At 37.5% G+C, this 288,358-nt stretch overlaps 4 protein-coding genes across 6 annotated transcripts; 1 reads left to right on the forward strand and 3 right to left on the reverse strand.

Annotated features, from left to right (window-relative positions):
• Positions 1-26,021: 26,021 nt before the first annotated feature.
• On the forward strand, positions 26,022-64,022 carry LOC146645071 (LHFPL tetraspan subfamily member 4 protein-like). The gene is made up of 4 exons (XM_085394712.1): positions 26,022-27,315; positions 53,461-53,697; positions 57,628-57,644; positions 59,481-64,022. The coding sequence occupies exons 1-4, from the start codon at positions 26,907-26,909 to the stop codon at positions 59,532-59,534; spliced, it is 717 nt and encodes a 238-aa protein (XP_085250838.1). The 5' UTR covers positions 26,022-26,906; the 3' UTR covers positions 59,535-64,022.
• A 12,591-nt stretch (positions 64,023-76,613) lies between these two features.
• LOC146645072 (SRSF protein kinase 3) lies at positions 76,614-88,219 on the reverse strand. The gene is made up of 12 exons (XM_085394479.1): positions 87,751-88,219; positions 87,124-87,227; positions 83,904-84,012; positions 83,638-83,725; positions 83,356-83,443; positions 83,076-83,182; positions 81,645-81,807; positions 81,212-81,288; positions 80,537-80,644; positions 80,231-80,300; positions 80,015-80,107; positions 76,614-79,904 (listed from the first exon to the last, which is right to left on the reverse strand). The coding sequence occupies exons 1-12, from the start codon at positions 87,828-87,830 to the stop codon at positions 79,717-79,719; spliced, it is 1,275 nt and encodes a 424-aa protein (XP_085250605.1). The 5' UTR covers positions 87,831-88,219; the 3' UTR covers positions 76,614-79,716.
• A 5,372-nt stretch (positions 88,220-93,591) lies between these two features.
• plxnb1a (plexin b1a) lies at positions 93,592-180,694 on the reverse strand. 3 transcript variants are annotated; one of them, XM_085392795.1, is made up of 39 exons: positions 180,381-180,694; positions 141,860-141,928; positions 140,340-141,204; positions 139,783-140,022; positions 138,353-138,535; positions 134,647-134,775; positions 132,667-132,767; positions 132,402-132,534; positions 132,073-132,229; positions 131,624-131,732; positions 130,988-131,096; positions 129,927-130,622; positions 128,470-128,568; positions 128,169-128,291; positions 127,719-127,812; positions 127,413-127,582; positions 125,071-125,222; positions 124,881-124,986; positions 110,731-110,867; positions 110,475-110,648; positions 109,578-109,812; positions 109,228-109,470; positions 108,180-108,356; positions 107,910-108,058; positions 107,709-107,809; positions 107,406-107,623; positions 106,945-107,123; positions 106,784-106,850; positions 105,621-105,767; positions 104,489-104,663; positions 102,973-103,076; positions 102,777-102,861; positions 102,244-102,416; positions 99,481-99,641; positions 98,286-98,433; positions 97,323-97,387; positions 96,727-96,802; positions 96,426-96,500; positions 93,592-94,475 (listed from the first exon to the last, which is right to left on the reverse strand). In XM_085392795.1, the coding sequence occupies exons 2-39, from the start codon at positions 141,865-141,867 to the stop codon at positions 94,371-94,373; spliced, it is 6,468 nt and encodes a 2,155-aa protein (XP_085248921.1). In that variant the 5' UTR covers positions 141,868-141,928; positions 180,381-180,694; the 3' UTR covers positions 93,592-94,370. The 3 variants fall into 3 exon arrangements, with proteins under 3 accessions (XP_085248921.1, XP_085248922.1, XP_085248923.1); XM_085392796.1 differs by having other exon boundaries at positions 141,823-141,928; XM_085392797.1 differs by lacking the exon at positions 129,927-130,622.
• On the reverse strand, positions 150,686-165,100 carry LOC146645074 (uncharacterized). The gene is made up of 3 exons (XM_085394265.1): positions 165,081-165,100; positions 152,028-153,804; positions 150,686-150,689 (listed from the first exon to the last, which is right to left on the reverse strand). The coding sequence occupies exons 2-3, from the start codon at positions 153,587-153,589 to the stop codon at positions 150,686-150,688; spliced, it is 1,566 nt and encodes a 521-aa protein (XP_085250391.1). The 5' UTR covers positions 153,590-153,804; positions 165,081-165,100.
• Positions 180,695-288,358: the final 107,664 nt, after the last annotated feature.

The raw sequence follows: 288,358 nt of genomic DNA on the forward strand, positions 1-288,358 counted from the left end.
ACCCTACTGAAAAGTCCTATCCTAGTTCAAAATGAAATTTTAGAAAGATGGCCTTACATTACCTTCTAAGCGCATGATGTGGAATCCATAGTTAAATCAGTGACTTTAGGCTTCTCAGTTCCCGAAGGAGCAAAGTAACCCCAAACTGAAATATTTCCACCAACAAGAGCTGCAGTGAATGTGAGATTTTTTTTCTTCTACTTTTGGATACGGATCCCATGCTATTCAGATTCATGAAATCACTCTCCTTTGACACCAGCTGTTGCAAGAGTTGCCTGCAGATGATGTAATGAAATTTGGGGTTTATTGGAGACTTCTTTCACATCAAACAGTCTGCTCCTGGGCTGATTGTTATGTATGATGTATTTCAAATAATTTAGAGATCTCTTTTTTAAATTCCTTGCCAGACTCTTTGGAATCATATACATAAGAAATTTCTAAAGCCTGTAAATGGTTCTTAACATCTTGGCTTAATTACTCCACACACTTTAATAGCAAAAAGAACATGAGAGTTTCGATCAGGGGTCCCCAATCCCAGTCCATGAGGGCCAGTGTCCCTGCAGGTTTTAGATCTCACTCTGGGTCAACACACCTGAATCACATGATTAGTTCATTACCAGGCCTCTGGAGAACTTCAAGACATGTTGAGGAGGTCATTTAGCCATTTAAATCAGCTGTGATGGATCAAGGAAACATCTAAAACCTGCAGGGACACTGGCCCTCGTGGACTGGGATTGGGGACCCCTGGTTTAAATGGTAAAGGTTTAAATTAGACCCTGCTGCTCTCAAAGAAAGTTACCAGGAAAGTTGGTTGAAAGATTGATGTTATTTTCCAAGTGTGATGCCAAAAAGTCTACTGTAGATGGGCCAATCTTAATGATGATTTCTGTTATAGACAGTGTTGTTGTTAATGTATGTTTGGGGGCGTTGCACCCCGGAACCTTCAGAGGTTTTTCAGGGTTCTCCCTGCCGGAATGTTATGTGTGGGACAGTTTCCTGTATGTGTGCGACTAGCTGTGGTTGTTTCTAAAAGTGGTCAGTAAACATCCTAAAACTGGCACTTGAGTTTCCGAGCATTTTTATCCTGAGGTTATAACACCTTTTTGGCGACGAGGATAAAAGCCGAACGCGGACAGCTTTTGGAGTGTTACCGGTGTGGGGGAGCACACTTTGCCAAGGACTGTGTTTTCAAAGACAGTACCTGCCTTAACTGCAAGAAAAAGGGGCACTTAGCCAAGAAATGCAGGGGCACTAAGGAGAAATCAAAGAAGGAATGGAAGACAAAACACAAACTAAACACGCATCACCTGCAGGGCATGGCGCCTGAGGAGGATGAGTGTGTTTTCAACATGTTTAATCTGGTTGGCTTTAATAAGTGCTGTGCGGAGCCCATCTATGCCACTATCCAGGTAAATGGGAAGGAGCTACAAATGGAGGTGAATACAGGGGCTTCAGCTTCGGTGATCAGCCAAGCCACCTACCACAGCTTGTGGCACTTGGGCGGGGCACCAGCTCTCCAAGCGACTGAGATAAGCCTTAGACAGTACACGGGTAAATGCATTCCCCTGCTTGGTGCTATAGAGGTGCATGCAGCATATCAGGGTCAAGAAGCTGCAGCAACACTACTGGTCGTGAAAGGGGAGGGGCCTAGTCTGCTGGGTCGTGACCTTCTGCAGAAGATCCGCCTGAACTGGAGGGAAATCAGGTATGTAACGGTAATAGCAGAGTTACTGGGAAAGTATGCAGATGTGTTCAAGAATGAATTGGGCACTCTCCGGGGCACCACTGTGAAGCTGTGTGTGGACCCTTTTGCCCGGCCACGCTTTTTCAAACCACGCACTGTACCATACGCCATGAAGGCCAAGGTGGAAGCAGAGTTGGAGAGACTACAACAGATAGGGGTCATTGAGCCAATAGAGTTCTCGGACTGGGCAGCCCTGATTGTACCAGTGTTGAAAGGGGTGCATATATGCGGTGATTACAAACTGACAGTAAACCAAGCCTCTCAGCTCAACGCCTACCCTCTGCCTCGAGTGGATGACCTGTTTGCCACACTGGCGGGTGGTCGGACATTCACAAAGTTGGATATGAGTCATGCTTACCAGCAGTTGCTGCTGGATGAGGAATCAAAGAAATATGTGACAATAAACACACACAAGGGGCTGTTCAAGTACAACCGCCTGGTGTTTGGCGTTGCATCCAGTCCGGCTATCTTTCAGCGCACCATGGACAATCTTCTGCAAAACATTCCTGGTGTTGTTCCTGGTGCTGTTTACTTGGATGACATTTTAGTTACAGGTAAAACAGAAGAGGAGCATCTGCGTAACCTTGAGCAGGTTTTGAAGAAGCTCTCAGAAGCTGGGTTGCATTTGAAGCGCAGTAAGTGTGTTTTCCAAGCCCCCAGTGTGACATACCTGGGTCATCGCATCTCTGCACAGGGCCTGCCCCCACTGGAAGAGAAAGTGAGGGCAGTAAAAGAAGCCCCGAGTCCAAAGAATATAGCTGAACTAAGATCATTCTTGGGCTTAGTGAACTATTATGGGAAGTTTTTGCCTGACCTCTCCAGCATGCTTGCTCCCCTGTATGGGCTACTGCACAAAGACAGTCAGTGGAGGTGGTCCCAAGCACAGGAGAAGGCCTTCAGACAGGTAAAAGAACTGTTACAATCGGCACCGCTCCTGGTGCATTTTGATCCGGAGAAGGAGGTGGTCCTGTCCTGTGATGCCTCCCCGTATAGCATAGGAGCTGTTCTTTCCCATCGCATGGAAGAGGGGGAAGAGAAACCGGTCGGATATGCGTCACGCACACTCACAGCAGCAGAAAAGGGCTATTCACAGCTTGAGAAGGAAGGCTTAGCAATAGTTTTTGCTGTGAAACGATTTCATCAGTACCTGTATGGCCGCCCATTTACTGTTGTTACAGACCATAAGCCCCTCCTGAGTCTCTTTAGTGAAACAAAAGGCATCCCACCCATGGCTTCAGCCCGGGTTCAGCGCTGGGCATTAACACTGTCGGCATACCAGTATCGCATTGTTTATAAGGCGGGACCTGAAAATGCGAATGCAGAGGCTTTCAGCCGCCTCCCCCTCCTGGAGGTCCCCGACCAGTCGAACTTGCCCCCAGAAACTGTGTTTTTGCTGGACAGGTTGGCGAACTCTCCGGTCTGTGCTAAAAACATCAAAGCATGGACTGAACGGGATCCAGAGTTATCTCAGGTTAAACAGTGGCTGTTGCAGGGCTGGCCAGCAACAGTGGAGCAGGATCAGCTCAAACCGTATGCCAAGCATCAGCAGGAGCTCAGTGTTCAAGATGGCTGCATCCTGTGGGGCTCCCGAGTCATTGTTCCGCCTCCAGGTCGGTCACAGATCATTGAAGTGTTGCATGAGGCTCATCCAGGGATTTCTCGAATGAAAAGTCTGGCAAGGTCATTCGTGTGGTGGCCGGGAATGGACAGTGCCTTGGAAGACAAGGTAAAAGCCTGTTATCAATGTCAGTCAAACCAAAAAATGCCACCACCTGCCCCACTCCACCCATGGGAGTGGCCTGGCCGTCCATGGTCCAGGCTTCATCTAGATTTTGCCGGCCCCTTTTTCGGCCACATGTTCCTGGTGTTGGTGGATGCGCATTCAAAATGGCTGGATGCCCACATAATGCCGACCATCACAGCCCCAGTCGTCACAGACACACTCCGGAGAATCTTTGCAACACGTGGATTACCTGAGGCAGTGGTCACGGACAATGGGCCCACGTTCACAAGTGGGGTTTTCCAAGAATTTATGGAGAGAAATGGGATCCGACATATCTGCAAAGCACCCTACCACCCTGCCTCCAATGGCTTAGCGGAGCGCGCCGTGTAGACACTGAAAAACGGTCTAAAAAAATGGCAGGTCATTCCATAGAAAAGAGGCTCTGCCTTTTCCTGTTTCAGTATCGCATCACGCCTCATACAACCACAAGCTTGTCCCCAGCGGAGTTGCTGATGGGGAGGAAGCCCAGATCTCATCTGGACCTTCTTCGCCCAGATGTGGGAGCCAGAGTCACCCAGTCACAGGGTGGGCAGAAGGTGAGACATGATCTACATGGCAGAGGCTGTGTTTTCAAGCAGGGAGACTGTATGTATATCAAAAACTTTACGGGTGGCTCACGGTGGCTGCCTGGCGTCATTCACCACAGTTCAGGGCCAGTATCTTTTGTGGTGGAGTTGTTGGATGGCAGACAAGTTCGCAGGCACAAGGATCATGTGAGAGCCCGCACGGATGGAGCTGAGAAGAGGGCTCAGAGTGGTTCGCACGCACATGGTGGAGACAGGGCTGTGGACATTGTGGGGCCTCAGAGTGGTTCACCCGAAGGGGAAGTTGTGTCAGCAGCCCCTGAGATCGGGATTGGTTCTTCAGTATCACCAGAAGGGCTGGTGGAGCAATCTAAGTCACCTGAGCCGAACCCGACCACAGGAGCTCAGCAGGCTCCTAGCCTGGAGAAACCAGCAGCAGGACTGAGAAGGTCAAAGAGGCAGCACAAGCCTCCTGATAGACTGAATTGTTAAAATAATGTGGTGTTGAATTCTCCCTCTCTTTTCGTACTTATGCATAATTGCTATGTTGTGGGTTTTTGCTTAAGGGGGGGGAAGTGTTATAGACAGTGTTGTTGTTAATGTATGTTTGGGGGCGTTGCACCCCGGAACCTTCAGAGGTTTTTCAGGGTTCTCCCTGCCGGAATGTTATGTGTGGGACAGTTTCCTGTATGTGTGCGACTAGCTGTGGTTGTTTCTAAAAGTGGTCAGTAAACGTCCTAAAACTGGCACTTGAGTTTCCGAGCATTTTTATCCTGAGGTTATAACAATTTCCATTGGTGACCCAGCTGGAACCTCTGTTATGAAGCACAACATTTTTGCAAAAAAAGAGAACAAACGCTCATGTGCTACTCGTTAGCAGCTTTCTTAGTTCTGAATTGGTTGTGATGGTGCCAACATTCACTCTACATACACAGATTTCTATGACTATATGCCCTGTAAAATGTAAAAAAAAAAGAAAACAAAAAAGAAACACTTTATTAAAAAAATAATTCCCAAACTTTAATTATTTTTCAAACACTAGACCCTGAGAAAGATGAAATATTTGCTGGATTTTCATGACTTGTAATTAATCTGTAACTTTTAAAACTGCATTTATGGAATAGTAGGTCAAGTTGATGGAATTAAATTTTTTTGTGATTAGTTTGAGTAAATAATCTTTATAAGCAGGCTCTGTTAGAGGAAACTTCTGTCCCAACAGATATAATGTAAAAGCATCCACTCTTCCACTGAGACCATTTCTGATGAAGCAGGCAAAGAGCAGACGGATCAACTGAAGGGCTAAAAGCATCTCTCAGGTCTTGTGTCAGACATTGGCTGACATCACTTTCAGATATTGTTTATCTATTACAGTCTTTTAGGTCTGACACGTCTTCATTTGTCCTCTACTTGTTCAGTTAACCCAAATTTCTAAGGACACACTGCACACTGTGGTAAAATATAGTTTTAAGCTAATAGAGCTTTCAGAATCTCACTAAAGAATCTTCAACTAAAGAAATGGGAACAAATGTCTTCTTGAAACACGCTGCTAGTAATAGAATGCCTACGGAAGCAACTTGAAATTCTTTGCAAAGTTGTCTATTATGTGTAGACACAACTGGTCCCTCAAGTTAGGCATCTTTCTTTGCTTGAATAATTAATTGTAGCTAAGACAAAACATTACTGTGACTTAAATGGCTGAACAAACATTCCTCTGAAAATGGTCAGGTACAAAGACTGGACCGGCCATCAGTTCATGTCCTGATGCTCCAGTGTACCTGGGTTATGCAGCAAAACAATGACCCAAGACACACCAGCAAGGCCACCATTGAATGAATAAATTAAAAGCTACACTTCAGTAAGACTGAGATGCATAAAGGGCACTAATCTAATGTAATGTATGGGTCCCTCTCTCACAACTGCACTCACGGGTACAGTTGCATCATATAAAGCATGCATTCACTGGAGCCGGTAAAAGTTGAGCACGTACACCCGTGCCCAATTAGGGTAACAGAAGAAACAAGCTACCGTCTTCTAATGAGATCTCTGCACTTCTAAATCTAGAGGGGCTTCTTAATCATTTATCCATTTCAGTTCTCCTGAAAGCAATATGACACACTCTTTGAAGCTTCCTACTGTGACCTCATCATCCCCTCTTTTGCAAAACAAAGAGCCATATTTCTGAAAGACAGTATTTTTGGAAAACAAAGCAACAAAGGTCTTAGAGAATCGCTCTGAGGACAAAAGGAACAAAGGTGTATTTGAATTTGTAGTATATACAAAAAGAAACAGACTACAAATAAAAGGAAATGTAAACATTTATATAAGATTAAAGGTGGTGGAAGGGCTCGCATTATAAAGGGTGTCATCAAATTCACTGAAGCAAGTCAGTGGAAGTTCAACCTCATGTAGAACATACAGTCTGAGTCATTATCTGTCCGACATCGACTCATCCATGGATTGGTTCAGTTAATGGACAGTGAGTGTGACAGTATCAGTGTATCATTCTCCACTGGCATTGTCACAGACAGGTAATGACAAATAGAGGTTATTTTCAGCTATGTCTCCATGCGTGTGCATGTGCGTCTGCAGATCCACTCAATTTTGCAGCTGATCAGGCAGAAATTGAAATTTTTCATGGGCTGAAGAAAATGGCGTTGAGGAAAAAATGGAGAGAAATCAAAAAAGGATGGGAGGGGGTAGAATGGCAGTAGGATGATGAGTAGAGAGAGAAAAAGTCTAGTTATTTACCCAATTTCCACTCTCATGTCTCTGGATGATCTCTACCAGGAGGTGTATTCAGACGTCAAAGGGGTTATTGGCCCGAGGGGTGTGTGTTTGTGTGTGTGGAATTGAAGCTAATTATCCGAGGAGGAGAAATCCTGCTTAGTTTCCATTTCATTGTGCAGAGCAAAGCAGGTGTCTGACAAACAGTGAAAGCATGATGCAATAATATAAACAGAGAAAGAGAGCCATTTTCTTCATTTGTTGGTGCTTGAATATGTCGGCGTGCTTTCATTTCTGAGTAAATCTGCTGGACAGCCTTAGGTCGCAGTGCTCTTTAGCTTTCAGGGTAGTTCTTTTCTGAGAAAGCAGGTGATAAATAGCTCCAACAGCTAGAGTTTGCAGTATGTGGTTACTTGGGGATTGACTATGGTTTTATGCTTGGATTTGTTGTTGTCATGCTCCAGAAGGAATTGGGGACCCAATCAGATGCGTCCCAAGTCTATTGACTTTTCAGACTCCCGCTGTAGAGTAACCAGCAGGTTGACATTTTGGATTAAAATGTCTCCACAGCTATTAGATGGGCCATGATATCCTTAAATCTAATTTCAACAACTGCTTGATAAATTATGAGCTTGAACATTGTGATTTCTATATGATTCTCAATATTTGAATTTTCTGTGATCTACTGAAATAAATAATTCTTTTTGTTTGATCTGCTGTTTGAATATGAATCAAGAATTTACATTAGTTTAAGTTTTGTTTGTAACATCAGTCAGTTATTGAATGAATTATTTGACACAATAAATAACACTTCCTATTGTTCTGTCTTTGTACAGTGCAGCTTTGTGGTAACTTTGGGCAGTTTTGCATGTTCTGTATTTGTCATCTGTTAGTACTGATTTGTGACATCATCTGTCAAATGTCTTTTTGTTTGAAATACTGTTGCAACTTTAACATTAGGGAAACTTCAAGGCAGTTGCAGTTGCCTGAAGAAAGGCAACCGTCAAATACTGTTTAACTGACTGCAATCACTTTCAGACAGACTGGAGCAGATTTGCAAATTATTGCTAATATTTTGTAATCAATCTTAGATTCAGAAAGAACCCTTCAGAGTGATAGCAGACTGATCCATTTTAAATGTAGTCTGATTGCTTATGTGTGGAACAAAGTTGCTTTGAAGCTGGTTACTGATTGGTTCCAGACCTGGTCCCCATCTTGGAAATGACCATTTCATAGGCAGTAAAATTGCAAGTTTGGCTATGGGAACTTTGGCCATGATCTTCAACCATTGTTTTTCCATAGCTGATTACAGCACTACAAAAAGCTTCAGCTGACCAATTTGTTTGTTTCATGTTTGACATTTTTATACATTTGCCCATTTTTACTTCATATTTCACGTCCTAACTATTAAACACATTGGGACACCCAGTCTCATAATCTTGAGTAGAAATGATCATTATCAGCTCTCTTCTGGATTATGGGAGCATATGCATTTTTCCTACATCTCTAAGGAATCTGTACAGTGCAATAGCTGCACATTACACTACAACGCATTTGGTCTTAAAAAGTCATTTGGCTTTGTACAGTAACAGAGGTGATTTTAGATATTTTAGTCTATGTTTAGGGACATTTCTCTAACTTTGTCAGGGTCCTGGGACTGGGCGACCCAGGACCCCTGGGCAGTCATGGACCTGTGTTATTGTTGTGTATTTTGGTGTTGCTTCCCCTTCTCTGTGCTTGTGTATATGTGTGTGTGGGTGGCTGAGCACTTGTTTATAGGCGGCATCAGGCCTGGAGGGTGTTGCCCTGCAAGGGGACTGGCCACACCCGAAGCCACACACCTGCTGCTGATCAGGCCTCGTCGGGGGAGCTACTTAAGAGAGTCTTGGAGCTCCCACCGACGCGGGATCATTCTATGAGACTCCATGTTAGTCTTCTGCTTAGTTAAAGTCTGAGTGTATGCCTACTGGAATTAAGTGTCTTGACGGCTGCCTCTGTCATTTTCCCTTCAGGAGGAGCGTGGAACATCGGAGGGCAGCAGGCACGGGGTGTGTGTGGACACACGGCAGTGGAGAACACGGAGCATGGACTTTTTGGGAAGACACGACACGGGAGTCACGGGAGAGCACGGGGATTTACTGTTATTGTTTCCATCACTGTAAATAAACGCACTGTTTATACACAGAGCACCGCGCCTGGGTCCTCATTCCCCATATCCCCACGGTCTGCCATGCCGCACCGTGACAAACTTGTAGCAATTGAAATCAAGCTAGTCCAATATATTGCGGTACTTCATCAACCAGCATTAAGAAATCTTGTGAATCACAGCCCGCCTCATTCCATCTACAGTCACAATTCTCTCTGATTAGGACATGATAAGTCTGTCGAAGGATGCTAAATAAGATGCTACTTGCTTCCACCGTATATCTACTCATGAATACACACAAGGCCTGCTGATTATAGCGAGGCGAGCAGTTCCATGTACTGCATGACTGTGTGACTCAGTTATCGCTAAAATATATAAAAAGCTGTAACATTAAAAGAAGTGCATAGCCATCGTGACAGGGGAAAAAAGAGTAGACAAGTGAAAGAACCTCTGATTTGGCTTTTAAAAAAACTTTTATTTATTCAGTTTTGCTTGTATCTTGCATTGTAAAATACAATCATTTCCCATTTCTGGTTCAAATCACAGTTTGAAACGCCTTTTGATGATGTGACAGCATATTTGATTTGCAAAGCCTTTTTTCCCCAGTGTCCCAAACTCAGCACAGGCACTGCCAGCAAGCACACTGTGATCATCTGGACCAGCCTTGTGTAGAGGAGACAAGAGAAACAACAGCCTGTGCTGGATGTTCAATAAACCATCTGAAACGAACACACAAACAGAATCATCTAGCTTAGGAGATGGCATATTCATGACCCGTTCTTAGATGTGTTTCGGTGTCAAGGCTCAGTGAACTGTGAACCTTAATGATCTTGTTTCAAAGTTTTCCACACACAGATGAATATTGTGAAGCGCAGATGCTTTATTTGTGGAATATCTCTTGATATCAAAAAGAAGGGGTAAACACACAAGTTATAACAGGCATGGTCATCCAATTCTGAAGTTCTAAGAATTAAAAAAAAAAAGGTATAAAAGTATAAGAAGTACCTAAGGTCATCATACTCCTAAATGCTCCCCTATGACCTTTGTTTAGGCCTCCACAAATAGTTAAACCTCATTAAATAAAATGGTTAAACCCCAAAACTCCACTACTAACCAAAATGATTTCCTGGGAATAAAAAAAGTATTTGGTAAAAATGTTTATTATTACACCCAGTTACCATTATTTGAAGAACAGTTGGCAGAAGTTACACACTGAGAAAACACTGGGGTTAGATACTCGCCACTGATGATCACTTAGACCTCTCGGGGTAATTGTTGGAAAATCAGAGTTCAACTTTCAGTGTGTCTTTCCATTTTCAGGTGTAAATACCTGGAATAGTAAAGTGCATGGTGTAGGAGTGGTGAAGAGTTCATTTACTCAATTTCCTGCATTTGAGAGAGTTTATATGCATTGATTTGCACCAGGTGGCAGCATAAACTGGAATGTAATGCAGGGAGGCTGTCTCTGTAAGGCAGGGGTGTCAAACTCAAATACACAGTGGGCCAAAATTCAAAACTGGAACAAAGTCGCGGGCTAACGTTAATATTTATTGAAATATATTTATTCCTCCAGATATAAGAATGAATCTTTTCTTATGGACTCAAACACGTTTTGCTGAAAAACTGAATATGGAACAAGCAAAGCTTAATACTAAACAATATATATATATTAGCTGTATAATACCAGTAGGCCAGCTCTAATAGTAATTTGGTATGGCTTCGCGGGCCAAATGTAATTAGGCTGCGGGCCAAATTTGGCCCGCGGGCCAGAGTTTGACACCTATGCTGTAAGGCATCCTCAAGTGCTTATATAAAAATAATTATTTTCTCATTTAATATAATTACTGCTAAATCAACACACATAAAATCACACTTTATTTGTCTACACTCTTTTGTGTCTGCGTCGGTCCAGAAAGACAGTTGACAATGCTTTCTCACACCAGGCTGATTTGAGTGTCCTTTCTTTGGAGAGCTTAGCTGTTTAAATATGCATGTGCCACCTGTTCATGTCAAGAATCAATTCATTTGTTTTTATTTAAAAGCGTCTGAATTTAAATTACTGTCAAAATCTCATATTCATGTCTGATTTTAAGAAATAATGTTTTGCTACTGAGTCTGACCAAAAAACACAAAGAAACAAAAAACAGATCACAAGACTGTCTCTGCTTTTGTGCGGTGTTCATTTCAATTTAAGGTTATCACAAACGATTCAGTAGAGGTATGAATACATAATATTCATACTTAGAAACACTTGTTGAATGACAAGAAGATGCTTCCATCTCAGAAGCATTTACTAAGTATAGAGGATTTTCTAAGTGTTACTTTATTTGTATCTGTAGGTAGGCTCAGGTTACAGTAGGTTACAGTACTGTTAGGGTCATTTTTCAAAATGACCCTAACAGTAGATAGGCATAATATAACACAGTGTCAAAAAAGTGCCTGCATTTCATCCAAGTAATAAAAGATTTCTTTTATCTAAGTGATGCTGCTGGAGCAAAGCTATTTTTAAACAATACTATTCAGTTTCTTCCTTCTGGGTGAAACTGAAAGTTCAAACTGTCTGACGTACAGGGATGCTGGTTTCAGCCGTGGCCAGACTATTTAACAATTCGAGTGAGTTTCTAATTTTCACAAATATGTATCCAAACCATGACACCAAGGGCCAAAACAGACCCATTAAACACACAATAATAAGAGGTCATCATGGTTTCTCAGTCAATAATTGTTCTGTGATATTTATAGGATTGCACACAGTCTGACTCTTAATCATTTTGTGTGGATGAGGGTGTCTTCTAAAATCAATAATCATTTCTTTCGTCTTGATTAAATGAAGATGGGACTCATCACATCACTTCACAAAAAGACTGTGCCATGTTTGGTTTAATTGTCGTGGAGCTGACTAACAATAACAGTCATCTTTAAAATGGTCCTGCTTTCCAGAGTTTAATCTTATTGGTTACAAATTTCACCCACAAGGCCAAAAAAACAATGATTAAAATATGACTTGTGTTAAAAGCAGGGGGATAAAAACATCAGTCGGGTATTACGTATTTCCCTCCTGTTTAATGAGTTAAAGTCGCTGCTGGCGTCTCCACTTCCACCCATGCAGTCAGGCACATGCTCAATTTCATCATAACTGATGTTACATTAACTGGTGTGAAATCTTCAGCATTTTGGGATAAACAGAATCTAAAGTTGTTGGCTGTTCATATATGAAAGAGGAAAGAAAAGTGATACACAAAGAAAAGCATTCTGTAACAGTAGCATTACTTTTATGTAATGTTTGATAGAATGCTCCCATCTTGTGTTCAGTATGTGACATTGCAGTTCAAAGATATTAATTATATTATCATGGATTTTTAAAATAGTGTGGAAAAAACTAAAACTAACTTGAGTTAGCATATTGGAAGTAAATTAAAGTGTTTCATATAAAAACCAATAAATCCGTGGAGTTAGTTATGAATCAGGACAACATAAGAGAATAAATGTATTGCATCTATTGTGTGTTGTCTACAGTTTAGGGGAATAACTGGGAGGAACTTCCTATTGAATTGCACATACAGTACTGTAAAGTTTTAGGCAGGTGTGAAAAAATACTGCAGACAAAGAATGCCCATTCCCGCCAAATGCCTGGAGAGACTGGTCATTAAACACATCAGAGCTGCTTTTCCACCATCCCTGGACTCGCACCAGTTTGCATACAGGGAGAACCGGTCAACCGAGGATGCGATCGCCACAGTGCTGCACACATTACTGAAGCACTTGGAACACAGGAACACCTATGCACGGCTCCTCTTTGTAGACTACAGCTCGGCTTTTAATACCATCCGGCCATACAAACTCCGTCCCAAACTCCACCAACTGGGACTTAACTCCTCTCTGTGCAACTGGATTGTGGACTTCCTCACTAACCGTAGACAGAGTGTCAGAGTGGGTAAGAACACCTCTTCCACCCTTGTGGTCAACACCGGTGCCCCTCAGGGGTGTGTTCTGAGCCCTCTGCTATACACTCTCTTCACCCATGACTGTATTTCCTCCTGCGCGTCCAATCTCATTGTTAAGTTTGCAGATGACACTACAGTGCTCGGACTTATATCCAACAATGATGAGACAAACTATAGGACAGAGGTGCAACAACTAGAGTCATGGTGCCACAACAATAACTTGGTCTTAAACACCAAAAAGACCAAGGAGATCATTGTAGATTTCCGGAAGAGGGGTCATAACAACCATCTGCCTCTCTTCATTGGCAGTGAGGCGGTGGAGAGGGTGAGCAGTTTTAAATTCTTGGGGGTAACTGTGACCGAGGACCTGTCCTGGGGCAACCATATCACCTCAGTTGCACGGAAGGCCCAACAGCGCCTCTACTACCTGAGGAGACTGCGGAGCGCACACATTCCCAGATCTCTGATGTTGAACTTCTACAACTGTGCCATCAGCAGCGTTCTGACGTATGGATTTCTAGTGTGGTTCCCCAGCTGCACCAAGGCCGATCAGCAAGCACTCCAGCGGGTGGTGAAAGAAGCTGGCAGAATTATTGGAACAAGTCTGCCAGAGATCAGTAATATCTTCCCCACTCACTGTCTGAGGAGGGTGCACAGTATCCTGCGGGACCAACATCACCCTGCGCGCCACCTTTTCCATCTGCTGCCCTCAGGGAGAAGGTACAGGTCTATACAGGCCAGAACATCCAGACTGGCCAACAGCCTGTATCCACAGGCTGTGAGGCTCCTGAACTCTCTGCCCCCCTCTCACGGACAATAACCATATCCAACTTCTTAATAGCAATGAACTGGTCTGCATTGGTGCATCATATCTTTATTCTCTTCCCCCTCCTGCCCCCCCCCCCCCCCCCCTCTTTCTTAAATAGATAACTATCATATCTGATATCATATCTCACAGTACAATAATATTGAATGGGTTGCATTGTTGTATTTTGTCATGTTTCTCAGGTCTGTCTGAATTTCTACGAACATTATTGCTAAGGATTGTCTTATTGCATTGGAGTCACACTGGGTTAAATATGTACACTTGGGTTTTAAGGGGTATTTATTATTTTCTTCTTTTTTGGGTTGTATGGAAGCCCCAAACGCAATTTCATTGTTCTTGACAATGACAATAAATAAATAAATACTAAATACTAAAAATACTTTCAGAAATATAAATGATTGTTTATTGGCCCCAAATGTGTTCTGCAGCAGGACAACGACCCCAAACATACAGGGAGTGCAGAATTATTAGGCAAATGAGTATTTTGTCCACATCATCCTCTTCATGCATGTTGTCTTACTCCAAGCTGTATAGGCTCGAAAGCCTACTACCAATTAAGCATTTTAGCATATTAAGCATCTCTGTAATGAGAAGGGGTGTGGTCTAATGACATCAACACCCTATATCAGGTGTGCATAATTATTAGGCAACGTCCTTTCCTTTGGGTCTGTGAAGGTTCTCAGTCATCCAGGTCATCGTAGTCAAAGGAGCTTGCAAAGAAAAGCGTCTGGACTTCTTTAAGTTGCTTGAAGACGTTTCACCTCTCATCCTAGAAGCTTCTTCAGTTCTAAGGTCAAATGGTGGGGAGTCCCAGATATAACCTAGTGGGAGTAACCCCCCACAGACGGACAAAAGGACCCCCTGATGATCCTCTAATCGCCTGAGCCAAGGTGTGAAACTGGGTGTGGGTCCCAATCAGCCAGAGTTTCGGGTGAGTTCATTGTGAAACCTGGCCCCACCTTATCATGCGAATTCCTGAGGTCAGATGGCCCAGGATGTGAGTGGGCGTTAAGGCGTCTGGGAAGGGATCTCAAAACTGGATTATAGATGGCAGAGAGTTGGTGTCGTAAACCACTGCCTCTGTTCAAAGATGGTCGCTCACAGTGGACATAGATGGCTTCTTTCACTCCTCTTTCAAACCATCTGTCCTCTCTGTCCAAAATGTGAACATTGGCATCCTCGAAAGAGTGTCCTTTATCCTTAAGATGCAGATGGACTGCTGAGTCTTGTCCTGTGGAGGTGGCTCTTCTGTGTTGTGCCATGCGCTTGTGAAGTGGCTGTTTGGTCTCTCCAATGTAGAGGTCTGAGCATTCCTCGCTGCACTGTACAGCATACACCACATTGTTAAGTTTGTATTTTGGCGTTTTGTCTTTTGGGTGAACCAGTTTTTGTCTGAGCGTGTTGCTGGGTCTGAAATGCACCGGGATGTCATGCTTGGAGAAAACTCTCCTGAGTTTTTCTGATACACCGGCTACATAGGGGATGACAATGTTGTTGCGTCTGTCCTTCTTATCCTCCCTCGCTGGTGTCTGGTCTTCTTTTCTGTGCCTCTTTGCTGACTTTAAGGACGCCCATTTAGGTCCTTTCCTTTGGCAAAATGGGTCAAAAGAAGGACTTGACAGGCACAGAAAAGTAAAAAATAGTGAGATATCTTGCAGAGGGATGCAGCAGTCTCAAAATTGCAAAGCTTCTGAAGCGTGAACATCGAACAATCAAGCGTTTCATTCAAAATAGTCAACAGGGTCGCAAGAAGCGTGTGGAAAAACCAAGGCGCCAAATAACTGCCCATGAACTGAGAAAAGTCAAGCGTGCAGCTGCCAAGATGCCACTTGCCACCAGTTTGGCCATATTTCAGAGCTGCAACATCACTGGAGTGTCCAAGAGCACAAGGTGTGCAATACTCAGAGACATGGCCAAGGTAAGAAAGGCTGAAAGACGACCACCACTGAACAAGACACACAAGCTGAAACGTCAAGACTGGGCCAAGAAATATCTCAAGACTGATTTTTCTAAGGTTTTATGGACTGATGAAATGAGAGTGAGTCTTGATGGGCCAGATGGATGGGCCCGTGGCTGGATTGGTAAAGGGCAGAGAGCTCCAGTCCGACTCAGACGCCAGCAAGGTGGAGGTGGAGTACTGGTTTGGGCTGGTATCATCAAAGATGAGCTTGTGGGGCCTTTTCGGGTTGAGGATGGAGTCAAGCTCTACTCCCAGTCCTACTGCCAGTTTCTGGAAGACACCTTCTTCAAGCAGTGGTACAGGAAGAAGTCTGCATCCTTCAAGAAAAACATGATTTTCATGCAGGACAATGCTCCATCACACGCGTCCAAGTACTCCACAGTGTCGCTGTCAAGAAAGGGTATAAAAGAAGAAAAAATAATGACATGGCCACCTTGTTCACCTGATCTGAACCCCTTTGAGAACCTGTGGTCCATCATCAAATGTGAGATTTACAAGGAGGGAAAACAGTACACCTCTCTCAACAGTGTCTGGGAGGCTGTGGTTGCTGCTGCACGCAATGTTGATGGTGAACAGATCAAAACACTGACAGAATCCATGGATGGCAGGCTTTTGAGTGTCCTTGCAAAGAAAGGTGGCTATATTGGTCGCTGATTTGTTTTTGTTTTGTTTTTGAATGTCAGAAATGTATATTTGTGAATGTGGAGATGTTATATTGGTTTCACTGGTAAAAATAAATAATTGAAATGGACGACTGTAATTCATTATTATCAGGATGTCCAAAAAACTCACTGAAAAGCCTTCAGCTAATCCAAAATGCTGCAGCAAGAGTACTGACAGGGACTAGAAAGAGAGAGCATATTTCTCCTGTTTTGGCTTCCTGTTAAATCCAGAATTGAATTCAAACTCCTGCTCCTCACATACAAGGTCTTAAATAATCAGGCCCCATCTTATCTTAATGACCTTGTAGTACCATATCACCCTATTAGAGCACTTCGCTCTCGCTCTGCAGGCCTACTTGTTGTTCCTAGAGTATTTAAAAGTAGAATGGGAGGGAGAGCCTTCAGTTTTCAGGCCCCTCTTCTGTGGAACCAGCTTCCAGTTTGGATTCAGGAGACAGACACTATCTCTACTTTTAAGATTAACTTTCCTTTTTGCTAAAGCATATAGTTAGGGCTGGAGCAGGTGACCCTGAATCCTCCCTTAGTTATGCTGCAATAGACATAGGCTGCCGGGGGATTCCCATGATGCATTGAGTTTTTCCTTTCCAGCCATCTTTCTCACTCACTATGTATTAACAGACCTCTCTGCATTGAATCATATCTGTTATTAACCTCTGTCTCTCTTCCACAGCATGTCTTTTATCCTGTCTTCCTTCTCTCACCCCAACCGGTCACAGCAGATGGCCGCCCCAGCGTGGTTCTGCCAGAGGTTTCTTCCTGTTAAAAGGGAGTTTTTCCTTCCCACTGTTGCCAAAGTGCTTGCTCATAGGGGGTCATATGATTGTTGGGTTTTTCTCTGTATCTATGAAGCGCCTTGATGCGACTTATGTTGTGATTTGGCGCTATATAAATAAAATTGAATTGAAAAATGGGTATATATTTGTTTTTTGTTAAGTTGCCTAATAATTATGCACAGTAATAGTCACCTGCACACACAGATATCCCCCTAAAATAGCTAAAACTAAAAACAAACTAAAAACTACTTCCAAAAACATTCAGCTTTGATATTAATGAGTTTTTTGGGTTCATTGAGAACATGGTTGTTGTTCAATAATAAAATTATTCCTCAAAAATACAACTTGCCTAATAATTCTGCACTCCCTGTACAGCCAAAGTCATTAAGAACTCTCTTCAGCATAAAGAAGAACAAGAAGTACTGGAAGTGATCGTATGGCCCCCACAGAGCCCTGATATCAACATCATTGTAATGGAGGAGGTCACTGTAAGAGGGATGGACTTGACCTCCTGACTATGACTGATGTAGATGATAAGGTGCTGACTCTATGAATCCACAATCTCAACAGGGTTGTCCGATAAGAACAGATGGCGTATCCACAAAATCCACTGCCACTCAGGTATCTGTCGTTCACTCATTTATTTAGCAAGAATCCGAAGCACACATCCATAATGTGAGTGAGGGGATTTAACAGGCTGTAAAATGCTATATGCCGTGTGGTGAGTGATGGTGTGGTTTCTGTTGGAAAGAACATAAAAGTCTTCCATAATTATGTGAACAGAGTGAATTAAATGTGTAATACAACAATATAAACAATACTGGATAGTGGAACATTCAACCAAAATAAGGGAGTGTCAACAAATGCTAATTTTACTATTTACATAAATCCTAACTAGGCACTTTACATTAGAGCTAACATGAGAAATTAGTGACGGTCCCTTAATGACCGCACGGCAGAGGCTGCTTCGCAGTAAACGGCAGTAACAATCGGTAAACAAAGTGTGCGCCAAGGATTAAACAAGGGAGGATAATGGCCGCAGCAAAGAACAAACACGATAAAACACAGAAACTTACAGTCTCATGGATGCACACCGCTAACAGCATTAGGAATCCACACGGTGAGTAAAACTCTGCTGACTCTTCTCACCTGCAGCTCCGACCGAACTCTCTGCGTCGACGTGTGCGTAATGATGAGGTAGAATTGTGTCTTCTGATTGGGGAAGAGAATGGGTTGCCTCACCGCTCATTGGCTAAACGGCAGCAGTATGCTGATATCTTACTCCGCAGATGTGGCTCCGTTCGTGAGTTCTGCGAACTGGCTGGCCTTTTGTACAATCATCAAGTGTGTCTGGGATTACATGAAGAGACAGAAGCATGTGAGGAAGCCTACATCCACAAAAGATCTGTGGTTAGTTCTCCAAGATGTTTGGAACAACCTACCAGCCGAGTTCCTTCAAAAACTGTGTGTAAGTGTACCTAGAAGAAGGCAAAGGGTGGTCATACCAAATATTGATTTGATTTCGGTTTCTCTTTCGTTCATTCACTGGATTTTGTTGATTGATGAAAATAAATGTTTAACCATTTTTAAAAGCATTCTTTGTTTACAGCATTTTTCCTATCTGTCTAAAACTTTTGCACAGCACTGTATATAATGATAAGAGAACAGATGTGTCTTTCAAAGGTTCACAGCCTGAGCACAGATATATGGATGGAAAATTTGGGTTCATCAAATTTGTAGTGGTATGTTGTTCACTAGTCTTCTTCTCTCCTCAGACGTGTGTGGAAAGTTGCTCTGCTTGGTCATGACTGAAGATGAGTTCAGTCCTTAGATTGGATACTAGTACTGAAATTCATGTGAATGTAATCATAATTATGAGTATTTTTCCACATCACTACAGGCTGTATGTACACAATTTAAAGCTTTAGTAAACCAATAAACCAAGTACAGAATTAGTTTAATTTGTCATAACTTTGCTGTCTTCTGAATGACTTAATAATTTAATTTGATAAAGATTTCGATGAAGTATTCTGTATTTTATATAGGTTAAAAAAAGAAAATAAAAATATCCCTCTTGTCCTGTGGGCGCACTTTGTTCTTTAAGCTCCGGTCCTCTACCAGAGGCCTGCGAGCTTGAGGGTTCTACGCAGTATCTTTGATTTTCCTAAGACTGCTGTCCTCTCTCATACTCAACACAGATGTTCCTGTACACTATAGTGTTCCATGTATGCCCTGCCTGCCAGCATCTTGCACCCTACCCATATGTGCTGGATTGTCTGAGAGCAATCTTTGCACAGCCTGCAAATGTGCAGACTGTGCACAGCCGGTGCAGCCAGTGCTACATCCCATGCAGGTGTCTGTCCTTCCATGATGGTTCCTTTCCTTGCTCCTCTTCCTTCTAGGGTTTCCTTGCCTGAGGTATTCACTTGGCACATGATTAGTAGTGGCCATCTTCCTAACTCATGGATGCTTGTTGTTTCATCCTGGATAGTGGTTCTGACCCTTACTAGTTCTCAGTCTCCAGTCTCAGCCAGTCTCTTGTGGTTGCGGCTCTTCTAGTGGCCTCTTCATGGTTCGCATTTGCCTGTGGGATACTGAGGTACTTGTAGCTATCTTCCTCCTGGTAGTGCAATCCCCTCAGTTCTGACTTTCCCTGTCTTTGTTGCCATCCAACTACACTTCTCCAGTACGAATGACATTCTAATATCATTACTGTGGATCATAGTGGTATGGATCAGTCCAAGATTTTAATGTACATGACCCCTCCATGTAGTGAAGTCATCTAATACCCTCAGCACGTTTCCACCGACATGCTTGACTGGTGTTCTTTGGGTCATATTCACCATTTAAACACTCCATTTGCTGTCCTGTTTCAGCCAGGACATCCTGTATAATGAGCAAAATTGGTCTGCCCCTTATTCTAACTTAAATGTCATGTATATTGACCATTACCTGCAATGTCACATACACTCCATATTTACACTATGCCCAGCTGGTTGAGTCTCCCAGAGTCTCCCTTATTTGATAGTTGAAAGGTTACCAACCCTACTATGGTCCCAACTGCCTTCAGTTCTTCAACATGCTCTTAGGGCTGATTCTAGATCTTTCTCATGATGATCCTGTGATTTTCTTTTTGGTTTTGTTTTCATCATATTATCTTATTATATTTTCACCCTACATAATCTGATCTGAGTTTAATATAATCTCATTAAGTTCATGAAAATACATTATTTATTAGCATATGGCTGAAATGCTAATTTGTGAAATTTTGTTTCTATCTACACATTTTCCCATCTTAATGGAGGAAGCCTTGCAAAGCTTTGTAGCTCTCTTTTCAGTATGTCAGAAAACAAATGGAAGCTTTTGTATTTTGCACAACTCTGTTGCTTGTGAAGCTCGCACACAAGAATTTCACTCACATGTGCTGTACCAATGTACCTGCACATGTGATGTGACAATAAAAGTGATTTGATTTGATTTGATTTGGTGTCAAACAGCAGGTACAGCAACATCTGGTGGCTCCCACATCTTAGAGCAAACCTGCAACAGTTGAATCAAAGTGTCAAGACATTAAATTATATATATAGTTTAAAGTCTTGACACTTTGGACTTCAGCAGGTACATCCATTCAAAATACAAATGTAATCATAGTGCTGCCTTATACTTTAACTTTCTATTCGAGAAAAAGGGTAATTGGTTATGCTACACTGAATAAAAATAATTATCAAATAAATTGTATGAATAAACTGAAATGATTGGAGAATTGTATACATTACTTTTGTTTTTATAGCTTGGCATCAGGAGAAAATTGTATAGTTATAATTATGTATAGTATTATATTTCATATATAATATATTTCGTTCTTCTATGTGTTATTTTACCAACCTATGGCAGAGAGTGCCAGCAGAACCAGGCTCAGGATATATAGGCAGTATAGAGATCATGAACAACAGGCAGAACAAAATGAAAAGTACTGTAGACACTCAGTAAGAAAAATGAAATGAAAGAGTGGCAATTAAATGGGACAACGCAGTTTAAAGTAGGTCCAAAGCAGGAAAGTGATGTGATGGACAGAGAGTTTATAGCTGTTGCTAACTTGTCAAACCCTAAGAACCAAAAGTAAGCCTGCTGACTGAGAGAAAGTAAGTTCTGTGTTAGGATGATCTGGTACTATGGGACCTGATTATTAAAGATTTTATATGTGAAAAGAATTTTATATGCAATTAGGGACTGAGAGAAAGTAAGTTCTGTGTTAGGATGATCTGGTACTATGGGACCTGATTATTAAAGATTTTATATGTGAAAAGAATTTTATATGCAATTAGGGACTTGATGGGGTCGCAGTAAAGAGAAGCTAATATGGGAGAAATGATCTCTTTCTCTCTGTTTCACCTGTCAGTATTCTCATCGCAGCACTGGATCAGAGGAACGCTTTTCAAGGAGCTTTTAGAGCAACCTGACAATAATGAATTACAATAGTCCAGGCTAGAATTAATAAATGTATGGATTAGCTTTTCAACATTGCTCTCAGACAGGATGTTTCTAATTTTAGTGATGTGGTGCAGCTCAAAGAAAGACGTCCTGCATATTTATTTAATGTGCACGCTGAAGAACCTGTCCTTTCCGTCAAGGGTAAAGGCCATTCAGAACATCATGTTTCTAAGCCCTTTAGGGTAGAGTACAGTAACTGCAGTTTTGTGTTTTTGTGTGTTCAAGACATACCTGTAGTTTCATTGATTTGTGCCATATGGATAAAAATGAAAATGTATATTATGTATTCTAATAACATTTCTTACAAGAAGCATGTGTATTAAGTGATTGTCCAGGTACAGAAACCTGTGGAACTCATACAATAATTTATATGTGAAGAAGTCCCTCTCATTATATGAATGCTGTACTGACGGTTAGCAGTAATAAGTAGAGTACTGCCATGAAATGAACAAGATTTGGGCTTGAAAGCAGAAACCAAGAATAAATGTTCAACAGATGTTTTTACACACAGGCAATAAACACTGAACTGCAACAAGAGAACTGTTTGAATGTCTTCTTTCTGGGCAAGCAGATGGACAGCTTTCCTTCTCACGTCTCTTCCTCTCCTTAACTCTTTCTCAGCAGGTTTCCTTTTCTTGCAGACAGGTGTATCTCTGCAGACCCATGATGTCTGGAAGCATCTGTGCAGAACATATTCAGGTTAGTCAAAAAAACAACAACAAAAAAAAAAACATACTACACAAGGAGCCAAATAACACCACCACAGTCAGTGAAACAATCTGGCAGCAGCTGAGGGAACTCTTTAGCCTTAGGTAGTGGGTGAGTAATCATCAGATTGCACACAGGTGAGTGATTATTGAACCGCTTCCAGGTACGCAGGCAGGAGAAGTGCACGAGCCGGGACAAGGCTCCAATTCCAAAACGCACAAGCAGAATTATAAACACACACACACATAGACAACGGAAAGAAAAAGAAGACCATGACAAGTCCACAATCAGAGGCCATAAAAAGAAATAGATGAAGTGTGGGGGACCAGAATGAGATATGTGAAAGACTTCACGGGGCAATCGTGGCTCAAGAGTTGGCAGGTCGTCTTGTAATCGGAAGGTTGCCGGTTCGAGCCCCGGCTCAGACAGTCTCGGTCATTGTGTCCTTGGGCAAGACACTTCACCCGTTGCCTACTGGTGGTGGTCAGAGGGCTGGGCAGCCTCGCCTCTGTCAGTGCGCCCCAGGGTGGCTACAATGTAGCTTGCCATCACCAGTGTGTGAATGAGTGGATGACTGGATGTGTAAAGTGCTTTATACAAATACAGGCCATTTACCATTGATATATTTAAATGTACTTGGCAGCATTTTATGGAGTCGTCGTGCTAGTGACTCTGTTACTTTGTTATTGCTGGACATATCTAGAAAGAAGAGAGGAGCTCGACTGTTTACAGATCTGCAGGCTTTGTGTTAAGAAAACACAAAGAAATTAAACTCTTGCAGCTGAGTGAGACGTTAACAAGTAAGTAAAACATTTAGCTACAGACATTTTCTTACTTCCTTCAACTTTGTCATTTACTCAATAAATTAATGAATTAATTAAAAAATTAAGCCATGCACTGACATGCATTTGGACTTACTTTTACATTGCCCACTTGCACTTCACTATAATTGCAACAGATGGCACCCTAATACAAGATCATGTGCTGTGATGGAGTACTGCACAATGACATGGAGGCACGAATGAAAGAGCTCTGTGTTAAAGATATCTTTGGTGATGCGTTATGCATAGTTATAATGATATTGTTACAAGATATAGCAAAAACACAGATAAAGATAGAAGTTGGTCTTCTTCTTCTACAGTGGTGTTTTACTGCTGTGTGAGGCCGACACACACGCAGCCTTACAAAGATTCAGACGCAAAATTCACAAACCCTCTGCTGCCCTCCATGAAAACTCCTCTCATTCCTCAAGAGGCATCCCCTATCTGTGTACAAGTCTATTTCCTTCCACTCACATGTCCTCACTTCAGTAGTTACACTGCACCTTTTGCACTCACTCTGCCAGTGTTAGCACACAAGCACACATGCTAGTGGCGCACACACGCACAAACACACACAGCTTGTCAACTCCCCGCTGCTGCTAACAGATGACAGGAGGCCTCAGGATGAAGAAAGACAGTCAGTGTTGTGCTGTGGAAGCACGGGGCAAAAATACATGTTTGTTTAGACAGCATCCAGATGTGCTATGTGTGTTCTGAGCATAAAGTGCAGCCAGAAGATGTTGAAAGGAAGGATGAACCGGGTGCACTGGTAATCCAGTTGCTATGAAAATTATAAGCCATGCCTAAACATGAAGCAATGCACTTTTGTTTCTCCGGGTTTCTCTTTGTGGGTTTATTTTATAACGCTATGCTAATTCAAATGCAACTTCCTTGAAGGCTTTATTCTGGCCTTAACACCAGTCACTGTATGCAACAGTCTTTGTCTGCTCCCTCCTCTAAAGCATGATCTCACAGACCTCTGTCTTGGCCTAGTTTTATATGAATGTGAAATCTTGAGGGTAGATGCACCCCCCTCCCCCCCCTCCCGGTGAATAACGGAGCTTTTTATGGACAGAGAATGAAGGCTTCAATAGTTAAGGCAACATCTGGCTCTGGAGAAGCCAGAAGCCTGAATAAAGAAAATGCAACGAATGACTGTTAATGTGGGTGATTCTGTTGTGCAGGAGCAATATTGTGCTTTCTTATGTGGAGATATATGGCAGTGATAATTTGTTACGTCTCTTAGGATGATCACTACATGTGCGATTAGAGGAAGAGAGTTATTTAGTTTGCCAGATGTTTTATGGTAGTCTGGTGCATTCGCAGACATTTCATCACCATCTTGATGAAATGCCTTTTTTTTCATAATTTATAGTTCCCTAAAGCTAAAATAGATTTCTTTCAGAGACACTAATCAAACTTTGCTTCAGTTCTTACTGAAATAGTTCATTATGTGCCTTTTATCAGTTGTTATGAAGCAGCAACTCCTGGCTCTGAAAAACGCAGCAGTTCCCTGGAGTTCACTTGAGGCTGGCTCCCAAAGCGAGTCAGTCCCCATAGACTCCCTGCTAAAATGCCCAAGTTAAAAGTATTAAAATCATGTTTTTTTAAATCCTGTTTTTTCCATTACCCCATTTGCATACTGCTGAGGCTAGCGAAGTAGTCGCTGATGGCTTGCTATGTGGTTCAAACCCTCCAAGATGTTTATAATACAGTTCTGTAAAATCGATATTTTATTGATCGGTTATTTAGCAATAATTAGCACATATTTCAATCTGTGTGTTATATCCTTACCATTTACAGATGCTAACCGACTGTGCTTAGTATTCCACCCTTTCCAACACTTCTGTCTCAATGAATAAATGAATAAATCAACATCACAGTTTTTGATGGCTGCTTAAAGGCTAATGCTGAAGTTTTAAAAAAGGAAACAGTCTAGAAACCAGTGGGTGACAGCAAGGTTGTTGTGTCCATCTTTTAGGTACAGTTTATAGTTGTTCTCACTCCCATGTATGTGTCACTACTTGGCCTTACCAATTGCCTGATAACACTCAAACGGGTTAAAATGCTAGAGTTCACATTTCTAGCTGGTTAGTCAGATAGAACAGACCAAAAAACAGCAGATTAACAGACAAAAACTAACAAAACAATAAATAATAAAACCAACAAACAAACATCAATCTACTACAAGCTTTTCAAATATGCATAGCTAGTATTGCCATGCATGCATTTGAGAGATGTATCTTATATAGCGCTTTTCTTTTTAAACAGCATGCCTCTTTCACCCAAACACTTGTTGTTCTACGTTTAACTGATTTCTATCTAACATTCACACACAGTACCGTGAACGCATCGGCAGTAACTAAGGGTTCAGTATCTTGCCCAAGGATACGTGGACACGGAGACCCTGGCAGTAGGCTAAGGGGTCGAACCAACAACCTCCCCGTTAGTAGATGACCTGCTCTGCCTCCTGAAACACCCCAAGAGCACAAAAAAAGGGGGGGGGGGGGGGATGCTATGTAACATGAAAAAAAGTCTGTATTTCATATTTAGATTTTGCAAATTAGCCCGTTCATGATAGAACTGGAATGGTTTGAATCCGTGGGTGACACCATCGTGGTGGTCACTGTGGGTCCGGAATATTTGTTGGTGTGATTTCAAATTTAAGGTGAAGAAAGGCTGAGACGCGCTCTGATGCAAATCCGCCCCCCACGCCTCTCCACCCCTTATGCTGCTGCTGCGCCCGCTTACGTGAACGCGCTCCAGCGCTGTCATCAGTACAACATCAGCATCTTTCGGGGGGCGCGCAGAGAGAGAGGGAGAGCGAGAGAGAGAGACGGGAGGAGGAGGAGGAGGACGGAGAAAGCGAGAGAGAGAGAGGTCTGAGACACACTGGATAAAGGCGACAAAAAGCACGATGATAATGGAGTCGAGGCGGTGGAGGATGTCGGATTTACGAGAAAGGACTGTTGAAATTTGACAGAGGGCTCGTGTTAAAGGCTGGTCTCCATCTTTTTTTTTTTTTTTTTTTTTTTTGGTTTTCCCTTTTTCGTTTCACCGCGTTTGATTTTTTTTGCCCCCCTCCCTCCCCCCACATGCTGCGTGGACAGTAGAGGCGAGCAGAGGAAGGGGAGCACCCCGCGGATCCCTGGGAAGCTAAAAACGGGGGTCCACCGCTGGCGCTACAGGCATCTCATCTCACGGATGGTAATAAAAGGACATCATGATGAAGACAGCTCTGGACTGATGGATGAGGATGGAAAAGCAGCTTTAACCCCCTCCACCCAGCGACTGTGAAATAAAGGGGGGGAAATCCTATTGTGATTTTTTTAATTGTTAATCATTTATAGTGTAGCCCTGAGGAAACGAGCCTTAGACAGCAATGTTGAATCACTGGTGTTAGTAAATTATTCATTAGGAGTATAGGTAGGCTATGATTTTTGTATTGCTTCAATGTAGCATTCCCATTATTCTTTCCCCCCCACTATGTGTAGTCTTGTAAGATCACACACATATGTGCAGGTCTGGTTTTATCGTGTGCTTATGTAGGCCCTTTTAACAGCCAAGAAACAGCCAAAGCGAGGGAAACATTAGCTTTCGTGTAGAAGAGAAGAGATTATCTGAATAGTGAGGTGTGTCGAGCTGTGCGGGGGCTTTTACATCTTTTACATCTTTTTAAAATATATATATATATATATATGAGAGTGTAAAGAAGAAGCGGGACGGGGGTGTAAAAAATATCTAAGAAGAAGGAGAGGGGAGAAAAAAAACGACCAAACATGTTGCCTTCCCAAGAAGCCTCCAAGATCTACCATGACAATTATATGCGCAACTCCCGAGCCATCGGGGTGCTGTGGGCCATCTTCACCATCTGCTTCGCCATCGTCAATGTGGTGGTGTTCATCCAGCCCTACTGGATCGGCGACAGCGTCAACACGCCGCAGGCCGGCTACTTCGGCCTCTTCCACTACTGCGTGGGTACCGGGCCGTCGCCCAGCCGGGAGCTCACCTGCGTGGGCAGCTTCTCCGACTTCAGCTCCATCCCGTCCGGAGCCTTCAAGGCGGCCTCAGTGTTCGTGCTGCTGTCCATGGTGCTGATCCTCAGCTGCATCGCCTGCATGGCACTCTTCTTCTTCTGCAACACCTCCACCGTTTACAAGACCTGCGCCTGGATGCAGCTGCTGTGCGGTAGGCATCCCCCCAATGTTTGTGCCATGTGTCGCTTAGAATGGAAAGTGTGTTTGGAGTCGCGGGGAACCAAAGAAACGTAATCAGGTGAAAAACACCCCCAAACCAATCTGGCATTTCTGCTTTATTTGCAGCAACCACTGGTGTTGGTGTTGCTGTGTTCAAGGATGGATTCACCAAGGCTCTGGTCTTTAAAATAATAATGATAATGTTCACGTAAAAATGGATAGCCACTTAAAATCCGCTGGGCTCTCTTAGATAACGGAAGGTATCGTAACAATGCAACCTTATAGGAAAATGTTCAAAACGATTACAAAACAAGGGAGACGTGTGAGGTCAGAGTGCTGAGAATCAGCGGCTCAAGCCTCCGTAGACTCGGGAAAATCTCCTGACTTCTCGAATGAGAAAGGTGAAAGGTGTAGTCTTTAGGGGTGTATAGGCTATGACTCATTTTGCATCTTATTAGAGGTGAAATACAGATTTTATTCCAATATATTTATTTGTTTATTTTTAAACTCCTGCAATGACAGCCGGGAGACAGTAGGAATACATTTTAGCGAAGCGCACTGGAAGCAATAAGGCAGGCAGCTGGAGCTCCCCAGAACGTAAGCATTGATATTCTGAGGATACACCACAGCATCTGTAAGGAAAGCGGCAGGATCACTGCTTTATGCCGATGTAATGCAAATGCCATTCATTCACTCACTCCACCCGTTTGTAGAGGATATGATGAGGTCGGGTGTGATATGTGCGATGCGACGGAGATGTGAATTGCTGTGACTGAGGGCTTATAACGGGCCCTGTTGCTATTTTCAGGGATGATACCCGGTCGATTGGATTACTGTGTTCAGGGGAGAGATGCTTTGTCCCTTCTTTGTGGTTAGATTGTTAGATTACACTTAGAAATGATTAGGGACAAATGGTGGCTTTTCCAAACACATGGACACACTGAGTTCCTGCTGTCTTCTTGGGATGTGGAAGAACAGACGTAGCTTCGACGGTTCAGTTTAGATCTGTGTGGCTGCCACAACTGTAGATGCTTACTGAGATGGTGCTGTAGTAGAAACAAGGGATTTTTTTTTCTTTTTTTGGAATCGCTTAAATATCACCCGTCACTGGAAGGAAGATCAGGATGTCTGCGATTACCAGAGGTTCATCTCCAGGCATTACTGCATGTTTCCTGACATTTAATGGCATTAGCCATTAGCCTATGGAAGGATTTTTAAATGAGCAAACAACAAAAGATGCACGATTACAAGAGACCAGTGGCAATCTAAATTAAATACTTATTTGAGAAGCTGGAATAAAAAATAAATCAAAATAAAATAAAGGAATAAAAGAAACCACAGCCTCTTATCTAACGTGAATTTGTTACTATTTGTGGTGTTTTAGCGAACATAACACAGACCCTTCATTGTGTTTTGGGTCACATTTTTGTTCCCATTTGTTGTGTTTTGGCTAACAATATACACTTAGAAATTTTGTATTCTGTGTTGTTTCTTTTGTTTGTGACTGTTGTGTAAGAAAAACTGTCAGCACATTTATGATGAGATGACCACGTTAGCAAGATTGGAGCAATGAGTAAAGTGAGCTCGGTGCAGTGAATCTCAGAGGGTGCTAAAAAAAAAAGAAGAAAAATTCATGATCCGTCTCATATAAGCAGTTCTCCTAGCGAGCCTCCAGTGTATATCTGATTTCTTTATAAGCTGATCAATGTGATAAATAGGCCAGGCAGAATAGCGTGGGAGTCAGTTTTCTGTACAGAAACAGTCAGCATACTGAATGAGAGGGAGGGAGGATGACGGGGAAGCAGAGAGAAAGAGATCAGCACTTTTTTTCCTCCTGTATTGTTCTTTTCCTCATCCTCATCTGCCCACTCTGTCCTCTGTTGTGCCGAGTGTGTCGAAATCAGCAGGAATCAGACACAACAGCAGAGGTACAGATTTTGCTTTCTTTATCAAAACCCGTATGGCTTAATAGAAATTGAACCTCGGTTTTCCCGCACACAATTAATCAAGCACAACAACAGCAAGGAGCTTTTTATGAGGAAAGATTCTAATGTTTTACATAAGAATGTGGGTAAAAGGAAATCTGCCTTTCTTAGTTGTTGTCTTGTAAAATTTTAATCACGGATCAGTGAACACTGTTGTTCAGTCAGAGCTGCTGGTGTCTCATGTACATGTGGTCTGGTGACACACATGTGGTGCTAGGGTGGCCTTACTCTTAAGTCATGACATTTTAAAACAAACCACAACCTTTTCCTGAATTTAAGCTCTATGAACAAAAGTGCTGGGCCACACACACCTACAGGAGGTGCTAAGCTGTGAAGCTCCTGGTGCACAGGTTTTGTGCTGATGTTAATGCCAGAGGATGTTTGGAAGTCTGCAGTTATTGAGTCAGCAGAGCTTTCGTGGCTAATATGAATAATGTAACTCAGCAGTCTGCAACCCTGCTCTGTAACTTCACGTGGTTGGCTCATTCATGGCTCACTTGCTATGGTTTCCACTTTGTAATAATACAAGAAACCTCATAAACTTGCTCGTTGCAATAGTGGTATCTAATTCCAATGAGCTTGTTAGAACGACTTGTTCTTTCACACTTTTGTAGAAGCAGACAACATGAATAGGTACTTGATTTTACTGAAAACACCTCAATTGAAAGATCAAGGAGTGTAATACATCTAATACAGTTTATGTGCTCTTCAGATACAACTTTATAATAGCAAGTCAGTTCATTTTAATCCAACAGGGTGCCTATTTTCTAAACATTTGCATAGTTTCATCAGTATCAGTTACAGATTTATCATCCAAATACTGTTAATAGATGGATTAAAGACCAGCTGCTAACCAATTAGCAAACACTAATACTCAGTTCTTTGTGGTTTTGATTTAACATGGTGCTGGAAATATTCTTTAGAGATTTTAGTCCATAGTCATGTGATAGCATCATACAGTCAAAGGAGCTTGCAAAGAAAAGCGTCTGGACTTCTTTAAGTTGCTTGAAGACGTTTCACCTCTCATCCTAGAAGCTTCTTCAGTTCTAAGGTCAAATGGTGGGGAGTCCCAGATTTAAACCTAGTGGGAGTAACCCCCCAAAGAGGGACAAAAGGACCTCCTGATGGTCCTCTAATCGCCTGAGCCAAGGTGCGAAACTTGGTGTGGGTCCCAATCTCCAGACGCTTTTCTTTGCAAGCTCCTTTGACTGGATGACCTGGATGACTGAGAACCTTCACAGACATAGCATCATACAGTTACTGTAGATTTGTCGGTTGATGTGAATCTCCTCTCAGTTATTGTTCTCAGCTGACAGCAGCTGCACCCAGTTGGTCATCTGCTGCTGTAGCCCATCTGCATCAAGGTTTAACATGTTATCCATTTAGAGATGCTCTTCTGCATACTTGGTTGTAGCTACTAGTTATTTGAGTTCCTGTTGCCTTCAGCTTGAAGCAGTCTGGCCATTCTTGTGTGATTTCTGACTCCAACAGTGCATTTTTGCCTACAAACTGTCGCTCTCTGTATATTTTACCTTTTAGACCATTTTCTGTAAAACTCTAGAAATGGTTGAGTGAGAAAATCTCTGCAGATGAGCAGTTTTGCAGTTCTCAGACCACGTGTCTGGTCCCAACAAACATGGCACATTAAACCCACTTTAAACATTCTTCATTCTGGTGCTCAATTTGAACTTCAGCGAGTCATCAGCATGTCTGAATGCATTGAGTCGCTACCATGTGATTGTCTAAATAGAAATTTGCATTAATAAACAGTTGAACACGTGTATCCGATACAGTGGCTGATGAGTGTACGCTTAGTGGTTCCTTTTACAGTTCAGAAGTTGTGTTCTGTGGCTGTTACGTTATGAACGGGGGATTGTAAAAAAAAATAGGTTTGTGGAGCTATTAAGAAAATCTGAATGTGAGGCAGATATAAATGTTTTTATTAGAGATGATTGGGTAAATACATTTTATAAACTGAAATGAGACTGGTTGATTTTCCTAAAAACACCTCAAACTATGTTTCTTAACTCTGTGAGATATAAGTTATCATTGTTGATGACCCTAATCTTAACCCTACCAAACCCTTGTTTTAGAGAGAGGCAAAAAACACTTAGGAAAAAGTGTAAAGTTTTTAATGCTTCAGAATTTTTGCTTTCTTTGTCTCCTGATTGCAAGACATGGCCGCATGATTTAAAAATTAAATATTCCCATTTAATAGGGTTTGGGTTTGTAATATCACCAGTGGCATTTCTAAAAAACGACCTAAAAAAGCAGAAGTATAAATTAACAAAAAAATTGCATTACAGAGGCAAAGTACTACAAAATTCACATTTCTATAGCATTCGCTCTAAGTTACCTGAAACAGGTAGGCCACCTCCTCCAGGAGGTCCATAACCCATCAGCAGGACCAGTGTCTGCCCCTTCGTGCAAGGTGGAACAGGCTGAGCACTGCCAAAGCTACAAAATGACCTCAAGGAGGACACTCGTTTCAATGTCACTGACCAAACAATCTGAAACAGATTTTATGAGGCTGGCCTGAGGACCCCACATCCTCTAGTGGGCCCTATTCACAGGCCCATGAAATCCTTGGACTCATTGTCAGATCCTCCCCTGGTTCCTGGTGGTGCACAACAGTGCACTTCATCATTTGGCAAGAGTATGCAGACAGTTCCTGGAGGATGAAGGAATGAAGGAACTGATACCACTGACTGGTCCCCATACACACCTGACCTAAATCCAACAGAATACTTCTGGGACATTATGTTTCGCTCCATCTGACACCACCGGGTTGAACTTCAGACTGTCCAGGAGCTCAGTGATGCCCTGGTCCAGATCTGGAGATCAGATCCTCAGGACTCCATCTATTGTCTCATGTTGTCAACATAAGTCACTTTCAGAAAATCACTTTAATGTTTGGGGTGTCTTTGAATTCAGCCCTCTGTATGTTGATCATTTTCATTTCCATCAAATGATGCGGCATCCTTTTTTCCCCTAACACATTACCCAGTTCATATCAGTATATAGATGCAGCATGATTTTTCCCTAGTTGACATCCAATGTGTTTTCAAAGTGTTCCTTTAATTTTTTGAGCAGTGTACATAAGAATTAAGCAGTATGAGGAATCAAGTGCATCAAATCAATGTAGCAGTCCTGAGTCTACTGAAACAACAGATAAACGCCCCTTCATGTCCACCATCCAATGCCCTCAGGCGTCCTGATGATTTAGAAATCTTTGTTGAACAAAATTAACAAAAACTGAAGATTTGCTACATAAAGGTTCTTTTTTATGGCGAAAGGGTTGTATGTCCCTCTCTAAAGATCCAAATACATTACTTTTGTAAGTCGTATAAAAAAAGGATGGAAGATTAGATCCAGAATTTATTGCTTACCATATAAGATAGCTAATCTTATATGGTAAAATTATAAAATATGGTTATATATAGTTATAAAATGTCAGTTTTATTTCCTCTTTGATATTCTGCTTTTAATTTGTGAGCACAGATCAAAGTTACTGAGTGGGGTTTTTTTTATCTTTTCTGTGGACTCATATGATTTGTGGCGAATGTAAGTCATCTAGAAGGCATCTAGAATGCCACTCACCACCTTGAAAATGATCATTTAATCATCCCCTCTGCCCTGCTGGTTGCAGCAGCAGGTCTGCTGGCACAGAACAGTGACAGACTGTACCACAGTAAATACAGTAAGAGCCAATCTGAACCGCTGGTGGCTCAGATTGGCCTAAATGAACCAAAAGGTATCAGTTTGAGCCAGAATATTGCTGGTCACTTAGAGTGTGCTATAGGAACAAGAAGATTAAATAGAAACATCTCCTCGTGTTTCCATCAGCTGAAACTGCAGACACATTCACACATCTACACAGGTCAGCGATTTTCTCACTGCGGTTTTGTCCTATATTCTGGGTAAGTGTTTAGTCCAGTCAGGAAACTAGTGGGACCTACTGGTTAAGTATTGGTAAAACTGAAGATAAAAGGAGAAACTGGAACATGGTTCAAAACACTGAGATGTGGGAGTCTTGGCAGAGCACGCTGACACAGTGTGTACTGGCACCTATAAGCTAAAAATAGGCCAGAGTTGTCTTTTACGTACACTCAACTGGAATCACAAAATCCTGCTGTGCTAAAACAGGGGCCTGGATCGCGAAGCAAAACTATGTCACAGTAGCTTGTTATTCAGTTATCTTTGGGCTTAATTCTGTATTACAAAGCTTGCCCACTTAATTATGTTATATTGTGTATGTAATCATGCATATTAACTATCCTGACTATATCAAGTATGTCCACATCCTGCTGATGGTCTTGTATGCTTCAAGAGATGGCCGAACAACAAAACCCTCATCCACTGCAAAGCTCATCAATGTTAGCATGAAAAGCATTTAGGCTAGTGGTTGATCAGCCGAATGCAAAGTATTGAAAAAGTGCTCCATAGCTGTATGAGAACAATTCCAAGAACTTTAAGTATTTACAGAAATGTGACTGTATTTTTTTTTCTTAAAGAACTTTAGCTTACTCTATGGCCTAATCTACAATACAGTGTGTGATACTATCATGTGAGTATGGACTAAAATGTCTAAAGAATGTTTCCAGCACCGTGTTGAATCAATGCCATCAAGAATTAAGAATTGACACGAGCCAAAGAAACAGCCTCAATTGGCTTCTGTTTAGGAATTTATTTATCATGTACCAACTAAGACTACTATGCAATAAGAATATGTAATTAGTGAAGAATCATGTGCTATATATATAAATTAAAGAAATCATGGATGTAGTCTCAGGGTGTGAAAAGTCAAACCAGTGCAGGGACTTAAATGTGTGTTCTGTAATCTATCGCCAGCAGGTGGCAGTACATGATCTATGACCTCAGTGAACACTTTTCTAATTAATTTATGGTGTCAGTCATAGATTTGAGGTCTTATCTAATGCAGCATCATGTTCATTTAATAATATATGGTTTTTAGGGTGGTGTGGTGGTTAGCACTTTTGCCTCAAAACAAGATTTTCCTGGGTTCAAATCCATCATCTACTGGAGGCTTGTCTATGTGGAGTTTGCATGTGTGGCCACCTTCTACCAGAGGCCATAGAAATTTGGACCACTTCTCTCCAAGGATAAGGGTTTGGGATGGTATGACGAAATCTAGACCAGAAGACAAGACTATTAGAGAATCACTGAGGGCAAATTCAAAGCAAAGAGGCTCGGGTGGGGAAATCAGGCAGAGCCGAGACCGCTGGGAGAGCCAGCAATGGCCTGTGCTCCTTTTGAAGCTTGAAGTGTCTCGATTTCATATTCAAACCCTTCCCTCACTCGTCATAGTTTGTGAAAAAGGTCTACAACCCAATAGGTAACATCACAATAATTTAGATTCAACAAGCTGCTGGAAATAACCCTTGAGATGGTTGCAAGGGAAAATCCCAGTGAATCAGCAGTTTCTGCAATACTCAGATCAACCCCCGGGACTAACAGCCACACCACATCCAAAGTTACTTAAATTACCTCTCCTAATCATTCTGATGCTTGGGTTGAGCTTCATCAGGGTGCTAAGGGGAGAAGTGGGGTATAAAATATTTCCATATTTGGTCAGTTAACTCACCAGAATTTAAAGTTGGCTTAAAAAATGTAGGTGAATTTTAGATGTAATTACAAGTATTACTGACAGCGACACATGCTTCAGACTAGTCTGAAAACATGCACCATCACAAATAATAAAAAGTCAAATCGCCAAATTTCCTCTAGAGAGACAAATCACATCCAAATGGCATCTCAGTTCCACTTTTCTTGTTGCACAGACCCTATTGATAATTGATCAGGGACTGCACTTAAACAAAGAAATGTTCAGTTTACAATCCAAACCAAAAGCTCCAAAAGTGGGTTAGGGCCAATAGAGAATCAACAGCCACATGCTAATAGGTGATTTTCCTCCCATCTTCCCCCAGTTGTGTCACACCTGGATGGGAATGTGAATAATGGGATCATTTTACACTTAGAATCTAGACTAAACTGCAGTTTTTTTCCTTCTTCACACAAAGGAACAAGTGGAGGGCTAGATTTCCCCAAAGCACTGTAGGTCTGTGAATAGCTTCTCTGCTCACACCTTTGCTTGGATTTAGATTAATTCAGTGGAAAATGCTCCTGGGAAAATGGCTAGCACTTTAGTTTTAATTCACCTTACTTGAACAAAGATGAATTTAGTCTAAGAACCTCAGAGGAAATTCAAATAGGATTTCAGCGTTTACTTCTCACAGAGATGGCGAGGTCACTTCACCCATCAACTACCTTCTCACTCCACCCTCCTCCTGTTTTCCTGCATCCCTCTGGCAATGAGAGGTGGAGGAACAGGAAAGTACCAAGTTAATCGTAGAGCTCAACTGCTCCCTTTCTCACTCCCATCTCCATCAGTTCAGTCCACTATCCTTCTTTCACATCTGACCTTGGCTGTTGCAATATTAAACAGAACTAAGCAGGACATGGGCTGTGGCACAGGGGAGGAGCCGTGTAGGGAGAAACAACCTGTCAGGGACTGTTCAGCATAACTCTGTGTGTGTGTGTGTGTGTGTGTGTGTGTGTGTGTGTGTGTGTGTGTGTGTGTGTGTGTGTGTGTGTGTGTGTGTGTGTGTATTTGTGTGTGTTTGTGTGTGTGTGGGCTCTGTGGTAAAGTTAAGATCTTGTGGGGGTATAGTTTTGCTTCCAGTCTGAATGTCATGGAAATAAATGACCTGTAGAATTAGTCTAACAGATACTGAGGCAAAAAGCAGAGGTGTTTGGAGGAAGGGTGAAGAAAAGCTCATCTATAGATGTGGAACCACTGAGTAACCACAGTGCAAATAATCTAAAAAAAATGGTCATAGGAGATATACTTTTATATAAATAATCTTGAGTAATTACATTCACTGCTCACTGCAGTGCTTCTGCATTGGGTTTAAATTTTCCAATATTCATTCGCTCTTACTGCTTAGATTAATAGTGGAAATTCATTCAGCTCCTCCAGACTTTTTTCTAACTGCTCTTATAATAAGAAAAAACTGTTAGGAAACATGTCCAGGCTCAACTTTTTAAAAACAAAAACTGTGTCAAATTAATCTACATTCACAATGAGAATAAACATCTATTCATCCATTTTGTTAATGTCTCGTCCAATTCAGAGAAGGGAGGAGGCGGAGCCTATCTCAGCTGACTCTGGATGAAAGCTGGAGTACACCAAGGTTAGGTCTCCAGAGCAAAATAAGAATATACTGTTCAAAATGTAAACTTAATTTCATTTTCTTTTCTTTTTTAACATGTTTACAATTTTGAAAGGAAATCGTGCTGTGTGTGCTTTTTTTCACTCAAAGTTAGATTTTGCATATGATTGCGTTCTCTTTTTACTCAGCTATTTTGGAAAGACTGTTATAAATTTGAGGTTCACTGATAGTTTCTCCACCTCTACAATAGAAAAATGCAGTTTTGAACTCCAGTCATGCAGAAGAAGAATTTCATTGCTTATTATGTTGCAACTACTTAATACAGCTACACGTGTTGATAATAATATCCACAGTGAATATAATACTTACAAGAACATAATGTAATGTGCTGCTGGAGGAGATCCAGTCCTTGGGGACTTGCAGAATTAGGCAGATGATGACCTTTCCATCTCATGGGCTGTCACAGATGCAGGAACAATCAATTTTGACGTCACTACAAGTTAGAATCACCGAGCACTGCAAATGATTTTGGTACTAGACCCTACTAGAGTTAGTACTAGAGTTCTAGTAACGTCACCCTACATATGTTGTTGGTCCTGACTCTGAAAGGGAAAATGTTGTTTTTTTCCTTCTTGTACAAACAGTGAACACAGTTGTTTTTCTGGTGAAGCAGCTTGAGTTTTCTCGGTTTCTCTCTGTTTTTCCTTGTTGTCCGTTTTTGTTCTTACAAGGATTCTGAAGGAAAGCAAGAGAGCAGCAGAAAGAGTGCGTAACAGTGTGTGCATGTGATGGAAGGAGAGGCAGAACGCGAGGGAGCAAAACACAGCAAATTCATTTGCATGTGCGTGCTGATGGTATGCTTTGTGTGTATCTTGCCCCCCCCCCACACACACACACACACACACACATCTGTTCTCGCAACTGTGTGAGACAACGGGTAAATGTGTACATGATGGTGTGAGAGCTGAATGATTAATGAGAACGTTTTCTCTTTTCTTCTCTTGAGGCAGTGTGGTGTTTTTTTATGTATTTTTTTTATGTATTTATTTTTTCTTTCTTTTCTTTTTTTGTTTTTGCTTCTGCAGTTAATGTGGCTGTGTGCATCCATGCAGCATGTGTGCACATGCACAGTAGATTTAAATAAATGCTGCAGTGGTCGAGTTTTTTTACATATGTATATATATATATATATATATATATATGTATATGTATTTAAAGAGATGTATATGTGTCTGTGTGTGTATGTAAGACAGAGAGAGATGTAGCGAGAAAAAGTCTCCCTGCCTCTTGCTCCCTCTTTCCTTCTCTGTGTCTTTCACTCTCTGAGATTTCTGGTTGGCTTTCCCAACCAAACGTACATGTTTTAATTATCAGGCACTTAATAAATAATTCCAAAGTCACTGGGGTGTTTCTAAAAATATCCTAACAGCTGAATAATGGATTCCTTTGACCCGTCTCATCATTGTCACTCTCTGTGTATGTGTGTGTGTCTGTGCAGGAGTGAGAAACAAAGTCTTACATCTCATTGATGTGTAGTTAGTAGCAACAACGTAGGCTTGGCCCAAAAAAGGAGGGAAATTTGTGTTTGGCTGATTATTTGTTTGTTGTAACAATGCTTTTTGGTAATAAATGTTATACTGTTGAAAAATCTCATCGTATCCTCCTAAATGGTTCCACATTTACAAGGAAAAGCATTTGTGGGTTGAGCAGCATAGTCATCAAAACATGGACTAGTCTGCCACATAATCTTTTCACTTCCCCTTTGAGATCTGATTATTTTGAAAAAAAATCCTTTAATTTTTTGGAGTATCAATATCAATATCAACCCAAGCATTGTTTAGTCCAACCACACAGATTATAACAACAAAACTAAGGCTTCTCTAAGCCCTACCAACCCACAAAATCTGCTCAGGAGCAGTTCAAGGTACACATCCAAAAGCTTAAACTCTCCACATCCATGCTTTATATGGCTGAACAAGCCTGATCCACAGAACCCAAAGGATCCCCTGCCAACATTGCTGATGTCAGACACACTGGCAAGGGTACATGCCCAATGAGGCAGAGTAACAGTGAGATTTTAATGTTGTGACTGATATCTTCTGTATGAAATTTCACATTCATTTTAAATTCATATTGTTCCTGCTGTTTATTTAAGACATTTCTGACACCCCACAGCAAACAAGTTCCTTACACTTTTTCAAAATAACTTTAGCTTTTCAGACAAATTTCAAAATCCACAAACTGCACCATAATAAATCATAGTAGGTCATCTTTCCCAACAAAAGAAAATCTCCTAAAAGGTACTCCCAAAAATTCTCAAAAAGACAAATACACTTCTTCAGATTCATACTGGCACCAAGGATGCCAGCCTTATACAAAGCATCAAAGATGTAAGATTTTTTTTTCCATATAACTCTTGGGTGTCTTTATGTGATACTTGCTACAAGACAAACTTGTAGCCGATAAACAGGATAAGCTTGTAGCAGAATGATGGGAAGAGAAAAGTATGGAGAAGCAGAGAAACAGCTAATGATCCAAAGAATACCACCATCTGTTAAACATGGTCGAGGCAATATTACAGCATGGATATGTATGGCTGACAGTAGAAGTGGGTCACTGGTCATTTATTGATGATGTGACTGCTGATAGAAGTAGCAAGAACGACGAGTCAGCGTACAGACAGGAAGTGCAGAGACTAACGGACTGGTGTAAGGACAACAACCTGTCTCTGAATGTTGACAAGACAAAAGAGATGGTTGTTGACTTTAGGAGGACACGAGAGGCGACCACTCACCGCTGAGCATCAACGGCTCCTCTGTGGAGATCGTTGACAGCACCAAATTCCTGGGTGTACACCTGGAGAAGGACCTCGGCTGGTCCCTCAACACCAGCTCCCTGCACAAGAAAGCCCAACAGCGTCTCTTCTTTCTGAGAAGACTGAGAAAGGCCCGGCTTCCACCACCGATCCTGACCACCTTCTATAGAGGAACTATTGAGAGCATCCTGAGCGGCTGCATCACTGTCTGGTTTGGGAGCTGTGCCATATCAGACCGCAAGACCTTACAGCGGATAGTGGGAACAGCAGAGAAGATCATCGGGGTCTCTCTACCCTCTATTGAGGACATCTACACCACACGCTGCATTCGCAAAGCCACCAGCATTGTGGCTGATCGGACACACCCCTCTCACACACTCTTTACACTCCTGCCATCTGGAAAAAGGTACCGAAGCATTCGGGCACGCACATCCAGACTGTGCAACAGCTTTTTTCCACAAGCCATCCGTCTCCTCAGCAAAAAGGGACTGACTGATAAACACGCACACACACACATACACTAACATTATCACTCAGCTTAACTCAAATACCTCAAAACATTGAGACTGGACTGACTAACCAACACAAAGCGCAAACACACTGACCTACACCACCAAACCATCGCACACACCAACCTGTAAATGCTCTTTTGCACAATATTATTACTAGATATATTATATTTTTTATTTTTTTTTGCACTAACTTGTCTTGTAGCACCTTGGTTCCTGGAGGAACGTTGTTTCGCCTCACTGTGTATTTTTAAACTGTATATGGTTGAAGTGACAATAAAGTTGAACTTGGAAACTTGGAGGATGAATTGTAAAATGTACATGGCTTTACTTAAATGTTCAGCCAAATTCTGGAAAACATGAAGCATACTGTAAGAGCTAACTGGGAGTTTTTCCATCTGAGTTGGAAGAAGTAGATGATGTGGCCACAGTAGAGAATTTCCTTCTTACATGCATCACTATTTGCAGTGTTTTCATTTGCAGCTTTAAAGTACTTGTAAAGTACTACATGAAGCTACGCTTGGTATTTACAAAGGGATGCAGTGACAAAATTGCATGTAGGGAGGTGGAATTTCACAGATTTTTGTGACTGCTCCTGCTGCATGTGCATATTTAAGGGAGTTCCTTTCTCAAAACGCAAAATACAGGGAGGAGAATGTTTAAATCGAGCACACAAACTGATATTGGTGCTAATATTTAACACAGAAAAAAGCATGTTTTATTTTTTTTTGCACTTGATATTGAAATGGGTCAACTGCGCTTGTGTTAGAAGACAGCTTTAGTAAATCACCAATGAACTAACCACACCTATGAACTAGGGCTGCCACAATTAGTCGACTAGTCACAATTACGTCGACTATCAAAATCGTTGACGACTAATTTAATAGTCGACGGGTCATTTGAAGCTTTGTAAGATCCTGAAAGATGTAGGAATTAGTAGTAAATGGTAAATGGCCTGCATTTGTATAGCGCTTTACTCAGTCCCTAAGGACCCCAAAGCGCTTTACACTACATTCAGTCATTCACCCATTCACACACAGGCAACAGCAAGCTACATTGTAGCCACAGCTGCCCTGGGGCGCACTGACAGAGGCGCCCCAGGGCAGCCCCAGGGCAGCCCCAGGGCGCCTCTGTCAGTAGGATTTATGAGTGTAATAATGGACTGAAACAGAAGATGGCAGCACTGCATGAACAAGGATGCCAGCTGCCGTTAAACCCCAAAGAAGAAGACGCAATCTCCGGTATCGTAGCTGTGTCCAAATTCATGGACTGCATCCTCCTGAGGCCGCATTTGTAGGCCGATTATGTTACAGCGATGCGACGGAGACTGTCCAAATTCGAAGACTCTGACAAATGCAGCTGACAAATTTGTCCTTCATTTCCCAAGATTTGAAGGATGGGTCGAGTTCATCCTTTGTGGCCCAGCCTATCCCAGAATTCATAGTGCGGCCCAGCCAATTAAAGTTTCCAACAATGGCGGCAGCTAGTTAGTTGAGATATTACTGTTCTTACTCTTTCTGGGTCACAAAATAAACTTTTAAGATATTTTCAGGTGAGAATGTAACTGTGTAAACTTCAAATATCTGCTTGGTTTATCAAGACACCACATATTTGCAAAAGTGCTTGTTTTCAGAGACGTCTGTTACCCACCAGCTCAATAGTTAGTTGGCCGGCGGTTCAAGGCTCACTAGAGCTGGCGAGAACAACAAACTCCTGGCAAATCGTTTTCAGATCCCTGCCATCTTTCGCTACTCAGGTTAAACATGATATATAAGTCACTTAGATAACTTAAAAATTTTATTGTTTGGCTTTTTTCAATGTTTTATTTGTTCCTGAGTAAATCAGTTTGGCTGAGATTAAAGTTATAGTTTTCACACAGCTGAATGAACGTCACACAGAAAACTGATTAAACAGAATTGTGAGATGGTAGAAGTGTCCTGTTATATTTTAGATAGCAAGGAGCAGACAGCTGAGTTTATTAATCTTCACTGAGACAATCTGCAAATTTCATTAAAATTAAAAAGAAAAACTATCATCTTGTCTTTATTTTTAGTTAGCACATACCTTAAACACTTCAAGCTGTAAGCTAATGATAGTTATATAAGAGCAGATGCATGCTGGTGGAATAAGCTGTACGTTTTATGTCCATAATCTGATTAGTAGACTAATCAACTATCAAAATCATTGTTTGTGGCAGCTCTACTATGAGGGCTACTTCACTGAGTGAATGGGTTAAATGCAGAGAGCAATTTCCCCACGGGGCTCAATAAAGTACAATAATGTACACACTTTCTTCTTCTTCTTCTACTTGGGCATTGTGCTCACACATTGTTTTGCCCTGCTCAGTAAACACAAATCTTTAAGACAAAGTCTACAGTTTTGTAAAATGTGTACATTTCTACGTACACAGTACCGTATAACCATATGCAGCGTACATAAGCAACAACTTTTAATTTAAAACAGAGAAAATTTACAGTGAACAACCAAACTGAAAGAAATAAAAAAGAAAAGCTCTGTGCCAAGTGGGCCAGTGAACCCTGGCGGCAGCAACATCTTGCAAAGTGCCCCCTCAGCAGTCCACATACTAACACTGAAGTCTCTCTCTCTCTCTCTCTGTCACACACACACACACACACACACACACACACACACACACACACACACACACACACACACACACACACACACAAAGCAGGCTTGGTCTCAGCACTAATAAAAGCTCTGTATATCAGCAAGCCAGGCCGTCCATTATATAGGAGGACAGCAGGCCAAGGTTTAGACACAGTAGCAGAGAAAAGGGCAGACCTCAAACAGCTTTATTACATTATAGACAGGACATGGTGATCTCTCAGTGCATTCATGTTCACACCTTTCCACTCCGCTGCTCTGCGTTGGACTGAAAACTGCAGGGGTTTGCTTCCACATGGATGCCAGGAGTTAGAAATATTTATGGGGGGTTTTAGTATCTCGCCTCAAACGGTTTCCGCACCATCAGGATGTCGAAATTGCTAAATTGTTATATTGCAACATTATGTACTAATACTAATTTAATAATAGTACATGTAATGCTAATTTCCAGTTCTAATCAACAATAACTGATGGATATTGTTTTTTAAATATCAGTTATCCATATCAACTAATTCTATACCATTACATACCTCACTGGTAACATGTTACACTGTTTAAAGTGACAGCAACATGCAGTCTTAATCCGTACCATAATGGTTATGCCACCATATTTAAATTGACCCTGTTATGTGATTCTTTAGCTCAGGCCTCTCACTGCTCTGAATGCCATGTTTCAGACAGCTTTCTACTGTTGGCACTGTGTGATGTCAGCGAGAGAGGACCTCTATAATATGGTCGTCTCCGGCACACAGAAGAAGCTCCAGCCTCCTGTCTTTTAAACCTTCTATCCACAAGGGTCAACCAATTGGAAGGATGCTGGCTTAAAGTGAGAGAGTTTAATTCATATAGAGTGGAACTGTCACGGTCCTGGGTCAGTGACCCAGTGTTTTGAGTTTCTTGTGCCTCTGAGTTTTCTGTATTATGTTCTTAGTTCTCTTTGTTGTCCCAGCTTGTTCTTTAGTGTAGTGTCTTAGTTTGGTGTTCTTGTATTCTGTTTAGTTCTCTGAGTATTTAGTAGCTGCCCTCTGTGTTTCTTAGTTGTTCTGTCTCCCCTAGTCTAGTTTGCATCTGTGCTAATTCCTGTTTTACTTTGAAGGTCTGTGTCTCATGTGTATCCTACTTTGCTCCCTTGTCTCGTCAGTTCTGATTTCTCCCAGCTGTGCTCTCTTTCTGTGTCTCATTCCCCTCGTTACTTCCCATTGTATTTAAATCCTGTGTTTCTCTGAGTCAGTGTCGCGTCGTCCCTCATGCTGTGTGGAGCGCCCTGTGTCTCTCTTTGAGTTTTTAGTTTGTTGTTTCCCAGTTTAGTTTAGTTTGTATGGTTTTTTTTTCCTGCCAGCCAATAAAGCTGTGACTTTGAGTTAACACCTCAAGTCTGAGCGCCTGCATTTTAGATCCACATCTCCTGCCTGCCACACAGCGTTTCATGACAGGAACCATGTTTTAGTGAGATGGGAACAAAGCCAACAGACAAAGCTGAGGACCAAAACCTGTAGTTTCCCCAATACCCACTCAAGGGTTCCTCTAAAAGAGAGACAATCTCCATAGACTATGCTATATGGCATGGTTTTCCATGGCTGAGGAGTTCCTCTTGATGTTATGTGCAGGTGATCAGGGTTTTTGTCCATACAGGATATGTTAAAATAGCCAACTAAACAGCGTTTTTAAATCTGGTCCGAAAAAATGTTGTTTTGGCCTCGATGGACAGTTTTCCCTTCGTAACGACACATTCATTTCGGCCTAGGTGTCAAACATAAGGCCTGGGGCCCAGAAACAGCCCGGCAAAGACTTCAGTCACTGGATGGCCACTGGATGGCTTTGGAAAATACATTTTGAACTTTTAACTTTATGTATTTTACAGCTTGTCACACTGACAAAGACCTCCCCCACAGCCATTCACACTACACCAGAGTAATATAGCAATAGATAAACGGTTATCTGACAGAAGAGTTCCTGTTTCTTCATTACCATATTATTATTATTATTATTATTATTTTTACGTGTTACAAAATCTTTCCGCTTTATAATTACAGGACAGTTTGGCTATTAGAATTTTTTCCATAATTTAAAAAATTCAGTTCTTTCAGTTTAAGGCCAAAGAGCTGTGCTGACAGATTTCTTTCATTAACTCCAAAAGGATTTCTTCATTATTAAGAGAAAACTGAGACATACTGTTGAAACTTCTTCTTCTTCTTATAGTGAGATATCTCAGAGATTAAATGTGCAGTTAAACTACTGACAGAAACAGCAGTTTCACTGGTCTGGCCCACTTAAGACCAAAGTGCCACATATGTGGCCCGTGGAGTAAAAGGAGTTTGACATCCCTGATTTAAACACTTTTTTCCTATGCCTAAGTACACTCACACACACACACTCCAACAGATGCACTGGGGGCAAATCAGGGTTCAGTATTTTACCCAAGGATACTTTGACATGTAGAGTGCTGTAGCTGGGTAATCGTCCACTGACCTTCCCATTGGTAGGGCTACTGGTTCAAATATGACTGAATCACTGAATTCATCCAATATGACATGCAGAAACCAATGGATGATGTCACTCGTTTAACTACAAGTTGTGGTTATCCACTGCCTCTACTGTAAACTCAAAACATGGACCACTGGCCACCCATAAGCCAAACTATCAGAAAATAGCAAACATATTCTCACCTTTTCTTGGCCCCAGTGTGTGTGGTAACTTGTGAAACAAATGCGAAACAAAACAAGCTTGTAATCGCCCTCTGATCTAGCTAGCACCACATTCTCATTAAGATTTAACAGCATTTCTAGTAGATAATGGCAGTTGGAGTAAGTATGAGTCCCATGTACTAATGAGAAGGGAATGAATTTTAGAAGGGAGGGAGGGTGGGGCAACAAAAAGAGAACAAACCGCTTGCAGTGAAGGGGAGTTGTGTATAGATGGAGAACTGGAAAAGGAGTGTACGAGGTGTGGTCACGCTCTTAACATTCAGATAAATTATCTCCAATTAAACACATCAGCTGTACCTTCCAATTTCCTTATAAAGCAATGCTTAAGAATAAAAAAATTTAAAAATACTGGTGACCGCCAGTTCTACCCCTCAGGGTCCTAGCAGATACACCTATGATATCAATTTCAAAATCCTACGTCACCTACATGGCAAGTTATCGCATTCCCCACCCTGAGTGTCCATGCCGCCCTCCCACCCGCTCTGTGGGGTAATGACAATACCCCATCAGCCTTGTATGGCTAAGGAGTAAAAGGGTGTTGGATGATGTCACAACCATGTGATGGTGGTGTTTAGCCTATAACTACTCAAGTCAAAATTACTTCACACACACATTTATATTTAGCACACTCATGGTATTTTTAGAGGACTTATATAATCATTTTGGGCTGTCGAGAATGAAGAAAGAATCCGTGAAGATTGTAGATAAGACAGTCTGACAAAACTGTTACGTAACAAGCCTATAAATATCTTTAGACACTAAAAATAAAAATGATTCACGGTCTTTTTAATGAGCTGGATCACAATCATATCCAGGTGGTGCATTTCCAATTGTCTTCCCTGGTTTGATCTGCTTTGATGCCTCCTAACAGCTGATTGGCTGTGAATGCTGAGCTGAAAAGAAGTGACAGGAGGTGATGAACTGAGATGGGGGGGGATGACATAAGACATGGAGTGAAGCTTCAGTAGCCATGCGACTTGATTTTTTTTATTCTTTCACTCATCAACTCTGTTCTTCTCGCCTCCTTCCCATCCGCCTTCTCTGTTCGATCCCTCCGCTTGTTGCCTTTGAAGTTCCTTCCTTCCAAGTTCAGAATGCAGTGTCTTGAGAGAGTGGAGGGGAGGAAGGAAGAGGAAAAACCCCAACAACTTCAAAGGGCTTTTCTTGGGTTGTGGGAAGGTGGGGGTTATTTTTAGCCTGCTGGTGCCCACTTAAAGGCTTGAGTTGAAGATGAAAGAAAAAGGGGAGATAGAGGAGAGTGCACAGAGAGTACATGCCACATGATCGTTGCTGTCATACTAGAATGCTATTCACAAAGAAATGGGTTTTTTTTATCCAGCGTGTACTGTGCTGAACACTTTGCTGCGGAGTTCCTGATGCTTTAAACCGGGGGTCCCCAACTCCAGGCCTCGAGGGCCAGTGTCCTGCAGTTTTTAGATGTGTCCGTGATCCATCACATCTGATTCAAATGGCTAAATTACCTCCTCAACATGTCTTGCAGTTCTCCAGAGGCCTGGTAATGAAATAATCTTTTGATTCAGGTGTGTTGACCCAGGGTGAGATCTAAAACCTGAGGGACAACGACCCTCAAGGCCTGGAGTTGGGGACCCCTGCTTTAAACGGTGCATGCGCTTGCACGTTTTGCTGAACTCAACTACATCTGAGTATGTTAACAACACAAGTTACTAAATACATTTGAATAGAGGCTTGATTTAGAAAGAAAATGCATTACATGATGAGAGGTTACATATTTTAGGTGAAACTGAACTAAATCTCATCTATGCCGCTAACCTTCAGTCTATTAAAAACCAAACCAAAGAAAAAACATTATTAAGTGCGAAACAAATGTGGGTCCGTCTCCATCATAGGTAGTATGCTAGATGGGGAATCCTCCATAATTTATTGTAAAGTCCTGTTATTAAGGCTCAAGCTTGGTGTTTTTCACTTTTGTCATTGTGCTCTTTAGAAACCAGATGGTACAGATCACACCACGATGCCGCACAGCCATTGGCTAACAAACTCAATAACAAGTCAGCCAGTCAGCATACACTGAATGCATAAAAATGTACAAATGTATAATAAACTCATCAGAAACATGAATTCACTGAGATCAGCAGGTTTTGCCCTTGTAGACATTAAAAAGAATGCATATTTAGGGCACTTTTGCAGTGGCGTCACTTGTCAAATCTGGGAGCTACATCAATCTTTTATGGAGGCTCATTACAGCCACAGAAAAAAAAAACTCATCCAAAATTTCGAGTTAGCTCTACCAGTCAGCTCTGTGAAAGTATATAATTTCCTTGTGACAACGAAGCTGAAGCAGAAGGCGGAAGGCATCAGCTGTCCAACAGTTCCACATAAACACATTGACACCTTGTTTGCAGTTATCATCGCATTCAAAGCTGAAGAACCTGGCACCAATGTGTTCACTTTTGCAATACATTGGTAACTCACTGATATTGTTACTACCCAAATGTGTCTGCGCCAACTGCTACTGGTTAACAAGGAAATCACATCCTTCACAGAGATTCTTGTTTGGGAGAGCTAACTCAAAAACTTTGAAAATAAATTTTTTAGGGATTTCGAAATTTCAGAGACTAAATTTCAAGTTATGGATATCCGTTTTTTCAACAAGCTTCGATAATCTTTCACATTGTCTGTATGAAGAATTCATGATTCTGGAGAGTGTTTGCAGACAAACTCATGTCTTCCATGCAAACTACTGGTGAGTACAGCAATCTGCTAGTGCATAAAAGTAATCACAATGCAGTGAAATAGCTTTAGCTCCCCCAAATCTGATCTAACTGAAAGCATAATGCTACATTTGTTTTGTTAGTAATAACCTGGTCCCAGCATCAAAGAGTTAAACACGCCAAAAAGATGTTGCAAGTCACAGCATGCAGTCATTCTTGTGCATGCTCACAAAAGCAATTTGTGAGCATTTGTTATGTAAGTTGGAAATTGTGAATCAGTTCACAACTTTTAGTCCTCTGTTGTGCTCTTGCATGGGTTGGAAACATAGCATTTCATTGTAATGCAAAAGAAAAATGAGCACAGAGATTATCTCATGTTGTAATTCTCAGAGTTCATGTTGCAACTTTGATGAAATGTGCACATTCACTTGAATTCAAATGGAGAAAGCAAGCCGCAGAGTTAAAGGAAAACAACTGTTTGCTCTGCAAACAGGGTTCAACCAAAATGGCTAATGGATGGGACTTTAATACACTAAGTACATTACATTACTCAGCCATCTATGTCCAGAACACAATATAATCAAGGCTTTACTAAACATTTAGTAAGGCAAAGGTAAACTCAAGGCAACAATGAGAACCAATCAAGGAAACAAATGTAAAATCCACAGACAGAATAAAAGATGTACATTTTAGCAGGTTTGTTTTGTACTTTGGGTTTGAAAAGTGAAGCCAAAGCAAAAATCTTTTAAACCTACATTGTTTTTAATAGCCAGTAGAGGGCGACTCCTCTTGCTGTAAAAATACTTGTGGTTGTATTGAAGTTTATGGCAGTAGTGTCCAAACCCAGGCCTCGAGGGCCAGTGTCCTGCAGGTTTTAGATGTGTCCTTGTTCATCACAGCCATTTAAATGGCTAAATTACCTCCTCAACATGTTTTGAAGTTCTCCAGAGGCCTGGTAATGAACTAATCATTTGATTCAGGTGTGTAGACCCAGGGTGATATCTAAAACCTGCCCTACATGCCTGGAGTTGGCCAAGCCTGCTCAATGGGGAAACAGCCTTCGGCTTCATTGACCTGTTACCTTAGTAAACACTGTCCTGATGAGTTTATGGTCTCAGCTGGTTTCAGATCTTACTGAACAAACAAAACAAACAAGAAAGGTCATTATTAGTTGGACAGAAGAATTATCCGCCCTCACTGGCTAACGATTGTCAATCATAAGTCAGTAGCCAATGAGAATGCCGTGTCCTCGTTGTCACAGTTAGTAAAGCAAAGGTGGATGCTCTCCTGCTGGAGCATTTCCTACATTTATGTTGCATGGTTATTAGGACTCAAAGCAATAACTTTGGCTACTGTAGATTTAAAATTACTGACCAAGCCAATGTCTTAAGCAATGATTGTAAACGCTGAATTATAGTAAGGCATAACACGAGATGAGATAATATTTAATTTCCTGCCAAAATATTAGATTAAAAAAAGTTTTGATAATTGCTTACAGCACAAATAAACTTTAAGTGGTAAACAAATAACATGTATTACAGAGGGAAATGGGCTAGTTAATGAGTTGCCATGAGGCTCAAGTATGGTGCCCGTCAGGCTCTCCAAGCCATGTTTCTAAAAAGCCCACACTCAATAACTTCAAAGGTGTTTCCAACCAGATGGGGAACATTCATCAAAAATCCATAAAACATGTTACCTGACACTCATTACTCAGTTAATGATTTTACCATTCCTCATCTATGTTAATATTTTGCATAAAGGCCATAAAAGAAGCTAATAACGTGGTGATTTCCCACGATGATTACTTCCTTTGCTCTTCAATTCTCTCATTACTTACTGTGTTATCCTCATTATATTCTTTCTCATTACATTCCCCCATTACGCCTGCAATCATTCTGTCAGAGGAGCGGTCACATTTTTAAATGGCGTAAATTTCAGCTCAAAATAGGACTCCTTGTGTTTGTATGTTTACACAGAGAGGTGGTGACTAATCTCATATCATCCCTCATCTGTTGCTGTGAGTTCACCACCCACCATATTCTCATGATGGATTGCCAGTATATAAAAAGCAGGATCTTCAGAGGGAATCCCTAATGTGACAGGGTTCAACCAAATGACTAATGGATGTGGCTTTAATATACTCAGATCAATCACCTTCATGACATTTTAGAAAACCACATCTTTTGGTGGAATTCATTTGTTTTAGAACCCTCTAAGTTGTATTGTTTTACCAAACTGAATATTTTATATTTACCCTTTCCCATTAGAAAAACTTCAACATTTTAGTCTGAGACCCGTGTTTTCCTGACCATTTTTATACACTAAGCTGTCTCAAAAAAGATGGAAAAGCTCATTGTGTTGCTTGTATGTAGTCTAAGGAGCTTGGAAAGAAGAGCGTCTGGATTTCTTTAAGTTGCTTGAAGACGTTTCACCTCTCATCCGAGAAGCTTCTTCAGTTCTAAGGTCAAATGGTGGAGCGTCCCAGATTTAAGCCCTATGGGAGTGTCCCCCCAAGAGGGACAATGAACCCCCTAATGATCCTCTACCTAATCACACGAGCCAAGGTGTAAAAACGGGTGTAGGTCACAATCAGTTTCGGGTGAACTCATTGTGAAACCTAGCCCCACCCTATCATGTGATTTCCTGAGGTCATAAGGCCCAGGATGTGAGTGGGCGCTGTAGGTAGTGCTTCCAGGAAATAGCCACACTTTTGCTAAAAGGTCTTACCTTCTCCCACCTACCTACCAACATTGAACAGTGCACCAAACTGTACTGGGTGAGTTTAGCTTGCTTTAAGTAAGTACGATGCATCAGTTCTTTTTTAAAAAACATGCTGTATATTCTCTTCATTCAGATTACTTAGAGCCCGACTGATATAGGCTCCTTAAGATTAGCCGGTATTTGCTTTGCTATTTCAAAATCTGATCAATTGGCCGATATTTTTTCTTTCAGACACAGAAAAACAATGTGTGGTGTGCAGTACTTATATATTAATTTTTTGTATTATGACAATAGAGTTTAAAAATAATTTGGTTTTACTGTCCCAACAAGTAGTGGATTACTTGTTTATGCTCTAATCAGAACAGCTGATTGTGTTTTTGCTGTTGCCACCAGCAAACATGCAGAGTCCTTTGGTAGTTTTTTCATCCCACTGTCACCAAGTGCTTGCTCATAAGGCATCGTCTGATTGTTGGGGTTTCTCTTGAATGCTTTAGGGTCTTTACGTTACAGTGTATAGGGCTGAGGCGCTGTAGAAATGCAAGTGAACTGTGCAAGTGAAACTATGTGGCATCAGTAATCACTTCATGGTTGAAGGGTGTTTCTTCAGTCTATTTTTTACTTTGCACACACTGAATTGTGGCCTTTCCAAACCAACAATACTAAAAAGAAGTCAGCAAACAGACAAATATGTGAGGTCTCCTTAGCAGTTATCAGCCCTTCACACAATCCTGGTTGACTGCAGACTAGATGGTACAGTTTGGATCCTATAAGCATGTATTTTGATTCAAGTAGTTTTTTTTTAATTGCCATAGTACAAAGTTGACACCCATGCTACTCAAAAACCTGATAAGAACCACTCCAACCTCTCAAGTAAAAGGTGTGGACTGACTAATATCTGAAAGCTTGAAAAACTTTTAGTACATATTTAGATTCCAAAACTCCAGCTCACAAGCTTACCAGCATTATGTACCACACTTTGTATTACTGTGCAGGTTACTAAGCAAATGTCCACATTCAGAAAGGTGCATTGACCTTTATGAGTGTGGACAACTTGATGCCTAGAAGCAAAGACTGGGTCTTACATATTGAGAAGCACAATCTGGTGCTATTATCCTCTATGATCTGTGTGTGACTGTGTGCACAGATTTGACTGGGTACCATTCAAACACAGCAGCCACAGTGCTTGAACGGTGCCCAGCATCCTTCAGTGGTGCACACGAGGCACACACAGATATTCACAGTAATAAAATATTCAAATATGCACGCCAATTGAGCTCCAGACGCTAAATCGTTTCAGCATGTATTGGAACGAAGCGTAATAATCACAGACTCAGCCGGATTTGTCTGACTTTTCGTGTGTATCACAAGTGATGTTGCCCGTGGAAAAGACACGTCTGGTCTGAAATGAAGATCCAGTGTGACGTCTGCCATGTATGTTCCCCATCTCCCAGTGGAGCCCAGTGCTTTACTTACAGCCCCTCGGGCACAGACTGACTGCTATTTAAACAGTGCTGGTGAGCAAGAAATATGGCACAATCAGCTCCCTCAGTGATACTCACTTTGATGAATGAGCTGAGGTGTAAAGTATAGATTACCATTTTTGTTGTAGCACTGAAGATATATATGTGTGTCTTTCGCTAGAGGGCTTGGTATTATGTGTGTGCATCTGAGTGCGTGTGCATTGCATATTCTCCCTTGTGTCTGGGCTTTCAGATTTTCTGGAGTGATTGTACATTTTAAATTCCTCCCCTCTCTCAATTGTCTCATGGTGAATGTACACAGGCTATGGACTCCATTGTTCCACTCTCTCAGTGCCAGCCAGCCCCCCCCGCCAGCTCGTCACACAACCCCAGAGCAATTTACGTTTCCTCCCAGGAACCAGGAACCTTTTGCTCGTTAAACAAATGTGCTAACCAATACACTGTGAAGCCACTCTCTGTCATTAACGGATTCTTTTGTAATGTATGCAGAAATAAAACTACATTTAAATGACAAATATTGTTTTACTGATAAGCAGTGATCAATGGCTGCTGACTGGCTGACTGAGTACGCTATGAATGCTTACCCATTAAGGAAGAATAGTTCATTAAAGGTGGAACAGTTAATGAAAGTCCAAAAATGTATTTAAAAGTTTAGTGGAAAGCTTTTTTTTAAGTCCCATGTGGTCTTAAAAGTAATTAAATCTAGTGCTGTAACCAGGTACGGGAGATGACATTTCCATGATTATCCCACCCACCAAACTGGTCCAGCTGGATGAAACAGGCATCAGTGAGCGTAATAACACTATTAGGCACACTAAACACATCAGGGATGTGGGTGGTGATTAACCACATTATTGCATCATTTGATCTCCCAATTTGCTCGTAGGCAGAAAGTTGTGTCTTAAAATTACATTTTAACATAAGACTGCTATTGATGGAGCACAACTCAAATGAGGCTTTAACATGAATTCATTTCAAACCTTATGATGTTCTTTAAGATGCCTGCAGACTGTCAGATTTTAGTAATCTTATAAGTTTATCGCAACACATGTGAAATATGGATCTAACAAATGGAACTTCAATTTCTTCTTTGTTGGACTTGCAAACATTTTGTTTTGCAAGTTTGCAAGTTCAGGATCTCGGAAGTGCACAAAATGGTATTCCAGATCAGTCTCCAAGCAAAAGTTTCACATGCTCTTTTGCATGTATGCACATGTGACACACCAACATTTCAACAAACTCTTAGGATGCAAACAGACGGTGATACCACTTAGTTCTAGATCCAGACATGAGAGAGTTAGTATAGGTTAGTAGTATCTTTTTCTCCTGCTTTTACATCTCTTTGTAAACTTACCAAATCGATCCATGTTGCCATTTAAAGTCTGTTAACCTCTTTGTCCTCTGCAGGAGTGTGCCTCGTGCTGGGTTGCATGATCTTCCCCGATGGATGGGACGCCGAGGTGATCCGTGACATGTGCGGGGAGCAGACAGGAAAATACTCCCTGGGTGACTGCTCTGTACGCTGGGCTTACATGCTGGCCATCATGGGAATCCTGGATGCCCTCATTCTCTCCTTCTTGGCCTTTGTCCTGGGCAACCGGCAGACGGATTTCTATCTTGATGATCTGCAAACAGACAACAAGGGTAAGTAAAGGAATAATGAAGAGCAGTGTTTTAAAAAGGATTCATTTGAACTAAAGACAACATGTCTTTCACTAAATTATTTCATTTATTTTCTAAACTCTCTTAGGCAAGCTTTCTTCTCATTCCTTTAAGTAGACTTTAAGAAACAGTCTTCAGGATGGCTACTTAAAGAACATTCAAAGCTCTTTTTAGATGTTGGCTGCCTTTTCTTCCAATCTCAGTCAAGATGATCCCAAACTGCTTCAATAGTATTGACTTTCAGACTCCAAGAAAGCCAATCCTTGACTAATAATGATCCATTGTGTGTATTTCTATCCAGGTATTCTTTTACTGCATTTACTGAATTTAGAAATGGTTAAAAAATCTATCGTAATCCTGACTTTGAGAAAATAGTAATAATGAATAACTATGGGGTAAGACTGGAAACATGTCTGAGCTGAATGCATCAAATCTGGTAGTGCTAACCGTCCACCCAGTATGCTTGCTGCAAGAGAGACCTTTTATAAAAAGATGGCCTCTGAAATTGAAGCCAGTGCAAAAGCGTATTAAACTTCCATTTCTTCTAATAGCCATCAGTGGGGGCTCCTATAGTTGTAAACATAAAGCTTATTTCTAGTCTTATTTAACACACCGCCTGCAGACTTCTTTTTGAAATTCATTATACCATATTACATGGTGACTCAAAGAAAATTCCACTGCAGGTACAAATATTTGTGACTGTGTAATTACATGCAGGTGACGCAAACGGAGAACCTAACAGTGGATTCACAGGGGGGTGATGAATAGGAAAATCAAAGGAATTTGGAATTATAATTACAGTTTTTAAAATAAATATTGATACTAATAATTATATTATCATAACATGTGATTATAATCACATTATTATAATCCTATATGTTACGATGCCGGTACATATGCATATATATATATATATATACATGCATAGGCTATTATCAGTATAGTAAGACAATGTTTGTTCTTTAAATTATAGTCTGATTCAGAATAAAATAGATAATAAAGCAGGGTATAATTTAAGTATCACTCATATGATTAACAACTTGCTTTCAAATTGGTATTCATTGCCTTTGTTTTCTTAGTCAGCTTCTACACCAGTAAGTAATTATTAGTAATTATTCTTAAAAAACAAAACAAAAATGAATACAGCGATGGCCACAAGCCAATTATGTACAATACAGTCCATACAATTAACTTAGTAAGATCCTGTTAGGAATAATGGCAGTTTTCTAGCTAACTTGTTAGCCCGTTATGCTAATATTTAAATCTTATTATAAAATGCAGAAAACCACTGTTTAATCAATTCTATCAACCGAAGGCAATAGTCACTCTCCTAACACTTAAACACAGAGTATCATTGTTACTGTAACTCAAAGCGCAACTTTTCATTTTAAACCTGCTGATCTTTGATAACTACTTTTCCAAGTTTAATCAAAAAACGTAATTTATTTCACTGTAATACAGTTATTAGCTGATTTTATCCAATCTTTCTTCTCCAGTTGCAACTCTTTAAACCCCATTACTGTAAAACCTACAAAGAAAAACAAACACATGTAGCGTAGTTCATAAAAGTAAATCAACTCAAAAGGTGAGTTAGGAAAGGCAGTTGTTTTTTCTCCAAATCTCATTTTTAGGGCTTTTTTTGTCCATTAACATGAAATTTGTCCTGCTGAAAAATGAGTGCACTCCAACCTGACCTAAGTATCTTCAGCCAAATTGCATTCAGTGCTGAATTTAAGAGTGGGAGCAAGTCCTCCAGAGGATTTCTGACAGTTTGCATGATGTTGCATCAGGACACTCAAATCGCATTGTTTCAGCTGTATGAAAAGAGAGGAAGAGGAGGGAAGGAACAGCAGAAGGCAGAAATGAAGGGGGGAAGAGTAAAAGATATTGTAAAACATTTTATTAAATGTCCTTAAATAAGGTTTACGTGTTTGATTCGATCCCACACACAGAAAATAGAGAGACAGGCAGAAAGAAGACGATCTGTAACGGTGGACGAGAGTGTGAGCGACACAGAGACAGGGAGCACGAGTAAAGGAGTAAAGGAGAGAGGAGGAGGGGAGAGGAAGAGACTGAGAGATAAAGAGAGAGAATAGTGACATAAGATGTCTTGGTTCTCTGATGATCTATCTCCATGATGGTTTCCATGGTAACTGGAGATATTCCAGTGCGTGGGCGTGTCTTTCTCTTCTTATCTGATTAACCTCACTGACAGTTTTAGTGATTTTACCCATTTAATGCTTCTAATGCTTCACCAGCAGAGTAAAGTTTCTCTTGTCACGCACATTCTTTCATAAAAGAAAAAATGTCCCTGTAGATTATAGCCTGGGAACAGACCATGGGACTCTTTGTTGGCTATACACATGACAAAATAAATTGAGTTGTACAACGGGAAAACTGGATCAATAATAAGCCTATTTAAGGGTTATGTTTACATATACAGTGCACACTTTGAAAATGATTTACTGGCATAAATATGAGTTACAGTTTGCTTGGGTGTTAGAAGCTTCTCCAGTATCTCCAGGCCTGATAACTTTGAATCTCAATCTTGGTTTAATACAAAGCCTCCGCTGGCTTAATGAAGATGAAAATATTATCATATGCTGTGAAAAACTATTTGTCCCCTTCCTGGTTTCTTATTTTTGGTCTGTTTTTTTTTTGTTTGTTTGTTTGTTTTACATATTTGTCAAACAAATTTAGTATTAGACAAAGATAACCTGAGTAACTACATCAAAGTCAAAGTACTACCATATGAAGTATTTAAATGACAATTTCATTAATTAAAGGGAAAAGTTATCCAAACCTCGTCGTGACCGTTCCTTCAAAGTAGCTGAATTAAAACAAAGAGTCGGTGCTGCAGAGAGTGGGTCACGGCACTGTGAAAGACTCACTGCCAGAGGTCACATTCCCAAGTTTACTTTTTCACATAGGATCAAATAGATTTAGATATTTCTTTTTTTTTTTTTCCTTAAGTAAAATCATCATTTAAAAACTGCATTTTGTATTTACTCTGGCTATCACTGCTGATGTTCTGAAATATGCAAATAAAAAAAACTGAATAGAAGTCAAGAAGGAGGAATTTAAAAAAAATCCCCCTGCAGCCTGCACTTCAGTTTGTGAATTATTGGCTGATTCACTTGTTTTCTCAAAATTCCCTGTTTCTGAGAAACTATTGGAGTGCTCGCCATTGGAGGGGAGTAGATCTGTATCTATGTTGTTCATATTTTTTGTTCTCTCTTGAGTAAAGCACTTCGTACCATGTTGTGGTATTCCTGGAGTTAGGGTTAGTAAATAAAGAGAAACTAACTTTTTATTTTCAAGGAAATACAGAACACAGAGTTGAGTTACCAAATTTAGAGCTGGATACAATTCTTAAATTTAAATGAAATAAGCTTTCTTGTTTGATCATTATAGAAGCCCTATTATCCTTCAACATTAACCCAACCATCGGGTTTCTTAACTGCATATTAAAGTGATTAAAATTACCCACAAAGCTCTTTTTACACAAAAAGAGTAAAATGAATAAGAATAAAAGTGCCTTAAAGCAGCTTGTTTCAGACAGAGGATGAACTGAGCATCTCCATACTAACAATCATGCAAAGCTACTTTTGTAGAGTCCAAGAGTAAGTTTAGGTTTTTGTTTTGAAACATTTAGTTTAAAACCTGCTCAGTTTACCGCATCACAATATCTCAGTTGTTTAATAACAGTTTCATAAAAAGAAAACATGTGGACGTGGCACAGACATCGATAGTAAATGAATGACCTTCTGTTTGTGCCCTTTTTGTTTGTTTGTAAGTGGTGACCTTAGCTTAGCTCATACTTACATAAGCATATTCACTCAATGCACAAATGCACTTTTTCCTGCCCCACTGTGTTTACGCCAACACTATTGTTCTTTTCTGTCCTTGCAGATTTTGCAGTGTCAAGGGTAAGTCGAGTTTCTTTATACATTTAATGTGCGTTATGTCTGAAGAATATATCTCCTAATAAAGAATTGTCACTGGTAATATTTGAGAAAACAGTTCATTTTAAAAAATTACTTTTATTATTTCACTATAAATATTTGTTTTTAGTTGATCGAGCAGCAGAGCTTATGTCAGTTCAAGTTTAGGTTAGGTATTCTAAGTTTGAATCATTTAAATATTAAACTCTGTTGGATATTTCTCACAGGAATATTTAAAAAGTTCAGCACAGTTTCTTTTTGTGTAGGTAGCTGATTCATAGTTATACACCAGAATCTCCTGATGCTCTTCGCCTTGACAAACTTCAACCTACACAAACTGAACCAAACACATTTTTACTGGTTAATCTGGTAAAACCATTTCACTTTGCTTTTACCAGATTAACCAGTAAAAAAAAAGTACTCCCAGTTTATATACTGTTCATTTTGCTGTCCAGTTTCTAAACAAAAACCTCCCTGCTAACCTCAAACAGAAACGCTGATTTTGGAGTGAAAAACACCATAAATATCTTAAAAAGCTGTGAAATGTTCAAAATGTGTAAAACACAAAGTAGGATTAAATCTAACCTTAAATTGAATCTAATTAGACTTATTGAAACACAGTTGAAACAATCCAGTGCTTATTCTCCAAAAAACAAGGAATCATGTGGTTTACAGCTCTGTGGGCTTATTCAAAACAGTTTTAAACCAAAGGTAAAAGATTCAAACGGCTTCTGACTCTTTCTTTTTATCAGCTGAACTCTCCACGTAAAAATGTGAGACAGGTCGAGGTTTTCCTGGGAATTTAGTGGCAACCACACAGTACACTACTACTGCAATGTAAAGAAATGGTACATTTAGACACAAATTATTTTATAATAATAATCTTTAGTATTTATTACTATTATTATTATTATTATTGATGACATTGTTTTCTGTGAATATAGGTTTACCACGATAGCCCTAAAAGCCCACAGGTCTAGTTTTAGTGTTTCCAAAATTACCTTAAAAGTTTAGTTAACCCTTTAACGCCTAGTGCAGCGGTCCCCAACCCCCGGGCCTCGGACCGGTACCAGTCCGTGAGTTGTTTGGTACCGGGCCGCGAGAGTTGAGGCTCAGGTGTGAAATGTATGGTTTTCAGGGTTTTTATCGGTTTTCAGCTTTATTTTGTTATCGTTTTTATCGTTTACTCAGTTTTCCTGGGTCTTTTCACGTGTGTTATGAATAGATCTTCTTTTTTTCGATACCGGTACTAGTTTTATTTTGTTGCGGTCCGTGGCGCAAAAAAGGTTGGGGACCGCTGGCCTAGTGTATCATATATGATACATACAGTTTTTTGCCAATTTTGGGGACATCAACATCATCAGTGTAAAAAGAATTAAGCAAAAGAAGGTTAAATAAACACTATTTTCAAACAATTTGAATTTTGGGGCAATTATTTCATGATTCAGGCTTTAAAGGGTTAAAAATTTAAATAAATCTTGTAAGAACTTTTACATATAATATTATTGTTCAACAAAGTTGATGGGCTGTTGCAATAGAAGAAAGGTTAAAAGAGAAGCTTTCCACAATGTTGCTCAGTAGTAGTAGTATGCTTTTAGTGCTGTTAAACATTACTGCATTTAATACATCAAGACTCTCAATTTTAACAAGTCTTTGCTTAAACTCCAAGCCACAAAACTGTTTCACAAAGGTTATTTTCTGCTTTATGTTTTTTTACACTCCTGCCCACACCGTTAATAACTTTGATTTCACCTATAAATCTCACCCATAGCTTCATTCCTTTTGAGCACAGTAATGAAGCCTCTGTGTTGTTTCCTTCAGATTGAGGTGCGGGACAGAAGAGAGCCACGATACGGAGTACAGCGTCTTCACTGAGGGCACTGGACAACTTCTCTTTCTCTGTTCTTCTCTTTCTGCCCTTCTCTTCTTCTCTTCTCTTGTCTCTCCTCTCCAATGATCAGGATATCACCCAATCTCAATGCAGACACCAAGTGTACAGGATTCTGTAAGATAAAAAACAACAACAACAACAACAACCAACCACACTGGGATAAACTATATTTTGGAAAAAAAAATTATACAAGGTTGTACAGTGCATTTAACACTTTCTCAATGAATACCTTTATGATGTAAAAAAGAAAAAAAAAAGAAAAAAACTTTACTGTATTTAAAGTCTTGATTTTTTGGTGAAAAGTTCAATCCTTAAGATGAAGAACCATAATGCCCATTTATGATTTTACTGTGGTTAATTTGACTTATTGCTATTTACCAATGTTGAGTTTGTGTGTTGTGTCCATTCATAGCTTTCAGAGAGCAGATTCTCAATACTCCTCACACACTGGTAGAGTGGAGACTCGCAATATGGCAGCAAGTCCATTATTAAATATTTAAAACACTTCAACAGGGACTCGTATGGCTCTTCATCTAAGGACTTTAAAATGTGAGAAATTTAGAGGAGTACCCCATTGCAGCTTTACAGAACCTAACATCTCTGGGAGATTCTCTACTGTACATACTTAACGATGTATATAACATTACTGCTGACAACAACAGCCGACAACAAAACCTCATCTGACTCTAATGCATTTGCGTATAGTATTTCTACCCTTGGTTTCAGTGTTCCTCGTGCTGGAAGAGCATCAGAGTATGTGCAAATTCATTGTGTTTCTTTGACTCCTCCCTTCTGAAGCTACAGATGGGCTTAAAAAACGGATTCCTGAGCTAAATATTCACCAGAGAAGCAGAGCAACGTGAATCAAAGTGATCATGTATGGTCACTTTGATTTCTTTTTTAATGGCACAGGAAATGAGACACATCCCTTGCATTAGCATGGCCTCAACAGAAGCCCCTTGTTGTAGTATGTCCCCATTGAGTATGGTGTACATTTTAAGCTGTTTAACTTAACAGCAGCTGTCTATTCAGAGTTAATCTTTTTTTTTTCTCCTCGCGCTATCCCACGATCCCCTTCTCCAGTGTGCAGTTTACTCCAGTTTATGGCTCCAGCATACAGTGATGAGTTTACTCTACAGATGTCTTAAGGCTGCATGAATATGACTGTAGGACTGCTGGCCCCATGTGGTGCAATGTTAAAAAGGTGATGTCACTTATATGCCTCTTTTAATAAACAACACTGTTTTGTAGTAGCCATAGGACCGATAGGAGGGTCACAATCCCAGCAAAAAAAAATAAACAAATGAATAAAAGAAAAAGACTTTAAAGAGTACTAAAACACTTCAGACCATTAAGTCTTAACAGGGCTGTTAGACAGCAAAGATTTAAAACTCTTGTCATTCTGGGAAGGGCTGCATCCAGGATTTTCGTAGTAGAGAGTTTACGATTAAAATCCCACCAAGGCACTTCCTGTTCTTCCATAAAATATTGGCCAAATTCAAACATAACATATGTTTGTCCATGCATCTGAGAAAATATGGAGAGCTTATCTTATGAGAGAAAAAATCATCTACAGTTAAATCTTACTTTGATATGGCAGCAACAATTTAGAACTGGCAAGAAAATCATCAAGATTTCTTAAATAATTCTAATAAATCGTAATTCTGCTAAGCAAAAAAAGGCTAATTTGTTTTTTTTGAAAAAACAAATATTGAAATTTAAGCATATGTAGGACAGATGTTGCCTTTGCCCTGTTCTCTGAAGTAGAATGATGACTGCTTGAGACAGTAGATCACATTTATAAGATGAAAGCTCCAGTTTTTTGATTTTTTTTATGGATGCTGTGCCCTTCTGTAATAATGGCCCTCACGCAAGGAACTTTTATAGTAGAGTCCCTGTGGTCTCTAAGAAGAATCTGTGCGGGTCCCTGTGGGCAAGTGCAAGACAAGCAAACTAATACCATGTTTGTAAATTTAATAACAAGATGTGTGTTCAGTCTGCTGTCTATAAATGATTCTTGCTGAGGCCCTTTGAGAACAGTCATATTGGGATCAGCAAATTAGTTACAATGTTACAATGATCACTATTCCGAGCTCCACTGTCCAAAAAGAAAGTATTGTCCATGTAACATTGTTACCGTGACGTGTCACCAACCCCACCCTGATTTTGTCCCTCCAACAGAGTAACTTGATGTAGCACTAGACACGCAAGTGTCATTGGTTGTTATCCATGGTGACACATGTATGACAGTGATCATTGCTACACCAGCAACTTAAAAACTATCATGTGTATAGCGATGAATCCTTTGCCAATTTTTGTGATAACCGAGGAAGTCTGTAGTCTCCTGATTTTAAAGACATGAATCTGTTTCATCTGCAAGAGCATTCAGTACTCGGGTTTGAGCTGTTGAGTTGTGACTCACAACTGTACCCGTGTGCGCTGTTATAGCTTCCACAAGCTATAGCCAATTGATTTGTCTGCATCAGTGACACCGATTGTCATGATACCAGCGACAAGTGGGATTCTAGCGTGACAAGCTGCAGTTGCAACGAATGATAAAGCAAGCTGCTGTAATCCAAGGCACCGTGGGGCTCTTATCCCTCTCAGAGCAGCACTTGAGGCTGACATACTGTAAATGAACCTCGTAAAGCCTGGCTCAAGTCACGACAAGAATAGAATTAGCTCTGCACATGGGTAATTGTTTCAGATGAGATATTGGCACGCTTTGCCCTTTTAAGATCATAATGTAAACCCCACGAAGTAACTGATTCTATTTGAGGGAGCAATTCATCCACCACAAGGCCAAAGTACAGCCTAGTGAGGGGCACATTATACTGTATTATAGTTAATTAGAATTCATGTTATGCTCTGTTAGGGATGCATTGCTAACACAATCACTGTGGACCAGTAAAAGAATGCGATTCAAAAATCAGACTATGCCATTACAGCTAAGAATTTTAATTAAACTATCACAATTGTGGAATGAGTTACGGGAAGATGCCCAATATGGGTTTGAGATCAGCTCAATAGGTTATCCTGGGTATGTTATCACTATATAATGAGCAGATAGCTAGACTGTAGTGTTTTTTGTTAGAATGGTAGCTAGCTAACTCTCAGGAAGCTGTGTACACAGTACTGTATTAAAGGCTCAAGTGGAAACGATCAAACACAAGCAAGTCAAATATGCGATTAAAGTCTTTTCATTGATGGACTTAAGATGAGGTCAAAGTTTAAATGACGCATTGCTCAGCTGCATCCCTTGTTAGTAGAGTTTAAAGTAGAATAGTGCCGGTTTTCCAAGCTGGGCCTTTAAGACAATATGACAACAGCCCTTATGCTGATTCTAATGATGCTGTCCACGCAGGCTCTGCACAGACCCTTTGGCCTATATTGATCACCCACCCGGGCTAGAAGTGCTGGGCCCTCATTCAAGAAACGTTTCTTTCACTTTAACCATGAAGTAACTGTACGAGAAAAAGAAAAAAAAAACAATGCAAATGATTGAAAGAGACCTCATTCATTTGGTATAGCAAAACATATATGTTTGCTTTTTATATGTGTGTGATCATTTGAGAGAACCAGAATGCTTTTTTTGTATCTAAAGTTTGCATAAAGCAGGCAGTAATGTCTCTCATGCAGTATATATTGGGATTTAAATATCTCCTATAGCGTGCATCTCTCATTTGGGAATACTTTCACAGGCCCAGGATGTATGTAACGACAAATCTACATAAAGAAAAAGAGCACGGGAAGAAAAAAAAAACCCTGAGGCCTAAATGGTCGAGTCAGGCTTCCAAGCATCATTACCTGCGTGATCAATGGTCTGGTCTCTTCTCCGGATACTCTGTTCCTGAGAACTTGACAATGAACTGAAAATATACCTTAACAAGGAACTGACAATACCTTAACCTTGATGAGCACATATTTGTACCACTTCAGGTGCCTCTAAGAACTCTTGATTTAATTCAGATGTGGTGCAGAACCAGCAAAACAAGTAGTGACACTGTAGTTTTTTCTACTGAAGACTACATACTCAGACTGAGCTCTGAAGTTAGGTGGGTTTTATTGCAGATTTGAGATCAATTCAGTTTCAAGTCAAAGAATTATAGCTAAAATAATATTGGCTAGTTTTCCCCAGTTATTTACCTTGCTTTGGGGAAACATTTTGATATTTAAAAATTTGTTGTTGTTGTTTTTTTGTTTTGTTTGGTTGGTTGGTTTTTTCCAATGTGCGATTGGACTGAATTCACCTCAGTCTTCGATTACATCATCTAAAGACATGAAAAAGAATGAAAAGCTAATAAAAGAGTCAATGACAAGTCATTTCCAATCTCTGGCCACAAATGAAAGCTTTGTGGATTATGTAAATGCCATTTCTATGTCAATGATTTCATCATCTTTTTATCATGTAACATCATGTATAAAGACATCGTGTTTGGGGGTGGGATGGGACAGGGGCAAAGATGAGTAATGTCCAGTGACTTATGTTATGATAATAGTTCTGTTAACTCCTGAAATGCAGATGTTGCCAAAATACCATCAATGATCATGTGTTACCATGAAAATGAAAAAAAAAAAAAGAGAAACACTTGATTTTGGTTTTGTATAACAAAAGAATGATATACTGATATTTGTCAAGTATTTCTGAAGAGATCTTTGTTTTATGTGTTAACTACAGACTCTTTCCTTTCTGTTATGCTTTACTTTCAGTGTATTTCAGTATGATGTATGATGATTGTTGTTTGGTCACATCAGGCTTAACATCTCAGACTCAGTTTCGTGTTACTAACAGATGACTGCTTGTTGAAATTTCAACACCCAAACATGTACAAAAATCTGTTTATAGGGTTGCTTGATGGTGGCCAAGTGGGCAGACTGTGAAAGAGGCTTGTTGTTTTCTTGGATTATGATGACATGCTGATTTTGATTTAAAAAATTATAATGTTGAATGAATTCCTATTTGTGAATAGTATTCCAACTCACCATGATGACAATTTCTGTTATTGAAACACATTTTGAGAAGGTCGAATAAAAATATTTTACATTCAAAAAATACTGTCCCAGCTGGATCAGTAGACTGTTTTTTAGTGTACGGATGTAAAGCAGAGCAGTAAACACTGTTCTTCCGCATACAGCCTCACACACCTCCCAGACAGAGTCCTGAGGCCTAGATCCATCACTGTGCATAAAGTTCTGGCTGAAATAGGACTATTTATGTAATTAACAGCCACACGCTAGTGCACCCGGCTCTGCTGTAGTGTTCAGGGTGAGTCACACAACCAATAATATCACACAGAGCCACTGCACACAGATGCACACGAAGAGGGTGGCATAGCCTGAGACTGCCTGTGACTGGAGAACCCACAACCTGTCACAGTAAGTACCTGTAATTCATCAGTGGCTTCCTTCTCTGTGTGGTCTGCTTTTAGCAGCTACCACATCGGTCACCCACAGTGTTATGTATTGAATTCTGTGCTGAATGTGTATGCACCCTTGGATACTGCATGGCTCGATCCACTACAATACAGTTATACTTTTAGAAACCTTAAATGTTTCACTGGCATTTAGGACTGCTTGGCTGACTTTTTATTCTCATATGCTCTATAATCTTATACCCCTATATATGTGTGCAGGTGAAAAAAGAAACTAATGTAATGTATCATAGCAAGGTTTTGAACTTCACCATGTCCTGATAAGCTTCAGTCACACAGGCCTAAAGATTGACTTCCTGACAAAATCTGGTTGCTAGGGAGAAATGGGATACACTTTATAATTAAGCTCATGACTAACACCATAATTTGCCTGTAATTAAATTAAATTTCCCTGCAAATACCTTCAGTTAGGTAGAACAATGGGTCTTACTTAAAGTCAGGTTATACTTTAAGTAAATTTAAGTAGTCTGTAAATAATTTTAACTAATGTGCAAGTCATTCATGTCGTGCATGAGTAATTCTAAGCATTCCATAGCTTAGAAACAAGTAGACACAAATTGTTCTGTAAGTAATTTTAATTTAGTTAGTGAGTCAGTGTTTTCCAGACAAAGTTCAGCAGATTCTGGCAACCTGCTAAAGACCAAAGCAATTGCAAGGAGTTTTTTCCTTCCTCTTTGTGTCTAGTTTCACCTGATGACAGAAGGAACTTTCTCCAACTACTCGCCAACCAACCATGAAATTGTTTTTGAGTTCATATAGGTTTAGAAGTGGTGACAAAAGCCATGGAACCGCACCATTCAGTGACACCTGTGCGTCTTGAAACAGACAACTCACATCAGAATAGAAGTGTTTCCTTATGCTCACTGACAAGAATTGTTTGCAGTAGCTCTTCCTTTTAATTGAATAACTGAACCTGAAAAAATGCTAACATATATATACAGTGTAAGCGGGGGGCTCCTCATTATACTAGAAAAACATTTAAGTTTCCTGTAATTTTTCTGTATGATACCATAAACACAGTTTATAGCCACCATGGTAAAGGTAGCATAGCAGCATAGCCTACATGCTCAGCTATCCTAGTTGTGCTAACACTTACAAGCTAAACCGCTGTTTACAACAATGCTAATTTACGCTAAACAAAAGCAAAGTCATTAAAACACGTTGCTCTGGTTGATATTTTTACATTCCATCTGCAAAGCTAAGAAATGGGGATAGCATGTATGTGACTTTAGAACTGCAGTATACATGCTGGGTTCGTTACACACACACACACATACATATATGTATACATACATACATATATCAAGCTCCCAGGCCTCTGGTAGAGGACCCAAGCTTGAAGGATAAACCGCCCGCAGGGGCGTGCTGGGTTTATATATATATATATATATATATATATATATATGTTGTACGTATTTTAGGCATTTACGGCTGGAACAGGAGAAAGTAATGAAGAGTGACATGCATCAAAGATGTCAGCCAGACACTATGTAGACAGTGCAGTTCATGGGTGTCATGTTATTCTGTAGGCCAACGAGGTGTCCCATTCTGTGACCCCGAGGTTGCAACTGAATGATGGAGAGCTGGAATACAGATGTTCCTGGAATCCTTTTCAGGAATCGTTAGCTCTTTCACATTGTGTCAACAAAGACCCATCTAACAGAGAGAAATCTCTGAAAACAATTAAGTGATTGATTCAGATGTTGGAAGATTTGTATTGCAGCTAATAGAAAAATTAATATGGCTGTAATCGTGTGTCATTTGGATTTCTGTGTGGTCTTTCTGCCAAGGCTTTGCTTCTGACAGCAGCCTGTGGACTTACCACAGTCCAGATGCAAATACTTCTTCACATACTAGAATCCAACCTACCACAGTCAGCCCCACTTATGCTCAATCTGCTGACCTCAGCCTGCCACACAGTCTGATGGCACGCCAGACACATAAGGAAAAATTATGTCATTCTGAGATCAATGGTTATGTTTCTGCCAAACAATCAGACATCGTGTGCTGTGCATACTGCAGCAAACTGCTCCAAGTTCTTCTAACATTTACTGATCCAATAGTAAATGTACATATAAAGACAACTTACCAATATTTAACTATTACAGTACCATCAAGGATTTAATGCATTGCTTTAAGAAATTATAATAATATTTAATTAAGTGTGCCTATGCGAAGGCACACTTATTACTATTGCTCGGATTTATTATTATTATTATTCTTTTTCCGCCTGAAATTTTGGACCTTAACTCGCCCCACAGTTTTGAGACAAGGTTCACATATGATATATCATTGTGTGCGGCTGGAGCTGGAATGAGTTGCTATGACTTTTGGTGTTTATTACTTCTATAGTTTTTTAAATATGAATATTTTAATGCAAGTTTTTGCCCATTCAAATGAATGGGAACGAACGAAAGTGAAACTTTACTTACTTTGTGGTGTGTTTGCTCACTCACTTAATTTGTGGTGTGTTGGCTCACTCTAGTGGTATGTCCCCGTATTTGGATTACCATAATGACAACAATACGAACGGCGCGCACAGCGTTGGTGCTTTCAGGAACCATTGGAATTCTTAAGGTTGCACGAAGCATTGAATAGTTACGGTAACGGCAATGGTGTACGCTTGGTGGAAAACTGCATATCCCACAATTCAAAGCACGCCTCTACCAGTCAAACAATGGCGGCTGCCACTTGGTTTAATATATTCCTCTTATTTGTGTTTCTAGGTCACAAAGTAAACTTTTAAGATATTTTCAGGTGAGAATGTAGGTGTGTAAACGTCAAATATCTGCTCGTTTTGTCAAAACATCCCATATTAGCAACAGATTTCTCACGATGTTGCTGCTAGCCGGCTAGCTAGTTCGGCCGGCTAGCTAGCTCGGCTAGCTAGCGCCGCTTCGCTCAAAAGCACCCAGGCTTGGCTTTCAGTGAGGCGTCTCTAACTCCTTTCACCCCCGATCGCTCCGCAAACAGTCTTTGTCTTAGCTGGACTTATTTTTCGTTTATATGGGCCGATGATGCTGGTCGATGTGGAAAAAAATAACTGAGTTGTTCATATACCGGTGGCTAGCTAGCTCCGCGTTAGCCACCGGTATATGTCTCTTCCCCTCGTATGCGGGGAAAGAAACACCGATCGACCGGTGGTGGCTAACGCGGAGCTCAATCGTGGATAAGGGAAACCCAATGCAGGAGAAGCAGGCGGCTGGTGAACTGAATTTCAGGTAAGACGTTATTAACTGCACTCTATTTGGGTCAGATATAAACCGAGTTTAGGTGTAGTTTATTTTCGTTGTGCTGACAGTTACAATAACTGTACTGCGTGCTAGCTAGCACGACGGAGTTTCTATACAGCTGTGCGCGCTAAGTTACTGATGTTGAACTTTATGACAGCCTCCCCTATTTTCAGGCGAGAATGTAGGGGTGTAAACTTCAAATATCTGCTCGTTTTATCAAGAAGTCCCATATTTTATCAAGAAGTCCCATATCTCTCACGATGTTACTGCTAGCGCCGCATGGCAGCTAGCTGGCTAGGGCGGCTTGGCTGACACCTAGGCCGGGCTGACTGATACCCAGGCCGGCTCACGCTCACGTTTCACCGCCGCATGGCAGCTAGCCGGCTAGCTGGCTAGCGCGGCTTGGCTGCCACCCAGGTCGGGCTGGCTGACACCCAGGCTGGGCTGGCTGACACCCAGGCCCGCTCACGCTGTCGTGTTATTTTTCATTTATATGGGCTGGTGATTCAGTATGAGTGTCCGGTGAACTGAATGTCAGGTAAGACGTTATGTATATGTAAGGTAGTGACTGGAATAAGTCACAAGGTGTCGCTGTTGAGCTGCATATATGTTGTAAATTTTAGCAATTTTGACCATTTGTCCTCTGCAGGACACCGTAGTTCAGATTTCTCGTTCGCGTGGGCGCCATCTTGGTTCAGTGTTTACTGTGATGTGCAAAGGTAAGCACTGTCAGTGGCGAACTGCATTGGTTTTGTTTAAAAATAAGTGTTCCACTGTGTAAAATAGCGGTTTGTCATTTAAGCCGAGCAAATATTTTGTTTATTGAGAGGTTCATGTATTGTCTGATGAGAGTATGAGACAAAGATATACTTTTCTTTCTTACTCTCATATAAAATATTTAGCTTTTATTAAATAGTTATCTGAATCTTACAACCAAAGTTTGTATAATAATACACAAGATTGGCTGTAGACCATTGTTAATCATTCAGAACACTGTGTAAAAATAACAAAAAACAAAAAGTGAATGAAAAGTGCATAAATATTTATTTTACGTGTTTGATGTGTGTGGCAGGGCGTGGTCTGCAGTGCCGCTGCAGGGGAGGTGGACCCACCTCAGCGGCATCTGCAATCACGCCTCTCAGGTGTAAAGTCTGTGCTCTCTCTGCTTTTTTTTTTTTTTGTGTGTATGTGTTGGGCTATGAGATGAAAAGCTACAGCCGGCTGTGTGGGTACAGCAACTATGTGTGAAAAGTGGTCCATAACGTAATGCTTCAAAGTGTGTTCATGCAAACATTGTCGGGTCTGCTTATGAACCTCTGCGCACAGCGTCTACAAATTGGGGCTGTACGAAGTCACCTCATCTTTACACAAAACCGTAAGCTGTCATCTGTGAGGCGCGAGCGGTGTTTGGTTTTACCATAGTTCATGGTGGAGAATGGCTGCTCTGCTGAGTTTTGCTCTCTGTAGCCGTTTGAATGGCAAACTATACTGATTAGCGGCGGCATAGGCACACTTAAAATTTCTTCAGAAATTTTCGCTTTCTAGTTATTATTATTATATGAATTATAACTATAAATACATAAATATAAAGGTATGTAATTGTTTTTTTTAACAAATCTAATTTGACATTTATAATTATACTGCAAGAAGCCGAGGAACATCAATTAAATGTGTGAATGTGTGTGTGAATGGGTGAATGACTGAATGTAGTGTAAAGCGCTTTGGGGCCCTCAGGGACTAAGTAAAGCGCTTTACAAATGCAGGCCATTTACCATCTAAGATTTAGGGTTTTTGCAGTGTAACCATTTTCCTGACTTCTATCACATTATTATACATTACCAGAAAAGAAAAGTAATAATAAGAAGAAGTCCAACAGCAATAGTCCAACATAGCTTACACACTCAGTTGTCCTAGTTTGAAATCTTCAATTCTGCACCACTGAAATTGACTGACTGTGATTGGTATTGTTCCTGGTGCCTGCATTGCGCATGCCACCATGCATTGTGCGTGAAACAGAGTTCTTGGTTATTTCACGTGTATTTACTGAATCGTGCTAACATTTGCATCGCCACAGTGATATCTACAGGGAAGAAAATAAAAAGAGCAAGCTGCAACCATGCAAAAACTACAGCGCAAAAACATTCAGAGTCAACAAGACACTGAATATGATGAACACAGTAATCAAGAAATGACAGAAGAAACAGGGCAAGGATGTGGAACAGGTTTATGAGTGGGCGGGAAAGATCACCCACTGCAGAGCTAGTGGGTGTGGAAGGGCTGGGCAGAAAAAAAACAACAAGAGCCGAAATCATGACACACAATGACAAATCTGAGTGGCTAAGGTTTGGCTGGTCACATATTTCATGTTTGCCTTCCTATTTGTGATGTAGGAGCATCGTAAAACTTATTGCAATGTTGTCAGTTTTACACATCTTTGGGCATACACAAAATATTGGACATAGTTAAACCTACAGCAGCTGCCATGAAGCTCCTGGCACACAGTTTTGTGCTGATGTTAATGCCTGATGAGGTTTGGAACTGTGCAGTTATGGAGTCAGCAGAGCGTTGGACACTTTTATGTAATACTGTGTGCCTCAGGGCTCTGTGAAACCGCTCTGTAACTGTATGCGGTCTGACATTTTGTGGCTGTGTTGCTTTGGGTTCCTAAACACTTCTGCTTTGTTATAACACCACTTAGAATAGAATAGAATAGAATAGAATTCAACTTTATTGTCATTGCACATGCACAGGTACAGGGCAACGAAATGCAGTTTGCATCCATCCAGAAGTGCTTTAGTGATATAGATATATTACAATATATATTAGCAATAATATAGATATGTGAGTATATTACAGAAATGGGTCTATTATGGTATGTTATAATGTACACGGTATGAAGTATGTTGTGAACATTCTATAACTATAGGTATGTACAGGCTGTAGTGAGTACAAGCTATGTACAGGATATAAATATGAAATAAAAAAATAAAAAAAACTATACAGAAATCTGAGATATACAGTTATACAGAAATGTGAACTATGAAAGTTATAAACAGTTGTAGGATTAAAAATTATCGCATGTACAGAATGATTATTTACACAGAACTATACAGTTAAGATAAGTGAGATATGTGGATAATTTCTACAGAGGCTATATAAAGTGCTAGTGGTTGCGAGTGGTGGTTCAGTCCATGTTATTATTGTGTGTTTGAGGGTACGGTTGTCCATTGTGTGTGTGTAGGTGGTTGTGGGTGTGTGTATGTCCAGTCCATGAGTTTAGTGTGGGTCAGATGTCAGGAGGCAGAGTCTGACAGCTGTGGGGAAGAAGCTGTTCCGGTACCTGGTGGTCTTAGTCCGGAGACTCCTGTAGCGCCTCCCAGAGGGCAGGAGGGTGAAGAGTCCATGTGATGGGTGACTGGGGTCTTTGATGATTTTCCCAGCCCTTTTCACACACCGCTTCCTGTAGATGTCTTTCATGGCAGGAAGTGGTGCTCCGGCGATGCGCTGGGCAGTTTTCACGACCCTCTGCAACGCCTTCCGGTCCGAGGCAGAGCAGTTCCCGTACCAGACTGTTATACAGTTGGTCTGGATGCTCTCGATGGTGCAGCGATAGAAGTTCACCAGGATGTCTGAGGACAGGTGGTTCTTCCTCAGAGTCCTCAAGAAGAAGAGGCGCTGGTAAGCCTTCTTGACCAGCTTCTAGCAGTTGGTCGTCCAGATGAGATCCTCGGAGATGTGGACTCCCAGGAACTTGAAGCTGCTCACACACTCCACAGCCGTCCCCTTAATGTGGATGGGTGGATGTGGGTCAGCATTCCTCCTGTAGTCCACGATGAGCTCCTTGGTCTTCTCAGTGTTAAGCAGCAGGTTGTTTGTGTCGCACCACTTAGCCAGACGATCCACCTCCTCCCTGTAGGCGGCCTCATCGTTGTCACTGATGAGGCCAATCACCGTGGTGTCATCTGCAAACTTAATGATGGTGTTGGAACCATCAGCCGGTCTGCAGTCGTGGGTGAAGAGGGAGTAGAGGAAAGGGCTCATCACACAGCCTTGTGGTACACCGGTGTTCATCATGATTGTAGATGAACAGTGGTTATCCGGCCGGACATGTTGGGGGCGGTTGGTCAGGAAGTCCAGTAACCATTTGCAGATGAGGGAACTGATGCCCAGGTCTGTCAGTTTCTTGATGAGTTGTGAGGGGTGGATTGTATTGAATGTTGAACTGAAGTCTATAAACAGCATTCTGGCGTAGGTGTTGTTGTTGTCCAGGTGTGAGAGGACAGAGTGCAGTGCGATGGAGACTGCATCCTCTGTGCTCCTGTTCTGACGGTATGCGAATTGGTGGGGGTCCAGGGTGGGGGGGAGACAGGATTTGAAGTGTGCTAGGACCAGCTGCTCTAAGCACTTAGTGATGATGGGGGTGAGTGCTACTGGGCGGTAGTCATTAAGGCAAGATGGGTTGGAGTTTTTGGGTATCGGGACGATGGAGGTGGATTTGAAGCAGGCCGGTACCACATCGTGGGCCAAGGACAGATTGAATATGTCTGTGAGCACTCCTGCAAGCTGCCCAGAACACGCTCTGAGAACACGCCCGGGGATGCCATCAGGACCTGCAGCCTTGTGGACATTGATCCTGCTTAGCACCGCTCCTACATCGGTGGGGGAGGGAGTCAGAGGTTGGTGGTCTGGCGTCAAGTCTGCTTTGGTTGTGGTTGTGGGGTTCCCTCGCTCAAAACGAGCATAAAGGTTGTTGAGCTCGTTGAGGAAGGAGACATCAGAGGATGCGGGGGAGGGTTTGGTGGTCCTGTAGTCTGTAATGGTCTGGAGTCCTTGCCACATGCGTCGGGGGTTGGAGTTGGAGAAGTGTTCTTCTACCTTCTTTTTGTAATGGTGTTTGGCTTTTTTGATGCCCTTCTTTAGATTAGCCCTGGCTGTGCTGTAGGCGTGTGCATCTCCTGACCTAAAGGCAGTGTTGCAGGCCTTCAGGAGGAGACGAGCATCCCGGTTCATCCAAGGCTTCTTGCAGTTTATCGTGGAATACCTAAGGGGGGAGAAATTTTCTCCCGCTGATGCAACAGTGCATCTCATTGCAGTATATCTGGCTAATTGAATGGCACTGGATGAAGAGTGGTGCAGGAGTATTTCAAGAGCTTTTTTAATAGAAATCACCCAGAACTGTCTCCAGTGAAGCAGATAAATTGGTTAGAATGAGGTTGAGCCCTTGTTTACTTCTTCTAAACATTTTTCCGTATAACATATACCTAAAAGCACTGTGTTATCTGTCCAAAAGGATCAAACTGAGTTATGGAGACAGCAAATACAGCTGGACGTGGCTATTTTATACAGAAAAAAAATTACGTACAGGTTCACAGTGATCAAAAGCTTATCCCAGCACCCAGCAATGAACATGTTATTACCCTGAAGTCCGTCCAAAACCAACGTTTTTCTGACTTGTTGCTTTTTTTGCAAATATCTGTGCATGACAAATAGGTCATGGCGAAGGTTAAAGAAATTATGGTTTGGGCAAATTATTTATGGTTCAGGTTTTATGGGAATAAGGCCCAACAAAAAAGTTGGATGTGGTTAGAGAAGTGGTTAAAGTTAAACGCAACACTTTAATTATACATCTGTGGCAGGACTGAAACTATCCTACATGGAATTTAAACAATAAACAATAGTATGTCTATGAGCCAAGCTGACCTCCACTTCAATTTCAACAGTGTATTCAACGCTGGCTATGGACACCAACGAAGATGGACTGTATAATCCAAAATTCATTGGATGCCGCCAACACCTACAACAGGGTTAACATCTCCATTTCACCCTATTGTGGTGTCTCACCAGGCCACAGCTCTCAGAATGTTCCGGTGTGACTAAAGGGGTTTATGTGGAAGCTAGCAGTGGCGCCCTAGGACACCACAAGTTCTTTCTAGTCCCTTGATGTTGTAGTTTGTTTTGTTTTTGCCTTCTGTCAGAGCGTGGTGTGTTGACTGGCTATTGGCCCGAGGCTGTCAGGAAGGAAGAAACTGGCCACAAGCTGTCCTTTGGTTGCTCAAACATCCAGCCATATCCATCTGTGTGTGTGTGTGTGTGTGTGTGTCAAATCAACATCAAGGATATGACTCTTTTTCTCTGTTGGTCCATTTTCATACATGACACTCACATATGGCAATTTTCTGATCTTTGCCTTAAATTAAGGGGTCTTTCCCCCAGACATCAGACAGTTTAAGTTATATGTGACATACATTTCTGGCAATACTGCAGTCTTTACATCGCGCTATGTGAACAGCAGCATATGTAAACAATCAAAAGAAGGGGGAAAATATGCTGTACAAACAATTTGGGGCTACAAACTCATCGTATGGTACTGGCCAGACCTTGGATCCCCAGAGGAAATGCAATTTTTTAAGTCTGTGATTTTTTTTTTTGTCACACGCTTTTTAAAATGTTTCAGAATGCCGTTTTCTCATTATTTGTCCCTTCACACAAGGGGCAACGTCAGCACAAACAGCTGTTTTCTTTTTAATGGTCTCAGCAGGGGTTTTTTTCACTAGTCAGCACCTCCGTGTATCAGGAGGAAAGGAATAAATGGTGAATTGAAATAGATGCTAAATAGGCAGGTTAGGAATGTTTCAGGACCACCGCTGAGCTGATCGACTGTCACGTCAAAACACCGGCCCGTACTTTCACCCATGCAGGCTTAACGCAGCAGCTGATGGCCAAAGGTAATATTTAGGGATGCATGGCTACACAGCCAAACTCTAAACACTCAAACTCTGAAACAAAAGTTGGACAGTGGAAAGAAACCAGGAGACCACAAGATGCTCTTCTTCTCTCTCTCGCTCTCTGTCTCCAGTGGACTTGTGAGACTATAAATATTAGCCAGCATCAACACGGCCACCACAGGGACTTCACTGGACTCCACCAGACAGTCACACAAGATTAAAACGAGTGAAAGCGCCAGTTTAAAACAGGTAATTCTCTTGTTATATTTCACAATGTCACATCCGGTAAATAATGGCTACTCTTCAGTGCTGGTGTTTGCCTTGTGCGTGTCCCTCATCCTTCTGTTGCGCGATGGACGCTCAGAAGCTTCAGTCTACCACAAAAAAGGTAAGAACCACTTCTGTTCCTCCACTGTTCAAGATAATGTATTCACATTACCCTGCGCAGCTCAGGGGCTGCTACTTTCCACATTAATCAACACTTGTGATTTATGGAAGCTGTGGCTGTTAAACCAACACAAACTGGCTGACCGCAAACTCTCTGTCCTTTATAACCCTGACCTTGCATTCATTCCCCTGGGAGCTCTTCACAGTGCATCAGTGCGTTCTTATTGATCCCCTTCTCAAGGTGACAGACAAACCCCATAAGGATAGCTACCCGCAGCCTGCAGGAACGCTGAGGAAACTCACTGCGGATGCCAGATTTAGCCATTAATGTGCCTGACCCCTTGCAGCGGGGCTTTATGTGTTCTGCCCAGAGGACGGACATTTATAGCCTTTGCAAAGTTACGATGTCCTGGGGGGGAAAAAGTGCATTTTTACCCAGCAGTTTCATACCTGCTCACCTAAAGAGAAGAGCTTAGAAATGTAAAGTCAGATGAGATAGATCTGACAGCGTGGCTCTCGTTTCTTTCGCAGGCATCTGCTCCTCCAAAGACAAGAACTACAAAGCAGGAGATTCTTTCCGGAGAGGTTGCGACAAGTGCTTCTGTCACACGTTTGGTTTCTACTGCTTTGCGTGAGTAGAATTTTTTTTTCCAGTTCAGCTCATTTCAGGCCACTGATTTACAGTGATGGGAATAACAGCGTTACAACTAACCGTGGTACTTTTTCAGTAACGAGTAATCTAACTAATTACTATTCCTATCGTTACAATGCCGTTACCGTTACTAACAAGAAAATGTGGTGCGGTCATGTTACTATTTTTCAACAAACAGACTGTTGAAGCTGTCTTCAGCTTACCGCACCTTATATCAGTTGCATGGAAGTAGCTGTCTATGTAAGTAATCTGGACTAGGGCTGGGTATCGTCACTGATTTCTAGAATTGATTCGATTCCAATTCACAAGGTCCCGAATCAATTCGATCCACGATTTGATTCAATTCAATTCGATTTGAATCTGGGAAATTTTGCTTCAGACAGTCAGAAATATTATAATTCAGATCAGTACATTTACATATTTTTGTATCTATAAAAAGGAAGCTGACACACGCAAGACTTTATCAAAGGTGTGAGCGTCACAGCAGATGCCTTTGTGTCAAAGTAGCTGAAGATAAAACACAGAAAAACATGGAGGTTTTCCTGGCCTGGGATTTTATAAAAATATTCTGCAGTACATCAAAAATGAAAGAAAACCATTAATCAACATATGAACATTACCTCTGAAGTTACAGAGGTTTTATTAGAGACACGGCTAAGCGGTTTGCATTTTGCATAGTTTTAAAAAGTTTACATTTGTTCAGAAGCCTATTGAACAGCAGAAATTAGGTTTTCTTTTCAGAAGTAAGTAAAGTAAAAGGAAAAAAAAAAAACAGCGGCCGACAGCGTCGTAAATAACGGTAGACTTGTGCTTAACAAGCAAGCGAATAATGAAGAAAACAGATTTTTAGACGGGAAACTGTTCTTGAAGTATACAGAGAGAGAGAGGGAGAGAGAGAGAGAGAGAGCTGTGCATGATTTTATCGTGGTAGAAGCAAAACAGCAAAAGTCAGAGGGGATTCATAACTATGTTTATGTGAAGCGTAGTTTGGATCTTCTTTTGCTGCTGGTTCGGTCAATATTGTTCTCCTTTGTAGTGGACAGAAATTTTTTTTTTGGAGTGGCACAAATAATTTGTGTGGCATCTTATTGAATGCAGAACACCTGATTATTATCTAAATAGTGTGAAATGGTTATTTAAAAAAGGGGTAAAAGGTAAATGACTGCAAATAACTTTGTTGTTTGCAAAACTTATGCATAGGATTTTAAAATTGACAAATTATATTTGCATTTAAAGTTATGAAATATAATTGAATAAACATGTTTGTGGTTTTTACAGTAAAAAATATCACTTTTTAAACTCGGATTTTATGTTTTTTGTCTGATTTTAGATCAATTGTGTTAATACAGTATGTCAAAATAAAACATAAATTCAGACACGTGAGGTCGTGCTGAAAAGAATGATACTAAACAAGGCAAAGTAAATCGTTTTTAAAGGTAAAATGTGGAGGGAAAATCAAAAGTAGTTAAAAATGGCCAATTATACCCTGGACCCCCGAGGGTTAAACATTTTTTTTAAAGTAACGCAATAGTTACTTTTTGAGTAATTAATTACTTTTAGAATCTTGTAACTCAGTTACTAACTCAGTTACTTTTTTGAAGAAGTAACTAGTAACTATAACTAATTACTTTTTTTAAGTAACTTGCACAACACTGCTGATTTATTAAAATGACTGTAGCCTCATGAAAGCACCTCTCTCTTCCCTGCTTCTCCTTTGCAGCCCGATGAAACCCACCTCGTGGCCCAAGAAGTGTCGCCGGATCAGGATAGAGTGTGGTTATGCGGTCGTTTATAAAGAAAATCCACTGGTGGAGTGTCGAGCCTACAGCTGGATAGGATGAAACACTACAGGAGAACTCACATGAAAACATAAAATATGTAAAAAACATACACCCTAAAAACGTTGTGCAGTCCTAACACGAGAGTCCTGGTCAGTGCAACTTTGCTGATGTTACTGTGTTTAGTTTTCATGAGGACAAGTCAGATTATTATTTGATGCTCTGGTTACAGGGAATAAGGTCAAGTTATTAGAATGTGTAGCTTTATGTGCCTTTTTTCCCTGTGCTCTCCTTGACGATAATCCAACACTCTGGTTTAGCTTGACAGTCGGATATGATCTTTTCCAGTTATTCCGCTCAACATGAGTGTATTTCAATGACAATCTCTTTCTCTGATCTGTAATTTTCACCCTACAGAGCTTTGCAACAGATGGCATTAACCTTTGACCGTCCCCCAGGTCTGTGTAACCCATCTACTGTCAACTATAGGGTTTGGCTTTCTGAAGGATTTCCATCTATTTTGAACACCAAAAGAGGAAACAAGCTTTTAAGACAAGATTTGAAATCTACCTGAAAATCCACCTGTTTAACATGTGGCAGAAACAAAACCCAGCCCTAACTACAACACTAGATGGGTCACTGATGACCAGGTGAATGCTGAATGAATGCGCCTGTCTCTGAGAACATGTATCGACTCAAAGTGTTTCACATGTGAAGAAGGTCACTAGTGAACTGTACTTGTACTAAATGACTTATTGAAATGGACAGCTGTTTGCAGTGCCAGAAAGTTCTTTTTATACGAAGCTCAACCCCAATAAATGCAGCGTCTGGTACATTAACAGTCACCATCCAAGAAAAATAGCATAGACTGTATATGAAAGATGGGGGCAGCCATGGTGACCTTTTTGGAAGACCCTTTTTTGTGAAGTCCAGCCTCGAAGCGCATCCTGCTTCATTGTTCCTCTGCTCACAAATGCTTGTCATGATTTACAAAATAAATAAGTAAGATGTATTTACTGAGGTCAGGAACCAATGAAGCTGAAGTCGTTTTTTTCTCTCACATATTTCTATAAAACTTTTTTCTTCAGCGAGAGAAACATCCTGCTTCTTTTGAAATACTGTAGAGAGATTCTTTTCTTGAAAATCATTGTCAGGTTAGTCTTTACTTGTCCTTGCTGAAGATTTAAGTATAAGAACCAGTTACGTGTAAACTTTTTACATACGAAAGACAAAATGATCTGACCAAAACTGTCAGATAGCTTGGACTTTTAAATGAACCATACACAGCACTGGTTCTTTTGGCACTTGCACACAGTTCTCAGATTGTTTTGGTTTTGGAATTTTTTTCAGTCTCTTAATGTGATTCTAGGCTGACTCAGTGGTGTGGATGTTGTAATCAGGCTCTGCGGGGGTTATATCTAAACCCATATTTTTCTGGTTTACAAGTCGCTACAGAATTAATTTAGGGTTAATCAGATGATTTGAGCTCATGTAAAACAAACATCAACAACAAAAAAGGCTTGACTTGGATTTGCACTCCTTCTAATGTCACTTTGTTCTTTAAAGTGCTTCACTTTACTGTACAAAACTTAAACTAAACGAGCACATGCACTGTAAAAGATCAACAAATGATTACAGTTTGAGTCATTCTCAGATAGAAAATCATATTCAAAATGACTAAAGAATAAATCCACACTTGGTTGCAGATTGAGAACTTCACACTTATTAGCAGCGTCAGAGCTGAGCTTCTCATGGTTGTTTAAAAAAAATCACAAGGAAGTTGAAAAAGCTCATTGTGCTTTGCTGGGCTCTTGTAGCGAAGTTCAAATTCTTCTTTTTTGAATGTTGTATAAGAAGCCCATCAGATGCTGTGAAAACACAAAGATGCCCTGAAATCGACAAAGTCTAGCAGCAACTTGAAGCATCTGTCTATAAGGGCTGCAGAGGCCTAACAAGAAGCTAACAGGAAGTCAACCAAGGGTGGCGGAGGCACTGTGCAGCAGTGGCCCTCTTCTCTGGGTGATAATTCAACATGGAAAGTAGGAAGTCAGAGAACCCAGAGGCCTCCTCCAACAGGAAGTGGTATTTCTCCACCAAAACCTCATAGAGGCTCCAGAACCTCAGCGGACCGACACGACGCAGGTCGCCTGGATGAAAACCATAAACTGTTACAACAGACGAGCAGCTCACTGGCAGCAATAACAACACATTAACACAGGAAGAAAGATCTCATCTGGAAGTGAAGGTAGACGCTCACCTCTGCAGCTGAAGTACTCAGCAGAGTATTTACCCGACAAGGCAACAGCGGCCGGGATTTTGCCAAGCAGCTCCGTTATCTGGCCAATATGATCTGAGGTGGATAAACACATACAAGCATGGCACAGAATGCATTAGTATCCTAATTACAATGAAGGCATGGTGTAATCTCACTTAATCCCGTGTCAGTGCTCGTCACACAGCCATCTAAACACACCTTCCTCCAGGGAAATGGACTCACTGGCTCTGGGCTCAAACAGTGAGTCTCCAGTGATCAACTCAAAGGCCTGAGAGAATTCAGGAGAACATTTAGTGGTGACACACAGAATAAGTAAGAATGCACAGATAGCTTTTTATCAGAAAGGTTTCACTATAGGTCATTTAGCTACAGGGCAGCATAGCTTTAGCTACGAATTGTGCAAATTACTTTAATTCCCATTTGATGGAATGGTATATAAACATAACATTATGGGATTAAATATTTCAAAGTGTGAACATCACATTAGTTTGGATTGTCTCTCACCATGCATGCGACACTCCAGATGTCAGCAGGTGGGCCATACTCAGATCCCAGCAAAACCTCTAGTGAGCGATACTGTCGGGTCTGGATCTCCTCACAGAAATGTTTGTACTGGTGATGACAGACAGAAGGGTTTAAAGGTGATTTGGTGTGTGTGTGCATTTGACAGAGAGCCAGAAAGATCTATTCCTCTTTATTCCCTTTCTCGTTGTTTTATTTTCTTTGTCACTTGTGTTCTACAGTGTGGCTTCTCAGCAGAGTTGAAGCATCATGTTTACACTTCTTACAATAAACTTTGCCTTTTTCTTCCAAATCTGGCTCGAGTTCTTACTTTGAGTGTGGAGGTACAATACAAAACCTCAGTTCCTCTTTGCTTTGGAGGATTTATAGCGCTTTTTAAGAGAACCTCTTCAATTCTATAGCTATTAAGATAATTCAATGTGATCAAACTACATCCACACAGTACCAAAAGTGAATACAATGCTTTTGTCCACTTGGGGGCAGCAGAGAGCATTTTGGAACAGAATGTTGACATATAATATTGTCACCTTTCAGGCTAATGTTGCAAGCTTCTGATGACAAAAACATAAAGTGGCTGACCCTTTATACAATTTAATAATACACTAATAAAATATGTTAAACCAAAAGTTTTATAAGTGTATAAGTGTAAATACTAACCACCCAACAGGAGCTCCCCAAGTCAGCAATCTTCACTGCAATTTCCTTTAAGCTGTACGGGTTTACCCGATTGCTTTCTGGGAGAAAAAAACAAACAAACATTATTATTATTATTATGAATTTGGATTTCCAAGATAAATGTTTTATATTAAAATTAAATAGTACACAGCTGTTTTTGTCCAGCTCTAATAGCTGGGATGGCATGGTTAATGTATTTGCTTGATTATATGTTGAATTAGTTTCATTATTTTTTTCTTAGCACAAAAACAAACACCACAAATACTGAAGCAAATATTTATTTATGTATTTACAGCTGCATGGTTGCCTATACGGCCCATCAGAAATAAAAATATCTGGCGCTGAACCTTTTTATTACTGAAACTCTTAAACACTCTCAAGCATCTGTAGCAATGAAGGACAAAATAAAACGTGCCTGGTGAACTGGCTTCCTTCCCAGTCTGTAACGAGGAGGAGCTGCTGCCCCCTGCTGGTGCTTTGTGGGACTGCTCTTCCAGACACACAAGGATGTTTTCTGGCTTGATGTCTGTGTGGATGATTTTACATTGAGAGTGAAGGTAGTCCAGCCCCTGCAGGACCTATAGAAAAATACACAGATCTGATGATGTTTCCTTTCCTTTCCTGCTCCCTCACCGATGATTTTATCAGGAAAAAACATCAGGAATCGGGAATCAGCTCTCGTTGATTCCCCCACCATGTCAGTGTTTTCACAATTTGAGATCTTCCTTTATTAAAGTTTGTTTAAGCAACACTTTTGGGAAAATTCTTTTTATTATTATTATAAATTACTAAGCTATAGCCAGAATGATTAGCCTAGATTAACATTGTGCAGCATGGACTGTTGGTAAATTGCTTAACAATGTAAAATGCCACTAAAATAAATAAAATGCACAACAGTGATACAGTAAAATATAGAAGAGAAAAAAATAAAATCAATAAATCAATAAATTAAATCAGTAATAGTCAATAAAAACAACAACAACAACAACTAAGGCTGTTAAAACCAAAATGTTTAGGTCAACGTGCGTTAAAAGCCAGACCATAAAAATGTGTCTTCAGTAACGATTTAAAAAGTTTGTGCATTTGTGCAGATCTAACATTAAGACGAAGTCTGGTATAGAGAAGGCTCTGTCACCACGAGATTTAAGTTTAGACCGTGGAATAGTTAAAGTTAGTTTTGACCTGGACCTTGTGGTTCTTTCTGGAGTATAAATAAATAGGAGCTCAGACAGGTGAGAAGGGGCTCAGCCGTTTAGTGATTTAAAAAGAAAAAGTAAAATGTTAAGTTGGCTCCTGTAAGGAACAGGAAGCTACTGTAGGGAGGCCAACACTGGGGTGGTATGCTCCTTCTGTTTTGTGCCAGTTAGCAGAAAAGCAGCTGCATTTGGTGACAATAAATAGAGGCCTGGTCCAAACCAAAGTACAGAGAATTACAGAAAACCACTGAAGAGCAGAGCCTTTTAGGCCAGCATAAGATTCCAGCCGTGATAGCAGGATATCATGGTCAGCGTGTCAAAGGCTGCTGTCAGGTCCAACAACAAGAGGGTAGGGCTGCCAGAAACCAGAGTTAAAAGAATATCATTAAAAGCCCCTAAACATGTTGTCTCAGTGCTGTGTAGTGATTAAAACCAGATTGAAACTTTTAGAGATCTCATTAAGATCAAGGTCGCTAACTGTTTGTTCAGAAATGATTACCCCAAATTTCCCCAAATGGGAAACTGTACAAAAACCTATTGGTTAAAAAATTATCCCACAAATTTTGAACAAAGAGGTGAAGTTTAAATTAAACATACCTTATATGAACTTGATTTCTGGTGCCTGGGTTTTCTGGTCTGCTTTGTCTTACCTGGATAAGTATTTGTTTGATCCAAGGCTGCAACAGTCCTGGATTCCCAAAGCAGAGCTGCAAGCATCTCAGGTCAGGCCCCAGCAGCTCCAGCACTAGGCAAATGTCTAACCACCATACATTAAGGTCAGTTTCCCAAACCACTTTGCTGCAAAAACTACATCCACTACAACATGTTCACATTTTAATACTTTGACATTGATTGTTTCAATGATGTAATGGAACAGCTCAAAGGATTCTGGAATATGCGCCCAAGAAATCCCATCTCCAAAAAGGATACGTACCCCATTTACCCCAACCAGCTTAAACTCATCTAGCAGTCGAACGATCCTTTGGCCAAAGGGATGACGGCCCACAGAACCACTGGCCTGTTGAAAGAGAGGAGACGAGAGGATGAAAACAGAGGAAGAAGAGCAAGAAGAGATTTTTTTTAAAGAGGGAGGGGATGATTCGTCCTTTATTAAAAGATTGGCAGAGAGTGATGCTCCAAAGATATGACAGAGAAAAATATCTGACGGACAGAGCGCTTAGAGAGGAGATTCACAAGCAGACGGTCACTAACACATCGCAGGAGAGCCAGTTCATCCTCTCCAGCCTGGGTGAAGCCAGCCCCACTCTTCAACACCTTCACAGCAACACGCCGACCTAGCCTGCCAACACAGACACCAGATCAGATGTGCATGCTGGTTACTGGACAAAGTAAAAGACTCAAACTAAATATTTGTTTGATCCAATTTTTAATTATTATAATTATATGATGCCTAATAAGATCAAATTTCTCCACCGCTTCCACCCTGATCATATCACACAGTCTCAAAATGAACCTACTTGAGGTCCTGGCAGAGCCATACAGTGGAGAAATAACCCCAGCCGAGTTTGGACACCACCTGGTATCTTCTGTTGAAGGTGTCCCCTATCTGGATGGGGTGGTACCCACCTTGGGGGGATAAAAGCAGAATGACATGAATGAACAAAGTCCCATTTCTAGTTGAACTGCTTATATGGTTGAATTTATTCTAGGTTTCAGTGATTAGGCACTTCTCTATATGATCTGACATCTGAAACCTTGTTATCATTCGCTAAGGATTTTCCATATGCTGTTTAGAGAGCTTTGAAAGATGACTAAAAATATAGCTGCTAAAGCTATTTCTGGCGTTGCAACTTCCTATAGGCTATAACATGTCTGTTAGTGAGTAATACATTCAGATCTGCTAGTAGGACAGAGAAAAATGGCGAGGCATACGTCTGTATCGCTTCTCTTTCAGCAAGCATGACACACAGTTGTTGGACATTGTCAGCAGTCTTGAAACTGAATTTCTGTGTCTATTAAATTTAAGCATGAGATACACCAGCCTGTGATTTATTACTGTGTCAGGCACCGGTGGTATCACATACGCAGCAGAGGATATATGAGGTACACACAAAGACTTGCACAGCTGGCAGGTAAGAAGCGAGGACCAAGGTCAGACCAGCAAATTGGCAACCAGATACTGCGCATTAAAGCAATGCATAATGAGAGAGGCACACAGGCTTAGTGCAGCTATGAGGCTTATGAGAAGCCACACTTTGGATTTACACAAGCAAAGCACAAGAAAAAATATGCATGGATTCTTATGATCATCTTTGACTTTTTATCCCTCAAAAGCCAAACAGGAGTCCCTCAAAGCTGTTTTCTGAGCTAAGCAGTTTCTGTCATAATTCAGGCTGCTAATAGAATAAAATGACTGTGTTTACATCAGAAGTTACCAAGAGTGGTCAAGAGTGTCTGTTAAATTAGAACTTTATTGTGTCAGAATTTGTCAATAAGGGTACAGTGGAGGTTGTCAAATGTTGTCTTTATGGGGGAAAGGGGTTATATTGGCTCACCTTAAGGTTAAACTTAAATAGATGGTCACGTTATAGTCAACTCACAATACGGTAGGTGTGTGATCTTATATTCTCGGTCATTGTGGTTTGCTCTTCTTATACATAGGCTGTCTAGTTCTAATTATGTCTGAACCTGCCTTCTTCTTGACCTGTAAGAAGTTGACCCCAAGTCAAAATCTCCTTTTCAAACTGCTGCATTTCAGTAAATGGAGCCTGAAACGTTAAATCTACACGAAGCACTCCAAGAGCACAAACCTCCACCAAGGCAGCTCTCTCTCCTGGCAGTTTTAAAGCAATAGTGTTTTTGTTGTTGTTGTTGTTGTTGTTGTATATATTCACTTTGCATCAGCTTGGTGGATAAAAGGCACATTTTAATGGATTGTTAACATGACCCCACTATACACCCCTACAAATCTTTTGAGTTGTTGTGTTTGCAGATAGCATTTTCGTGCATGTTCTACCAAAAACAAAACTTCCTTGGTGGAGGTAATTATAGCCGTGACCTTATAAAGATGCAGTGAATATTAGCAAATACAGTACCGGCAACTTCCTGGTCTGAAAATCAAAGCCACTGCTAAACACACTCCAATGTTCACTTGAGACTGACCCAGAAGCAAGTCAATCATAGCAAACCTTCATGTTAAAATATTCAACTGGACGTCATTAAAATGTAGGTTTACTAATACAAAAATGGTTCTTGTGGCCTACCAGGTCTTACCTACACTGCATGAGCTTCAGTCAGTTAGACTTTAGTCTTTTATTAGTCTGTTTCTTAGCACTAATTCACATTTATTTGTGCTTGTATATTGCACCCATGTGGTTTATGAATGAAGCTTAGTGTCTGTGAAGGTTCTCAGTCATCCAGGTCATCGTAGACTAAGGAGCTGGGTGAGCTCATTGTGGGCCAGGTTTCACAATGAGCTCACCCGAAACCCTGGCTGATTGTGACCCACACCCGCTTTCACACCTTGGCTCATGTGATTAGGTAGAGGATCATCAGGGGGTCCTTTTGTCCCTCTGTGGGGGGTTACTCCCACTAGGTTTAAATCTGGGACTCTCCACCATTTGACCCTTAGAACTGAAGAAGCTTCTCGGATGAGAGGTGAAACGTTTTCAAGCAACTCAAAGAAGTCCAGACGCTTTTCTTTCCAAGCTCCTTAGACAATGAAGCTTAGCTAGCTAGCAATGTTAGCAAAAATGCTAACATTGAGACATCAAACTGAAGAGACCATAATCAAAGGGTTAGGTCTCAGGGGCTATAGCCATCTTTTATATGCATATATCTTTTATATACAGTCATGAATGAGCAATGGAGTGAAGAGAAATGTGCAAGAAGGCCTCAGCTACTTTGGCAAAAGGCCAAATTGTGACGGATTGGTGACTTGGTCAAAAGTATCTGTAAAAGGGCAACTACTGAAGTGAACTGGACTACTGAAGTCGCTGTTTCTTTTATATAATGTGGATGAAGGGTTTGATAGACATGACAGATTACTCAGGGGTTGACTAAGGCTCTCAAATTCCTGAATCTGAGAATCTGTGGGATACATGGAGACCCCACCTCACAATTTAAAAGATGAAAGGATTTGATGATAATGTCCTTGTGTCTGATATCCTTAGGGGATCTTGAGATGTCTCAGAGTGCATGACTCCATGTTCAATGGTGGCACAATGGAGAGTACATGATATCAGGCGTGTGTTTAATATACGAGCGGGTAATATGTGTAGTGAATCTGACAAACCTAAAAGTAGACTTTACTCTGTCCAGTATTTGACATGTTAAGATTTCTTTCAAACAGCTCAGTGTGCAGTTTTGCATTATATTCACAGACTCATCCAATCTTGTTTCCACAAACCAGAATCTGGTAACTGTTTCCTTTTTAAAGCTGTCCAATCCACCGCCCAAGCGCTCCTCTCGTCGTACTTGGACAACTCTTCTGGCAAAAATCCGAAAACTATTTGTAAACTGTAGCAGCAACGCTCAGTGTCTCAAAATGATGCTGCCAACAGGAACTTAGCTTGCAACAGCGGCCCATTCTCATAAACACTGCATCATTTCCAGCTGGAGCGGGCTCTGAATAACAGAGTCAGCATGTTGAAAGAATCTTTAATTACATCCTGGTACAAGCTGCTTTGAGGGTTTCGAGAGGCTCGGGATAAAAGTTAGGATACATGTGTGAGTTACCATAACAGTATTCTTGGGGGTCCTCAGAGACCTGACTGTCCTTGGGATCCAGCTGCTCCTGGCATCCAAGGGCTTTGAAACTGTTAGACACGCCACCCTCACTCCTGCAAACACACACAAACCCAGAAATTCAAACAGTGTATTCATATGTGTGTCAGTTTCTGAGAGCTGAACTACTTTTGGAGATTCCCACAGACTCAGCGTGCCGTGGACGTTTGCCCCACTGCCCAGCTGAGAGTGGACAAGCAGCACCGGAAGTTGCACTATTTCTAACTAGGCTGTAAATCATTTAGAAGCATCTCCGCGCAACCTGATAACTCTGCACGCCAGCTGCTCCCAATACACAGATGGCCCGAGGAGTCGGAGTCACGTCATGTCTGGAAATACTGATCACAGGTCTGTTTTCAGCAGAGGGACATATACAGTAGAGTTTAAGAGCTAGACGCGAATAAATGTGAAAGATTTTAGGGGCAAATTTTAAATAATTATCGATAATGTCAAAAAAAAAGAGTTTAGGAGCTGAGTTGCATTTTCTTGAGGTCACGCAAGAATGCAAGGCTACATAAAAACATGAAAGAAGAAACGAAATAATAATGATGATACTAATGCAGAAAGTTTTATACTCACACACGATGCTGTTCAGCCTCTGTATGAGGCAGGCAGGGGCTCCTCTGCATGGTGCGATTAAGCAGATGTCGCCAGTACATTAAAATTTCCGATTTTTTGGCATAAAGTGAGGAGAGAGTTAGGCGCAGGAAAAAAAGCAAGTAGCCCTGATTACAGTTGCTGCCCTTGAATCTAGTTAAGCAGCTGAGAGGTGGAGGTGGTGGAGGTAGAAGGGGTTGTGGTGGGGGTCTGCTTAGTCTCTCAGGAGGCTGGAATCAGCAGTCAGCAGGGTCTAAACATGGAAATCCCCCCGCAGGGTCTTGGCTCACAGTCTGTCAGGTTTTCACCTGCTCTGCTGCAGGACTTGCATCTTTCAGTCACCAGCCTCAGATTAAACTCTCTCTCTCTGTTCCTCAATGTCTCGTGCATGCTGGGAAAGCTATAAAAGAGAGAAGGCGCCCCTAAAAGATGAGCCGAACGTCACACAAGGCCGAACAGAGTGAGGGAAGAGAGGGAACGACAGCTGCTACAGGGATCACAGACTGCTAAACCTGCCTGCAGCACATTCTTAAGGATTAAAATAAAGTCGTTAGAACAGAGGTTGGCTGAAAGTTCCATTTTTTAAAAACAGATTGCAATTTAAAACCCTCTCTGTATGAGGATTTTACATTTAGATGAGCTCAGCTTTTGAGGAAGAAGTTTAACAGAAGCACCTGGCACAATCTTGACAAATATATTGTACACTTGATCTTACAGCCTCCTTCACATCTCAGTGGCTGAGTCTGCTTTTTCTTGCCAACACCATGCTGTTAACACTCTTACATGGCACCACATTTTATAGTGGATGCCATGGAGCAAAGGAGCTCCTGGCTCGTAAAACAGGGAAGCGTGTTGAAGGCAGAGGAATGAGGGTTGGGTGTGTGTGATGTGAGATATCAAGAGGCCTGTTGACCTCACATGAAGAACTGTTAATAGTCAGATGACACATGATGGCATTGCGTCTCCTTGAAATTTTCCAGCTGCAAAGCACACGAAACTATAGCTGGAGTGTGTTTACTGTACATGACTGCAGACAATCCTAACCTCCAGATGATATCATCATACTTCAGCCTTTTGTCTCAGCCAGCCTTTCACTGAGACCATTTCTGATGAAGATCTCTCTTTGCTTCTGTCTTTGCTGCATTTTCTTTACTTTTTCTAAAGGGCATAACTTTCAGATACTGTTCATCTGCTGTAGATCATTTTTAGGCCTGCCACTTCTTTGTCCTCCACTTGTCTAGTTTCCTCAGTTCTCTTTTTAAGGACAGGCTGCACACGGCAGCACAGTGGTTAGCACTGTTGCCTCACAGTCCTGAGTCCAATTCCACCATCAGGCCAGGGTCTTTCTGTGTGGAGTTTGCATGTTCTCACCATGTACTCTGGATTCCTCCCACAGTCCAAAGACATGCAGTTATTGGGGAAAGGTTAACTGGAAACTCTAAATTATCCATAGGCATGAATGTGAGAGTGAATGGGTGTCTGTGTCTATGTGTTAGCCCTGCGACAGACTGGCAACCTGTCCAGGGTGTACCCTGCCTCTCACCCTAAGACAGCTGGGATAGGCTCCAGCCCCCTCACGACTCTGATAAAGGATAAGCGGAAGCAAATGGATGGAGGCTGCACACCATGCCCATATGGTTTTCAGGTAATAGCTAGTAAGAACAGTTAATGGTATTTTGGGTGCAAAAATCCTATTTTAAGCCTGCCAAGCTGTTATCTTTGGCATTTTTCATAGATTCCAAAGATTGTAACTGAAGAAATGGGAACAAATTATATGTTTTTGCAACAGGCTGCTAGTAAGTGTATAAAGATGTGAATTTAAATGGGGTTTTTTGCTAAGGTGTTTGTTATGTGCTGACACAGTATGTGTCTGTTTAAAAAAATGATGTGAATCAAATGCTAGAGAATAGTAGGTATCACTGTAAAGATTCAAGCCGAAAATCAAAACACGTGTTCGACCAGTTCTGGTCCAAAACAACAAACTCCATCTGCACTGCTTTCCAGCTCAGGCCACCAAACGCTCAGCAGACCATGGAAACCATGTAGAGATTCACAGGTTCAGAATGTAGGATTAAACACAGGCCTTAACCTACTGAGTACTTTTACAAATATAGGCTGTTATACTGATCTCTTGAAAAATATTCCAAGCCTGTTTGGACTGTAGAACAAACAAAGCTCAAGCCAGGGCTTCTTTAAAGTTCTCACTAGGCTGTTTTGTTGCACAGCGTCGGAGCGAGCAGGTGTCCATTCTTGTTTTCCAGCCCATCCTCTCATGTCCTGGTATTACTCTCTAATGTTGGTCCAATCTTAATCCTAAAAGCTTGTGCTGGCTGTTACCATTCTCCAGTTGCACTCAGCTGTAATAACACACTTCCCACAGGAGCAATCGGTGTGTGTGTGTGTGTGTGTGTGTGTGTGTGTGTGTGTGTGTGTGTGTGTGTGTGTGTGTGTGTGTGTGTGTGTGTTTGTGTGGAGAAATCAAAATAGCACCTGCACAAATTTAGATCATTGGGTTAGTAAGGGATAAATAAATAGATAATGCAACAAACTTCTTCCTTAAAGTATACATGCTAACTCATGCGTTTGATCCCCCCGCCCACTACAGACTGAACTGTGACCTGCACTGTTTTTTGCTATGACCACAGTCAGCCAGCCTGTCTTTGGTTTACAACTTGAAACATATACACAGAACGCACACATTAAATATCTTCAGGGGTGACTACGTTTCATCGCCCGCCTGCCTCAAGAAAACACATACAAACACCACACTGACTGGCAGCTTATATAGAAATACTTCATATTTTTACTGATAATCTGAGCAGTCATACTTATTGCTGTTATCTCTGTGTGGAGCATGGTGTGGCATTACCAGCTGCATGTGACAGGTGCTCATACTCTTACATTTACAGACGTCTAAATATGGAGTCTCTATCCTGGATTACTGATGACAGGAAGCAGTTAATATACGAGCTGACACTCAGCTACTGCACTAATCGCTATCAAGAACCAGGGACTTGTCACAGTGCTGATGGGATGCTGTTTAAAAACAAACAAAAAACGTGTCCTGCCAATAACACTGGAAATGAAATACATTCTGTATATTGTTGAGTCTATGATAATACTGTGTTTGATACACTCAGCTTCCCAACAAAGGCCTGTGGCTGCCACCTGTTTAACATTTAGACAGAAAAAGTGACCGATCGAACTAATAGCAGTGACAATAACTGGACTGGATCTGTGAGCTGGATCCATCCAGGTTTTAACGCTCTCGTTCTAGAAATAGATCATCTTGCAATGGAAATGGGACTGTGACATGTTGGCTGAGACCTGACTATTTTTTGCTACAATACTGCATGAGTACTAGGGACGGACCCAAGTGTTTACCACAAACTTGGTGAAGACAGTGTGTGGGACTAAAAGTGGAGCTTAACACTACTAAAACCTGCTGTTTCACCAACAGCCAGTCAGTCCCTGCAGCCTGCTCCATATTAAAATGCCTAACTGGAGTTTACACGTCATAATTGCCAATTAATGTCTCTGTAACAAGTGCATTTCTCTCTATATTTTTCTGTAGCTCATTTCTCTGTATGTTGAGGCTTAGAGGTGTTAGGTGTAGGCCGTTTCATGTAAAAATGCACCAACAGGCGTCTGCAGCATGTATTGCTGACATTACTTTCACCAAATCAATCTGATAAACTGAACCTGTTGATTGTATTTGTGTTGTTAGTGCCTTTTTTGAGCATTTTATTGGAATTGTCTGATAAATGACAATCCAAGAAGTCAGTGAAATTCTAGTATTTTATTTGTCATGTTAACTAACACTAAACAGCAGATAAAAACTCGTTAACTTCAGCTGTTCTTCAGTAAATATGGCAACTTTTGGTTCCAGAAAAATCAGCATACCTAATGAAGAGTATGTGTTTTAGTGTGATAACCATCTTTTGTCATAGTAAAAAATAAAGAAAAAGAAAAGTGTACCTAGTTAGTTGCCCGAGTTACATTTTCCCATTTTTTACCAGTGGCTATATATATATATATATATATATATATATTGTGCTGGCTCACTAGCGTCTGGATAGACGGAGGTGTTCAGTTACAGTGTTTTAATGAGGAGAGAATCACATATATTAAAAAATTTTGAAATGTTTTAGGATCCTTACCTCAAATTATATAAAGGCACTTTGAAGTGAAAATGAACTAGACATGAATTAAACTGAACTGTACAAGTGAACCATATTTGCTCCTGAAAACACATCAAGATCCTCCTTCTTTCAAAAGAAGTCAAAATTAACTCATGTTCCAAAAAATATTTACACACAAATTTAATAATGCAAAAAATGAAACTTCTGTTAACATCTGGACCTGTTTATTGCATCACATTAAACTGTTGTTAGGTTCATCCTATCAGTTGGTTAGAGAACGCTAAAGTCATGATTACTTAGGAAAAGTATGTACAGAACAAACATCAGAACTGAGCTTTGCTTACACAAGCAACACCAATGCGCATGGTAAAAAAAAAAATCCTGTTTGTTTGCTTTTTTAAATTTACAAGATAACTGCCTTGAAACATTTAAAATGGGTCCAAAATGTTCAAAAATAATCAGCATCTGAGAACAACTGGATTTGAGTTTGAAGTTTGAAACTCCTCAAATCCAACTCGATGTACAAAAAAAAAAAACCAAAACAAAAAACATCTGAAATTGATGGGAATAAATGTTTCATAGATCTGTAAGGAAAAATCCAACAACATATGCAATAAAATAAATAAACAATAAATTAAACTGGGAAAATAAAAGGATTCTCGCATGAGGCGTGGCAGAGCAACAGGCACCTTTGTTAGGCAATTACAATGTGTGATTATAAGTCTCAGAGATGAGCTTTTCCCCCCTTTTTGTAAAGGAAAAAAAAATTACACATACACTGACACTGCTTCATCAGCGTAACAAGATTCAGCGAAAACATATTTTTCCTGAAACAATGAATTTAAGCAGTGGTCATGTGACCACAGAGAAGAGAAAACAGGTCTTTCTGAAAATATATATAAAGTAGAGCCCGACCAATTTATCAACGGGCTGATGTCATTAGCCAATATTAGCTATTCACAGATCTGTTGGTGTCAGGATTTATAATGGCCAATATATGGAAATTAAAAAGTAAGTAAAACAGAGACGGGAGAAACACCTTTCTACTATTTTATGTGGTGACAGTGTATCGATTGGTGACACGAGGGCACTCTGTAAGGGTTGGCAACGTGTTTGGAACGGCAGACGCAACAATCAGCTGATCTATGCAGGATGGGCCAGAGTGAGAAAGAATACATAAATAATTTTATTTAATTGTGTACTTTAGACAGTGACCCTAGAAAACTTGTGTTAGATTCAACCTGACTTTAAAGGGAAAACGATTTCATCATAGTTTAGTGTACAAATCAAGTATTCATTGAGTTTATTCCACATTTTATTTGTTTTGCTTCTCTAGAACAACCTATGAGACACCTTTAAAATCAAAAGTAAATGTCCCCAGTATTTGACATTTCTAAAAGTGTTCCTCGGTTCTTTTGTGCATTTTATTTTTAATATTTTTGCTAGTTAAGTTCGGGTTTGATCTCGTATGAATTTTGTCTGCATGTAGTTTAACTTGTGTAGAAGATTTGACTTTCGGACGGATTGTTCTTAAGTCAGCTACAAATGTCTTTGTCAAACTGCTTTGCGTCTGCAAATAAAAGCAAAGATTGCAAAATGCAACAAAATTTGTGAAACTTTACTTAAAAAAGAAAATTCCCCAAGCTGTAGGTTATCTTTAAAAAAAAAAGCAGATTGAGAGCTTTTATAAAACATTAGTCTTGGCTTTAAACTAAATTAGGCAGCAGCTACAAATTATAGTAAAAGAACTGGTAATGACGAGTTTAAAAAATGAAATATACCCAGGGAAACCATCCAATAACAGCTAACTGAACATGACAACAGAGTAAGACTTGGAAGCAGATTCAATACGTGATAACTTAGACCACTGACAGTGTCATTATCAATTTGTAAGACTTTGAGAAAACATGGTAGAAAACTCCAAAGCTGTTGGTGTTTAAGGTCAAATCCTCCTTTTCCCTTTTGTCACTTTATTTTGTCCTCCAGCACACTTAGATTTTCTTTTTTTCTCCAACAAATCTACATTTAAACTCGGGGCAGGAATGTTCTGTGCAGTAACTCTGAAAAATGTCCATCAAGAAAGAGAACCCCCCCCCAAAATGATCTCTTTTGTTTTGTTATTAATTTCCCTTTAGGTGACTTAAACATCAGAAATCCAAGGTTCAGAAGAAATTCTTTTGTTTTGATGTGCATTTTCTCAGTTTTTTTCCCCCTCCTCAGCGATGTGGCGCTCTTTTTGCTCCCAAAATGAGACAAAAGAGGAGTGTAATTGTGCACACCGATTCAGCACAGGAAACACACCTCACTAACAATTAGTCTGTCAAAATGACAGCAGAATCACAGTATGGGACCAAATAGTCCCTTTTCTCAGGGAAAAAAACGTTTTCTTTTTGTTTTGTTTTTTCCAAGGAGATGTCAAAGAAAGTTTCTTTCCACAAATGTCTATCCCAGCCGTGGAAATCATAGGTCTGTAACCTTGTTTTCAACGGCAGCTGCTATCTGTTGGAGCCTGTATCCAAGCTGCATCTTCTGAGCCGTGCAGTCCTCTTCCAGAGCTGTGATAATCTGATAGAAGGCAAAAAGAGTTCAATTAAAATTCTTACTTAACATATTAAAGTTAGAGCAATGAGCTATCTTCCTTGAAATGATTTCACTCCTATAGAAGCTTCTCACGCTTTGGTTGCTAGTAGATTGCTGCAGTCAAGTGTAGTTGAAGACCCCAACTTAAGGATATTCCTGGGTGCACATTTGCAGACAAGATGGCATCTTCCATGCAAACTACAGGCAACTTTGGAAATCTACTAGAATCAAAACAGTTCCAAGAAAGTTTGAATCAACTGGTTGGGAATACACGTTTTCCTTTCAGTGGTTGCCAGATCATTGTGGACTTGTCCCTAAAGCTGTGCGATTTTTGGCCCATTTTGAGCCGATTTTTCAGTCGTGCGACCGTTTTGGTGATCGACCTGATTTTGGCCTTCATCGTGCATCGTGTAGTATATGTGGGGTAACGAGAAGCGATTAACACCTCACGACCAGCTCCTGATCATCAATCGCTTGGTCGGGAGGATTTCAAACCTCCCGTCACCGCAGCTGCTCACACTGCGCACGCGCAAACACATAAACGTCGGTGAAAAAGACGGAGTAGCACGGCAGTACAGTGTGTGATCTGGACACAAGCGATGGAGGCACTTGTAGAACTTTGGAAAGCTCATCCGAGCCTTTTCGATGTGGCATCACAAAATCATCACGACCACAACAACCGTGAAAATAGTTGGATTTACACTGCTGCTCAATCACAGCTGCCTGATCAATGTTTTTCATTAGCAATTTAGCAAAGTTGATGGTGGTGGTGTGTGTGTCTGTGTGAGTGAAAGACAGAGAGGGAGAGCGAGCGACAGATTTTCTGTTATAACCTTCATTTTTATGGACGCACAGTTTGAGCACTCGGGTTGCATCAGAGCATCGGGCCGTATAGTGTGAGACCCTGCATCGTGACCTACGAACTTCTAACCCCTGCAAGTCAATCGTACAGTTTGAGCAGAAGCTGAATAACGCGACTGAAAAAAATCGTACAGTGTCTGCCCAGCTTAAGCCTCTATGACTGGAGCCTTGAGCGTACAGTGTGACACATCTAAAATGGCAGACAAGTTAACAGCACATTGCTGCAAAATCTCAGTGAAAGTCTGAGGAAACAGCCATCTGCGCTGACCTTAGTAAACACTTTTCCTGGTGAGTTTATGGGCTCAGTTACTAATTTTGAGCAATGCCATATGAAACCTTAAGTCTGCGTTGTGCACTGTGATCATCCTATGTGTCAGGAAAGGAGGACTACATATATATATCAATCTATCCATTCACTTCCGCTTATCCTTCTCAGGGTTGCAGGGGGCGCTGGAGCCTATCCCAGCTGTCATAGGGCGAGAGGCGGGGTACACCCTGGACAGGTTGCCAGTCTGTCGCAGGGCTAACACACAGGGACAGACAATCATTTGCGCTCACATTCACTCCCACATTCACACCTATGGGTAATTTGGATTAATTAATTAACCTATCCCCACAAACTCCACTTTGTGGGGACTATATATATATAAAAAACAAAAACCAGATGACATGACAGATCCTAGTGGTGAACCTGAAATATTGATTTCTGTCTGGAAATAGATTGCAATACAGAGCGTAAACCCTGCCCACTTCATATTGGCGAATGGGATGTGAGATTCAAATTATAACAAGAACTACAAAAAGCAAATACTGTTTCTGTTGAGTATTTAATGCTGTTTTGTATGAGACAACTGTGGACTTCAGAGATCGGACATCCAAATATTTCAGGGAATTCAATCAGTTTGTCAATCAATAACTTGAGCTACACTCCTGACAGTTCATACATATGCACATAGCCAGCTCTTTAAATAATGATTACATAAAATCCCTGTCAGCTCACAACTAGTAAATCTCTCCCCTGACAGCATACTATGCAATGCAAGCATCATGTTTGCGTAATTTTGTGATACTCACCTGATCGTAGTATTTGTTGATGTACTTGTAAAGTTCATGTAAAGCCACGAGGCAGTTGACCTCAGCAGCGTAATTCTGTTCAGGGAGAGTAAAAAATAGAGAGGCGAAGAAACGTCAGCGGTGGAAAGCTGTTAAAAACTGCATCGGTTGCTATTCATATTTTATTTCAAACTCCACATCCAGCTTGTCATTCTCCCAGCTAAATGGAATCTTCCAGGTCCTAAAAGTATTTATGTGTTCAGCCATTGTGTAAAAAAAAGGTTACTTTGACTAAATGGGAAAACAAGAGTAGGTAACGTACACGGGAGAGTTCTGCTAGGGCCGAGTTCATCTCCTGGTCACTGGCAGAGATGGTCTGACGGATGTCTGCGTAGTACCTGGAGGTACAGGGAATCACAGATTTTTACATTAAATCCACAGAAATTTGAACCCAAATGCAAGAGAGATGTTTACCCCTAAGAGCTCGCCACTCTCTCCACTGATTACTGTCAGTTCATTTTTGACTTGTTTAATTTTAAATAAGAAAATATGACAAATTATGAGTCTCTGGTGTATCAGTGGGGAAAACATGTAGAGAAAGATGAAGTGATCATTTTTAAATGCAGATCAGGCTAATAAGGCTTCGAAAACAAGCACATGTGTTACCTAAAATCTTGTCTAGCAACACTTATTTCAGCAGGGCGACATGCCGAGCTTAATGTGCAGAAGGTAGTAGTAAGTGTAGCAGTCTGCTCTCAGACCATCCATGCATGGAGCCTCGCGGGCTTAGTCTACCCTCTGTCTGGCACTGACAGATCGTCCTGTGCCTCACTCTCTCCTTCCACCCCTCCCTCCTCTCTCTTCCAGAGTGTTTTTTATGCCTGGGGTCAGTGGGACGACCGGCTGCCATATTCTTACCTCTCCACCATCTGCTTGTAGCGGGGGATGTCTCTGGCATACAGCAACTTGTTGATAGGAGAGTCCTGAGTAAGGAAGACAGATGTCACATAAGAGTAACGAGGCATGTAAAACAAGGAGTAATAATGTGCACAAATAATTTTGTTGATGTCAACATGCACTGAGTACAAAACAAGGCTGCAGGGCTCATTAGACTCACATTCCTATTACGCACGAGATGATGTGTAATATCTGATCCTTGCTACATATTATGTGTTAAGTCTTAAGTAGACAAAACCCAGCCCAGACTATTAGATTTGGTTATGTACTGAGGAAAACTATACGATGCTCTTTTATGTTTAATTAGAGTCGGCTGTGAATTAATCAGGTGTGAAACCCTCTGACCTTCACAGTTTGAAAGTGTGGGATTGTATATTGCAGGATTAAGACACAGGATCTTTGGATCTTAGAAAAAAGTATTTTTTACATCTCTAAAGATTTTGAAATGTCCACATTGAGACAGTCTAAGAAAATGCTCCACAGAAAAAGGCGCCCAACAAACAGCACACTAATAACAAGGTGTGTTATCGTCTCTGAGGTAAAAAGAGACCCTGGTTAACTTCTAAGTAATGAAAGGCCTCTCTCACATCTACTATGGGTAGACACTGAAGTGCTATGAAGACAAAAAGTGTGCACAGCAATGCTGCAAGGAGGGTCACAGCAGATGCAATTGCTTCATTCTCTGGAATCTAATTTTGGGACCATCTTAAAATGAAACGTACATAATTAACACAGGGCTCACAAACACAGAAGGACATAAGTTAAAATCTAATTCAAATTCTTTTTTTTCTTTTTTCTTTTTAAAAAAAAAGGGACAGTGCATATTAATCTACAAATCAATGTTAATGTGTCAGAATTAGCCAAAAGGCTATTTTTCTTCCCTCTGTAAGTGTCTCATATTTGTCCTTTACAAATGAAGCTCACCCGTCCCAGTTTATGGTCAGCTATGGTGCAAGAATCCATAAAGGTCTGAGCTATGACAGACAGCACAGCATCCACGTGGTCTGATGTCTGCACATCAAAGATGAACTGCGGGTTCTTCAGGATATTGATCCAGAACCGCAGTGGCAAGCTGTTTGGTAAAGCAAGAAAACATTTACACATTTAAGCAGTGATTGTAATGTAAAAGTACAGTTATACATCAGATTTTAAAAAATGCTTCTAATCCACTCTTATGCAGAAAAAAAGTGCAGGTTCTTTACTGGTGCTTCCATCCCTTTTGTTTGATTCTAACACACTCTGGTGTCCTGGGCCTTTTGGTTTCGTTTATCTGGAATGTGGTGAAAACGCAAAGCTCACGTGATGTCTAAACGAACTACTCTGAGGAGGTTTGGTTACGACATGAATCAATGAAGAGCGCCATAACATTTATATGACTGACTAGATAAGCTTTAAAGAAAGAGCACATATAAATAATCACCTCATCCTTGAGTAATCGCATTAACAAGCTTGCACAAAAATACACTTAAAGCCTTTTTAGAGAGTTTAAAATATGAGAAACATGGTAAACACACAGGAATGGTTGTTATCACCAATAAGACAAACATACAAGACACTTCTTTTTGTGTCCTTTGTATATTTATTTGTCATTATTCACAATATGTAAGGTCCACGGTCTGTGAAATCATCACCACTTTTCTGGTGAGCTCTTTACAAGTACATAGAAAACAAATAAGATGCAGCCAAGTGCAGGTGGACCCACTGTCAGTAGCCTAAGTGACAATGGGTTTCCCCGGAAGACCCACATAGCAGTGATGTATACAAAGGTGACAAAATCTAATCTAAGATGTCATATGTTCCTCGTGTATCAACCAAATGCTTCAAAGTAACAAGCAGTTTAATAAGTCTCTGGCAAGGTTCATGAGCCCTGGCAAACCCTGGCAAATCTCTGCTGTTTCCACAAGATCTGCAAGTAAAGTCCTAGTACAGTAACACCATAAAACCAGCTGTTGTCCATATGTTCTGTGTGGGGTGCTTCTTCAATCTCTCGATGGATGAAATTCCCCTCGAAGCATATCTATGCTGTGTTTCATATGTCTCACGGCCCATGACCCATTCCTGGCTTCCAACTCTGCCTCTCAACATCCAAACCCAATATAAGCGTCTTTCACCCAGTTACCTGTTGGTTTTCCAGATGTGGATGGTCTCCGGGTCCATGATGTTGTGCTGCTGAGCCTGCTCATCCAACAGGTCGAAAAAGTATTTGACAGCTAGAGGTACAGGACGGCTGGTGCTGAGGATGGCGGTGAATAAATCATCCACAAACTTCTGCAGAGTGCCCTGAGACAGAGCAGAGAAAGTGACAGAGATAAATAAACCATGAAACAAAGAGGGGATGCTCTCTTTGAAGGGGCACTCCACAGATTATGCACATGAAGCTAAGTCTCTCAATCACACCACCACACAGTACTGACCCACACATACAGTTCTTACACACACACTGGACTTTCTGGACTTTGGTTTTGCACAACACTGGTCACTATATTCTTCATTTCCGGTTAATACTTGTACAGCTGCTGTTATTGTGTATATATTTATTTATATTTAGATTTCTTCATACATTCTTATATAGTTCTATATTGTGTATTGTGTATTTTGTTGTACAGTTATTTTATTTTCAACTTTAATTTATATATTTATCTTTATCTTATTCTTCCCAGTTAAATTTACCCTTCATTCTAATTTGTGTTGTACAGTTATTTCATTTTTAACCTTAATTTATATTCTATTCCTTCCTAGTTAAATTTACCCTTTTTAATTTTTCATATTTATTTCCTATCTTATTCATAGCCTTTTCCTTTTTTGTTTTCTTTAGGTCACGAGCAGTTGTCCAAGCATTTCACTACATATCGTACTGTGTATGACTGTGTACGTGACAAATAAAATTTGAATTTGAATTTGAAGTTAAGGTACATGTGTCATCTAACACAGCGGTCCCCAACCCCCGGGCCTCGGACCGGTACCGGTCCGTGAGTCGTTTGGTACCGGGCCGCGAGAGTTGAGGCTCAGGTGTGAAATGTATGGTTTTCAGGGTTTTTATCGGTTTTCAGCGTTATTTTGTTAGCGTTTTTAGCGTTAACTCGGTTTTCCTGGGTCCTTTCACATGTGTTATGAATAAATCTTCTTTTTTTCGGTACCGGTACTAGTTTTATACTGTTGTATTTATCCGCGACACCTTAAAGGTCGGTCCGTGAAAATATTGTCGGGCATATACCGGTCCGTGGCGCATAAAAGGTTGGGGACCGCTGATCTAACAGTTATGTAGCATTTCCTGAGGCTCTGAACAAGCCCGCGTCTATTTTTTCCCATCCCAATGTCACAGGAGGTTTTCTCAATTTGGATTTAACTCTTTACCCCTTGAAAGCCCAGAGGACTGACCCTTAAGGCACCTGTCTGAACTGAGCGGTTTCTGTCATATTTAATGAATAAGATTCTATATTAATGGTCCATGGGATAATGAACCATGGTGTTTGGTGCAAAAATAAGAAATATGCAAGGCGTTCAATTGATGGAAGTTTCTATTTAATGAAATATGGGGGTTTTTTCACAAAAAAAAAAAAAAAAAAAAGCTACATGCTGTAAACCAGTGAGTTTGATGATGTCACAGGGGCTCTGACCATATTCAGGTTATATTTAATAGTGAAACAGTGAATTGTAGGAAATACAGGATCCCAAGTTTCTTGAGCCTTAAATCTAAAACTGAAAGTGCATCATTTTGACCTCTAATGTACAGAATTTGACAAATAGATTTTTATTTTTGTTTGTTTGGGGACTTTTTAAAGTCTCCCATCATGGATGGGCCAAATTAAATTCTTGAAACAATTCTGCAAGTAAGCAGCACAGGCATACATTGCAACTTATGAAATATACAGTTCGTTTATTTTGTCTGGTCATCTTATCCTCACTTAATCATCTATTTTCTTAAACCTTTAATTAGCTCAGGGTCACCAGGAGATCACATGGAGTGAGAGGCGTCAGTCATAAACCCGCGGTGACAGTATCACAGTGATAAGGAAAAAAGAAATCCTTTCTTCTTCCTCTTGTTTTTTGATGCATCAGTGTAGCAGCTCCTCACATGCACATTCAAGGTGTGCAGAGGTCCAAAGCTGGATGCTATTTGTGTAAAAGGGGTGGTTATATGCCAGAGCCGCTGACATGAAACTATGGAAACATGTTCAATTAAATATTAATGTAATAGTAACGGCAAAAACAAGCCAAATATTTATTTGACATTTGTGCATCTTAAATCCACTGTGTTCCCAGTTTATTCATTGTTCATCATTACTACATAACGTCTTGGGTCAACATACATTATAAAGATAAATATTTCATGAGCTCTAAATAATTTAGACTCACGCTGGTTCCTAACTGACAAAGGTTTCTTTGTGAAAACGTGAGCTCAAAATAGCACCACGTCATAGTCACAAAGGCCACCGTGTTCACATACTCAGTGTTGGCTGGCTCATAAGGAAAATATGGAACATGAGCAAATATGTTTTTCAATTATGTAATCTCTAAATGAAAAAACTTGGATTTGTTGGATTGGACCGAGTGTAGCAGGGTTTTGTGGCATCTCTGTTGTGAACATGTATGTCATGTCTCTGCACATCACACCTTCTTGCTGCTGACTCATTTCATATTTGTATATCAACTGTGGAGAATCCACAACAAAACCACTACATTTGGTGTTCCCAGCTGTTTACTCTGCTGCCTGGAGGCAACACAAACCTGAATAACACTCAGTAACACGTTTTGTTTATGAAAAATAAAAAAGAGGTATAAGTACCATCTGATGTCTGTTCAATTTAAATATACAAAACCTATTAAGATATTAGTGAGTGACCACCACCTTGTTTGTCCCCATTCAGACCATGTGTTTTACCTTCATGGAGAGCAGGCGTGTGAGGTAGATCTCGGGGATCGCTTTGGCTCGCTCCCCACCCTTCTCTCTCACACTACCTCTCCTGTGCTTGGGCAGCTCAGACTCCTCGCTGGCTTTTACCAGATGCCACAGTCTCACGCCTCCTTCTTCCCCATCATCCAGCATAGGGGTCTCTGGTAGGAGGGGACAAACAGTTGGATGGGTAGGTGAGAAACAGGTCACTACATTTGAGCTGTTTGTCTTTGTTTCAAGTGTTTGTACGCAGTGAACAACTGATGTTTTTGTTCATTATTACAGCTTTTATTCCCCCCACAAACTCATCTTCACACCTAAGTCACGGCCACTGTAAAATAGGATATGCATAAACAGTCAAACAGCGCCCTCCTCTGGTTATTTAGACTGAGTTCATCTGCTCAGATAAAACGTCTGAATGAAGGTCGCCAACCATTGCCATTAGATGCAGTTGTCTACATACAGACAGCAACGTATAACCATAATACCAACACAGGGGTAACAGATAATAATGAACTTACTCTCTCCTGGCATGTAATCGTGGCTGTCGTGAAGGTGATGTTTGTTGTTTCTGGGAACAAGGGCCACCGTCGCTCCGTCGGGGACCTGATTACACAGTCACATGACAACATTCACAATGTGATTAAAACTGCTTCCAAAACTTTAATGAGTTGAGGTGTGTGTGTGTATCAGTGTTTGTGTGATGTCAGCACTCACCTTGTAGTGCTGCAGTGTATTAAGGCGCTTCCATGAACCTTGCACTACTGATGTCAGGTCTTCATCTGATAGGATTAGGTGACCTGCAACACCTGCACGCCACTCTGAAGGGAGAAATGTTCAGGTAACCTTGAGCTTGTGCTAATAGCTGCAGAATTAAGACAGTAAACTTTGAGGATTGATAAAAACGAAAACCCTCAGGGACCACAGATGTTATTTCCTGGGTTGAATCTGGTAGACCAGCTGGCAGCTTTGCTTGTTTAAAGGTGCACTGTGTAAAATGTCACAACTACACACCAGTGGACTGCAGAATGCAGTCAGCTGAATTTGGCTTTCTTACCCCTCACCAATTCAAATGCATGATCCTACCTACAGTGACTGTAATCTGTCACTGACTGCAGGCAGTGACAGATTACAGATGAACAGCAGACAAACATCTCTGGCCGCCAGTCTCCTGTTTCCCTCAACTGTCAATGTGTCCATGTCTATTTACTCTGGCGCAGGCTGTAAAATTTAAACAGATACGAGTTGATGAGCGAGTGACATTCACCTCTCACTGATGACAGAGATACTGAGAAGTTGCTGAGGGTACCCTGAACGTGTCTGTCAAATGGATCTAACACTGCTGACTTGAGTGTGTGAGAATGACTCAAACTGTTTATCAGATGGAAAGTGTGATTTTCGGGCCACTCGAGCTTAACATTAGCTGGTATAATATTATCCTATAACCAGCTATTGATGCTATTTAGTCGGGTGTCGCAGCTGTTCGGAGACGGGAGGGTCAAATGTCTAATCTGCTGACAATATCAGGAATAAATTAGCATGTTGTTGCACATTTCTGTGTGTTAGAGCCCTGACGTCTGCTCAGGTGATGACATTTTATTAAGATGCCTGTGGCGTTGTCTCTTTCCTTCGGCTTTTCACTCATTTCTCTGATGATGAAACAGGTACGATCCTTCATAGCTTGAGTCCAAAGGTACAAACATTAATGAAAGTGTTTTGACTTCTATGGCACATTAATACCTGCAAGTTCTCTTTTCCTCCACCTTTGATGTACTACGTATGTGGCTGGTCACACGCATGAAATGTGCTCGTTGCAGTGGCGATTTCCATTGTATTCCATCGGCCATTGTATTCAAGATGGAAGAGCAATACGGCAGCTTCCACTCCTATTCATTTTTATGGATTAATTCTAGGTTCATCACAATGTATGAATTTGTTGGAAGATGTAATTATACACTAGTTTCTATTCTATTTCAGATTTAGAAGTGATATCTTTTCAGCAGATGCGTTTTCACCTTTTACTTTTTCAAACCAGAACCGAGTGTTGTTTAGATGACTGGTGAGGTTGTTTAATGTTTAAATACTGACTCAATGACAGTTGTTTTGTTTTCTCTTATGCACTTCACACAAAAAAAAAAAAAAAACGTCTGCATCTCTATAATTAAAATCCTCACATAAGAGAAGACTGAAACACAAGAAAGAGTTATGCTGTTGTGAAATGAATCTGACTCACCAAGATGTAACGAGTCGATGTGCGGCCGCTGAGAAAAAGATGTTCCCTTCCAGGTTTGTTCCAGAAGTTTCTCTTTTACTTGTGTGATGGTGTCGCAGTCCAGCACCTTAGCGGGAACCGTCTGCGCTGTGGTGCCGCCGCTGGCAGCTGCAGCTGGCATCACCACATTTAGAGTCTGGACACATGTACACAAATGCTGGTTATGGATAAAACACACTGTAACACTGTAGGACACTGTAACACTGATAACACTGTAGGACACACGGCACTTTGGAGGAGTGTTTGAGTGTTCACTTGTGTGCAACCATCCACACTGGTTTGACTTTAAATTGTTTAAGCTTAAATCTTAACAGTTTGACGTTTACATTAATTTTAGTCATGTTTTATTTTAAAGATGTCAAAGTTATGTGAAAAGCACACCCCATTACTCAGTAGCTTGTATAACCACCTTTAGCAACAATAACATAAAATGTCATCAGTTTAAGCATTAAGACACTTTGTCCCACTCTCACATCAGGTCTTTGAGGTTAGTGAACATTTTTCCATGCACCGCTCTCTCTTAAGGCCCCATCACAACTTCAATCAGGTTGATGTCTGGACTTCAACTAGGCTACTGCAACATCTTGATTCTTGTCTTTTTCATCCAATCTGTAGCTGATTTGCTGCTGCGTTTGGGAGCATTGTCCTGTCACATGACCCAATTTGATGTTCTTCTGGCAGGAATTCCAAATAAGCCACACTTATTCATCCTTTTTCTAACTGTACTGTCATCAACTTTAAACTGAGGAGCTCTTGAATTTTGTTCAAGCTTGTCTGACCATTCTTTCCTGATACACCCACTCCTGGTAAGACTGTTGTATTGTTTTTATGCAACCCTGAATGCTCCAGACCAAAGTGACAAAAATCTGCTTTTATAAAGGTTCTCACGTCTTGATGACAAATTAATCATCAACACGTTGATGTGTAGGCATTTGATTAAATCTCTTAATTCCTGTGGAAACAGTAAGGACGTACTTAGCTTATTAGCTTATTCAGTTAAATATCAGCATATGATAATAAACCAAACAGGAAAACATGGGTTTCTCCTTCCAACATTAACAATGCTGCAATCAAAGGATGTGTGAGTTCTAACCAGTGTGCGGTACTCCACGTCCTCTCGCAGGAGTCGGTTGTCGTTAAGTGTGTACTTGGCTTTTCCAGTCACAGCGTCCACAGGTCCCTTATCCACCTGGTGCTTTATTGCTCTGAACAGCATGTAGAAAGATTCCCCTGCTGATTCCTGGCCAGGCATGAAGAATTCATTCATTAAAGTGGTATTCCACTTCTGATCAGTCACACTGTCTTACTGGTGAGCGACATTTGATCTCCACTGACTTTCTGTGAAATGTGCTTTAAATACAGCGCATCTGTTCCTCCTATAATGAAGTGTTTCAATGTTATAATTCAACAACTGACAGCAAATTCATGCAGCGCTGCAGTTAGCACTCCTTCCTGCTTATTTGTAACATTTATTGGAGTATCTAATCATATGAAGATGAGAGTTTTTAGCATCAAGCACTTGTGTGTTCCCATGGTATTATTGGTACTATTTAACGACACTGCTTGTTGAGGAACTGTCAGGCCTCAAACTAGAGATTTAGATGGACTTGTCTTCTTGCTTAGTTTAACACCGGAGCCTCCCATTGCTCTTTAAAAAAGAAATTAAAGCCAGTTTTAATACTTTAATACTGTGAAGAAAATAGTACACACCATCGTGTGATTTTTTTTTTATTAGTTTATTTTAATCAAATTTTTTGCTTTATTTCTTAGAACAAGAATTATCTTGTCTTTTTTCAGAATCATTTGAACATAAAAGGTTTTCTGATAAAACCCTAACACTGTCTTTTAGAGGAAGAGGAAGGGTAAACTCTACCAACTATACCCCTTAAAGGGTTAAAAAAATTAAGTAAATCAAATTGAATTAATTTTTTTTTTTTTAACAAAAAATATAAACTAATGAATGTTTCTGATCATCTTAATGCTAAGACTGTGCTGTGCGTTTCAAAGGGAAGAAATTTTAGCAGTTCTGTACCAAAGTTGTTAAAAATGACCTTGAAAGCACAATTTTAGCAGATTTCCCCCCTTTTCAGGCTCTTAAAACATTTTCCTGACATAAAAACTTCACAGTAAAGAGACAGTAAAAATATTCTTTTTTATAACTTCAAATAACACTATAGTAGTAACTGATGTTCGTCATGTTTCACTGACCGCCAGTGTCTAACCAGCTAATGTCTGGTCAACCTTAAAACAACTTACCCTCAGAAACGTGAAGAGACAAATGGACATCCAGTTTGTCAGCAGCTTCTCAACAACTGATTCAGTTCTGGGGAGGAAAAAAATGAGACACATGTAAATGATCCGTGGATGAAAAACATCTCCTACTCGCCAACTAGGACAGGTTAAAAAAACGGCATCACCTCCTCAGCATCAGTTTGGGGTTCTTGGCCACATACTGTTCCACTAGGTCATTGAGCAACGTCTTCAGGATGTCTGTGAAGTACTCGAGTTTACCGTGCAGAGCTACAGTCAGCAGAGAGGCCACGTAGGCCCGGTCCCTGGGGGAGAAGGTCCGCTGCACCTCAAGAGTGTGAATAAACTAGAAAAACAAAAAAGGTGAGAATATGGAGTTAATTAATCTGTGTGTGAAAAATCCCCCTCGTTTCTGTCGAGACCAGGTAAACCTTGGCAGAATAGCTCTGTATCTCTAGTATGGGAACTCCCCATCCTTCTATTGCATGCACATAAGGCTGACATTGGAGAGTAGTAGCAGCAAAATAGAACCAACAATTCTGTGGGTTGCAAAGGGGCTTGCTTTGCAAATGTAGGCAGCATAAATAAATAAACACAGATTTAATAAAAAGCAGCTGTGGAGGCTTACCTTAGTGAGAAAAAGTTTACTGTTCAGCAGATTGGACAACTGAATCAGCCCTTGCTCAACCGTCTGCCTTCGACTCTCTGGGACATCCAGATCTCGTCTCAGTGGGGACTCCTGGTGCCCCGGGAAGAAAATACGCTCAGCATACGTTCGGTAATCCAGGAAGGGAATCCCAGAGCCCACCAAATCACTGGACATGTCCATCATCTCTGTCATCAAGTCTAAAAAAAAGAATAAAGGTCTTGGTTTAGTCTAACTTTAAGGACATGTATTCTCTAAAAGTCCCGAAGAAAAAGAGGAAGTTACCTGTGAACTCCTTCTTACAGCGGTCTCTGACACTGGTCTCCAGGTTCTCCAGCTGGATCTGGACTTTCTTATAGTCCCTCATGGCCTGTTTGCTCTTTCTCCTGACCCACAAGCCATGATGAAAAGGCAATATTACAGCCAAAACCAACCAATATGTTGATCAAAGGAGAAACTGATGCTCAGTGAATTGAACATGTTTACCTGTATATGAGCACTATGATGAGCACAATGAGAGCCACTATGGATGCTCCAACACCGACTCCCACCTGAGCCTCTAGAGGAAATGTAGACTGTGTCTGGCTGTCGTACTCTACTCTGCCCAGAGAAAAGTTCAGATTTCCCATTTTCACCTGAAAAGCAGGTGAAAAAGAACAAGTTTAACACTACAGCAAGAAATCCTAAGTATTTACTATATGAACTAGAGAGGGTTCACTGAACTCAAATTCACAGTTCTTTGCATCATGTACTCACCGTAAACTCAGGCAGACTGTCCACGCCATCCTGCTTCTTCCTACCTTTCACCGAGGGCTGCTGAGCCGGTGGCTCGCAGTACAAGTGGCTGTGTGTCAGGGTCTTCACCGAACACAGGCCGTCACCTATCCAAGCCTCCACCTCGCGCTTGGACATGGCTCGATCTAGATGTTCTCCCTTGATAAAAAAAAACAGAGTATGGCTTTTCTAAAGCAGCTCTGACAAAACACAACAGCATTTCATGTGTTTAGTCAGAAGAAACCCAGCCTCTGCGGAAAGAATGTAATTTTGCTCTTCTTCCACTCAGCTGCAGCATTCAATAAAATGTTATTATCATTTATATTTTATAGAAGGACATTCATATGATTTATTTCTCAATATGTTCTTTGAAACCTGAACCAGTAAGTGGAAAGACTTACTGAGGATAGGAGGTGGTCCTATGCAGACTTCTTAAAGCCTTTTATGTTATTTAAAGATGTAGTTGCATATTGTGCCCACAAGGAGGCAATGTATGCATACAGCATTTGGTCTGAGTGTGCCTTGAGAATGACTCCACATGAAATAGGAAACACATTATCTGCATTACTTTGTCAATCACGATGATCGTTTTTATGACTATTTTGATAGTGTGCAATTATTAAATGTGGGATTTATATGGGTTTTATCCAATTTCCTTTCCATATTAGGAGCATTCATACAGCTCTTATCATGCCTGCAGCGCAGTGTACTTTACTGCAGTGCAGAGAGGTTGCTTCTCTCAGGTAGGGACCTTACTAAAGAAACTGACTGTTAAAACTTACCACACTGCTGAAAGTAGTACAGAAACAGGAAATGACAGACCTGTCACCAGAGAGTTTTGTCCATCTAACCACAACAACTACTTCTTCCATAAAGTGGCATGTTGTTGCGTTTTCTATTCATTGTTAGCGTTTTATTTTATTTTTTCAGACTGACTTCAACAACACTGTGAGACTGTTTGTTTAACACAGTCTTGAGCAGAAACAAAGTGGTGCCAGTTTATTTCGAGCTCGAGGTTCCCATAACTCACCTCGACAGAGATGATGCTGCCGGGTTTGTGATGGTACGGCTTGCTGGGATCATTCCGGTTCAGCTTGTAGAGCGTGGGGTTGAGCTCATACCTAAAGGCTTCCTTACCCACGGTGTTGAAGTCAAAATGAAGGCTGTCCAACAGGAAGTGAACTTTGACCCTTGCATTAATGGCCTCCGGGCCCACGGCTGGGGTCGGGCACAAGATGAGGGAGGAGCTGTTCACCGTGCAGCGAGACTCGTACTGGAAGAGAGCACGGGGGAAGTGAAAAAGAAGATAATCCTTGGATGCGTATTTTAAACAAAATCAGTGCAGTAAATAATCATTTCTGTACAATCCCATGAAGACACCTGTTTGACATGGCAGAGCGTCCCCTCAGGGCAGTCCGCCTCTGGAACAATCCTCCTCCATCTCTTCAGCGGACCCTGGTGATCCTGTCCTCGGTTCAGGCTTCCTTCTTTCTTCTTAACCACACTTCTCCGCCTCCTGGGAGGGAGAGTATCACGAGGACTGAGGGTAACCCTCATTTTTGGCTCCTGGACCACATCCAGGTTCTGACCAGAAACTGTGATGATTCTGCCTCCACTGTGGGGGAAAGCAGTAGGAAAGAAAATGAGTTCAGTGGATTTGTGTTAATTTAATATGTCTGTCGTCACTTTTACAATACTGCAATATTTAATACCGAATTGCTTAATACCTTACACATGCACTGATACAAGTGTAATTTGGGGGGCTAACCCAGCCTGTGTTGAGCCCATTCCAGCTGTCATTGGGTGAGAGGAGAGCACACGCCGGCCACACTGACCGTCCATTACAGGGTTAACACAGAGTTACAGTCCTCTACTCACAATCATATTCACCTAAAGCCAGTTTAGAATCACCAAAATCCCTAAGATGTGGGAGGAGAGCCCATGCAGGCAAAGGGAGCACATGCAAACTCCACACAGAAAGGCCCCGGCCGGCCAGCAGATTGCTGTGAGGTGACTGTATTAATCTTGGATTGGGGTTTGTTTTATAAACCGTGTGTGTCCCTTTTCTATAGCTTTCTATAGGTTTGTTTCAATATGGAAAAACTTATGTTTCTCTTTAGACTCTGAAACTAAAGTTTTTAAGCTCATCAAATAGATAATATGGGTGATGATCCATTTTATTGGTGATTTAATAAAAATGGATTTTATAATATTAAAAGCATTTTACTTGACTTCATTAATGGACTAGATGTATACAGTTATATTCCACTAAAGCACCTGAGAAAGCTTTTGGACGGAGCAGCCTTGGTGATGTTTGGGTTGGGGGTGTAATGATACACCGAGCCCTTCAGGTGGCGCTCTGCACCACCAAACCGCACAGTGATGCCGTGTTCTCCCGTCCTGTTGCTGCCTCGGGTCAGACAGCTGATGTGATCCTTCTGGATGTCGCGCCTGAGAAGAGGAACGTCTTTTAGATTTTAACCCACAAATCAAATCCTGCAGCATGAACAGGATTTATTCTGGAAGTGCTTACACATCACACGGTATTCCTCCAATTAAGACGCTGACTTCGTTCAGGTGTCCTGTCCTCAGTGCTTGGCCTGTGATGGTGAGAGAGGAGCCACCTGCTTTGGGCCCTCTGTGGGGGAAGATGCTGCTTAGCACGGGATTCTGGAGAGAGAAGAGAGATCAAGCATGAGACGCAAAGAATAAAAGTGTAATCGATAACTCAATACTAAGATGAAGATTTATAGGGAAGATAAAAAGAAAGGCCAGGGCATTCTGGGAAACACTGGTAGTGTGCCTGATGGCCGTTGAAGGTAGCAATTCATTTGCTTGTCATTTGCAAAGATGGTAGACTTAATTAAGTCTACCATCAGGGCTTCAGTCCTTCTTCTGCTATGTAAATAAGTAGATGCGCTCCTACTGTATTGTATTGCAGTGCCTTTCTTGCATTTCAAACACACTTTGAGGCCTTATTAAGAAAATCCATGTGGGAGCTGAGGTTTCCGTAATTGGCCAGATTTCTGTTGTGAGAAAGCTTCTCTCACAAACAGCAGCAGTTGTGGACGACTCTTCCTAATGCCACACTCGAGTGCTGACACATTGCAGCCTCATCACTTTCTCCAAAGGAGGCGTTTTAAAAAATACCAGGGGACCCCCCCCGCTCCCGCCCATCTCGGTCAGGTCTGGGTCCATCTGCTTTGGTCCACACCCCAGGGCGATTAGCGTGTTCTTGCATGTGCAACTGGAGCAAACTCAGGGGGAATCACAGCAGAGTTCAAACTAAATAACTGCTGCCTGTGATCTGGGTGTGAAAATGCCCCTGAGATGGCCTGGTTTTGTTTGGTTTTTTGAAATGCTTGTTTAATTTCTTGTAAATTGCTGCACTGTGCTGCAGCAGTTTCTGCAGATAAGAAGGGTGTTTATGGACACATAAACATTTAACATCACGTATGAATATAACCCAGTTTTCCTCATAAGTGATCTTGGCAGCTAGATTTCACAACAAAGAAAAGCAATGTCTTATCTGATTCTCACATATGCAGACCGTGTGTGTGTGTGTGTGTGTGTGTGTGTGTGTGTGTGTGTGTGTGTGTGTGTGTGTGCGCGCGCATGAGTGCGTGTATCTGTGCGTGTCTGATAAGAGAGACAGAAAATGAACTAGTCTGCTTAGCATTTCACCGTGCGTAACGCCTGAGTAACCCGACTTGTTTGAATTGAAGAACGTGCTGAACTGCTATACCGTTACATCATTACATCAGTACAGGGAGTGCAGAATTATTAGGCAAGTTGTATTTTTGAGGAATAATTTTATTATTGAACAACAACCATGTTCTCAATGAACCCAAAAAACTCATTAATATCAAAGCTGAATGTTTTTGGAAGTAGTTTTTAGTTTGTTTTTAGTTTTAGCTATTTTAGGGGGATATCTGTGTGTGCAGGTGACTATTACTGTGCATAATTATTAGGCAACTTAACAAAAAACAAATATATACCCATTTCAATTATTTATTTTTACCAGTGAAACCAATATAACATCTCCACATTCACAAATATACATTTCTGACATTCAAAAACAAAACAAAAACAAATCAGCAACCAATATAGCCACCTTTCTTTGCAAGGACACTCAAAAGCCTGCCATCCATGGATTCTGTCAGTGTTTTGATCTGTTCACCATCAACGTTGCGTGCAGCAGCAACCACAGCCTCCCAGACACTGTTCAGAGAGGTGTACTGTTTTCCCTCCTTGTAAATCTCACATTTGATGATGGACCACAGGTTCTCAATGGGGTTCAGATCAGGTGAACAAGGTGGCCATGTCATTAGTTTTTCTTCTTTTATACCCTTTCTTGCCAGCCACGCTGTGGAGTACTTGGACGCGTGTGATGGAGCATTGTCCTGCATGAAAATCATGTTTTTCTTGAAGGATGCAGACTTCTTCCTGTACCACTGCTTGAAGAAGGTGTCTTCCAGAAACTGGCAGTAGGACTGGGAGTTGAGCTTGACTCCATCCTCAACCCGAAAAGGCCCCACAAGCTCATCTTTGATGATACCAGCCCAAACCAGTACTCCACCTCCACCTTGCTGGCGTCTGAGTCGGACTGGAGCTCTCTGCCCTTTACCAATCCAGCCACGGGCCCATCCATCTGGCCCATCAAGACTCACTCTCATTTCATCAGTCCATAAAACCGTAGAAAAATCAGTCTTGAGATATTTCTTGGCCCAGTCTTGACGTTTCAGCTTGTGTGTCTTGTTCAGTGGTGGTCGTCTTTCAGCCTTTCTTACCTTGGCCATGTCTCTGAGTATTGCACACCTTGTGCTTTTGGGCACTCCAGTGATGTTGCAGCTCTGAAATATGGCCAAACTGGTGGCAAGTGGCATCTTGGCAGCTGCACGCTTGACTTTTCTCAGTTCACGGGCAGTTATTTTGCGCCTTGGTTTTTCCACACGCTTCTTGCGACCCTGTTGACTATTTTGAATGAAACGCTTGATTGTTCGATGATCACGCTTCAGAAGCTTTGCAATTTTGAGACTGCTGCATCCCTCTGCAAGATATCTCACTATTTTTGACTTTTCTGTGCCCGTCAAGTCCTTCTTTTGACCCATTTTGCCAAAGGAAAGGAAGTTGCCTAATAATTATGCACACCTGATATAGGGTGTTGATGTCATTAGACCACACCCCTTCTCATTACAGAGATGCACATCACCTAATATGCTTAATTGGTAGTAGGCTTTCGAGCCTATACAGCTTGGAGTAAGACAACATGCATGAAGAGGATGATGTGGACAAAATACTCATTTGCCTAATAATTCTGCACTCCCTGTATGTAGTTACAGCTCTACTGCTATGAATAGAACTGTTACTGCTGTAAACTTCATTTTGATTATAACAGTTCAGCCAGAAAGCTCACATTTAACTGACAGATTAATGGTGCTTATGTTGGCCTAGGACACGCACAGGAAAAAGATTTTTGATCTCAAGATGTTAAAATAGAAAAGAACAGAATTTAGGTGTCTAGCTTCTGAGCCAATCAGAGGACCATGCAAAAGAAAGACATTAGTGAGCAATGCATAAATATTCCCCCTTCCACTGAGGCTGAGGTGGATGCTGAAGGTGATGAAGGGGTTGAAAGAGCAGGTACTGCAGGCATGTCAGAGAGAAAATCTGTAGATAGATAGAAACAGACTGCAAGTGTGTGAGGAAGTGCAGCTGGAAGTGCCTACCTGAGCTATCTATAAGGGCTTCACACTGTTGTTCATATACATTGACATCATGAGAATATGTAGATGTAACAGTGTTTATGTGGTATTATTCCACTTGCCACAAATGTCAGTGTAATGGGGAAACAGGTTAGGTGAGGCTGGCTGCAGTAATCGCTGCCAGTCTGCCGTAGCCATACGAGAGGTGAGTTGTATTGTTCCGCACACGATATAGCTAAGTAGTACAGACACATAAAACATGTTTGATTAGCTGATGGGCACCGAGTGTAATAAGTGCTTAGTGGACACATGTCCAACACCAATTTTATGTACTTTTCATTTGTTTATTAATGTGTGAAACTATATGCTAAAGCGGAATGCTAATGAGATGTTCTGCCGTAGTGTGCTGTGCGGAGTGGTGTGTGGCGAGCCAGTGCACTGATAATACACCGTTGTTTCCATTCAGGTACATCACTTGTTGTTGCTGTTATTTTATTGTATATTAGAAATTGTAATATGGCTGCAGTAATCGCTGCCAGTCTGCCGTAGCCATACGAGAGTGTGCTGTGCGGAGTGGTGTGTGGCGAGCCTGTGCACTGATAATACACCGTTGTTTCCATTCAGGAAATAAAGTGGCAACGATCGATCAGAGACTCCTTGTCTTCTTAAAAACACAACACAACGCAGAATCAAGGAGTCTGTTTGGGCCGAACTGTTGCAGCGGTATGAAGCAGAAACCGGTTACACTGGTGCCGTGACCCAAGCTCCTGCAATCCTGCGACCGCAACGGGGGGCGTCTACTTCCTGGAAGGTGGAAAAGTCGCGGGAGACTGGCTTTTCTTAGTCCTGCCATTTTCTGCGTTCTTTAGAGACATCGGGGTGGGGCTCTGTGCTTTCTTTTTTTTTTTTGGAGAGGTAGAAAGAAAAAAAAATAAAAACGAAAAAATAAAAAAGGGGAGAAACACATTGCTGAGCCATGGCAGATTTTCCCAGTTTTGGCAGGGGAAGGGGGGCAGTTGGTTTTACCCCTCTGCATTCATTTGGCAGAGGCAGATCAAGGTTGCTGACAGCCCCAGTTTCCTCCACACCTAAGCCTGTCCTTGCTGAGTTAAATGAAAACCCTATTGATGGGAACTGTGATAATCTACAAAATACTAGATCAGAAACCAGTCCCACAAAAGAGAACCTTTATGCAGAGATTGCAACGCAAATTGGGTTTTCTATTGGGGAAAGCATTGCCTCTTGTCTTGAATCTCGGTTGGGCTCTGGAGTGGGAAACAGTGTTGTTGGATCTGCCAATAATGTGTTATCAGAACCCTCACTATTGAATGTGATTGTAAAGTCTGATGTTAAAGAACCTGTGTGTTTTAGAGGGGATGGCTGTGATACATGCAGTGTTCAGGAATGGGAGGAAATGATGACTTTTTTTTAAGAGAAGAGGGGTACCAGTTGCTGAACAAGCTGATGATGTGCTAAGTAAACTGCTGGGGAGGGCACGAGAAATAGTCAAGGTGGGCATATGTAGTAAGCCATCTGTGTGTCTTGAGAGGGGCCCAGAGCCCATTTTTGAGATCTTAAAGCAGCACTTCAGTGACACTGCCTGTTCAAGCATGCCTTTAGCTGACTTTTATGCAACACTACCCAACTCAGGTGAAACACCGTTTGATTACTGGCTCAGGTTGAACAGAGCCATGGAGGTGAATGAAGACTGTCTGAAGAGACAAAATAAGTCCTTTGCATATCTGACAAAAGAGCTGACTGCTATGTTTATCCGCCACTGTCCAGACTAGGGATGGGTACCGGTGTCCGGTACCATGATGGCACCGGTTCTGACAAACGGTAGTAACCAGACCGAAAAGCAGCGCACATTTCGGTGCTTTATTTCGGTGCTTTTTTTTCCTGAGCTGTGATACACTTCTAGCCAATCATTTTACGTTTCCGAGGATAGTAGGCGGGTCCAGGTACGTACGTTTTTTTAGAGCAGAGCTACAGATTAAAAATGCCCAAGGCGAAGCGGTCAAAAGTCTGGCTGTACTTCACAGCAAAATATGCAAACTCAGCAGCCTGCAACAAGTGCTTTAAGCTGATACTGTGATACTGTCAAAGGAGGTAACACCTCGAATCCGATGAAACACCTGGCGATGCATAGCGGGTTTTTTTAAAAGCTGAGAAATGCGCCGTATTTGATAGCTTGCTGCGAGACCTCACACCACACCGAGCGCATCTACTCGCCTGTTGCCTGTTATCGGACCCGGAGTTAGCAACATCCCCCAAAAACACGAAGAGTAGAGTCCTGGCCCCTAGCCCTGCCAGTGTAGCAGAAATGATGAGGATGATGATGGCAGCAGCAGCCATTCTTCTCTGCGTGAGTAGCTTAATGTTGTTCGTGTGTAATTTACGTTGAGTAGGCTAACCACGTTATTACATTAATGCAGGTAAGGTAAACTAGCAAACATCATCATAGCTACATGCGGCTGTCTTCTTGTTTGATGGCAGATACTCCCTTCACCCTGGCCAAAAAGGCTAAAATGACCAAAGAAAAAGTGGAAAACAGTTAAACATGAGAGGTTTATGGACAAAGTTTGTGTTTTTTCCATTGTTTAAGCACTGCTTCCAGCCAAGAGTGATACCATATATGCCCCATTGCTGCAGAAAAGGCTAACATTGTTATCTTTTTACAAAAAACCAGCTGAACATGAGAGGTTTTTGGACCAATTTTGTGTTCTCCATTCTTTAAGCACCGGTTTGAGCACAGTTTGAGCACCGGCACCGTTTCAAAAGTACCGATTTGGCACCGGTATCGGATAAAACCTAAACGATACCCATCCCTAGTCCAGACTCAGAACTGTCTCTTATTTTCAAGTGCAAGCCCCTGCAGCAGTGGACGGTTGCTGATGTGCACGAGAAATTGCTGAAGCATGGCAAGGACCGGAAGTGCACCCCTCAGTTTAGTGCAGTCAGTGCCTTGAGTTTTCAGCAACAGGAGGTGAGTCCTAATGTGCAGCAGGCGACAGGCAACAGTAAGTGTACTACACCATCACCAACCTCTGTCTCAGCATCACTTACCGACCTTCATGCAAAACCACCTACTGATCGTCTTGATCATGTGATAGCCCTGTTAGAGAAAGTCCTGGAGGGACAGCCTTGACAAGCAAAACTGCCTGCTAAGGATGATGTAAGGGTCCCCCGGAACCAAACACACAAAATTGTGCCTTGCGTGATTTGTGATGACACTGAACACTCTACGTATCACCACTGTAGAGCCCATCAGCTGTGTTTCATCTGCCATGCTGGGAACCACACACGGGCTCAATGCCCCAGGGCCGTGAATGTCAGAGTGAGGGGGCCTGAATCAGCCACCCAGCAGCTGGGAAACTAGATGGCCTACATGTGGGGGGGGCAAGTGTTAGGCCTGAAATTGCCCCCAAAGAGGATGATTTTGATGATTTAGAATCTGTATTACACACTGTTTGTGAGGAGCGCCAGCTAGGCCGGAGACCCGTTCTTCAGAACACACACAGACTAACACAGCATGATGAGCTGTTCTATGAAAATGTGACCCTGGGTGGCAAAGTGTCTGTTAAAGCCATGCTTGACAGTGGCTCTATGGCCTGCACCCTCAGCACCAATATGATGCCCCAACTATTACTATTACCACCTTGCAACCCACGGATGTCGTCCTGATTGGCTGTGGTGGTTCGAGGACCGTTCCATCAGGTGTGTGTGACATTACGGTGGAGATGTATGGCTGTAAAGTTGTTGTGCCAATGTTGGTGATTGCAGGGCAGAGTGAGGACCTCATTTTGGGCAGAAACCTAATGAGGTATCTGGGTAATCGCCTGAGGGAAAAGGGACATTTAGGAGAGGAATGCAGCAAGACCCTGAGTGCTGAAGAACAGCCTAATAAAAATCTGCTGAGTTCAATGTCAGGAGTGGTGGCCCCAGGGCATGTTGGTGATAAGATCGGAACTGTCAAGCTAAAGAGAGCTGTAGCATTAGAGCCCTTGACAGAACACCTTGTTTGGGGCAGGCTGCAGCTAATGAATAATGGGGAAGTGGGCAGTGCTGTAGTTGTAGAGCCCACCGAGTCAAGGTCTGGACCGAGGTCAGTTATGGTTGGGAGAACTGTAGCGCATCTAAACAGTGATGGGTGGCTCCCTGTGAAAGTGCTGAACCCCTTTGACAAGCTGATAACACTGAAACGGAACATGAAGTTGGCTGACATGTCCCCCTGTGCAGCAGTGGAGAACTTCAGCCCCACTGGCTCCTACTTGCAACAGAACATGCAACGGTCTACTGGCTCAGCTTGGTGCCATGATGAGCAGAGTCTAGTCACTGATGTTTCCACTCTGCCAGATGATTTACCCTCACAGGAGGTGACAAGTGGTTGTAGCCCCTTACATGCAGTGCTGCAAAATCTGGGGCTGTCTGATATCGACATTGATTCATGTGCAGTTTCAACGGCTGGCAAAGAAAAACTGGCCTTATTGCCCAGTTTGAGTCTATCTTCTCGAGAGACAAGCTGGATTGTGGCAAGGCTAACGGCTGCCTACATCGAATTCAAGTTGTGGACGATAAGCCATTCCGGTTGCCATGCCGACGTGTGCCGCCGACTCATTATGAAAAACTAAGACAGGTTCTGAATGACATGGAGGAACGGGAAATAATTCGGAAGTCTTGCAGTGAGTTTGCATCACCCCTGGTCTTAGTTTGGAAGAAGTCCGGTGAGTTAAGAATCTGTAACGACTTTCGCTGGCTTAATGCTAGAACTGTCAAAGATGCTCACCCACTCCCACATCCGGCTGACGCACTGGCTGCTTTGGGAGGGAACGGATTGTTCTCCACAATGGACTTGACTTCGGGTTATTATAATGTGGAGGTGCATGAGGAGGACCGTAAGTACACGGCATTTACGTCTCCATTTGGGTTGTACGAATATAATCGTATGCCACAAGGACTGTGCAATAGTCCGGCCACCTTCATGAGGATGCTAGGCATTTTTGGGGATCAGAACTTCCTCAGTGTGCTGTGTTATCTTGACGATGTTCTGGTTTTTGCCCCGACAGAAGAATTGGCACTGGAGCGTTTGCATATGGTGTTCCAGAGACTCCAGGTTCACAACCTTAAGTTGGCTCCAAAGAAGTGCCATTTTCTGGGACAGTCTGTGAAATTCCTGGGGCACATTGTAAATGCTGATGGGATACAGTCAGACCCTGACAAAATAGCATCCATTACATCCCTTGCAGAGGCAGACCTTATGGAAGAGGGTTCGAGTGTCCCATCCCAACAGAAGGTCCGCTCATTTTTGGGGATGGTAATATTCTATGGTAATATTCTACCAACAATTTATTGAGAACTGCTCATCCATCGCAAAACCTCTGTTTCGGCTGACATCTGGGGATAAAGGCCCTCGTGGTTCACGGCAAAGTGCTGGTGCATACAAAGCTGTGTGAGGAGGACTGGACGGATGAATGCAGGGCAGCTTTCAATGAGCTGAAGCAGGCCTTGTTGGATCGAGTGCTCCTGGCCCATCCTAATTTTGAGGAGCCCTTTTTGCTCTCTGTTGATGCCTCCAGCAGTGGCCTTGGTGCCGTGTTGTCGCAAGTTCCTACTGGGGCTTCTACATCAAGTCCGATCACCTTTGCCAGTAAGACACTCAATCATGCACAGTCCAAGTACCCAGCGCATAGGCTGGAGTTCTTTGCACTGAAGTGGGCAGTGTGCGACAAGTTTCATCACTGGTTGAGGGGTCATCAGTTTACCGTATGGACGGATAATAACCCTCTCACTTACATACTTTCTAAGCCAAGACTGGATGCATGTGAGCAGAGGTGGATCGCAAAGCTAGCGCCTTTCCAGTTTGACATAAAGTACATTCCTGGTCCTAAAAATGTGGTTGCTGACGCGCTGAGCAGGGGGCCCTTCGTGCACCCCAGGGCCTCCCACCGGTTGATAAGGGTTCCATATAAGGAACTTCTGGCAGAAGCAGAGGCAGTCGCCACTGGTGGGGTTCAGGAGGCCTTCAGATGGACTGTTCACTCAGCTGATAAGGCCTCAAGCAATGACCAGCCTGTTGTTTCGCAGTGCACGGCTGTTGCACAGACAGGAATGCTGACATCTTCTGAGGTGGGAGCTGTCTTCCAGGCCCATAGTGAACATGAGTCCAGGGTGTGGCCACATGCTCTCCTTCTGCCCCAGTGCTCTCAGACTGTGCTTACGCCAAACCAGTCTGACTCTCAACCCTTCTCGCGTGATGACCTAGTGGGACACCAGCGGCGTGATGATGTGCTGTGCAGAGTGATCTCCTATGTGGAAAGGGGACAGAGACCCTCGAGGAGGGAGCGGGCAAGTGAACCGGTTGATACGAAGAGATTTCTAAGGGCTTGGGACAAGTTAACTGTGAGAGATGGTGTGCTGTATCGAGTCTCCAAGAATCCAATCTCAAAGACAAAGACTTATCTGTATGTTGTGGGTGGCTGTAGCTCAGGTGGCAGAGCAGGTCAGCCACTAATCAGAAGGTCGGTGGTTCGATCCCAGGCTGCACCCTGGCTGCATGCCAAATATCCTTGGGCAAGATACTAACCCCGTGTTTGCCTACTGGTGGTGGTCAGAGGGCCCGGTGGCGCCTGTGTCCGGCAGCCTCGCCTCTGTCAGTGCGCCCCAGGGCAACTGTGGCTACAATGTAGCTTGCTATCGCCAGTGTGTGAATGTGTGTGTGAATGGGTGGATGACTGAATGTAGTGTAAAGCGCTTTGGGGTCCTATGGACTAGAAAAGCGCTATACAAATGCAGGCCATTTACCATTTGTTCCGCCAACCTTGCGGCTCGCTGTACTGAAAGGCGTCCATGATGAAGCCGTTCACCAGGGACAACAACGAACACTTAATCTGGCCAGGCATAGATTCTACTGGCCTGGTATGGCCAAACATGTGTCAGAGTATGTACGGTGCTGCAGAACGTGTGTTGTTAGCAAGTCGCCTGAGCCAGAGGCGAGAGCACCTTTGGAGAATATCAGAACATCAGAGCCTCTTGAACTGGTCTGCATAGATTTTTGGTCTGCGGAGGATTCGGCGAACAAATCAGTGGATGTGCTTGTGGTCACAGACCACTTTACTAAGATTGGGGCATAGAAAGGCCTGAGCTATCAGTCTGCTAAGGCGGTGGCACACCAACTCTGGCATAACTACTTCTGCATCTACGGCTTTCCGAAACGCCTTCACTCAGATCAGGGAGCTAATTTTGAGAGTGTGCTCATTGCCGAGCTATTGAATGTGGCAGGTGTCCAGAAGTCTCACACGACCCCATACCATCCGATGGGAAACGGCTCCTGCGAGAGGATGAACCGTACCTTGGGCAACATGATTCGTGCATTACCCCCAAGAGCCAAGCAAAGGTGGCCTGATGCACTGAAAGCTCTCACATTCGCCTATAACTGCACAGTCCATGAGACAACTGGCTATGCGCCATTTCTGCTGATGTTTGGCAGAGTGCCAAGACTGCCGATTGATGTGATCTTTGGCTCTGTTATTGAGCACCAAGACATCATGAACTATGATCGATATGTCCAGACATTGAGGAGGGACCTCAAAGAGGCCATGGATTTGGCGCAGGAGGTGGCACGCAAAAATTTGAAGCGTCACACGGACCTCTACAACCGGAAGGTGCGGGGAGCCCCAGTAGCGATTGGTGATCACGTCCTTTTGGCCAACAAAAAGGGACGTGGCAAAAGAAAACTTGCTGATCGCTGGGAGAGTGTTGTCTATACAGTTTTTGACAAAAATGATGAGAGTCACACCTTTAAGCTGATGGATGATTCCACAGGGCAAGTGAAAGTTGTGCATCGCAACCTGATAATGCCAGTGAACTTCCTTCTTCTCAGTGGTGCTTCAGTTCAGGATGATGGAGATGAGCTTTCTGAGTCTGGCTCGCTGATGGTTGGATGCGACGGAGAAGCTGTCTGCAACTCATCAGTGGGCACGGCTGAATACAGGACGACAGCTTGGGTGTCTGACTTACCGTCTGCAGTGTCCAGCGACTCGCTGATGACAGAGGTTACTCGACCAGAAGGCAGCATGGTGGATCAAGAGCTTTCCTGTACCAGTGTTCCCCCTGTTGACACTGAGGAGCAGGTAGATGCCACCTCTGGTGGTCAACATTCTGACCTGCTTATGTCTGTGGCCCCAGTTGCAGCCTCCTCTGTTTTGGAGTTTGCAGCCATTACTGACAGCGACCAGGACAATGAAGCTGCTATTGAGGGTCATGTCTCGACCACAGTTGTTCCGCCCAACGCAGACTCGATTGATGTTAACAGGGTGGTGGGGACTCGTGCTAGATCGAGTGGGAGACGGTTACTTAAGCCTGTTTCCAGGTTGATTGAAATGATGCATCAGAGACCTGTTAAAGTTTAAATATTGTTGATGATGGTGAGTTGATTCTATTGTTGTTGAAGTGGGACTTTGATCTTTAGAATTGAAACTGATTATTTGTCGTTGATTTTTCTGTGTCAGAGTGGCGTACAGTTATGATGTGATGAAATATGTAACTGGCATATTTTGTTCTTTTTTTGGAAGGGGTCTGGCCAACTTCTTCTTCTACTTCCTTTGGGGATAGTCCTCTGACTGAATTTTCTTTGTGACTGTACGACCTGGTATTACTGAGCAGATTTATCACATGTTGGTAGCTGTGGATTAGCTATTGGATTTTTTTTTTTAAGGATTATTGGGTTTTTGTCCTCTGTGTTATGGTGACTGTGGTGTACCTGTTTTTTTTTAAGGGTGTTTTTTTTGTTTGTGGTGTTTGTTTATTTGAGTGTGCAAGTGGAATTCAGCAGGGGGGAATGTAACAGTGTTTATGTGGTATTATTCCACTTGCCACAAATGTCAGTGTAATGGGGAAACAGCGCCCCCCCTCTCGGTGTGGCTGGTTAGGTGAGGCTGGCTGCAGTAATCGCTGCCAGTCTGCCGTAGCCATACGAGAGGTGAGTTGTATTGTTCCACACACGATATAGCTAAGTAGTACAGACACATAAAACATGTTTGATTAGCTGATGGGCACCGAGTGTAATAAGTGCTTAGTGGACACATGTCCAACACCAATTTTATGTACTTTTCATTTGTTTATTAATGTGTGAAACTATATGCTAAAGCGGAATGCTAATGAGATGTTCTGCCGTAGTGTGCTGTGCAGAGTGGTGTGTGGCGAGCCAGTGCACTGATAATACACCGTTGTTTCCATTCAGGTACATCACTTGTTGTTGCTGTTATTTTATTGTATATTAGAAATTGTAATATGGCTGCAGTAATCGCTGCCAGTCTGCCGTAGCCATACGAGAATGTGCTGTGCGGAGTGGTGTGTGGCGAGCCTGTGCACTGATAATACACCGTTGTTTCCATTCAGGAAATAAAGTGGCAACGATCGATCAGAGACTCCTTGTCTTCTTAAAAACACAACACAACGCAGAGTCAAGGAGTCTGTTTGGGCCGAACTGTTGCAGCGGTATGAAGCAGAAACCGGTTACACAGACACATAAGTACAATATGTCAATATGTCATATGCTGACTGATACAGTGCTTGAGCCACTATAAAACCCAACAGTGGTTCTCAGGAAACAACTCCTTTTACTTTGAATCTTTAGGTCCTTTGTTACGTTTGTTACTTTGTTATGTTCCCATTTGAAGTTTAAACTTTTGAAATGTTTCATTTTATTTACATTTTTAGTGCATTATTTCTTTCTTTTTGACCCATTCGTGGTAGCTGGGTAATATGAATTTGGAGCTCTCTGAAGAGTGAACAGGCTTCTTTCTGAACAGTTTGGGGTTGACTCAACACTGTACGAGTAAGTCTAAATAACCGAAATGGACACAAATCAAGATAAATGATAAGAGAAAAAATGTTCAATTCATTAAATACAGAACAAATAGGCTGCTGACTGAGCCAACCTCAGCCTCTTAATTGTGGACCTCATCCTTTGTCATTCTCGACACATATCTTGCAAGGCCTTTCTCCTAAAATCTCTCTTTAGCATTGCTGTTTCTTGAACATGTGTGCATACACACAACCTAATGTATTATTATATTTTGTTTTGCTTTGTTCTCCTTTCGTCCCTCTTTTGCAAATGCTGGATTTTGGACTAAACAATTCAATTACCGTAGTTTTCGGGTCATATGCCGCTACTTTTTTCCCACGCTGTGAACACTGCGGCTTATACTGATGTGCGGCTAATGCATATTTTTTTTCTTGCGGCCAAAAACATTTTGCCTGGTAACAGTAGACCAATAAAATTTCTAAGTAGTATATATACGGTATATATTTTTACTGGTTGTTAAGAGACGTTGTAATGTTGTTTGTGCACTGTTCCGTAAAAAAAACATAAGCAACGTAATTTGTGTGTTACTGATACGTACGTATACTTAAAGGTAGCCGTGTAACAGGCGCTGTTCGAAGAAAAAAAAGCATTTGCAGTATGTGTTTTTGTATGTTACCTTAACATTTATGTTACCATGTTTATGTTACCTTACGGATTCAATTAAACGTTAAAAATCCTCACGTGTAATACCTCTGTGTAAATATCTTATATTACAATTGAAACGCATACGGCTTAAAATCCGGTGCGGCCTGTTCAAGTACAAAATTGATTTTCTTTCTAAAATTAGAGCATGCGGCTTTTAATCAGGTGCGCTCTGTAGTCCGGGATTTACGGTAAATGTTATTTATACAGCACCTAATCACACCAACAGTCGCCTCAAGGTGCTTTACGTTGTAAGGTAGAACCTACAATAATACATACAGAGAAAAAAAAACAACTATAATATGACCCCCTATGAGCAAGCACAGCGGGAAGGAAAAACTCCCTTTCAAAAGGAAGAAACCTGCCGCGTCCGGTTGGGATGAAAGAAGGAAGACAGGAAAAACAGATTTGTACACACACATACTTCATTTTACAGTTTAATGTAAACACACTGATGGCTGCTTAATTTACCTGGAAATGGAAACACTGAGCTGACAGCCCGACTCCTCCTCCCATCACTTTGACTGAGACCTGCTCACTCTTCTCCCCTCCACTGCTTGTAGTTTCACATACTATCCTACACAACAGAGTCACAGAACTGTCACAAAGGGAGTATGGTACATAAAAGAACGGTGTACACACAGGTGTGCCCCTGACTTGCCTTGAGGAGACTTCATATCTGCTGTGGATCACATTGCAAGGAACACCTGCCACTGTGACTGAGCCCTGGATGTCTTCGGCTCTCTGACCAAGGTTGGAGCCTGAAATGGTCACCACTGTCCCTCCCTCGACGGGACCGGATACTGGGTCCAGCTGTAACACAAGAGCAAACTGAATATTGTGCATGATCAAAACTGATATGTCTCAGTGGCCAAGTTAGGAGGATAGAAATGAGGGACCAGCGGGGACATAAGGATGTACTCATGGTATGATTGACCCATATGTACTGGTTCCTCAGCTGGAGTTACTATCATTTACTTCTACATCTGATTAGCTCACAGTGAATCCCTGAGCATAGAAAAAGAACTAATGTCACCATAAAGCAAAACAGAGTGACATTGTAATGAATTAAAACTTCTTCTTTTTTTATCTCCTTGTAGTCTTTTGTTATTTCCTGAAGCAAGAATTGTTGCTGGGGGTGGCAGGGCAAAGATAGGGGAAACACGCTCTAAACTTTACCAGTATGCCAGCATGAACTGTGTGAACAGCAGAAGGTGAGCATGCACATATTCGCATGAGCAACATAACAACAACAATAAAAGTGGGGCTCATCAGACTGTTGGATATATGTGGGGGGTTTTAACGTCAGTTGTTATCTTGTATATTATTTTGAATGTAAATGGAAGAAATGAAATGATGAGGGTTTGGAGTCCGCTTTAATGCACAGGTGTTGTGAGCAAGCACCTCTCAACATACTGTGAGGAACGTAGATATTTGCCTTTAATGGCATAAAATGATAAGATTATGACACAGTAAATTTGTTTCTCTAGGCATCTGCTGAAGGTGGACATTATCTGTGTGCTCACCTTAAATCTGATTTCAACTTTGATTGTATGATAAAAAATCAAAACATATGAGACACATGTTATTATTCCCCCTCAGCAAATCACAATTTTTCAGTAGTGGAGAGGTCTGCATTTCCGTGTGATCCTGGGAGCCATTGTTTCTGGGGCATTAGCCACTCTTATGGTCTCCCACTGGCAAAACGAGCGATTCGGAAAACACAAATGAAGAGGAAGATTTGCAGCTCAACCACCTTGCCCGGAAGCAAGAAAATGGGAACCTTTCCTGGAACCCAGCTTGGGAAGGGGAACTTGAAGGCAAGTGTCTGCTGATCAGGCCTGTGTCCATAGGGCTTAATCAGGCATGCTTGAAAATATAACATAGATCATGCACCTTCCACATCAGGTGGAGGTTCATATATAAGTCATATTTCATGGTGATGAAATATAGGTAATGACTGAAAGAGTGCGGTCATGAATACAAGCAGATAAAATGAGATCAAATGGGCTAAGCCTCAGAGGTAGGGTGAGGAGTTGGAGTAGAGCCATTGCTCCTCCATATCGAAAGCAGCCAGTTTGGGTGGTTTCAGCATCTGGTTTGCATGCCAATGGTCTGGTTCTTCTACAGCGCTTTTCTACTCTACCCGAGCACTCAAAGCTCTTTATATAACTAATTCATTCATCCAATCACTTTTTCTAAGCTGTTAAGTGCTTATTCAGTGGTTACTCTTTTGTGATACACAGTCATATTTACATTATTTGTAAAGTACGAATGATTTGCTTTGGTACCTGGTCAAATTTAAGCTCTCCTCTGTCTGCAGCAAACTCGCAGGCAGCAGCTTCTCCCCCCTCGCTCACATGCATGCGCAAGTGCTGTGCTCAGTCACCTAGTGCCTGAGCTCAGATCATACCAAAATTAGGGGGAATTTATGACTGTGCACTATTTGTTTTGAATATTGTGTGTAGTTTTTGTTTTATACAGTTGTCAATAAGGCATCTAACTATGAAACAAATTACACTCCAAAAGACTCCGGGCTTCTGAAAAAATGACCCAGGCTTAAGCCCAGTAAGCCACCCCCCCGCGCTCCGCCGATGGTTGACTCCAAATCTCCGAACACTATGTCGATCTGAGAAAGCAAGACCAAGACAGCGAGACAAAGACAAGACCAAGACCAAAGTCCGTCGAGACCAAGACAAGACCAAGACCACGTAAAAGTGGTCTCGAGACATCCAACTCTAGAACTGTGTCCATAGAACAGTTCATTCTAAGATTCCCCAGGAAGAACTGGAAAGTGTGGCTGGAAGCCTGGTTAGCCTGCTGCCATCACAATCCAGCTTCAGATAAGTAGAAAACAATGAATTTACATTGTCAGTTATGTTAGTTTTATGTTAAATGAGAGTTAACAATGCCCCATGTGTGACGAAAAACTTTTTGGTTTTCCTTTCAGCCCTACTTAATGAAAGTGAGTAAAGTGTTGGAAAGAAGGTAGAAATATCTTACAAAGTGGATGACTGGTGCTGGGCAGGTGTGCTTGATCTCATCGGTGCAGGAGTCTTGGTACACACAGTGAGAACTGCTGGCCCCACCACACCAAACGCAGCCATACTTGGGGTCAGCTGTGCGACACCGGCTGCAGTCTGACCGCCCCACCGAACAATTGAACAGAGTCACTGAAGCAAGAGAGGGTATAAAGTAAACAGAGAGCACTATAGTAGTAAATATGAAATGAATGCACTATACACAAAACTATTGTACTCTAAACAACAGTTGTCTATAGTGCAACTATGCACAGCTATGCAAACCCACCATACAGATCCTCAGCGCTGTCAATGAGGAAGTTGTTTTTTCTCCTCACATTGATTGTGGTTGGGTACTCCTCCAGCGAGACCGAGTACACATACTGAAACAAGACGAGCAGTCAAAAAGAATAATGTGTACAAGGTCGTGTGATGCAAACCATGTGTACAGCTGTTACAGCGTACGTCCAGTTATCTGGTTGAGAGCTAATGAAGCTCACTGATGCAAAAACAGGCTTCGTTCAGCACATGTCCCTCGTTTATTGGTGTAACATAGGACTAGTTGTAATGTTGGCTGTGCTAAACAGGTTATCATTAATAAATAAGTATTTATAAATCATCATTTAAAGGCAGCTTTTTATTGAAACTGGTGTACAAACACACACAGGACGTTTACTCAGTTACACTGAGACAGACAATCAGAGTAGTTATCAGTCTTTCAGACTTGCAGTAATCTGACCTGATGCGGTTGGCAGGTGATAAAGAAGACTGATGGCTTTGCAGTATCCGGCTGCACTGAGGCATCCACTACCACTGACTTATTCTCAATGTCCAGTACACACTCGTAGTTTAAATCTTCATCCTGAATGTACAGAGTGGACCCACAAATACATTCCAAAATAAACACATTATTAACTTATGTGTCCTGGTATCAACACAAAAGAGTTTCTAAAAGTGTTTTTGACTGACAAAGTGAAACAAATCTCAATTTTAAAATATGTAACAGAGAATATATGTTGAGATTTAAGGATGAGACAAACCTGAAACAGGTTTAGGTATTGTCCCACCAGAGTGATCTTCCGCTCAACATTGACAGGGAGAAGAGGAGAATCCTGAACTTTCTCGACACACGGGCATTCCTGAGGACACGGCAAAATCATTTACACATACAGACAATACAGCCATTTATAGACCTGCACATGCATCCTGCCCTCAACGTTTAATGTTACGCAGGCACCTGCTCATTTCTTTTTTCTTTCACTGAACATCTATAAGAACTAAAATCTTCAGGGTTAATAAAATCCTAATTAATTCTCCAGCTCTGGACATTTTTGTTTGTTTGTTTATTTTTTAAAGTTCATATTTTTACTCTGATTTGGACAAATTTGATATAGGCAATGGATAAAAGGTAGTTTGGGACAAGCCACATTCTACTTCCATCCACCAAACTAAGAACAACCCCACTAAACTGTCCATTTAAAAAATAAGATGGTGCCCTTACTATAGATAATGATGTATATTATGGATAAGAATTCTTCTGTTCATCTTTGAAATACAAGCTGTCAAAGAAAAGTAAATCCCATAAAAAACGTTGCTGTCCTAGAAAAAATGCAAACAAAATATAAAACTAAGAGAAACAAAAAGACGATAACCAACACAAAGACATGTCCCACAATGTAGCATAAGATGTATGAGTAAAGCACAGGGACGGACGCTTAGCTTGTAGCACTGTAATATCATGCTAGTGCTCAACAAGTTAACAGCTATGATATGATGATAGACAATCCACTGAACCTCAAAAAAATTCCAGTAATGTCAGTCATTGCTGGTTTGGCACCTTTTGCAAACCACCTAGAGTAAAGCTTTAAACCTAAACTTGGGGTGGCTGTAGCTCAGGCGGTAGAGCAGGTCACCTACTAACTGGAAGGTTGGTAGTTCGATCCTAGTCTGTTAGGAAGAACTTAGAAAAAAGTGCTTGTGCGAATGGGTGAATGCACAAGTTGCGTACTCAAGATAGAGTAGAAAAGCACTATATAAGAACTATTTGCTTACCTAGCCTTATTAAAGGGTATTTTTTGTAGATGCAATTTGAGTTTTTTGTTTTTTGTATTTATTTATTTATTTACACACACACACACACACACACACACACACACACACACACACACACACACACACACACACACACACACACACCTTTCTAACCAAGCTAGCTACAGTTGGCTGACAGCTCTTTCTTCAAAATCTCCTTTTGGTAGTAAAAATGCTAATATTGAGGCTTTAATAGACAGAAATCAGTGAGTACGAGCAACTTAAGCTGTCTGTTCAGCTAAGCAAACTGCCAGATACATGTAGCTTCACAGTGCATGGCACTGATTTTTTTTACCTGTCAACAGGAGACAAATAAGCCTATTCCCCTAAATGTATATTTAGGGGATTTAAGTGGTTCCTCTTGGTGACTTGTGACAGTAGTTCTTTTTCTGGCTTTGGCACTCACCAGAAAATAAGAGTCAATTGTAGAATCAGATTGGGAGTTCTCTCCAGAATCAAAGCTGAGGTCAATATCTGTTTCAGGTGATTGTGTCAATACAAATGTCGGAATGACAGATGAACTTGTTGAGACCACCTCACTCTCTGGGTTCGTCGACCTGTTCAGCCACAGTGGTGAGTCATTCTCTTGAGTTTTGGAATCTCTTGGGTCTGATAAAAGGGTTACTTCGCTGGAAGCGCTCATGCTCATTTCAGAGGAAGATCCACCAGATGGTTCAAAAGAATGAGAGTCTGTTTGGTGACTAGTGCTGCTGGGTAATGGAGTGACTGTGTGTCTTTGTGTGATATTTAAGCTATCAGTGAGCTGATCCTTTGAAAAACCTCTGGTAGGTTCATCAGTACCCTTTGTTGTTCTTCCCACATCGAAGAAGCCAATGGTGGTGACCTCAGTGTGCTCCGTAGAGGTCCTGACAGAGGGAGAAGTTGTAGGGAGGCCAATAGGTGTGATGGATTCAGCATTGGGGGTTGTTGGTGGCATTACTTTGATTGTAGTGGTGGGGACAGCTGTAGTGGTGGGAGCAGATGTCTTTGTGGGTGGTGGCTGTGTTGTTGCAGTAGTTGTTGTTGTAGCAGTCGGGACAGTAGGAGGTGGAGGGGTCAGTTTTCTGCTGGGTGTTGGTGTGGTGGGGGTTGGAGGTTTGAACTTGACGATGAGGAAACACAAGTGAATAAGCAAAGGGGGGAGGGGGAGGGGAAGGGAAAAGAAGCATGGGGAAGACAAATTAGGATAAAACAGAAGGTGAAAGCAAAAAAACATTAAGGAGTAACTTATGAGTAACATAAAAACATTCATGGTAAACCAAAAAATAGAACAGGGACAGTAAATAAAAAAATAAACAGAACTACAACAAACAACAGAAAATGCATGCAAAAATTGGTATGTGTGGTGCGAAAAGCAGTATGATAAATGCTCATAAAACAAACAACACTCTTAGGCTATCCGTTTCCCCTTATAGAATCTATATGCACAGCACAGTTAAAAGCCCTCTCTGTGTCGTGCAGACTCACATTTTGGTTGTAGATAGTCACTCCTTCGGTGCAGACATGTTTATGTGTGCAGACATGCTGGTGGATACACCAGTTACACCCCCAACGACTGCTGATACACCCTTGGCATCTGGGAGAGAACACAGCAATGTTAAAAAAACATGATCGCAATCTCTGAAAGGGCTGTTATGACAACAATCAGACTCTTTCACACAACCCAACGCTACATTACACTTACTATACAAACAAAGAAAATAATCATTGTAACTGAAACATATAAAAATTATTATGAATTTTTCCAAGCAATTCCTATGGAAATATCGGGTTAGGGCTATTTCTGTGACCGTGCAGACTTCACTGAAAAATTTCTGTTACAATGCACCAACTAAACAAGTGGCCCAGGTGGTGGACTTCAAAGAAGTATACCAGGAATAGCTACTTAGCCATAGTGTGTCCAGTTGTCCATGTCCGTATCCACAACAGGGTTAATTAAGCCAAAGTGCTAACAATTGAGACTCAGACACCTAATGTGCAAACAGGCATTCTTACTGCAGTAACAAGCTGAAAACACCTTACTAGCATCTAATGCATTTCGCCAAATTAGATTTAATAATGTGAGTGTGTGTACGCATGTGTCTTGGTTAGAGAGGTACTCACGGCCTGCGTCCAGACAGCTGCTGCACCAAGCTGCAGTTGTAGAAGGTGAATTCTGTCTCTGCTACCGTGACATTTATGAAGCGCAGCGATAAGGTAACCATTACAAACTCTGCAACAAGTAAGCCAGGACACGTTAGCTTCAAGTTGACTGATCAATAAATCAAAAATGTGCACGGAGTAACTACATACAAATTCTTTGAAATTCTCAGTGAGCGACTGGAGGACACTATTTGAGGGCAGCCTCAACTTTGCTTTTACAAAGAGAATAGTAAGTAAAACCTGAATATATGTCATGTATCTTTGTCATCTGACACTAGCTATTGTTTGCACTTTAGAAGGAAGTAGCTTTCACATTGCCACTTAGAAACAAATACATGCAAGTTGTGAATCAGTCCAAAAACACTCCAGCCACTATTTACAACAGTTACATGAGTGGATGCAACACCCACCATCTCCATGGCTAATGGGGGGCAGACTGCTGGCATCAGGGGTGGAACATATCACACCAGCAGTAGTGAGCAAAGCCGGTGTTTCTGTATACTGGAAGAAGCAAGAATAGGCCTCGCCTTGTTTTAGACTGGGTAGGCCTTCTACTGACACTGTAATCTACATAGGAAAGGACAGTATGAAGAAAGAAAGGAGGAAAAGAGACAAAGAGGGCATTTCATTAAAGTAAATGGTTACTTTTTAACTCTACCCACTGAGGGTTTAATTCAAGAACTGGAAACAACAACGTAATCTTGTGCTTCGATCTGCTGCCCCTTTCCCCCTGTATTACATCAGTTTCCTCTCCACGGCTGATATTGTAGAGGCTGAGGTGTTGGATACTGAGACACTGCTGTGTCTGGTTGAAACTCCACAACCAGTGACCCTGCTCAGATCCTCGCTGGCACTCCCACCGCTGACCACAGCTGAATAATGTTACATGTAAGAAAATCGAATAAGATCAGAAAAGAGAATCATGGCCACAGTAAAGATGCATTTACATCTCCCTATATCTTAAAGGAAAATTAATATGATAATAATAATAATACATTTCTTACCGTCCCTCCAGGACACACCAGCCACAATAGGGGTCTCTGGCAGACAGACAGGACTGACAGTCTAAGTGATCCCCACATTCTGCCACTGGACGTTTCTCTACCTGAAATGAAGAAAGAAAGAAGTAGTAAGGCTAAACTAGTGAGGTGATTAAAGTAGATAACAATGGCACTAATGTCCTATGAATCCTATGAAGTCTTTAAAGTGAACCAATCTTTTTTTATATATAAAATCTTCAGCTTCAAATAAAGCAAAAATTGTTCATATGTGAACATGGATAATCATGAGTAAGTCAATAATCTTGTGGTAAAATGTGAATGCTTTTTATAGGCATATGGCTTTACAAAGATTTTAACTTGCATCAGAGTCCCTGGGAACTCATCAAACTGGCAACCACAATGTAATAACTTGGACTTGATAATTGGTTTATTGCATTACTGTGGCAAATACTGAAGAGGTTGTCTTTGGTTTTTAATGTGATAATTGCTTTGCTTTAGTGAAAATGGAAATAAAGACAAATTATGGCAAAATGACATAAAAACAATTCTTAAATATTTAGTTAGCTATACATGTAATCTTTAGCTAGCTAGTTTGAATGTTATACTCAATATTTGTTTCAGCTTGTAATGACAGTTTTATTGTGTTTATATTTCCTTTTTATTCACATCAGACTACTAAAGATGGCTAAGTTGCTCATTACAAAATAAATCTGCCATACTTACCGACACGTACGAAGCGAGATATTTAATCTCTAGCTCTCTAATCTTAGCTTCACATTTAACTATGTTTGTCTCAGTAACTATAATAACAGTGTTATGGCCCTTTGTGTGTCCTGTTTCTTCAAGCCAGACCAATATGAGTCAGTAGCTAGCTCGGCTGACTAGCTAACAAATATTTACACTGGCTGCTCGCCTACAAACATCTACTGGACATTTAATTGAGTTCAATCCACTTTCAGTTTTATTTATATAGCAACAAATCACAACAACAGCTGCCTCAAAGCACTTTATATTGTAAGTTAATGACCCTACAATAATACAGCTAAACTTAATCTAACTAGAAATTCAAGCACTAAAGATAGGTAACAAAAAGTAATACTATTTATTGACGCAAGGCTGATGCTGTACTGTGTGTTTTTATTTATGTACTTTTTTAACTTAATGCAGAAAAAGAAGCTTGGATTTAGGAATGCTAATGCTATCTTTGTCACACATTACTATGAAAAAGAAACTTTAGGAAGTAGGAGCTCTCCTATTTACATATTGTCTTTTATCCCTTTTATTGTTGGCATTGGTTAACCACATAATTTTTTTTCTAACTACCATAAACTGAACTTCACTTTTCGCATGCAAATATACCAGCAGTCTCTTGACAAATGCAATGTATATGAGGAAACTGGAACTGCCTCACATGTGTATGCTAAATGTAACTTCTGCTGCGCTACATTCAGGTGCTCCGTGGTGTCGGACTGACACAATCAATTTTGTGTATAGACTTGCAGTTTCCCCAAGTCCATTTATCAGCATCTATAGCTACCCACACACACTCTGTAGGGAGTGTGCCAACACAATGGAGGCCACTTTCTCTGATCAATACCATTGTTAAAAGCGACTTTACACCTCCTGCAGACTGTTGTACAACTCACAGTGGGGTTAGTGACTTTTGACCTCAACAGCCAGCTGGCCTCAGTGTTTTCTTTTACTCTTTGGCTTATATTCTGTTATCCTCTTTTATTAGTGAGAGAGAAACAGCTTGAGGAAGACGCAAAGCCTGAAAAACTCTGACAAACAATAAATAGTGTTGACGATGGATTACAATCCATGTTCAGTCTTGTGTATGGAGACATCTGGTTGAGTGGTTGAATGGGGATACTCAGTCAAAAAAAAACAAAAAAACAAACCCTGCAGCTGTTGAATATTTGGACTTAAAATATGGGAAACCTAAAACTATCCTAAAGTGTTTATAATTCATTGTAAACTTACCGTGGTTTTGGTCATGATGTAGATATGTCCTCCATTCTGATCCAACAAAAGGTCACTGTTAATGGGAGAGTTGGGGTGGATCGTTGTGTTCTCGTATACCTCCACAGTGCCATCTCGGCCAAGATAAACCTGGACGTTTATAGCAGAAAAGCACAAGACATAGAATTCGTGGTATACATGACGTAGCAAATATCAGTCCAACTCAATTTGAATTTCCAGGACAGAAAGGATGAGCGTGATCTATTCCCCTCACTGCAGGACTAAACTGAGACAGGCAAAAAAATAAAAGACAAACGAATACCTTCTTCAGCGTACAACTCAAACACAAATCAAATCAGACTTGCAAAGGAGCGCAGTAGAAGTGGGCATGAATGTGATTATCACACAGTCAAATCTAATATGAAGTACAGGAAGACACCTCTGGCTTAAGCAATTCCCAGGCATTCAAACTCTCATGTTACTTCATGTTAATGAGATCACTGTGGACAGAATGGAGAATCAGTTATCCCATTAAGAGGATGCACTCAACACATAATGGCATGGGAAGCTGCTTTGTAATGCTCTGTGACTTTGGAACATTAAAGAGATGTGTCCATCATAGAAACTTTTTTTAAGCTGAAAATGGCAGGCCATCTCCTGGAAACAGCTAGCTATGAGCAACAACCTGACTCTAGCCTACTGCTCCTTAACAGTAAATCAATGTTCCTCCATTATTTGTCATTTTACTATTGCTGGGATTAAAAAAAAACCCACTTCCAGGATAGCGACCAACACCATCCCGTTTTGACTTTTATTTTGAAACTTCTGACATAAACCAATTCAGGAACACCACTGCTCTTCCACTTGCTCATTCAAAACAAGGAAGTTAACCATCAAGACGTCCAGGTGACTTGTATCTCCACCACGCTAATGCTTCTTTAAGGTATTAAGTGGCAATCATCAGGCCTGAAAAACAAAGCCAATACTTAATTGCCCAGAGCAGCATCTAATGCGCACTGAAGGCTGTCTCTGAAAGCAAGTCAATCTCCAAAGAGCTCCATGTCAAAATATCCAACATCCATCTTTAAAGTGTCTATACCTAATTTTCCCCCTTCTGACACCAATAAGGGAGATGTTTTTTCGTAATCACTCACCCATTTGTTAATACTTAAAATTAGGGCTGTGTAGCCAACACCTGTCTGATGGGACTCACTTATCTCAGCTATTTCGTTCACTGAACTGGACCTTTTGACCGTGTTTGTGGTGGATCGTTATTAATGGAATTATCTGACAAATATCACGGCCCTCTGTGTGATGCAACCTTTCCAAGATGCTTTGGCTCCACTTTAGTGAAATTCTAGTCTTTTAGCACCAATTAATAGGTGTCTGTGTCTGTCTATTGCAGTAGACAGCTGTAGTCAGCCCTCAAAAATATGTTCACTTGTGGCTCTAAAAACCAAGCCAGCAAAGAAATCACAGACACTGTTTCTTAAAAATGTCATTATTCATTCAGAATTATACATCCACTAGCCCATCGTCTTCATAAGATAGTTTGTACAGTGAGTCCTTTCCTAATTCTGCGACAAGTTTTCATACCCTGAGACTGTTATTTACTCATTCAGCAACACAATCCTTATAAATTGTCTGAAAGGAGAGACTATAAGCCAAATTAAGCACCAACTGTCAGCAGAATTTAAAGAATTCTGAATCTACAGTCATGAAAAAAAATGTACCCACTCTTCACACACCTATAACTTAATAACAAATAATCTAGTCTTAAAATTAAATGAACAACCCCAAAGAAGCCTTAGGTGAGAGGTGAAATCTATTCAAGAAATTGATACAAGTCCATTGACCTTTTTTTACACGCTCCTTAGACAATCTGTTTGGACAACAACACGTATTATTATTTTTAAAAAGTGTTGTTTGACAACCTAAGCACACCTTTACTCCTTCTGTAGGAAATAAGAGGGTAAGTAGCAGGCAGGTGCTCCTAATCAAATGCACATTAATGAATCATTAGCAAGTGTGAGCATCTCTATAAAAGCAGAGGTTTCAGCAGTTTGCCTGTCTGAAGAATTTATGTGTGTGGGTAACACACTGCTAAGGAGAAAAGACATTGACGATGATCTTAGAGAAGCAATTGTTGCTCCCATCAATGTGGGAAGGGTCATAAGGTCCTTTACAGACAAGGTCAGATTGTTCATTGCTCAGGCAAACTGCAAGGAGCCAGAGAGCTTCATCTCAGACTATACAGGTAAATGTTGAAGTTCTTAACAGCATAATTAAAAAACTGAACAAATATGGCTTATTTGGAAGAATTGCCGCAACAAAGCCTCTTCTCTCTAAAAAGAACACGATAGCACGGCGTAGATTAGATTTGCAAAGTTGCAAATTTTATAAACAGAATAAATATAATTACAACCTGCGTGGATGAAAAGTACTGTACTTCCTGCACTCGAGTTCCTACATGTTCAGTGTGGTTTTTGTACCAGTTAAACAAGGAAGCAGTAAGATGGTCGTTGTTATGTTTTCCATTTTATGCTTCCATCCATAATGCTCGCGTAAGCCAAACAACCTCCAGCTCTAGCTCCACAGTTAATGTACCAATGTAAGAGCAGTATCGATTGTTTTATTGAAACCTTGGTGTGAAAACAAATATGCGCAGTTAGGCAAATGCAGAAATGGTCTTTTAATTCCAACAAAGCAACGCAGGTAAAGCCTGCTGACTACAACCACAAAAATCAAGTCAGTTACACCAATTACAGACCATCAACATATTACTGCAGTATTACATTTAAAGTGGGTCACCAGTTGTCAACCTCTTTCCTCTGAAACACAAACACGCGCTCAAATGGAGTCCCATATCTGGATGCTGTGGAATTTGTCCTGCTGTGATACGCTAATCCTGTTACAATAGCTTTTTTCAGATGACTACGTTGAGTGCAGCTTTGATCTGCTACCTAAAAGTACTAAGTCTGGCTCTGTGTCTCACTCTCTCTAGTTGACACAAGAACACACACACACAAACAGAGCAAAACAGGTTGTGTCTACAATCCTCTTATCTTGATCCCTTCATGTAACTATCACATCTATGCAGATGTTGTTCAGAAGGTAGAAGCGTTCTCTTTTCTTGTTTTGTTTTGTACAGAAGAGCTGAAAACATCACTTAGACTTTGATAAAAAGTCTAAGTGATGTTAGAAATCTACTCTGGACGAAACTTTCCAACAAAAACCCCCCCAAAATAAGACCCTGTCTCCAACATGTTGCAGTGTGCAGAAGAAAAAGCAAACCCGTTAAGCGTGGGATCACAAAGGTATGCTAGCCTGTGTTTGTTGGAACACTGTGAATGCTGGAATGATAGGAATCTTCCAGGCCGGAGTCACACAGTGATGTAGAAGTATATGGGAACTGGCGTGGACTTGGATTAAATATCTTTGAAATTGGATTTGTGTGTTTCAGGGTGTTTTATGTGGTGTAAGGTGTGTTTTGCTGAGATGTGAATCATAGACAAGTTAGAGCACAAAGGCAGGCCTGCGTGGACACAGATCCAGTTAATCCCTGACACTTATGTGAGCGCGATGAATGAAAAATTAGACCACCGGGTTAATAAGAAACTGGTAGAAATATTTCCATGAGTCAGGGGTTTCTCCCTGCCTCCCACTCTGCGCACCAGGGGAGGCTCTCCAAGGTCACACAGAAACAAAAACTAAAAGTCTGAGCTACCTTATGAAGGGTCCCTTTGGAGTCTCCCAGGAATGCGATGCTATGTCCATCCCTGACACTGACTGCCACGGCGGTGAGACGGGCAGATGAGGTGTGCCATGCAGGTTTAGCTTTCAGCGGTTCCCTGTTTGCCATTGGACTTGGGGTGTGGTCGGAGCCGCAGGGATATGCCTTCAGGGTATTCTAAAACATGTGACGGGATAGAGAGTTTGTCTTGCTGGTTCATCTTCAAATAAACACAACAGAGACTTTTATTGCTACAATTTCAAGCTACATTTAAATTTTTATATCACATTTCAAATACAGCTATTATTTTTCCCTTGTTGTTTTAAGTCATGCCAAACATCTAAAGCTTTAGAGCAAATAAGTTTATATTCCCACTGTTGCCTCAGAGCCTCTGAATCCTCTTAATACATCGTAAGAGGATTGCACCATAGATTAAAGCAGACTCATTCAGAGACATGGTCTCTCCTTTCCTTTGGCTTTGCAAAGCAACCACTCCAAATTCCGCTTTTCCACTAAGTCTCCAAGCTCTGCTTCTAGATAATTGGCCCTGGAGGAGGAGGAGGAGGAGGAGGAGGAGGAGTGGGTAGAATGAGAGATCTTTTTTTAGTTTGCTCAGTTTGTTTATTAAGAAAATAATGATAACGTTTCATCATTGCTAGGAGGGGAACTTCATGATTTAATACAACTTTATCTTCCCCATTCATCTATTTCCTTACTTTCATTTCCTCCTCTTTTGCACTATATTCCACAGGCTTTCTCTTCACGTCTCTGTTTCTTCCCCTCTCTCCCTTTCTATTTTCTTCTGCCCGTGGCTTTCAAAAGAAGACTCGTCCTTCCTTGTCAGAGCTCATTAAGCAGTTTCACATATGATTCAGGGGTAGTTTGGTTTATTGATCCCTAACGATCCCATTAAATGCTTCTGTGGGCTGGCAGGACCTGAGCAGTTTGCAGGGCAGTGGAGAGGGTCTCTGAATGGCTGCAGCTGGGCAGAGCTACTCCTGGGGCTTTAGAGACCTTAGGGTTTTTTTTAACAAGGACCTCATTACTTCACTTTCATCCATCCATTATATGTAGTCACTACTTCTTCTTGTTACTACACTTAATCTTACCAGTCCTGTCATTCTTCGTTACATGGTTGTATCTGTTTTGGCTTCCGCTGAACACTTACATCAAATTAGTCGATATAGCTGAGGTATGGGTCGACATCAGGGAATAAGTCCTTATGATAGAGAGTTTTAATGTATCTACTGTGAGGCTTTCCTGCTATAACTAGCACAAAGCATTAAGGATGTTCTCTCTCAGCAATCTGAAAGGTTCACATGAGCATGCAAAGGCTCAAAAAAAATATTTGTTTTCACGGGAAAGATCGACATCAAAAGCAGGTCAGCGCTTAATCCCCAAAACATTTACTCCTGTATTCTTACCACGGGCAGGTTGGCACAGCTGGACTTGACCTCATATTCTATGTAGGCCTCTCCTGTTCCCTCCCCCCGCCCATCTTTGGTGTAGCAGAGGTCACGGGTTGAGTTGATGTATCTGTCCAGCTCGTGTAGAGAGAAAATGCACAGAGCTGACTCATGTGAGGGATTGTCGTTTGTGGGGCTGGTGCTGGTGGAAAAGACTCCTAGCAGATCCTCACCCTGCAGACCCGGCCCGTGTCCCACCTGTTCCAACAAAGGCACAGAAAAAGGGTCAGCGTAACCCTGATGAACACTTATTCTTCAGCATACTTGTCACACTTACATGTTTCAGATCATCAAAATAATTGTAATATTAGACAAAGTTAACTGAAGGAAATACAAAGCACAATTTTAAATGTTGATTCTAGTTATTTAAGGGAAATAAATGGGGGCCACCAAAAATATTGGGGTGGCAATTCTATCACTAATAAATAAAATGGTTAAAATAAAATGGTTGTGATGCAATGTGAAGAACCAACAAGATATCAGGCACAAGTGTTCATAATGTTTTGACTCAATACCTGGGCTGCCTGGAGCAGATTGTAACTCCTAGGTGAATGGGACTGTGATAGGCAGACAAGAGGAATTTCCACATACGAATAGTAGGAAGTGTCTTCCATGCACACTCTGGCGACATATGTCCGGTAGTCCCTTGATGGTGACTTGATGTCACGGCGGTAAAATAAGAAGTACACGTACGTGCCCCGTGTGAACGCTGTCACAAAATGATGATCATACTCCGAAAGACGCCCAGCCACAGCTAGTTTAGCTGTCTCTTCATAGGAAAAGATGGGTTTTAATGAAAGGTGGCGTGTGGAGATGGGTGGGTGGCTGGCGGTATAGCCCCGACCAACATACATCACAGTTCTATCTCCGCCACTTGGCCGCACTACCAAACCAACTGTTGACACTGATGGATCATTGGCTGCAACATACTGGGTATCCACAGGCCTCTCGGTAGAGAACAAAACCTCTCTGACTGACCTCAGGCTACGTTTCTGGCAGGTGCCCTGGTGCACACTGCCACATGTGATCAACTCCAATGCTTTAGGATCCACCAGCAGTAATTTGTTGTGATTACTGGTTCTTCTGGCTTGGGGACAATTTGTGTCAGTGACTGGGGGCAGGCATTCTTTGCTGTCGATTACAGGTCCAGTGCTCTCTTCTTGCTCCAACCGCAGTCCATCTAAGCCATCCAGTTGGAAAAGGTGGTCCCTGGCCCCCACGTACACAGTCCCCGCAGAGGGGTCGGGGTGGAGCACCAGGTGCTGGAACTCAGTGTCATTACGGGAAAAACGGGGGTAGGAATGACCATAGACAGTGGCAAAAATGGTGAGGATGAACAGTAAGACCAGGGTGGAGTTCCCATGTAGCATGGCAAACACTCTGAGGATGGGAAAAAAGGGTTAAAGGCTTGCACTAGCGGATATTTAAGATTGAACATCAGCATTTAATAAGGCTAAAAGCTGCTTCCATATAGCTAAGGAAAGTGCAACTTAAGAGTTTTATAGAGCTTAGGTTTAACATCAGAAATATTACGTGTTGAAAACCTCTTAAGAATTTAAGCTAGCAAGAAAATGCTCTTTTTTCTAACTAATGCTGATTATTCCAAGCATGCACACAGTTTAACTAAATGCCTTCAAGTAATATCCTGTACCTTTCTTATGACAGTTGCCGAACATGACCAAAGCCAACACCAAACGGACCCACTAGCAGGTATTATGTCTGAAACAGGATATTCCTCTTTGCCACACTAACAGAAATGGGCTCTGTATTATTATGTGTCATTCCCCCTATTTATACCATTACCTGTATACATTAATATAAAGCTAGAACAGCAAATGAACTATTTATTTATCTTTGAGTGATATCTGCCCAACTGAAATTTGTATGAACAAATTGATTTGGGTCCACTGGGTGCAGACAGGTTATTAACATCTGACAGCACATTTTTGGTTTTAGCCTTTTTAAAATGGTGCTTTGTTCAGAAAAATGGGATCTCACCATTTATGTTCTCTGTTCAGCTGAAGAAATTCTTCACCTTATCATCCAGAATTATATCCCCATCCTTTCATCTGTCTGGACAGCAGCAACACATGGGATATCCAATCTGCACACAAAGCAGGAAAAGAATGGCAAATTCATGACATACAGAAGCAAGATTTAAGGTGACTCTTATTCCCCCTCTTGAAAATGTCATAGCACCAGCGTGTAAGATTACTTGCATAGCGTTTAACTCTGTCGCTGTGCAGAGTGCATTTAATGGAATCGAAACACCAGCAGCCACAGTATCCCTTACCATTGGAAACATTCAAAACAACTCCTATCATTTCCCATTTCCACAGCCATCACTCAACACCTCTGAGGAAAGTGGTGTATGGACACTGAGAGCTTTCACATTACAGATAAAACTCCTTCAATTATTGAACAGGTTCCCCAGACCTTTCACTGACCCTGGAAAGGGTCATATAGAATTAAACAACTCCTCTGTACAATAGTGCCTCTTTCCACCTTTTTTTTTTTATCCTAAAGGGAGAGTTTATGTTCATGATAGCTACTATAAACACATCTAGTCTTAACAAAACATCAATAATTTGAAGCCTCGTAACAAAAAAAAAATTTAAACACTAAAAATGTATAGATTCTAATACACAAGTATAAGCCCTAAACCAGGGATATGAAGAATACTGAAACTGAGCACTGGCAAGTATTACTTCTGGCCAAACACACAGCATAATGACAGACTCTGAAAAATACGAGTATGATATTAAAAAAAAATGCAATTTTGTGCAGCATTACCTTGAAGTGCAAATAGATTTCTAAGAGATTAGACATGCAGTGCCATCTCACCTAACTGTCTACCCCCTGGGGCTGCAATCAGGACAAAGACAAGGGAGGTGGGAGGGGAGGGGAATCTCTGGGAATGGGTGTGGATCTGTGCGCATCTCTGCATAACCAGAGGCCATCCAGGAGCAGGTGCGTGTGTGTGGTAAGTGAGTGAGTGTGTCTCAAGGCCTCCTCTTTACTTATTCATGAGCAGAATAAGAAGTATTATAAGGAATAACCTCCACGCCCACTGTCAAAGGATTTGCGTCCGGTTTATGATGCACTATACACTAATACTATACACTGTGTGTGAGAAGCCAATGAGTACACTCTATTAAACAGGGCTCAAAATCGTACAGACATGGGAGGAATAGTCTTCATGAAATATGCATATAAAACAAACAAATTCTCATGTTTTATTGATTCACACTGCCTACAGCCCTCACATCCATGTTGTTTTCAATCAGGTAAGCAGCAATCCTAAAAGTAAAAGGCAATGTGACCAATGGGCGACGTCAGGAGTCCAACAGTTTTTGGCTACTGAATGAATGGTTCTCAAATAGAACTGTCCAGTATGACCAGTGTCACTGTTTGGTGTTCATGCATGTGACGGATTTTCTCAAACATCTGAAACAGAAACTACAAGAAACTGTGGATCATTTTCCCAAATCATCTGTGTTGTCATAACCTCACACACATCTTGCAAAATGAAATACCGCACTTGAAACTATGATCGCGTCCACTGAAACAACACGCATTGCTATCATATGCTTACATAAACACTGACGTGATGCATTCAAAACACTTCCATCAAAAGTGTTCATGTATGTTTTGGCTTCGTGAGACCATGTTACAAATGGAAGCGCATTTCCTTTTTTAATTTAATGGTGAAGTGTAATGTTTTTTTTTGTCCTGAAATAACATTAACAACACTACATGTATACTACTCAAGAAAAAGAAAATTGAAAGGAACACTTTTAAATCAGAATATACAGGGTGGGCCATTTATATGGATACACCGTAATAAAATGGGAATGGTTGGTGATATTGAAGTCCTGTTTGTGGCACATTAGTATATGTGAGGGGCCAAACTCCTCAAGATGGGTGGTGACCATGGTGGCCATTTAGAAGTCAGCCGTTTTTTGTTTTTTTGGGGTTTTTTTTTTTTCTTTCTTCTTCTCTGTTTGGTTGTGTTGTTTTATGATATTTTTGATAAACGAATAAAAATTGTATATCAAAAAAAAAAAAAAAAAAAAAAAAAAAAAAAAAAGAAGTCAGCCATCTTGGATACAACTTTTTCAATAGGAAGAGGGCCATGTGACACATCAAACTTATTGGTAATGTCACAAGAAAAACAATGGTGGGCTTGGTTTCAACTTAACTTTATTCTTTCATGAGTTATTTACAAGTTTCTCTTTGTTCACAGCCATTGACATGTCGAAGAGGTTAACACGTAAGGAGCGGATCGAAATTGTGTTGATATCTGGTGATACCGGGTCATTGCAGCAGATTTCAATGCAAAACACCCTACGGGACCACCCATCTCCCATGCTACAGTTAGCAAACTGCTTGCTAAGTTTCGTGAAACTGGTTCAGTGTTGGATTTGCCAAAATGTGGACGCAAGAAAACTGTCACTAATGAAGAAACATCAGTGGCTGTCCTAGCTTCATTCAGCAAGAGCCCACAGCGTAGCACTCACCGCATGTCACTGGAGAGTGGCATTAGTCGAACATCTCTTCGGTAAATATATTAGCTACTCACAAATGGCACCCTTACAAACTCCAGCTACTGCAGCACAGAATTTGCAGAATGGGCAAAACAAAAATTGGAACAGGACCCTCAGTTCACGCAGAATATTTTGTTCAGTGATGAGGCAAACTTTTATGTGAATGGTGAAGAAAAACAAACAAAACCACCGCTATTGGTCTGACATTAACCCACATTGGATGGATCCCTCCAAGACTGTTGGAACAACAAAAGTGATGGTTTGGTGTGGTATATGGGGTACAACGATAGTGGGTCCATTCTTCATGGAAACCTCAAGGTCATTGGACATTTGAAATTGCTACACGATGATGTGTTTCCCTCTTTATGCACTGAAGCTGGCACATTCCAGCAAGATGGTGCACCACCACATTATGGGTGCCAGGTCCGAGCATTCCTAGATGAACAGTTACCTGGAAAGTGGATTGGTCGTCGTGGGTCCATTGAATGGCCCCCAAGGTCTCCCAATCTGACACCCTTAGACTTTTATCTTTGTGGTCATCTGAAGGCAATTGTCTATGGTTTGAAGATACGAGATGTGCAGCACCTGAAACTACGGATACTGGATGCCTGTGCTGGCATTTCTCCTGCAGTGTTATCAGTGTGTGAAGAGTGGGAGAAGAGGGTTGCATTGACAATCCAACACAATGGGCAGCACATTGAACACATTTTATAAGTGGTCAGAAACTTGTAAATAACTCATGAAAGAATAAAGTTATGTTGAAACCAAGCACACCATTGTTTTTCTTGTGACATTACCAATAAGTCTGATGTGTCACATGGCCCTCTTCCTATTGAAAAAATAAAAGTTGTATCCAAGATGGCCGACTTCTAAATGGCCACCATGGTCACCACCCATCTTGAGGAGTTTACCCCCTCACATATACTAATGTGCCACAAACAGGACTTCAATATCACCAACCATTCCCATTTTATTACGGTGTATCCATATAAATGGCCCACCCTGTAGATTTAAGTCAGCTAAACTTGTGAGATACTGATCTGGTCAGGTAAGTAGCAGAGGGGGTTGTTTCAGCTGCTTTGGTGTTATTGAAATTAACAAGAAATGCACTAGAGGGGCAACAATGAGACAATCCCCAAAACAGAAATGCTTTTACACATGGATGCCTCTGATATTTTATTGACTGTTTTCTCACTACCAGCAGCATGAGGCAATACCTGGACCCTACAGAGGTTGCACAGGTAGTCCAACTCCTCCAGGATGGCACATCAATAAACATGTCATTGCCATAAGGTTTGCTATGTCTCAGTGTCAAAAGCATGGAGGAGATTCCAGGAGACATGCAGTTACTCTAGGAGAGCTGGACAGGGTTGTAGAAGATCTTTAACGCATCAACAAGAATGGTATCTGGTCCTTTGTGCAAGGAGGAACAGGATGAGCACTGCCAAGGATGTAAAAATGACCTCCAGCAGGACACTGAGGGTGGCCTGAGACCCCGACCTCCTCTAGTGGGTGCTGTGCTCAGTGTGAACGGCTATGCCTGGCTTCATGAGCATGAACTTAATACATGCTCAATGGTCGCATAAAGCATAAGTCATAAAGAGTCATAGCACAGTAATAAAGTTGACTTTAAGACTTCTCCTTATAACTTCATAGGTAAGGTTTGCCAACATTGGCTAACACTAGCTGTCTTTTGCTATTGCCTGTACTAAATCAGCTATAACATAAAAAATTACTTTGAGGAAGCTTCGAAATTTAGTTTTTTGGGGGGGTTTATATTTGTTTACGTATGAATGGGATTTCATCTGTAAGAGAACGGTTGTTGTCACTGAAAGTCTCGCATTAGGATCATAGAAACACTGCGGTGCTCAGACTAAAAGGGGTTTGTTTTTATTTTACAGGTTAACGTAATAATGAAGCTAGCTACTATAATTCAGTGGATCCAGTAAAGTACAGTGTACCATACTGTGAAATATATTCTGGTCTAGTTGTGATACAGCATGCTGCATTTGATTGCACTTGGATGGAACTATGCCAGCCGTTTCCCAGAACAATTTTTTTTCTTAAGAGGGACAATAAAGACTAATTTAATCTACTCCAATCTAAAACTAACTTAAAACAATTACTGTGTCAGGGCTAATAACTTGTTAAGCTGGATATTTTAGGCCTATCCAGCCTCTGTAATGGAGAGCCTGGGAACTATTCTACACAAATTCTCACTGCCACTCTTAACAGGCGTCCTCACCTGCTCTTTGACCGGACAACATGACGAGGTCAACATATTTATAGCCAACTGTGACCCCATTGCCATGGGAACTTCCTCTTGCTAGTCATCAGTGATGTCTTCCTACAAGCTACCATGAGATCAGACTGAATGACTGTGGTGTGGGGCAGAGTAGAGAGGGATGGGAAGGAACAGAGACGTGAGAAATAGAGTCGTAGTCAATGTAAAAGTCAAAGAGGGGAAGTCCGATCTGGGATATTTCTGTCAGTGTATAAGACCTTTTAAAGATAAGCAACATTTTCGCTTCATCCATCAATGAAATGAGCAATCATTAAATTTGGATTGCTTCTTCTAAAAAAATCATTTAACTCCATGTCTTTTACTTCATCCAACAACTTTCATTTTATAACTTTTAAACGTTTCCTGTCCTTGAGCTCTGCTTTATTCACGACATCTGGTCTGTAGAAGTGCTTGGTAGTCAAACAAATACCAGTGACACCCTTTAGAGCTGCAAAGGGGCGGCCTCTCTCATGCCTTTCATCAACAATCTCCAGTGTTCATCAGTTGTGTCTGGTATGCAGCATATTCAGCCATGGGACGCAGTCCAGCAACCTATAAATAACCTCTTGTTGGCCCATTTCAGCTGAAAAGGGGAGGGGAAAGGGTCGTCATATAGAAACTATGAAGTAAACTGTGACATGTAAACAAAGCAAAAGCAAAAGTTTATCTGGGATTTTCTCACAAATGTCGTATTTTCATGTTTCTTTTTGGATGACTGGCTACTAAAGAGATGATAATTAGTTTAACCCAATAAACTGTAAGAGAAATGGTGATTTACTGTACTGTGTTTGTGCTACCCAGCATATTTAATGACCTCTATAAATGTCTCAGAATGCGGTCTCATCTGTGAACTTTCACCCTACCCATTCCTGTCGCTCTCTCTCTGTCCATGTTTATTAATCACTGCGAGAGTCTGCTGTGCAAGATCATTTCTAAAGCTCCTAATGAGCCGCGACAGCCCACTGACCACCAAAGACCCCATAAAATATGTGAGTTCAACAGCGCAGAGACAGTGGGGGGACACTGGGCCCGGAGCCATGGAGCACTGCCTTGCATTGTTATGTAGTGGTGGGTTGGCTGGCGTCTCGCCCCAGGCCCCGGGCTCTGCAACAGTAGCATCTGTGGATCCCTTCCAGAGAATACAGTAGAGGAAGTGGCAAAGGATCTGTTAGAGATCAGCAGGGCTTTCAGTGGCCACACGCAAATAGGATGCAAGTGAGAATATACAGAACAGGAACATGTATTTATCAGGAAATGCTTGAAATCGATTTATGACAAAAAAACTGCAGAGAGCTTTGTGAGACTGACTCACTACAAACAAAGTCTATGAGAACACTTGCAGTGTTTGTGAGGTTTCTAATGATGGTGGAGAAGAACTGAATTTTTTCAGTTGCAGACATCCAGATAAAGATAAACAACAAACAGCAAATTCAGCAGCATCCTGATCAGAAGCAGAGAGTAGCTGGAAGTAGCTTCAGTTCTTTGACAATGTGTGTGGTAGCGTACACTAGTTTCCCTGACCCAGGGGTGGCCAACTCCAGGCCTCGAGAGCCGGTGTCCTGCAGGTTTTAAATATCACCCTTATTAGTTCATTACCAGGCCTCTGGTGAACTTCAAGAAATGTTGAGGAGGTAATTTAGCCATTTAAATCAGCTGTGATGGATCAAGGACACATCTAAAACCTGCAGGACACTGGCTCTCGAGGTCTAGAGTAGGACACCCCTGCCCTGATATAAAGGTAGAAGCAACAACAAGAAGAAGAAAAGAACAAGGGTAAATTAATAATTTTAAAAAATCTGCATCAACAGAGGTGTTCAAGTGTGAAATATCTGTAATGAGAATTAGCACTCACTGACTTTCTCAGTCTAAAAAGAGTGGGTTCCTATTACCAAGTGGATGACTTGAAGTATCTCAGGATCACGTTCACCAGTAGGGGAAGAGTTGAGCAGAAAGTCTCCACACAGTTGTGGTCAAGTGCAATCTGAGAATGAATGTATGACTGTGGACATAATGTTCTACAGTCCTACGCTCACCAATGACCATGAACAGGGGGTAGATCACAGATACAATCAGGGGACATTAGTTATCTTACGAGGGTATCTGCGCTCAGACTTAGAGACAGGTTCTCCGGACAGGAGCTCAGCTATTCAGTCGAGATGGTTGAAGGATCTCATTGAAATGCTTTCTGGACCCAGGACGGAAGAAGGGAGGTCTGGTCATTTTTGCTTAGATTCCTGCCCCCACAACATGGATGCAGATGTGAAAATACCCATGAGTCAACATTAAACTATTCATTTGCAGCAAGTTCTGGATCGTGTTTTGGTTGTGTGAGTGCTTGGAAGCATGATGCTCATATTTTCATACAAATGATGATTAGATTGTCAAAGAAGAGAACAAAGATTTGACAGCTGGAGTCTTCCAATCAACCATCAACATGAACAACAGCGGAGCATATCCCTGATAGACAAGATGCCATTGTCTAGTGTTGTGTGTCCTGCAAGCATAGCATACTAGAACTACTGGAACAACAGTGTGGTTGCTGGTTGTGTCTCTCCACTTAGATAGTTAGATCAGTATGTTTAGATCACTAATATTATGAGAGGCAGATGCACACATGCTTGGCCTTTTTCCATATCCGTTGCCCTCTTTAGGGTCAATGGCCATTTCTCCCCCCGCAGTTCACATGCAGACACAGAGGGTCTCTCTCTCTGTCCCTCCGGTGTGCTGAAGGAGCTCTCTGTCTGCTGCAGCAGGGAATAGTGTCCCTTTCACAGCTCTCTGACCAAGTGGCTACAGTTAACGGACACGGGATAAAAGCCACTTCCCTTAAAAAGAGAGTCTACCCACACATGCACTTACTTAGCCCGTTTTATGACAGGATCCTTTCACCCTGGAGGCAGTAGTGCTCTGCCCGGAAGAAGCAGGTGTTGAGCCTAGCTGCTTGGTCCAGCGTGTCCCCCTCAACCTGAGATGCATTGTAAGCGCCACTGGCTTTCATCTGCCAAATCTAATACTAATTATCTCCTGCTACCTCTGCACCAGTGTGCTAACAAAACTGGTCTATGAGTAAAAAAGACTATTCATGTAATTATAGCAGGTTGATGCCACTATGAAAGAAAGAAAATCAAATTTTATCTTTATTTTATCAGATCACCAAAGTGTTAAAAAAAACAATTAAACTTGCATTAACAGAAGATATAACAACACATCACAGTAAAAAATAAAGCAATGCAGGCTGAATTCTATTTACTGGTTCACACTGTGTAAGATTAAAACAGCAAAATATAAGAGCCATTAACACTACAGCAGCTTTTCCTGCTACAAAATGTTAACATGTCTTTTGTGCATGAGGCAATACTGAAATAAAAATACCTTTAAATAGTATACATCATTAAAAAAACAATTACTTGGTGCAGTAAATTAAAGTATAAAAGCACAACTCAGCATTAGAAGTTTAAAAGTTCAACAACCTGCATTTGCTGCTGAACTGGTAGCAGATATTTAGGAAAGGAAAAATGTTGTTTAATATAATCCAACATGGATTTTGTTTTCTTTTAACATGAGACACAAAAAGATAAAGGCTCATTTAAAGATGTGTCATTAGTTAATTGAGATGAATTATATTGTATTGACATCAGCACCTACGATTCAGTGGCAGTCAAGCTCTGATATTTTAGCCAGCTAAGCCTTCATTAGAGATTCATATGCATCAGGTAGCTGCTATTTATCTTAACGGTCTTTACTTGCCAATTTGCTGTGCTACCTAGTGTTAAACTGAGAGCCACAGCTTAAGCAGCATCCAGCTATTTAATTCACTCACTCATGAGAGACAGGATGCTTTAAAAAAAACATGCATGACGTAGCAAAAAAATATATTCCTGTTTTGGTTTGTACAGCCAACATAAGCTAGATTGTTAGCTGGATATTTTTGTTGCTAAGAGTAGTCCTAGCAGAAAAAATGAATGTGTTAAGGACAATCCAATGCCTTTAAATATGACATTAATTAAATGCATTAAAAAAGCCAACTCATTCACCTAATGACACAGTCACACACACAGAAAAAAAAAAAAAAAGCATGGCAATCACTTTTTCCTGTCAACGATTGATTGAGAATAGTTGTGGCGACCACTTTTGATTGGTGGGAGCAGCAAGCAGGTGAATTCTGTGCATTAATATGAATAGACATCTGACTATTTTACAGGATAGACAATATAAACATATTTAAAATTAAAGGAATTGAAATGTACATTGTGCCTTGGTTTAGAGTGTCTGGAAGAGTCCTGTCTCAGTCAATTATAGATGATGTGAGCGGGCGGGTGTGTGTGTTTAGGGCACGGATGGCTTGGGGATAGAAGCTCCTCTTGAGTCTCTCTGTCCTTGCCCGGAAGATGCGGAACCTTCTACCAGATTGCAGAAGTTGGAACAGTTTGTTGCCTGGATGGGACGGGTCCTTCAGTATCTGCGCTGCTCTAGTCTGGCGTCTCCTGGTGTAGGTGTCCTGAAGCGGGGGGAGAGCAATCCTGCAGCAGCGTTCTGCTGTACGGATCACTCTCTGGAGAGCTTTTTGGTCCTTCACACAGCTGTTCCCAAACCACGATGTCATGTTCTGTGTGAGGATGCTCTCCACAGCGCCTGTATAGAAAATCCTGAGGATCTTTGGAGAGACCCTGAACTTCCTCAGTTGTCGTAGGTGATACAGGCGCTGCCTAGCCTTTTTGGTCTGGACCTGAATGTGGGCAGCCCATGTCAGGTCTGAGGAGATGTGGACACCAAGATACTTGAAGGACTGCACCCTCTCCACTGGAGCTCCATTGATGATGATGGGCTTGTAGTCTCTGTGCTGACCCCTTCTGAAGTCCACCACCAGCTCCTTGGTCTTGCTGACGTTCAGCTGGAGGTGGTTGTCCTGGCACCACGATGCCAGATTCTTCACTTGATGAATGTGGGCCGCCTCATCGTTGTTGGAGATGGCACCCAACACCACTGTGTCGTCAGCAAACTTCACAATGGTGTTGGAGCCATGGGTGGCCACACAGTCTGAAGTGTAGAGGGAGTAGAGCAGTGGCGAGAGGACACATCCCTGAGGTGCTCCTGTGTTGATGGTGATGCTGTTGGAGAAGCACCTGCCCACCCTCACCACCTGAGTTCTGCCAGTGAGGAAGTCCAACACCCATGCACACAGACGGCTGTTAAGTCCCAGATCCCTCAGCTTTGTGAACAGTCTGCAGGGCACTATTGTGTTAAACGCTGAACTGTAATCAACAAACAGCATTCGCACATAGTTACCCTGTTTCTTGTCCACGTGGCTGAGAGTGGTGTGTAGGACGTGGGCGATGGCATCCTCTGTGGATCTGTTGGATCTGTAGGCGAACTGCAGCGGATCTGTGGTGTCTGGGATGGAGGAGGAGATGATGTTCTTCAGCAGCCTCTCAAACACCTTCATTACTACCGAGGTCAGTGCAACTGGCCGGTAATCGTTCAGGGATGAGGGTTTGCTGTTCTTGGGCACAGGGATGATGGTGGATCTTTTGAAGCATGTGGGGACCACAGACTTCGCCAGGGACTCGTTGAAGATGTAAGTGAACACACCTGCTAGCTGGTCAGCACAGCAGCGCAGCAGACGGCCGGTGATGCCGTCTGGCCCCGCCGCTTTCCTTGTGTTCACTCTCCTCAGTGCCGCTCGGACGTCATGCTCCGCGATGCTGGTCACCGGTCTCTCGCTGATGACGTCACTGTCCTCGGTAGTCAGGCGGTAGATAGCATTAGCCGCCTGGCTAACCTCGAAACGGGCGTAGAACCGATTCAGCTCGTTGGTGAATGCAGAGTCGGCGTTGATCGGCGCAGTGTCCCTGGCTTTGTAGTCCGTAATGGTGCGTAGTCCGTGCCACATACTCCGTGTGTCGCCCTGGTGGAAGCGGGACTCCACACGTTCCCGGCACCGGCGTTTGGCATCTCTCACTGCGCGCCGCACGCCGTATGAGGCCGCTTTGCAGGCGCTCATATCGCCAGTGGCGAGACCCGCGTTGTAGGAGGCGGTCCTGGCGTTTACTGCAGTGCGGATCGATCTGTCCATCCACGGTTTCTGGTTTGGGAATGTGGTGACTCTCGCAGTGGGGATAATCTCCTCCGCTAGCATATTGACGAAGCATACTGCTACTTCCGTAAACTCGTTGATGTCGACTGCGCATGCTCTGAACATGTCCCAGTCTACGTCGTTGAGTGCGTCCTGTAGCGTAGCTTCTGATTGGGCAGTCCACCGTTTTACCTCCCTCTTGGTCACGTCTTCCCTCCGTATGCTTTGTTTATACTGGGGAATGAGGAAGATGGCGTTGTGGTCAGACTTCCCAAAAGCCGGGTGTGAGACAGCTTTGTAGCCCTGCTTGTATGGCGTGTAGCAGTGGTCCAAAATTCGATCCCCTCTCGTTGGACATGAGACATGCTGGTAAAAGTTTGGCATGACTTGTCTGAGGTTCGCTTTGTTAAAGTCTCCTGCTACAATGAGGGCTGCGCCCGGGTCCTTGTTTTGAAGCGAGCTCAGCACATCATGTAATTCGGACAAAGCCATACCTGTGTCCGCTTGGGGTGGGATGTAGACCGCCGTGGCGATGACTGAGGTGAACTCACGGGGCAGATAGAAAGGGCGGCACTTAATGCTCAGGAACTCCAGATGTGGCGAGCAGCCGCTGGAGAGAGTAGAAATGCTCCTGGCATCACACCACTTTCTGTTTATCATGAAACACACTCCCCCACCTTTGGTTTTGTTCGACTCTGCCGTTCTGTCCGCGCGGAGCACAAAGAATGAATCCGACGGAGTTACGGCCTGGTCCGGCACGGTGGGGGTCAGCCATGTCTCCGTGAAGCACAGAATGTTGCAGTCCCTCATGTCACGTTGGAAGGTGACCCTTGCTCTTAGGTCATCGAGCTTGTTCTCCATGGATTGTACATTGGCCAGTAGGATACTGGGCAGTGGTGCGCGATGCGCCTGCTGTCTCAGTCTGTTCCTAATACCAGCGCGTTTTCCCCGGCACTTCTTTTGTTCTGTTCTCCGCGCCGCGTAGAATCTCAATAAATAAATACAGAATAAATACAGATGATTGTCGACAGGTTGCAATCAATCTCAGTCACTCTGTGCCAGTGAGTCCATGTCATCTGCAATGGAGAACCAATGTTGTCAAGCACCTTTATCATTTTACAGTTAAATTGTAACAATGCAAAGCAGCTATGTTTTTGTGCAAAATTCTGGACTCTGAGAGCAATTAGATTTTTTACGATTTATCACAACTATTCACCACATTTTAGTTTTAATTTAAATGCCAACTTGACCCCATTCAGTCACAAACTCATGGCACAGTGATGCCGTCTTCTTGTCTTTTGGAAGTCATTTTAAAGATGCCAACTGACTGCAAGCAGTCGCAGACCCGGTGTTCATCTTTAAAGTAATCTTTGTTCATTGCACATAACCAGGATCATTTTGATATTACTGCAGTCTCACTAATGTTTTCCACAGTGTAACTGTAGCATAGATGTAATGCAGCAATTACAAATGTTTGGGTTGCTTTTATTAGCATACATTTTGTTAGTAATGACATGTAAAAGGTCTTTTGACTGACAGTTGTGGTGGTGGTAGCAATCATGATGATAATATTTGTTTAAATATTGATTTCACCATGCCCATGATGAAATAAATTTGACTTTTCTCATGAGGAAAATATAAGAGAGGAAACTGACAGCGCCTCAAATATCTCCTCAATCGCAAGAAAGAGAAAATGAGTCTATCAGTTATTTTTAACACTTTGATGTATCATTGATCTTCATCTATTTTTTATACCCTGCTCATTGGAAATTCTTATAAATAGTTCTAGTGTCACACACTGTGCAAAAGGTTTACATGTCAGCTTCTGACGAGAGAGAGTGACATTTCCATTGTACGGTGCAACTGGTTCCTCTGTGCATAACACAAAGTCTTTGACCTTTTGACGTAGACTAGGTGGGAGAGAGGGGCAACTTATGCTGTCACAGACATATGACAGACTGGAACCGATGGTGCTGCAATTCTTCAATTCAACATTCAACAGGCAGAAGGATCAAAGAACAGTCAAAAGGAAGCAGGGGGTGGACGGGCTCAGCGAGAGGGAGGGAGAGAAAGAGAGACAGGACAGAGAGTGATTGACAATTGCAGCTGAGACTCAATTTTAACTTTAATCGGGGAGGAGCAAACGGCTGTGGGACCTAACTGGCTCTGGAGGGCAGTAAAATATGGCTTCTTAATAACTATGTCTGCTATAAATCTCAAAGTGGATATTTGATTATAGTTTTTGATGAAATACACAGCCTCCACAATCCCGTCTATCTCAAGAGGTACACTTTGAACTAAAACTGAAACTGGACCATATAGTTAAATGAAGATAATAATAGTGAGAAGTGTGTGCTTTCATTGTCCCGTGTGTGAGAGAGAGTGTGTTAAGTGGCCCGTGGTCAGATCCTTAGAAGGAGCTTCTGCTGAAAGGGCTGTACCACAACAGCATGGAAAGCAGCCAACAAATGCTGCCACAATTACAGACCTCAAGTCTCTGGCCTCCATAGGAGAGTAAGTCAGTCAGCCTTACCGGGAATGACAACATGAGAAAAAAAATCAGGAAAGGATGATAAAACAAAAACTGCCCTAAAGCCCATCTTCAGTTAGGCCGACCACCTGTCATCTGCAGCTTATATATAACGAAGGACAGATATTATTAAGTGGTATTACATTTTTGTTTAGCTTTCCAAGTACTGAACTAGTCCTTAAAACTCAAGACAATCTAAAGTGAATACCAGAACTCAAGCAGTGTATGAAACTGCTGAAACGGGCTAACGAAATGACGTTGCGTTCCAGATTGAGTCAGAAGCTGGAATTTTCAACTGTAAGGCCACCTAAACTCGGATTTCCAACTAACAATAACAATCCAAGACTACTTCTTAGAGTAGGATGTAAACGTAAACAGTAGTCTAAGGAGCTTGGAAAGAAAAGCGTCTGAACTTCTTTAAGTTGCTTGAAGTCGTTTCACCTCTCATCCCAGAAGCTTCTTCAGTTCAGTTCTCATCCTTCTCAGATGAGAGGTGAAACATCTTCAAGCAACTTAAAGAAGTCCAGATGCTTTTCTTTCCAAGCTCCTTAGACTACGATGACCTGGATGACTGAGAATCTTCACAGACATATAACATAAACAGTAGTTAAACTTTAAGGATTTAAATCTGTCTAACAATGTTATGTATCTGTGACTCTGACCAGGCTCTACCAATCAATGTGCCACAGCTTTTAAGTGACAAATGCATGAATGGCTCTACCTTGCTCAGAAGCAAAACAAGTCCTGTGTTTTTCATGCTTTTCCAACTTTCCAACTAGAACACACTGACTGACATCATGGCTGACGTCACTCCCGAGTTCCAAGGTATGAATTTTGAGTCAGCTGGAACATTGCACTATTATTGTAGGATGTTTTGTATTATTGGGACTTGCCCCTTGCAAGGAGGAAGTGTTTCTGTACGGGCCACTTCAGGCTGGCTCTGAAAGTACATTAAAGCCCATACACTCCATTGTTAAAATGCATAACCTGATAGCTTTAAAAAGCATTTCTACAGTATGGTACAAAGCACAGTTTGAGCCTCTATTAATATTTTTCTCATTCATAACAACTGCAAAGTGTATGCAAATTTTCATAACGCATCTTTTTGAACACTGTTCAGGCTGAAAAGTTAGTAAAAAGTTTTTGGTGGACAGATGTGCTGAGAGGAGCAGCTGTAGACAGTCACAGTCAACTAGGCCTGTTTTAATACATTTTAATACAATTATCTAACAAATAATATGACATGTGAGGTACAGCCAAGTCAAGAAGTTACTAGAAATTTGCTCATCGTAATGTATTTTTTGTGAAGTGTGCCATTTATTGTTATTAGAAAGTACACCATATGGACAAAGTACCAGACTAACCACAAATATGAAGCTCCCAGCACATAGGTTTTGAGCTGATGTTAACCCCAGAAAAAGTTTGGAACTCCAGTTACAGAGTGTAACTTTGATGTATTGTGTGCATACTGCTGCAATGGTTCATTGAACACTTTGGAACTCTTTGAGGAAAGGGCAGAATTTTCAGAGACTGGCTTATTGGAACGGTAAAGTACCATTAAAGTACCACACTGGAATTCAGTGAGCTTTTTAGAACAACCCATCCTTTCACCAATGTTTGTCTAAGTAGCATGATTTTTAATGCCTGTAGTAATGGCAACACCTGAATTCAAAGATGCGTATGGCCCAATATGGTTGTCTAAAAAGTGTATGTATGTAACGCAGTTTATGCCCTGCTAACTTTTTCACCCATGTGTGGTCATTCTTAAAAATGTAATTAAATGAAAAATCTAAAAAAATTAAATATGAAAAAATAAACACACAAACACCCAAAACCTAACACTGAGGCTTCAAAATTCAAAATCCAGAACTGAGTAGATCTGTTATACAGTCTCAGGGTACAGTAGATGTCTCTAAAGCTTAAAGAGTAACAAGACCTTTGCTAGGCTGAGCTGCTACTCCTTAATGACGAGAGAAAGAAGAATTGATTCTATAGCAGAGTTGCATTAATATTTTATAATAAACACACAGGCTCTATTCCATTTGTTTCATAAGGTTTTATCATACTAAAGACTGAAAATTATGGCAAAAACTGACCCAAAAGGCCATTTGCATTCTGTCAACAAACAGACAAAGGAAGTTTAAATAGCATCCCTGTGCCAGCTGAGGGTCTCATTTCAGACCGGCCATATGCTCGGATGAAGCATCACGTCATCAAGGACACACTAGTACGCTCATTGTGTGGCAGAATTCTAAGGAGGCAGCAATGGGACGTGCATGTGTATTCATTTGTTTGCGGATGGCCTGCATACATTACCACCTACAACTTGTACAACCACATCGCTACTCAAAGTTGCGCGCGCACACACACACACACACACACACACACACACACACAACTGCCTCTTCTTTCATGGCACTCAATAGCCTGAGAAAAAGTCCTTTGTCGTCCTTCGTTGTCGTGACGACGTGCCTGGATCCAGTGAATAGAGAGTGGAGGTCCAGCTCTCCCAGTCTGTGGGCATTTTAATCAGCTTGTCACACTGTCTGTGGACTAAGAACACTTGAGCTCTCCTCTGCCCTTCTTTAAGCCAGAGTTGCTTCTTATTAGTTTTTTTTTTTTTCTACCATTATTTTATGATTCAGAGGCTCTGGTCAACATCAGCCCTGATTTTCAGCTGGATTATTGAATTACAGAGCTGACAATGACAGAAGAAAGTGCCACATGTAACCACGAGACCAATAACCGTTAATATGCCTGGCCTGAAACCAGAAAATCTGCTCTGCTTTGTGCCAAACCTTCAGTTTAATAAGCTTTATGGTTATGAAACACGCAGTGTGTCTTCTCAGATGCGACCCAGAAGAAGCTGAAAGTAACCCTCTTCTATTCCCAGAGGAACTTATTGCTGGATGTTTGAGTTTGAAAGAAAGACCCGTGAACATGATCTGTTTTATTCATGCAGCTCATGACCCCTAGCCAACCCTTGACTCATAACATGCTAAGTGGAGCCAGTCCTGCATCCCCTCCTGTCTCACCCATCTCAATATATACTCACGCCTGTGTCTTTCCCTCTCTCTCTCCCTCTCTCTCTCACCATAGCCCCCCCGCCACCAATGCTGGTATCTCAGGCGCCTATCTGAATGCCGCACATTTTCTGAATGCTTGGTGAGGGAGTCTTTGCTGCTGTTGTCCTGCACCATTAAATCATTATATCAGTTCTTAAAAACAACAGAAATCATTTCCAGAGGTTAGACAGGCCCATTTTAAACTTTACTTGAAAACATGGTCAAACCAGTTGGAAATATGAAACTACTGGCAGACTGATAAATGAGCTGGGTCACTTCTGCTTTCACACTGACTCTTCTGTATGTTTGCACAAATCAAATATCAGCAAGAGAATAGGCTACTTTAGGCTACTTGTGTTAGCCCTCACGCAAAGGATTCTGATGAAGGATGTCAAATTATGGTGACTATAAACATTCCTCCATTAATTTCTCCCAGCCTTGGGAAGACGAGGAAAAACTTGTTTGGATTGGTTGCTGCTACTTGGTTGTTAGGAACCACCTGACATGTCATTGCCTGTCCCTAATAAGTCACTAGAAAGTCACCTTGCATGCATGCAAAGGCAGTCTACTTTCATGTAAGATGTGTTTCATCTGCAGCCAGGGCACCCATGCTGACATAATCCCCCTGAAGCCTCTAAAAGGGACTAGTGACAGGCGTTCCTAATTCACATTTCATTCTGGATCATGCTCTACAGTCCAGCAGGGGTTTTTTTGTCCATTACTGGTGGGCACTTCCTGGTCCTGGTGAGGTCTTTACAGAAGGTAGAAATGGTTGGTTAAACAGCTTTAATATCAAAACGTTGTCATGAACACTAACAAAAGATAGTTGGGCAATTATCCAAGTAGAAACAAAATCTATGTAATTGATTGAGCAATGTTGACCAAGTAAGGCGTAACTAGGTATTGGTGGTTACGAGTGGAGTAAAGGTCTTACTCAGCAAACCCTGACGTCATGCCACATTGAAGGTCATTATTGACATTGATGAAAAAGAACATTCAATTCAATTCAATTTTATTTATATAGCGCCAAATCACAACATAAGTCGCCTCAAGGCGCTTCATAGATACAGAGAAAAACCCAACAATCATATGACCCCCTATGAGCAAGCACTTTGGCAACAGTGGGAAGGAAAAACTCCCTTTTAACAGGAAGAAACCTCCGGCAGAACCAGGCTCAGGGAGGGGCGGGGCCATCTGCTGCGACCGGTTGGGGTGAGAGAAGGAAGACAAGATAAAAGACATGCTGTGGAAGAGAGACAGAGGTTAATAACAGATATGATTCAATGCAGAGAGGTCTGTTAATACATAGTGAGCGAGAAAGGTGACTGGAAAGGAAAAACTCAATGCATCATGGGAATCCCCCGGCAGCCTATGTCTATTGCAGCATAACTAAGGGAGGATTCAGGGTCACCTGGTCCAGCCCTAACTATATGCTTTAGCAAAAAGGAAAGTTTTAAGCCTAATCTTAAAAGTAGAGATAGTGTCTGTCTCCTGAATCCAAACTGGAAGCTGGTTCCACAGAAGAGGGGCCTGAAAACTGAAGGCTCTCCCTCCCATTCTACTTTTAAATACTCTAGGAACAACAAGTAGGCCTGCATGATAAAGCAAATATTTTTTTTAAATGGAGCATTAAAAAAAACAGATGCACATTATAAAATATTACACCAGTATGCTTTGTCAGAACAACTGGTCTAATATTCTCATTTAAGCTCTATTTTTTTCTTTGCACTTGAAACACCTATTCTTTCAAAGAAATACCTATTAAATATGTATGTATGTGTATGTATGTATGCTATGTAAAAACCATCAGATTACCAGATTACTGTGGAGTTAACTGACTTTGCAAATCTTGTAGCAGGATTTAGCAACTGCTGTAGAAAATGCCCACTGGTGAGGAACAATTGAAAGAGTACATTTAATGAGGGAGCTAAATACTGAAGACTTAAGTCATAATATTTTGACAGATTACCATTTCCTGTTGGTTCCTTTATGTTCAAAAACGTCTTCGGCTCATTTAGCTTCAAAAGTGGTATTGGAGTGTAGACAGGTGGAAGGAACATCCTTGCCTTCTGTCAACAAGCCGTGTGAAGGACAGCTTCATTAGAAAGAAAATGGACGCCCCACACCCCCGCACCACCAATTCGTGGACACGCCTATGCCACCCCCACCCCCACCCCCCAGCTTCCTGGGATAGGGCGAGGGAACAATCTGAGCAGGTCTTTTAGAGTGGGAGGTCTTCAATTGTCAAATGCTTAATAGACTGTGCTCTCTCCATCTTCCTCAGGAATATGCAAATACACACACACACACACACACACACACACACACACACACACACACACACTCTGAGAGTGTCCATACTTGCAGACATTACCCTGCTATCTAAATAGGTGGCAGAAAATCAAAGATGATTGATGAGTGGAGTCTGGTTGTGTTGAAGCTCTAAGGTGTGTGATTGTGATCTGGGGACAAAGGAATTATTGCCAAAGGTTAAGCATATGACGAAACTCTCAGGAAGGCAAGAGGAGGCTCCTAGATATCATTAATCACACAAGAACTGCTGTTTATATTCAAATGTCATCTATTTCAGTCAATAACCAACAGTGTCACTGACATTTTGTGGTAATCAGCTGCAGTAACATCGACTGTGGTAAAGTCCAGCCCTCGAGCCCTGGTTTAGAGTGTGATCCAATCAATGCTTTCTTTAACATGTGTTAAAGCATAATTGAATATGTAGGGAGCCACAAAGACAATGTGCTCCATAATGAGATGGCCAAACCACAACCACCTCCGACTGGGTCGTCAAGAGGGTACGTGGCTGCAAATCAGTGAATCCAAACAAATGCCAACCAACCTACTCCAGGAAGCATTCAGAGGTCTTTGTTCAAGAAGGGGCGCGGGCAAGGACCCAACACTAATATGGCTAATGGCTTAAGGAACCCCACTGCTTCTTTAATTGAAGCTGGCTCTCTGACATCGAGTGGGGTACAGAGAGGAGAGGGTGAGATAAGAAAGAGCAAAGGCGAGACCCAGAGAGAGACTGGAGAAGGTTAGGATAAGATTTAACTCAAATCTTGAAACAGCAAGGAGGGTGTGTGTGTTTGTGTGTGTGAGTGTGCGCACACGCATATTTGGGCCTTGCAGGTCTGTGTGTGTGGTGGGGAGTCTGCATAGGGACTGTGTAGCCAATCAGGATTTCCCCAGAGGTCTTAGGACACCTGGGATCATCAATGATTGATCAAACTAGATGCTTTAACCAAGGGAGAGATGGGTTTGGAAAGGAGGGGGGGGGGGGGGGGGGAGTGAAGAGGCAAGAAATACAAAGAAAGCTGTTTTATGTGTGAGTGCCTATATGTGTGATAATAAAAGAGAAAGAGAGAGAGCAAATTCTAACAAGACAAAAGACAGAAAAGACCAGAAAAAAACAACCAAAGTGGGCAAAAAGAAAAAAAAAAAAACCCCAGAACAAAAGAGGATAAAGGAAAGCCAGATTCAGTTCATTGTATGTGAATCTAAGAGAGGCCGCTGTGGAAGCAAACATCCCCATCAAAGCCAAACCGCTGCAGCCCCAAAGAGATCCCGCTGCCTGCCCACATGGTTTTGGCTGGGCTCAGACCAGTGAAAGGAAAACAGAATCTTAGACTGATCTGTATGGGCTAGAAGATAATGCTAGGCACACACACACACACACACACAGAGAGAGAGAGAGGGAGTAACTTATATAGATATAAACTACATCATTGGACAGGTCAGACTAGACCAACAACAAAAACTGAATGTCTTTTACTTTCACCAGCTTTAAAAAAGGCCCCAGCGGTAGAAAGTAGGTTAAGTCCATTTACACAAATAGAGTACTACGTTTCGATTTCAAAGGCTACCATGCAAAATCTGCTATAATAAGGCTAAAGTGGTTTTCCTTTGTGCCCATTGTCATGTTCAGATGTCTATGGGTAATGAGCAACTCCCAACAACTACTCTAAAACTGCAAAACAAGAGGGTTCTTTCTATAATAAAGTTGGCATTGTTTTTATATATTTCAAGTTGATTAATACATTTGTTCAAAATAAAACTAAATTAAGTAACATTATTTGACCTTTCTTAGCTTTTAATGAGTGAAACTAGATATTTATTTCTAATATTTTACATTTTGAATGTAAAGTACATATAAAATGTATTTAAATTTTTTATTTTGCACTAGTTCAACATAAACACTACCAGTCACACGTTTTAGAACACCCCAGTTTTTCCATTTTTTATTGCCAATTATGCAGTTTAATGTCTCATTGCACTCTGAAATGAAAGCATAGTACAAAGAAGCATTTGGAGTTTAAAAAGAAATCATCAAATCAATTTATAGATCAAAATTTAACCTAAAACCTTTGATACAGCCAACTTTGACAGATATAACAGATATTGTAGGTTGCTTAGCTTTCACTCTTCTGTCCAGTTCATCCCAAACCAGCATGGTGGGGTTTAAGTCTGGAGACTGTGCTGCCACTCCATGTTTTCAAGCTTACAGTCTTGTTCTTTTTTCCTCACGTAGTTCTGACATAGTTTGGACTTGTGTTTTTGGTCATTATCTTGCTGTAGAGGATAAACTCCTGACCAACTACGCGCATACCAGAGGGTATTGCATAGTGCTGCAGAATGCTGTGGTAGCAGTTTTGGTTCAGGGCGCCTCTCACTCTGTGCAAGTCACTGACCCTGGATGTAGTAAAACAGCCCCACACTTCCTCCTCCACGTTTGACAGTTGATGCCACACACTGTGGAACCATCCTTTCGCCTACTCAGCGACCTACAAAGATCCTATATGATGGACCAAAGATTTCAAATTTTGATTCATCAATCCATAAAACCTTCTTCCAGTCTTCTGTAGTCCAGTGATGGTGTTTCATGGCCCAGGCAAGCCTCTTTGTCTTATTCTGATGTCTTAGCGATGGCTTTCTTGCTGCAACTCGTCCTGTCAAACCTGCAGCTTGAAGACTTCTCTTCTCTTCACAGTTGAAATGGAGACTTGCTTACTGTGACCACTACAAAGCTGGGAGAGCAAAGGAAATGTCTACCAATGCTACACTTGGTCAATTGTAGTCAGCATTAGTGTTTATTTGTTATTTCGGCATATGTATATGCCAGTTTTCACTGACATATACATATACTGGCTGGCACAGTGATGCATCAGTATCAAGAATCCAGTGATGTGTACTCGAGTCAAAGGCTCCCCTTCATGTAGATGGAGCATTTTTAAATATGCTTTATTTGATGAAGCCGTTTAAAGGATCTTGAGTACCTCAAACCACTGCTAAAGACCCCTGCATAGCAGCTTACATTGGCTACTTGGCTGCTCTGCTTGGTACTATGTTCAAACTAGACATGTGACTCAAATATCTATTAAAATCCAAATGCAGATAGTCTTGTACTCTTGAGTTCAGTGAAATGTATATAGTATTTGAGTCTGATTACACAAAACTAAGAGTAAAACTGGGGCTGAATGTATTATTGGATAAAGTCCTGCAAACTGAACCTTTAACACATTAGGTGGTTTAAGTACAGAAAAGGGAAGTAGAAAAAAGTGCACACATTTTTTTTTAATACATTGAATCTAGAAGGGTGGTGTGTTTTTATTTAGAAGACAGATTATGGGACTGTTGTTGTTGAGCTCCACGTGTATTGTAATCGTCATTGTTTGGAAACGTAGGGCACGGCTGAGCAGTGAAACCTGCTTCTCTCGGCGGCTGGCTTTCGAGTAAAGCAGATTGGCTCCGAGGGTTGCCTGGCATTGTTGCTGAATGTCTGAATAAAGACTCAAATCCACTCCCTGTGTCAGCACTGCTGCTAAGAAATGCATTATTAATGAGAATAGTCTGACTGATGCTTGGGATTAATTACAGTAGCTATGAAAGGACCCCCCCCCCCTTTCCCTTTTTTTTGTCAGAACAATGAACCCAGCAATATTTTTTGTCTTTTCATTCAAGATGAAAATTAAACAGTGCAAGTGGTTTACAAGAGTCTTGATAGTGAAAACATTACCGTGTGGTTAGATAATTTGCACTCCACACTCTAAAGCATGCCATACGCCTCGTATTTTTCTACACTTTGCAGAGCAACAGTTGCACTGGCTGCGTTTTTGTCACCTGCTTGGTCACATGGTCAAGAGCTAAAAAGCTGAGAGCCTTTTCCCTTTAGACCACTTGTAACCTCTTCTGTTAATAGGCTCCCTGATAATGCAGCTGGGTGAGACATCACAATAGCACAGCCAACATGTGTTTAAGTTCTTTTAGTGAGACTTTGCTTTTATAAGTGCTTTATGAATCATTTCATTTAAGGCAATAAATGCTCCAAATGAACGACATGAGGCAATAAATCATTCTCATATCAGTCCGAGTTCCTCTTTGGAATTTTTACAGTTATTTGAGGTAGGTTAGATCACTACCTTTATATCCTGCACTTTTATTTGGCTCCCTATGTCCAGATTATTTCTCCCTCTGAAATGAAAATAACAACAACAAAAAAAAAGAAAAGAAAAAGAAACAACAACACAAAAATAGGACTATACTTATATAACTAAAATAAAATAATATATATAAGTTTATAACTAAAGGTAATTGCAGCTGTCACACTTTATAATCATTTATTGTAATCAAATAAAACACCTTTTTCTTTTTTACTCTTAGCTCTGTGTGATCTCACAGAGAGCAGATATTAACATTGTTATCTCGAGCCCGCAGCTGTTGGTGTGAGCACAAAGGCACCACCTACCTGCTGGTCAAATCTTTCGGTTGAGAGCAGCAGTCAATCAGAAGAAGCCTAGTTTAAAGGGAGAGGGAAGGAAGGTAAAATTCCTTGTTTGAGCCAAAGCAATTCTCATCCATCAATCCATTTTCTACCACTTATCCAGGTTCAGGTCGTAGTATATCTAAACAGACAAGCAAACTTCCCTATTCCTGTCCACCTCTTGCAGCTCATCCGGGGTAACGCTGAGATTTTTCCAAGCCGGCCAAGAAATATAAAGCCTGCCCCGGGCCCCAAAACACCTCGACTAGGAGGCGTTTCAGCAGCCATCCTAGTAAGACGGTCGAACCACCTCAACCGGCTCTACTCTGAGTCCCTCTCAAATGACCAAGCTCCTCACCCTACCTCTAAGGGAGAACCCAGCCAGCCTTCAAAGGAAACTCATTTCTGACGCTTGTATCGGTGACCTCATTCTTTGGGTCACTACCCAGATCTTGTGACCATAGGTGATAGGGAAGTATAACACTGGTAAATTGATAGCTTTGCTTTTACACTGTGTACAATTGAATGTCATTACATTCCAAGAAAAATCAAAAACTACCAATAAGCGTGATGCACGTCTGTCGTGTCACGCCAAAAAGTTCCACTGTTTGCTGAAAAACTAGTAAAATTAGTAAAAACAACTAAAAATGCACTGTTCATGATGGCAAACAATAACACAGCTGATTATTTAAAATTATCAATACCAAAATCACTTTCATGGCATTCTACACTATAAGCAGTGTGTATCAAAGCACAGCTCCAAGCTGGCATCAACAATTCCTCCACTTTCTCTTTAAGCTTTTCATTTTGTGCCCAGCTGTTATACAGAGGTGTAAAGCAGTGGTGTTTTTAAGGTATTTTTGAAAACAAGAAGAATACAGAATAGTGCCAGCCTCAGCCTGCAAGTGAGAGTGCTGCTGCTACCTTAAAACCACAATTCTCGAGCCACATTTGTCTGGCTGTCATACAGCTGACATGACTGGGGTACAATTTTTCTCACTAATCTTGCAAAAATGAAGGTCCTGACAATAGCTGATGACTGGGTGATCACCATGTGAATGTGGCAGCTCCTCCATCCTCCTCATTCATCATCTCAACACACAGGCAAAAATGCTCATTCGTGCTCACTACGGGTTGTTGTTGGTTTCAATTAGCGGAGCCAACATCTGACACCGGGACACTGGAGTCTCTATTGATTGGCTGAAGCTTTAGAAGTGCATGTGTCAAGGGCAACTGGGGTCAAACTGTGGACCCCCAGGATAAGAAAAGATTCAAAGAATGACAGAAGGGAGGGACAGAGGGAGGAGAGAGAGGCAGGCAGACATGGCCTGTATAGATATGGCTCTGTAAGAAGAGGGGGTAGAGGAAGATCCATTTAAATGGAACACAAAGCCAGAAGGCCAAGGTGTGTATGCATATGTGTGTGTGTGTGTGTGTGTGTGTGTGGTCGTGATGCTGATGGGATAAGGATAATCTGGTCTGTAAAAAGCAGTTCAATATTCAAGGCAAAAAGATTTTTATAAATGCATACTAAATGTTAAAAAAAAAAATCAGCTTTGGTTAGTCAAGGGTTAAAGTTAGTTTAGGATTGGGAATGACTGTAGCCAGTGCAAACGTGTGCAAGTGTGTGCGTGTGTGTGGATGTGGATGTGTGAGTGTATGAGTTAGAGTCTGGTGGGGTGGGGGGGGACCTTCAGCAGCTGGACAAACAGACTTGGTCTGACTACTGTTCAACTAATGGAGACCACATACACACACAGGCTCAATAACAACAACTTGTGGGCCGTTTCTCATAATGCCAGCACCCTCTTTTATGTGAAAGCTTGATCTTAGAATAATAAGCAGGTTGCATAGCCTGTGGGCTGAGCCTGTTGGGAGGTATCATTGGTGTAAACTCAGAACAATAAAAGGGGGCAAGGACCCCACCTGGAGATAGATGCCGTGTAGCAGCTACCTTCTGTCTACAACCATGTAGTCAAGCTCCATATATTAAATATCGCTGTGTCAATGAACTTGGGAAAAACAGCTAGCCTGATGTCATCCAAAGGGAAGGTGCAAAGGTAGGTGAGGTGCAAAAATAAGGGTGCTGGTATGTTTCTGTCAACTCCAGTATGTACATCTACTGTTACACCGACATGTAACTTTGCTGCAGTATTTTCTTTTATGTATTATATTATGTCTGTTATGTTGTATTTGTTATGTTATGTTTCTGCCTGTAATAAATTCAAATTGTTTTATGTCAATACTTTGGTACATTGTTGTGTTGCTGTGTACTTAAACCTCCAACACACAGACATGAGATTCAAAAGCAGCTTCCTTTTTCCAAGACTCATACTGTACACGATGGACACAGTCACCCGCTGGTATTCTGTGTATTCTGAACCCTCAACATTAATGTTTTACCACCATGTTAGTTTTTTGGAACTACAAGTTACTATATTTGGGAAAGAGGCTGGAGTTATCAGGTAATGCTAGCGACCTTGGTTAGCAGGCAACATTTAAGTTGCAAATTCATTCACGTTAAATAACTTGGCCAAGAAAAAGAAAAGAAAAAAACCCACTATGTGCAGGTGAAGCTCTTTTTTTTTTTTTTTAAATCTCTAAGGTTAGCCTATCCTCTTATCTTGCAAATAATAACTTTTTGCTTTAGTGACTCCCTTGTTTAGAGTTACTAAGTTATGTGAATCCTCAGATATCACAAACACACCTATTAATTGTTAAATTAATTGACTATTTTTATATAAAAAGAAGTCTTCTTAAACTATTACCTATTCTCATTCTATATTTTCCGGTGTGGTAAGAATCTTTATATAAAAATGCGTCACTACTTCAATCTACTGCTGAACATGAAATTCATTTTTCTGAAGTGAAAACAGTCCCACAATAGAGACACTTGCTTTCGGTTGAATTGCTGTGCAAAAATCTTTATATCAGTTTCACTTCCTTCGCACCAACAGCCTGTGAATCGTACAACAAAACAGATTTACTCGTTCATGTTGGGAAAATAAGTCATTTTCTTACACTGTGCTATTTTCCAAATACCTAGTTTGCTGTGACCAACAGAGCAGGTGAGCCCGGAGTGTGACAGAACTACAGAGGTGCACATCAAGCTGTCAAACATTCAGGTGTCTATAAAGATCCAGTTACTGTGTTTGGATCATTTCCTCCTGTTCACTTACTGTGTGGTCGACTATGCTGTAACCACTATGAAAATCTATACTCCCCGACTACACCCAGACACACTGTGCTCACTTTGGTTAGCCTCCCCACTGCCACATCACTTGTTCTGTTACATACATATTAAGTAAACATAGCCGAGAGCATCCATATACTTGTTTCCTGCAACAGGAAATTACACTTCCACACTCCATGCCAATAAATAAATAAATAACCCAATGTATATTTTATCCATTATACATACAAGAGTTATTGTTGATCACCATCTATTAATGAACCATGACTCAAGAACCCACTGAGATCTTAACCGTGCAGAAGTGACTGATAGGAAAATAACACTGATACTGTTTTATCCTGCTACAAATAATTTATTTTTTGGTACTTAAATTGTGTATGACTGCTATATGATTAATGCACTTATCATCCTCTTTTCTTCTGTGCAAGAAGAGAAGAAAACATAATTCTGACAAACATCAAAACAATTCACAAACTTCCCAAACAAAGTCTGCGGCTAGGCTATGGTTACGGTTAGAGTTGGCTTAGACCTCAAAGGGTTTACTATCACAAGACAAGAAAAAAAATAATCATGCAAAATCAGCCAATGCAAGTTGGAAAGTTTGGGGCTTTTGATCACGTAAATGAAGCAAATTATAAAGTTTGCTTTGGCAGGCATTATTCACTATGCTGTGACGTGTCGTGGAGCAAATTATGACTCAACTAAAGCTTAATCACAAGTGCTTGCCACAGCAGGTAGCTCCATGTATTTGATTTGGCGGTTTTTAATGCCAGATGCCCTTCCTGACACAACCCCAAAGAGATCTGTGTTTCCTTCTGATATCAAACCAGGGTTCTTTTACTTTTTAGGTGAATGTGTAAACCACTACACCTTGCAGCCACTGTTAACCAGAAATGTATAACAGCAGCCACATGTCAAATTTAATTCAGTTTTATTTATATAGTGCTAAATAACCTACATGCGATTTATATAGTAAAGACCCTACAATCAGCTGACCCCCTTTGAATCCTTGCTTATAGGAGGACATCTGATTATTAGGGTTTTCTCAGACAGTGGAAAGGAAGAACTCCCTTTTAACAGGAAGAAACCTCGGGCAGAAACAGGCACAGCGAGGGGCAGCCATCTGCTGCAGCCGGTTGGGGGTGAGGAGAGGGACAAATGTTAACTAAGTGAAGCAGTATAGCAGTAGGAGCTTTACTCCCTAAGCAGACCATTTCTCACTTTACTTTATAGTCCTTGCGTGACATATGGGCCCTTCCTTTTAGGGCCTATATTTTCTAAAACCTGCACAAAGGGGTTCAGGAGTTTAGTTTCTTTAGTTCTTTTTCAAACATAAAATAAAATTGGTAAAAAAAAATGTATTATGACTTTTTTAATTCAGTGATTCTAAAAACCAGCTGCGTTTTTAAAGTGAAACGTAGCATCTACCATAGCAGGGGGGAAAGGAGACAAAAATCTCAGCCAATTCAAAATGGATTTGACTATAGGATTATTACAGTGCATAACTTCAGCACTGACCTAGACATGAACATACACAAATCAAGGAAAAAATACAATTTCCACTAGGGTTCTAGCTTCCTTATATCAACAGCCTTGGCTTTATGTTAATAAGAAGGCATGTTTTGATTATGGCTGACTGCCAACTGGATCATAGAAATGCGGCAGACTAGTGGACTGCCACGGTCGAACCGGTCAAACAAACCATCTAAATGATTTCCTCCTCTTTCTGCTGCAGCTGCTGCATTTGGAGTAAGCACACACCAAATCCCAGTTTTTCTCTGCTACACTCCGCCCACAAGGCCAAGATCCTTTACTAAATTATACCATTCTGCTCGTCTCCTCATCTAATATAACATTGAGTGAGCAGCCACTCAAACGCTCGGAACAGTCTGGCAGAAAAGCATCTATCTGTCAGTTCCCATGAGCTAGAGAACAGGGTAATTTAAAGCCACTTTTCAGGTTCAATACCAGCCTTCCAGAGAAATCTCACATAGAATGAGATCAGCATTTCCTGCTGAGTTACTGTTTAAGCATAATTGGAAGGCCAGCATTTATTGCACAACTAAATAAAACATACAACCAACGCAAAGAAACTAAGTTAATTGATTGTAGAACATAGCTTTCTGAATTTACTCGTCAGACAGATTAAAAAATTCTAGCCAGAATTTGCAGATTAGCTGTCAGGTCAGTTGTGCATGTAACTGTTGAATCCGTGCTGCACAGGAAATCAAGTAACTTCTGTACAAAAAAGCAATGGCAATCACAGAAGTAGGCTACCCAGATGTTTGCATTCATTAGAAAAGCAGAAGTGAAGCCAATTACTTCCAACAGACTATTGAGAAAAAAATATAACTTGGAAAACAATATATTCAACAGGGTTCAAGTCCTGCATTGTTTGGTTTATGAAGGATGGGACTGTGAGGTACATCAACACGATAATACCAAGACAACTAGCTATGGTTGCTAACCTAATGTTTGCAGGAACATTATTGCAAGTTTTAAGTTATTTCAGACCACAGACCGCAGCCCTTCCATATCCTTGACTTTTCTGACATCCTGTTAGCATACATGTAATCTGGAAGGCTCATTGTCACATGCGACTGTCCAAACATCAATCAAAACTTTCATGTGGTTTGTGATTTGTTTTTAAATTAGCAAAGGCCAGCTTTATCTTCCCTACGCTCCGTTTGAAGTGGACTTCATGCTGATCGTTCCTTGAGGTTTTATGGTTTACTCTTCAACTTTTTATAACTTTCCCCCAGTTTCTCATTAATCAGGAGGAAGCATAAGAGGATTTTAGTTTTATCCACCATGAAAAGTGCCAAGTGAGCTGATTTGAAAGTGAAAGAATAATCGAGAGCAGCAAATGTAAATATTATCCAATTAAGGAAGCAGTTAAGTAGCGAGTTGCATTTTCAGTAGGGTCTAAACTAAATTCAACTTTTTCAAATCCAAAGAGCTATTGCTCAAATAACCTCATTAATACCAGTGACTGTTTAACACGGACAAAGTAAATGGCAGCAGTATGGTTTACTGATGATCAATAGCCTTGGACAGTTACAGCTCTGCCCTCATCCCCTCTCTTGAGTAGCCTAAGGGGATTGAATCCATCTACTGTCTGTTGACATCTAGACTGACACTCTAAAAATCCCTTTCACTGCTGATAAACCTGAGGATTAGACAAACAGCCGAGTAACAGCGGACCCCTGCAGACAATGAAGAAAGCAAAGCTGACTAAGCCTCTGGACCTTACTTTTCAAATATACAAACAAGTAATCCATTAGCTCAACTGACAGCAGAGTGAAGCAGCTGAGTTGGGTGTGTTTGATCAGCCAATTCTCACAATGTTATCTTGACATTTGTGCAAATTATATTGATCATTCATTGACCACTGGTGATTTTCAATTGTTACTAGCAGTCATTAATTCAAGCCTGATCTTGAGAACTAACTGTGAAACACTGTTAACACCCATGGCATTAAATGGCAGTTGCCAGTATACCAAAGAGCTCAAGCAGCTTAGGCATGTCTTATAAAAAAGGAATGCTCCACCTGTGAGTCAGCCACATCACTAGCATAACTCTACTGGGTCCAAAGGCAACTGCCCAGATGCCTAGGGCTGGATTTCAGGGACAACAGTTTAGTGGGAAGAGGGTTTATGTTTCCAGCTTTGCAGCAACTGGACATACATGTAACTGTCTAAAAGTTTAGGCAGCATGGACTCAAATATGTACACAACTCTCTTTAGTGCCACCAAGGACTAGGCTCAGCAATCAGTCAGACCCCTGATTACCATCAGCAGATCCAACGTCATCAGTGATGTCTCAGACACAAGCCTCTACAAAGAACTGGAAAAGAGCGGAAAGTCAAATCTGAAATCCAATAAAAATGGTTGCATTATGTACAGCAAACAGATGCTGTTTGAACAGTCCCTAAAATGGCATTTGAGGGGGATGCAGATCGAGTTCTTACAGCAGAGTCATTTCAACCTTCAACGCAGAATATAAATTATGCTTATTAGTGACATTTCTTCTGAAGGCTTCTGGGTTTTGACATGAACAAGATCAAGATGTCATTTCCTTTTAGCTGTTGTAATTAATTAACCCAATTCAGCAAGAGTGCCTTATATGTATTGTAACTCTGTAGTGAAGAGGGAGAGTTAGGGGCCTAAAGAAGTAATACAGAATGGGGCAGCTGGGGGTTTAGGGTTTTGTCTAGAGCATGAGCTGCAGCCAGAGCTGAGGCTCTCCAGGGAGCTTGGTAAAGGGACCAGGGATGTGGCTGAGGCAGGGCACTGGTGGATAGTGGCACATGCACAACTGTCCTACGGCTGAGGGCTGCTTCAGAACAATAAAAGCCACACCCTCTGGGTTTAATAAGGCATGCCTTCTTCGGACCTATTGTAAGAAGATTACCTTTTCAAAAAGGATTACATGAATGAGGATTAATGTTGACCTTATTGTTGTATTAGCTAGGGATTCTATGCTATTCCGGATATTGAATTTTTTTTAATCCAAATTTTGATACTTCATTCTGAACATCGTCTTCTCAGACGAAGCTGCCCGGCAGAAAGGGAGAGCAATATTAAAGTTACAATTCAGCCACGGTACACAAACACCTACAGGCCAAAATTACGGAAATATCAACCCCCCCAAGAAAACATCAGTATAATATTCAAGCTTTCCAGCTTCATGTGCAAGTGTGATAAGCAATCCAAAGAACAAAGGGAGAAGATGAATAATTTAGTTATGGAAAATAAAAAACCCAATTAAAAGTTGATAAGAAACAAGAAAAAAAGGGCGGACAGCAAGATAAAAACTACTAATGTGTTCATAAAATATCAGCTAGGAAAGAGCTGCTAACACAACAAAGAGAACAAGGCACTCCTTTATCCGCCAGCATTATTCTGCGATGAAGTAAGTAGCTTGCTCAATGGAAAGTTTTGTAAAATAAACATTATTAGTAATATAAGTTACTGTCACATCTACACTCATTGTGAGATTATTTTATTTGTATAAAAAATGCCGTTTCCTGTCCATGAACAAAAAGGTAAGTGTGGTAAATATTCTTAACACCTGGGCAGTAACACATCTTCAATCAAATTAAGGGGCAACCACATAGGACGCATTATGCTTTCTTCTAAACTCAAATGAAATACCAGGTATTGTACACCACACTGCAGAAACATTTTTAGGACACTGTCAGTCAAGCACTACAAAACAAGAAGTCTGCCTTTGAAATTTCTCTAAATTATTCTAGAATATTACTACTTTTCTTTGTGGAGTTCCTCAGAACAAAAGTACAATGAAATTGTACTTTTTGAGTCAATCTAATTCAAATTTCTACAAACCTGTCAGATTTCCCACTAAAAAAATATCTTTCCTACAATTTCCAAGGGGCATGTTCTAAATCATAGGAGATAAATTGTTAGATAAGGTGTTGTAGACAATGAGTAACGAGCTTTCCACTTCCTAACACCGCCAAGAAAAGAAACCTTATCTGTGGATTGGTGGTTATCTGGGCACCCCCATCCATCTGCTTAGTTAACTGATTCTACCAAGAAGAGTTCAGGCTGAATTATATTGCACCCTTCCAGCGGAACCAAAGATATGAATCAAGATTCAGTATGTGACACGTGTGTGTGTGTGTGTGTGCGTGCGTGCGTGCGTGCGTGTGTTCGCGCGCTTTTCTTGACAAACGCCCTGCGCCTCTATTGTAAATCCTGTATGGTCAATAGGATGGGGGAATTGAAAGGGGGTTTCCATTTAAGTACAGTGAATGAAAGCTTGCTCCTAATGAAAAGGAGTATTTATTAGGCTGCCAATCTGACTGTCAGCCAACTCCCGCGAGGGCTTACTGAGGCCTAAGATCCAATCTAGCCAGGAGATAGCAAGCGTATCTGAAGCAGGGTCAACCAAATGTGAGTTGTCTTAACTAAGCTTGGAAAACCGATAAAAGAAGCAGCTTGGAGTTAGAGAAGAGAAGAAAATACAGGCCGAGAGCTTGAACAATGCCTTTTAGTTTCCTTTATCTTCCTAGGGATGCCTGTGGCCACAGTGGTGCCCCAGCAAGTGTTCTCTGCAGAGTCTCCACTCCCACACCCTACTACCACAAACACACACACACTCAGAAGAATGTACCATAAGGGACCACCAGCTGTTGCAGTGACCGATATGGGGAACGCCCTAATACTTCTATCATCAGAATCTGGTGTGCACATTGTCCCCCTCTCAAACACTGATGCACCTACTTGGATAGGCTGTTTGCTCTCTCATTTCTTTCCATGCCAGTTCATGTTTCTGATTATGATTAAGCAAACAAGTGCCTTGAAATCACCTAACAACTTAACAACACAGTTACTCATTAACAAGCGCTCATCAAAACTCAGCAAGGGATCACATCCTTTCCTGTTTTTATGATTAGCAACCGATGCCTGTGTTACTAAAAATGCTGCTAAAAATATATCTCACATCCTACTACGGTATGTGACACCCGAGAAGGTTATGGATGAGACGGCCTGCTGGGGAGGCTTCTGATTTCAAAAGGAAAAAGCACTCCGTTTACTGTTCCCACTCATTTCCACTTTTCTCACTGTTTAAAGGCAAACTACTTAACCTACAGTGCAGTCAACACTTGATACCTATAAATCAAAAAGCCCTGTCCTTGCTGCATGCGTGCTGAGCAGTCCTGCTTCTGTGACTCACAGAAAGGGCTAGAAAGCGGTGGTTTGAGCAGCATCACTTTTTCAATGACCAGCTGCAGCTGAAGTGGCCTTCGACCCATTCCTCTCCGTGTGTCTGAGAGGTTTGGGCTCCGGAAGAAACCTAAATGCTAGCTGTATGCCACATATAATGAGCATAATGAGCCACAGTTTGATTTCAAAAGCTCTCCATGTAGAAATGGCAGCCGCCCTGCGATACTGTTTTGGGTGTGACCCAGAAGATTTCTTGCTGTATGGAGTCTGAAGCCTAACAAAATTTAACAAAAGGTTGTAAGTGATAAACAGAACTAAATTAATGTGTGTTAGTTGAAAGCATATAAATCCTTACATGTTATTTTAACCATTCTGGCTTTCTATTATCATTCACTTTTTACTATAATTTTTAAACTCCCATATTTTTGAATGTCCACTGTATGTATTTCTTTTTTTTTTTACTTTTGGATCTCTCTGTGTGTGTAATAGATAGACAATAGATTCACTATCTATAGATTCAGCCTTCCAGATAGATTCACTATCTATTGTCAGTCATACATCAGAAACACTTGAAACAGTAAAGTAAAATAGACTAATATTTAAAGCTAACAAAAAACATGAGCTAATGTCGATTCCAACTTTTAAGTTAGTTCAGAAAATTACAATACATTAAACAGACTGAATACACAACTTATTACTACTGTGGACCTTGATAAAGACAAGAAAGATGTCGCTAAAAATGAAGACAATATATGAATATATGCAAGTTCTCATTAGCTAATTCAAGCTAAAATGTTTGCTAGGTTATACTAGCTACAGCTCAAGGCAGTACAGCAGTATACGGATCATGGATGTACTGACTGTTAAAGTTTGGCTACCAGTATTTAGAAAAACCTATGAACAACAACGCCATTTTCTTTTGGTTGTTTTTATTCCACTTTTAGTGTTAGGTAAAACCAAAATCCATCCATCCATCCATCTTCATCCGCTTTATCCGAGGCCGGGTCGCAGGGGCAGCAGCCTAAGCAGAGAAGCCCAGACCTCCCTCTCCCCAGCCACCTCCTCCAGCTTATCCGGGGGAACACCAAGGCATTCCCAGGCCAGCCGAGAGATATAATCTCTCCAGTGTGTCCTGGGTCTGCCCCGGGGCCTCCTCCCAGTGGGACATGCCCAGAACACCTCACCCAGGAGGCGCCCAGGAGGCATCCTTGTCAGATGCCCGAACCACCTCAGCTGGCTCCTTTCCATGCGGAGGAGCAGCAGCTCTACTCTGAGCCCCTCCCGGATGGCCGAACTTCTCACCCTATCTCTAAGGGAGAGGCCAGCCACCGTTCAGAGGAAGCTTATTTCTGCCGCTTGTATCCGCGATCTCGTTCTTTCGGTCTCTACCCACAGCTCGTGGCCATAGGTGAGGGTAGGGACGTAGATTGACCGGTAAATTGAGAGCTTCGCTTTTACACTCAGCTCCCTCTTCACCACGACGGACCGGTGCAGCGTCCGCATCACTGCAGCCGCAGCCCCAATCCGTCTGTCAATCTCCGGCTCCCTTCTCCCATCACTCGCGAACAAGACCCCGAGATACTTGAACTCCTCCACTTGGGGCAGGAACTCATCCCCGACCCGGAGTGGGCACTCCACCCTTTTCCGGCTGAGAACCATGGCCTCAAATTTGGAGGTGCTGATCCTCATTCCCGCTGCTTCACACTCGGCTGCGAACCGTTCCAGTGCGAGCTGGAGGCCTTCACCCGATGAAGCCAACAGAACATCATCCGCAAAAATCAGAGATGAGATTCTGAGGCCACCAAAGCGAAAGCCCTCCGCCACTTGGCTGCGACCAGGACGAAAACCGCATTGTTCCTCCTGTATCCGAGGTTCGACTAGCGGACGAACTCTCCTTTCCAGCACCCTGGCATAGACTTTCCCAGGGAGGCTGAGGAGTGTGATCCCCTTGTAGTTGGAACACACCCTCCGGTCTCCCTTCTTAAAGATGGGGACCACCACCCCGGTCTGCCAGTCCAGGGGTACTGCCCCTGATCTCCACGCAACATTGTAGAGGCGTGTCAACCAGGACAGCCCTATAACATCCAGAGCTTTCAGGAACTCGGGGCGGACCTCATGAACACCAGGGGCTCTGCCACCAAGGGGTTGTTTAACTGCCTCAGTGACCTCGCCCCCGGAAATTGGTGGGTCATTCCCCTCATCCCCAGACTCTGCTTCCTCCTCGGAAGACATGTCAGTGGGATTCAGGAGGTCCTCGAAGTATTCCTTCCACCGCCTGACAATTTTCTCAGTCAACGTCAGCAGCGCTCCGCCAGCACTATACACAGTGCAGGTAAAGCACCGCTTTCCCCTCCTGAGACGCCTGACGGTTTGCCAGAATCTCTTCGAGGCAGTCCGAAAGTCTTTTTCCATAGCCTCTCCGAACTCCTCCCACACCGAGTTTTAGCTTCAGCCACTGCCCGAGCCGCATTCCGCTTGGCCTGTCGATACCTGTCGGCTGACTCCAGAGTCCCACAGGCTAACCAAGCCCGATAGGACTCCTTCTTCAGCCTGGTGGCTCCCTTCACCTCTGGTGTCCACCATTTGGTTTGGGGATTACCAACCACCTTGCGGCCGCAGCTCAATGCAGCAGCTTCGGCAATGGAGATGCTGAACATGGTCCATTCGGACTCAATGTCCCCAGTCTCCCTCGGAATGCTGTTGAAGCTCTGCTGGAGGTGTGCGCTGAAGATCTCGTGGACTGGGGCCTCTGCTAGACGTTCCCAGCACACCCTCACTACGCGTTTAGGTATACCGGGTCTGTCCAGCGTCCTCCCCCGCCACCTGACCCAACTCACCACCAGGTGGTGATCAGTTGACAGCTCAGCCCCTCTCTTTACCCGAGTGTCCAGAACATATGGTCGCAGGTCTGGTGATACAATTACAAAATCGATCTCGATCATCGACCTGCGGCCTAGAGCGTCCTGGTGCCATGTGCACTTATGGACACTCTTATGTTCAAACAAGGTGTTCGCTATGGCCAAACTGTGATTTGCACAGAAGTCCAATAACAAAACACCGCTTGGGTTCAGATCAGGGAGGCCATTCCTCCCAAGCACGCTCCTCCAGGTCTCGCTGTCGTTACCCACGTGAGCATTGAAGTCTCCCAGCAGGACAACAGAGTCTCCAGGTGGAGCACCTTCCAGCACCCCCCCCCCCCCCGGGACTCTAAGAAGGCTGGGTACTCTGAACTGCCAATCGGCGCATAAGCACAGATGACAGTCAGGAACCGTTCCCCGACCCTAAGGCGCAGGGAACAAACCTTGTCATCCACCGGGAAAAACCCCAACATACCGGCAGCAAGCCGAGGGGATATTAAAATACCCACCCCAGCTCGCCGCCTCTCACCAGGGGCAAGTCCAGACTGAGACTGAGACAGAGTCCAGCCCCTCTCCAGGAGACTGGTTCCAAACCAAAATGATTCATTAAAACTCTACCAATTTACTTACAGACTAATGTTATCAGGTGATATTAGGTATATGATGATTTACCAATATCATCATTTTTAATAGCCAATAAATAAAGATTTTAAAAGCAAAGAAGAGACAGGGAAAATCATCATTCAGCCATGATATGAGTATTGATGCTGCATAGTTTGTCCACCAGAAGTTACTCTGCAACTCCCTAATAAGGACAACAGTTAGTTGGAATGCCACACATGCATAAACAAGTGAATAAATAACACATTTTAGATTTTAAAACAAAATGCTAAGGAAATTAGCTTAAAAATAAACTATCGGTTGATATATTGATAAGTGTCCAAATATCGATATTGTCCTCAAATGTCTATAGCAGTTTGGCTCTAATATTCATTACAAAAAGAAACAGATTTACAATCTTTCAGGTCTTCAACACCTTATTTTGTGACACTGTGACAAAAACCTTAGCCACCATAATTGGTAATATATTGTTTGCCAATAGGCAATCCAATCAGTGTGTCTGATATCACGCAAAAATGTTGATACCAAAAAATACTGGCAACCATAAGCTATATTGGTATATTTCTTCAAAGAACATTTACATTTGTTTTATTCTATTTATATGGTCCCAATTCACAACAGTAATCACATCAAGGCACTTTATATTGTAAGATAAAAACCCTCAAAGAAACAAAGTTTTATATTCCCTTTTACAAACTTTTCATTCAAGCATCTCTACAGTCAGCTTACATCGCACAACTGACAAACTGGCTTTAAATCTATGAACAGTGTAACTTTTCTACAAAGTGATAAAGCAATAAAAAGCACTTTCTTTCATCCCCCACAGTCCATCGTGGGTAATGCGATATCGTGCTTTGGAACAGACCATCAGCAAGCAGATGGCCAGCTATTCCAAAAGTGTCTGGATGACAGGACCTACATAAGCAAGGTTCAAGACCGGGCTATGCAGCCATTAAAAATGCATATGAATTGTCCTATCAAAACATTTGACCCCTTTAAAAAAAATGGGAAGAAAACCTGCTTTCCATCACTGACCTCTCACGATACTTAGAGGAGAGTTTTTCTGGAGGCTCTGATTTGATTTAATCAATCTCTAAGCTGTTTCTCATGTTGCTGGATTAAATCTGACAGCTGTTTTAAAACAGGAGAACCAGCTGTTGAGCTAAAGTCAAGCTTCCCTTTTTTAGCCATTTCAACCAAACCATGCATTCACCCCGCACTCAAGAACATCAATCTATGAGAGAAACGTCTTTGTCTTAGGGTGAGCTTCCTCATTGTCTAAAGGCTGGTGAGATGTTTCTCGTCACCACACGCGACATAAACAACATCCACAATCATTACCCAACAGTGAGAGCGAGCCCATGTTCACGCCTCTAAACGCCAGTGAACTCCGTCCAAGTTCAGTGAACACAAAGTGCATGATTTCTGTTTTCTAAACGAGGCAGTAAAGAGGCAGCCGCGTATGTCCAGGAGAATGTTAGCAGGTGAGCAAGGCATTTGACATGGGCTCGCACAGCTCATGGACATTCCTACATCAGCTGACAAAGAGAGTGCGCACGGTGGCCCCGCTCTATGTCCATTGTAAAGCAGTCTGGTCTGAGTGTGCTGGGTAAGCTGGCACGGAGACTGTGCGTTACGCTGACAAATTCTGTTATATCCAAACAAACTGTGAGCACAATATTGCAAAATTACAAAGCAGGCCCACCTTCCATGTCAAACAAGTATCTAATATGAATTAAACTTACATTACATTATGCGCATTATGCCACCAAGCAGGTTTCTGTCTTTAACAAAGAAAAACTGAATGAGAATAACAGGCTATTATTCTTAATTTTACAAGAGGTTCTTTTGCCACAACTCCTGCTTGTTTTTTGTTGTTGTTTTTTTAATCAATTTTAATCAAGGACGGCCTTGAACTTACCTGTTAGGTGTAAAGCTGGTGAATCAGCCGTCCATAGTGCTGACTGCAGTGAAACGGAGACTCACATCCACGCTAACAAGCAGAAAGTATCTGATGGGGTTAACCTCTACTTCGCGATTCAGACGGGGAGGAAAAAAGAGAAAGAAAGGATTTCTCAGCGCAGTTTAGAAAAAAACAACTGAACGTAGAAAGAAAGTCCCAGTCCTGTCCGGTGGGTTTTGTGGGTGTGGGTGGGTGTTCCCCTCAGAACCAGGAGCGGTCTGTTGTTTGGCCGCAGGACGGGGACCTCTACTCAGCTGAGCGGGTTCAACAGCTTTGCGTGAGGCTGAGTGAGCGTCAATCCCCGAGTCTGTACCCCGAGACCGGATGATAGTCTAGCCTACAAAATAAAAGCCTCGACTGTTTATTGTAATTCGTAGTAGTATTAGTAGAAAATATCTCTACTTCTGTCGAAATTTAACAAATCCCTCAATTAGTTGTCAGAAGAGTCCATCAAGTCAATTCATTTGAATTCAGTTTTATTTATACAGCACCAAATCACAACAACTGTCGCCTCAAGGCGTTTTATATTCTAAGGTAGAAACTACAATGATACATACAGAGAAAAACCCCATCATATGACCCTCTTAAGGCCTGGAGCCTAACTAATAATAATTGCTGTTATTATAAGAAGTAATAGTTGTCAGTAAAAGGTGTGTAAGTCTTGAGGATCACAGATATTTGTATTTACATTCACCATGGTGAATGCTTTCTGCAGTCGGCTGTGAATAACATAATGTTATTCGTTCGTGGAATATGGAAATGGAATATGGAAATGATTCAAAAGTGCCCTAGTAAGTTCAATTAACATTATCCAAAACTCTTGCTCTCTCTCAAACGCGCGCGCGCACACACACACACACACACACACACACACACACACACTTTATCTTGCTTATTTTCTCTGTCTCCATCTTAACTTCATCCATACTTCCGTGTTCTATATCAAGGCTCTATAACATGAGAGGATTATTTTGAAAATCCACATCAGACGTATTACTCTTCTCCTGCGGCTTGACAGCAGGGTGTAAGTTCATGGAGCGTGGTGACAGATTTCACGCAGAAGCACGGATGTAATTCAAACCTGCTCAGACCACATACAGAGAGAAAAGTTTATATTCTCTGACAGTTCCACATTATCTGGATTCCCTGTGCTTATTAGTTTAGATAACAGTATGTGACCATACAAGGGTTCACTAAGGTGCAGCTGATCATGATGAAGAAAGCTGTCGTCACGGATCTTTGAGGAAGTTTTGTGGTTGTTTTTGTTTGTTTAAATCTCCAGTGAAGTCTAGTTTGGAAGTCCTTCAGAATGAAAATGAAGTGACGTCAAAAGCCGGGACTCTCCTCCTTGTCTGCACCAACCACAACGATGCGTGACTGCCCTCTGCTGGCAGAGGGTCAGCTTTACTTCCCAAGTGTGACGTGTGCCTGAATGTTTCTGGTGCTGAGATATTTTCATAAAAGAACAAATTCCATTCTGAACATTTTTTTTTATTGACACATCTTAAAAAAAAAAGCAGTAAAAGTGTGAGGTCAAATCTGGAGCTGTCCTACGGAAGCGTAGAGCTGCCACCCAGGCAAAAGAAAAATACAAGTGTATCAAGTTATAACGTGAAAGGTTTATTGTTCTAACAAGATACTTTTCCTGTTTGTACAATATACTATCATGTTTGTACAATATACTTTTCACGTTTGAACAACATAATACCACGTTATTACAATATACATAATTATCACGTTCGTACAATATAGGATCATGTTCGTACAATATAATATTTATATTGTACGAACACTGCTGGAGGGGGTGATTTTTGGACATTTCATTGCATTTTGCATCAGGAGGCATTATGCTGCAAGTCCTTAAAAATGGATCACGTCATGGAGGTGGTTGTCCGAACTGTTAATTTCATCCGAGCCAGAGGTCTCAATCATCGTCAGTTTGACAGCCTTCTCAGTGACTGTAACATTACCCATGGTCTGCCAGACCACACTGAGGTAAGGTGGTTAAGCAGAGGTGCTGTGCGCTTCTTTGATCTACGTGGGGAAATCGGACAATTTATGGAGAAAAAAGGAAAACCTGTTAAGGAATTACAGTTCCCACTTTGGCTGCAGGACCTTGCATTTATGGTTGATATTACAGAGCACTTGAATAATCTGAACAGAATGTTGCAGGGACGCAAAAAAATTGTAACACAGTATTATGACAGCATACATGCATTCAAGTTAAAGCTCACGTTATGGGAGACGCAGATAGCAAGCGGAGACCCTGCTCCGAGATGTGTGCGCAGCAAGTGTTAATCCTGACGTGAAACAATACAAAGACAAGATTTCAGGGTTGCTGAGTGAATTTGAGAAACGATTTCAGGTCTTTAGCGAACTCGAGACAGAATTCGCAGTTTTTCGCTCACCATTCACAGTCAGAGCTTCTGATGTGCCTGTTGACATGCAACTTGAAATCATTGATTTGCAGTGTGATGTAGAATTGAAGGACAAATTTGCCTCTGTGGGCTTGGACACATTTTACAAGTATCTCCTACCACGCTATCCTAAATTGACAGCACTGGCTGCAAAAATGTTGTCCATGTTTGGGACTACCTACCTTTGTGAGCAAGTTTTCTCACTCATGACCATTAATAAAATAAAGCTACGCTCAAAGCTCACACATAAGCACTTAAATGAGATTCTGAAACTGGCTGCTACTCAGGATACGATGCCTGATATTGATGCACTAGTGCAGGCTAAAAGATGCCAAGTTTCAGGGGCAAATGCTGAGCAAGACTAAATTCTATGGAATGCTGTTTTGAACGTTGCACTATAAAATAAACAAATGTGAATATTTGCTCTAGTAATTGCTGTGAAAGTCAGTGGTAGTCAGAAACAGATTTACAAAAGAAGACTATTGTTAAGTAAAATATTATGTCTTATGCATGCCACATATGTTATCTATGTGAGTTTTTTATTTTTTTTTTTACATTTTATGCATTAAAAAGGAAGGGGCCAAATTTACTTCATCAAATGTCTGTTTAAAACAGCTACCACTTAAGATTTCAAGTGTGTGGCCTCAATTTATGTGTTCAGAATTGCTTCCTAGATGTGGAAAATGTATTTTAAATTCATTCATTTCTAAATTTAGATGTGTTTGATGTATTTTAACATGCAGGGCAGTGTTTTTAAGTTCCACAAAACTGTTTGTTGACTAAATGTTTTAAAACCTTGTACAATCACTGTGATCAGATTTTTATGTATAATGCACTTAAATAAATGTTAAACTAAAAAACTCACTCACTCACTCACCCCTCCCTCCTGGCTCACAGCTTCTTCTTCTTCTTGGTTGGCAACCAATGTTAAGGCGCATTACCGCCCCCTGGCGCACAGCTCAGTGGACATTTAGATGAGAAAATATACATTTAACACATTTAAGGAAAATACTAATAAAATAAAAATAAACAAAATAAATGTTTATTAACCAATTTTTATAGGAAATTGCTTAATTTTAGAAATGTTTTTGCTCTATAAAATAGTTGGATTTTTTTTTTAGAATCATTCATCTTAGCAGTAGGATTTACATGAAAAGAGAAACAAATTAAGTTTGAGTGAAAATGTACATTTTTTTTGCACTCTCTGGTCAACTGACTCAGTGAATCAAATGACTCAAAAAACCTGATTCACTTTGGTGAGTGACTCATTAAAACTCGATTCAGTAAAAAGAATCAAATTTACCATCACTAATTTTCACTGCAGACTGGCCCACCAGGTATTAAAGCCATAAAGCCTTTGAATGAAAACAAACGCTGTTGTGACAGTGATGTACACTGTCTTTTTGGTATATGTATGATTTCTATAAATTTTACGTCAGATAAAAACTTTGTTCGCAAGATTCAGATAATTATTTAATAAAAGCTAGATATTTTAAATGAGAATAAGAAAGAAAAGTATTTCTTTGTGCCCCCCTTTCCCTGTTAATACCCTACCTGGCCCCCCTGGCAAAACTTTGCTAGATCCGCCCCTGCACAGTTACCAGCTGTCAGCTACATAGAAAAGGATCCTGGTGTTATTTGTCTCTCAGAAACAGTTCATAACTTCCCTTCAACTCATTCATGTCACCTAAAAGGTAAACCTGTTTCTCCATCACCTGTTCAGCTCTGATGATTCAGTAAGGACATCTCCTGGTTTCATCTTCATGTTTCCCTCTCACCAGATATACAAACCATCATGACCAGCAGCTTTTACAGCTGTGGCTCCAGCAAACATCAGCTGATACTAGAAATTAATATTAAATAAATTCTAACAACAGCTGATCAAGCTTAAAGGTGCTGCTGTTGTTTACCGCGACATCCGCTGGTTTCCTCTTTCTGGCGCGAAGTGGGCGATAAACAAACAAGAGAGAAAAGCCGATCAGCTGATCATTGATCAGTTTCATGATTGAAGTAGAAACAGGAGAGGGAGGGGGAGCGGATGAGAGAAGAAGAGGCAGCTGTGCAGCAAAGACAGAATAACTCCAGCTTTGTGTCTTTTTCATTGTAGCTGAAGTCCGGAACAAACTGCGTCTCTTCTCAGCTCAATACAAAACGCATAATATTTTCTCTGAATACGAGACCATTCCATTTTTTAAGGAGCCATTGGCAACTCTACTAACTAACCTTATGAATAAAATAAAGTTCACTATCAGTAACATAGCACCCACCCAGCTGTATAGAAACTCTGTCATGCTAGCTAGTACGAGTTATTGTAACTGACTGTAAAAAGTCAGCACAACGAAAATAAACGACACCTAAACTTGGTTTATATTTGACCCAGATAGACTGCAGGTCATAACTTCTTACCTGAAGTTCAGTTCACCTGACACTCAGACTGGCGGCTGCCTCGTGTCTCTCCTCCTCCTGCCTCCCCTTCCCTCATCCACCTGCTGGCCTCTGTGGAAGCTCCGCCATAGCCACCACCAAACAACTGACTTATTTTTACACATCGGCCAGCATCTGGCCAATCCACCACCTCTCATTGTTTATACTGTTACAAAAAATAAGTCATCAGCCCACCGGGCAAATGCCCGGTATACCCGATGGCCAGTCCAGCTATGTTAAACTGTTAATCTTTCCCCGAAAAACTGTTTTCTGCGGTGCCGTCTTTCGTGCTTGGCTCTCCTACCTTTGCTAACATGATGCTCATAGTGCAGAAGCCGATGCTGTATTCACTTACACTCGGATATCTGAGCTTCACTGTGAAAACATAATCGTACATTTGATATTTCATTGAATTTTATTGTTTTAGCTTTGGGGTGGCACCTGGGGTGGCCAGTCTGGTTGGGGGGGTGGCCTGTGGCCCCCCCCCCCAGGCCACCCCGCTGGACACGCCACTGTCTGTTCATCTGGACGTAGCGTTTTCAGTGGGAGAAACGTTTCATCACTCATCCAAGTGACTGCTTCAGTCTCAGCTGACTGCAGGTTTCCCCAGCTTCATAAACAGTACAGTTCAGTAATGACTGAAACTAGCACCACTGAAGGGCTGGGAGGTCAGTTCCTCGATCATTAATATGCAAATTCTCATGACCATTGATCAACAACCACTGATCAAAGCCCCTGAGTACCATTCACAGAGAGTTGGGTAATGGTTGCAATCACAGCACTGTAAGGCTACATCCACACATCGTTTTTTCTCCATTTCGGCCTCCCGTGCACACTGGGACGGCCTTTTCGCTGAAGGAAAACGCTCTCAAAAAAAATACATTTGAAATCGCAGGGCAGTGTGGACAGCAAAAACTTTTTGAAAATGACGACACATTTTAGTCATGTGTTGCAGTCATGTGACCAATTAAACTAAGATAGCGGAGGGCATTATACAGCAGTTAATTTGTTTGCTCTCAATTTTGACAGTCCTATTTAAGATTAATATCAGTCTGTAGATGCTCCAGATAGCTTTTCTTCAAATTCTTTAATTCTCACTCGCTTTTGCAACTTTTTCCTTTTGTGTTACTCGCAGCAGCAACTCCACCTCATTGTTAGTCCATTTCAAAAACTCGGTGCTTTTCCTCGACATTTTGCCGCGACGTTTCAAAGAGCCGGAAAGTAAATAAACCGCAGGCAGAAATGAGGCAGGTGGAATTGTCTTGCGTTTCAGGCATGCGCAGTACAGGAACGTAAGGGTTTTCGGTCGTTTCAATGTGGGCGAACAACTCTGTGAAAACGATAGTGTGGACGCGGAGCATTTTCAGATGAAAACGCAGTTTTCAAATCTATCTGGGCTAGTGTGGACGTAGCCTTAGATGGCGAAAGATGTACCCTTAGGCCCCCTCCTCGATTTAGAGATGGTCTTTCCCTTTTCACGTAAATTGCCTCCTTGACTCCACGCTCAAACCACCATTCCTCCATGTCCAGGATTTGTATGCCGTTATTTTTGTGCCACTATTCTGAGCGAACGTAAAAAAAAAATTGCAGTTGCAAGTGTTGCATTTTGAGGAGAAATTTATTTTGAGCAAAGAAAAGCTAAATTTGAATGAACAAATTCATTGCTGCATGCAAAAAATGTATTTCAGTGTTTTCTATTATCCATACAGACACACAAAAGCAGCCCCTCTCGCTCAGTTTTTGTATTTGCACTCGCTCACAATGTGTTGCTCGCGCTCTCAACATTTCTGCCCGTGCGTGCTCAACTCTTTCTATACACCGTTATATTTGTGCCACAAAACCAGCCAATCACAGACTTGGATGTAAAAAAATCTGATTGGCTGTTCTGGTCTCCAATCAGCTCGAAATGACGAAATGCAATATTCGAGAATCCATTTCACCCAAAACTCAAACGAGGCAGTGGCGGAGGAACACAGAGTGGCAGAGTTTGAACTATTACTCTTTCTGGGTCACAAAATAAACTTTTAAGATATTTTCATGTGAGAATGGTGCTGTGTAAACTTCAAATATCTGTTCAATTTATCAAGACATCACATATTTGCACAAGTGCTCTAAACATTTTCGGAGATGCCTGTTACCCACCAGCTGACCGGGTGGTCACTCGGGTTAAACATAATATATAAGGCTGAACTGACAAAAAATCGTCCGACTACACTACCAGGTATTATAGGAAAAACCATAAAGCCTTTGAACTAAAACAAACGCTGTTGTGACAGTGCTGTACACTGTCTTGTTGGTATATATGTATGATTTGTATCATCTTCATGTTTCCCTCTCACCACATATCCAAACCGATATCATGAGCAGCAGCTTTTACAGCTGTCACTCCAGCAAACATCAGCTGATACTAGAAAGGAATATTAAATAAATTATAACAACAGCTGATCAAACTTGAACGTGCTGCTGTTGTTTAGCACAACATCCGCTGGTTTCCTTTTTCTGGCACAAAGTGGGCGATAAACAAACAAGAGAGACGATCGGATGATCATCGATCAGTTTCATGATTGAAGTAGCAATAGGAGAGAGAGGGGAGAGAATGAGAGAAGAAGAAACAGCATTGCAGCAAAGCCACAGAATAACTTCAGCTTTGTGTCTTTTTTTTCCATTCTAGCTGAAGTACGGGACGAATCGTGTTCCTTTTCCCCTCAATACAGATGTATTGTAATTGATCCAGCCTACAGTTGATCATGACCAATTGGCTAATCCACCACCTTTCTTTTTTTTTATACTTTATTTTTATTGATTATTATGTTTTATAATTATGACAGTCATCCACATAAATAGACAAAAAAAAAAAAAAAAAACCAAAAGCAAAAAACAAACAAACAAAACATAATACACAATGGCAATAACATAATGGCACAGTAAAAACAACATAACATCAACTGTGACGGACAATGGCTCTAATTTTGTCAAGGCCTTTAAAAAGTACCAGCCAGTTGAGGAGGATGACTCTGAGAATGATGAGGATGAGGTAACTTTTACAAACATGAACGATGCCTTAAAAAAACAGTGTTGGTGATGATAATGACAACGACGAAAATGTAGGTGTGATGATCACTCTGCCGCCACACCAGAGATGTGCATCACACACATTAAGTCTTGTTTCTTGTAATGATGTTGACAAGTGGCTACTTTCACAATCAGAAACAAAGGCAGTATATAGAAGCGCTACCACAAAGTGCACAGGGTTATAGAACAAGGCCAGCCGTTCAACAGTGGCTGCAGAGACAGTGGATGGCATTATTGGAAAGAAACTGCTAGTTCCTAGCACTACAAGATGGAATTCGTTTTATGATTCCCTGGCTCGAATCTGTGAGATTTCGCTTGTTGAGCTGAACACCATCTTCTCCAAGTTTGGGTTGACAGCCATGACAGAGTGGGAACATCAGTTCATCAGGGAGTACTGCACTGTCATGAGGCCACTTACAGTGGCACTGGACATTTTTCAGGGAGAAGACAACACTTTTTATGGGATACTCCTACCCACACTGGAGACATTGATGTTTAAGACCCTGGAGTTGAGCAGTGGCCTGCAAATTCTTGAAAATCTTCCAGAGGCAGTTGTCACAGTAAGAACTTGTATTTTTAATCAATTGTATTTTATACATATGGATGGAAAATGCATATTATTAGTTTATACATCTTATTCTACGCTTTAGAGTTGTATGACTAGAGAGCAGACCTTTTGCTGTAAAGCAAGAACAGAAACCATGTACTTTAAAAAGAACAATTATGAAAAATGTAATGTTAAATGCAATATATTTTTAAAGATCCACATGATATATAATGTGGTGTGTGTGTCTATGTGTATAGATAGGTTGTATAATATATTCTTTACATACTTTACTTTCAGGCAATCAAAACAAGATTTTCAGAGGTGTTGGAAAGTGAAGATGCTCTCTTGGCTGCTATGATTGTGCCCAAGTTCAAACTACGTTGGCTGCGGACACAGGAAAGGAAGGACAAGGCCAAGGCAAGTCTGCTGGCAGAGTGCCGGAAATTTGTCCTTGACCAAGACCAGCGAGCAGGTACCAGCACACCAACATGCCAACTTAGCACAGACTCAGCCACAGAGGATGACTTTTTTCCCTTTTGAAGATGAGGACGACACCTCTGCTACTGCAGAAAGTCAAGTCATAGATTATTTCAAATCAGGATTTCACTCAGATACAATGCATCCACGCCATCCAGTGCACCAGTAGAAAGACTGTTTAGCTTGGGAAAGCTCATCTTCTCTCCAAAGAGGAACAGACTTTCTGATGAGAAATTTGAGAAGCTCCTTGTTTTGAGATACAACCACTGGTTTAATGGCTAGGATGAATGGATGTAAGGGGTTCGTGGATGTGGCAAATAAGAATTCTCCATGTTTTAAAAACGCAGAGGACATTAAAACAGTACTCTCTAATATGCCTATACTGCAAGAACAGCACGTTTGACTTCAAATAGATTTTAAATGGCCATGGAGTTGAAACTTTGTATTATCTGTTTACATTTTTATACCTTATAAAAATTTTTAGTTTTATTATACAGTGTATTTTTTCTGTGTTAAATTGAAATCACCTCAACTATTTACTTTTGCATGGAGGAAAATACTTGTTTAGCCAGAGTTCTCTAAAGCTGTTACAGTTCGGCTCATTTAATTTGCACTACATTGCTTAAAAAGCATAATTTAATTTAATGCTTATTTGACAGCCAGTTGCAGCCTGTTTATGTGCAATAAATATCAAAGGTTCTGACACATCTGTTGTGTTTTATTGTATTAATTATGACAAATTTAAAAAATACTTCTCTCTACAATTATAAAATATTATCTGATTGGTGTTTTGTCATATTATCACAGTAACATTTGAATAGTTTGTATACATATATATTAATGTTTACTGTTAGTTCCTTCTGTAAAGTGCCTATTTACTTCAATTATATATTTGGTTTTATAACAGAGAGTTGCATATATGTTTTAGTATGTTCAAGTATGTTTAGTAATTTATTTTTTATTATTTTAGTAACTTTGATTAAGACTGGATCCAAGTTGTTTTACATATTTAAACATTTTTTTAAAGTAACACAATAGTTACTTTTCCTAGTAATTAAATACTTTTATAATATTGTAACTCAGTTACTAACTGAGTTACTTTTTTGAAGAAGTAACTAGTTACTCTAACTAATTACTTTTTCAAAGTAACTTGCCCAACACTGCTGTCCACTGAGCACTTTACGGTCCACCCCTGGTGATATTCGGAAGGGTATTTCCAGTCTCTTTTAAGAGCTGCCTTCTAAAAACAGTGGCCACGTCCTTAGCAAGCTTTCCTTCTTCCAGTGGTTGCGTGAAAATACTAAGTAACATAGCTAAGCTAAGCTCTGGTTATATAACCCACTGCCCATCATCCCACATTAGCACCTTCAACAAATCTCTCCCACTTCCTCCAGTTTTTATGAAATTGGTCCATTTTGAGAAGCGCACAGACCAGAGGACAACATGTCCCTGTTTTTGTCCTACGAGAACTGTCAGTTTATTAGTTACACTGACCTGATATCAGTAATGGAAAGAATCCTCACTGAAAAAGGTTCAGATTTTCAGCTTGTGTTAAAGATGTCAGAACATTTTGATGGATAGATTCAACAGCTCTGTGAAACACTTCCAAGGTATTTGCTAATTACTGCTTCCAAATACATAAAATAGAATTACACGTACAACAACCTTTGATAAGCCATTAGTATAACCAACTGCACTGCTGCACCAAACGCAGGACCTGAAGAGGTCCAGATCAGTGAGTATAATGAGATAAACTGAAGTTGTTTTGTTGCTTTAATTAATTTATTATTAACAACAATATAAAATTATGCACGAAAGGAATTACTGATGTAAAAAAACCCTGTGGTTTTATTTATATATGTTTATATATAAATATATACGGTGGCACCTAGAGACAAAGCACGTACAAACTCCAAAAAGCACAAGAAATTCCAAAGCATGTACAAACTCCAAAGCACATTTCTAGCGTTAACTGAACTTCCAAAACAGAGCTACCTAGATCACTTAAATTACACAATTGAAAGCATATGTGTATTGTTTGTGTATTTATACACAGGCACTCATATATATTCAAATAATTTAAAAAAAAATTCATTTACCTGTTACTACCACACACCAAATCTGGGCGTTGGTACTTCCTGGCTTGTGTAGCCAACTAGGTAACAAAAGCTCGACACTGCCTCTAGCATCCTGGAGCACTTCTGTTATGTTTTGTACGTGTCTTGGAGTTTGTATGTGCTTCGGGGTTTGTACGTGCTATGGAGCTTTTACGTGTTTTGGAGTTTGTACGCGTCTTGGAGTTTGTATGTGCTTCGGGGTTTGTACGTGCTATGGAGTTTTTACGTGTTTTGGAGTTTGTACATGCTTTGTCTCTAGGGGCCACCGTAAATATACTTTTATTTATTCACTCCAAATAAAATGTAACAAATATGTCATATAATACAAAAAACAACTATTTACATTTCAACTTTTAACTATTTAAATTTTCAGCTTTTTCCTTTTAAACAAATTTAAAGTGAAACAACACAAAACACTGCAAACCACAACACAATTAAATATAAATATAAACAAATATGAAAACAAAAAGAAGATGCACATTCTCTGTCATATGGGTCTGCATGAATAAATCTTTTATCATACGCAACTGAAAATAGTTGTGGATGATTACTATACCTTTCTAATGTGACGTTGTTGTCCCTGGCTCTCTTTCCCTCTCTCTTTAGCTCCGGCTCTGTTCCTGTGCTACTGCGAGTGTACCACCCCTCCCCCCGCTTCCCAGCGCAAAGCACAAGGCTCGCGTGCGGAGTGAAGCAAAAAAAGTGCGAGACAGAGGGTGAGAGAAAGAAAAAAACCCCCACGGCTCCCAATAAGGAGCTGGCTCATGTCGTTCACTTCAAAGAGTCGGCTCTAAGGCTGCGTTCACACTGCAGGTCTTAATGCTCAATTCCGATTTTTTGATCAAATCTGATGTTTTTGTCTGCTTGTTCACACTAGAAATAAAATGCGACAGCAAACGCGCTCTAGTGTGAACCCTCAAAGCGGCCCACATGCGCAAAAGAAGACGTCACACACAACGCGCTCTGTTCAGACCCAGAGCAAACAATATTGTTTGACTGATGGCCCTTAATATAAAGACTTCGGACTTTACGTTTCCCAATCTTTGCTTTAAATTATTTTGTTTATTATTTGCATAATAATGTAAATAACCTAATAATTATCCTTATTGCTGTTTTAGAGAGTAGCCGTGCTTCAAAGGATAGTTGCAGATTTCTGTCAGAATCTGCAAATTATACAGTACAAATAATATGTTCACGTTGTCTTCCCAACAGTTTCACTAACATCTACACTGGATGGCCAGGAAGCGTTCGCGATGTCTTATCGGGCGCTTCTCTGGCGCTGATAATTGGCGTCTGTCTTGTGTCAGTGACATAAAAGACGGACTTGATGCGACCTGACCATTCACACAGCAGTCATTTTCTGAAACATCGGATATGTATCGGATTCAGTACCACATACGAAAGTGACCCAGATCGGATTTGAAAATGTCGGATTTGTGCCGTTCACACTGTCATACCATGATCGGATATGGGTCGCATAGGGTCAAAAAAAATCTAATTTGATGCGCTTTCGCCTGCAGTGTGAACGTAGCCTAAGAGCCATTTCGTTTGCGACCAACACATCACTACAGTGCAGCTGTTAAACAGCTGTTTCCATGAAGTTTCCATCACAGTGTATACATCAATACATAACTGAGGGTTGAAGGAAAACCTAATGAGAACCCCCCGGCTAGCTATCGAGCTGGTGGGTAACAGCCGTCTCTGAAAATGTCAGTGCACTTTTGCAAATATGTGATATCTTGATAAACTGAGCAGATATTTGTTTACACAGCTACATTCTCTTGTAAGATTGAAAACATCTTACAAGTTTATTTTATGACCCAGAAAGAGTAATAAGAGTAATATTAAAACTAAGTGGCTGCCGCCGGCTGGGCTACGCTATGAATTGTGGGATATGATGGGCCACGATGGACATACCCAACGCATCCTTCAAATCTGACGCATTTGTCGGCTGCATTTAGAGGAGTCCACGAATTTGGACAGCCTTCGTTGCATCGCTGTGACGTAATCGGCCTACAAATGTGGCCTCAGGAGGATGCAGCCTCTGAATTTGGACACCCATAGTTTATTTTTACTTATATAAACACTGAGTTGTATTAACCCTTGTGCTCCCCTTTGGGGCAGCTCCGGACCCCGGGGGTCCCAGAGTACCCCTGGGTCGCATTTCACAGGCCGCGCATCAGGGTTGGCTCCTGCCCCGTACACCCATGTTTCCCTCCCTGAATGACACTCCCGTTTCAATTTTTCTCCTAGTTTCAGGCAGGCTCTATCATGTTCGTCCATGGGAGGCCGCTGTTAACCCTTGTGCTCCCCTTCGGGGCAGCCCCAGACCCCGGGGGTCCCAAAGTACCCCACCCTCAGTAGAGACAGGTGAATGAAAATGAAAAAAACAGAACGATCATTTGGGGTCGAAGAGTGCCCCAGAGCGATTCTAATAGGTTCGTCAGGGGATCGGGAAACAAAACGTAGCACTTGGGGGCCACGCACAGAATCTGCTGTGGCAGCGTGGGGGTCATTGATACCCCAGTACATAAAAATGAAGCATAATCACAATAATGATGATAATAATAAGAAGAAGAAGAAAAAGAAGAATACAACACACAGACGCTTCTGAGTTTTATTTCATTTTATTTGAAATTACACTCACGATACAACTGAGGCAATCTGGAAGGCCATACTTTTAAGGGACATGCGCAATAGGGAGGGTGCGTTTTTAAAATGCCCCCCCGGGGCTGTATTTTTGATTACAATATCAACAAACTGTCCGTGTTTCAGGTGCTCGGTGCTGTACAGCGCCTTCAGTGGCTGTGAATACATGATCAGGAGACGTTGAATGGAAGGAATGAAACGCGGCGTGAGGAGTCTTTTCCTGATGCTGTAATAATGTTCAGCGTAAAAGTCATCCTCCAAGTGTCACAGCGGGATAGAACGGACACACGCGCAGGCTCTGAGTTGGGAAACACAAGAATCTTTATTACAGCACACCAGGTGATCTATTTACAGAGGTGAGGGGGAAGCCAGGCTCCGGGGGTCCACACACAAAGGGAAAAGACGCTGAAAGTCCACACGCACTCCGTCCACTCCTCACGCTCCTCTCCACACTCCACAGAAAACACGATGACGTACTCCACTCCTCGCACACTCAATCACTCAGGAAACACAAGGGTTGGTCCAGGGAATGCGGGTCGGCAACGGTCCAGCGACGAGAAACACAGAGCTGCCGTCTTACAAAGGAGCTGGAACACTCTCGTAACGAGCCACAGGTGCGTGATGGCGACCAGGTGCGTGGACCAAGGGCAGAAGCCCACAGGTGAGCTCCGCCCTGGCAGAGGGAGGAGGGAAAGAGAGGAAGGGAGAGAGCAGGAACAAAATGAAAAACATATGTAGCCATACTGAGCCGACCGGGTAGGCACAGGGACCCTGACACCAAGACTCGCAGACACTCGTGTTGTCTCTAGCTGGGGTGATTGGTCTTGCACCCGTTGCATGCTTCGGTGCGGTACTCGTTGATCACTAGGTCGAGTAGGTGATACACCTACGCAGTTTTCACGGTATCGACGAGTAAAGAAGATGCCCAACCGTCAAGTTTGGCGTCTTTAACTGAGAATATCCAAAGGCTCCACTGAGCCCCATGAGAACATAAGATGTAAAGTACGCTCCTGTGCCAAATAATCCCAGGGAAGCGAGGCGGAAGAATTTACACCGCTCCTTCAATTCGATCCTCTCTTCTTCTTCCCTTTTTCTTTGTTCTTCCTCCTTTCTCCTCTTCAGCCTTTCTCCTTCGAGTTTCTTCTGGGCCGCCTTATACATCTCGTTGGTGTAGTGGTTTCCTCCATTGAAATCCACCATTTCATCTATTTCATCCAAAAGACAGCCCCAGAGTGTCGATCACAGCGATATTTCTACCGTCTTCGCCCTCTGCCTCTTTTCTGAGACAGCCGTCGGTGAAAGACTCAGGCAAAACGTCTTCTTTGAAAGCGTTCGCATCCCCCAGGATGGTGTTTCCGGATGCACTCTTTCCCGATCCTGTTTTACCGACCAGAAGGAGTCTCAGTTCTTCACGGGTCGCAGAGCCTGCGGGGTTGGGGAAATGATGGTAACATTTGAATCATTCTAGAAAAAAAAAACATAAAACACTACGTTACACTAGGCTATTCTTTTGTTATCTTTGTATTGATGTTGACAGAAAGAAGTTTGTCCACATAAAGCGAGTACCACAAGCAGCACACAACCCTGGGATTGCACTTTACCTTTGTATCGATGTTGACAGCGAGCAGTTTGCCCACATAACGCCAGTAGCACAAGCAGCACACATCCCTGGATCCGGCCTTTGGTCGCCAACATTTTCAGTAAGCTAAGAATAGAAGAAAGAAAAAAGAGGTGAAATTAAGGCACATTCAAGGAAAGTATTTCAGATCAGATTAGCAAGTTAAACCACACTGAAAATACACGTTGAATAAACCATGGCCCCAAACTGGTCGGTTGTCCCATGTGTTTCCCCCGTAGCTGCTCCGGGCGCACACACAATGAGCCCTGGTGTCGCGACGCAGGCGTAGCAACAACCTCCTTCTACTCCTCACTGCCTCCTGTATGTGTGTGTGTGTGTAGGAGGTACTGGGTTCCTCACAGACGGTGGTGTTCGCGAAACCCACCCTCCCCAAAGCTAAGGGCTCGCCAGCGAGGCGCGTGAGAGCGAGGAAAATGTTTTTAAAAAGGGAAAGGAGGATGAGGAGACACTGAGGGTCCGAGGTCTAAACGGAGGCTGTGTTCAGGTAACCCGCCCTCCGCAGACCTAAGCGTACACTAGCGAGGCTCTTGAGAATGATGTAGAGGGAGCAAGGATGAGGAGGAGGCAAGGAGTGTCTGAAGTCCAAACGGAGGGCGGTGTTCGCGTAATAGGCAGGCCACATAGCTGGTCTTTCACTAGCGAGGCAGATGAGAACGAAGGCGAGGGCGCAAGAAGGACGAGGGGCATGGAGAGCCCCAGGTCCAACTGGAGGGTGGTGTTCACATAATAGGCAGGCCAAGCAGCTGCTCTTTCACTAGCGAGGCGCTTGAGAACGATGTAGAGGGAGTAAGGAGTACGAGGAGCAACGGAGAGCCCGAGGTCCAACTAGAGGGCGGTGTTCGCGAAACCAGCCATTCGCACACCTAAGCGTACGCTCGCGAAGAGCATAAACGGAGGGCCATGTTCACATAATGGGCAGGCCAAACGGCTGCTCTTTCACTAGCGAGGCACTTGAGAACGATGTAGCGGGAGCAAGGAAGATGAGGAGCAACGGAGAGCCCGAGGTCCAACTGGAGGGCGGTGTTCGTGTAATAGGCAGGCCAAACAGCTGCTCTTTCACTAGCGAGGCACTTGAGAACGATGTAGAGGGAGCAAGGAGGATGAGGAGCAACGGAGAGCCCGAGGTCCAACTGGAGGGTGGTGTTTGCGTAATAGGTAGGCCAAACAGCTTCTCTTTCACTAGCGAGGAGCATGAGAGCGATGAAGAGGGAGCAAGGAGGACAAGGAGGCATGGAGAGCCCCAGGTCCAACTGGAGGGTGGTGTTCGCATAATAGGCAGGCCACACAGCTGTTTTTTCACTAGCGAGGCGCATGAAAACGAAGGAGAAGGAGCAAGGAGGACGAGGAGCAACGGAGAGCCCGAGGTCCTCACCAAAGGGGGTGTTCACGAAACCGGCCCTCTGCAGACCTAAGCGTACGCTAGCGAGGAGCATAAACGGAGGGCGGTGTTCACGTAATAGGAAGGCCAAACAGCTTCTCTTTCACTAGCGAGGGGCATGACAACGGTAGAGAAGGAGCAACGAGGACAAGGAGCAATGGAGAGCCCGAGGTCCTCACCGAAGGGGGTGTTCGTGAAACCGGCCCTCCGCAGACCTAAGCGTACGCAAGCGAGGAGCATGAGAACGATGTAGAGGGAGCAAGGATGAGGAGGAGGCAAGGAGTTTCTGAAGTCTAAACGGAGGGCGGTGTTCGCGTAATAGACAGGCCAAGCAGCTGCTCTTTCACTAGCGAGGCACTTGAGATCAATGTAGAGGGGGCAAGGAAGACAGGGAGCAACGGAGATCCCAAGGTCCTCACCGAAGGGGGTGTTCGCGAAACCCGCCCTCCGCAGACCTATGTGTACGCTAGCGAGGAGCATCAGAACGATGTAAAGGGAGCATAGATGAGGAGGAGGCAAGGAGTGTCTGAAGTCCAAACAGAGAGTGGTGTTCGTGTAATAGGCAGGCCAAGCAGCTGCTCTTTCACTAGCGAGGCCCAGGAGAACGATGGAGAAGGAGCAAGGAGGACGAGGAGCAACGGAGAGCTCGATGTCCTCACCGACGGCGGTTTTCGCAAAACCCACCCTCTGCAAACCTAAGCGAGGAGCGTGACAAGGATGTAGAGGGAGCAAGGAGGACGAGGAGGCTCAGAGAGCCTGAGGTCCAACTGGAGGGCGGTGTTTGCGTAATAGGCAGGCCAAGCAGCTGCTCTTTCACTAGCGAGGCGCAGGAGAACGATGGAGAAGGAGCAAGGAAGACGAGGAGCAACGGAGAACCCGTGGTCCTCACTTAGGCCCATTTACGCGTTACCTAAGGCCCATCCGTCAAAGCGCTCACCTGCGAGGAGCAGGAGAACGTAGCAGAAGGAGGTCGCGGGACGAGGAGGCAGGGAGAGTCTGAAGTCCTCACTTAGGCCAGTTTATGTGAACACTGCCGAGAAGGAGACATTGATGATGATGATGATGTGAAGTTGAGAGTTGTTTGCTCCGGCGGTTTAGGGTCCCTCCAGACCCCAGTGTTTGCCATCGTAACTTACGAATGTGCATTGGGGTTGCGAAATACCCCATCGCGATTACAAAAGGGTCACAGTGTACCCACGGAGCAGAGAGCACCCCCGATCTTCATGAAGGCCGGTTTACGTGTAACTTGGGGCCCATTCGGCTAAGCGCTCGCATGCGAGGAGCAGGAGAACGGAGCAGAAGGAGGAAGGGGACTCAGGGAGAGTCCGAGGTCCTCACTTAGGCTGGTTTACGCGAACACTCTCGAGAAGGAGACGATGATGATGATGTGAAGTTAAGAGTTGTTTCCTCCGGCGGTTCGGGGTCCCTCCAGACCCCAGTGTTTGCAATCGTAACTTACGAATGTGCATTGGGGTTGCGAAATACCCCATCGTGGGTACACTTTGACCCCATAGTAATCATGGAGTAGAGAGCATCCCCGGTCCTCACGAAGGCCGGTTTACGCATAACCCGAGGCCCATAAGGCTAAGCACTCACCTGCGAGGAGCAGGAGAACGGAGCAGAAGGAGGAAGGAGGACTAGGAGGCAGGGAGAGTCCGAGGTCCTGACTTAGACCCGTTTACGCGAACACTGCCGAGAAGGAGACGACGACGATGATGATGATGATGTGAAGTTGAGAGTTGATTGCTCCGGCGGTTCAGGGTCCCTCCAGACCCCAGTGTTTGCCATCGTAACTTACGAATGTGCATTGGGTTGCGAAATACCCCATCGTGGGTACAATTTGACCCCATAGTAATCGTGGAGTAGAGAGCATCCCCGGTCGTCGCGAATGCCAGTTTACGCGTAACCCGAGGCCCATAAGGCTAAGCGCTCACCTGCGAGGAGCAGGAGAACGGAGCAGAAGGAGGACGAACTTCCATTGTTTTCATTCAAATTCTGTTGTTTTCATTCAAATTCCATTGTTTTCATTCAAATTCTGTTCTGTACATTCTAATTCCGTTGTTTTCATTCAAACTCTGTTCTGTACATTCTAATTCCATTGTTTTCATTCAAATTCCGTTGTTTTCATTCAAATTCCGTTGTTTTCATTCTAATTCCGTTGTTTTTATTGAAATTCTGTTGTTTTCATTCAAATGCTTTTGTTTTCATTCTAATTCTACTCTTTTTATTCAAATTCTGTTGTTTTCATTAAAATTCCGTCGTTTTCATGTTAATTCCGTTGTTTTCATTCAGACTCTGTTCTGTACATTCTAATTCTGTTGTTTTCATTCAAACCCTGTTCTGTACATTCTAATTCCGTTGTTTTCATTCAAACTCTGTTCTTTACATTCTAATTCCGTTGTTTTCATTCAAATTCCATTGTTTTGATTCAAATTCTATTCATTTCATTCTAATTCCGTTCTTTTTATTGAAATTCGGTTGTTTTCATTCAAATGCTTTGGTTTTCATTCTATTTCTACTCTTTTTATTCAAATTCTGTTGTTTTCATTAAAATTCCGTCGTTTTCATGTTAATTCCGTTGTTTTGATTCAAACTGTTGTTTTCATTCAAATTCCATTGTTTTGATTCAAATTCTGTACTGTACATTCTAATTCCGTTGTTTTCATTCAAACTCTGTTCTGTACATTCTAATTCCGTTGTTTTCATTCAAACTCTGTTCTGTACATTCTAATTCCGTTGTTTTCATTCAAACTCTGTTCTGCACATTCTAATTCCTTTGTTTTCATTCAAATTCTGTTCTGTACATTGTAATTCCGTTGTTTTCATTCACACTCTGTTCTGTACATTCTAATTCCGTTGTTTTCATTCAAACTCTGTTCTGTACATTCTAATTCCGTTGTTTTCATTCAAATACTGTTGTTTTCATTCTAATTCTGTTATTTGCTTTAAAATTCCATTGTTTTGATTCAAATTCTGTTGTTTTCATTCAACTTCCATTGTTTTGATTCAAATTCTGTTCTGTTCATTCTAATTCCGTTGTTTTCATTCAAATTCTATTCATTTCATTCTAATTCCATTCTTTTTATTGAAATTCGGTTGTTTTCATTCAAATGCTTTTGTTTTCATTCTAATTCTACTCTTTTTATTCAAATTCTGTTGTTTTCATTAAAATTCCGTCATTTTCATGTTAATTCCGTTGTTTTGATTCAATTTCTGTTGTTTTCATTCAAATTCCATTATTTTGATTCAAATTCTGTTCTTTACATTCTAATTCCGTTGTTTTCATTCAAACTCTGTTCTGTACATTCTAATTCCGTTGTTTTCATTCAAATTCCATTGTTTTGATTCAAATTCTGTTCTGTTCATTCTAATTCCGTTGTTTTCATTCAAACTCTGTTCTGTACATTCTAATTCCATTGTTTTGATTCAAACTCTGTTCTGAACATTCTAATTCCATTGTTTTAATTCAAACTCTGTTCTGTACATTCTAATTCTGTTGTTTTCATTCAAATTCCATTGTTTTGATTCAAACTCTGTTCTGTTCATTCTAATTCCGTTGTTTTCATTCAAACTCTGTTCTGTACATTCTAATTCCGTTGTTTTCATTCAAACTCTGTTGTTTTCATTCTACTTCTTTTGTTTGTTTTAAACTTCCATTGTTTTCATTCAAATTCTGTTGTTTTCATTCAAATTCCATTGTTTTCATTCAAATTCTGTTCTGTTCATTCTAATTCCGTTGTTTTGATTCAAACTCTGTTAGTTTCATTCTACTTCTTTTGTTTTGATTCAAACTCTGTTCTGTACATTCTAATTCCATTGTTTTGATTCAAACTCTGTTCTGTACATTCTAATTCCATTGTTTTCATTCAAACTCTGTTCTGTACATTTAAATTCTGTTGTTTTCATTCAAATTCCATTGTTTTCATTCAAACTCTGTTCTGTTCATTCTAATTCCGTTGTTTTCATTCAAATTCTATTCATTTCATTCTAATTCCGTTCTTTTTATTGAAATTCGGTTGTTTTCATTCAAATGATTTTGTTTTCATTCTAATTCTACTCTTTTTATTCAAATTCTGTTGTTTTCATTCAAAATTCCGTTGTTTTCATGTTAATTCCGTTGTTTTGATTCAAATTCTGTTGTTTTCATTCAAATTCCATTGTTTTGATTCAAATTCGCTTCTTTACATTCTAATTCCATTGTTTTCATTCAAAGTCTGTTCTGCACATTCTAATTCCTTTGTTTTCATTCAAATTCTGTTCTGTACATTGTAATTCCGTTGTTTTCATTCACACTCTGTTCTGTACATTGTAATTCCGTTGTTTTCATTCAAACTCTGTTCTGTACATTCTAATTCCGTTGTTTTCATTCAAATACTGTTGTTTTCATTCTAATTCTGTTATTTGCTTTAAAATTCCATTGTTTTGATTCAAATTCTGTTGTTTTCATTCAACTTCCATTGTTTTGATTCAAATTCTGTTCTGTTCATTCTAATTCCGTTGTTTTCATTCAAATTCTATTCATTTCATTCTACTTCCATTCTTTTTATTGAAATTCGGTTGTTTTCATTCAAATGCTTTTGTTTTCATTCTAATTCTACTCTTTTTATTCAAATTCTGTTGTTTTCATTAAAATTCCGTCATTTTCATGTTAATTCCGTTGTTTTCATTCAAATTCCATTATTTTGATTCAAATTCTGTTCTTTACATTCTAATTCCGTTGTTTTCATTCAAACTCTGTTCTGTACATTCTAATTCCATTGTTTTCATTCAAACTCTGTTCTGTACATTCTAATTCTGTTGTTTTCATTCAAATTCCATTGTTTTGATTCAAACTCTGTTCTGTTCATTCTAATTCCGTTGTTTTCATTCAAACTCTGTTCTGTACATTCTAATTCCGTTGTTTTCATTCAAACTCTGTTGTTTTCATTCTACTTCTTTTGTTTGTTTTAAACTTCCATTGTTTTCATTCAAATTCTGTTGTTTTCATTCAAATTCCATTGTTTTCATTCAAATTCTGTTCTGTACATTCTAATTCCGTTGTTTTCATTCAAACTCTGTTCTGTACATTCTAATTCCGTTGTTTTCATTCAAACTCTGTTCTGCACATTCTAATTCCTTTGTTTTCATTCAAATTCTGTTCTGTACATTCTAATTCCGTTGTTTTCATTCAAATACTGTTGTTTTCATTCTAATTCTGGTATTTGCTTTAAAATTCCATTGTTTTCATTCAAATTCTGTTGTTTTCATTCAAATTCTATTCATTTCATTCTAATTCCATTCTTTTTATTGAAATTCGGTTGTTTTCATTCAAATGCTTTTGTTTTCATTCTAATTCTACTCTTTTTATTCAAATTCTGTTGTTTTCATTAAAATTCCGTCATTTTCATGTTAATTCCGTTGTTTTGATTCAAATTCTGTTGTTTTCATTCAAATTCCATTATTTTGATTCAAATTCTGTTCTTTACATTCTAATTCCGTTGTTTTCATTCAAACTCTGTTCTGTACATTCTAATTCCGTTGTTTTCATTCAAATTCCATTGTTTTGATTCAAATTCTGTTCTGTTCATTCTAATTCCGTTGTTTTCATTCAAACTCTGTTCTGTACATTCTAATTCCATTGTTTTGATTCAAACTCTGTTCTGTACATTCTAATTCCATTGTTTTAATTCAAACTCTGTTCTGTACATTCTAATTCTGTTGTTTTCATTCAAATTCCATTGTTTTGATTCAAACTCTGTTCTGTTCATTCTAATTCCGTTGTTTTCATTCAAACTCTGTTCTGTACATTCTAATTCCGTTGTTTTCATTCAAACTCTGTTGTTTTCATTCTACTTCTTTTGTTTGTTTTAAACTTCCATTGTTTTCATTCAAATTCTGTTGTTTTCATTCAAATTCCATTGTTTTCATTCAAATTCTGTTCTGTTCATTCTAATTCCGTTGTTTTGATTCAAACTCTGTTCTGTACATTCTAATTCCGTTGTTTTGATTCAAACTCTGTTCTGTACATTCTAATTCCATTGTTTTGATTCAAACTCTGTTCTGTACATTCTAATTCCATTGTTTTCATTCAAACTCTGTTCTGTACATTTAAATTCTGTTGTTTTCATTCAAATTCCATTGTTTTCATTCAAACTCTGTTCTGTTCATTCTAATTCCGTTGTTTTCATTCAAATTCTATTCATTTCATTCTAATTCCGTTCTTTTTATTGAAATTCGGTTGTTTTCATTCAAATGATTTTGTTTTCATTCTAATTCTACTCTTTTTATTCAAATTCTGTTGTTTTCATTCAAAATTCCGTCGTTTTCATGTTAATTCCGTTGTTTTCATTCAAATTCTGTTGTTTTCATTCAAATTCCATTGTTTTGATTCAAATTCGCTTCTTTACATTCTAATTCCATTGTTTTCATTCAAAGTCTGTTCTGCACATTCTAATTCCTTTGTTTTCATTCAAATTCTGTTCTGTACATTGTAATTCCGTTGTTTTCATTCACACTCTGTTCTGTACATTCTAATTCCGTTGTTTTCATTCAAATACTGTTGTTTTCATTCTAATTCTGTTATTTGCTTTAAAATTCCATTGTTTTGATTCAAATTCTGTTGTTTTCATTCAACTTCCATTGTTTTGATTCAAATTCTGTTCTGTTCATTCTAATTCCGTTGTTTTCATTCAAATTCTATTCATTTCATTCTAATTCTACTCTTTTTATTCAAATTCTGTTGTTTTCATTAAAATTCCGTCATTTTCATGTTAATTCCGTTGTTTTGATTCAAATTCTGTTGTTTTCATTCAAATTCCATTATTTTGATTCAAATTCTGTTCTTTACATTCTAATTCCGTTGTTTTCATTCAAACTCTGTTCTGTACATTCTAATTCCGTTGTTTTCATTCAAATTCCATTGTTTTGATTCAAATTCTGCTCTGTTCATTCTAATTCCGTTGTTTTCATTCAAACTCTGTTCTGTACATTCTAATTCCATTGTTTTGATTCAAACTCTGTTCTGTACATTCTAATTCTGTTGTTTTCATTCAAATTCCATTGTTTTGATTCAAACTCTGTTCTGTTCATTCTAATTCCGTTGTTTTCATTCAAACTCTGTTCTGTACATTCTAATTCCGTTGTTTTCATTCAAACTCTGTTGTTTTCATTCTACTTCTTTTGTTTGTTTTAAACTTCCATTGTTTTCATTCAAATTCTGTTGTTTTCATTCAAATTCCATTGTTTTCATTCAAATTCTGTTCTGTTCATTCTAATTCCGTTGTTTTGATTCAAACTCTGTTCTGTACATTCTAATTCCGTTGTTTTCATTCAAACTCTGTTCTGTACATTCTAATTCCGTTGTTTTCATTCAAACTCTGTTCTGCACATTCTAATTCCTTTGTTTTCATTCAAATTCTGTTCTGTACATTCTAATTCCGTTGTTTTCATTCAAATACTGTTGTTTTCATTCTAATTCTGTTATTTGCTTTAAACTTCCATTGTTTTGATTCAAATTCTGTTGTTTTCATTCAAATTCCATTGTTTTGATTCAAATTCTGTTCTGTTCATTCTAATTCCATTGTTTTGATTCAAACTCTGTTCTTTACATTCTAATTCCGTTGTTTTGATTCAAACTCTGTTCTGTACATTCTAATTCCGTTGTTTTGATTCAAACTCTGTTCTGTACATTCTAATTCCATTGTTGTGATTCAAACGCTGTTCTGTACATTCTAATTCCATTGTTTTCATTCAAACTCTGTTCTGTACATTTAAATTCTGTTGTTTTCATTCAAATTCCATTGTTTTCATTCAAATTCTCTTCTGTTCATTCTAATTCCGTTGTTTTCATTCAAACTCTGTTCTGTACATTCTAATTCCGTTGTTTTCATTCAAACTCTGTTGTTTTCATTCTACTTCTTTTGTTTGTTTTAAACTTCCATTGTTTTCATTCAAATTCTGTTGTTTTCATTCAAATTCCATTGTTTTCATTCAAATTCTGTTCTGTTCATTCTAATTCCGTTGTTTTGATTCAAACTCTGTTCTGTACATTCTAATTCCGTTGTTTTCATTCAAACTCTGTTCTGTACATTCTAATTCCGTTGTTTTCATTCAAACTCTGTTCTGCACATTCTAATTCCTTTGTTTTCATTCAAATTCTGTTCTGTACATTCTAATTCCGTTGTTTTCATTCAAACTCTGTTCTGTACATTCTAATTCTGTTGTTTTCATTCAAATTCCATTGTTTTGATTCAAATTCTGTTCTGTTCATTCTAATTCCGTTGTTTTGATTCAAACTCTGTTCTGTACATTCTAATTCTGTTGTTTTCATTCAAATTCCATTGTTTTTATTCAAATTCTGTTCTGTTCATTCTAATTCCGTTGTTTTCATTCAAACTCTGTTCTTTACATTCTAATTCCGTTGTTTTGATTCAAACTCTGTTCTGTACATTCTAATTCCGTTGTTTTGATTCAAACTCTGTTCTGTACATTCTAATTCCATTGTTTTGATTCAAACTCTGTTCTGTACATTCTAATTCCATTGTTTTCATTCAAACTCTGTTCTGTACATTTAAATTCTGTTGTTTTCATTCAAATTCCATTGTTTTCATTCAAACTCTGTTCTGTTCATTCTAATTCCGTTGTTTTCATTCAAATTCTATTCATTTCATTCTAATTCCGTTCTTTTTATTGAAATTCGGTTGTTTTCATTCAAATGATTTTGTTTTCATTCTAATTCTACTCTTTTTATTCAAATTCTGTTGTTTTCATTCAAAATTCCGTCATTTTCATGTTAATTCCGTTGTTTTGATTCAAATTCTGTTGTTTTCATTCAAATTCCATTGTTTTGATTCAAATTCGCTTCTTTACATTCTAATTCCATTGTTTTCATTCAAAGTCTGTTCTGCACATTCTAATTCCTTTGTTTTCATTCAAATTCTGTTCTGTACATTGTAATTCCGTTGTTTTCATTCACACTCTGTTCTGTACATTCTAATTCCGTTGTTTTCATTCAAACTCTGTTCTGTACATTCTAATTCCGTTGTTTTCATTCAAATACTGTTGTTTTCATTCTAATTCTGTTATTTGCTTTAAAATTCCATTGTTTTGATTCAAATTCTGTTGTTTTCATTCAACTTCCATTGTTTTGATTCAAATTCTGTTCTGTTCATTCTAATTCCGTTGTTTTCATTCAAATTCTATTCATTTCATTCTAATTCTACTCTTTTTATTCAAATTCTGTTGTTTTCATTAAAATTCCGTCATTTTCATGTTAATTCTGTTGTTTTCATTCAAATTCCATTGTTTTGATTCAAACTCTGTTCTGTTCATTCTAATTCCGTTGTTTTCATTCAAACTCTGTTCTGTACATTCTAATTCCGTTGTTTTCATTCAAACTCTGTTGTTTTCATTCTACTTCTTTTGTTTGCTTTAAAATTCCATTGTTTTCATTCAAATTCTGTTCTTTTCATTCAAATTCTATTCATTTCATTCTAATTCCATTCTTTTTATTGAAATTCGGTTGTTTTCATTCAAATGCTTTTGTTTTCATTCTAATTCTACTCTTTTTATTCAAATTCTGTTGTTTTCATTAAAATTCCGTCATTTTCATGTTAATTCCGTTGTTTTGATTCAAATTCTGTTGTTTTCATTCAAATTCCATTATTTTGATTCAAATTCTGTTCTTTACATTCTAATTCCGTTGTTTTCATTCAAACTCTGTTCTGTACATTCTAATTCCGTTGTTTTCATTCAAATTCCATTGTTTTGATTCAAACTCTGTTCTGTACATTCTAATTCCATTGTTTTCATTCAAACTCTGTTCTGTACATTTAAATTCTGTTGTTTTCATTCAAATTCCATTGTTTTCATTCAAACTCTGTTCTGTTCATTCTAATTCCGTTGTTTTCATTCAAATTCTATTCATTTCATTCTAATTCCGTTCTTTTTATTGAAATTCGGTTGTTTTCATTCAAATGATTTTGTTTTCATTCTAATTCTACTCTTTTTATTCAAATTCTGTTGTTTTCATTCAAAATTCCGTCGTTTTCATGTTAATTCCGTTGTTTTCATTCAAATTCTGTTGTTTTCATTCAAATTCCATTGTTTTGATTCAAATTCGCTTCTTTACATTCTAATTCCATTGTTTTCATTCAAAGTCTGTTCTGCACATTCTAATTCCTTTGTTTTCATTCAAATTCTGTTCTGTACATTGTAATTCCGTTGTTTTCATTCACACTCTGTTCTGTACATTCTAATTCCGTTGTTTTCATTCAAACTCTGTTCTGTACATTCTAATTCCGTTGTTTTCATTCAAATACTGTTGTTTTCATTCTAATTCTGTTATTTGCTTTAAAATTCCATTGTTTTGATTCAAATTCTGTTGTTTTCATTCAACTTCCATTGTTTTGATTCAAATTCTGTTCTGTTCATTCTAATTCCGTTGTTTTCATTCAAATTCTATTCATTTCATTCTAATTCTACTCTTTTTATTCAAATTCTGTTGTTTTCATTAAAATTCCGTCATTTTCATGTTAATTCCGTTGTTTTGATTCAAATTCTGTTGTTTTCATTCAAATTCCATTATTTTGATTCAAATTCTGTTCTTTACATTCTAATTCCGTTGTTTTCATTCAAACTCTGTTCTGTACATTCTAATTCCATTGTTTTCATTCAAACTCTGTTCTGTACATTCTAATTCTGTTGTTTTCATTCAAATTCCATTGTTTTGATTCAAACTCTGTTCTGTACATTCTAATTCCGTTGTTTTCATTCAAACTCTGTTCTGTACATTCTAATTCCGTTGTTTTCATTCAAACTCTGTTGTTTTCATTCTACTTCTTTTGTTTGTTTTAAACTTCCATTGTTTTCATTCAAATTCTGTTGTTTTCATTCAAATTCCATTGTTTTCATTCAAATTCTGTTCTGTTCATTCTAATTCCGTTGTTTTGATTCAAACTCTGTTCTGTACATTCTAATTCCGTTGTTTTCATTCAAACTCTGTTCTGTACATTCTAATTCCGTTGTTTTCATTCAAACTCTGTTCTGCACATTCTAATTCCTTTGTTTTCATTCAAATTCTGTTCTGTACATTCTAATTCCGTTGTTTTCATTCAAATACTGTTGTTTTCATTCTAATTCTGTTATTTGCTTCAAAATTCCATTGTTTTGATTCAAATTCTGTTGTTTTCATTCAACTTCCATTGTTTTGATTCAAATTCTGTTCTGTTCATTCTAATTCCGTTGTTTTCATTCAAATTCTATTCATTTCATTCTAATTCTACTCTTTTTATTCAAATTCTGTTGTTTTCATTAAAATTCCGTCATTTTCATGTTAATTCCGTTGTTTTGATTCAAATTCTGTTGTTTTCATTCAAATTCCATTATTTTGATTCAAATTCTGTTCTTTACATTCTAATTCCGTTGTTTTCATTCAAACTCTGTTCTGTACATTCTAATTCCGTTGTTTTCATTCAAATTCCATTGTTTTGATTCAAATTCTGTTCTGTTCATTCTAATTCCGTTGTTTTCATTCAAACTCTGTTCTGTACATTCTAATTCCATTGTTTTGATTCAAACTCTGTTCTGTACATTCTAATTCCATTGTTTTAATTCAAACTCTGTTCTGTACATTCTAATTCTGTTGTTTTCATTCAAATTCCATTGTTTTGATTCAAACTCTGTTCTGTTCATTCTAATTCCGTTGTTTTCATTCAAACTCTGTTCTGTACATTCTAATTCCGTTGTTTTCATTCAAACTCTGTTGTTTTCATTCTACTTCTTTTGTTTGTTTTAAACTTCCATTGTTTTCATTCAAATTCTGTTGTTTTCATTCAAATTCCATTGTTTTCATTCAAATTCTGTTCTGTTCATTCTAATTCCGTTGTTTTGATTCAAACTCTGTTCTGTACATTCTAATTCCGTTGTTTTCATTCAAACTCTGTTCTGTACATTCTAATTCCGTTGTTTTCATTCAAATTCCATTGTTTTGATTCAAATTCTGCTCTGTTCATTCTAATTCCGTTGTTTTCATTCAAACTCTGTTCTGTACATTCTAATTCCATTGTTTTGATTCAAACTCTGTTCTGTACATTCTAATTCTGTTGTTTTCATTCAAATTCCATTGTTTTGATTCAAACTCTGTTCTGTTCATTCTAATTCCGTTGTTTTCATTCAAACTCTGTTCTGTACATTCTAATTCCGTTGTTTTCATTCAAACTCTGTTGTTTTCATTCTACTTCTTTTGTTTGTTTTAAACTTCCATTGTTTTCATTCAAATTCTGTTGTTTTCATTCAAATTCCATTGTTTTCATTCAAATTCTGTTCTGTTCATTCTAATTCCGTTGTTTTGATTCAAACTCTGTTCTGTACATTCTAATTCCGTTGTTTTCATTCAAACTCTGTTCTGTACATTCTAATTCCGTTGTTTTCATTCAAACTCTGTTCTGCACATTCTAATTCCTTTGTTTTCATTCAAATTCTGTTCTGTACATTCTAATTCCGTTGTTTTCATTCAAATACTGTTGTTTTCATTCTAATTCTGTTATTTGCTTTAAACTTCCATTGTTTTGATTCAAATTCTGTTGTTTTCATTCAAATTCCATTGTTTTGATTCAAATTCTGTTCTGTTCATTCTAATTCCATTGTTTTGATTCAAACTCTGTTCTTTACATTCTAATTCCGTTGTTTTGATTCAAACTCTGTTCTGTACATTCTAATTCCGTTGTTTTGATTCAAACTCTGTTCTGTACATTCTAATTCCATTGTTGTGATTCAAACTCTGTTCTGTACATTCTAATTCCATTGTTTTCATTCAAACTCTGTTCTGTACATTTAAATTCTGTTGTTTTCATTCAAATTCCATTGTTTTCATTCAAATTCTCTTCTGTTCATTCTAATTCCGTTGTTTTCATTCAAACTCTGTTCTGTACATTCTAATTCCGTTGTTTTCATTCAAACTCTGTTGTTTTCATTCTACTTCTTTTGTTTGTTTTAAACTTCCATTGTTTTCATTCAAATTCTGTTGTTTTCATTCAAATTCCATTGTTTTCATTCAAATTCTGTTCTGTTCATTCTAATTCCGTTGTTTTGATTCAAACTCTGTTCTGTACATTCTAATTCCGTTGTTTTCATTCAAACTCTGTTCTGTACATTCTAATTCCGTTGTTTTCATTCAAACTCTGTTCTGCACATTCTAATTCCTTTGTTTTCATTCAAATTCTGTTCTGTACATTCTAATTCCGTTGTTTTCATTCAAACTCTGTTCTGTACATTCTAATTCTGTTGTTTTCATTCAAATTCCATTGTTTTGATTCAAATTCTGTTCTGTTCATTCTAATTCCGTTGTTTTGATTCAAACTCTGTTCTGTACATTCTAATTCTGTTGTTTTCATTCAAATTCCATTGTTTTTATTCAAATTCTGTTCTGTTCATTCTAATTCCGTTGTTTTCATTCAAACTCTGTTCTTTACATTCTAATTCCGTTGTTTTGATTCAAACTCTGTTCTGTACATTCTAATTCCGTTGTTTTGATTCAAACTCTGTTCTGTACATTCTAATTCCATTGTTTTGATTCAAACTCTGTTCTGTACATTCTAATTCCATTGTTTTCATTCAAACTCTGTTCTGTACATTTAAATTCTGTTGTTTTCATTCAAATTCCATTGTTTTCATTCAAACTCTGTTCTGTTCATTCTAATTCCGTTGTTTTCATTCAAATTCTATTCATTTCATTCTAATTCCGTTCTTTTTATTGAAATTCGGTTGTTTTCATTCAAATGATTTTGTTTTCATTCTAATTCTACTCTTTTTATTCAAATTCTGTTGTTTTCATTCAAAATTCCGTCATTTTCATGTTAATTCCGTTGTTTTGATTCAAATTCTGTTGTTTTCATTCAAATTCCATTGTTTTGATTCAAATTCGCTTCTTTACATTCTAATTCCATTGTTTTCATTCAAAGTCTGTTCTGCACATTCTAATTCCTTTGTTTTCATTCAAATTCTGTTCTGTACATTGTAATTCCGTTGTTTTCATTCACACTCTGTTCTGTACATTCTAATTCCGTTGTTTTCATTCAAACTCTGTTCTGTACATTCTAATTCCGTTGTTTTCATTCAAATACTGTTGTTTTCATTCTAATTCTGTTATTTGCTTTAAAATTCCATTGTTTTGATTCAAATTCTGTTGTTTTCATTCAACTTCCATTGTTTTGATTCAAATTCTGTTCTGTTCATTCTAATTCCGTTGTTTTCATTCAAATTCTATTCATTTCATTCTAATTCTACTCTTTTTATTCAAATTCTGTTGTTTTCATTAAAATTCCGTCATTTTCATGTTAATTCCGTTGTTTTCATTCAAATTCCATTATTTTGATTCAAATTCTGTTCTTTACATTCTAATTCCGTTGTTTTCATTCAAACTCTGTTCTGTACATTCTAATTCCATTGTTTTCATTCAAACTCTGTTCTGTACATTCTAATTCTGTTGTTTTCATTCAAATTCCATTGTTTTGATTCAAACTCTGTTCTGTTCATTCTAATTCCGTTGTTTTCATTCAAACTCTGTTCTGTACATTCTAATTCCGTTGTTTTCATTCAAACTCTGTTGTTTTCATTCTACTTCTTTTGTTTGCTTTAAAATTCCATTGTTTTCATTCAAATTCTGTTCTTTTCATTCAAATTCTATTCATTTCATTCTAATTCCATTCTTTTTATTGAAATTCGGTTGTTTTCATTCAAATGCTTTTGTTTTCATTCTAATTCTACTCTTTTTATTCAAATTCTGTTGTTTTCATTAAAATTCCGTCATTTTCATGTTAATTCCGTTGTTTTGATTCAAATTCTGTTGTTTTCATTCAAATTCCATTATTTTGATTCAAATTCTGTTCTTTACATTCTAATTCCGTTGTTTTCATTCAAACTCTGTTCTGTACATTCTAATTCCGTTGTTTTCATTCAAATTCCATTGTTTTGATTCAAACTCTGTTCTGTACATTCTAATTCCATTGTTTTCATTCAAACTCTGTTCTGTACATTTAAATTCTGTTGTTTTCATTCAAATTCCATTGTTTTCATTCAAACTCTGTTCTGTTCATTCTAATTCCGTTGTTTTCATTCAAATTCTATTCATTTCATTCTAATTCCGTTCTTTTTATTGAAATTCGGTTGTTTTCATTCAAATGATTTTGTTTTCATTCTAATTCTACTCTTTTTATTCAAATTCTGTTGTTTTCATTCAAAATTCCGTCGTTTTCATGTTAATTCCGTTGTTTTCATTCAAATTCTGTTGTTTTCATTCAAATTCCATTGTTTTGATTCAAATTCGCTTCTTTACATTCTAATTCCATTGTTTTCATTCAAAGTCTGTTCTGCACATTCTAATTCCTTTGTTTTCATTCAAATTCTGTTCTGTACATTGTAATTCCGTTGTTTTCATTCACACTCTGTTCTGTACATTCTAATTCCGTTGTTTTCATTCAAACTCTGTTCTGTACATTCTAATTCCGTTGTTTTCATTCAAATACTGTTGTTTTCATTCTAATTCTGTTATTTGCTTTAAAATTCCATTGTTTTGATTCAAATTCTGTTGTTTTCATTCAACTTCCATTGTTTTGATTCAAATTCTGTTCTGTTCATTCTAATTCCGTTGTTTTCATTCAAATTCTATTCATTTCATTCTAATTCTACTCTTTTTATTCAAATTCTGTTGTTTTCATTAAAATTCCGTCATTTTCATGTTAATTCCGTTGTTTTGATTCAAATTCTGTTGTTTTCATTCAAATTCCATTATTTTGATTCAAATTCTGTTCTTTACATTCTAATTCCGTTGTTTTCATTCAAACTCTGTTCTGTACATTCTAATTCCATTGTTTTCATTCAAACTCTGTTCTGTACATTCTAATTCTGTTGTTTTCATTCAAATTCCATTGTTTTGATTCAAACTCTGTTCTGTACATTCTAATTCCGTTGTTTTCATTCAAACTCTGTTCTGTACATTCTAATTCCGTTGTTTTCATTCAAACTCTGTTGTTTTCATTCTACTTCTTTTGTTTGTTTTAAACTTCCATTGTTTTCATTCAAATTCTGTTGTTTTCATTCAAATTCCATTGTTTTCATTCAAATTCTGTTCTGTTCATTCTAATTCCGTTGTTTTGATTCAAACTCTGTTCTGTACATTCTAATTCCGTTGTTTTCATTCAAACTCTGTTCTGTACATTCTAATTCCGTTGTTTTCATTCAAACTCTGTTCTGCACATTCTAATTCCTTTGTTTTCATTCAAATTCTGTTCTGTACATTCTAATTCCGTTGTTTTCATTCAAATACTGTTGTTTTCATTCTAATTCTGTTATTTGCTTTAAAATTCCATTGTTTTGATTCAAATTCTGTTGTTTTCATTCAAATTCCATTGTTTTGATTCAAATTCGCTTCTTTACATTCTAATTCCATTGTTTTCATTCAAAGTCTGTTCTGCACATTCTAATTCCTTTGTTTTCATTCAAATTCTGTTCTGTACATTGTAATTCCGTTGTTTTCATTCACACTCTGTTCTGTACATTCTAATTCCGTTGTTTTCATTCAAACTCTGTTCTGTACATTCTAATTCCGTTGTTTTCATTCAAATACTGTTGTTTTCATTCTAATTCTGTTATTTGCTTTAAAATTCCATTGTTTTGATTCAAATTCTGTTGTTTTCATTCAACTTCCATTGTTTTGATTCAAATTCTGTTCTGTTCATTCTAATTCCGTTGTTTTCATTCAAATTCTATTCATTTCATTCTAATTCTACTCTTTTTATTCAAATTCTGTTGTTTTCATTAAAATTCCGTCATTTTCATGTTAATTCCGTTGTTTTCATTCAAATTCCATTATTTTGATTCAAATTCTGTTCTTTACATTCTAATTCCGTTGTTTTCATTCAAACTCTGTTCTGTACATTCTAATTCCATTGTTTTCATTCAAACTCTGTTCTGTACATTCTAATTCTGTTGTTTTCATTCAAATTCCATTGTTTTGATTCAAACTCTGTTCTGTTCATTCTAATTCCGTTGTTTTCATTCAAACTCTGTTCTGTACATTCTAATTCCGTTGTTTTCATTCAAACTCTGTTGTTTTCATTCTACTTCTTTTGTTTGCTTTAAAATTCCATTGTTTTCATTCAAATTCTGTTCTTTTCATTCAAATTCTATTCATTTCATTCTAATTCCATTCTTTTTATTGAAATTCGGTTGTTTTCATTCAAATGCTTTTGTTTTCATTCTAATTCTACTCTTTTTATTCAAATTCTGTTGTTTTCATTAAAATTCCGTCATTTTCATGTTAATTCCGTTGTTTTGATTCAAATTCTGTTGTTTTCATTCAAATTCCATTATTTTGATTCAAATTCTGTTCTTTACATTCTAATTCCGTTGTTTTCATTCAAACTCTGTTCTGTACATTCTAATTCCGTTGTTTTCATTCAAATTCCATTGTTTTGATTCAAACTCTGTTCTGTACATTCTAATTCCATTGTTTTCATTCAAACTCTGTTCTGTACATTTAAATTCTGTTGTTTTCATTCAAATTCCATTGTTTTCATTCAAACTCTGTTCTGTTCATTCTAATTCCGTTGTTTTCATTCAAATTCTATTCATTTCATTCTAATTCCGTTCTTTTTATTGAAATTCGGTTGTTTTCATTCAAATGATTTTGTTTTCATTCTAATTCTACTCTTTTTATTCAAATTCTGTTGTTTTCATTCAAAATTCCGTCGTTTTCATGTTAATTCCGTTGTTTTCATTCAAATTCTGTTGTTTTCATTCAAATTCCATTGTTTTGATTCAAATTCGCTTCTTTACATTCTAATTCCATTGTTTTCATTCAAAGTCTGTTCTGCACATTCTAATTCCTTTGTTTTCATTCAAATTCTGTTCTGTACATTGTAATTCCGTTGTTTTCATTCACACTCTGTTCTGTACATTCTAATTCCGTTGTTTTCATTCAAACTCTGTTCTGTACATTCTAATTCCGTTGTTTTCATTCAAATACTGTTGTTTTCATTCTAATTCTGTTATTTGCTTTAAAATTCCATTGTTTTGATTCAAATTCTGTTGTTTTCATTCAACTTCCATTGTTTTGATTCAAATTCTGTTCTGTTCATTCTAATTCCGTTGTTTTCATTCAAATTCTATTCATTTCATTCTAATTCTACTCTTTTTATTCAAATTCTGTTGTTTTCATTAAAATTCCGTCATTTTCATGTTAATTCCGTTGTTTTGATTCAAATTCTGTTGTTTTCATTCAAATTCCATTATTTTGATTCAAATTCTGTTCTTTACATTCTAATTCCGTTGTTTTCATTCAAACTCTGTTCTGTACATTCTAATTCCATTGTTTTCATTCAAACTCTGTTCTGTACATTCTAATTCTGTTGTTTTCATTCAAATTCCATTGTTTTGATTCAAACTCTGTTCTGTACATTCTAATTCCGTTGTTTTCATTCAAACTCTGTTCTGTACATTCTAATTCCGTTGTTTTCATTCAAACTCTGTTGTTTTCATTCTACTTCTTTTGTTTGTTTTAAACTTCCATTGTTTTCATTCAAATTCTGTTGTTTTCATTCAAATTCCATTGTTTTCATTCAAATTCTGTTCTGTTCATTCTAATTCCGTTGTTTTGATTCAAACTCTGTTCTGTACATTCTAATTCCGTTGTTTTCATTCAAACTCTGTTCTGTACATTCTAATTCCGTTGTTTTCATTCAAACTCTGTTCTGCACATTCTAATTCCTTTGTTTTCATTCAAATTCTGTTCTGTACATTCTAATTCCGTTGTTTTCATTCAAATACTGTTGTTTTCATTCTAATTCTGTTATTTGCTTTAAAATTCCATTGTTTTGATTCAAATTCTGTTGTTTTCATTCAAATTCCATTGTTTTGATTCAAATTCGCTTCTTTACATTCTAATTCCATTGTTTTCATTCAAAGTCTGTTCTGCACATTCTAATTCCTTTGTTTTCATTCAAATTCTGTTCTGTACATTGTAATTCCGTTGTTTTCATTCACACTCTGTTCTGTACATTCTAATTCCGTTGTTTTCATTCAAACTCTGTTCTGTACATTCTAATTCCGTTGTTTTCATTCAAATACTGTTGTTTTCATTCTAATTCTGTTATTTGCTTTAAAATTCCATTGTTTTGATTCAAATTCTGTTGTTTTCATTCAACTTCCATTGTTTTGATTCAAATTCTGTTCTGTTCATTCTAATTCCGTTGTTTTCATTCAAATTCTATTCATTTCATTCTAATTCTACTCTTTTTATTCAAATTCTGTTGTTTTCATTAAAATTCCGTCATTTTCATGTTAATTCCGTTGTTTTCATTCAAATTCCATTATTTTGATTCAAATTCTGTTCTTTACATTCTAATTCCGTTGTTTTCATTCAAACTCTGTTCTGTACATTCTAATTCCATTGTTTTCATTCAAACTCTGTTCTGTACATTCTAATTCTGTTGTTTTCATTCAAATTCCATTGTTTTGATTCAAACTCTGTTCTGTTCATTCTAATTCCGTTGTTTTCATTCAAACTCTGTTCTGTACATTCTAATTCCGTTGTTTTCATTCAAACTCTGTTGTTTTCATTCTACTTCTTTTGTTTGCTTTAAAATTCCATTGTTTTCATTCAAATTCTGTTCTTTTCATTCAAATTCTATTCATTTCATTCTAATTCCATTCTTTTTATTGAAATTCGGTTGTTTTCATTCAAATGCTTTTGTTTTCATTCTAATTCTACTCTTTTTATTCAAATTCTGTTGTTTTCATTAAAATTCCGTCATTTTCATGTTAATTCCGTTGTTTTGATTCAAATTCTGTTGTTTTCATTCAAATTCCATTATTTTGATTCAAATTCTGTTCTTTACATTCTAATTCCGTTGTTTTCATTCAAACTCTGTTCTGTACATTCTAATTCCGTTGTTTTCATTCAAATTCCATTGTTTTGATTCAAACTCTGTTCTGTACATTCTAATTCCATTGTTTTCATTCAAACTCTGTTCTGTACATTTAAATTCTGTTGTTTTCATTCAAATTCCATTGTTTTCATTCAAACTCTGTTCTGTTCATTCTAATTCCGTTGTTTTCATTCAAATTCTATTCATTTCATTCTAATTCCGTTCTTTTTATTGAAATTCGGTTGTTTTCATTCAAATGATTTTGTTTTCATTCTAATTCTACTCTTTTTATTCAAATTCTGTTGTTTTCATTCAAAATTCCGTCGTTTTCATGTTAATTCCGTTGTTTTCATTCAAATTCTGTTGTTTTCATTCAAATTCCATTGTTTTGATTCAAATTCGCTTCTTTACATTCTAATTCCATTGTTTTCATTCAAAGTCTGTTCTGCACATTCTAATTCCTTTGTTTTCATTCAAATTCTGTTCTGTACATTGTAATTCCGTTGTTTTCATTCACACTCTGTTCTGTACATTCTAATTCCGTTGTTTTCATTCAAACTCTGTTCTGTACATTCTAATTCCGTTGTTTTCATTCAAATACTGTTGTTTTCATTCTAATTCTGTTATTTGCTTTAAAATTCCATTGTTTTGATTCAAATTCTGTTGTTTTCATTCAACTTCCATTGTTTTGATTCAAATTCTGTTCTGTTCATTCTAATTCCGTTGTTTTCATTCAAATTCTATTCATTTCATTCTAATTCTACTCTTTTTATTCAAATTCTGTTGTTTTCATTAAAATTCCGTCATTTTCATGTTAATTCCGTTGTTTTGATTCAAATTCTGTTGTTTTCATTCAAATTCCATTATTTTGATTCAAATTCTGTTCTTTACATTCTAATTCCGTTGTTTTCATTCAAACTCTGTTCTGTACATTCTAATTCCATTGTTTTCATTCAAACTCTGTTCTGTACATTCTAATTCTGTTGTTTTCATTCAAATTCCATTGTTTTGATTCAAACTCTGTTCTGTACATTCTAATTCCGTTGTTTTCATTCAAACTCTGTTCTGTACATTCTAATTCCGTTGTTTTCATTCAAACTCTGTTGTTTTCATTCTACTTCTTTTGTTTGTTTTAAACTTCCATTGTTTTCATTCAAATTCTGTTGTTTTCATTCAAATTCCATTGTTTTCATTCAAATTCTGTTCTGTTCATTCTAATTCCGTTGTTTTGATTCAAACTCTGTTCTGTACATTCTAATTCCGTTGTTTTCATTCAAACTCTGTTCTGTACATTCTAATTCCGTTGTTTTCATTCAAACTCTGTTCTGCACATTCTAATTCCTTTGTTTTCATTCAAATTCTGTTCTGTACATTCTAATTCCGTTGTTTTCATTCAAATACTGTTGTTTTCATTCTAATTCTGTTATTTGCTTTAAAATTCCATTGTTTTGATTCAAATTCTGTTGTTTTCATTCAACTTCCATTGTTTTGATTCAAATTCTGTTCTGTTCATTCTAATTCCGTTGTTTTCATTCAAATTCTATTCATTTCATTCTAATTCTACTCTTTTTATTCAAATTCTGTTGTTTTCATTAAAATTCCGTCATTTTCATGTTAATTCCGTTGTTTTGATTCAAATTCTGTTGTTTTCATTCAAATTCCATTATTTTGATTCAAATTCTGTTCTTTACATTCTAATTCCGTTGTTTTCATTCAAACTCTGTTCTGTACATTCTAATTCCGTTGTTTTCATTCAAATTCCATTGTTTTGATTCAAATTCTGTTCTGTTCATTCTAATTCCGTTGTTTTCATTCAAACTCTGTTCTGTACATTCTAATTCCATTGTTTTGATTCAAACTCTGTTCTGTACATTCTAATTCCATTGTTTTAATTCAAACTCTGTTCTGTACATTCTAATTCTGTTGTTTTCATTCAAATTCCATTGTTTTGATTCAAACTCTGTTCTGTTCATTCTAATTCCGTTGTTTTCATTCAAACTCTGTTCTGTACATTCTAATTCCGTTGTTTTCATTCAAACTCTGTTGTTTTCATTCTACTTCTTTTGTTTGTTTTAAACTTCCATTGTTTTCATTCAAATTCTGTTGTTTTCATTCAAATTCCATTGTTTTCATTCAAATTCTGTTCTGTTCATTCTAATTCCGTTGTTTTGATTCAAACTCTGTTCTGTACATTCTAATTCCGTTGTTTTGATTCAAACTCTGTTCTGTACATTCTAATTCCATTGTTTTGATTCAAACTCTGTTCTGTACATTCTAATTCCATTGTTTTCATTCAAACTCTGTTCTGTACATTTAAATTCTGTTGTTTTCATTCAAATTCCATTGTTTTCATTCAAACTCTGTTCTGTTCATTCTAATTCCGTTGTTTTCATTCAAATTCTATTCATTTCATTCTAATTCCGTTCTTTTTATTGAAATTCGGTTGTTTTCATTCAAATGATTTTGTTTTCATTCTAATTCTACTCTTTTTATTCAAATTCTGTTGTTTTCATTCAAAATTCCGTCGTTTTCATGTTAATTCCGTTGTTTTCATTCAAATTCTGTTGTTTTCATTCAAATTCCATTGTTTTGATTCAAATTCGCTTCTTTACATTCTAATTCCATTGTTTTCATTCAAAGTCTGTTCTGCACATTCTAATTCCTTTGTTTTCATTCAAATTCTGTTCTGTACATTGTAATTCCGTTGTTTTCATTCACACTCTGTTCTGTACATTCTAATTCCGTTGTTTTCATTCAAACTCTGTTCTGTACATTCTAATTCCGTTGTTTTCATTCAAATACTGTTGTTTTCATTCTAATTCTGTTATTTGCTTTAAAATTCCATTGTTTTGATTCAAATTCTGTTGTTTTCATTCAACTTCCATTGTTTTGATTCAAATTCTGTTCTGTTCATTCTAATTCCGTTGTTTTCATTCAAATTCTATTCATTTCATTCTAATTCTACTCTTTTTATTCAAATTCTGTTGTTTTCATTAAAATTCCGTCATTTTCATGTTAATTCCGTTGTTTTGATTCAAATTCTGTTGTTTTCATTCAAATTCCATTATTTTGATTCAAATTCTGTTCTTTACATTCTAATTCCGTTGTTTTCATTCAAACTCTGTTCTGTACATTCTAATTCCATTGTTTTCATTCAAACTCTGTTCTGTACATTCTAATTCTGTTGTTTTCATTCAAATTCCATTGTTTTGATTCAAACTCTGTTCTGTACATTCTAATTCCGTTGTTTTCATTCAAACTCTGTTCTGTACATTCTAATTCCGTTGTTTTCATTCAAACTGTTGTTTTCATTCTACTTCTTTTGTTTGTTTTAAACTTCCATTGTTTTCATTCAAATTCTGTTGTTTTCATTCAAATTCCATTGTTTTCATTCAAATTCTGTTCTGTTCATTCTAATTCCGTTGTTTTGATTCAAACTCTGTTCTGTACATTCTAATTCCGTTGTTTTCATTCAAACTCTGTTCTGTACATTCTAATTCCGTTGTTTTCATTCAAACTCTGTTCTGCACATTCTAATTCCTTTGTTTTCATTCAAATTCTGTTCTGTACATTCTAATTCCGTTGTTTTCATTCAAATACTGTTGTTTTCATTCTAATTCTGTTATTTGCTTTAAAATTCCATTGTTTTGATTCAAATTCTGTTGTTTTCATTCAACTTCCATTGTTTTGATTCAAATTCTGTTCTGTTCATTCTAATTCCGTTGTTTTCATTCAAATTCTATTCATTTCATTCTAATTCTACTCTTTTTATTCAAATTCTGTTGTTTTCATTAAAATTCCGTCATTTTCATGTTAATTCCGTTGTTTTGATTCAAATTCTGTTGTTTTCATTCAAATTCCATTATTTTGATTCAAATTCTGTTCTTTACATTCTAATTCCGTTGTTTTCATTCAAACTCTGTTCTGTACATTCTAATTCCGTTGTTTTCATTCAAATTCCATTGTTTTGATTCAAATTCTGTTCTGTTCATTCTAATTCCGTTGTTTTCATTCAAACTCTGTTCTGTACATTCTAATTCCATTGTTTTGATTCAAACTCTGTTCTGTACATTCTAATTCCATTGTTTTAATTCAAACTCTGTTCTGTACATTCTAATTCTGTTGTTTTCATTCAAATTCCATTGTTTTGATTCAAACTCTGTTCTGTTCATTCTAATTCCGTTGTTTTCATTCAAACTCTGTTCTGTACATTCTAATTCCGTTGTTTTCATTCAAACTCTGTTGTTTTCATTCTACTTCTTTTGTTTGTTTTAAACTTCCATTGTTTTCATTCAAATTCTGTTGTTTTCATTCAAATTCCATTGTTTTCATTCAAATTCTGTTCTGTTCATTCTAATTCCGTTGTTTTGATTCAAACTCTGTTCTGTACATTCTAATTCCGTTGTTTTGATTCAAACTCTGTTCTGTACATTCTAATTCCATTGTTTTGATTCAAACTCTGTTCTGTACATTCTAATTCCATTGTTTTCATTCAAACTCTGTTCTGTACATTTAAATTCTGTTGTTTTCATTCAAATTCCATTGTTTTCATTCAAACTCTGTTCTGTTCATTCTAATTCCGTTGTTTTCATTCAAATTCTATTCATTTCATTCTAATTCCGTTCTTTTTATTGAAATTCGGTTGTTTTCATTCAAATGATTTTGTTTTCATTCTAATTCTACTCTTTTTATTCAAATTCTGTTTTCATTCAAAATTCCGTCGTTTTCATGTTAATTCCGTTGTTTTCATTCAAATTCTGTTGTTTTCATTCAAATTCCATTGTTTTGATTCAAATTCGCTTCTTTACATTCTAATTCCATTGTTTTCATTCAAAGTCTGTTCTGCACATTCTAATTCCTTTGTTTTCATTCAAATTCTGTTCTGTACATTGTAATTCCGTTGTTTTCATTCACACTCTGTTCTGTACATTCTAATTCCGTTGTTTTCATTCAAACTCTGTTCTGTACATTCTAATTCCGTTGTTTACATTTAAATACTGTTGTTTTCATTCTAATTCTGTTATTTGCTTTAAAATTCCATTGTTTTGATTCAAATTCTGTTGTTTTCATTCAACTTCCATTGTTTTGATTCAAATTCTGTTCTGTTCATTCTAATTCCGTTGTTTTCATTCAAATTCTATTCATTTCATTCTAATTCTACTCTTTTTATTCAAATTCTGTTGTTTTCATTAAAATTCCGTTATTTTGATTCAAATTCTGTTCTTTACATTCTAATTCCGTTGTTTTCATTCAAACTCTGTTCTGTACATTCTAATTCCGTTGTTTTCATTCAAATTCCATTGTTTTGATTCAAATTCTGTTCTGTTCATTCTAATTCCGTTGTTTTCATTCAAATTCTATTCATTTCATTCTAATTCCATTCTTTTTATTGAAATTCGGTTGTTTTCATTCAAATGCTTTTGTTTTCATTCTAATTCTACTCTTTTTATTCTAATTCCGTTGTTTTCATTCAAATTCTATTCATTTCATTCTAATTCCATTCTTTTTATTGAAATTCGGTTGTTTTGATTCAAATTCTGTTGTTTTCATTCAAATTCCATTATTTTGATTCAAATTCTGTTCTTTACATTCTAATTCCGTTGTTTTCATTCAAACTCTGTTCTGTACATTCTAATTCCGTTGTTTTCATTCAAATTCCATTGTTTTGATTCAAATTCTGTTCTGTTCATTCTAATTCCGTTGTTTTCATTCAAACTCTGTTCTGTACATTCTAATTCCATTGTTTTGATTCAAACTCTGTTCTGTACATTCTAATTCCATTGTTTTAATTCAAACTCTGTTCTGTACATTCTAATTCTGTTGTTTTCATTCAAATTCCATTGTTTTGATTCAAACTCTGTTCTGTTCATTCTAATTCCGTTGTTTTCATTCAAACTCTGTTCTGTACATTCTAATTCCGTTGTTTTCATTCAAACTCTGTTGTTTTCATTCTACTTCTTTTGTTTGTTTTAAACTTCCATTGTTTTCATTCAAATTCTGTTGTTTTCATTCAAATTCCATTGTTTTCATTCAAATTCTGTTCTGTTCATTCTAATTCCGTTGTTTTGATTCAAACTCTGTTCTGTACATTCTAATTCCGTTGTTTTGATTCAAACTCTGTTCTGTACATTCTAATTCCATTGTTTTGATTCAAACTCTGTTCTGTACATTCTAATTCCATTGTTTTCATTCAAACTCTGTTCTGTACATTTAAATTCTGTTGTTTTCATTCAAATTCCATTGTTTTCATTCAAACTCTGTTCTGTTCATTCTAATTCCGTTGTTTTCATTCAAATTCTATTCATTTCATTCTAATTCCGTTCTTTTTATTGAAATTCGGTTGTTTTCATTCAAATGATTTTGTTTTCATTCTAATTCTACTCTTTTTATTCAAATTCTGTTGTTTTCATTCAAAATTCCGTCGTTTTCATGTTAATTCCGTTGTTTTCATTCAAATTCTGTTGTTTTCATTCAAATTCCATTGTTTTGATTCAAATTCGCTTCTTTACATTCTAATTCCATTGTTTTCATTCAAAGTCTGTTCTGCACATTCTAATTCCTTTGTTTTCATTCAAATTCTGTTCTGTACATTGTAATTCCGTTGTTTTCATTCACACTCTGTTCTGTACATTCTAATTCCGTTGTTTTCATTCAAATACTGTTGTTTTCATTCTAATTCTGTTATTTGCTTTAAAATTCCATTGTTTTGATTCAAATTCTGTTGTTTTCATTCAACTTCCATTGTTTTGATTCAAATTCTGTTCTGTTCATTCTAATTCCGTTGTTTTCATTCAAATTCTATTCATTTCATTCTAATTCTACTCTTTTTATTCAAATTCTGTTGTTTTCATTAAAATTCCGTCATTTTCATGTTAATTCCGTTGTTTTGATTCAAATTCTGTTGTTTTCATTCAAATTCCATTATTTTGATTCAAATTCTGTTCTTTACATTCTAATTCCGTTGTTTTCATTCAAACTCTGTTCTGTACATTCTAATTCCGTTGTTTTCATTCAAATTCCATTGTTTTGATTCAAATTCTGCTCTGTTCATTCTAATTCCGTTGTTTTCATTCAAACTCTGTTCTGTACATTCTAATTCCATTGTTTTCATTCAAACTCTGTTCTGTACATTCTAATTCTGTTGTTTTCATTCAAATTCCATTGTTTTGATTCAAACTCTGTTCTGTTCATTCTAATTCCGTTGTTTTCATTCAAACTCTGTTCTGTACATTCTAATTCCGTTGTTTTCATTCAAACTCTGTTGTTTTCATTCTACTTCTTTTGTTTGTTTTAAACTTCCATTGTTTTCATTCAAATTCTGTTGTTTTCATTCAAATTCCATTGTTTTCATTCAAATTCTGTTCTGTTCATTCTAATTCCGTTGTTTTGATTCAAACTCTGTTCTGTACATTCTAATTCCGTTGTTTTCATTCAAACTCTGTTCTGTACATTCTAATTCCGTTGTTTTCATTCAAACTCTGTTCTGCACATTCTAATTCCTTTGTTTTCATTCAAATTCTGTTCTGTACATTCTAATTCCGTTGTTTTCATTCAAATACTGTTGTTTTCATTCTAATTCTGTTATTTGCTTTAAACTTCCATTGTTTTGATTCAAATTCTGTTGTTTTCATTCAAATTCCATTGTTTTGATTCAAATTCTGTTCTGTTCATTCTAATTCCATTGTTTTGATTCAAACTCTGTTCTTTACATTCTAATTCCGTTGTTTTGATTCAAACTCTGTTCTGTACATTCTAATTCCGTTGTTTTGATTCAAACTCTGTTCTGTACATTCTAATTCCATTGTTGTGATTCAAACTCTGTTCTTTACATTCTAATTCCGTTGTTTTGATTCAAATTCTGTTCTGTTCATTCTAATTCCGCTGTTTTCATTCAAACTCTGTTCTGTACATTCTAATTCCATTGTTTTGATTCAAACTCTGTTCTGTACATTCTAATTCCATTGTTTTCATTCAAACTCTGTTCTGTACATTTAAATTCTGTTGTTTTCATTCAAATTCCATTGTTTTCATTCAAATTCTCTTCTGTTCATTCTAATTCCGTTGTTTTCATTCAAACTCTGTTCTGTACATTCTAATTCCGTTGTTTTCATTCAAACTCTGTTGTTTTCATTCTACTTCTTTTGTTTGTTTTAAACTTCCATTGTTTTCATTCAAATTCCATTGTTTTCATTCAAATTCTGTTCTGTTCATTCTAATTCCGTTGTTTTGATTCAAACTCTGTTCTGTACATTCTAATTCCGTTGTTTTCATTCAAACTCTGTTCTGTACATTCTAATTCCGTTGTTTTCATTCAAACTCTGTTCTGCACATTCTAATTCCTTTGTTTTCATTCAAATTCTGTTCTGTACATTCTAATTCCGTTGTTTTCATTCAAACTCTGTTCTGTACATTCTAATTCTGTTGTTTTCATTCAAATTCCATTGTTTTGATTCAAATTCTGTTCTGTTCATTCTAATTCCGTTGTTTTGATTCAAACTCTGTTCTGTACATTCTAATTCTGTTGTTTTCATTCAAATTCCATTGTTTTTATTCAAATTCTGTTCTGTTCATTCTAATTCCGTTGTTTTCATTCAAACTCTGTTCTTTACATTCTAATTCCGTTGTTTTGATTCAAACTCTGTTCTGTACATTCTAATTCCGTTGTTTTGATTCAAACTCTGTTCTGTACATTCTAATTCCATTGTTTTGATTCAAACTCTGTTCTGTACATTCTAATTCCATTGTTTTCATTCAAACTCTGTTCTGTACATTTAAATTCTGTTGTTTTCATTCAAATTCCATTGTTTTCATTCAAACTCTGTTCTGTTCATTCTAATTCCGTTGTTTTCATTCAAATTCTATTCATTTCATTCTAATTCCGTTCTTTTTATTGAAATTCGGTTGTTTTCATTCAAATGCTTTTGTTTTCATTCTAATTCTACTCTTTTTATTCAAATTCTGTTGTTTTCATTCAAAATTCCGTCGTTTTCATGTTAATTCCGTTGTTTTGATTCAAATTCTGTTGTTTTCATTCAAATTCCATTGTTTTGATTCAAATTCGCTTCTTTACATTCTAATTCCATTGTTTTCATTCAAAGTCTGTTCTGCACATTCTAATTCCTTTGTTTTCATTCAAATTCTGTTCTGTACATTATAATTCCGTTGTTTTCATTCACACTCTGTTCTGTACATTCTAATTCCGTTGTTTTCATTCAAACTCTGTTCTGTACATTCTAATTCCGTTGTTTTCATTCAAATACTGTTGTTTTCATTCTAATTCTGTTATTTGCTTTAAAATTCCATTGTTTTGATTCAAATTCTGTTGTTTTCATTCAACTTCCATTGTTTTGATTCAAATTCTGTTCTGTTCATTCTAATTCCGTTGTTTTCATTCAAATTCTATTCATTTCATTCTAATTCTACTCTTTTTATTCAAATTCTGTTGTTTTCATTAAAATTCCGTCATTTTCATGTTAATTCCGTTGTTTTCATTCAAATTCCATTATTTTGATTCAAATTCTGTTCTTTACATTCTAATTCCGTTGTTTTCATTCAAACTCTGTTCTGTACATTCTAATTCCATTGTTTTCATTCAAACTCTGTTCTGTACATTCTAATTCTGTTGTTTTCATTCAAATTCCATTGTTTTGATTCAAACTCTGTTCTGTTCATTCTAATTCCGTTGTTTTCATTCAAACTCTGTTCTGTACATTCTAATTCCGTTGTTTTCATTCAAACTCTGTTGTTTTCATTCTACTTCTTTTGTTTGCTTTAAAATTCCATTGTTTTCATTCAAATTCTGTTGTTTTCATTCAAATTCTATTCATTTCATTCTAATTCCATTCTTTTTATTGAAATTCGGTTGTTTTCATTCAAATGCTTTTGTTTTCATTCTAATTCTACTCTTTTTATTCAAATTCTGTTGTTTTCATTAAAATTCCGTCATTTTCATGTTAATTCCGTTGTTTTGATTCAAATTCTGTTGTTTTCATTCAAATTCCATTATTTTGATTCAAATTCTGTTCTTTACATTCTAATTCCGTTGTTTTCATTCAAACTCTGTTCTGTACATTCTAATTCCGTTGTTTTCATTCAAATTCCATTGTTTTGATTCAAACTCTGTTCTGTACATTCTAATTCCATTGTTTTCATTCAAACTCTGTTCTGTACATTTAAATTCTGTTGTTTTCATTCAAATTCCATTGTTTTGATTCAAACTCTGTTCTGTTCATTCTAATTCCGTTGTTTTCATTCAAATTCTATTCATTTCATTCTAATTCCGTTCTTTTTATTGAAATTCGGTTGTTTTCATTCAAATGATTTTGTTTTCATTCTAATTCTACTCTTTTTATTCAAATTCTGTTGTTTTCATTCAAAATTCCGTCGTTTTCATGTTAATTCCGTTGTTTTCATTCAAATTCTGTTGTTTTCATTCAAATTCCATTGTTTTGATTCAAATTCGCTTCTTTACATTCTAATTCCATTGTTTTCATTCAAATTCTGTTCTGCACATTCTAATTCCTTTGTTTTCATTCAAATTCTGTTCTGTACATTCTAATTCCGTTGTTTTCATTCAAACTCTGTTCTGTACATTCTAATTCCGTTGTTTTCATTCAAATACTGTTGTTTTCATTCTAATTCTGTTATTTGCTTTAAAATTCCATTGTTTTGATTCAAATTCTGTTGTTTTCATTCAACTTCCATTGTTTTGATTCAAATTCTGTTCTGTTCATTCTAATTCCGTTGTTTTCATTCAAATTCTATTCATTTCATTCTAATTCTACTCTTTTTATTCAAATTCTGTTGTTTTCATTAAAATTCCGTCATTTTCATGTTAATTCCGTTGTTTTGATTCAAATTCTGTTGTTTTCATTCAAATTCCATTATTTTGATTCAAATTCTGTTCTTTACATTCTAATTCCGTTGTTTTCATTCAAACTCTGTTCTGTACATTCTAATTCCGTTGTTTTCATTCAAATTCCATTGTTTTGATTCAAATTCTGTTCTGTTCATTCTAATTCCGCTGTTTTCATTCAAACTCTGTTCTGCACATTCTAATTCCTTTGTTTTCATTCAAATTCTGTTCTGTACATTCTAATTCCGTTGTTTTCATTCAAATACTGTTGTTTTCATTCTAATTCTGTTATTTGCTTTAAACTTCCATTGTTTTGATTCAAATTCTGTTGTTTTCATTCAAATTCCATTGTTTTGATTCAAATTCTGTTCTGTTCATTCTAATTCCATTGTTTTGATTCAAACTCTGTTCTTTACATTCTAATTCCGTTGTTTTGATTCAAACTCTGTTCTGTACATTCTAATTCCGTTGTTTTGATTCAAACTCTGTTCTGTACATTCTAATTCCATTGTTGTGATTCAAACTCTGTTCTGTACATTCTAATTCCATTGTTTTCATTCAAACTCTGTTCTGTACATTTAAATTCTGTTGTTTTCATTCAAATTCCATTGTTTTCATTCAAATTCTCTTCTGTTCATTCTAATTCCGTTGTTTTCATTCAAACTCTGTTCTGTACATTCTAATTCCGTTGTTTTCATTCAAACTCTGTTGTTTTCATTCTACTTCTTTTGTTTGTTTTAAACTTCCATTGTTTTCATTCAAATTCCATTGTTTTCATTCAAATTCTGTTCTGTTCATTCTAATTCCGTTGTTTTGATTCAAACTCTGTTCTGTACATTCTAATTCCGTTGTTTTCATTCAAACTCTGTTCTGTACATTCTAATTCCGTTGTTTTCATTCAAACTCTGTTCTGCACATTCTAATTCCTTTGTTTTCATTCAAATTCTGTTCTGTACATTCTAATTCCGTTGTTTTCATTCAAACTCTGTTCTGTACATTCTAATTCTGTTGTTTTCATTCAAATTCCATTGTTTTGATTCAAATTCTGTTCTGTTCATTCTAATTCCGTTGTTTTGATTCAAACTCTGTTCTGTACATTCTAATTCTGTTGTTTTCATTCAAATTCCATTGTTTTTATTCAAATTCTGTTCTGTTCATTCTAATTCCGTTGTTTTCATTCAAACTCTGTTCTTTACATTCTAATTCCGTTGTTTTGATTCAAACTCTGTTCTGTACATTCTAATTCCGTTGTTTTGATTCAAACTCTGTTCTGTACATTCTAATTCCATTGTTTTGATTCAAACTCTGTTCTGTACATTCTAATTCCATTGTTTTCATTCAAACTCTGTTCTGTACATTTAAATTCTGTTGTTTTCATTCAAATTCCATTGTTTTCATTCAAACTCTGTTCTGTTCATTCTAATTCCGTTGTTTTCATTCAAATTCTATTCATTTCATTCTAATTCCGTTCTTTTTATTGAAATTCGGTTGTTTTCATTCAAATGCTTTTGTTTTCATTCTAATTCTACTCTTTTTATTCAAATTCTGTTGTTTTCATTCAAAATTCCGTCGTTTTCATGTTAATTCCGTTGTTTTGATTCAAATTCTGTTGTTTTCATTCAAATTCCATTGTTTTGATTCAAATTCGCTTCTTTACATTCTAATTCCATTGTTTTCATTCAAAGTCTGTTCTGCACATTCTAATTCCTTTGTTTTCATTCAAATTCTGTTCTGTACATTGTAATTCCGTTGTTTTCATTCACACTCTGTTCTGTACATTCTAATTCCGTTGTTTTCATTCAAACTCTGTTCTGTACATTCTAATTCCGTTGTTTTCATTCAAATACTGTTGTTTTCATTCTAATTCTGTTATTTGCTTTAAAATTCCATTGTTTTGATTCAAATTCTGTTGTTTTCATTCAACTTCCATTGTTTTGATTCAAATTCTGTTCTGTTCATTCTAATTCCGTTGTTTTCATTCAAATTCTATTCATTTCATTCTAATTCTACTCTTTTTATTCAAATTCTGTTGTTTTCATTAAAATTCCGTCATTTTCATGTTAATTCCGTTGTTTTCATTCAAATTCCATTATTTTGATTCAAATTCTGTTCTTTACATTCTAATTCCGTTGTTTTCATTCAAACTCTGTTCTGTACATTCTAATTCCATTGTTTTCATTCAAACTCTGTTCTGTACATTCTAATTCTGTTGTTTTCATTCAAATTCCATTGTTTTGATTCAAACTCTGTTCTGTTCATTCTAATTCCGTTGTTTTCATTCAAACTCTGTTCTGTACATTCTAATTCCGTTGTTTTCATTCAAACTCTGTTGTTTTCATTCTACTTCTTTTGTTTGCTTTAAAATTCCATTGTTTTCATTCAAATTCTGTTGTTTTCATTCAAATTCTATTCATTTCATTCTAATTCCATTCTTTTTATTGAAAGTCGGTTGTTTTCATTCAAATGCTTTTGTTTTCATTCTAATTCTACTCTTTTTATTCAAATTCTGTTGTTTTCATTAAAATTCCGTCATTTTCATGTTAATTCCGTTGTTTTGATTCAAATTCTGTTGTTTTCATTCAAATTCCATTATTTTGATTCAAATTCTGTTCTTTACATTCTAATTCCGTTGTTTTCATTCAAACTCTGTTCTGTACATTCTAATTCCGTTGTTTTCATTCAAATTCCATTGTTTTGATTCAAACTCTGTTCTGTACATTCTAATTCCATTGTTTTCATTCAAACTCTGTTCTGTACATTTAAATTCTGTTGTTTTCATTCAAATTCCATTGTTTTGATTCAAACTCTGTTCTGTTCATTCTAATTCCGTTGTTTTCATTCAAATTCTATTCATTTCATTCTAATTCCGTTCTTTTTATTGAAATTCGGTTGTTTTCATTCAAATGATTTTGTTTTCATTCTAATTCTACTCTTTTTATTCAAATTCTGTTGTTTTCATTCAAAATTCCGTCGTTTTCATGTTAATTCCGTTGTTTTCATTCAAATTCTGTTGTTTTCATTCAAATTCCATTGTTTTGATTCAAATTCGCTTCTTTACATTCTAATTCCATTGTTTTCATTCAAAGTCTGTTCTGCACATTCTAATTCCTTTGTTTTCATTCAAATTCTGTTCTGTACATTGTAATTCCGTTGTTTTCATTCACACTCTGTTCTGTACATTCTAATTCCGTTGTTTTCATTTAAATACTGTTGTTTTCATTCTAATTCTGTTATTTGCTTTAAAATTCCATTGTTTTGATTCAAATTCTGTTGTTTTCATTCAACTTCCATTGTTTTGATTCAAATTCTGTTCTGTTCATTCTAATTCCGTTGTTTTCATTCAAATTCTATTCATTTCATTCTAATTCTACTCTTTTTATTCAAATTCTGTTGTTTTCATTAAAATTCCGTCATTTTCATGTTAATTCCGTTGTTTTGATTCAAATTCTGTTGTTTTCATTCAAATTCCATTATTTTGATTCAAATTCTGTTCTTTACATTCTAATTCCGTTGTTTTCATTCAAACTCTGTTCTGTACATTCTAATTCCGTTGTTTTCATTCAAATTCCATTGTTTTGATTCAAATTCTGTTCTGTTCATTCTAATTCCGCTGTTTTCATTCAAACTCTGTTCTGTACATTCTAATTCCATTGTTTTGATTCAAACTCTGTTCTGTACATTCTAATTCCATTGTTTTAATTCAAACTCTGTTCTGTACATTCTAATTCTGTTGTTTTCATTCAAATTCCATTGTTTTGATTCAAACTCTGTTCTGTTCATTCTAATTCCGTTGTTTTCATTCAAACTCTGTTCTGTACATTCTAATTCCGTTGTTTTCATTCAAACTCTGTTGTTTTCATTCTACTTCTTTTGTTTGTTTTAAACTTCCATTGTTTTCATTCAAATTCCATTGTTTTCATTCAAATTCTGTTCTGTTCATTCTAATTCCGTTGTTTTGATTCAAACTCTGTTCTGTACATTCTAATTCCGTTGTTTTCATTCAAACTCTGTTCTGTACATTCTAATTCCGTTGTTTTCATTCAAACTCTGTTCTGCACATTCTAATTCCTTTGTTTTCATTCAAATTCTGTTCTGTACATTCTAATTCCGTTGTTTTCATTCAAACTCTGTTCTGTACATTCTAATTCTGTTGTTTTCATTCAAATTCCATTGTTTTGATTCAAATTCTGTTCTGTTCATTCTAATTCCGTTGTTTTGATTCAAACTCTGTTCTGTACATTCTAATTCTGTTGTTTTCATTCAAATTCCATTGTTTTTATTCAAATTCTGTTCTGTTCATTCTAATTCCGTTGTTTTCATTCAAACTCTGTTCTTTACATTCTAATTCCGTTGTTTTGATTCAAACTCTGTTCTGTACATTCTAATTCCGTTGTTTTGATTCAAACTCTGTTCTGTACATTCTAATTCCATTGTTTTGATTCAAACTCTGTTCTGTACATTCTAATTCCATTGTTTTCATTCAAACTCTGTTCTGTACATTTAAATTCTGTTGTTTTCATTCAAATTCCATTGTTTTCATTCAAACTCTGTTCTGTTCATTCTAATTCCGTTGTTTTCATTCAAATTCTATTCATTTCATTCTAATTCCGTTCTTTTTATTGAAATTCGGTTGTTTTCATTCAAATGATTTTGTTTTCATTCTAATTCTACTCTTTTTATTCAAATTCTGTTGTTTTCATTCAAAATTCCGTCGTTTTCATGTTAATTCCGTTGTTTTGATTCAAATTCTGTTGTTTTCATTCAAATTCCATTGTTTTGATTCAAATTCGCTTCTTTACATTCTAATTCCATTGTTTTCATTCAAAGTCTGTTCTGCACATTCTAATTCCTTTGTTTTCATTCAAATTCTGTTCTGTACATTATAATTCCGTTGTTTTCATTCACACTCTGTTCTGTACATTCTAATTCCGTTGTTTTCATTCAAACTCTGTTCTGTACATTCTAATTCCGTTGTTTTCATTCAAATACTGTTGTTTTCATTCTAATTCTGTTATTTGCTTTAAAATTCCATTGTTTTGATTCAAATTCTGTTGTTTTCATTCAACTTCCATTGTTTTGATTCAAATTCTGTTCTGTTCATTCTAATTCCGTTGTTTTCATTCAAATTCTATTCATTTCATTCTAATTCTACTCTTTTTATTCAAATTCTGTTGTTTTCATTAAAATTCCGTCATTTTCATGTTAATTCCGTTGTTTTCATTCAAATTCCATTATTTTGATTCAAATTCTGTTCTTTACATTCTAATTCCGTTGTTTTCATTCAAACTCTGTTCTGTACATTCTAATTCCATTGTTTTCATTCAAACTCTGTTCTGTACATTCTAATTCTGTTGTTTTCATTCAAATTCCATTGTTTTGATTCAAACTCTGTTCTGTTCATTCTAATTCCGTTGTTTTCATTCAAACTCTGTTCTGTACATTCTAATTCCGTTGTTTTCATTCAAACTCTGTTGTTTTCATTCTACTTCTTTTGTTTGCTTTAAAATTCCATTGTTTTCATTCAAATTCTGTTGTTTTCATTCAAATTCTATTCATTTCATTCTAATTCCATTCTTTTTATTGAAATTCGGTTGTTTTCATTCAAATGCTTTTGTTTTCATTCTAATTCTACTCTTTTTATTCAAATTCTGTTGTTTTCATTAAAATTCCGTCATTTTCATGTTAATTCCGTTGTTTTGATTCAAATTCTGTTGTTTTCATTCAAATTCCATTATTTTGATTCAAATTCTGTTCTTTACATTCTAATTCCGTTGTTTTCATTCAAACTCTGTTCTGTACATTCTAATTCCGTTGTTTTCATTCAAATTCCATTGTTTTGATTCAAACTCTGTTCTGTACATTCTAATTCCATTGTTTTCATTCAAACTCTGTTCTGTACATTTAAATTCTGTTGTTTTCATTCAAATTCCATTGTTTTGATTCAAACTCTGTTCTGTTCATTCTAATTCCGTTGTTTTCATTCAAATTCTATTCATTTCATTCTAATTCCGTTCTTTTTATTGAAATTCGGTTGTTTTCATTCAAATGATTTTGTTTTCATTCTAATTCTACTCTTTTTATTCAAATTCTGTTGTTTTCATTCAAAATTCCGTCGTTTTCATGTTAATTCCGTTGTTTTCATTCAAATTCTGTTGTTTTCATTCAAATTCCATTGTTTTGATTCAAATTCGCTTCTTTACATTCTAATTCCATTGTTTTCATTCAAATTCTGTTCTGCACATTCTAATTCCTTTGTTTTCATTCAAATTCTGTTCTGTACATTCTAATTCCGTTGTTTTCATTCAAACTCTGTTCTGTACATTCTAATTCCGTTGTTTTCATTCAAATACTGTTGTTTTCATTCTAATTCTGTTATTTGCTTTAAAATTCCATTGTTTTGATTCAAATTCTGTTGTTTTCATTCAACTTCCATTGTTTTGATTCAAATTCTGTTCTGTTCATTCTAATTCCGTTGTTTTCATTCAAATTCTATTCATTTCATTCTAATTCTACTCTTTTTATTCAAATTCTGTTGTTTTCATTAAAATTCCGTCATTTTCATGTTAATTCCGTTGTTTTGATTCAAATTCTGTTGTTTTCATTCAAATTCCATTATTTTGATTCAAATTCTGTTCTTTACATTCTAATTCCGTTGTTTTCATTCAAACTCTGTTCTGTACATTCTAATTCCGTTGTTTTCATTCAAACTCTGTTGTTTTCATTCTACTTCTTTTGTTTGCTTTAAAATTCCATTGTTTTCATTCAAATTCTGTTGTTTTCATTCAAATTCTATTCATTTCATTCTAATTCCATTCTTTTTATTGAAAGTCGGTTGTTTTCATTCAAATGCTTTTGTTTTCATTCTAATTCTACTCTTTTTATTCAAATTCTGTTGTTTTCATTAAAATTCCGTCATTTTCATGTTAATTCCGTTGTTTTGATTCAAATTCTGTTGTTTTCATTCAAATTCCATTATTTTGATTCAAATTCTGTTCTTTACATTCTAATTCCGTTGTTTTCATTCAAACTCTGTTCTGTACATTCTAATTCCGTTGTTTTCATTCAAATTCCATTGTTTTGATTCAAACTCTGTTCTGTACATTCTAATTCCATTGTTTTCATTCAAACTCTGTTCTGTACATTTAAATTCTGTTGTTTTCATTCAAATTCCATTGTTTTGATTCAAACTCTGTTCTGTTCATTCTAATTCCGTTGTTTTCATTCAAATTCTATTCATTTCATTCTAATTCCGTTCTTTTTATTGAAATTCGGTTGTTTTCATTCAAATGATTTTGTTTTCATTCTAATTCTACTCTTTTTATTCAAATTCTGTTGTTTTCATTCAAAATTCCGTCGTTTTCATGTTAATTCCGTTGTTTTCATTCAAATTCTGTTGTTTTCATTCAAATTCCATTGTTTTGATTCAAATTCGCTTCTTTACATTCTAATTCCATTGTTTTCATTCAAAGTCTGTTCTGCACATTCTAATTCCTTTGTTTTCATTCAAATTCTGTTCTGTACATTGTAATTCCGTTGTTTTCATTCACACTCTGTTCTGTACATTCTAATTCCGTTGTTTTCATTTAAATACTGTTGTTTTCATTCTAATTCTGTTATTTGCTTTAAAATTCCATTGTTTTGATTCAAATTCTGTTGTTTTCATTCAACTTCCATTGTTTTGATTCAAATTCTGTTCTGTTCATTCTAATTCCGTTGTTTTCATTCAAATTCTATTCATTTCATTCTAATTCTACTCTTTTTATTCAAATTCTGTTGTTTTCATTAAAATTCCGTCATTTTCATGTTAATTCCGTTGTTTTGATTCAAATTCTGTTGTTTTCATTCAAATTCCATTATTTTGATTCAAATTCTGTTCTTTACATTCTAATTCCGTTGTTTTCATTCAAACTCTGTTCTGTACATTCTAATTCCGTTGTTTTCATTCAAATTCCATTGTTTTGATTCAAATTCTGTTCTGTTCATTCTAATTCCGCTGTTTTCATTCAAACTCTGTTCTGTACATTCTAATTCCATTGTTTTGATTCAAACTCTGTTCTGTACATTCTAATTCCATTGTTTTAATTCAAACTCTGTTCTGTACATTCTAATTCTGTTGTTTTCATTCAAATTCCATTGTTTTGATTCAAACTCTGTTCTGTTCATTCTAATTCCGTTGTTTTCATTCAAACTCTGTTCTGTACATTCTAATTCCGTTGTTTTCATTCAAACTCTGTTGTTTTCATTCTACTTCTTTTGTTTGTTTTAAACTTCCATTGTTTTCATTCAAATTCCATTGTTTTCATTCAAATTCTGTTCTGTTCATTCTAATTCCGTTGTTTTGATTCAAACTCTGTTCTGTACATTCTAATTCCGTTGTTTTCATTCAAACTCTGTTCTGTACATTCTAATTCCGTTGTTTTCATTCAAACTCTGTTCTGCACATTCTAATTCCTTTGTTTTCATTCAAATTCTGTTCTGTACATTCTAATTCCGTTGTTTTCATTCAAACTCTGTTCTGTACATTCTAATTCTGTTGTTTTCATTCAAATTCCATTGTTTTGATTCAAATTCTGTTCTGTTCATTCTAATTCCGTTGTTTTGATTCAAACTCTGTTCTGTACATTCTAATTCTGTTGTTTTCATTCAAATTCCATTGTTTTTATTCAAATTCTGTTCTGTTCATTCTAATTCCGTTGTTTTCATTCAAACTCTGTTCTTTACATTCTAATTCCGTTGTTTTGATTCAAACTCTGTTCTGTACATTCTAATTCCGTTGTTTTGATTCAAACTCTGTTCTGTACATTCTAATTCCATTGTTTTGATTCAAACTCTGTTCTGTACATTCTAATTCCATTGTTTTCATTCAAACTCTGTTCTGTACATTTAAATTCTGTTGTTTTCATTCAAATTCCATTGTTTTCATTCAAACTCTGTTCTGTTCATTCTAATTCCGTTGTTTTCATTCAAATTCTATTCATTTCATTCTAATTCCGTTCTTTTTATTGAAATTCGGTTGTTTTCATTCAAATGCTTTTGTTTTCATTCTAATTCTACTCTTTTTATTCAAATTCTGTTGTTTTCATTCAAAATTCCGTCGTTTTCATGTTAATTCCGTTGTTTTGATTCAAATTCTGTTGTTTTCATTCAAATTCCATTGTTTTGATTCAAATTCGCTTCTTTACATTCTAATTCCATTGTTTTCATTCAAAGTCTGTTCTGCACATTCTAATTCCTTTGTTTTCATTCAAATTCTGTTCTGTACATTATAATTCCGTTGTTTTCATTCACACTCTGTTCTGTACATTCTAATTCCGTTGTTTTCATTCAAACTCTGTTCTGTACATTCTAATTCCGTTGTTTTCATTCAAATACTGTTGTTTTCATTCTAATTCTGTTATTTGCTTTAAAATTCCATTGTTTTGATTCAAATTCTGTTGTTTTCATTCAACTTCCATTGTTTTGATTCAAATTCTGTTCTGTTCATTCTAATTCCGTTGTTTTCATTCAAATTCTATTCATTTCATTCTAATTCTACTCTTTTTATTCAAATTCTGTTGTTTTCATTAAAATTCCGTCATTTTCATGTTAATTCCGTTGTTTTCATTCAAATTCCATTATTTTGATTCAAATTCTGTTCTTTACATTCTAATTCCGTTGTTTTCATTCAAACTCTGTTCTGTACATTCTAATTCCATTGTTTTCATTCAAACTCTGTTCTGTACATTCTAATTCTGTTGTTTTCATTCAAATTCCATTGTTTTGATTCAAACTCTGTTCTGTTCATTCTAATTCCGTTGTTTTCATTCAAACTCTGTTCTGTACATTCTAATTCCGTTGTTTTCATTCAAACTCTGTTGTTTTCATTCTACTTCTTTTGTTTGCTTTAAAATTCCATTGTTTTCATTCAAATTCTGTTGTTTTCATTCAAATTCTATTCATTTCATTCTAATTCCATTCTTTTTATTGAAAGTCGGTTGTTTTCATTCAAATGCTTTTGTTTTCATTCTAATTCTACTCTTTTTATTCAAATTCTGTTGTTTTCATTAAAATTCCGTCATTTTCATGTTAATTCCGTTGTTTTGATTCAAATTCTGTTGTTTTCATTCAAATTCCATTATTTTGATTCAAATTCTGTTCTTTACATTCTAATTCCGTTGTTTTCATTCAAACTCTGTTCTGTACATTCTAATTCCGTTGTTTTCATTCAAATTCCATTGTTTTGATTCAAACTCTGTTCTGTACATTCTAATTCCATTGTTTTCATTCAAACTCTGTTCTGTACATTTAAATTCTGTTGTTTTCATTCAAATTCCATTGTTTTGATTCAAACTCTGTTCTGTTCATTCTAATTCCGTTGTTTTCATTCAAATTCTATTCATTTCATTCTAATTCCGTTCTTTTTATTGAAATTCGGTTGTTTTCATTCAAATGATTTTGTTTTCATTCTAATTCTACTCTTTTTATTCAAATTCTGTTGTTTTCATTCAAAATTCCGTCGTTTTCATGTTAATTCCGTTGTTTTCATTCAAATTCTGTTGTTTTCATTCAAATTCCATTGTTTTGATTCAAATTCGCTTCTTTACATTCTAATTCCATTGTTTTCATTCAAAGTCTGTTCTGCACATTCTAATTCCTTTGTTTTCATTCAAATTCTGTTCTGTACATTGTAATTCCGTTGTTTTCATTCACACTCTGTTCTGTACATTCTAATTCCGTTGTTTTCATTTAAATACTGTTGTTTTCATTCTAATTCTGTTATTTGCTTTAAAATTCCATTGTTTTGATTCAAATTCTGTTGTTTTCATTCAACTTCCATTGTTTTGATTCAAATTCTGTTCTGTTCATTCTAATTCCGTTGTTTTCATTCAAATTCTATTCATTTCATTCTAATTCTACTCTTTTTATTCAAATTCTGTTGTTTTCATTAAAATTCCGTCATTTTCATGTTAATTCCGTTGTTTTGATTCAAATTCTGTTGTTTTCATTCAAATTCCATTATTTTGATTCAAATTCTGTTCTTTACATTCTAATTCCGTTGTTTTCATTCAAACTCTGTTCTGTACATTCTAATTCCGTTGTTTTCATTCAAATTCCATTGTTTTGATTCAAATTCTGTTCTGTTCATTCTAATTCCGCTGTTTTCATTCAAACTCTGTTCTGTACATTCTAATTCCATTGTTTTGATTCAAACTCTGTTCTGTACATTCTAATTCCATTGTTTTAATTCAAACTCTGTTCTGTACATTCTAATTCTGTTGTTTTCATTCAAATTCCATTGTTTTGATTCAAACTCTGTTCTGTTCATTCTAATTCCGTTGTTTTCATTCAAACTCTGTTCTGTACATTCTAATTCCGTTGTTTTCATTCAAACTCTGTTGTTTTCATTCTACTTCTTTTGTTTGTTTTAAACTTCCATTGTTTTCATTCAAATTCCATTGTTTTCATTCAAATTCTGTTCTGTTCATTCTAATTCCGTTGTTTTGATTCAAACTCTGTTCTGTACATTCTAATTCCGTTGTTTTCATTCAAACTCTGTTCTGTACATTCTAATTCCGTTGTTTTCATTCAAACTCTGTTCTGCACATTCTAATTCCTTTGTTTTCATTCAAATTCTGTTCTGTACATTCTAATTCCGTTGTTTTCATTCAAACTCTGTTCTGTACATTCTAATTCTGTTGTTTTCATTCAAATTCCATTGTTTTGATTCAAATTCTGTTCTGTTCATTCTAATTCCGTTGTTTTGATTCAAACTCTGTTCTGTACATTCTAATTCTGTTGTTTTCATTCAAATTCCATTGTTTTTATTCAAATTCTGTTCTGTTCATTCTAATTCCGTTGTTTTCATTCAAACTCTGTTCTTTACATTCTAATTCCGTTGTTTTGATTCAAACTCTGTTCTGTACATTCTAATTCCGTTGTTTTGATTCAAACTCTGTTCTGTACATTCTAATTCCATTGTTTTGATTCAAACTCTGTTCTGTACATTCTAATTCCATTGTTTTCATTCAAACTCTGTTCTGTACATTTAAATTCTGTTGTTTTCATTCAAATTCCATTGTTTTCATTCAAACTCTGTTCTGTTCATTCTAATTCCGTTGTTTTCATTCAAATTCTATTCATTTCATTCTAATTCCGTTCTTTTTATTGAAATTCGGTTGTTTTCATTCAAATGCTTTTGTTTTCATTCTAATTCTACTCTTTTTATTCAAATTCTGTTGTTTTCATTCAAAATTCCGTCGTTTTCATGTTAATTCCGTTGTTTTGATTCAAATTCTGTTGTTTTCATTCAAATTCCATTGTTTTGATTCAAATTCGCTTCTTTACATTCTAATTCCATTGTTTTCATTCAAAGTCTGTTCTGCACATTCTAATTCCTTTGTTTTCATTCAAATTCTGTTCTGTACATTATAATTCCGTTGTTTTCATTCACACTCTGTTCTGTACATTCTAATTCCGTTGTTTTCATTCAAACTCTGTTCTGTACATTCTAATTCCGTTGTTTTCATTCAAATACTGTTGTTTTCATTCTAATTCTGTTATTTGCTTTAAAATTCCATTGTTTTGATTCAAATTCTGTTGTTTTCATTCAACTTCCATTGTTTTGATTCAAATTCTGTTCTGTTCATTCTAATTCCGTTGTTTTCATTCAAATTCTATTCATTTCATTCTAATTCTACTCTTTTTATTCAAATTCTGTTGTTTTCATTAAAATTCCGTCATTTTCATGTTAATTCCGTTGTTTTCATTCAAATTCCATTATTTTGATTCAAATTCTGTTCTTTACATTCTAATTCCGTTGTTTTCATTCAAACTCTGTTCTGTACATTCTAATTCCATTGTTTTCATTCAAACTCTGTTCTGTACATTCTAATTCTGTTGTTTTCATTCAAATTCCATTGTTTTGATTCAAACTCTGTTCTGTTCATTCTAATTCCGTTGTTTTCATTCAAACTCTGTTCTGTACATTCTAATTCCGTTGTTTTCATTCAAACTCTGTTGTTTTCATTCTACTTCTTTTGTTTGCTTTAAAATTCCATTGTTTTCATTCAAATTCTGTTGTTTTCATTCAAATTCTATTCATTTCATTCTAATTCCATTCTTTTTATTGAAAGTCGGTTGTTTTCATTCAAATGCTTTTGTTTTCATTCTAATTCTACTCTTTTTATTCAAATTCTGTTGTTTTCATTAAAATTCCGTCATTTTCATGTTAATTCCGTTGTTTTGATTCAAATTCTGTTGTTTTCATTCAAATTCCATTATTTTGATTCAAATTCTGTTCTTTACATTCTAATTCCGTTGTTTTCATTCAAACTCTGTTCTGTACATTCTAATTCCGTTGTTTTCATTCAAATTCCATTGTTTTGATTCAAACTCTGTTCTGTACATTCTAATTCCATTGTTTTCATTCAAACTCTGTTCTGTACATTTAAATTCTGTTGTTTTCATTCAAATTCCATTGTTTTCATTCAAACTCTGTTCTGTTCATTCTAATTCCGTTGTTTTCATTCAAATTCTATTCATTTCATTCTAATTCCGTTCTTTTTATTGAAATTCGGTTGTTTTCATTCAAATGATTTTGTTTTCATTCTAATTCTACTCTTTTTATTCAAATTCTGTTGTTTTCATTCAAAATTCCGTCGTTTTCATGTTAATTCCGTTGTTTTCATTCAAATTCTGTTGTTTTCATTCAAATTCCATTGTTTTGATTCAAATTCGCTTCTTTACATTCTAATTCCATTGTTTTCATTCAAAGTCTGTTCTGCACATTCTAATTCCTTTGTTTTCATTCAAATTCTGTTCTGTACATTGTAATTCCGTTGTTTTCATTCACACTCTGTTCTGTACATTCTAATTCCGTTGTTTTCATTTAAATACTGTTGTTTTCATTCTAATTCTGTTATTTGCTTTAAAATTCCATTGTTTTGATTCAAATTCTGTTGTTTTCATTCAACTTCCATTGTTTTGATTCAAATTCTGTTCTGTTCATTCTAATTCCGTTGTTTTCATTCAAATTCTATTCATTTCATTCTAATTCTACTCTTTTTATTCAAATTCTGTTGTTTTCATTAAAATTCCGTCATTTTCATGTTAATTCCGTTGTTTTGATTCAAATTCTGTTGTTTTCATTCAAATTCCATTATTTTGATTCAAATTCTGTTCTTTACATTCTAATTCCGTTGTTTTCATTCAAACTCTGTTCTGTACATTCTAATTCCGTTGTTTTCATTCAAATTCCATTGTTTTGATTCAAATTCTGTTCTGTTCATTCTAATTCCGCTGTTTTCATTCAAACTCTGTTCTGTACATTCTAATTCCATTGTTTTGATTCAAACTCTGTTCTGTACATTCTAATTCCATTGTTTTAATTCAAACTCTGTTCTGTACATTCTAATTCTGTTGTTTTCATTCAAATTCCATTGTTTTGATTCAAACTCTGTTCTGTTCATTCTAATTCCGTTGTTTTCATTCAAACTCTGTTCTGTACATTCTAATTCCGTTGTTTTCATTCAAACTCTGTTGTTTTCATTCTACTTCTTTTGTTTGTTTTAAACTTCCATTGTTTTCATTCAAATTCTGTTGTTTTCATTCAAATTCCATTGTTTTCATTCAAATTCTGTTCTGTTCATTCTAATTCCGTTGTTTTGATTCAAACTCTGTTCTGTACATTCTAATTCCGTTGTTTTGATTCAAACTCTGTTCTGTACATTCTAATTCCATTGTTTTGATTCAAACTCTGTTCTGTACATTTAAATTCTGTTGTTTTCATTCAAATTCCATTGTTTTCATTCAAACTCTGTTCTGTACATTTAAATTCTGTTGTTTTCATTCAAATTCCATTGTTTTCATTCAAACTCTGTTCTGTTCATTCTAATTCCGTTGTTTTCATTCAAATTCTATTCATTTCATTCTAATTCCGTTCTTTTTATTGAAATTCGGTTGTTTTCATTCAAATGATTTTGTTTTCATTCTAATTCTACTCTTTTTATTCAAATTCTGTTGTTTTCATTCAAAATTCCGTCGTTTTCATGTTAATTCCGTTGTTTTCATTCAAATTCTGTTGTTTTCATTCAAATTCCATTGTTTTGATTCAAATTCGCTTCTTTACATTCTAATTCCATTGTTTTCATTCAAAGTCTGTTCTGCACATTCTAATTCCTTTGTTTTCATTCAAATTCTGTTCTGTACATTGTAATTCCGTTGTTTTCATTCACACTCTGTTCTGTACATTCTAATTCCGTTGTTTTCATTCAAACTCTGTTCTGTACATTCTAATTCCGTTGTTTTCATTCAAATACTGTTGTTTTCATTCTAATTCTGTTATTTGCTTTAAAATTCCATTGTTTTGATTCAAATTCTGTTGTTTTCATTCAACTTCCATTGTTTTGATTCAAATTCTGTTCTGTTCATTCTAATTCCGTTGTTTTCATTCAAATTCTATTCATTTCATTCTAATTCTACTCTTTTTATTCAAATTCTGTTGTTTTCATTAAAATTCCGTCATTTTCATGTTAATTCCGTTGTTTTGATTCAAATTCTGTTGTTTTCATTCAAATTCCATTATTTTGATTCAAATTCTGTTCTTTACATTCTAATTCCGTTGTTTTCATTCAAACTCTGTTCTGTACATTCTAATTCCATTGTTTTCATTCAAACTCTGTTCTGTACATTCTAATTCTGTTGTTTTCATTCAAATTCCATTGTTTTGATTCAAACTCTGTTCTGTACATTCTAATTCCGTTGTTTTCATTCAAACTCTGTTCTGTACATTCTAATTCCGTTGTTTTCATTCAAACTCTGTTGTTTTCATTCTACTTCTTTTGTTTGTTTTAAACTTCCATTGTTTTCATTCAAATTCTGTTGTTTTCATTCAAATTCCATTGTTTTCATTCAAATTCTGTTCTGTTCATTCTAATTCCGTTGTTTTGATTCAAACTCTGTTCTGTACATTCTAATTCCGTTGTTTTCATTCAAACTCTGTTCTGTACATTCTAATTCCGTTGTTTTCATTCAAACTCTGTTCTGCACATTCTAATTCCTTTGTTTTCATTCAAATTCTGTTCTGTACATTCTAATTCCGTTGTTTTCATTCAAATACTGTTGTTTTCATTCTAATTCTGTTATTTGCTTTAAAATTCCATTGTTTTGATTCAAATTCTGTTGTTTTCATTCAACTTCCATTGTTTTGATTCAAATTGTGTTCTGTTCATTCTAATTCCGTTGTTTTCATTCAAATTCTATTCATTTCATTCTAATTCTACTCTTTTTATTCAAATTCTGTTGTTTTCATTAAAATTCCGTCATTTTCATGTTAATTCCGTTGTTTTGATTCAAATTCTGTTGTTTTCATTAAAATTCCATTATTTTGATTCAAATTCTGTTCTTTACATTCTAATTCCGTTGTTTTCATTCAAACTCTGTTCTGTACATTCTAATTCCGTTGTTTTCATTCAAATTCCATTGTTTTGATTCAAATTCTGTTCTGTTCATTCTAATTCCGTTGTTTTCATTCAAATTCTATTCATTTCATTCTAATTCTACTCTTTTTATTCAAATTCTGTTGTTTTCATTAAAATTCCGTCATTTTCATGTTAATTCCGTTGTTTTCATTCAAATTCCATTATTTTGATTCAAATTCTGTTCTTTACATTCTAATTCCGTTGTTTTCATTCAAACTCTGTTCTGTACATTCTAATTCCATTGTTTTCATTCAAACTCTGTTCTGTACATTCTAATTCTGTTGTTTTCATTCAAATTCCATTGTTTTGATTCAAACTCTGTTCTGTTCATTCTAATTCCGTTGTTTTCATTCAAACTCTGTTCTGTACATTCTAATTCCGTTGTTTTCATTCAAACTCTGTTGTTTTCATTCTACTTCTTTTGTTTGCTTTAAAATTCCATTGTTTTCATTCAAATTCTGTTGTTTTCATTCAAATTCTATTCATTTCATTCTAATTCCATTCTTTTTATTGAAATTCGGTTGTTTTCATTCAAATGCTTTTGTTTTCATTCTAATTCTACTCTTTTTATTCAAATTCTGTTGTTTTCATTAAAATTCCGTCATTTTCATGTTAATTCCGTTGTTTTGATTCAAATTCTGTTGTTTTCATTCAAATTCCATTATTTTGATTCAAATTCTGTTCTTTACATTCTAATTCCGTTGTTTTCATTCAAACTCTGTTCTGTACATTCTAATTCCGTTGTTTTCATTCAAATTCCATTGTTTTGATTCAAACTCTGTTCTGTACATTCTAATTCCATTGTTTTCATTCAAACTCTGTTCTGTACATTTAAATTCTGTTGTTTTCATTCAAATTCCATTGTTTTCATTCAAACTCTGTTCTGTTCATTCTAATTCCGTTGTTTTCATTCAAATTCTATTCATTTCATTCTAATTCCGTTCTTTTTATTGAAATTCGGTTGTTTTCATTCAAATGATTTTGTTTTCATTCTAATTCTACTCTTTTTATTCAAATTCTGTTGTTTTCATTCAAAATTCCGTCGTTTTCATGTTAATTCCGTTGTTTTCATTCAAATTCTGTTGTTTTCATTCAAATTCCATTGTTTTGATTCAAATTCGCTTCTTTACATTCTAATTCCATTGTTTTCATTCAAAGTCTGTTCTGCACATTCTAATTCCTTTGTTTTCATTCAAATTCTGTTCTGTACATTGTAATTCCGTTGTTTTCATTCACACTCTGTTCTGTACATTCTAATTCCGTTGTTTTCATTCAAACTCTGTTCTGTACATTCTAATTCCGTTGTTTTCATTCAAATACTGTTGTTTTCATTCTAATTCTTTTGTTTGTTTTAAACTTCCATTGTTTTCATTCAAATTCTGTTGTTTTCATTCAAATTCCATTGTTTTCATTCAAATTCTGTTCTGTTCATTCTAATTCCGTTGTTTTGATTCAAACTCTGTTCTGTACATTCTAATTCCGTTGTTTTCATTCAAACTCTGTTCTGTACATTCTAATTCTGTTGTTTTCATTCAAATTCCATTGTTTTGATTCAAACTCTGTTCTGTACATTCTAATTCCGTTGTTTTCATTCAAACTCTGTTCTGTACATTCTAATTCCGTTGTTTTCATTCAAACTCTGTTGTTTTCATTCTACTTCTTTTGTTTGTTTTAAACTTCCATTGTTTTCATTCAAATTCTGTTGTTTTCATTCAAATTCCATTGTTTTCATTCAAATTCTGTTCTGTTCATTCTAATTCCGTTGTTTTGATTCAAACTCTGTTCTGTACATTCTAATTCCGTTGTTTTCATTCAAACTCTGTTCTGTACATTCTAATTCCGTTGTTTTCATTCAAACTCTGTTCTGCACATTCTAATTCCTTTGTTTTCATTCAAATTCTGTTCTGTACATTCTAATTCCGTTGTTTTCATTCAAATACTGTTGTTTTCATTCTAATTCTGTTATTTGCTTTAAAATTCCATTGTTTTGATTCAAATTCTGTTGTTTTCATTCAACTTCCATTGTTTTGATTCAAATTCTGTTCTGTTCATTCTAATTCCGTTGTTTTCATTCAAATTCTATTCATTTCATTCTAATTCTACCCTTTTTATTCAAATTCTGTTGTTTTCATTAAAATTCCGTCATTTTCATGTTAATTCCGTTGTTTTGATTCAAATTCTGTTGTTTTCATTCAAATTCCATTATTTTGATTCAAATTCTGTTCTTTACATTCTAATTCCGTTGTTTTCATTCAAACTCTGTTCTGTACATTCTAATTCCGTTGTTTTCATTCAAATTCCATTGTTTTGATTCAAATTCTGTTCTGTTCATTCTAATTCCGTTGTTTTCATTCAAACTCTGTTCTGTACATTCTAATTCCATTGTTTTGATTCAAACTCTGTTCTGTACATTCTAATTCTGTTGTTTTCATTCAAATTCCATTGTTTTTATTCAAATTCTGTTCTGTTCATTCTAATTCCGTTGTTTTCATTCAAACTCTGTTCTGTTCATTCTAATTCCGTTGTTTTCATTCAAATTCTATTCATTTCATTCTAATTCCGTTCTTTTTATTGAAATTCGGTTGTTTTCATTCAAATGATTTTGTTTTCATTCTAATTCTACTCTTTTTATTCAAATTCTGTTGTTTTCATTCAAAATTCCGTCGTTTTCATGTTAATTCCGTTGTTTTCATTCAAATTCTGTTGTTTTCATTCAAATTCCATTGTTTTGATTCAAATTCGCTTCTTTACATTCTAATTCCATTGTTTTCATTCAAAGTCTGTTCTGCACATTCTAATTCCTTTGTTTTCATTCAAATTCTGTTCTGTACATTGTAATTCCGTTGTTTTCATTCACACTCTGTTCTGTACATTCTAATTCCGTTGTTTTCATTCAAACTCTGTTCTGTACATTCTAATTCCGTTGTTTTCATTCAAATACTGTTGTTTTCATTCTAATTCTGTTATTTGCTTTAAAATTCCATTGTTTTGATTCAAATTCTGTTGTTTTCATTCAACTTCCATTGTTTTGATTCAAATTCTGTTCTGTTCATTCTAATTCCGTTGTTTTCATTCAAATTCTATTCATTTCATTCTAATTCTACTCTTTTTATTCAAATTCTGTTGTTTTCATTAAAATTCCGTCATTTTCATGTTAATTCCGTTGTTTTCATTCAAATTCCATTATTTTGATTCAAATTCTGTTCTTTACATTCTAATTCCGTTGTTTTCATTCAAACTCTGTTCTGTACATTCTAATTCCATTGTTTTCATTCAAACTCTGTTCTGTACATTCTAATTCTGTTGTTTTCATTCAAATTCCATTGTTTTGATTCAAACTCTGTTCTGTTCATTCTAATTCCGTTGTTTTCATTCAAACTCTGTTCTGTACATTCTAATTCCGTTGTTTTCATTCAAACTCTGTTGTTTTCATTCTACTTCTTTTGTTTGCTTTAAAATTCCATTGTTTTCATTCAAATTCTGTTGTTTTCATTCAAATTCTATTCATTTCATTCTAATTCCATTCTTTTTATTGAAATTCGGTTGTTTTCATTCAAATGCTTTTGTTTTCATTCTAATTCTACTCTTTTTATTCAAATTCTGTTGTTTTCATTAAAATTCCGTCATTTTCATGTTAATTCCGTTGTTTTGATTCAAATTCTGTTGTTTTCATTCAAATTCCATTATTTTGATTCAAATTCTGTTCTGTTCATTCTAATTCCGTTGTTTTCATTCAAACTCTGTTCTGTACATTCTAATTCCGTTGTTTTCATTCAAATTCCATTGTTTTGATTCAAATTCGCTTCTTTACATTCTAATTCCATTGTTTTCATTCAAAGTCTGTTCTGCACATTCTAATTCCTTTGTTTTCATTCAAATTCTGTTCTGTACATTGTAATTCCGTTGTTTTCATTCACACTCTGTTCTGTACATTCTAATTCCGTTGTTTTCATTCAAACTCTGTTCTGTACATTCTAATTCCGTTGTTTTCATTCAAATACTGTTGTTTTCATTCTAATTCTTTTGTTTGTTTTAAACTTCCATTGTTTTCATTCAAATTCTGTTGTTTTCATTCAAATTCCATTGTTTTCATTCAAATTCTGTTCTGTTCATTCTAATTCCGTTGTTTTGATTCAAACTCTGTTCTGTACATTCTAATTCCGTTGTTTTCATTCAAACTCTGTTCTGTACATTCTAATTCTGTTGTTTTCATTCAAATTCCATTGTTTTGATTCAAACTCTGTTCTGTACATTCTAATTCCGTTGTTTTCATTCAAACTCTGTTCTGTACATTCTAATTCCGTTGTTTTCATTCAAACTCTGTTGTTTTCATTCTACTTCTTTTGTTTGTTTTAAACTTCCATTGTTTTCATTCAAATTCTGTTGTTTTCATTCAAATTCCATTGTTTTCATTCAAATTCTGTTCTGTTCATTCTAATTCCGTTGTTTTGATTCAAACTCTGTTCTGTACATTCTAATTCCGTTGTTTTCATTCAAACTCTGTTCTGTACATTCTAATTCCGTTGTTTTCATTCAAACTCTGTTCTGCACATTCTAATTCCTTTGTTTTCATTCAAATTCTGTTCTGTACATTCTAATTCCGTTGTTTTCATTCAAATACTGTTGTTTTCATTCTAATTCTGTTATTTGCTTTAAAATTCCATTGTTTTGATTCAAATTCTGTTGTTTTCATTCAACTTCCATTGTTTTGATTCAAATTCTGTTCTGTTCATTCTAATTCCGTTGTTTTCATTCAAATTCTATTCATTTCATTCTAATTCTACCCTTTTTATTCAAATTCTGTTGTTTTCATTAAAATTCCGTCATTTTCATGTTAATTCCGTTGTTTTGATTCAAATTCTGTTGTTTTCATTCAAATTCCATTATTTTGATTCAAATTCTGTTCTTTACATTCTAATTCCGTTGTTTTCATTCAAACTCTGTTCTGTACATTCTAATTCCGTTGTTTTCATTCAAATTCCATTGTTTTGATTCAAATTCTGTTCTGTTCATTCTAATTCCGTTGTTTTCATTCAAACTCTGTTCTGTACATTCTAATTCCATTGTTTTGATTCAAACTCTGTTCTGTACATTCTAATTCTGTTGTTTTCATTCAAATTCCATTGTTTTTATTCAAATTCTGTTCTGTTCATTCTAATTCCGTTGTTTTCATTCAAACTCTGTTCTGTTCATTCTAATTCCGTTGTTTTCATTCAAATTCTATTCATTTCATTCTAATTCCGTTCTTTTTATTGAAATTCGGTTGTTTTCATTCAAATGATTTTGTTTTCATTCTAATTCTACTCTTTTTATTCAAATTCTGTTGTTTTCATTCAAAATTCCGTCGTTTTCATGTTAATTCCGTTGTTTTCATTCAAATTCTGTTGTTTTCATTCAAATTCCATTGTTTTGATTCAAATTCGCTTCTTTACATTCTAATTCCATTGTTTTCATTCAAAGTCTGTTCTGCACATTCTAATTCCTTTGTTTTCATTCAAATTCTGTTCTGTACATTGTAATTCCGTTGTTTTCATTCACACTCTGTTCTGTACATTCTAATTCCGTTGTTTTCATTCAAACTCTGTTCTGTACATTCTAATTCCGTTGTTTTCATTCAAATACTGTTGTTTTCATTCTAATTCTGTTATTTGCTTTAAAATTCCATTGTTTTGATTCAAATTCTGTTGTTTTCATTCAACTTCCATTGTTTTGATTCAAATTCTGTTCTGTTCATTCTAATTCCGTTGTTTTCATTCAAATTCTATTCATTTCATTCTAATTCTACTCTTTTTATTCAAATTCTGTTGTTTTCATTAAAATTCCGTCATTTTCATGTTAATTCCGTTGTTTTCATTCAAATTCCATTATTTTGATTCAAATTCTGTTCTTTACATTCTAATTCCGTTGTTTTCATTCAAACTCTGTTCTGTACATTCTAATTCCATTGTTTTCATTCAAACTCTGTTCTGTACATTCTAATTCTGTTGTTTTCATTCAAATTCCATTGTTTTGATTCAAACTCTGTTCTGTTCATTCTAATTCCGTTGTTTTCATTCAAACTCTGTTCTGTACATTCTAATTCCGTTGTTTTCATTCAAACTCTGTTGTTTTCATTCTACTTCTTTTGTTTGCTTTAAAATTCCATTGTTTTCATTCAAATTCTGTTGTTTTCATTCAAATTCTATTCATTTCATTCTAATTCCATTCTTTTTATTGAAATTCGGTTGTTTTCATTCAAATGCTTTTGTTTTCATTCTAATTCTACTCTTTTTATTCAAATTCTGTTGTTTTCATTAAAATTCCGTCATTTTCATGTTAATTCCGTTGTTTTGATTCAAATTCTGTTGTTTTCATTCAAATTCCATTATTTTGATTCAAATTCTGTTCTGTTCATTCTAATTCCGTTGTTTTCATTCAAACTCTGTTCTGTACATTCTAATTCCGTTGTTTTCATTCAAATTCCATTGTTTTGATTCAAACTCTGTTCTGTACATTCTAATTCCATTGTTTTCATTCAAACTCTGTTCTGTACATTTAAATTCTGTTGTTTTCATTCAAATTCCATTGTTTTCATTCAAACTCTGTTCTGTTCATTCTAATTCCGTTGTTTTCATTCAAATTCTATTCATTTCATTCTAATTCCGTTCTTTTTATTGAAATTCAGTTGTTTTCATTCAAATGATTTTGTTTTCATTCTAATTCTACTCTTTTTATTCAAATTCTGTTGTTTTCATTCAAAATTCCGTCGTTTTCATGTTAATTCCGTTGTTTTCATTCAAATTCTGTTGTTTTCATTCAAATTCCATTGTTTTGATTCAAATTCGCTTCTTTACATTCTAATTCCATTGTTTTCATTCAAAGTCTGTTCTGCACATTCTAATTCCTTTGTTTTCATTCAAATTCTGTTCTGTACATTGTAATTCCGTTGTTTTCATTCACACTCTGTTCTGTACATTCTAATTCCGTTGTTTTCATTCAAACTCTCTTCTGTACATTCTAATTCCGTTGTTTTCATTCAAATACTGTTGTTTTCATTCTAATTCTGTTATTTGCTTTAAAATTCCATTGTTTTGATTCAAATTCTGTTGTTTTCATTCAACTTCCATTGTTTTGATTCAAATTCTGTTCTGTTCATTCTAATTCCGTTGTTTTCATTCAAATTCTATTCATTTCATTCTAATTCTACTCTTTTTATTCAAATTCTGTTGTTTTCATTAAAATTCCGTCATTTTCATGTTAATTCCGTTGTTTTGATTCAAATTCTGTTGTTTTCATTCAAATTCCATTATTTTGATTCAAATTCTGTTCTTTACATTCTAATTCCGTTGTTTTCATTCAAACTCTGTTCTGTACATTCTAATTCCATTGTTTTCATTCAAACTCTGTTCTGTACATTCTAATTCTGTTGTTTTCATTCAAATTCCATTGTTTTGATTCAAACTCTGTTCTGTACATTCTAATTCCGTTGTTTTCATTCAAACTCTGTTCTGTACATTCTAATTCCGTTGTTTTCATTCAAACTCTGTTGTTTTCATTCTACTTCTTTTGTTTGTTTTAAACTTCCATTGTTTTCATTCAAATTCTGTTGTTTTCATTCAAATTCCATTGTTTTCATTCAAATTCTGTTCTGTTCATTCTAATTCCGTTGTTTTGATTCAAACTCTGTTCTGTACATTCTAATTCCGTTGTTTTCATTCAAACTCTGTTCTGTACATTCTAATTCCGTTGTTTTCATTCAAACTCTGTTCTGCACATTCTAATTCCTTTGTTTTCATTCAAATTCTGTTCTGTACATTCTAATTCCGTTGTTTTCATTCAAATACTGTTGTTTTCATTCTAATTCTGTTATTTGCTTTAAAATTCCATTGTTTTGATTCAAATTCTGTTGTTTTCATTCAACTTCCATTGTTTTGATTCAAATTCTGTTCTGTTCATTCTAATTCCGTTGTTTTCATTCAAATTCTATTCATTTCATTCTAATTCTACTCTTTTTATTCAAATTCTGTTGTTTTCATTAAAATTCCGTCATTTTCATGTTAATTCCGTTGTTTTGATTCAAATTCTGTTGTTTTCATTCAAATTCCATTATTTTGATTCAAATTCTGTTCTTTACATTCTAATTCCGTTGTTTTCATTCAAACTCTGTTCTGTACATTCTAATTCCGTTGTTTTCATTCAAATTCCATTGTTTTGATTCAAATTCTGTTCTGTTCATTCTAATTCCGTTGTTTTCATTCAAACTCTGTTCTGTACATTCTAATTCCATTGTTTTGATTCAAACTCTGTTCTGTACATTCTAATTCCATTGTTTTAATTCAAACTCTGTTCTGTACATTCTAATTCTGTTGTTTTCATTCAAATTCCATTGTTTTGATTCAAACTCTGTTCTGTTCATTCTAATTCCGTTGTTTTCATTCAAACTCTGTTCTGTACATTCTAATTCCGTTGTTTTCATTCAAACTCTGTTGTTTTCATTCTACTTCTTTTGTTTGTTTTAAACTTCCATTGTTTTCATTCAAATTCTGTTGTTTTCATTCAAATTCCATTGTTTTCATTCAAATTCTGTTCTGTTCATTCTAATTCCGTTGTTTTGATTCAAACTCTGTTCTGTACATTCTAATTCCGTTGTTTTGATTCAAACTCTGTTCTGTACATTCTAATTCCATTGTTTTGATTCAAACTCTGTTCTGTACATTCTAATTCCATTGTTTTCATTCAAACTCTGTTCTGTACATTTAAATTCTGTTGTTTTCATTCAAATTCCATTGTTTTCATTCAAACTCTGTTCTGTTCATTCTAATTCCGTTGTTTTCATTCAAATTCTATTCATTTCATTCTAATTCCGTTCTTTTTATTGAAATTCGGTTGTTTTCATTCAAATGATTTTGTTTTCATTCTAATTCTACTCTTTTTATTCAAATTCTGTTGTTTTCATTCAAAATTCCGTCGTTTTCATGTTAATTCCGTTGTTTTCATTCAAATTCTGTTGTTTTCATTCAAATTCCATTGTTTTGATTCAAATTCGCTTCTTTACATTCTAATTCCATTGTTTTCATTCAAAGTCTGTTCTGCACATTCTAATTCCTTTGTTTTCATTCAAATTCTGTTCTGTACATTGTAATTCCGTTGTTTTCATTCACACTCTGTTCTGTACATTCTAATTCCGTTGTTTTCATTCAAACTCTGTTCTGTACATTCTAATTCCGTTGTTTTCATTCAAATACTGTTGTTTTCATTCTAATTCTGTTATTTGCTTTAAAATTCCATTGTTTTGATTCAAATTCTGTTGTTTTCATTCAACTTCCATTGTTTTGATTCAAATTCTGTTCTGTTCATTCTAATTCCGTTGTTTTCATTCAAATTCTATTCATTTCATTCTAATTCTACTCTTTTTATTCAAATTCTGTTGTTTTCATTAAAATTCCGTCATTTTCATGTTAATTCCGTTGTTTTGATTCAAATTCTGTTGTTTTCATTCAAATTCCATTATTTTGATTCAAATTCTGTTCTTTACATTCTAATTCCGTTGTTTTCATTCAAACTCTGTTCTGTACATTCTAATTCCATTGTTTTCATTCAAACTCTGTTCTGTACATTCTAATTCTGTTGTTTTCATTCAAATTCCATTGTTTTGATTCAAACTCTGTTCTGTACATTCTAATTCCGTTGTTTTCATTCAAACTCTGTTCTGTACATTCTAATTCCGTTGTTTTCATTCAAACTGTTGTTTTCATTCTACTTCTTTTGTTTGTTTTAAACTTCCATTGTTTTCATTCAAATTCTGTTGTTTTCATTCAAATTCCATTGTTTTCATTCAAATTCTGTTCTGTTCATTCTAATTCCGTTGTTTTCATTCAAACTCTGTTCTGTACATTCTAATTCCGTTGTTTTCATTCAAACTCTGTTCTGCACATTCTAATTCCTTTGTTTTCATTCAAATTCTGTTCTGTACATTCTAATTCCGTTGTTTTCATTCAAATACTGTTGTTTTCATTCTAATTCTGTTATTTGCTTTAAAATTCCATTGTTTTGATTCAAATTCTGTTGTTTTCATTCAACTTCCATTGTTTTGATTCAAATTCTGTTCTGTTCATTCTAATTCCGTTGTTTTCATTCAAATTCTATTCATTTCATTCTAATTCTACTCTTTTTATTCAAATTCTGTTGTTTTCATTAAAATTCCGTCATTTTCATGTTAATTCCGTTGTTTTGATTCAAATTCTGTTGTTTTCATTCAAATTCCATTATTTTGATTCAAATTCTGTTCTTTACATTCTAATTCCGTTGTTTTCATTCAAACTCGTTCTGTACATTCTAATTCCGTTGTTTTCATTCAAATTCCATTGTTTTGATTCAAATTCTGTTCTGTTCATTCTAATTCCGTTGTTTTCATTCAAACTCTGTTCTGTACATTCTAATTCCATTGTTTTGATTCAAACTCTGTTCTGTACATTCTAATTCCATTGTTTTAATTCAAACTCTGTTCTGTACATTCTAATTCTGTTGTTTTCATTCAAATTCCATTGTTTTGATTCAAACTCTGTTCTGTTCATTCTAATTCCGTTGTTTTCATTCAAACTCTGTTCTGTACATTCTAATTCCGTTGTTTTCATTCAAACTCTGTTGTTTTCATTCTACTTCTTTTGTTTGTTTTAAACTTCCATTGTTTTCATTCAAATTCTGTTGTTTTCATTCAAATTCCATTGTTTTCATTCAAATTCTGTTCTGTTCATTCTAATTCCGTTGTTTTGATTCAAACTCTGTTCTGTACATTCTAATTCCGTTGTTTTGATTCAAACTCTGTTCTGTACATTCTAATTCCATTGTTTTGATTCAAACTCTGTTCTGTACATTCTAATTCCATTGTTTTCATTCAAACTCTGTTCTGTACATTTAAATTCTGTTGTTTTCATTCAAATTCCATTGTTTTCATTCAAACTCTGTTCTGTTCATTCTAATTCCGTTGTTTTCATTCAAATTCTATTCATTTCATTCTAATTCCGTTCTTTTTATTGAAATTCGGTTGTTTTCATTCAAATGATTTTGTTTTCATTCTAATTCTACTCTTTTTATTCAAATTCTGTTTTCATTCAAAATTCCGTCGTTTTCATGTTAATTCCGTTGTTTTCATTCAAATTCTGTTGTTTTCATTCAAATTCCATTGTTTTGATTCAAATTCGCTTCTTTACATTCTAATTCCATTGTTTTCATTCAAAGTCTGTTCTGTACATTGTAATTCCGTTGTTTTCATTCACACTCTGTTCTGTACATTCTAATTCCGTTGTTTTCATTCAAACTCTGTTCTGTACATTCTAATTCCGTTGTTTTCATTCAAATACTGTTGTTTTCATTCTAATTCTGTTATTTGCTTTAAAATTCCATTGTTTTGATTCAAATTCTGTTGTTTTCATTCAACTTCCATTGTTTTGATTCAAATTCTGTTCTGTTCATTCTAATTCCGTTGTTTTCATTCAAATTCTATTCATTTCATTCTAATTCTACTCTTTTTATTCAAATTCTGTTGTTTTCATTAAAATTCCGTCATTTTCATGTTAATTCCGTTGTTTTGATTCAAATTCTGTTGTTTTCATTCAAATTCCATTATTTTGATTCAAATTCTGTTCTTTACATTCTAATTCCGTTGTTTTCATTCAAACTCTGTTCTGTACATTCTAATTCCATTGTTTTCATTCAAACTCTGTTCTGTACATTCTAATTCTGTTGTTTTCATTCAAATTCCATTGTTTTGATTCAAACTCTGTTCTGTACATTCTAATTCCGTTGTTTTCATTCAAACTCTGTTCTGTACATTCTAATTCCGTTGTTTTCATTCAAATTCCATTGTTTTGATTCAAATTCTGTTCTGTTCATTCTAATTCCGTTGTTTTCATTCAAACTCTGTTCTGTACATTCTAATTCCATTGTTTTGATTCAAACTCTGTTCTGTACATTCTAATTCTGTTGTTTTCATTCAAATTCCATTGTTTTTATTCAAATTCTGTTCTGTTCATTCTAATTCCGTTGTTTTCATTCAAACTCTGTTCTGTTCATTCTAATTCCGTTGTTTTCATTCAAATTCTATTCATTTCATTCTAATTCCGTTCTTTTTATTGAAATTCGGTTGTTTTCATTCAAATGATTTTGTTTTCATTCTAATTCTACTCTTTTTATTCAAATTCTGTTGTTTTCATTCAAAATTCCGTCGTTTTCATGTTAATTCCGTTGTTTTCATTCAAATTCTGTTGTTTTCATTCAAATTCCATTGTTTTGATTCAAATTCGCTTCTTTACATTCTAATTCCATTGTTTTCATTCAAAGTCTGTTCTGCACATTCTAATTCCTTTGTTTTCATTCAAATTCTGTTCTGTACATTGTAATTCCGTTGTTTTCATTCACACTCTGTTCTGTACATTCTAATTCCGTTGTTTTCATTCAAATACTGTTGTTTTCATTCTAATTCTGTTATTTGCTTTAAAATTCCATTGTTTTGATTCAAATTCTGTTGTTTTCATTCAACTTCCATTGTTTTGATTCAAATTCTGTTCTGTTCATTCTAATTCCGTTGTTTTCATTCAAATTCTATTCATTTCATTCTAATTCTACTCTTTTTATTCAAATTCTGTTGTTTTCATTAAAATTCCGTCATTTTCATGTTAATTCCGTTGTTTTCATTCAAATTCCATTATTTTGATTCAAATTCTGTTCTTTACATTCTAATTCCGTTGTTTTCATTCAAACTCTGTTCTGTACATTCTAATTCCATTGTTTTCATTCAAACTCTGTTCTGTACATTCTAATTCTGTTGTTTTCATTCAAATTCCATTGTTTTGATTCAAACTCTGTTCTGTTCATTCTAATTCCGTTGTTTTCATTCAAACTCTGTTCTGTACATTCTAATTCCGTTGTTTTCATTCAAACTCTGTTGTTTTCATTCTACTTCTTTTGTTTGCTTTAAAATTCCATTGTTTTCATTCAAATTCTGTTGTTTTCATTCAAATTCTATTCATTTCATTCTAATTCCATTCTTTTTATTGAAATTCGGTTGTTTTCATTCAAATGCTTTTGTTTTCATTCTAATTCTACTCTTTTTATTCAAATTCTGTTGTTTTCATTAAAATTCCGTCATTTTCATGTTAATTCCGTTGTTTTGATTCAAATTCTGTTGTTTTCATTCAAATTCCATTATTTTGATTCAAATTCTGTTCTGTTCATTCTAATTCCGTTGTTTTCATTCAAACTCTGTTCTGTACATTCTAATTCCGTTGTTTTCATTCAAATTCCATTGTTTTGATTCAAACTCTGTTCTGTACATTCTAATTCCATTGTTTTCATTCAAACTCTGTTCTGTACATTTAAATGCTGTTGTTTTCATTCAAATTCCATTGTTTTCATTCAAACTCTGTTCTGTTCATTCTAATTCCGTTGTTTTCATTCAAATTCTATTCATTTCATTCTAATTCCGTTCTTTTTATTGAAATTCAGTTGTTTTCATTCAAATGATTTTGTTTTCATTCTAATTCTACTCTTTTTATTCAAATTCTGTTGTTTTCATTCAAAATTCCGTCGTTTTCATGTTAATTCCGTTGTTTTCATTCAAATTCTGTTGTTTTCATTCAAATTCCATTGTTTTGATTCAAATTCGCTTCTTTACATTCTAATTCCATTGTTTTCATTCAAAGTCTGTTCTGCACATTCTAATTCCTTTGTTTTCATTCAAATTCTGTTCTGTACATTGTAATTCCGTTGTTTTCATTCACACTCTGTTCTGTACATTCTAATTCCGTTGTTTTCATTCAAACTCTGTTCTGTACATTCTAATTCCGTTGTTTTCATTCAAATACTGTTGTTTTCATTCTAATTCTGTTATTTGCTTTAAAATTCCATTGTTTTGATTCAAATTCTGTTGTTTTCATTCAACTTCCATTGTTTTGATTCAAATTCTGTTCTGTTCATTCTAATTCCGTTGTTTTCATTCAAATTCTATTCATTTCATTCTAATTCTACTCTTTTTATTCAAATTCTGTTGTTTTCATTAAAATTCCGTCATTTTCATGTTAATTCCGTTGTTTTGATTCAAATTCTGTTGTTTTCATTCAAATTCCATTATTTTGATTCAAATTCTGTTCTTTACATTCTAATTCCGTTGTTTTCATTCAAACTCTGTTCTGTACATTCTAATTCCATTGTTTTCATTCAAACTCTGTTCTGTACATTCTAATTCTGTTGTTTTCATTCAAATTCCATTGTTTTGATTCAAACTCTGTTCTGTACATTCTAATTCCGTTGTTTTCATTCAAACTCTGTTCTGTACATTCTAATTCCGTTGTTTTCATTCAAACTCTGTTGTTTTCATTCTACTTCTTTTGTTTGTTTTAAACTTCCATTGTTTTCATTCAAATTCTGTTGTTTTCATTCAAATTCCATTGTTTTCATTCAAATTCTGTTCTGTTCATTCTAATTCCGTTGTTTTGATTCAAACTCTGTTCTGTACATTCTAATTCCGTTGTTTTCATTCAAACTCTGTTCTGTACATTCTAATTCCGTTGTTTTCATTCAAACTCTGTTCTGCACATTCTAATTCCTTTGTTTTCATTCAAATTCTGTTCTGTACATTCTAATTCCGTTGTTTTCATTCAAATACTGTTGTTTTCATTCTAATTCTGTTATTTGCTTTAAAATTCCATTGTTTTGATTCAAATTCTGTTGTTTTCATTCAACTTCCATTGTTTTGATTCAAATTCTGTTCTGTTCATTCTAATTCCGTTGTTTTCATTCAAATTCTATTCATTTCATTCTAATTCTACTCTTTTTATTCAAATTCTGTTGTTTTCATTAAAATTCCGTCATTTTCATGTTAATTCCGTTGTTTTGATTCAAATTCTGTTGTTTTCATTCAAATTCCATTATTTTGATTCAAATTCTGTTCTTTACATTCTAATTCCGTTGTTTTCATTCAAACTCTGTTCTGTACATTCTAATTCCGTTGTTTTCATTCAAATTCCATTGTTTTGATTCAAATTCTGTTCTGTTCATTCTAATTCCGTTGTTTTCATTCAAACTCTGTTCTGTACATTCTAATTCCATTGTTTTGATTCAAACTCTGTTCTGTACATTCTAATTCCATTGTTTTAATTCAAACTCTGTTCTGTACATTCTAATTCTGTTGTTTTCATTCAAATTCCATTGTTTTGATTCAAACTCTGTTCTGTTCATTCTAATTCCGTTGTTTTCATTCAAACTCTGTTCTGTACATTCTAATTCCGTTGTTTTCATTCAAACTCTGTTGTTTTCATTCTACTTCTTTTGTTTGTTTTAAACTTCCATTGTTTTCATTCAAATTCTGTTGTTTTCATTCAAATTCCATTGTTTTCATTCAAATTCTGTTCTGTTCATTCTAATTCCGTTGTTTTGATTCAAACTCTGTTCTGTACATTCTAATTCCGTTGTTTTGATTCAAACTCTGTTCTGTACATTCTAATTCCATTGTTTTGATTCAAACTCTGTTCTGTACATTCTAATTCCATTGTTTTCATTCAAACTCTGTTCTGTACATTTAAATTCTGTTGTTTTCATTCAAATTCCATTGTTTTCATTCAAACTCTGTTCTGTTCATTCTAATTCCGTTGTTTTCATTCAAATTCTATTCATTTCATTCTAATTCCGTTCTTTTTATTGAAATTCGGTTGTTTTCATTCAAATGATTTTGTTTTCATTCTAATTCTACTCTTTTTATTCAAATTCTGTTGTTTTCATTCAAAATTCCGTCGTTTTCATGTTAATTCCGTTGTTTTCATTCAAATTCTGTTGTTTTCATTCAAATTCCATTGTTTTGATTCAAATTCGCTTCTTTACATTCTAATTCCATTGTTTTCATTCAAAGTCTGTTCTGCACATTCTAATTCCTTTGTTTTCATTCAAATTCTGTTCTGTACATTGTAATTCCGTTGTTTTCATTCACACTCTGTTCTGTACATTCTAATTCCGTTGTTTTCATTCAAACTCTGTTCTGTACATTCTAATTCCGTTGTTTTCATTCAAATACTGTTGTTTTCATTCTAATTCTGTTATTTGCTTTAAAATTCCATTGTTTTGATTCAAATTCTGTTGTTTTCATTCAACTTCCATTGTTTTGATTCAAATTCTGTTCTGTTCATTCTAATTCCGTTGTTTTCATTCAAATTCTATTCATTTCATTCTAATTCTACTCTTTTTATTCAAATTCTGTTGTTTTCATTAAAATTCCGTCATTTTCATGTTAATTCCGTTGTTTTGATTCAAATTCTGTTGTTTTCATTCAAATTCCATTATTTTGATTCAAATTCTGTTCTTTACATTCTAATTCCGTTGTTTTCATTCAAACTCTGTTCTGTACATTCTAATTCCATTGTTTTCATTCAAACTCTGTTCTGTACATTCTAATTCTGTTGTTTTCATTCAAATTCCATTGTTTTGATTCAAACTCTGTTCTGTACATTCTAATTCCGTTGTTTTCATTCAAACTCTGTTCTGTACATTCTAATTCCGTTGTTTTCATTCAAACTGTTGTTTTCATTCTACTTCTTTTGTTTGTTTTAAACTTCCATTGTTTTCATTCAAATTCTGTTGTTTTCATTCAAATTCCATTGTTTTCATTCAAATTCTGTTCTGTTCATTCTAATTCCGTTGTTTTCATTCAAACTCTGTTCTGTACATTCTAATTCCGTTGTTTTCATTCAAACTCTGTTCTGCACATTCTAATTCCTTTGTTTTCATTCAAATTCTGTTCTGTACATTCTAATTCCGTTGTTTTCATTCAAATACTGTTGTTTTCATTCTAATTCTGTTATTTGCTTTAAAATTCCATTGTTTTGATTCAAATTCTGTTGTTTTCATTCAACTTCCATTGTTTTGATTCAAATTCTGTTCTGTTCATTCTAATTCCGTTGTTTTCATTCAAATTCTATTCATTTCATTCTAATTCTACTCTTTTTATTCAAATTCTGTTGTTTTCATTAAAATTCCGTCATTTTCATGTTAATTCCGTTGTTTTGATTCAAATTCTGTTGTTTTCATTCAAATTCCATTATTTTGATTCAAATTCTGTTCTTTACATTCTAATTCCGTTGTTTTCATTCAAACTCGTTCTGTACATTCTAATTCCGTTGTTTTCATTCAAATTCCATTGTTTTGATTCAAATTCTGTTCTGTTCATTCTAATTCCGTTGTTTTCATTCAAACTCTGTTCTGTACATTCTAATTCCATTGTTTTGATTCAAACTCTGTTCTGTACATTCTAATTCCATTGTTTTAATTCAAACTCTGTTCTGTACATTCTAATTCTGTTGTTTTCATTCAAATTCCATTGTTTTGATTCAAACTCTGTTCTGTTCATTCTAATTCCGTTGTTTTCATTCAAACTCTGTTCTGTACATTCTAATTCCGTTGTTTTCATTCAAACTCTGTTGTTTTCATTCTACTTCTTTTGTTTGTTTTAAACTTCCATTGTTTTCATTCAAATTCTGTTGTTTTCATTCAAATTCCATTGTTTTCATTCAAATTCTGTTCTGTTCATTCTAATTCCGTTGTTTTGATTCAAACTCTGTTCTGTACATTCTAATTCCGTTGTTTTGATTCAAACTCTGTTCTGTACATTCTAATTCCATTGTTTTGATTCAAACTCTGTTCTGTACATTCTAATTCCATTGTTTTCATTCAAACTCTGTTCTGTACATTTAAATTCTGTTGTTTTCATTCAAATTCCATTGTTTTCATTCAAACTCTGTTCTGTTCATTCTAATTCCGTTGTTTTCATTCAAATTCTATTCATTTCATTCTAATTCCGTTCTTTTTATTGAAATTCGGTTGTTTTCATTCAAATGATTTTGTTTTCATTCTAATTCTACTCTTTTTATTCAAATTCTGTTTTCATTCAAAATTCCGTCGTTTTCATGTTAATTCCGTTGTTTTCATTCAAATTCTGTTGTTTTCATTCAAATTCCATTGTTTTGATTCAAATTCGCTTCTTTACATTCTAATTCCATTGTTTTCATTCAAAGTCTGTTCTGTACATTGTAATTCCGTTGTTTTCATTCACACTCTGTTCTGTACATTCTAATTCCGTTGTTTTCATTCAAACTCTGTTCTGTACATTCTAATTCCGTTGTTTTCATTCAAATACTGTTGTTTTCATTCTAATTCTGTTATTTGCTTTAAAATTCCATTGTTTTGATTCAAATTCTGTTGTTTTCATTCAACTTCCATTGTTTTGATTCAAATTCTGTTCTGTTCATTCTAATTCCGTTGTTTTCATTCAAATTCTATTCATTTCATTCTAATTCTACTCTTTTTATTCAAATTCTGTTGTTTTCATTAAAATTCCGTCATTTTCATGTTAATTCCGTTGTTTTGATTCAAATTCTGTTGTTTTCATTCAAATTCCATTATTTTGATTCAAATTCTGTTCTTTACATTCTAATTCCGTTGTTTTCATTCAAACTCTGTTCTGTACATTCTAATTCCATTGTTTTCATTCAAACTCTGTTCTGTACATTCTAATTCTGTTGTTTTCATTCAAATTCCATTGTTTTGATTCAAACTCTGTTCTGTACATTCTAATTCCGTTGTTTTCATTCAAACTCTGTTCTGTACATTCTAATTCCGTTGTTTTCATTCAAACTGTTGTTTTCATTCTACTTCTTTTGTTTGTTTTAAACTTCCATTGTTTTCATTCAAATTCTGTTGTTTTCATTCAAATTCCATTGTTTTCATTCAAATTCTGTTCTGTTCATTCTAATTCCGTTGTTTTGATTCAAACTCTGTTCTGTACATTCTAATTCCGTTGTTTTCATTCAAACTCTGTTCTGCACATTCTAATTCCTTTGTTTTCATTCAAATTCTGTTCTGTACATTCTAATTCCGTTGTTTTCATTCAAATACTGTTGTTTTCATTCTAATTCTGTTATTTGCTTTAAAATTCCATTGTTTTGATTCAAATTCTGTTGTTTTCATTCAACTTCCATTGTTTTGATTCAAATTCTGTTCTGTTCATTCTAATTCCGTTGTTTTCATTCAAATTCTATTCATTTCATTCTAATTCTACTCTTTTTATTCAAATTCTGTTGTTTTCATTAAAATTCCGTCATTTTCATGTTAATTCGGTTGTTTTGATTCAAATTCTGTTGTTTTCATTCAAATTCCATTATTTTGATTCAAATTCTGTTCTTTACATTCTAATTCCGTTGTTTTCATTCAAACTCGTTCTGTACATTCTAATTCCGTTGTTTTCATTCAAATTCCATTGTTTTGATTCAAATTCTGTTCTGTTCATTCTAATTCCGTTGTTTTCATTCAAACTCTGTTCTGTACATTCTAATTCCATTGTTTTGATTCAAACTCTGTTCTGTACATTCTAATTCCATTGTTTTAATTCAAACTCTGTTCTGTACATTCTAATTCTGTTGTTTTCATTCAAATTCCATTGTTTTGATTCAAACTCTGTTCTGTTCATTCTAATTCCGTTGTTTTCATTCAAACTCTGTTCTGTACATTCTAATTCCGTTGTTTTCATTCAAACTCTGTTGTTTTCATTCTACTTCTTTTGTTTGTTTTAAACTTCCATTGTTTTCATTCAAATTCTGTTGTTTTCATTCAAATTCCATTGTTTTCATTCAAATTCTGTTCTGTTCATTCTAATTCCGTTGTTTTGATTCAAACTCTGTTCTGTACATTCTAATTCCGTTGTTTTGATTCAAACTCTGTTCTGTACATTCTAATTCCATTGTTTTGATTCAAACTCTGTTCTGTACATTCTAATTCCATTGTTTTCATTCAAACTCTGTTCTGTACATTTAAATTCTGTTGTTTTCATTCAAATTCCATTGTTTTCATTCAAACTCTGTTCTGTTCATTCTAATTCCGTTGTTTTCATTCAAATTCTATTCATTTCATTCTAATTCCGTTCTTTTTATTGAAATTCGGTTGTTTTCATTCAAATGATTTTGTTTTCATTCTAATTCTACTCTTTTTATTCAAATTCTGTTGTTTTCATTCAAAATTCCGTCGTTTTCATGTTAATTCCGTTGTTTTGATTCAAATTCTGTTGTTTTCATTCAAATTCCATTGTTTTGATTCAAATTCGCTTCTTTACATTCTAATTCCATTGTTTTCATTCAAAGTCTGTTCTGCACATTCTAATTCCTTTGTTTTCATTCAAATTCTGTTCTGTACATTGTAATTCCGTTGTTTTCATTCACACTCTGTTCTGTACATTCTAATTCCGTTGTTTTCATTCAAACTCTGTTCTGTACATTCTAATTCCGTTGTTTTCATTCAAATACTGTTGTTTTCATTCTAATTCTGTTATTTGCTTTAAAATTCCATTGTTTTGATTCAAATTCTGTTGTTTTCATTCAACTTCCATTGTTTTGATTCAAATTCTGTTCTGTTCATTCTAATTCCGTTGTTTTCATTCAAATTCTATTCATTTCATTCTAATTCTACTCTTTTTATTCAAATTCTGTTGTTTTCATTAAAATTCCGTCATTTTCATGTTAATTCCGTTGTTTTCATTCAAATTCCATTATTTTGATTCAAATTCTGTTCTTTACATTCTAATTCCGTTGTTTTCATTCAAACTCTGTTCTGTACATTCTAATTCCATTGTTTTCATTCAAACTCTGTTCTGTACATTCTAATTCCGTTGTTTTCATTCAAATTCCATTGTTTTGATTCAAATTCTGTTCTGTTCATTCTAATTCCGCTGTTTTCATTCAAACTCTGTTCTGTACATTCTAATTCCATTGTTTTGATTCAAACTCTGTTCTGTACATTCTAATTCCATTGTTTTAATTCAAACTCTGTTCTGTACATTCTAATTCTGTTGTTTTCATTCAAATTCCATTGTTTTGATTCAAACTCTGTTCTGTTCATTCTAATTCCGTTGTTTTCATTCAAACTCTGTTCTGTACATTCTAATTCCGTTGTTTTCATTCAAACTCTGTTGTTTTCATTCTACTTCTTTTGTTTGTTTTAAACTTCCATTGTTTTCATTCAAATTCTGTTGTTTTCATTCAAATTCCATTGTTTTCATTCAAATTCTGTTCTGTTCATTCTAATTCCGTTGTTTTGATTCAAACTCTGTTCTGTACATTCTAATTCCGTTGTTTTGATTCAAACTCTGTTCTGTACATTCTAATTCCATTGTTTTGATTCAAACTCTGTTCTGTACATTTAAATTCTGTTGTTTTCATTCAAATTCCATTGTTTTCATTCAAACTCTGTTCTGTACATTTAAATTCTGTTGTTTTCATTCAAATTCCATTGTTTTCATTCAAACTCTGTTCTGTTCATTCTAATTCCGTTGTTTTCATTCAAATTCTATTCATTTCATTCTAATTCCGTTCTTTTTATTGAAATTCGGTTGTTTTCATTCAAATGATTTTGTTTTCATTCTAATTCTACTCTTTTTATTCAAATTCTGTTGTTTTCATTCAAAATTCCGTCGTTTTCATGTTAATTCCGTTGTTTTCATTCAAATTCTGTTGTTTTCATTCAAATTCCATTGTTTTGATTCAAATTCGCTTCTTTACATTCTAATTCCATTGTTTTCATTCAAAGTCTGTTCTGCACATTCTAATTCCTTTGTTTTCATTCAAATTCTGTTCTGTACATTGTAATTCCGTTGTTTTCATTCACACTCTGTTCTGTACATTCTAATTCCGTTGTTTTCATTCAAACTCTGTTCTGTACATTCTAATTCCGTTGTTTTCATTCAAATACTGTTGTTTTCATTCTAATTCTGTTATTTGCTTTAAAATTCCATTGTTTTGATTCAAATTCTGTTGTTTTCATTCAACTTCCATTGTTTTGATTCAAATTCTGTTCTGTTCATTCTAATTCCGTTGTTTTCATTCAAATTCTATTCATTTCATTCTAATTCTACTCTTTTTATTCAAATTCTGTTGTTTTCATTAAAATTCCGTCATTTTCATGTTAATTCCGTTGTTTTCATTCAAATTCCATTATTTTGATTCAAATTCTGTTCTTTACATTCTAATTCCGTTGTTTTCATTCAAACTCTGTTCTGTACATTCTAATTCCATTGTTTTCATTCAAACTCTGTTCTGTACATTCTAATTCCGTTGTTTTCATTCAAATTCCATTGTTTTGATTCAAATTCTGTTCTGTTCATTCTAATTCCGTTGTTTTCATTCAAACTCTGTTCTGTACATTCTAATTCCATTGTTTTGATTCAAACTCTGTTCTGTACATTCTAATTCCATTGTTTTAATTCAAACTCTGTTCTGTACATTCTAATTCTGTTGTTTTCATTCAAATTCCATTGTTTTGATTCAAACTCTGTTCTGTTCATTCTAATTCCGTTGTTTTCATTCAAACTCTGTTCTGTACATTCTAATTCCGTTGTTTTCATTCAAACTCTGTTGTTTTCATTCTACTTCTTTTGTTTGTTTTAAACTTCCATTGTTTTCATTCAAATTCTGTTGTTTTCATTCAAATTCCATTGTTTTCATTCAAATTCTGTTCTGTTCATTCTAATTCCGTTGTTTTGATTCAAACTCTGTTCTGTACATTCTAATTCCGTTGTTTTGATTCAAACTCTGTTCTGTACATTCTAATTCCATTGTTTTGATTCAAACTCTGTTCTGTACATTTAAATTCTGTTGTTTTCATTCAAATTCCATTGTTTTCATTCAAACTCTGTTCTGTACATTTAAATTCTGTTGTTTTCATTCAAATTCCATTGTTTTCATTCAAACTCTGTTCTGTTCATTCTAATTCCGTTGTTTTCATTCAAATTCTATTCATTTCATTCTAATTCCGTTCTTTTTATTGAAATTCGGTTGTTTTCATTCAAATGATTTTGTTTTCATTCTAATTCTACTCTTTTTATTCAAATTCTGTTGTTTTCATTCAAAATTCCGTCGTTTTCATGTTAATTCCGTTGTTTTCATTCAAATTCTGTTGTTTTCATTCAAATTCCATTGTTTTGATTCAAATTCGCTTCTTTACATTCTAATTCCATTGTTTTCATTCAAAGTCTGTTCTGCACATTCTAATTCCTTTGTTTTCATTCAAATTCTGTTCTGTACATTGTAATTCCGTTGTTTTCATTCACACTCTGTTCTGTACATTCTAATTCCGTTGTTTTCATTCAAACTCTGTTCTGTACATTCTAATTCCGTTGTTTTCATTCAAATACTGTTGTTTTCATTCTAATTCTGTTATTTGCTTTAAAATTCCATTGTTTTGATTCAAATTCTGTTGTTTTCATTCAACTTCCATTGTTTTGATTCAAATTCTGTTCTGTTCATTCTAATTCCGTTGTTTTCATTCAAATTCTATTCATTTCATTCTAATTCTACTCTTTTTATTCAAATTCTGTTGTTTTCATTAAAATTCCGTCATTTTCATGTTAATTCCGTTGTTTTGATTCAAATTCTGTTGTTTTCATTCAAATTCCATTATTTTGATTCAAATTCTGTTCTTTACATTCTAATTCCGTTGTTTTCATTCAAACTCTGTTCTGTACATTCTAATTCCATTGTTTTCATTCAAACTCTGTTCTGTACATTCTAATTCTGTTGTTTTCATTCAAATTCCATTGTTTTGATTCAAACTCTGTTCTGTACATTCTAATTCCGTTGTTTTCATTCAAACTCTGTTCTGTACATTCTAATTCCGTTGTTTTCATTCAAACTCTGTTGTTTTCATTCTACTTCTTTTGTTTGTTTTAAACTTCCATTGTTTTCATTCAAATTCTGTTGTTTTCATTCAAATTCCATTGTTTTCATTCAAATTCTGTTCTGTTCATTCTAATTCCGTTGTTTTGATTCAAACTCTGTTCTGTACATTCTAATTCCGTTGTTTTCATTCAAACTCTGTTCTGTACATTCTAATTCCGTTGTTTTCATTCAAACTCTGTTCTGCACATTCTAATTCCTTTGTTTTCATTCAAATTCTGTTCTGTACATTCTAATTCCGTTGTTTTCATTCAAATACTGTTGTTTTCATTCTAATTCTGTTATTTGCTTTAAAATTCCATTGTTTTGATTCAAATTCTGTTGTTTTCATTCAACTTCCATTGTTTTGATTCAAATTGTGTTCTGTTCATTCTAATTCCGTTGTTTTCATTCAAATTCTATTCATTTCATTCTAATTCTACTCTTTTTATTCAAATTCTGTTGTTTTCATTAAAATTCCGTCATTTTCATGTTAATTCCGTTGTTTTGATTCAAATTCTGTTGTTTTCATTAAAATTCCATTATTTTGATTCAAATTCTGTTCTTTACATTCTAATTCCGTTGTTTTCATTCAAACTCTGTTCTGTACATTCTAATTCCGTTGTTTTCATTCAAATTCCATTGTTTTGATTCAAATTCTGTTCTGTTCATTCTAATTCCGTTGTTTTCATTCAAATTCTATTCATTTCATTCTAATTCTACTCTTTTTATTCAAATTCTGTTGTTTTCATTAAAATTCCGTCATTTTCATGTTAATTCCGTTGTTTTCATTCAAATTCCATTATTTTGATTCAAATTCTGTTCTTTACATTCTAATTCCGTTGTTTTCATTCAAACTCTGTTCTGTACATTCTAATTCCATTGTTTTCATTCAAACTCTGTTCTGTACATTCTAATTCTGTTGTTTTCATTCAAATTCCATTGTTTTGATTCAAACTCTGTTCTGTTCATTCTAATTCCGTTGTTTTCATTCAAACTCTGTTCTGTACATTCTAATTCCGTTGTTTTCATTCAAACTCTGTTGTTTTCATTCTACTTCTTTTGTTTGCTTTAAAATTCCATTGTTTTCATTCAAATTCTGTTGTTTTCATTCAAATTCTATTCATTTCATTCTAATTCCATTCTTTTTATTGAAATTCGGTTGTTTTCATTCAAATGCTTTTGTTTTCATTCTAATTCTACTCTTTTTATTCAAATTCTGTTGTTTTCATTAAAATTCCGTCATTTTCATGTTAATTCCGTTGTTTTGATTCAAATTCTGTTGTTTTCATTCAAATTCCATTATTTTGATTCAAATTCTGTTCTTTACATTCTAATTCCGTTGTTTTCATTCAAACTCTGTTCTGTACATTCTAATTCCGTTGTTTTCATTCAAATTCCATTGTTTTGATTCAAACTCTGTTCTGTACATTCTAATTCCATTGTTTTCATTCAAACTCTGTTCTGTACATTTAAATTCTGTTGTTTTCATTCAAATTCCATTGTTTTCATTCAAACTCTGTTCTGTTCATTCTAATTCCGTTGTTTTCATTCAAATTCTATTCATTTCATTCTAATTCCGTTCTTTTTATTGAAATTCGGTTGTTTTCATTCAAATGATTTTGTTTTCATTCTAATTCTACTCTTTTTATTCAAATTCTGTTGTTTTCATTCAAAATTCCGTCGTTTTCATGTTAATTCCGTTGTTTTCATTCAAATTCTGTTGTTTTCATTCAAATTCCATTGTTTTGATTCAAATTCGCTTCTTTACATTCTAATTCCATTGTTTTCATTCAAAGTCTGTTCTGCACATTCTAATTCCTTTGTTTTCATTCAAATTCTGTTCTGTACATTGTAATTCCGTTGTTTTCATTCACACTCTGTTCTGTACATTCTAATTCCGTTGTTTTCATTCAAACTCTGTTCTGTACATTCTAATTCCGTTGTTTTCATTCAAATACTGTTGTTTTCATTCTAATTCTTTTGTTTGTTTTAAACTTCCATTGTTTTCATTCAAATTCTGTTGTTTTCATTCAAATTCCATTGTTTTCATTCAAATTCTGTTCTGTTCATTCTAATTCCGTTGTTTTGATTCAAACTCTGTTCTGTACATTCTAATTCCGTTGTTTTCATTCAAACTCTGTTCTGTACATTCTAATTCTGTTGTTTTCATTCAAATTCCATTGTTTTGATTCAAACTCTGTTCTGTACATTCTAATTCCGTTGTTTTCATTCAAACTCTGTTCTGTACATTCTAATTCCGTTGTTTTCATTCAAACTCTGTTGTTTTCATTCTACTTCTTTTGTTTGTTTTAAACTTCCATTGTTTTCATTCAAATTCTGTTGTTTTCATTCAAATTCCATTGTTTTCATTCAAATTCTGTTCTGTTCATTCTAATTCCGTTGTTTTGATTCAAACTCTGTTCTGTACATTCTAATTCCGTTGTTTTCATTCAAACTCTGTTCTGTACATTCTAATTCCGTTGTTTTCATTCAAACTCTGTTCTGCACATTCTAATTCCTTTGTTTTCATTCAAATTCTGTTCTGTACATTCTAATTCCGTTGTTTTCATTCAAATACTGTTGTTTTCATTCTAATTCTGTTATTTGCTTTAAAATTCCATTGTTTTGATTCAAATTCTGTTGTTTTCATTCAACTTCCATTGTTTTGATTCAAATTCTGTTCTGTTCATTCTAATTCCGTTGTTTTCATTCAAATTCTATTCATTTCATTCTAATTCTACCCTTTTTATTCAAATTCTGTTGTTTTCATTAAAATTCCGTCATTTTCATGTTAATTCCGTTGTTTTGATTCAAATTCTGTTGTTTTCATTCAAATTCCATTATTTTGATTCAAATTCTGTTCTTTACATTCTAATTCCGTTGTTTTCATTCAAACTCTGTTCTGTACATTCTAATTCCATTGTTTTCATTCAAATTCCATTGTTTTGATTCAAATTCTGTTCTGTTCATTCTAATTCCGTTGTTTTCATTCAAACTCTGTTCTGTACATTCTAATTCCATTGTTTTGATTCAAACTCTGTTCTGTACATTCTAATTCTGTTGTTTTCATTCAAATTCCATTGTTTTTATTCAAATTCTGTTCTGTTCATTCTAATTCCGTTGTTTTCATTCAAACTCTGTTCTGTTCATTCTAATTCCGTTGTTTTCATTCAAATTCTATTCATTTCATTCTAATTCCGTTCTTTTTATTGAAATTCGGTTGTTTTCATTCAAATGATTTTGTTTTCATTCTAATTCTACTCTTTTTATTCAAATTCTGTTGTTTTCATTCAAAATTCCGTCGTTTTCATGTTAATTCCGTTGTTTTCATTCAAATTCTGTTGTTTTCATTCAAATTCCATTGTTTTGATTCAAATTCGCTTCTTTACATTCTAATTCCATTGTTTTCATTCAAAGTCTGTTCTGCACATTCTAATTCCTTTGTTTTCATTCAAATTCTGTTCTGTACATTGTAATTCCGTTGTTTTCATTCACACTCTGTTCTGTACATTCTAATTCCGTTGTTTTCATTCAAACTCTGTTCTGTACATTCTAATTCCGTTGTTTTCATTCAAATACTGTTGTTTTCATTCTAATTCTTTTGTTTGTTTTAAACTTCCATTGTTTTCATTCAAATTCTGTTGTTTTCATTCAAATTCCATTGTTTTCATTCAAATTCTGTTCTGTTCATTCTAATTCCGTTGTTTTGATTCAAACTCTGTTCTGTACATTCTAATTCCGTTGTTTTCATTCAAACTCTGTTCTGTACATTCTAATTCTGTTGTTTTCATTCAAATTCCATTGTTTTGATTCAAACTCTGTTCTGTACATTCTAATTCCGTTGTTTTCATTCAAACTCTGTTCTGTACATTCTAATTCCGTTGTTTTCATTCAAACTCTGTTGTTTTCATTCTACTTCTTTTGTTTGTTTTAAACTTCCATTGTTTTCATTCAAATTCTGTTGTTTTCATTCAAATTCCATTGTTTTCATTCAAATTCTGTTCTGTTCATTCTAATTCCGTTGTTTTGATTCAAACTCTGTTCTGTACATTCTAATTCCGTTGTTTTCATTCAAACTCTGTTCTGTACATTCTAATTCCGTTGTTTTCATTCAAACTCTGTTCTGCACATTCTAATTCCTTTGTTTTCATTCAAATTCTGTTCTGTACATTCTAATTCCGTTGTTTTCATTCAAATACTGTTGTTTTCATTCTAATTCTGTTATTTGCTTTAAAATTCCATTGTTTTGATTCAAATTCTGTTGTTTTCATTCAACTTCCATTGTTTTGATTCAAATTCTGTTCTGTTCATTCTAATTCCGTTGTTTTCATTCAAATTCTATTCATTTCACTCTAATTCTACCCTTTTTATTCAAATTCTGTTGTTTTCATTAAAATTCCGTCATTTTCATGTTAATTCCGTTGTTTTGATTCAAATTCTGTTGTTTTCATTCAAATTCCATTATTTTGATTCAAATTCTGTTCTTTACATTCTAATTCCGTTGTTTTCATTCAAACTCTGTTCTGTACATTCTAATTCCGTTGTTTTCATTCAAATTCCATTGTTTTGATTCAAATTCTGTTCTGTTCATTCTAATTCCGTTGTTTTCATTCAAACTCTGTTCTGTACATTCTAATTCCATTGTTTTGATTCAAACTCTGTTCTGTACATTCTAATTCTGTTGTTTTCATTCAAATTCCATTGTTTTTATTCAAATTCTGTTCTGTTCATTCTAATTCCGTTGTTTTCATTCAAACTCTGTTCTGTTCATTCTAATTCCGTTGTTTTCATTCAAATTCTATTCATTTCATTCTAATTCCGTTCTTTTTATTGAAATTCGGTTGTTTTCATTCAAATGATTTTGTTTTCATTCTAATTCTACTCTTTTTATTCAAATTCTGTTGTTTTCATTCAAAATTCCGTCGTTTTCATGTTAATTCCGTTGTTTTCATTCAAATTCTGTTGTTTTCATTCAAATTCCATTGTTTTGATTCAAATTCGCTTCTTTACATTCTAATTCCATTGTTTTCATTCAAAGTCTGTTCTGCACATTCTAATTCCTTTGTTTTCATTCAAATTCTGTTCTGTACATTGTAATTCCGTTGTTTTCATTCACACTCTGTTCTGTACATTCTAATTCCGTTGTTTTCATTCAAACTCTGTTCTGTACATTCTAATTCCGTTGTTTTCATTCAAATACTGTTGTTTTCATTCTAATTCTGTTATTTGCTTTAAAATTCCATTGTTTTGATTCAAATTCTGTTGTTTTCATTCAACTTCCATTGTTTTGATTCAAATTCTGTTCTGTTCATTCTAATTCCGTTGTTTTCATTCAAATTCTATTCATTTCATTCTAATTCTACTCTTTTTATTCAAATTCTGTTGTTTTCATTAAAATTCCGTCATTTTCATGTTAATTCCGTTGTTTTCATTCAAATTCCATTATTTTGATTCAAATTCTGTTCTTTACATTCTAATTCCGTTGTTTTCATTCAAACTCTGTTCTGTACATTCTAATTCCATTGTTTTCATTCAAACTCTGTTGTTTTCATTCTACTTCTTTTGTTTGCTTTAAAATTCCATTGTTTTGATTCAAACTCTGTTCTGTTCATTCTAATTCCGTTGTTTTCATTCAAACTCTGTTCTGTACATTCTAATTCCGTTGTTTTCATTCAAACTCTGTTGTTTTCATTCTACTTCTTTTGTTTGCTTTAAAATTCCATTGTTTTCATTCAAATTCTGTTGTTTTCATTCAAATTCTATTCATTTCATTCTAATTCCATTCTTTTTATTGAAATTCGGTTGTTTTCATTCAAATGCTTTTGTTTTCATTCTAATTCTACTCTTTTTATTCAAATTCTGTTGTTTTCATTAAAATTCCGTCATTTTCATGTTAATTCCGTTGTTTTGATTCAAATTCTGTTGTTTTCATTCAAATTCCATTATTTTGATTCAAATTCTGTTCTTTACATTCTAATTCCGTTGTTTTCATTCAAACTCTGTTCTGTACATTCTAATTCCGTTGTTTTCATTCAAATTCCATTGTTTTGATTCAAACTCTGTTCTGTACATTCTAATTCCATTGTTTTCATTCAAACTCTGTTCTGTACATTTAAATTCTGTTGTTTTCATTCAAATTCCATTGTTTTCATTCAAACTCTGTTCTGTTCATTCTAATTCCGTTGTTTTCATTCAAATTCTATTCATTTCATTCTAATTCCGTTCTTTTTATTGAAATTCAGTTGTTTTCATTCAAATGATTTTGTTTTCATTCTAATTCTACTCTTTTTATTCAAATTCTGTTGTTTTCATTCAAAATTCCGTCGTTTTCATGTTAATTCCGTTGTTTTCATTCAAATTCTGTTGTTTTCATTCAAATTCCATTGTTTTGATTCAAATTCGCTTCTTTACATTCTAATTCCATTGTTTTCATTCAAAGTCTGTTCTGCACATTCTAATTCCTTTGTTTTCATTCAAATTCTGTTCTGTACATTGTAATTCCGTTGTTTTCATTCACACTCTGTTCTGTACATTCTAATTCCGTTGTTTTCATTCAAACTCTGTTCTGTACATTCTAATTCCGTTGTTTTCATTCAAATACTGTTGTTTTCATTCTAATTCTGTTATTTGCTTTAAAATTCCATTGTTTTGATTCAAATTCTGTTGTTTTCATTCAACTTCCATTGTTTTGATTCAAATTCTGTTCTGTTCATTCTAATTCCGTTGTTTTCATTCAAATTCTATTCATTTCATTCTAATTCTACTCTTTTTATTCAAATTCTGTTGTTTTCATTAAAATTCCGTCATTTTCATGTTAATTCCGTTGTTTTGATTCAAATTCTGTTGTTTTCATTCAAATTCCATTATTTTGATTCAAATTCTGTTCTTTACATTCTAATTCCGTTGTTTTCATTCAAACTCTGTTCTGTACATTCTAATTCCATTGTTTTCATTCAAACTCTGTTCTGTACATTCTAATTCTGTTGTTTTCATTCAAATTCCATTGTTTTGATTCAAACTCTGTTCTGTACATTCTAATTCCGTTGTTTTCATTCAAACTCTGTTCTGTACATTCTAATTCCGTTGTTTTCATTCAAACTCTGTTGTTTTCATTCTACTTCTTTTGTTTGTTTTAAACTTCCATTGTTTTCATTCAAATTCTGTTGTTTTCATTCAAATTCCATTGTTTTCATTCAAATTCTGTTCTGTTCATTCTAATTCCGTTGTTTTGATTCAAACTCTGTTCTGTACATTCTAATTCCGTTGTTTTCATTCAAACTCTGTTCTGTACATTCTAATTCCGTTGTTTTCATTCAAACTCTGTTCTGCACATTCTAATTCCTTTGTTTTCATTCAAATTCTGTTCTGTACATTCTAATTCCGTTGTTTTCATTCAAATACTGTTGTTTTCATTCTAATTCTGTTATTTGCTTTAAAATTCCATTGTTTTGATTCAAATTCTGTTGTTTTCATTCAACTTCCATTGTTTTGATTCAAATTCTGTTCTGTTCATTCTAATTCCGTTGTTTTCATTCAAATTCTATTCATTTCATTCTAATTCTACTCTTTTTATTCAAATTCTGTTGTTTTCATTAAAATTCCGTCATTTTCATGTTAATTCCGTTGTTTTGATTCAAATTCTGTTGTTTTCATTCAAATTCCATTATTTTGATTCAAATTCTGTTCTTTACATTCTAATTCCGTTGTTTTCATTCAAACTCTGTTCTGTACATTCTAATTCCGTTGTTTTCATTCAAATTCCATTGTTTTGATTCAAATTCTGTTCTGTTCATTCTAATTCCGTTGTTTTCATTCAAACTCTGTTCTGTACATTCTAATTCCATTGTTTTGATTCAAACTCTGTTCTGTACATTCTAATTCCATTGTTTTAATTCAAACTCTGTTCTGTACATTCTAATTCTGTTGTTTTCATTCAAATTCCATTGTTTTGATTCAAACTCTGTTCTGTTCATTCTAATTCCGTTGTTTTCATTCAAACTCTGTTCTGTACATTCTAATTCCGTTGTTTTCATTCAAACTCTGTTGTTTTCATTCTACTTCTTTTGTTTGTTTTAAACTTCCATTGTTTTCATTCAAATTCTGTTGTTTTCATTCAAATTCCATTGTTTTCATTCAAATTCTGTTCTGTTCATTCTAATTCCGTTGTTTTGATTCAAACTCTGTTCTGTACATTCTAATTCCGTTGTTTTGATTCAAACTCTGTTCTGTACATTCTAATTCCATTGTTTTGATTCAAACTCTGTTCTGTACATTCTAATTCCATTGTTTTCATTCAAACTCTGTTCTGTACATTTAAATTCTGTTGTTTTCATTCAAATTCCATTGTTTTCATTCAAACTCTGTTCTGTTCATTCTAATTCCGTTGTTTTCATTCAAATTCTATTCATTTCATTCTAATTCCGTTCTTTTTATTGAAATTCGGTTGTTTTCATTCAAATGATTTTGTTTTCATTCTAATTCTACTCTTTTTATTCAAATTCTGTTGTTTTCATTCAAAATTCCGTCGTTTTCATGTTAATTCCGTTGTTTTCATTCAAATTCTGTTGTTTTCATTCAAATTCCATTGTTTTGATTCAAATTCGCTTCTTTACATTCTAATTCCATTGTTTTCATTCAAAGTCTGTTCTGCACATTCTAATTCCTTTGTTTTCATTCAAATTCTGTTCTGTACATTGTAATTCCGTTGTTTTCATTCACACTCTGTTCTGTACATTCTAATTCCGTTGTTTTCATTCAAACTCTGTTCTGTACATTCTAATTCCGTTGTTTTCATTCAAATACTGTTGTTTTCATTCTAATTCTGTTATTTGCTTTAAAATTCCATTGTTTTGATTCAAATTCTGTTGTTTTCATTCAACTTCCATTGTTTTGATTCAAATTCTGTTCTGTTCATTCTAATTCCGTTGTTTTCATTCAAATTCTATTCATTTCATTCTAATTCTACTCTTTTTATTCAAATTCTGTTGTTTTCATTAAAATTCCGTCATTTTCATGTTAATTCCGTTGTTTTGATTCAAATTCTGTTGTTTTCATTCAAATTCCATTATTTTGATTCAAATTCTGTTCTTTACATTCTAATTCCGTTGTTTTCATTCAAACTCTGTTCTGTACATTCTAATTCCATTGTTTTCATTCAAACTCTGTTCTGTACATTCTAATTCTGTTGTTTTCATTCAAATTCCATTGTTTTGATTCAAACTCTGTTCTGTACATTCTAATTCCGTTGTTTTCATTCAAACTCTGTTCTGTACATTCTAATTCCGTTGTTTTCATTCAAACTGTTGTTTTCATTCTACTTCTTTTGTTTGTTTTAAACTTCCATTGTTTTCATTCAAATTCTGTTGTTTTCATTCAAATTCCATTGTTTTCATTCAAATTCTGTTCTGTTCATTCTAATTCCGTTGTTTTGATTCAAACTCTGTTCTGTACATTCTAATTCCGTTGTTTTCATTCAAACTCTGTTCTGTACATTCTAATTCCGTTGTTTTCATTCAAACTCTGTTCTGCACATTCTAATTCCTTTGTTTTCATTCAAATTCTGTTCTGTACATTCTAATTCCGTTGTTTTCATTCAAATACTGTTGTTTTCATTCTAATTCTGTTATTTGCTTTAAAATTCCATTGTTTTGATTCAAATTCTGTTGTTTTCATTCAACTTCCATTGTTTTGATTCAAATTCTGTTCTGTTCATTCTAATTCCGTTGTTTTCATTCAAATTCTATTCATTTCATTGTAATTCTACTCTTTTTATTCAAATTCTGTTGTTTTCATTAAAATTCCGTCATTTTCATGTTAATTCCGTTGTTTTGATTCAAATTCTGTTGTTTTCATTCAAATTCCATTATTTTGATTCAAATTCTGTTCTTTACATTCTAATTCCGTTGTTTTCATTCAAACTCGTTCTGTACATTCTAATTCCGTTGTTTTCATTCAAATTCCATTGTTTTGATTCAAATTCTGTTCTGTTCATTCTAATTCCGTTGTTTTCATTCAAACTCTGTTCTGTACATTCTAATTCCATTGTTTTGATTCAAACTCTGTTCTGTACATTCTAATTCCATTGTTTTAATTCAAACTCTGTTCTGTACATTCTAATTCTGTTGTTTTCATTCAAATTCCATTGTTTTGATTCAAACTCTGTTCTGTTCATTCTAATTCCGTTGTTTTCATTCAAACTCTGTTCTGTACATTCTAATTCCGTTGTTTTCATTCAAACTCTGTTGTTTTCATTCTACTTCTTTTGTTTGTTTTAAACTTCCATTGTTTTCATTCAAATTCTGTTGTTTTCATTCAAATTCCATTGTTTTCATTCAAATTCTGTTCTGTTCATTCTAATTCCGTTGTTTTGATTCAAACTCTGTTCTGTACATTCTAATTCCGTTGTTTTGATTCAAACTCTGTTCTGTACATTCTAATTCCATTGTTTTGATTCAAACTCTGTTCTGTACATTCTAATTCCATTGTTTTCATTCAAACTCTGTTCTGTACATTTAAATTCTGTTGTTTTCATTCAAATTCCATTGTTTTCATTCAAACTCTGTTCTGTTCATTCTAATTCCGTTGTTTTCATTCAAATTCTATTCATTTCATTCTAATTCCGTTCTTTTTATTGAAATTCGGTTGTTTTCATTCAAATGATTTTGTTTTCATTCTAATTCTACTCTTTTTATTCAAATTCTGTTTTCATTCAAAATTCCGTCGTTTTCATGTTAATTCCGTTGTTTTCATTCAAATTCTGTTGTTTTCATTCAAATTCCATTGTTTTGATTCAAATTCGCTTCTTTACATTCTAATTCCATTGTTTTCATTCAAAGTCTGTTCTGCACATTCTAATTCCTTTGTTTTCATTCAAATTCTGTTCTGTACATTGTAATTCCGTTGTTTTCATTCACACTCTGTTCTGTACATTCTAATTCCGTTGTTTTCATTCAAACTCTGTTCTGTACATTCTAATTCCGTTGTTTTCATTCAAATACTGTTGTTTTCATTCTAATTCTGTTATTTGCTTTAAAATTCCATTGTTTTGATTCAAATTCTGTTGTTTTCATTCAACTTCCATTGTTTTGATTCAAATTCTGTTCTGTTCATTCTAATTCCGTTGTTTTCATTCAAATTCTATTCATTTCATTCTAATTCTACTCTTTTTATTCAAATTCTGTTGTTTTCATTAAAATTCCGTCATTTTCATGTTAATTCCGTTGTTTTGAGTCAAATTCTGTTGTTTTCATTCAAATTCCATTATTTTGATTCAAATTCTGTTCTTTACATTCTAATTCCGTTGTTTTCATTCAAACTCTGTTCTGTACATTCTAATTCCATTGTTTTCATTCAAACTCTGTTCTGTACATTCTAATTCTGTTGTTTTCATTCAAATTCCATTGTTTTGATTCAAACTCTGTTCTGTACATTCTAATTCCGTTGTTTTCATTCAAACTCTGTTCTGTACATTCTAATTCCGTTGTTTTCATTCAAACTGTTGTTTTCATTCTACTTCTTTTGTTTGTTTTAAACTTCCATTGTTTTCATTCAAATTCTGTTGTTTTCATTCAAATTCCATTGTTTTCATTCAAATTCTGTTCTGTTCATTCTAATTCCGTTGTTTTGATTCAAACTCTGTTCTGTACATTCTAATTCCGTTGTTTTCATTCAAACTCTGTTCTGTACATTCTAATTCCGTTGTTTTCATTCAAACTCTGTTCTGCACATTCTAATTCCTTTGTTTTCATTCAAATTCTGTTCTGTACATTCTAATTCCGTTGTTTTCATTCAAATACTGTTGTTTTCATTCTAATTCTGTTATTTGCTTTAAAATTCCATTGTTTTGATTCAAATTCTGTTGTTTTCATTCAACTTCCATTGTTTTGATTCAAATTCTGTTCTGTTCATTCTAATTCCGTTGTTTTCATTCAAATTCTATTCATTTCATTCTAATTCCATTCTTTTTATTGAAATTCGGTTGTTTTCATTCAAATGCTTTTGTTTTCATTCTAATTCTACTCTTTTTATTCAAATTCTGTTGTTTTCATTAAAATTCCGTCATTTTCATGTTAATTCCGTTGTTTTGATTCAAATTCTGTTGTTTTCATTCAAATTCCATTATTTTGATTCAAATTCTGTTCTGTACATTCTAATTCCATTGTTTTAATTCAAACTCTGTTCTGTACATTCTAATTCTGTTGTTTTCATTCAAATTCCATTGTTTTGATTCAAACTCTGTTCTGTTCATTCTAATTCCGTTGTTTTCATTCAAACTCTGTTCTGTACATTCTAATTCCGTTGTTTTCATTCAAACTCTGTTGTTTTCATTCTACTTCTTTTGTTTGTTTTAAACTTCCATTGTTTTCATTCAAATTCTGTTGTTTTCATTCAAATTCCATTGTTTTCATTCAAATTCTGTTCTGTTCATTCTAATTCCGTTGTTTTGATTCAAACTCTGTTCTGTACATTCTAATTCCGTTGTTTTGATTCAAACTCTGTTCTGTACATTCTAATTCCATTGTTTTGATTCAAACTCTGTTCTGTACATTTAAATTCTGTTGTTTTCATTCAAATTCCATTGTTTTCATTCAAACTCTGTTCTGTTCATTCTAATTCCGTTGTTTTCATTCAAATTCTATTCATTTCATTCTAATTCCGTTCTTTTTATTGAAATTCGGTTGTTTTCATTCAAATGATTTTGTTTTCATTCTAATTCTACTCTTTTTATTCAAATTCTGTTGTTTTCATTCAAAATTCCGTCGTTTTCATGTTAATTCCGTTGTTTTCATTCAAATTCTGTTGTTTTCATTCAAATTCCATTGTTTTGATTCAAATTCGCTTCTTTACATTCTAATTCCATTGTTTTCATTCAAAGTCTGTTCTGCACATTCTAATTCCTTTGTTTTCATTCAAATTCTGTTCTGTACATTGTAATTCCGTTGTTTTCATTCACACTCTGTTCTGTACATTCTAATTCCGTTGTTTTCATTCAAACTCTGTTCTGTACATTCTAATTCCGTTGTTTTCATTCAAATACTGTTGTTTTCATTCTAATTCTGTTATTTGCTTTAAAATTCCATTGTTTTGATTCAAATTCTGTTGTTTTCATTCAACTTCCATTGTTTTGATTCAAATTCTGTTCTGTTCATTCTAATTCCGTTGTTTTCATTCAAATTCTATTCATTTCATTCTAATTCTACTCTTTTTATTCAAATTCTGTTGTTTTCATTAAAATTCTGTCATTTTCATGTTAATTCCGTTGTTTTGATTCAAATTCTGTTGTTTTCATTCAAATTCCATTATTTTGATTCAAATTCTGTTCTTTACATTCTAATTCCGTTGTTTTCATTCAAACTCTGTTCTGTACATTCTAATTCCGTTGTTTTCATTCAAATTCCATTGTTTTGATTCAAATTCTGTTCTGTTCATTCTAATTCCGTTGTTTTCATTCAAACTCTGTTCTGTACATTCTAATTCCATTGTTTTGATTCAAACTCTGTTCTGTACATTCTAATTCCATTGTTTTAATTCAAACTCTGTTCTGTACATTCTAATTCTGTTGTTTTCATTCAAATTCCATTGTTTTGATTCAAACTCTGTTCTGTTCATTCTAATTCCGTTGTTTTCATTCAAACTCTGTTCTGTACATTCTAATTCCGTTGTTTTCATTCAAACTCTGTTGTTTTCATTCTACTTCTTTTGTTTGTTTTAAACTTCCATTGTTTTCATTCAAATTCTGTTGTTTTCATTCAAATTCCATTGTTTTCATTCAAATTCTGTTCTGTTCATTCTAATTCCGTTGTTTTGATTCAAACTCTGTTCTGTACATTCTAATTCCGTTGTTTTGATTCAAACTCTGTTCTGTACATTCTAATTCCATTGTTTTCATTCAAACTCTGTTCTGTACATTCTAATTCCATTGTTTTCATTCAAACTCTGTTCTGTACATTTAAATTCTGTTGTTTTCATTCAAATTCCATTGTTTTCATTCAAACTCTGTTCTGTTCATTCTAATTCCGTTGTTTTCATTCAAATTCTATTCATTTCATTCTAATTCCGTTCTTTTTATTGAAATTCGGTTGTTTTCATTCAAATGATTTTGTTTTCATTCTAATTCTACTCTTTTTATTCAAATTCTGTTTTCATTCAAAATTCCGTCGTTTTCATGTTAATTCCGTTGTTTTCATTCAAATTCTGTTGTTTTCATTCAAATTCCATTGTTTTGATTCAAATTCGCTTCTTTACATTCTAATTCCATTGTTTTCATTCAAAGTCTGTTCTGCACATTCTAATTCCTTTGTTTTCATTCAAATTCTGTTCTGTACATTGTAATTCCGTTGTTTTCATTCACACTCTGTTCTGTACATTCTAATTCCGTTGTTTTCATTCAAACTCTGTTCTGTACATTCTAATTCCGTTGTTTACATTTAAATACTGTTGTTTTCATTCTAATTCTGTTATTTGCTTTAAAATTCCATTGGTTTGATTCAAATTCTGTTGTTTTCATTCAACTTCCATTGTTTTGATTCAAATTCTGTTCTGTTCATTCTAATTCCGTTGTTTTCATTCAAATTCTATTCATTTCATTCTAATTCTACTCTTTTTATTCAAATTCTGTTGTTTTCATTAAAATTCCGTTATTTTGATTCAAATTCTGTTCTTTACATTCTAATTCCGTTGTTTTCATTCAAACTCTGTTCTGTACATTCTAATTCCGTTGTTTTCATTCAAATTCCATTGTTTTGATTCAAATTCTGTTCTGTTCATTCTAATTCCGTTGTTTTCATTCAAACTCTGTTCTGTACATTCTAATTCCATTGTTTTCATTCAAACTCTGTTCTGTACATTCTAATTCTGTTGTTTTCATTCAAATTCCATTGTTTTGATTCAAACTCTGTTCTGTTCATTCTAATTCCGTTGTTTTCATTCAAACTCTGTTCTGTACATTCTAATTCCTTTGTTTTCATTCAAATTCTCTTCTGTACATTCTAATTCCGTTGTTTTCATTCAAATACTGTTGTTTTCATTCTAATTCTGTTATTTGCTTTAAAATTCCATTGTTTTGATTCAAATTCTGTTGTTTTCATTCAACTTCCATTGTTTTGATTCAAATTCTGTTCTGTTCATTCTAATTCCGTTGTTTTCATTCAAATTCTATTCATTTCATTCTAATTCCATTCTTTTTATTGAAATTCGGTTGTTTTCATTCAAATGCTTTTGTTTTCATTCTAATTCTACTCTTTTTATTCTAATTCCGTTGTTTTCATTCAAATTCTATTCATTTCATTCTAATTCCATTCTTTTTATTGAAATTCGGTTGTTTTGATTCAAATTCTGTTGTTTTCATTCAAATTCCATTATTTTGATTCAAATTCTGTTCTTTACATTCTAATTCCGTTGTTTTCATTCAAACTCTGTTCTGTACATTCTAATTCCGTTGTTTTCATTCAAATTCCATTGTTTTGATTCAAATTCTGTTCTGTTCATTCTAATTCCGTTGTTTTCATTCAAACTCTGTTCTGTACATTCTAATTCCATTGTTTTGATTCAAACTCTGTTCTGTACATTCTAATTCCATTGTTTTAATTCAAACTCTGTTCTGTACATTCTAATTCTGTTGTTTTCATTCAAATTCCATTGTTTTGATTCAAACTCTGTTCTGTTCATTCTAATTCCGTTGTTTTCATTCAAACTCTGTTCTGTACATTCTAATTCCGTTGTTTTCATTCAAACTCTGTTGTTTTCATTCTACTTCTTTTGTTTGTTTTAAACTTCCATTGTTTTCATTCAAATTCTGTTGTTTTCATTCAAATTCCATTGTTTTCATTCAAATTCTGTTCTGTTCATTCTAATTCCGTTGTTTTGATTCAAACTCTGTTCTGTACATTCTAATTCCGTTGTTTTGATTCAAACTCTGTTCTGTACATTCTAATTCCATTGTTTTGATTCAAACTCTGTTCTGTACATTCTAATTCCATTGTTTTCATTCAAACTCTGTTCTGTACATTTAAATTCTGTTGTTTTCATTCAAATTCCATTGTTTTCATTCAAACTCTGTTCTGTTCATTCTAATTCCGTTGTTTTCATTCAAATTCTATTCATTTCATTCTAATTCCGTTCTTTTTATTGAAATTCGGTTGTTTTCATTCAAATGATTTTGTTTTCATTCTAATTCTACTCTTTTTATTCAAATTCTGTTGTTTTCATTCAAAATTCCGTCGTTTTCATGTTAATTCCGTTGTTTTCATTCAAATTCTGTTGTTTTCATTCAAATTCCATTGTTTTGATTCAAATTCGCTTCTTTACATTCTAATTCCATTGTTTTCATTCAAAGTCTGTTCTGCACATTCTAATTCCTTTGTTTTCATTCAAATTCTGTTCTGTACATTGTAATTCCGTTGTTTTCATTCACACTCTGTTCTGTAAATTCTAATTCCGTTGTTTTCATTCAAATACTGTTGTTTTCATTCTAATTCTGTTATTTGCTTTAAAATTCCATTGTTTTGATTCAAATTCTGTTGTTTTCATTCAACTTCCATTGTTTTGATTCAAATTCTGTTCTGTTCATTCTAATTCCGTTGTTTTCATTCAAATTCTATTCATTTCATTCTAATTCTACTCTTTTTATTCAAATTCTGTTGTTTTCATTAAAATTCCGTCATTTTCATGTTAATTCCGTTGTTTTGATTCAAATTCTGTTGTTTTCATTCAAATTCCATTATTTTGATTCAAATTCTGTTCTTTACATTCTAATTCCGTTGTTTTCATTCAAACTCTGTTCTGTACATTCTAATTCCGTTGTTTTCATTCAAATTCCATTGTTTTGATTCAAATTCTGCTCTGTTCATTCTAATTCCGTTGTTTTCATTCAAACTCTGTTCTGTACATTCTAATTCCATTGTTTTCATTCAAACTCTGTTCTGTACATTCTAATTCTGTTGTTTTCATTCAAATTCCATTGTTTTGATTCAAACTCTGTTCTGTTCATTCTAATTCCGTTGTTTTCATTCAAACTCTGTTCTGTACATTCTAATTCCGTTGTTTTCATTCAAACTCTGTTGTTTTCATTCTACTTCTTTTGTTTGTTTTAAACTTCCATTGTTTTCATTCAAATTCTGTTGTTTTCATTCAAATTCCATTGTTTTCATTCAAATTCTGTTCTGTTCATTCTAATTCCGTTGTTTTGATTCAAACTCTGTTCTGTACATTCTAATTCCGTTGTTTTCATTCAAACTCTGTTCTGTACATTCTAATTCCGTTGTTTTCATTCAAACTCTGTTCTGCACATTCTAATTCCTTTGTTTTCATTCAAATTCTGTTCTGTACATTCTAATTCCGTTGTTTTCATTCAAATACTGTTGTTTTCATTCTAATTCTGTTATTTGCTTTAAACTTCCATTGTTTTGATTCAAATTCTGTTGTTTTCATTCAAATTCCATTGTTTTGATTCAAATTCTGTTCTGTTCATTCTAATTCCATTGTTTTGATTCAAACTCTGTTCTTTACATTCTAATTCCGTTGTTTTGATTCAAACTCTGTTCTGTACATTCTAATTCCGTTGTTTTGATTCAAACTCTGTTCTGTACATTCTAATTCCATTGTTGTGATTCAAACTCTGTTCTGTACATTCTAATTCCATTGTTTTCATTCAAACTCTGTTCTGTACATTTAAATTCTGTTGTTTTCATTCAAATTCCATTGTTTTCATTCAAATTCTCTTCTGTTCATTCTAATTCCGTTGTTTTCATTCAAACTCTGTTCTGTACATTCTAATTCCGTTGTTTTCATTCAAACTCTGTTGTTTTCATTCTACTTCTTTTGTTTGTTTTAAACTTCCATTGTTTTCATTCAAATTCTGTTGTTTTCATTCAAATTCCATTGTTTTCATTCAAATTCTGTTCTGTTCATTCTAATTCCGTTGTTTTGATTCAAACTCTGTTCTGTACATTCTAATTCCGTTGTTTTCATTCAAACTCTGTTCTGTACATTCTAATTCCGTTGTTTTCATTCAAACTCTGTTCTGCACATTCTAATTCCTTTGTTTTCATTCAAATTCTGTTCTGTACATTCTAATTCCGTTGTTTTCATTCAAACTCTGTTCTGTACATTCTAATTCTGTTGTTTTCATTCAAATTCCATTGTTTTGATTCAAATTCTGTTCTGTTCATTCTAATTCCGTTGTTTTGATTCAAACTCTGTTCTGTACATTCTAATTCTGTTGTTTTCATTCAAATTCCATTGTTTTTATTCAAATTCTGTTCTGTTCATTCTAATTCCGTTGTTTTCATTCAAACTCTGTTCTTTACATTCTAATTCCGTTGTTTTGATTCAAACTCTGTTCTGTACATTCTAATTCCGTTGTTTTGATTCAAACTCTGTTCTGTACATTCTAATTCCATTGTTTTGATTCAAACTCTGTTCTGTACATTCTAATTCCATTGTTTTCATTCAAACTCTGTTCTGTACATTTAAATTCTGTTGTTTTCATTCAAATTCCATTGTTTTCATTCAAACTCTGTTCTGTTCATTCTAATTCCGTTGTTTTCATTCAAATTCTATTCATTTCATTCTAATTCCGTTCTTTTTATTGAAATTCGGTTGTTTTCATTCAAATGATTTTGTTTTCATTCTAATTCTACTCTTTTTATTCAAATTCTGTTGTTTTCATTCAAAATTCCGTCGTTTTCATGTTAATTCCGTTGTTTTGATTCAAATTCTGTTGTTTTCATTCAAATTCCATTGTTTTGATTCAAATTCGCTTCTTTACATTCTAATTCCATTGTTTTCATTCAAAGTCTGTTCTGCACATTCTAATTCCTTTGTTTTCATTCAAATTCTGTTCTGTACATTGTAATTCCGTTGTTTTCATTCACACTCTGTTCTGTACATTCTAATTCCGTTGTTTTCATTCAAACTCTGTTCTGTACATTCTAATTCCGTTGTTTTCATTCAAATACTGTTGTTTTCATTCTAATTCTGTTATTTGCTTTAAAATTCCATTGTTTTGATTCAAATTCTGTTGTTTTCATTCAACTTCCATTGTTTTGATTCAAATTCTGTTCTGTTCATTCTAATTCCGTTGTTTTCATTCAAATTCTATTCATTTCATTCTAATTCTACTCTTTTTATTCAAATTCTGTTGTTTTCATTAAAATTCCGTCATTTTCATGTTAATTCCGTTGTTTTCATTCAAATTCCATTATTTTGATTCAAATTCTGTTCTTTACATTCTAATTCCGTTGTTTTCATTCAAACTCTGTTCTGTACATTCTAATTCCATTGTTTTCATTCAAACTCTGTTCTGTACATTCTAATTCTGTTGTTTTCATTCAAATTCCATTGTTTTGATTCAAACTCTGTTCTGTTCATTCTAATTCCGTTGTTTTCATTCAAACTCTGTTCTGTACATTCTAATTCCGTTGTTTTCATTCAAACTCTGTTGTTTTCATTCTACTTCTTTTGTTTGCTTTAAAATTCCATTGTTTTCATTCAAATTCTGTTGTTTTCATTCAAATTCTATTCATTTCATTCTAATTCCATTCTTTTTATTGAAATTCGGTTGTTTTCATTCAAATGCTTTTGTTTTCATTCTAATTCTACTCTTTTTATTCAAATTCTGTTGTTTTCATTAAAATTCCGTCATTTTCATGTTAATTCCGTTGTTTTGATTCAAATTCTGTTGTTTTCATTCAAATTCCATTATTTTGATTCAAATTCTGTTCTTTACATTCTAATTCCGTTGTTTTCATTCAAACTCTGTTCTGTACATTCTAATTCCGTTGTTTTCATTCAAATTCCATTGTTTTGATTCAAACTCTGTTCTGTACATTCTAATTCCATTGTTTTCATTCAAACTCTGTTCTGTACATTTAAATTCTGTTGTTTTCATTCAAATTCCATTGTTTTCATTCAAACTCTGTTCTGTTCATTCTAATTCCGTTGTTTTCATTCAAATTCTATTCATTTCATTCTAATTCCGTTCTTTTTATTGAAATTCGGTTGTTTTCATTCAAATGATTTTGTTTTCATTCTAATTCTACTCTTTTTATTCAAATTCTGTTGTTTTCATTCAAAATTCCGTCGTTTTCATGTTAATTCCGTTGTTTTCATTCAAATTCTGTTGTTTTCATTCAAATTCCATTGTTTTGATTCAAATTCGCTTCTTTACATTCTAATTCCATTGTTTTCATTCAAAGTCTGTTCTGCACATTCTAATTCCTTTGTTTTCATTCAAATTCTGTTCTGTACATTGTAATTCCGTTGTTTTCATTCACACTCTGTTCT

Source organism: Rhamphochromis longiceps, linkage group LG20 (genome assembly GCF_057381845.1).
Source record: "Rhamphochromis longiceps isolate RC_006_pf linkage group LG20, R_longiceps_female_GT1.1, whole genome shotgun sequence".
Taxonomy (NCBI): Eukaryota; Metazoa; Chordata; class Actinopteri; order Cichliformes; family Cichlidae; genus Rhamphochromis; species Rhamphochromis longiceps.

Excerpts from the sequence above, each read along its gene's own strand:
- LOC146645071 (XM_085394712.1), top strand. The coding sequence starts at position 26,907 with ATGTTGCCTTCCCAAGAAGCCTCCAAGATCTACCATGACAATTATATG. Across the intron at positions 27,316-53,460 it reads CTGGATGCAGCTGCTGTGCG|GAGTGTGCCTCGTGCTGGGT; the intron begins GTAGGCATCCCC and ends TGTCCTCTGCAG.
- LOC146645072 (XM_085394479.1), bottom strand. The coding sequence starts at position 87,830 with ATGTACTGGCGACATCTGCTTAATCGCACCATGCAGAGGAGCCCCTGC. Across the intron at positions 83,183-83,355 it reads GGTTGGGGTAAATGGGGTAC|ACATTTGCCTAGTGCTGGAG; the intron begins GTATCCTTTTTG and ends TATGGTGGTTAG. Across the intron at positions 80,645-81,211 it reads TGGGGAGCTCCTGTTGGGTG|TACAAACATTTCTGTGAGGA; the intron begins GTTAGTATTTAC and ends TGTCATCACCAG.
- plxnb1a (XM_085392795.1), bottom strand. Across the intron at positions 132,768-134,646 it reads ACATCATGACCAAAACCACG|GTAGAGAAACGTCCAGTGGC; the intron begins GTAAGTTTACAA and ends TCTTCATTTCAG. Across the intron at positions 96,501-96,726 it reads CCCTAGCAGAACTCTCCCGT|AATTACGCTGCTGAGGTCAA; the intron begins GTACGTTACCTA and ends CTCCCTGAACAG.
- LOC146645074 (XM_085394265.1), bottom strand. The coding sequence starts at position 153,589 with ATGGAGAACAAGCTCGATGACCTAAGAGCAAGGGTCACCTTCCAACGT.